The following is a 235190-nucleotide window of genomic DNA, read 5'->3' on the forward strand; positions in this document are numbered from 1 at the left end:
TTGTGAATTTGAATTGAGCCACTACCAGCATCCCAGGGTCTCCAGCTTGCAGACAGCTTGTTGTGGGACTTCTCAGCCTCCATAACTGGGTAAGCCAATCCCTCTAATAAATTCCCTTCCATATATCTCTCTCTATCCTATTGATTCTGTCTTTCTGGAGACCCCTGACTAATACAGTTACTGCTTAGACTTGCCCCATAGCTTAAATTTAGGGCATCAACTTAAATTCTTAAAATATAGCCTTTTAAAAAGATGCTAAAAAAGCAAAGTAGGACGCTTTTTAGGTCCTGCAACATCATGGACCTAAATTCACAGACACTAGCTTATTTCAGTTAATCCCACCCTCAACTTTTGCTCCCACAGAAGAAAGTCGTGTTGGTAGCTTAAATGTCAAATTCTCTGTAAGAGCTTAGTGTTCTAACACAACTATTTTTTTTTCCAAAATCTCAGTCTTTTCATTCTATTTCATCATTTCATCTAGTCACAAACTAGATGCTTGGTAGTTGTACATATATAATTAACTCTAGAAAATATCTGTAGAGTATTTATTCCCTTAATAGTTCATATAGAAGTGATGAACATCTTTTCATTGTTCATCTTTTCAAAATTTACTCCTTGCTAAGTCCACAGTTCTACAATAATGTATGAAGCAAAGTCACACAAGCTTTATAATTTATTCATAAATAATTCTGAAATAAACAGTACAGTATAGAAGAAGAAGAGGACATTGAGACAATTCCTAAAATAGATATGTCTATTTAAGAAGAAAGATAGGAAATGGGAGCAAACAGAATTTGTAAATGTGCCACACTTTTCTTTATATTTATTTTAAAGTCAAGGATTTCAATTGACTACATATAAACACAGTACCCAAAAAGTCAATGCTAACAATTATTAGTGCATATAAAAAATGTTTTTAACCTAACTGTATCCAAGCATTAAAAGCACAACTGAAGAAGCCAACTATAATACTGTATGCTCAAAAGTGTTCCTTACTCAAGTAAATATGTTGATAGTACAGTATATCAAACTATTTATTACCTGCATATTCCAGAACAATAGTGAGAGCCTAAACAGAGAACACTGTAAATCATTTGATCAAATCAATGAAAAAGCAACCAAATAAACTTCTCTGGTAATAATAATGACCAATTGCTATGCAACTGATTGTATCACAGTGTAAGTGTAAATAATTAGCATACGTTTTTCAGACTACTGAAATAAGTGGACCAACCATTTCATGATCATATTTCAATTATGTAATTGACCATGAAATATTCTAACTTTTTAAACCTGTAAATATTCTACTCAGCTATCACTATAAAAATGGAATAGTTTATTTATATGAGAAAACATATTTCCTTTTTTTTGCTTGCTTTTTGAGACGGAGTAGCTGGGATTAGAGGCACCTGTCACCACGCCCAGCTAATTTTCGTATTTTTATTAGAGAAGGCGTTTCACCATGTTGACCAGGCTGGTCTCGAACTCTTGATCTCAAGTGATCTGCCTGCCTCGGCCTCCCAAAGTGCTGGGATTACAGGCATGAGTCACCGCACCTGGCCAAGGAAATGTATTTCCTAACAGAGTAATTGAAATTACTGTAAATGGTCACAATATCACTAGAATTGAATTTTGTCCCTTTCCAAAATATGTCAGAATAATAAAGAGAATATAGAAAACAATCATTTTTTTCCAAAGTTTTTTAATTGTTACCAATGCCATTTTACCACTTTTTATCTTTTTCATGCAGTTTCAGAAGAAATTAGCAATATCTAACTCTCTTTTCATAGTCATGGTGATTTCAAGAGTTTCAGTCTCTGGGATATAGAATGCCTTGGCACTGGCACATTCCACTAGCTCAGGAAGAGTTATCAAAAGCTTCCTAAAAAAACCAACAACAAAATAAAACTTTAGCTTCCTAAAATGATGTATCACTTTCAATAAGACAATCACAAACAACATATGCCACTAGAATGTTAGAAACCAAACCCCCCCCAATATTTAGATAGTGTAAATATTGGATCAAAAATATGCCTAAATAATGCAAATAGTATACCGGTTTTTTTGGACTTAAAAATCCGAGCAGTTGTTTTGGCTCCCCTATTTTTCTCTGAATTGACCTCATTTTACATAGTCTCAGGCTATGTTTACAGGCATAGAAATAGAACTATGCTACTTTTAAGTTTGCTGGACAGATCTGTTGCCACTCATACTTATGTATAGATGGAATGTGGCCAACGGATACAAATTTGAAAACTGGAATGGCTCTATAACATTTCTGCTAACATAGATTTAAGCAGAGTCTCTACCATGCGTGTAGTTTTTGAAACTGAGGCTGGGAATGATTTCAATACCAAGTCAATGAAAGTGCTTCTCTCTCCTTACTTCTGATTCTTTCTACTACACATTGACAAAACTTCCCTGTGATAGATTGCTAGGTTTATTTTGTGGTTTATGGTTCAGCTGCTGGATAGTTTTATGCTTTAGATACATTGCTGGGATGAGACATCCATAATTCTGCCATATTGGCACGAATCTAAATTATGCATAGGGTCAGCACATGCTGGTTTTGGAAGAAAATTAAATGCATGAAACACTTGCTACCTCGCATTTTCAGTAGAGAAGGTCTGAGTATCTCTATAAAAGGTGGACAGGATGCTCTTTTAGAAGGTATAATATCCAAATAAGTAAAGGAATATGGTATTTTTAGGGGCACTTACTGGGTTCTTGAATTGAGAACTAGTTTGTATTTGAAAACAAAATGCTTGAAAATCAATTCCTTCTTTATTCCTTTGCAAAAACCTAAGTTCAGAAGACTGGGTTCATTAAAAGTATTTATTACACATTTATGGAACCTGAAGGATAAATTTTCTGTGACTCTTGTTCCATTCCATGTGGGGTAGGAGAAACACTTCACCTGAACACGTTGCCATTAAGTGGCAATGCATTTTAATGTAGACTGTAATATTTGGCATCTCCGAAAAAAAAAGTGAGTGCAAAAACCGTTTAGAGTCCATCCTTTAAAGCTGTTTACAATATAGGTTGTGCTAGACTTAGATTTCCTTTATACTTTATTCTATAAATGATAATATATTCACTTTTAAAAGAAAGCAAAGCTTAGTATTGTAGCTTCATTGCACAAAAATACAACTATAAATCAGCTGAAGAAGGAGTTCCAATGATAATGTGCACTTCTCTGTCCAGAGAGAAATAAATTCAAAAGAGACAGTTAGTGGCCATTGGAATGATCCATCTACGCCTGCATTTCTGTCTAGTTCTAAGTAGTATGGCTTCACATAATAAAATGTTGAACAATAGAACTGTACAACTGATTTAGGCTCTTAGGAGAAGGGAAATATTTTCGTCGCCTGTTTTATTGTCTTATTGTCTGTACTGAGATTTATATTTAAACAAAATAAAAATTCTCCAAATACTTATCCATGTACAATTCATTGAAGGACAGAAATGTATCTTATCTCGGTGCTCCCTTAGTGTCTAGTGGAAGACTTTATAAATGTTGAGTGAATAAATAAATGAATGAGTGAGTAAATAAATGAAGCAAGTATTCAGGTCACCACAAAATAACATTTGAATAATTACCATAGATTAGTACTATAAGATATGAACAAACATTTAAACCCAATACCTCTACTTTTACATTGACAATGTATTTGCATTTTCAGAAGTTATAGTCTAGGCAGTGATCAAAGGTTCATCCAGTGTTAATTTTCATTAGAAATTAAATGCAAACAATAATACATGAATGTAAATACAAAAAATATCTCTACAGTGAACTCAAGTTTAGAGACTTACATGCTTATATTTATATTAGAGAGTTTAAGTTGATGTTGCTCACAAGAGATTTAAGCAAAGGACATCCTGGTTCCCAGCATATTCGCATAATGAAATTTTTATCTTATATAATTAACAAAATTATTTGACTTACATATCTGGGTTAAAAACCTTTTTAAGGTTTACTGAAAGAGACATAACTATTTTCAAAGAAACTGAAGAAATAGCTACTGAGCTGCAAGTCAATTATTTCATTTAGAAAACTTCTTTTTTAGGTATCAGTCTTTGAAAATCAGTCAACTCCCAATCTGAACTAAAGGAGCACAGCAAATGTGTGAGTAATCTAAAGTAACACTCAACCAAAAATTAGCTTACATTTGTCTTTAGAATGTGTTTTTATTATCACATTCAAGGTATTCATTTATGAAATTCTTAGAATTCACTTAGAAAAATAATGAAATCTCATATGAAGACTTAAGAGATCATGGTAAATTATCCAATTTTCCCCATCTTTCCTCCTCTCCATTTACTCCATGTTGGGAATCTACATGCCAAAACAACCAGTTGAAAAAAGTGAAGAATTTGGTAAACTGCTTTATTTATTTTGGTTATATAATGCTAAATACCTGGGTTTTATTGATAATTTGAATGCAATTGACTATTGTTTGACAGAAATCACTGGTCAATTCAGTTAAAATAAATTCGCTTGTTTCTGCCTTATAGATAACAAGAACAGAATGTCCTCTCAAATCTTTCTCAGATTGGATAAACATAGCGTTATATGATGTCAAAGTTAGAAACTAAAGAAAGTAGGTGTGAATATCAATAAACTCGAAAACAAGACACATTCCTGATAATGCAATTTCAGAGAAAAGTATGGCTCTAAAGGATTCTCAAGTATTCAGGAAACATGATTAAAAACCTTAATTCTATCTTCTGTCTTCTATCTTAGTTAAGCAGGTTTTCTTAAGAGATGGTACCTCTCTGCACTGCACATTTAATATATAAGTACACTATGATCCAAAGGACCTAGTGTGGCCCATGTTCTATGTGGAAAAGTACATCTAACCCAAAATGTATCCTCACAGAACAATCATCTCATGTTATAAAAATTGTATTCACTATTTCTGCTGTCTCCATCAATCTCTAGGTAGCTGCTATGGCATTGCTGTCATTACAGATATCTATCAAAACCCACTAAATGAAAGTCTCACAGACAGTGAGAACTGCTAGGGAAACAGAAATTAACTCCATGGTGTGTAGACATGTGTGTGCTCTTAACAAGCTTGCAAATATCATGGAAGATTGAATGTTCGTTTAACCAATTTTCCTTGTAAAGGTTATGTGGAAGAGTAAATTCGTGTATAAAATGCAACAAAAAGGGTACAATACTCCTTGAAGTAAACAGCAGAAATAGTGAATATAATTTTTATAACATGAGATGATTGTTCTGTGAGGATACATTTTCAAAATGATGTAAATAATGAGAAAATATTTGATATATATTTATATGTAGACCATTTTGGGTTAAATGCATTTACTACAGAAGCCAAGATTAAGCTACATATGCATATTGGGTTGTTTACACATAGGAGTCTTTTGTAGGAGGGATCTCTTTGTCATTTTCTTGAAGTTCTAAGCTCAACAAAGGAGAATTATAGGTACTGATAATGGAAGGAAGAAAACGTGCCAGCAACCGCCTGCCTCCCAAATCCAGTTTGAAATGTTCATGAGTTACAGAGTTAGGACCACTGCAGTGAACCAATATGTGCTCACTGCTCTATATCCAGATAAGATGTGCACAAAGCAGTGAGGTATTTAGATAGTAATTGATGGCAAGATGTTTTTGTTGATTTATATGAAAACAATCAAATTTAACCTTAGAGCCCCACAAAATGAAAAATGTTTAAAGGTATTGCTTCCCTTATGTAATCAATGTACAAAAACCACATATAAGACTTACAACTTAATGGAGTTTTCACTTCTAGTTATTTTTTCTGATAGATAAACTGTATCTGGGTGTCAAGAATTGTGTTTTGATAGCATTAACCCACTCCAAATGTATGGATGCAAAGTAGAAAAAAGCCCAAGTATTTCCAAACATATTTATATTAATGTAGATCAAACATCTGAATGATTAACAAAATTTTCCACTTTTCTTCAGACTTTAGGGGTGATACAAAATGTACATTTTAAAAGATAATATTGACTGAAGACTCATTAATATTATAATACACTATTCCAGTTCTAAGTTTCACTCACTTCTGAGGAGTACGAAGGTCAAGGATTGTTTCCTGGATATCAATTTGAATATCAGAAGGGTTTGTATTTGGCAGTTTAATTTTAGCCTGAAAGAGAAAATGAGAAGAAAAATGCTGTTATCTTGGAGAACAATTAATTTTAAGAATATAAGAATATATGGGGAAAAGAGACTAATATTTACTGTCAACTATGTGCCAGGCTATGCCCTATCTTTATGTCAATCTTGAGCAGCAGAGATTATTATCTCCATTTTACAGATGGAGAAACTACAACAGAGAAATTTAGTGAGTGGTCCAAGGGCAACCTCCCGTAATCTGACTAAGGTTTTTGGCTCCAAAGCTATACAGAAACACTTTGGTTACTTGAGTATAACTCTGAAGGTACATAGCAGTACACCTGTTAGAGTTGGGGACCTTCAACTGCCTTTATATCAGTTGGCAATTTGTATAAAAAAATGTTTAGTTCTCATGTTGGGTATGAGTTGGTGATGCCGTCTTATAGTCTTCTGTTATAAATTTCCATACCACATTTTCTAGGGAGGTGTGGGAGTTCAGGTGTTATCAAAACAAAAGAGAAATAACAATATGACTCCCACCTCCCCAAAAGGACAACTTAATGGTTTAGTAAGATTTCATTTTAAATGTCTCATCTCAATTACCACTTGGCCCAGCAATTCCGCTTCTGGGTATATACCCAAGAACACTGAAAACAGGTTTTCAAACAAAAACATGTACATAATGGTTTTGCTTATAGGAGCCCTATTCATAATAGTCAAAAGGTGTAAGCAACCCAAATGTGCATCGACTGATGAATAGCAAAACAAAATGTGTTGTATCCATACAATGGAATATTATTCAGCCATATAAAGGAATAAAGTACTGTTAAATAGATGAATCCTGAAAACATTATGCTAAGTGAAAGAAACCAGGGACAAAATGTCACATATTATAGGATTCTATTTATATGAAATGTCCACAATAGGCAAATCTTTGTTTTGTTTTGTTTGTGGGAGACGCAGTCTCACTATGTTGCCAGGCTGGAGTGCATAGGGCGATCTCGGCTCACTGCAACCTCTGCCTCCCGGGTTCAAACGATTCTCCTGCCTCAGCCTCCCGAGTAGCTGGGACTACAGATGCGTGCCACCACACCCAGCTAATTTTTTGTATTTTTAGTAGAGATGGGGTTTCCCCGTGTTAGCCAGGATGGTATCGGTCTCCTGACCTTGTGATCTGCCCGCCTCAGCCTCCCAAAGTGCTGGAATTACAGGCGTGAGCCACCGCACCCGGCCCACAATAGGCAAATCTATTCAGGCAGAAAGGAGATTGGTGGTTGCTAGGGGCTGGGGAAATGGAGAAGAGGGGAGTAACTGCTTAATGGGTATGGCGTTTCCTTTAGGGTTGATGAAAATGTTCTGGAATTAGATACTGGTGATGGTTGCACAACATCGTGAATATACTAAATGTCACTAATGGTAAATTTTATACTATGTGTATTTTTACCACAACACAAAGTCTATCTCTTACTCTACATGCTTTCTCTTTTTGATGGAAGTTGATGTCTATATATAGGATAGCGTGGCATATGGTTTCCATAAACAAAGAAATGAAAATGCAGCCTAAGGTTCAGGTAAATTATGACGTTTTCTCTAAAATGAGATAGAAGACTTGAAATAGTGGACATCTGGTGAATTCATGGCTCTAATGGCCAGAGGGAAAGCAGTAAGTTATGAGGAAAATACATAATAAATAAATAATGCGACAAATTGAGATTTCTTGTAAGAAGCTTAAAGTAGGCAATTGTGTTTTTGCAATATAATGTGTTTGGAGCAATACATGTTTGTGAGTTATATTTTACTTTATTAAATCTGTATACAAACAAAGATTTGTAAATAGACCTCTACAAGTGCTACTATCTAAATACTATAGTTAACATTTTCACTCAAAAAAAAAAAAAAACTGCCTCCTAATTTATATTTTGAAAATTCGGATCTTCATAATCAGAGATGCTACAAGTGAGAGACGTATGGTTCTCAGGGGGTAGTTATAGATGCTCTGCCTCAAAGTAAATAAACATTCCATTCAACAAAGTAAGTTCCACCCACTTTTACTGTAATACTCAGGTCTGATGGTCAAATTGAGATCTTCTTTAACGTCACATGTTAACTCATGTCACCTCAAAGAAGAGATACAAATATTTGTTTCTTTAGTCTGAAATGTTTAGAATTTTCATGGCAAAATATTATTTTTCCAGGGTTAAAATGCCAATTGAGAAAGGAAAAAATTATGACATGCAAAATTTAAATACAATTTCTGGGTAGAACTTTAAAGTGGTTCTTAAAATCATTTGCTGTTCTAGTGAAGGGCAATTCAGAAACAACTCACTAATTTTTCTTCTTAAGGAAATTAAAATTATATACTACAGTGGTTCAGAGAAGAGACAAGAGAAGGGACAAATTAGGTGGAATCGCACACATTAATATCTTGCAAGACAGAAGACTCAATGAGGAATCTTAACAGAAAAACAACTCCTGACACATGCATGAGATTTCTTCAGCAATACTTTAAGCAAATACCTGGAACATAGACATGGATATTAATTGACCTCTAACTGATTGCGCTCAAGACCTAACTTGTTAAACATTAGTAAATGTAGGATGATGTCACTGACCAAACAATTTAAAGGGATTGATGTTCCTTTCTTTACACAGGGTGCAAATTGAATTTGTTTTAAAGAATAAGTTATTTTAATAGGTAAACTAAGTAAAAATTTAAAAATTCATTGGGAAACTTTTAACCTTTTGGGAACTCAACCTTTGAAATCAAACTTACGTTTAAATTCTGCTTCTGTTACTTTTTAAAAATTATTTATTTATTTTTGAGACAGGTTCTCACTCTGTCACCCAAGCTGGAGTGCAGTGGTGTGATCATGGATCACTGCAGCCTCGACCTCCTGGGCTCAAGCAATTCTTCCGACTCAGCGTTCTGAGTGTCTGGGACCACAGGTGTGCACCACCACACCTGGCTATTTTATTTTATTTTATTTTTTGTAGAGATGGGGTCTTGTTATGTTGCTCAGACTGGTCTCAAATTCCTGGGCGCAAGTGATCCTCCCATCTCGGCCTCCCAAAGTGCTGGGATTACAAGTGTAAGTCACCATGCCCAGCCACTTATTCCTCTGGAATACATAGTACATCATCCCTTATCTCTTAAGCCTCTTTGAATATTCTCAACTTCTTAATCTAACTGAAATCTGGATCTCCCCGACTACACTGCTTCCCCTATAGTCTTCTCAGTTGGTGCCTGTTTTTATTTTTTCCTCCCATTTCCTTTATAACACTGGGCCTGTCCCTTACTTCCAGTTAAAAAAAATCTCATGTCCTCCATTATGCTAAGTGAAATATGCCAGACACTGAAAGAAAAATACTGCATGATCTCTCTTAAATGTGGAACCTAAAAAATATCTAATACATAGAAATAGAAGAATGGTGGTTACTAGAGGTGGGGTGGGAGATGAAGAGATGCAGGTCAAAGGACGGAAACTTGGGTTATTTAGGATGAATAAGTCTAGAGCTCTAAGGGATAGCATGAGGACTATAGTTAATATTATACCAAGTAGTGGAAATCTTCTAAAAGAGTAGATTTTAGGTGCTCTTACCCCCACATACACAAAAGATGCTACCTGAGATGATAAATATATTAATTAGCTTGACTGTAGTAATCACTTTACTGAGAATATGTATATCAAAACATCATGTTTTACACCTAAAATATATACAACGTAAAAACTCATGTTCTTACGCTATACCACCTATTACTTGGAATCGTTTACTAATTCCTGGGACAATTCCCCTGATTTCTCTAAGAATAGTTACTTTTTCTTTACTGATATTTCTAAGATTACCTCCTGTCTTAAATCTTGACATTTTAAATATACACTTAGATTAACCTTTCTAGTCTGGGTGTGGTGTGCACACCTATAATCCCAGCACTTTGGGAGGCTGAGATGGGCAGATCACTTGAGCTCAGGAGTTCAAGACCAGCCTGGGCAACATGGCAAAAACCCATCTCTACAAAAAATATAAAAAGTAGCTGGGCATGGTGGTGCGCGCCTGTACTCCCAGTTTCTTGGGAGGCTGGGGTGGGAGGATCACTTGAGTCCAGGAGATCAAGGTTGCAGTGAGCCAAGATCACACTACTGCACTTCAGTCTGGGTGACAGAGCAAGACTCTGTCTCAAAGGAAAAAAAACCTTTCTAACATTGGAACCTCACTTCCTCATCTCTTTCAAGTATTCACTCAAATATTGCCTTCTTAGTGAAGGCTTTCGTGACCACACTATTAAAAATTTCAGCCACCACCAACTCTAGTATGCCCTGTCACTTCCTCCTCCTTTTCTCTTCAGAGCATTTTAACCTTCTAATATACAATACAATTTATGTGTTTATTTTATTTATCTCTTCCACAATAAGGTAAGCTCTGTGAAGGCAGTGATGTTTATGTTTTGTTTGCTATCCTCTATACTCAGAACAGTACCTCTTGACTCCTGTGATGGGAGAGGAGTAATGCATCTATGAACTATTTTTAAAAAGACAGGTATGGTAATATGTTGGGAAAAAGGCTTATGGGGTGCCTGCATAAACTGGCCATAAAAATATGGGACAATAAGTTGTGTAAAGCCATAAGAGGCCTCTGACGATTCGACTCCTGTGATGGGAGAGGAGTCATGCATCTGTGAACTATTTTTTAAATGACAGGTATGGTAATATAGTACTGGACTGTTTCAAAATGGTAGCATTATCAAAATTTATCCATCTGGCCAGACACAGTGGCTTACGTTTGTAATCCTGGCACTTTGGGAGGCCAAGGTGGGTGGATCACTTCACGTCAGGAGTTTGAGACCAGTCTGACCAACATGGTGAAACCACATCTCTAGAAAAAATACAAAAATTAGCCAGGTGTGGTGGCGTGCACCTGTAATCCCAGCTACTCAGGAAGCTGAGGTGGGAGAATTGCTGGAACCCAGGAGGTGGAAGTTGCAGTGAGCCAAGATTGCACCACTGTACCCTAGCCTGGGCAACAGAGTGAGACCTTGTCTCAAAAAAAAAAAGAAAAGAAAAGAAAAGAAAAATTTACCCATCAATTTAAAAAGATGACCCACTGTTTTTTTGCCCTAGTTTTGGACAATACATACCTCTACATTTTTATACGTCAGAGGTAAATATTTTTATAATTTCAAAACAGAGACCCATCACCTTTAATTTTTTTCTTCATTTTCCTATAGCTTATCGTTGTTCATGAGAGTTTTTATAAAATACTTGGTAGCAAATCATAGGCACTCAACAAATATTTGTTGAGTAAATGAATGAATGAATGCAAGGATGGTTCCATATTAAGAAATGTGCTAATATAATTTACCAATAGATAAAAACTAAAAAATCATATGATCTTCACAAATGGTAAAAAGGCATTTGATTAAATTCATCATCTATTCTTGCTTAGAACTTTTAAAATCAGAATAGATGAACAGATCCTTAACACATAACCCAAAAGTCAGTATCTAACTAAACAAAGAAACACTAGAACCATTCCAATTAAAGTGAGAAATTTATATTTTTGTTCCCATTAACCAACCCCACACCTCCCCTTCCTCAATTACCCCTCCCAGCCTCTGGTAACCATCCTTCTACTCTTTATGTCCATGAGTTCAATTGTTTTGATTTTTAGATCCCACAAATAAGTAAGAAAGTGTGATGTTTGTCTTTCTGTGCCTGGCTTATTTCACGTAGCATAGTGATCTCCAGTTCCATCCATGTTGTTTCAAATGACAGGATCTCTTTTTTTATGGCTGAATAGTGTATCTCTATTACTTACCCATATTTTTTTAATTTTTAAAAATTTAAAGTGAGAAATAAGAAATAAAGTTCAGTATTCACTATTATTACATGATATAGTTCTGGAGGTACTAACATGCAATTAAACAAGAAATAGGTTAAAATGGTTGGAAAGGAAGAAGTAAAATTTCATTATCTGAGGGACTAGGTGGAATACCCAGGTGGAATGAATAACAAGGAATTGGGAAATAACCCGGCATATTGACAGATCAAAAAGAAGGCCAGGATAAGCAAAACATAGCAAACAAGGAAGAAAGTGTCAGATTGGATGAAACAGTAAAAGTAGGTAAAGGTCAGATCACACAGGGCCCTTCCCTACTTTTAAGATAAGGAGTTTGGATTTTCTTCTATGAGCGCAACAGGAAACCATTGAGGGCTGTAAGCAAAGAGGTGATATGGTCTGATTTACTTTTTTTTGAGATGGAGTCTCACTCTGTCACCCAGGGTGGAGTGCAATGGCATGATCTCGGCTCGCTGGAACCGTCGGCCTCCCAGTTTCAAACAATTCTCCTGCCTCAACTTCCCAAGTAGCTGGGACTACAGAAGTGCACCACCACGCTTGGCTAATTTTTGTATTTTTAGTAGAGACAGGGTTTTGCCATGTTGGCCAGGCTGGTCTCGAACTCCTGATCTCAGGTGATCCACCCGCCTTGGCCTCCCAAAGTGTTGGGATTACAGGCGTGAGCCACTGCACCCGGCCCTTATTTACTTTTAAAAAGAATCTCTTACACTCTGTGTGGAAAGGCTATAGGGAATGAAGAGTCAAAGCAGGGAGATAATGTCATTAGAGACTCATAATGGTCCAGATAGAGATGATGATGGTTAGTAACATGATAGCAATTGCAGTGGTAATGAAAATTAGATGGATTTATAATATATTTTGAAGGTACAGCCCAGTAATACTTGCTGATGGATTAGACATGAGGTATAAAGGAAAGAGGAATGATGGATGATTTAGGTTTTTAGCTTGAACAACTGGGTAAATATTATTGCCACAAAGAAGATGAATGAGAAAAAGGTTTATAGAAGACAATTAAGAGTTCTGTTTTAGACATATTAGGTTTCAGTTGTCTATTAAACAAGTAAGAGATGCCAAGTAAATAGTTACATGAATCCAAAGCTCATGGAAGTGTTCAGAACTATAGAGATAAATGATATTTAAAGCTATGAGACTAGGTGAAAAGAGAATAGGTAGAGGAAAAAAAAGACATAGGTCAAATCTCCAGAGAACTTAAGGCAGAATAGGAAGAGCCAGTGATTTGGGAGCGAAAGTGAGGAGGAATGCCTAGTGATTTTGGAAGAAAAGAGTGAAGTCTTTCCTCACTCCTTAGTGAGAATGGGGTCATTAAAGTAAAGAGAAAACTGTGTTTCAAGGAGAGAGCAGGCCAGGTGCAGTGGCTCACGCCTGTAATCTCAACACTTTGAAAGGCCGAGGCAGGCAGATCACTTGAGACCAGGAGTTCGAGATCAGCCTGGGAACCCTGTCTCTACTAAAAATACGAAAATTAGCCAGGTGTAGTGGCGTGTGCCTGTTGTCCTAGCTACTCAGGTTGAGGCAGGAGAACAGCCTGAACCCAGAAGGCAGAGTTTGCAGTGAGCCAAGATAACATCACTATACTCCAGCCTGAGCGACAGAGCGGAACTCTGTCTCCAAACAAACAAACAAACAAACAAACAAAAACAAAACAAAAACAAAACAAAACAAAAAAACAGAAAGAGAGTAGTCAACAGGGTGGAATGCTGCTGAGTAGCAGCACCCTCATATCTTCAATCCTTCTTTATCTAAGCAGTGTTTTTAAACTAGAGGAAAGCAATATGGACATTTTGTGTAGGACAATTCTTCATTCTTGAGGACTATATCTCTTATTGCAAGATTTAAGGCAACCCTGGCCCTGAATACTAAATGACAATAATATCCTGCAATCAGCTGGGCATGGTGGCCCATGCCTGTAATACCAGCACTTTGGGAGGCCGAGGTGAGAGAATTGCTTGAGCCCAGGAGTTTGAGACCAGTTTGGGCAACATAATGAGACCCTGTCTCTACAAAAAATAAAAAACAAAAATTGGCAGGGCATTGTGGCGCATGCCTGTAGTCCTAGCTACCAGAGAAGCTGAAGTGGGAGGATGGCTTGAACCCAGGAGGTCGAGGCTGCAGTGAACTGAGATCAAGCCACTACATTCCAGCCTGGGTGACAGAGCAAGACCTTATCTCAAAAAAACAAAAAATTCTGTAATCATTGTGACAACCAAAAATGCCTCCACCGAGGGGCCCATACCATGACTACTTTTTTTTTTTTTTTCCTCACTGTTTGTTCATTAGCTCTAGTGACACACAGTAGGAACTAAATAAATATTACATGGATGAATGCATGGATTCTTGTCATCAGCTGAAATGCATACATAAATCTCTCCTATCTTAAAAAAAACTCCCCTAAATCTTGCCTCCTTCCTAATAATCATTTCCTCGTTCTCCTCCTCTTCACCGCTAAACTTCCTCAAAGAACAATCTATATTTGCTGGCTTCTCTTCCTCACTTCCTCTTCTCTTCTCAGCTTTCTTCAATCTGGTGTTGACCATGCCACTGAAGCTGCTCTCTTCCAAAGATCACCAAAGACTTCTTAACTGACAAATCTCAAAGTTCCTTCTACATCCTAATCATGGTTGACAGCAGCCAATACTATTATGGTTTCCCTCCCATCTCTGAATATCCGTCTCAGTTCCTCTAGTTTTGTTCATCCCTCAAGTATTGGTAATTTCCAAGGTCAATCTGTGAATCTGCTTGCATGGAATCAGGAGTTTCTGCCAGGTCCAGCTCAAGGATTCCAGACCATGTGATTCAGATATTTTGATGAAATCTCAAAATGACATCATCAAAATGTAAAATTACTGATACATATATCAGGTAATATGTATATGACATCCTTTACCTTTATTCCATCCTTGACCATAGCCTATCTCAAATATACACACACTCTCAATTTTTCTCCATCTCACTATGGGGAACTTTTATCATCAACTCTACTAATTTTGGTATTGCTTAAAATTTTACATATATATTACTTCATAATCAGAAATATACTGTCTATATGATTAGATTAGCTTTTAAGGAAGTATTTGTTACCATGTCCCACAACCACCATCATTATGAAGGAGTGTTATGACATTAACTATAAATGTATATATTATGAATATATTACTGAGACAACTATTAGAAATTTAATTGAAGGTTTACTGTGCTGCCTCGAACTGATAATAAGGAATCATATTACAGATCAAATATCCTTCCCTCTGCCACATGGTCTGGTATACAACCAATAAAACAAGGTTAACACAATCAGGAAGCCTACCAAAAAAAAACAAAAAAACAAAAAACAAACAAACAAACAAAACTAGGTCCATCCTCTAGAATGGAATAGAATGGAAAACAAAATCTATTTCATTATCAAGCAGCCAAATCCATTTTTTCTTCATTAAAAGTAAACAAATATAGGCCAGGCACGGTGCCTCACGCCTATAATCCCAGCACTTTGGGAGGCTGAGACAGGCCGATCACCTGAGGTCAGGAGTTCGAGACCAGCCTGGCCAACATGGTGAAACCCCATCTCTACTAAAAAATACAAAAATTAGCCGGGCTTGGTGGTGCATGCCTGGAATCCCAGCTACTCAGGAGGCTGAGGCAGGAGAATGATTTGAATTTGGGAGGCAGAGGCTACAGTGAGCTAAGGCTGCACTCCAGCCTGGGCAACAGAGTGAGCCTCTGTCCAAAAAAAACCAACCAACCAAACAAACAAACAAACAAAAACTAAACAAATGTAACGTTTTAACCTTAAGAAAGCAATCAGGATTTGAAGAGCAGACCATTCAGGAAGCAAGTGACTTCTTAGAGGATGAGCAAATACTTTGCTCAAAATGATTGATGGCACTTTCTGAGATAAATATGTGTGATAAACATGTGACTGCTGGTTGTGTCTGTCTGCCAGATGGTGACTGACTTCTATCCCATCCTTGACTCTCATCCTATTCTCAGTGAGATTTAAAGATGGGGGAAGGATCATATCCTAGGGAGGAGGTGATGTTGGGGAAAAAATAGGCTTAGTGGCTTGTTTCTTGGGTCATATCAGAATGTCCCCTTATCAGTATAGATCTATCAAAGTGAAACATCAAAATATGTGTTAATTCTAGGTCAAAGAGCATCAAGCTGTCTGCAAGCTGCCTTTCCCCTCTCCTAGAACAAACAATGGGTAATTTGGCAGAATACCAATAACCTTAGCCCCACTCATTTTCGGATTTTGGCACCATGGGTGAAAATGAGAATCTCCTGTCCTATTTTTCCAATACACCCATCCCATTTCCTGCCACAAATAATCCTATGGAGAATTAGGGTATCTTGCTACATATTTTGATACCTATAGTTCCTTTTTCCATACTCTCAACTAGCACCCAAGAGGTCCAGTACTTCAGTCAGTCTAGCAATAACCAGTAGTCAGTAATAGCAAAACTGCAATTACTTTTGCACCAACATAATATCACACCCATCACAGTGAGAGCTTCAGGGAGAGGGATGGAGAATATAGCGAGGATAAAAAGAAAATTAAAAACCAAAACAAAATGAAACAAGCTAGGGCCTTCCACTCGTGGGGTTTAAATAAAAGCATATATGTCACCTAGGAAAAAGAAGCCCTCTAGATCTCTTATTATTTTTCCATTAATGTATATGAGTATTTGGAACCTCGTAAGCCTGACCTTAGTTTATCAACTGTAATCAGGATGAGAAATTAGATCAGCATCTTGCAAACTGTGTTCCAAGGAGCCTCAGCCATTCTCCTAAGAGCTGCCTCATGGGTGATAGTACCTTTTTAAACAAGGCAGTGGTACTTTTATGTTTACTACACTGGGCTTACTCATAGAATTTTATTTGGGAAAAAAAAAAAAAAAAGCTTGACAGCTAGAAACAAAACAAACCTGTAAACCACTGGCTAGCTCTAGCTCTAAAATACCTAAATATAGATAAACGCAAGGGAAACTTGGTGGCTACAAACTCAGGAGTAAAGCAGTTGCAGAGGATAACAATAGGGCAGGGAGTATTTGGATAATGGGGCTGTTTGGGTTTGAGGTTCGAAGGGTTTGCTGAAAACATTCCTAATGCAGAATTTTGTTTAGGACCGTTGCTTTGACTTAGCATTCATAAATCTTGCTTTCTTATTTGGAGTCTGGGGAGGGTAAAGGAAAGGATGGCCCTTGTGAATTTTTAAACCCTAAATCACTTCTTGTACGTAAACAGATTGTACTCCTATTGCCTTACTCGGTTTAAGTAAGGGTTTTCTTCTTAAAGTTTTAAGAAGAAATCCTTCTTAAAGGATTGGATTGTTACATATAGACCAGGTCCAGGACTCAAATAACATATTCAGGCAATTCTCAGGTACAATTTTCCCCACATTTTAATGCTTCTGATATTGAGATGCACTGCACAATCAATGGTGGTGTAATATGGTATTATACCTATTTTCCTCTGAAACATTGTTATTGTTAAATAAATGGCGCATTTACAATTTTATGATGTCTTAGATTCAAGGAAACACCATATTATCAACAAGAATGATAAGCATATACATTTGAGCAAGAAATACTTCAGGTGGGCTCAACAACCTATTTACTCTGAGTCTTGTCAGTGGAGTAAGCAATGATAGTGGATGATGTCATTAGTATGCCTACAGGATAACATTCAAGCTACAAATAAAAGCTACAAGCTTTTATCTTTTTTGAGAGTCAGGTTATTAGTCCATTATTACCCACACTTACTCTTTATTCTTGTTATAGTCTCTGCTTACTCAAATATGCCATGCTATTTCATGCCTGGATACCTTTCCATGTGCTCTTTCTTACCTCTGCTTGGAATGCCCTTCTTAGAAAGTTGGCCACTGTAGAAATATTATCCACTTGAAGTTGATCCCTTCCTGCTTTATGTCACTATGTACCTGATATATGCCTTTATTTTTCTATCTTTAATTTTTATGGGTACATAATAGAAATATATATTTATGGGGTGCATGAGATATTTTGATACATGCATATAGTGTATAATAATTACATCAGGGTAAATGGGGTGGGTTTCTATCACCTAAACCATTCACCATTTCTTTGTGTTATGAACATTCCAATTGTACTCCCTCAGTTATTCTAAAATGTACAACAAATTATTGCTGACTGTTATCCTTTTGTTGTACTATCAAATACTAGATCTTATTTATTGTATCTAACTATATTTTTGTACCCATTAACCATCCCCACATTTCCACCCCCCCACTGCCCACTACCCTTCCCAGTCTCTGGTAACCATCATTCTATTCATGGTATATGCCTCTAAATATGTACTTACCATACTGAACTACGGTGATTTATTAGGTGTCAATCTCCTTTACTGTAAATTCCTTGAGGACAATTGATTGTTTATCATTTATTTTTGTATCTCTAGTACTTAGGACAGTCTGTGGTATGTAGTAACTTTCACTAAGTGTTTAAAGATTTAATAAATGAAGAAACAAAGGGAAATAAAGGAAAGAAAGAGAAAAGGAACAGTATACACGTGACAAAGTACCATAGCATCAACAAATGTGTTATTTGCTGCTGCCTTTCAGTGGTGACCATGACTTATCCCAATCTTCTGAACTTCTAGTAGACTTATAATTGTTTATGCTGAGTTTAATTCTTAATAATAAAATTAGTTCATTTTTGTTAGTTTTGTCTCCCCAGTTGATTATAAATTCATTTGAGAGAAATACCAAGTCTTCTGTATACACTTACTGAGTTTTAGATAAACCATATATTTCTATTATGAGGTATGATTTAGTTTCTGAGATTCTTCATTCAGGATACCTTTATTATTAAAACTAGAGGCAATTTTTGCATGAGAGAAACGGTAAGGCTTGCAACAGTTTTATTCATTTAGGGCCTAGAATTCCTCCAGAATTTAGAGCAATCCCCAACACTACACATCAAAAACACAATTTAACAATAATTTAAGAGAGAGGAATTTCAATATTACTGGTAAAACCCTGGGAGCTAATTACTTCAAGATTACTTGAAACCTTAACTCATTAGAGTTTGAAAAATCTCCTGAGGTACTTAAAGCCACTATTCCCATTATGTTACTTGATTCAATTGAATGTCTTAGATTTTGCTAATAAGAGAAAACCTGAAATTCATGCAAAAGAGAAATTCTATTTATCATTTGCTTAAGGAAAAAATATTACGCATCTCCCATGGGCACCACAGTATTCTATAATGTAAGAAAGGAGGAAAAAAAATAGAAGCAAAGTTAGTTCCTGATCTCAAAAAATAAATTTTTAACACAAGAATTACTTGTTAATGTTGCTAAAATGAATCAAATTCCACATTCTAGGTTAGGCCCAGATTTTTCAACAAGGTCATTATGAGGATGAAATAAGCAAAAGTAAGGTGGTATCATTGATATTGTTGGTATTGCTACAACTGTTATACAGAAACAGTGACCTGGTAAAGGATGCTCTCCAACATTCTGTAGCGTCATTCAGATAAGAAAGCAAAGTAACATTTTAGATGTCTTTCTTAAAGTTTTTAATCAGAAGTCAGATTCCAAAATTAAGAAAATCCCTTTCTGTGGGATTTAACCACGTTGTAAGCTTAGTCATTACAATAAATACAGAAATAAGAGATAAGACAGATGCGGGGAAGGAGATATTTCATTCTGATTGCCTGTCAATTCATCAGAAGTTAATAACCAATCCGTTGGCATGCATGGGACGGAACTAGGATGAAAGAAAATCCAGTCCAATCCAATTGGGAAGTTTTAATAGCAATAAAATTAGAAATTGTGCATTGTGTCATATGATTCTATTACGTTTATCTGTAAATCTCATCCAAATGTATAAACTTAGTTTATTTTGTACAAGTTAACAATTTTAAACTGTCTATCCCATTATTCCCCTAGTACCTGAAACATGGCAACCATGATTTTTAAAGAGTTTACAACCTTGCCTACAATATTATGTATACAATAGTCAGTCAATTCAGCTACAGTGGTCATATAGAAAATGAAGAAGGGGAGGAAAGACTTACCACTAGTTCATTGCAACAACCTGTTGAGGAGTCCTTTCTTGACAACCCTAAAAATATATCTTCAGTTCCCACCTGCTGTCTGAATATAATCTCATACCTGAAAAAAAAATCGATGATTATAGGGACTAAGATGAAAGAGCAATTTCCTGTCAAATAACAGAAAACTAGAAACTTATGAGGACATGCTATTAGAAAAAATACAAAGACTAAATAAATAAAATGGTTGCAGGTCTTCAGGTATATAATAGAGCATAAAGGAAAAGAAGTCTAGAAATGTGGTCAAAAATAAACACTGAAAAGCAGGATTGCTATTATTTTCTAAAATAAACCTTTAACTGTTTTAGAGCTAGACAAATAAAATAGATTGAGGGAACTTCTAATAAGATTCTAATAAGATTCAAAGTAGAAGAAAAAAGGGAAAGTCTGTTCCTGAAAAACAATGGCTCAGAAAAATACTGAGTCCATAACCTAGGGATTGATAGAAACCTTCCTCTGCTAAGTTTAAACCACAGAGCAGAGGAGAAAATTCAGGTTTAGTACTGTTTCTGTCATTAACTGTGGACCTTGGCCAAGTCACAAACTCATGGGGTCTCAGTTTCTACATTTGTATGATTTATGGGAGGGAAGGGTGAATTTGAACTAAATGATCTCTACGGCTAAAATTCTACAATAGAAACACTGGTAATGTAGTCAGCACAGCCACACTACAGTGCTTAGAATCTAGTCTTACAGAATTCTGAATTTAATGAAAGATTTTCCTGATATTTCACCCCTTGCATGACAATTCACAAATCTTTCCTCCCTCCCAAATTTGGGCCATGAATAGAATGGTTTGTAGAAGCACCCACCACAAGGTACCCCATCTCTTCGGATAGAATGAAACAAATACTTACAAATTATTATTATTATTTTGCTTAATGCTACCTTAAAGAAATTGTAAATCTCTGGATAGTAAGACTAAAGGACTAGATTGAACTTCTGACCATTTGCCAATAGGAACGCCCAAAAATAAAAAAGGGATTTCTCTGAGTTTGAACATGGCTAACAATAAGCAACTATTTGCTATGGGGCACTTTTCTCTTAATAGGCTATAACATCTACCAAGTGTTTATGAAGGTGAAGCCAGGTTAAAACAAACAGAATGGATTGATCTATATATTCATTACTCCTAAATGGATTTGCTCAAGCTCCTGCTCTTATCCTGAGCTCCAGACACAATTTTCCAACTGCCTACTACATAGGTTTGTCTGGATGTCCCAAAGAGAACTCAAAGTGTACATATCAAAAACCAGCTAGTCATGGTGGCTCTCAACTGTAATCCAGTGCTTTGGGAGGCTGAGGCAGGAGGATTGCTTGAGTCCAGGAGTTTGAGACCAGCCTGGGCTACACAGTTAGACACAGTCTTCACAAAAATAAAGTGTGCACCTGTAGTCCCAGGTACTTGGGAGAGTGAGGTGGGAGAATTGCTTGAGCCCGGGAGGTTGAGGCTGCAGTGAACAATGGGCGGAGCCGGGGGGTGGGGTGTTGGCGAAGAAAAAAAAACAAATTTAGTTGAGCGCTGTGACTCACGCCTGTAATCCCAGCACTTTGGGAGGCTGAGGCAGGTGGATTGCTTGAGGCCAGGAGTTCAGGACCAGCCTGGCCAACTTGGTGAAACCTCGTCTCTACAAAAACATACAAAAAACATTAACCAGGCCTGGTGGCATGCACCTGTAGTCTCAGCTACTTGCGAGGCTGAGGCAGGAGAATCGCTTGAACCCAGAAGTCGGAGGTTGCAGTGAGCCAAGATCACACCACTGCACTCCAGCCTGAGCAACAGAGTAAGGCTCTGTCTCAGGAAAGAAAGAGAGAAAGAAAGAGAGAAAGAAAGAAGGAAGGAAGGAAGGAAGGAAGGAAGGAAGGAAGGAAGGAAGGAAGGAAGGAAGGAAGGAAGGAAGGAAGGACAAACTCACAGATTCTTCTTAACCTATAATTCCTATCAAAGTTAATGGCATTATCATTTCCTCGGTCACCCAAGCTAATAACTTCAGCATCATCTTTGATGCACTCCTCTCATCCATTTTATCTAACCAAATACCAACTTTTCATTCAAAACTCACTCAAATAAAGACCCTCATACTTCTCCCCAAGGCCAGTGCCTTAGCTCAGCTCCTTGTTATTTTTTTACTTGGCAACTTGTGATTCTTCTTTTTTGAAATGCTTGTTCATATTCGTTACTATTTTCCTCCGTATCCATTGAGAAATTTTAAAATGTATTTTCATAAGGTAGAAGATAAAGATTTTAAAAATCTTATAAAGCAATTTTCCTCATAATAACCCGAAGTTATTATTCATTTAAAGCTTTCATGGATGTTCTATCTACCTAACATCAAACATCAGGATGAAAAGGGAAAAATTACTCAAATTTGAAGTTTGCTGCATATGGATATTTGACATTTGTTAGACAATATGACAAATAAGTGACTTAATTATTACTTTTCATATGGATATGTGGACACTATATAAACATAACCTCAAATTTACTCTCTTCATTCTCTAAGAAATGTTTTAAAATCTCCTTTGATTTTTTATGAGGTTTATGGTCTTGACATTGTTTATTTGAAAGCTGGATACTTCTTTCTAGTTAATTATCTGCAGTCTCCCACAGCTTCTATTTTCAGAATTTATGTAGAAGATGGAAGCACGGAGTTTTTTGTTTGTTTGTTTCATACTGGACAATTTTGACTGGGAGCAGTGGTTCATGCCTGTAATCTTAGCACTTTGGGAGGCTGAGGCGGGCGGACCGCCTTAGGTCAGGAGTTCCAGACCAGCCTGGCCAACATGGTGAAACCCCATCTCTACTAAAAATACAAAAATTAGCTGGGCGTGGTGGCATGTGCCTGTAGTTCCAGTTACATGGGAGGCTAAGGCAGGAGAATCGTTTGAACCCAGGAGGGGCGCAGGTTGTAGTGAGTAGAGATCGTGCCACTGCACTCCAGCCTGGGCGACAGAGGGAGACTCTGTCTCAAAAAAAAAAAATATATATATATATATAATATAAATATATAAACATTTAAAAAATATATATAAATATATATAATATATAAATATAAATATATATAAAATATATATAAATATAAAAATATATAAAAATATATAAATATATAAAAATGTGTATATATATATATACTGGATAGTTTTGTATTCAGTATTAGAAAACTTGTCAGATCACTTGCCATAGAAGTCTTTAAGAATTTATATAGTACATTATAATTTAATAAGTATTGGCTTTGTTTTACCCTGCTATTCTAAATAGTCAATCCAAATTTCATTTCAAAATACATATATGTAAAGCTTAGTCTATTTGACCAATAATTTCATCTAAGTATATAAATATATTTTAAGGTTCATTAAAAGTATGAGTACTTTTAAAATTATAATAAAAGGTTTTTTATAGTAATTATAAATTTCATATTTATAACTTGATTGTATTGGAAAGGCTACAAAGCAAGTCTTGAACCCTGCTTGCAAAACACACTGAATACTAAACATAATCTTAGAATATCTAGTAAACAAGTCTGGGTAATAATTGATAATTGGAGAGAGAACACAGCCTTTTACCAAAATTGTGGAACATTGAGTAATTAAAAGCAAGTCCTTGACAATAAACATGGCATTGTAATTTAGTTTGTATGAATGCTTGCAATTTAATGGGCTGGCTTTCTCCAACTGCTAGTTCCACATTATACAACAAATTGACATTAAATATAAATGTATAATGGAAATGACTATATTTTTCATTTTTTGCTAGATAATAACTGAAAGGAAGGTGTTATGCTTTATTACTTGTTTCTGCTCTAGAAGGAAAAAAACCATCAATTACACATGCTTTCTGTGTGTCACTGTAGTTTTATCTTTTATGTGGTATGTTACTTTATGAATCTTGTAAAAAATAAAATGCTATCAGATGACACAGCTAACTTAAACTCCTAAAAACATTCCGGCTTCATTTGACTTACTCTGGGATTTCTCTAACATCCCACATATCATCATGTTCTGCTCCTTCTGGAACCTCTTCTGAATTCCAGATGTCCTCGTTATTTTCCTCGCTGGTTTCAGGGATAACTGTGAAGAAAGGGAAGATAAAGCTGAAGCTCATGCTTTTTCCTTCTCTAAATTGCTCCTGTTCTTCTTCACACTCAGTTTGGGATCATTGAAATAAAACATTATTTGTAATCACTAGCTTGTTTTCTGGTCAAAACAAGCTAAATTAGTAACTACTGACTAAATGTTTCTATCAATACAGAACCAATTCATTGTAGAATTGTAATAATAACTATAGCGAATTTGGCAAAAACACATAAACAAAAAGAAGAAAATAATCTACAATCCAACTGCCTGGAGATGATCAATGTTAGTATTCTGGTTAGTATTCTGTTGTGTATCATTCCAGTCTCTCTCTCTCTCTCTCTCTCTCTCTCTCTCTCTCTCCATATACATATGAAAAGAAATATTATACATTTTTCTAGAAACATAAATAAGATTATATTTAAAAATATTTTTATGTAAAAGAAAAAATCACAACTACAATCAATCGGATGTGGAGAGAAATGTCTTATCTTGCATTGTTTTTACTATACAAAAACCCCTTGATATCTTTTCCATGCAAGCATGACATAATTCTCAAAATAATAATATCAATTAAAGAAACTGAAAGCAGCGGATACAATGATCATTTTTTAGTCCAGGATTTTCCTCATGTAGACACAAGCTTTAAAGAAAATCTCTACCACTTGTCCTTTATGCAGAGCTGAGCATGAGGTTGGGTTTCTGCATGTCATCTTTAAATGTTTAAAAGTGGATAGGCTCCATAGGCATGCAAAAACCCAGCTTACATTTGTTTTAACGATTGTAGTATCCAATGGAGACCTGCATTAGGTGCAGAACATTGCTTTGAGTCATTTTAAGCATTCTCAGAAAGGTACCCAATTGTCAGGTTTTCAATTCTGGCAATTCTTTTGAAATTATCAGCTTCTATCTAGCATGGGCTTTGTAAAGCCTAACTACAGATTTATATGTAACATTTTACATATGAATCGTTGCCTTCAGAATTTAAAGATTATTAGACCTACATTATCAGAAATACAGGCAGCACAGAAATACATGAAATGTGAACTAGTCTGCCATGGAGCGAATATCTCTTGAGTACGGCAAATAGCCTCTTGAGTATGTATAGCAATAATAACTGAAATTTTAAAACCATCCTTAGACCTCATTTTAGCCATTATTTTAAACATTTGTCCAGACAAATCTTTTGCAATTAACTAAAATGATGAATGAAATTCACTTCCTCTCCCTTCTTATCCTCTGGTTAATGGTGATCATGACCAACAGAATTAAAGCTTTTTATATTTTTAAAGATTTGTAAAATGTTCAACTCTAAAAATGTATAACTCAAAATGCTGGGGAAATGTAAAAATATTATTTAGCCTCATTTATTGGACCTGTTTTTTTTTAATAAGTAAACTCAAAGACATTAATGTATAAGCATCTTAATGTAAGATAAAATTGTGTAGTTGTTTGTTTTATTGTCTTCTCCAAAAATCTATTAGCTCAATCAGAACAGGGACTTTTTCTGTTTTGATCTGCATTGTAGTCTCAGAGATGGTCATACTGCCTGATACATAATAGGTTCTCAATAAATATTTATTAAATAACTCAACGAATGAATTCCATGAAATTGCTAGACTATAGGAAGGTAGAAGGTAAAGAAGCTAAGCATCTTGGTAAATAAACCCTAAAAAATAAAAAATGATCTAACCACACATGACTTTCTTGGTCTTCTATCTCAGAAAATATGCAAGGAATGTGGATAATTCAAGGCAAATATATTTCCATTATTAGAAAAACTATTTACCTGCAGTAGTAGAGTAAAAACAACATCTTTATATGTAAATGGCTATTCATCATTTCCATGATTATTTTAGTTCACCTTTTCTCTTTTTAAAAATTATTTATTCATTCCTCCATTTTTAATGAACAAATATAAATTGTATATATTTATGATACACCATATGATGTTCTGAAATACCTATACACAGTGGATGACTAACTCAAGCTAATCAACATATGGATTACCTCACCTACTTATCATTTACTTGTGATGAGAATACTTAAAATCTACTATCTTAGCAATTTCCAAGTATACAATACATTGTTATTTAGTTCATCTTAATAAACACTAGTATTAGTATGTATTACTCTCCCTATAATTTTTCTACCAAGGAAAATATTATATTGATCTATACTGCTTTGTTAAATAACTTACCTTTGAGTTCTTCTATTTGGGGTGGTCCAATATTCCCAGGACCCATGGCTCCAATAGTAGATAAACCATTTGTCTGAGGGAGGAGAAAAGGTTCACTATTCTATAATTAATACTTGTATAACCTATATGACTAGTGATACTTCAAATTTGATAGGATTTCCATCAAAAAAACTCATGGAGCTTTCCAGTTTAATTACCCATCATTGTTATACAACAGAAAGACAGATGCCAAGTACTATTGTGAATATGCTTTCCTTGTTCTTTCAAAAAGTCTTTGGTTTAATAGACTCTAGGGCAGAATTGATCTTTGGTCAGGCTAAATCCCTAGTTCCAGCTCAGTGACTCATGTATCCCTGGGGATAGAGGAATGAGCCACATTCATCTCTATGAAGGTTAGAACCAAGTATTAGTATAAAGGCATTGACTCTTTTGGGGTTTAGCAGTGTCTGGTTGTAGTCAGATGGAGGACAGAGTATGTGAAAGTTTTATAGAAATAAAAACTAACACTAAGCAGAAGCTAAGTATTCAGACTTCAAATTAATCATTCAAAAGCCCTGATAACTGCTTTTACTTTTTTCCACTATAGGTATGAAACACTTCCCTGTCCCACCGCCTTATGACACTGAACTAGTTGATTTAAACAGCAACCACAAATTAATAGTCTCTAATATATGCTGATGTACTTCAGTCTTCATTAAAGTTTATTTTTCCATCTTCTGCACAAGCATGCACATCCCCAAAGGACTTGCCCTGATTCACCAATACAAGCAATCTTCGTTTTTTCAACTAAGTATAACACATATTACACTATTGCTATAGCGACACCACCTCATTGGCCTGTCTCAGGGATTCTTTGGTATTTCAAGAAAATCCCAATTTCTTACTAATTGTTTTTGCTGATGTCATGCCCTGCAGCACCAACTCACTCCACTGCTGGCAGTCAAAAAATTATTATCTTCTTGCCAACTGGCCAACTAGCACCTCTATCTCTCTTTTTTCAGGCCCCTGTCCTCATCTCCTAAGACTTTAGACATGTACAAAGTTAGAATGTCTTGTTTGGGCAAGGAGAGTAGTGTCTGTCCTTAAAAGCTGATGGAACAGCTCATGTGGGTCTTTATTATGTGAAACTATTCCAAAAGTTACAAATCAGAAATTAATCTATAATATCTCAAAAGTGTCTGAGACAGTAACTATTCCTTTTCAAAAGGTGTTCCAAAAGTGCTGTGTCTGCAGTTAAGGCATTACAGGCATTTTTATGTGAAAATCCCAAGATAATATTTGGGACTTTTTTCCCCCTCTTTTTAATCACTAATGTCATATAAATGTGTAGTACTTTTCTTAAATTATTAATCATCAGAACACTAATAGTCAATCAGAGTAAAGCATTTCTCAGAATATGAGGGCCTCTTGTTGAGTGCTGCCTTCCACATAAGATTAAAAGCAGTAGAAAAAATCTTGGACATTCATGACAAAAATTAGTATACTCTCCATGGACAGTGATTGGCTCAGAACACATAGGAATTTCAATTTATTAATTTAATGAAAATAAATGATTAAAAATAAAAATTTCAAGTTAAAAGACGGAATGGGATCATAAAAACATTAAAAACCATCTGGCAATTGTTTTCTATTAGAACATCATTTGAGCCTTTACCATTAATCTACAGCCAATTATCTGAGCAATTTATCATTGCAATTCATGCCACTTTGTAATATGTAAGACAGAACATCCTCATTATAATGTCTGTGAAGAGCAGTGAACCTTATTTCCCACAGGCCTTAAGATCCCCTCATGGGTTTGAAAAATGACAGACACACTCTCTCCCCAATCTCCCAGATTCTTAACAAGTCATATAGAAAAGGGATAGTGTAAATGAAGCAATGTGTATGCAACTGTTGTCTTGCCGTTTTCAGAGAGCATATTTTCAAAAACACATCAATCTTGTAATCATCCCACAGTTCCCAAGATTAATACATGTTAAAAAATGAAAAGCAGTTTCTCTCCTGGAAAATGTAATAGTTCATTAGAAACATTAATTATTCTCCCACTGTTCTGATACTCTAATTCTGTGTCCTCTAATGATATCTGTACTGTAGTGTCTGAATGACCAATTATCTCAAAATTGCTTATAACCCAGATATACAGAATCATACATTATTATAGTAATTTTCCTTTATAAACTGTACAACTCAGTAATATTATGTTAGTCTCTATTCTCATAAGCACTCATCTTTCCTCCTAGAAACACCTCTAGATGCAAATAAACACCTCCAACCATAAACACCAAATGGAATAGGCTCTGTAACCAGGGTAAATCCTTATATTTGAATCTGTCACAGTTACAAGTTCCACTTCACTATATTCAAGGTCACTGTTTCTCAAATATTTGATATACTTTTTCTATATGGCATAACCTTACCTTTCCTAGGATGTAGGCTCCAGAAAATTATTATTCTGCTACTTCAACTAAGGTAGCAAAAATGAGCTTGCCTTCCCAACTTCACTGATACATTGTTCCTAACTTTTTCTCCTATGTCCTGTTTGTTGTGTATAGCCAATGCTGTCCTTAGCGTCCTGATGTTTCTTTGTTCAGCCTCTACTAAGACTTTTCCCTCACTAAAACTTCCTGGTTCCTGATCCTGGCTCCAAGCTGACTCAGTTCTTCTACAAATTTTATTTGCATTTCACCTCTTATTTATTCTGCCCTATTCCACCTAAGCTCTTCCTTAGGGTGGTACCTCAGTTCAGTGTCAGTCTGAGCCACTGAATTTGCTGCCTGTTCATAGCTTGCTTTTTTCTCCACATTGTGGCAAAAATAAATTTTGGGAGGAGTAAATTCATACATACGTTTGTGAAAGATGATTTATTCATGGTAAATTCGTCATATAACAAAACACTTCATTAAAATAATTTTATGCAAATTGACATAGTCTGTTATAGTATGGGATTTTTTGCCCCAAATTTTGTTTGCCCTATCATAGGCAATCTGATAGCCAAGGCTCACTGATAGTTAAGAAATAGGAGAATGGAGAGAGGGGAGTTATATAAACGTGTTTTAATTGTTCTGGGAATACTGGCAGTAACCTTGGAGTGGTAAAAGGTTAGTTCAAGGAACTCTTCTACCTAAAATGAAGCCCATCTTGCTACTGCAAGCCTTGCTGGCATTACTTATCCTGACCCCAAATGCTACTCAACTAATTAGACTCCACAACTTTATTTGTGCATTACTGGGAAGACAATCTTGGTAGACTGAAGCTAGTTTGCCCTATTATTTGGCTCAAAAACTTTCTGTTCTGCGTTAATGTGTAGACAAATTAAAAAATTAAGGGACTGGTACTTGGGGGTCCAATTAATACTGTATAACTGAAAATATTTGTCTTACAGAAATATCGTCTAGGCTTAAACAATCCTAGCTACCACTCTGCAATGGTTGTCAGGCATTCTTTAGCCATAAATATAAATGACAACATTTTGAAATGTGGCTATTGCTACCATAGTTACAGAGCTATTTTCCTATTCAGTGTTCAGGTGGTTTAGAAAAATATAATTATGTTTGCTAGAAATGTACTAGAGGTTACATTGTCATGCATAATCAGCCTTGTAGCTTCCTATGAATGTATCAAATGACACAGCTCTGCTCCCACAGCTAGGTGGGAACAGGTTGTTCAAATATGGTTCCACAACTTCCCATAAACAAAACTAATTCAACTGTAAGTATATGACCACCTGTCCATAGTCAGAATCATCCTCTTCTTCAGGATTAAGTAGCTTAGAGAGGGCTTCCAGAGCTGTAACTGAAGAAACACTCTCAAAGTCCATATTTTCTGTCTCCATATTTTCAGAATCCATATTTTCAGATTCCATTATCTGAAGAAAAAGATAATCAGAAAGAGGTATTTTACTTTTCTGTTTTATTTAAGACATGAAGATGTTTTATTGTCATATCTCCCTTCTTCCCTCGGTCACTCCATTGGTTCTTATACTTCCTTGGAAATCCTTTTAAACTCCTTCAAATGTATGTATTTTGCTAACTCACAGACCTGGAGCACCAAGTAAACTCAAACATTCAGCCTGCTTTACTAAAATGTCATACTCAAGCTAACAAGCACTTATCGAGCACCTACTATAGTGGTTCTCGGGTTTTAATGTGCTTAATAATCACTTGGGGGAGTTGGTTTAAAATGTAGATTCTTAAGCCCTACCTCTAGAAAAAGTGTATGATACATTATGTATCATCATTTGGGAACATATTTTTTAGATTGTCTTTTTATTTGTCTCATGTACGCTGTTTAGGCTGTGTATTCTACTAAGTGAACTGAAAAATATGTCGTTTGAGGTACATGCCCTGATGATCTGTATTCATTTTACATTTTTTTTGCTTCAGGCAGGCCTGTATCTTCTGCTTTATTTCAATTCTTAATTAACCTTTGATGATGCCTAGCATTATATTGCCATTTGAGAGCTCCAATGGGTTAATTCATTGACTTTCAATGAAAAATTGTTTTTCTGATTATAACAGTGATACTATAAATGTCTATTGTGGGCTTTTTAGGAAATAATACATTAAATGTATAAATAAGAAAAGTATAACTACCTATAATGCTACCATTCAGACAGCAGTCTTTCTAATAATCTCTGCAGTTATATTTGGAGTAGGAAGTTCAGGATCTTTAAAAATGTTAGAGGTGTCAGACTTTTATGAATAACCTTAATAAAGACTGTAGAATTAGATCTGTTGGTAGTGATTTGAGCATAAATATAATAGGAATCTTTTTTTACACTTCTGCTGACATTTTGAAAACATGGTAATAAAATTAACTCATGGGAAGTATTTCTTTAGTACTTTTATTAAATGATCTCCAAAATTTTTGCTTTGTGCCTAGAACAGTAATACAAAAGGATTCTCGAATGTGTGCTGGTACTGTCAAAATCAATCTGCATGCAGATAGTGTTTTACAAATCTTCTGGTTTTTTAAATTATGTTTTGCCATTATTTTGACTTTCTTTTTAAAATAGAAAACTGATCCTAGTATCTATCAAAGACATTGAGGGTATGAAGTAAATATTAAATTGCCCTGTACCTGTAGCATAGAGGCAATATATCATAGCGATTAGAAGCAGGGGCTCTGGAGTCAACTGCTTGGATTTGTATCCATCATTTACTTTCTTAGCTCTGTGACTTTCAGCATATTATTTAAACTCCTATTATCTAATTTTCTTTATTGATAAAATGGAGATAATAACAGTGTCTATCTTTTAGGGTTGTTACAAGAATTAAGTAGCTTAATACAAGTAAAAGAGTTTGGAACAGTGCTGGTCACAAAGTAAGTACTCAACATATGTTGGTTATTTAAAAGTTTTATTTTGCTGGGTATGACTATCATGTCTAATAATGATGTGGAATAAGTTAATGATAAAACTCATTACATTGGAAAGTCATTAAACTGGAAAAGTGAAATAAAAGGTAATAAAATAATTTTCTCTCACAGTACAATCTGGTAGTCTGCAATGGAAATGATTAATTGACACAAATAAAACAAAGAGGATCCTGTTTATATTTTTAAATTCCTAGTTGATTATGTGTTCATTAAATATTTACCTAATATTAAAAGCAAAAAATTTATTGTAACATTTTCAACCTTTGACAATGAAAGGAAAAAATGCATCCAGGTATCTGATGCAATTATATAATTGGTATTTTGAGTTGAGATGGTGCAAATGAGATATTTAAAAAACAAATATAGTAGAAATTGTTTATTATACCAGTATTATGTACTTTTACAAAATTGTTTTGATGATCAAATTATGCAATGCAGGTGAGTTTACTAAAATATGAAATGCTATATAAAAATATCATTATCTGACACATAGTATCAGTACCCACAGATATTTGATCATGAGATATGTGAAAGTTCAATGGTAGGCCAATGAAAGAAGAATAAACTGGGACCAGCAAAGCTAACCCATACGTAGGTATTCTAGAGTTCCAAATATTGTGTCTGAGGTAGTAGTCAGAACTACAATTTATGTGGTCTTATCTGCTTGGCAGAGACATGGCAGCAGGAGTTCCTGGACATGAGCAGTGCTTCAGGGCAGAAAGGTTGAAGTAATGGTTACAGGTAGAACTATTTAGGGTGAAGAAGGACGCTGGCCTATAGAAGGTGGGGTACAGTTCTCGAGGACTGTGCACAACTTGACTGCTAGAGATGAAGGTTCAGAATAGGGCAGAATAGGGCTCAAACTTCCAGCTGGAAAAGAGAAAACACACCAGGCACTGCGTCGGTGGCTTTCTCATGTCACCTAGGTACCCACAGTGGAGGTTATGAAGGAATATTATGGTTCCTTTGGTACATTGGATACTGGATTTAGAAAAACCAGATTAATTCTAAATCACTACCAGTTAGTTGGAAAAGAACTCTGGCCTGGTTCTCATTAGGTGGGAAGTAGGCCAGTGTGAGCAGTGGGAAGCTATACCTGTAGATTTAGTGTCTTTAATAACTGGAGCCGGCACATAGTCAGCAGTGGATTAATACTAAATGAAGCATGATTAAATTCATCTGAATATTATATTTCAAAATAGTCACTTGGAAGGTTATACACTGATGTAAATTATGCTATCAATGCTCAAAATATTTTGGGATTTTTCTTTTTATTTGGAATTGCCTTCATATGTATCACCAAGAAAATAGGTTTCATTACGGTATCATTTGGTTTGATTACACATCAGATCTGTCCCCAAGTGATTTCTAGATATATTTAGATATCATGCCTACTTTCAAAATATGAAGATTTTCTTTTTTGAGGATATTCAAAAGAATGTGCTACATGCCTCAAGGTGATTCTCAAACAGAAGTTTCAAAAGCAATTTTAGCAATAACAACCACATTAGAATAAAAGATTAGCCTCCAAAAGTGACTACTTCAAAGGGGATGGTCCTCCTTGGAATGTGTACGTTTGTTTTTGTTAAATTATTCACAATGATTCTTAGTAACACTTTATATATTTGATGCATATTGGGAATTAGACTTCTTGACGTCCAGTTGGACTTCCAAATCATGCTAGAATAAAATGCCATAGATTTGCACTATAGCTCAATTGAAATAGAAATATAAAAATAAAATTACCACTTTAGCCAAAGTATTTTTACCTTCAAATGTAATAATAATCTGTAAACACAAATTAATAAATCATGAAAACAAAAATAAATAAATAAATCATGACAAGTTTGTTGATATTGTATTTTGAGAAACAAAAGAATCCCAAATATTTTGTGACTAACTAGTTAAATGGTTCAAAGTATCAAAAGAGAAAAGCAATTTGTGAATTTTTAGAAAAAAGCATTCTAAATTCAATGGAAAGGAAGATTCTACTAGCTTTTTAAGAAGTCTAACATACTAAGAATAACTTACTAAACTTGATTAAAAACATTTATTAAAGTTCATTTGACACAAGTAGATCACAGTTGAAAACCCAAAACAGGAGGACTTTTTAGGAACTACAAATGAACTATTTGTAGTGAACTATCTTTACTACAATGAACTATGCAGTGTTAGTTTATAGGTCTATCTTTTATTTCTAAATGTGATATACATTTAAGTTCATCCTGAGTCTGGCAATCAAGGTCCTTCAGGATATAGTCCCAACGTAATTTTTTGTCCTTCACTCCTATTATTCTCCTACGTACTGTGTTAAAAACTAAACTGCTTATTAAACATACTCTATCATTTCCTGCCTTTGTACCTTGGAGTGTATTCTTCCTTTTGCCCTGACTACTTGGATAGTACAGTGTAGTGATTTTTAAAAAGAAGATTCTGGCCGGGTGTGGTGGCTGATGTCTGTAATACTAACACTTTGAGAGGCCAAGGTGAGTTCATGGGTCACATGAGCTCAGGAGTTCGAGATTAGCCTGAGCACCATAGCGAAACCCGGACTCTACAAAAAACACAAAAATTACACGGGCGTGGTGTCGTGCCCTCATGGTCCCATCTACTCAGGGGTCCGAGGCAGGATAATAGCTTGAGTCCCAGAGATGGAAGTTGCAGTGAGCCGAGACCAGGCCACTGCACTCCAGCCTGGGAGACAGAGTGAGACCCTGCCTCAAAAATAGATAAATAAATAAAATAATGAAAATAAAAAATAAAAAAGAAGATTCTGGAGCCACACTGCCTAAAATGTTTGAATCTGGCGCTGTCACTTACATAGGCCAAGAATAAATTTAAACTAAGGAAAATTTAAGCGTCTCAGTAAAAACAAAATATATTACTGTCTTTTATTTGAGAGTTGGTCATTTAGAAAATAAATTTTCTAAGCTCTTTGCTTTTCTTTCTTTCATTTTCTTTTGCTAGGCCAATGCTAATGGCAACATTTTCCAGATAGAGCCTTTGATTTTCCCACATTAACCTGAGTACTTGGGGTCTTCATAAATAGAAGCATGATTGGACCATCTACTAGCCACAATGAGCTAAAGCAACTGACACTCCAGAACCAGCTCATTAACCTAACACTGGAGCCAGTCACGGGCTGAAAAAGTTCAACCAGGTTGGCTCCAGACCCACAGCACTTAAGCAATATCAGTAACCTTGAGTTAAAGTCAGACTGGTTGTAAGGCTGGGATCATGCTTTCTATTTTATTTGCCTCCATCCACAGTATCAATAAAAATGGCTTTTGACATCAGTTAATTGTAGAAAAGTCTAGGTAAATTAGTGAAAACTCTGAATTACAGACTATTCAAATAGATAGTAAATTTTATTAATTAAAGTATATATAGTAAATAAAATCAGGGTGATAAAGAACCACCAAGCAGGGCTGGGTGCGGTGGCTCATCCTGTAATCCCAGCACTTTGGGAGGCCAAGGTGGGCGGATCACTTGAGGTCAGGAGTTTAAGACCAGCCTGGCCAACATGGCGATACTCTGTCTCTACTAAAAAACACAAAAATTAGCCGGGCATAGTGGCGGGCGCCTGTAATCCCAGCTACTTGGGAGGCTGAGGCTGGAGAATCACTGAAACCTTGGAGGTGGGCGCTGCAGTGAGCCAAGATCATGCCACTGCACTCCAACTTGGGTGACAGAGAGAAACTCTATCTAAAAAAAAAAAAAAAATTCACCAAGCAATATCCTTTTGGAACTTGTTTAAGTAAATAGATATATCCCTATGTAAAATACTGACTTTAACACAATGATTTGAAAGTACTGAAAATCTATTTATTCTCTAAATAAATTTGGCATTTCTTCTGCAACTTCATATTTTTTATTTATTTTTTTCAATCAGCTTTCCTAAATTGAAGCAACTTTATTTATATAGTGCCTTAATTTAGCAATTCCTCCTTTAAAATTCTTCTGAGAACACAAAAGTGACATCATCTCTGCCTATGTCTGAATTAAATTATAATATACTGACTAATTGCTTTCTGCTTTGCATTATTTGATAACTATACTCATCAATGATTTCCCACCTATTAAAAATAATTCATTTTGAACGTATCGTTACAATACTAAGAATGGTTTCTTTTTCCTGTCTCTAACTTTCACTACCATAAAATATACTCACTCATAAGTAACTATGGGAACTTAACAGTTTTCGTTTCAAATTTAAAACATATTTAAGGAAGATGCTTTTTGAAAGTACCTGGAATCTTTCATAGAAAAAGAGGTCAAGAAATTAAATAGTTACTGATTATTAAATTTTAAAAAAGTGTCTTTTGACTAGGCGCGGTGGCTCACGCCTGTAATCCCAGCACTTTGGGAGGCCGAGGCGGGCGGATCACTTGAGGTCAGGAGTTTGAGACCAGTTGGCCAACATGGTGAAACCCCGTCTCTACTAAAAACACAAAAATTAGCCAGGCATAGTGGCACGCGCCTGTAATCCCAGCTCCTGGGGTGGCTGAGGCCAAAAATCGCTTGAACCCGGGAGGTGGAGGTTGCAGTCCAGCCTGGGCGACAGAGTGACACTCAGTCTCAAAAAAAAAAACAAACAAAAAAGCACCTTTTGATTTCAGATTTCCTCTATTTTAGTCATTTATTCATAGGAGTCTGTACCATCCCAATTCTTTTTGAAAAGTGAGTTTTGTTTTTGTTTTTGTTTTGTTTTTCTTTTTTTTGGAGACAGGATCTTGCTGTAGACCAGGCTGAAGTGCAGTGGCACGATCTCTGCTCACTGCAGCTTCGACCTCCCTGGCTCAAGTAATCTTCCCACCTCAAACCTCCCAAGTAACTGGGACTACAGGCTGCGCCAGTGTGCCCGGCTAATTTTTGTATTATTTGTAGAGACGGGGTTTTGCCGTCTAATTTTTGTTATTACTTTTAGAGATGGGGCTTCACCGTGTTGCCCAGATGGGTCTCGAACTCCTGAGCTCAAGCGATCCCTTGCTTAGGAGTCTCAAAGTGCTGAGATTACAAAAAAATTAGTTTTTATATGGAGAGGCAAATCCTTGGTTTCTGTAGGACCCATCCTGAATTATCGAATGCTATATAGTACATTTCAGACAAACTTAATACACTTAATATTTTTTCCTCTTTGTTTATCTATCTGAAGTCTCATACTCCACCTCTATCTAAAAGGAAGTTGGAGGGACTTCTTTTTAGATAGAGGTGGAGTATGAGACCTCTTTTGTTTTTGAGACCATGTCTCACTGTCGCCCAGGTTAGAGTGCAGTGCCGCCATCACGGCTCACTGCAGCCTCGACCTCCAGGGCTCAGGTGATTCTCCCACCACAGCATCCAGGCAGGCAGGCGCCAACACGTCCGGTTAATTTTTATATTTTTAGTGGAGACCAGGTTTCGCCATATTGCCCAGGCTGGTCTTGAACTCCTGACCTCAAGTGATCTGCCCACCTCGGCCTCCCAAAGTGCTGGGATTACAGGCAGGAGCCACCGCGCTTGGCCCGGCAAATTTTCTTGCTGTGCTTTAAATTTTCTCCCCGAGTCCTATTTTTTTTTTTTTTTTTTTTCTTTAGGAAATACAGTCTCTGTTCTGAATCCTTATCACAAGAAGCTCTTAAGGAGTGATGACTCCTCCCTCTTTGGTCAAACTAGGTTCTCTCCCTTCACTCAGATTTAATTTTTTTGGTCATACTTCCTCATCTTTGACAGTTACAGTCAAACGACATGTAATACTTTCCCAATCAGCCCTTGGTGAGTAGTAGGTTTTGTAGGTACAAGTAGTCTCTGCACAGTACACTCGGGCCCACCAAGTGAAGGTCTGACCACTTCTCACTCCTCAGCTTATCTAACCAAGCAACACTGGAACTCTCAGGCCACAGCGTTCAAGTTGTCGCACAAAGGACATTATTCACATAGTGAGTACTGGGGCCATTTTTTTTTTTCCCCAGTCTGAAGTGTTATATCCCCCAAAACATTTCCTAACCAAGGCATGCTAGGCCAGGATAAATCGTGCCTGCACATATAAAACAGAAGGGTACAGTGGCACATATAAAACAGAAGGGTACAGTGGCTGCTCCAGTTTGGAGCACCCAGATCCTCCTATAAGAGAATATGGTTTACATTCCCAAATTAGTCATTATTAATGGGAAGGGAGAATCAATAAGTGCATGTGAGAGTTGAGAGACCAGTTGAGAAACCTTCAGATGTTCATTTTTGCCTTCTGACAGTCGATCAGCACCCATCTCTCACTCACATCCTGTAAAACCGAGTTTTGTTAAAGCAGCGTCCTGCTTCTAGAGTCTAGGATAGCGGGATTTAGGGAACGGGTCTCCTCTACCTTGTTCAAGTTGTGGCTTTTTGGGGTATCTCTCAGAGTTATGAATATCTAGAGTTTTCCCTAGTTTTTCTGATAGCCACGGCATCTGAGGACCCTGTCTTTTCCCCTCCTAAAGTTCGAGTTTCCTCACCTTGGTCAGTTTTCCGGTCTCAGGCTAGGCTCCGAAAAGACTGTGGAGAGCGCGGCGTCTCTCTGTTGCTAGGGTAACAACTTTGTTTTGTTCCCGCCCCCCACCTGCCAACCTCCGGGTTCCCGCTTGACTTTTCTGGCCAATCATAGAAGAGTCTCATCTGAGACAACACTGGAATCGACCAATCCGAGCGCGTCCAAGTCAGGGTCACTAGTCGCCCTTTCTAGTTAACCAGGTCGACCCCTTTTAAGCCTCAGTCTGGGTTAGCTTCGCTTCAGTGGGAACCTGCCCACAGCGGAGGCCGGTTCTTTCCGGCTCGAGCAGGTCCGGACCCTCCCCTCTGGCGGCTACGCAGTCTCGGAGGCTTGCTCGTATAGTTCAGAGCCGGACAGCGAGCGGCGGCGGCTGCCACCAAGGTAAGTTTGTGGGGTTTTCATTTGTCCCGTTCGTCAGCACGCTTCGCTCTTTTACGCTTTTCCCGCGCGTGAATTCCCGATCTGAGGACTCGATCTCCAGCCAATCTGGAGAGGCGGGGGCAGAAGGGTAGGGGCAGTGGACCGGGGGTTGAGAAGGGTTTGCTACCGTCCTCCATGCCCCCCGCCTTTTGCGTCTCCCCCTCGCGACAGAAACACGTATTGTGCTTCCGTCCTGGCTTGGCGCGTGCGATCGTGTTTGTATGTGTGCAGGTGGGATCGCATTTTATTCTTCTCTGTGGGCAAGCCTTCCGGGCCCCAAGTTCCCGGGGGAGCACCTGGTCAACTGCCACCTGGTTCCTGTGGGGCACTGGCTTGAGCTACGCGTCGCTCCCACTCTAGGGAAAATCGCGGCTCCGGGAGCTCTGCTTTTCCCGCCTCGGAGTGGAGAAAAGCAGGCGCGCCGCTCGCTTGCCACTGCTAGGGAATCTGGTTGTCTTAAGTTCACTTAGAGATAGAGTTGTTACTCTAGTTTCCCATAAATTCCGTGGCTTGGTTTTAAACAAAGGGGCGGCGGGGGGATGGCGTAATATTTAGAGTACTTAGGACTGATTAGCCATGATCAACAGTAGGACCCCACAGATGGTTTTAATGAATGGTTACTTTTGGTTATTCAGGTATTGGAATTTGATTATAAATGAACTAAACTGCTTCCTTTCTTTCTTTATACCATGCATTTCTTAACGACCATCCCATCTGGCATAGGGGATAGTGAAGTTTGATTAATTTGTCCATTCTACTTGTTATTATCTACGGTAAACAAAAAGTGGGGATAGAATAAGGTTATTGGCTAAAGCAACGTTATTGGCCTTTTAGCCAAATTACCAATACCTTAATTCCCCTTATCACTGTGAATGATCAGAATTTAGGTGTCTTACATTTTGCTAATTCTTTAGATACTTGTGGAGCTTAAATTATAGATATTATGCCATCTCCTTTTTCTTGCTTTTTTGTTTTTATTCTGCCTCATTGTGCATTATTCTAAGTCTGTAATGCTCAGCCGGTGTTTTTCAGACCTTTTGACTGTGACCAACAGTAAGAAATAAATTTTATATTGTGACCTAGTACACATGTAGACAATATATAACCGACAACCATTTTTACAGAAACAACACTTAACATTTACTACCTGCAATATACTCTGATAATTTCCATTACGTTTTAAAAAATGTACACCACAATCCCCTAATGATTTGTCCCTAGATCTTTAGTTTCCAAACTTGTGTGTGCACTTTATTTAAAATTTATTGAAATAAAGAGTTTATTTAAAATGCAGATTGCCCTGGCTCCCTCCAGAAATTGGTTCTGTGGTCTAGTGGGACCCAGGAAGGTATACAATATAGCATATGTGAAATACTTGGTACAGTGTCGGGTGCACAGGTGTTCAGTGAATATTAGTTTTTTTCTTGGGGAACAAATGTTATTTATCTTTAGGGATATAATAAACTCTTCAAGGTTTCATCTGTCTCTGGCAAGGTGGCGTCCAATACTAAGAACTGTTTTCCCCAGGTAGAGGAAGTGGCGGGGTGGGGGATGGGTCCAGGATCTGAGATTAATCTTTAAGCAGTTGGCTTCCCTGAACAATGTTGGAAATACAGAAGCTTAGAGGCTGAGGAACACAAGGATTAGAGAGATTCTGTAACTTTCCCAGGACCGTGCTGTCGGTAAGCAGAGACAACTGAGTTTGACTCCTAATTTGGTTTTAAAGTAATGAAACTTGAGAGATCTAAAATATTTTTTAGAATACACCCAAAGGTTTCTGTGGATTTATAGCTATGAAAAATGGATATAGTTTAGCTAATTCTTTTATAATATATAGAGTGTTTTAAAACACTGGTTAAATAATTTATTAATGCAACATTGAAAGAAATTAAAGATGAAAAATCACTCAATTCTGCTACCATAATATAACTGATAATTCTTTTCCCCTCCTATTGTTATCCATATGTACCTATGTTTTTACATGATTGTGATCCTTTTTCATGTACTTTTTTGTTATTTTTATTTAATACTGTTTTGGAAATTTTTTTCCATGTTGTGATAGTCTTTATATTTTGCATTATTAACAGCAACCTAATATTTCATAGAGTGAGTTGGCTATAATTTACTTAGCCTAACTAACCAACAACAGAAAATAAGACACTATGTGTGCTTTGAAAAGGGAGATGTAGCCAGGTGCTATGGCTCACACCTGTAATCCCAGTACTTTGGGAGGCTGAGGCAGAAGAATCACTTGAACTCAGGAGTTCAAGACCAGCCTGGGTAACATAGGGAGCCCCCATCTCTATAAAAAATATTAAAAAATTAGTCAGGCTTGGTGCCATGTGCCTGTGGTCCCAGCTACTCAGGAGGCTGAGGTGGGAGGATTGCTTGAGCATGGGAGGTTGAGGCTGCAGTGAGCTGTGATTACGCCACTGCACTCCAGCCTGGGTGACAGAACAAGACCCTGTCTCAAAAAAAAAAAAAAAAAAAAAGTAAAGGGAGATGTGAGATGTGCTAATATAGTTATTCCATGATGTCTTGGGTTATTTAAAATCATTTCTATAACTGTATCTTACGTAACAGTGAGCTCAATAGGAAGCCTAACAGGAAGGCCAGATCTAGATCTGGACCTGAGCTGGGAGTTTTTGCCCCTCTTGGATGTATGAATTTGACAATCAAGATTTCTATGTGCCAGAGCAGGCAGTGATCAGCCCTAGTGTCCTTTATACATATGAGTTAGGTTGAATATACTTTTTTACTTTTTTTTTTTTGTTTTTTTTTTTGAGACAGGGTCTGCTCTGTCGCCCCAGCTGGAGTGCAGTGGTATGATCACAGCTCACTGCAGCCTCGACTTCTGGGGCACATGTTACCATACCTGGCTAATTTTTTTTTTTCTTTTTTGGTAGGGACTGGGTTTCACCACGTTCCCCATGCTGGTTTCGAACTCCTGGGCTCAAGCAATCCACCTGCTTCAGCCTCCCAAAGTGCTGGGATTACAGGTGTAGCCACTGTGCTTGGTCCAGCAGCACTTTTTTTTTTTTGGTCTGCAGTGTTTTTGAGATTTTTAAATGCAAATAAAGTTATTTTTTTATTGCTATATAGTATTCCAATATATGACTAAATCACTTTTTAAAAAATCTCCATTCGCTTATTGCTGTTGGACATTTAGGTTGTTTTAAATATACAGGTAAGATTCATATAAATCACGCAAATATTGTTATGATTCCACTTGCATGAGGTACCTAGAATAGAGTAATTCATAGACAGAAAGTAAAATAGAGGTTACCAGGGGCTGGAAGACGGAGGAAAAGGGAGTTAGCGTTCAGTAGGTACAGAGTTTCTGTTCAGGATGATGAAAAATTTTTGTCAATAGATAGTTGTGACAGTTGAATAACATCATGAGTGTACCTCATACTACCAAAATTGTACACTTTAAAATGGGTAAAATGGCAAGTATTATATGTATTTTACCACAATTAAAAAACTAAAAATTAGAAATATAAGAATTATGCTTTTTTTTCAGAAGCATATGTTTAATTGCTTTATTTTCTGTGGAGTGAGGCCATGAAAAAAGCGAACATCCTATTAAAAAATAAACTTTAAGTTATATTAGCCAGATCTGTTTTTCCTTGTAAATAATAGTTTTTGAGGTCTTTATATGACAGCTTTTCTTACTTGTATGTTTGTAAAAGGTTTTTATGATTATCATTCTTCAGAATTCTCCAGTTTTTTGTTTTTTGAGGGTTTTTTTGCTCTACTTTTCCAGAGTTTTGGGGAAGATTCTTATAAATATGGGCATACCTTTGAGGCTGTCTTTTGCATTTGACTGCTATTCACCAGTTAGTTTCCTTAGCTAGTTCTTTCAAGTATTTTACTCTCTCTCCTCCCCTCACCTACCCTCCGCTATTCCCTGCCCTCTCTTGCATTCCTCCACCCCCTTTCCAAGCAGCCATACCTCTTCCTAGGTCTTCATGCCCACACATATGCTCTGCCCTCCCTTGGGTCCTTCTCAGCTCCTCCAAGATTCTCTCTCTCTCTCTCTCTTTTTTTTTTTGAGACGGAATCTCGCTCTATTGTCCAGGATGGAGTGCGGTGGCACGATCTCAGCTCACCGCAACCTCCGCCTCCCAGGTTCAAGCGATTCTCCTGCCTCAGCCTCCTGAGTAGCTGGGATTACAGGCACTCACCACCACGCCTGACTAATTTTTGTATTTTTAGTAGAGACGGAGTTTTACCATGTTGCTCAGGCTGGTCTCGAACTCCTGACCTTATGATCTGTCCACCTCGGCCTCCCAAAGTGCTGGGATTATAGCCGTCAGTTACCATGCCCGGCCTGATTCTCCCTCTCTTGACTCTTTCTGGCTTTGGTCCCACTCACTCCTTTTCCAATTTTGTAACTGCTAAAGTCTCTCACTGAAAATGAGCAATTTACAGTCTTCAGCAATATCACACTTTTAACATTTGAAGAATTGATCCTCGTTTTGGGATTAAAATAAAAACTTTTTCTAGGTCTTAAAATTAGATTCTGACCTTAAGGCTTTGAGAAGCTATAGTATGAAGGGGGAAAAAAGAACTTAATATGAAAGATAATCAGCAAATTATACTGCTTAAGATGTTTGATATGAACTTGAAACCAATGCACCATTTTCAGAAGCCCTATATTTTGTTTTGGCATAAGATGATTACCATTTGAAGTTTGATCCCTTTCTGTTTCCTTCAAAATGCCTGGGCTAACTTCACCTCTCCCTATCAATTTCTCTCTGGGAACAGAAACATTTAGAGTAAGACATTAGTAATTCCGTTTTTACTTCCAGAGTTGGCATGCATAACTATTACTGACAAATAGGGTCATTACTGTGCTTTGAGGCTTAGATTTTTCTACTTTCTTCTTGAGTACTTTTTCTGGAAGACTTTATATCTTGGTGGTGCAAGGGGTTTCTTCTGTGAATTTGTACTTCCTTTGCATCTCTGCCTCTCTAATTAATGATGTGTTAAACAATCATATGTATTGCCAGAGGTTGCTATTTATAGAAATGGTTTTATAACATGACTGATCATATGTGAATTTTCAGGCCAGATCTCTCAGTCATGATGTTCTTGAGAAGGTTGAGTGCCTTCGTGGAACTTGATGATTGTCAAGTAACTAGGCAGTTTAGGGAAAATGTTGCCTCTAAAGAAGAATAGTCTATTTGCTTCTAAGAAACTAGGAACAATTTTTAATAAATTATATGGCTAAGCTTCTGTGCTAGTCACCTCTTGACAGTCATTTCTCAAAGTAAATGTAGGGGAATTAATCATTACTTTCAAAATCATTTATACTTTTGAGACAGAAATCCTTAAACATTATGCTGAAATGGCTTATAATAGGTACCCAGGCTTGAACTGATTTTGTTTCTGCCTTTTGACACACAGTAGATTTATCTTCCTAATGATGTGTTGCTTAAGCTAGTATTAAAATAGAAGAATTGTGTCCGGTTCCTTCACTTACTAGTTGCTTGACCCTAGGAAAGTTAGTGTCTCAGAGCCTCTGCTTCCTCAGCTATAGAATGGAGATCAAAATACCTTTTTGGTTTGTTGTTAGGTAATGAAGGTAAGGGATTTCAGTTTCAGTAAGTGCTTCCTTTTATCTTTTTCCCTTTATATTACATAAGAGAGTCTAGAACTTGAGTGGTAAAGTGGTGTGTCCTGAAATGACCTACCATCATTTATTGATTCTAGATCAGGTTTCCTACTACCGAGAACACTCCCAGGATCAATAAATAACAGTAGGTAGTACACAGAGCAGATAATTTGCATGCTGATACATGAGCTAGATGAATAGTAATTTTTTAAAGTTATAATTTGAAATCCAGTGTATGTTCACTGTCTGGGCCAGCTGATAGTGTGTCCAGAATTGGTTCCTTCCGGTGGATTCCTGGTCTCGCTGACTTCAAGCATGAAACTGCGGACCCTCACAGTCAGTGTTATAGTTCGTTTTTTTTTTTTTTTTTTTTTTTTAAGACGGAGTCTAGCTCTGTCGCCCAGCTCTGTCGCCCAGGCTGGAGTGCAGTGGCCGGATCTCTGCTCACTGCAAGCTCCGCCTCCCTGGCCTAAGCCATTCTCCTGCCTCAGCCTGCCAAGTAGCTGGGACTACAGGCGCCTGCCACCTCGCCCGGCTAGTTTTTTTGTATTTTTTTAGTAGAGACGGGGTTTCACCATGTTAGTCAGGCTGGTCTCGATCTCCCGACCTAGTGATCCTCCCATCTCGGCCTCCCAAAGTGCTGGGATTACAGGCTTGAGCCACCACGCCAGGCCCAGTGTTATAGTTCTTAAAGATGGTGTGTCGGGAGATTGTTCCTTCAGATGTTCAGATGTGTCCAGAGTTTCCTCCTCATGGTGGTTTCGTGGTCTTGCTGACTTCAGGAGTGAAGTCGCAGACCCTCACAGTGAGTGTTACAGCTCTTAAAGGCAGCGTGTCAGGAGTTATTCATTCCTCCTGGTGGGTTTGTGGTCTCACTGGCTTAGGGAGTGAAGCTGCAGACCTCTGCGTTGAGTGTTACAGCTCATAAAGGTGGCACATCCGGAGTTGTTCATTACTCCTGGTGGGTTCGTGGTCTCGCTGGCTTCAGGAGTGAAACCCTGGACCTTCGTGGTGAGTGTTACAGCTCATAAAGGTAGTGCGGACCCAAAGAGCGAGCAGCAGCAAGATTTATTGCGAAGAGTGAAACAACAAAGCTTCCACAGCATGGAAGTGGACCCGAGTGGGTTGCTGCTGCTGGCTTTGGTGGCCAGCTTTTAGTCCCTTATTTGGCCCCGCCCACATCCTGCTGATTGTTCCATTTTATAGAGTGCTGATTGGAGCATTTACAAACCTTTAGCTAGACACAGAGCGCTGACTGGTGTGTTTTTACAGAGCGCTGATTGATGTGTTTACAAACCTTTAGCTAGACACAGAGTGCTGATTGGTGCATTTACAATCCTTTAATTAGACAGAAAAGTTCTCCAGGTCCCCACCCAATTAGCTAGACACAGAGCGCTGATTGGTGCATTTTTACAGAGTGCTGATTGTGCATTTACAAACCTTTAGCTAGACACAGAGTGCTGATTGGTGCATTTACAATCCTTTAGCTAGACAGAAAAGTTCTCCAAGTCTCCACCCGACCCAGAATCCCAGCTGGCTTCGCCTCTCAATAGTGCTCTATAATTCTCTTTGATTTGCTGGTTCTTCACCAGCAGTGAGGATAACCCCAGCATTATATTTTGGAAAGCTTTCACATAGCACTTTACATAAAATTAAATTAGACAAGGTAATATATGTGAAGAGTCCTTTGCAAACTTATTTTAAAAATAATATTTTGGTTATTCACTTAATGGAACTGTGAGAATTTTAGAAGTGAGGAAACCGAGGCTTCAAATGCATTTAAATGACTAGAACAGTCTAGTGGGCATCAACACTCATTCAGTTATTTTCTTTCTCTCCAGCCATTTAGTTAATGCAGTAAGCCCCATTTAGATTAGACTGCCAGGTGGGGAACATTCTACTCATTTCTAGTAGCCCTTCCAGTGAGCTCTGATGATTTTTGGGGGCCTAGTGGGCTTTCTGCTGAGGGCCTTTATCATCTAGTATTTCTTTCTTTGAATATGTGTGCTTGCATTGAGTCACCCAAGCGAAACTAAGCTGGGCTCAACATACAAAGCTGTAGTTTTGTCAGCTTTAAGCTCCTGTAGTTAGGCAGTGTGGATAAGGATAGGTTACTTAGAAGAGGAAGAGAGGTTGTTTGGAGAAACCCAACAAGGCAGAGATAGAGTATTCCTATTGATTGCCACAGATAGGGAGTACAGAGCTGTTTCCTGTTTTTTAATAAAGTAATGATATGCATAGGGAAGCTAAAGTGTGCTAAGTTCCTGTTTCTTAAAAAAAGGATAGGGAATACTGATTAATTTCAGACTTTGTTTTAAAAAATATAAATTTAAGTCTGTGTTAAAAGAAATAATTCAAGAGAATGCATACGAATTAATAGAATATGTAACTTCCACACCTGGGAAAAATTAAGAGAATAAAGAAAATCTCATCAATCCAAATATGCAGAAAAAAGATAAAATATATATAATGCCTGGCAAATAAAAAACACAAAGTAAGATGGAAGAAAAATTCAGTAGTATCAGTAGTCACAATAAATGTAAGTAAGTTAAACTCACTAAGAGACTGTCAGATTGAATTTAAAATATTTTGGCTATGCTACTTACAAAAAACACATTTAAAATGACACAGAAAGGTTGAAAACAAGGGAATAGAAAAAGATGCACTAGGCCAATACCAACCTAAAGAAAAATGGTGAGGCAACATCAGTGTCAGACAAAATATGATTTAAGGCAGTTTAGTAATAATTAGTTACTTCACACTGATAAAAGAAAGAAAATTTACCAAGAGTCTGTCGACTGTGAACTTCATATAAGCCCCTAACAATACAGTCTTGAAATATATAAAGGACGCCGGGTGTGGTGGCTCACACCTGTAATCCCAGCACTTGGGGAGGCTGAGGTGGGTGGATCGCCTGAGGTCAGGAGTTTGAGACCAGCCTGATCAACATGGTGAAACCCCGTCTCTATTAAAAATACAAAAAAAAAAAAAAAATTAGCCAAGCATGGTGGCACATGCCTGTAATCCCAGGTACTTGGGAGGCTGAGGCAGGAGAATCACTTGAACCTGGGAGGCGGAGGTTGCAGGAGGTTGCAGTGAGCCGAACTTGTGCCGTTGCACTCCAGCCTGGACAACAAGAGTGAAACTCCATCTCAAAACAAACAAATAAAAGAAATATATAAAGGAAAAAGCGATGGGATCATAGGGAGAAATGTACAATTCATAATAATTGGAGGCTTTTAAACCCCTTTGTCAGAAACTGGTCAAGTAAAATAGATTAAAAAATAAAAAAGCTAAAGATATGAAAGATTTTAAGATCTAAATGAAATGGAAGGGCAAGCATCTTTAATTCCAAATTTTTAGTGACAAAAATGTACTTTTAGTGCAAAAAGTGATTTTTTTTTTGTTTTATTTCTCAAATTTCTAAGGCAGAAAAAAATTAAAGGTATGTGCTACATTTAATAGGAAGATTCTTAAATTATTTCCAAAAGAACAGAAATTCCATAAATGCAAGGGCATAGGAAAAAAAATCCACCTTTTGATGGCTACCAGAAAACTTTATTTTTGTCTGCAATATGACATTGATGACAGTACCTAAATATGGAAGTGTTTGTCAATTTCTTTTACAGGATAAACACCCACTATGGTTTGACAACAATGAATTTTTCTATCAATATTTATATTATCATCATGTATATTAAAACATATAATACATAAATAATTATGTTATAAAACCTATAATAATATTATCATAATTTATAACAACATAGCACTTGTAATCTCAGGAAAGTGGTACACTTGGGAATATAAAACTAAACACAGCAAATGCTCTTATTCTAAGTTCATAATGCCTCCCTTTCTGTGCCTTCCAGGATTGAGTTGTTACAGTTGAAATCACCATTTGGAGCTCACATTTAAAAAGTTTTAAGATACGTATAAGACTTAAAAATAAGCATATTGTAACTAACACATTCAGATAAATGTTGTCCTTCACAGTTACTCTTGGGAAAGTTTTCCCTTATACCCATGACACTAACAGTATTTAAGATGCTGTATCTCAGCCATTTAAAGAGGTACATTTTTTTCATATCTTAACATCTCTGAAATGGAGGCAAGTCTAACAGTTGAATGGTATCTTTTGGCCAGGTGGCAGTTGTGACATGATAGTTGTTCCTGCATGCACAGATAATATCAAAATCTTTAGGATCAAAACTTTCACGATGGATGACTGAAGTGAAAAATCCCTGAGACAATGGAGGATCACCTTTAACTCTTAGAAAATAGTGGTTGTGGGGAGAGAATGGAGGAGATAGTAAATCAGGTTTAGTTATCAATATGCTGAAATGGGAGACAAAAGAAAGCTAGTCTACATATTTGCAAAGCTGACTTAAGAGCATAGCAAAAATGGCTTTTAGTTCTCTTGTAAGTTATTTTTAAAAATGCTGCTTTAACAGTGCTCCTGGTGGCATAGAAGTTATCAAGAAATTTATGTTGACAATTGGGGCCTGGCACGGTGGCTCATGCCTATAATCCCAACACTTTGGGAGGCTGAGGCGGGCGGATCATCTGAGGTCATGAGTTTGAGACCAGCCTGTTCAACATAGTGAAACCCAGTCTCTACTAAAAATACAAAAATTAGCCAGGCATGGTGGCACACACCTGTAGTCCCAGCCACTCAGGAGACAGAGGCAGGAGAATCGCTTGAACCCGGGACGCAGAGGTTGTAGTGAGCTGAGATTGCACCACTGCACTCCAGCCTTGGTAACTGAGGGAGACTGTCCCCCCACATCAAAAAAAAAAAAAAAAAAAGAAAAGAAAAGAAAAGAAAATTGGACTCAATGTGAATTTTAGAGATACATTAACCAAGTTTCCTTGCTTACACGTTTTTCTAATGTATGCATGTTTGATTAAAATCTATGTCTACATTGAAAAGAGCTCTTTCAAAGCCTGGCAGAGACACAACAAAAAAAGAGAATTTTAGACCAATATCCCTGATAAACATCGATGCAAAAATCCTCAGTAAAATACTGGCAAACCAGATCCAGCAGCACATCAAAAAGCTTATCCACTATGATCAAGTGGGCTTCATCCCTGGGATGCAAGACTGGTTCAACATACGCAAGTCAATAAACGTAATCCAGCATATAAACAGAACCAAAAACAAAAACCACATTATTATCTCAATAGATGCAGAAAAGGCCTTCGACAAAATTCAACAGCCCTTCATGCTAAAAACACTCAATAAATTCGGTATTGATGGAAAGTATCTCAAAATAATAAGAGCTATTTATGACAAACCCACAGCCAATATCATACTGAATGGGCAAAAACTGGAAAAATTCCCTTTGAAAACTGGCACAAGACAGGGATGCCCTCTCTCACCACTCCTGTTCAACATAGTGTTGGAAGTTCTGGCTAGGGCAATCAGGCAAGAGAAAGAAATAAAGGGTATTCAGTTAGGAAAAGAAGAAGTCAAATTGTCCCTGTTTGCAGATGACATGATTGTGTATTTAGAAAACCCCATTGTCTCAGCCCAAAATCTCCTTAAGCTGATAAGCAACTTCAGCAAAGTCTCAGGATACAAAATTAATGTGCAAAAATCACAAGCATTCTTATACACCAGTAACAGACAAAGAGCCAAATCATGAATAAACTTCCATTCACAATTGCTTCAAAGAGAATGAAATACCTAGGAATCCAACTTACTAGGGATGTAAAGGACCTCTTCAAGGAGAACTACAAACCACTGCTCAGTGAAATAAAAGAGGACACAAACAAATGGAAGAACATACCATGCTCATGGATAGGAAGAATCAATATCGTGAAAATGGCCATACTGCCCAAGGTAATTTATAGATTCAATGCCATCCCCATCAAGCTACCAATGAGTTTCTTCACAGAATTGGAAAAAATTGCTTTAAAGTTCATATGGAACCAAAAAAGAGCCCACATTGCCAAGACAATCCTAAGTCAAAAGAACAAAGCTGGAGGCATCACACTACCTGACTTCAAACTATACTATAAGACTACAGTAACCAAAACAGCATGGTACTGGTACCAAAACAGAGATATAGACCAATGGAACAGAATAAAGTCCTCAGAAATAATACCACACATCTACAGCCATTTGATCTTTGACAAACCTGAGAAAAACAAGAAATGGGGAAAGCATTCCCTATTTAATAAATGGTGCTGGGAAAACTGGCTAGCCATAAGTAGAAAGCTGAAACTGGATCCTTTCCTTACTCCTTATACGAAAATTAATTCAAGATGGATTAGAGACTTAAATGTTAGACCTAATACCATAAAAACCCTAGAAGAAAACCTAGGTAATACCATTCAGGACATAGGCATGGGCAGGGACTTCATGTCTAAAACACCAAAAGCAACGGCAGCAAAAGCCAAAATTGACAAATGGGATCTAATTAAACTAAAGAGCTTCTGCACAGCAAAAGAAACTACCATCAGAGTGAACAGGCAACCTACAGAATGGGAGAACATTTTTGCAATCTACTCATCTGACAAAGGGCTAATATCCAGAACCTACAAAGAACTCAAACAAATTTATAAGAAAAAAACAAACAACCCCATCGAAAAGTGGGCAAAGGATATGAACAGACAGTTCTCAAAAGAAGACATTCATACAGCCAACAGACAAATGAAAAAATGCTCATCATCACTGGCCATCAGAGGAATGCAAATCAAAACCACAATGAGATACTATCTCACACCAGTTAGAATGGCAATCATTAAAAAGTCAGGAAACAACAGGTGCTGGAGAGGATGTGGAGAAATAGGAACACTTTTACACTGTTGGTGGGATTGTAAACTAGTTCAACCATTATGGAAAACAGTGTGGCGATTCCTCAAGGATCTAGAACTAGATGTACCATATGACCCAGCCATCCCATTACTAGGTATATACCCAAAGGATTATAAATCATGCTGCTATAAAGACACATGCACACGTATGTTTATTGCAGCACTATTCACAATAGCAAAGACTTGGAATCAACCCAAATGTCCATCAGTGACAGACTGGATTAAGAAAATGTGGCACATATACACCATGGAATACTATGCAGCCATAAAAAAGGATGAGTTTGTGTCCTTTGTAGGGACATGGATGCAGCTGGAAACCATCATTCTCAGCAAACTATCGCAAGAACAGAAAACCAAACACCTCATGTTCTCACTCATAGGTGGGAACTGAACAATAAGATCACTTGGACTCTGGAAGGGGAACATCACACACCGGGGCCTATCACGGGGAGGGGGGAGGGGGGAGGGATTGCATTGGGAGTTATACCTGATGTAAATGACGAGTTGATGGGTGCTGACGAGTTGATGGGTGCAGCACGCCAACATGGCACAGGTGTACATATGTAACAAACCTGCACGTTATCCACATGTACCCTAGAACTTAAAGTATAATTTGAAAAAAAAGAAAAAAAAAAGAAAATGTTCCTATAGATAATGAGTTGCATTATTATGAATAAACGTTTGATTAAACTGTAAAAAAAAATTAAATAATAAGGAATTATGACAGGTTGGTGTTTTCTCTCCCTTCCTTTCTTAGTGATGCATAAAGTAATGCTACTCTTAGCTTTAATGAAATATTTTTGAAACTGATTTTTTAGAATTGCCTTTTGGAGCTACTGTGTTAAAAACTAATTTTTAGTCATTTCATTTTATTAATTTTGACCGGGATAGAATTATAAGTTCACAATGATTTTTCCCTTAACATTTTAAGATATTTTCTCATTGTTTTCTAATGTTTATTATTGCTAATGAGGAGTTTGCTATCAATCTAGTTGTTGCTCCTTATTAGGTAAATTTGATTTTTTTTCTCTCTGATAACTATGAGAATTTTTTCTCTATAAGGTTTCAGTATATTGTGTATAACGGGTATGTGTGTTTGTATGGTGGTGAGGAGGGATTGCCTGCTTTTACTTGGTGGCTTTTTTAATCTGAGAACTAATTTTTCTTCACTTCTAGGAAATTCACTTATCAACTCTTTGAATACTGCCTCTGCCATTCTATTTTTTCCTTCTCCATTCCTTCTGGATATATATTGGAGCTTCTTTTTCTCCTTATCTCTTAGTTCTCTTCCCCTTTCCATCTTTTTTATTTATTTATTTTTATCTGCCCTCTAGTACTGGCAGATTTTTTTCTGTTCTCTCTTCTAATTTGCTATTTTTTTCTCTTCAACTGTGTAGTCTATTACTTAAATCTGTCTTTTGAGCATTTTTATTTCTAATACTGATATGCGTTTCTTGGATTTCCTCTTGGTTCGTTTTCACATTCACTTAGTTTTACGGATGCTATTTCTTTCTTGCACTCTTTGAACATATCAAACATATATTTTGATGTGCTATTCAGATTGTGCTTTTATCTCTAATTTCTTGGATAAGAATTCTCTCATTTTCTTAGGTCTAAAGATGATTTACTTAGATGTTTTGTATTTCTTGTCTGTGAGTTAATCTTCTGAGGGCTTTTTTGACTATGTGTGACCTAGGAAGTGGATATGTCCCTTTTGAGTAATGTCATGGGCAACCTGCCTGGACCTTGAAGGTTTTGTCAACTCCTAACCAGTTTTTATGATAACATCTTATCTCGAAGTTTCTATATCACAAATAAAGATAAATTGAATTTGAGCCATCTATGCATATCTTCTGTAGCAGTTTGGGATTCTCACATGTCTCTATTGTCTTTTCCATCTTCCTGTAGATGTTTCCCAGATTTAAACTTCACTAGGTCTCTGCTGATTCAGGAGCCTGTGGTCTCACCAGGTAGCCTTAAATCATACCCCAAATTCAGCATTGTATTTCCAGCTATTAAGGCGTGTATCTCATTCAAGGTATCACCTTGGGCTAAGCAACATTAACTTCTGCTCATGGGTATGAATTCCCTTTCTGTCTGACACTTGGAAAATTGTCCTTCTTTCTGGAAAAACTTTGCTTTGTATTTTTAAAAAAGTTTTTATTAAATGATTGTAAACTGGTATTTCTTTTTTTATTTTTTATTATACTTTAAGTTCTAGGGTACATGTACACAACATGCAGGTTTGTTACATATGTATACATGTGCCATGTTGATGTGCTGCACCCATTAACTCGTCATTTACATTAGGTAATCTCCTAATGCTATCCCTCCCTCTCCCCCCCACCCCACAACAGGCCCCGGTGTATGTTGTTCCCCTTCCTGTGTCCAAGTGTTCTCATTGTTCAACTCCCACTGATGAGTGAGAACATGTGGTGTTTGGTTTTCTGTTCTTGTGATAGTTTGCTGAGAATGATGGTTTCCAGCTGCATCCATGTCCCTACAAAGGACATGAGTTCATGTCCTTTTTTATGACTGCATAGTATTCCATGGTGTATATGTGCCACATTTTCTTAATCCAGTCTGTCACTGATGGACATTTGGGTTGGTTCCAAGTCTTTGCTATTGTGAATAGTGCCACAATAAACATACGTGTGCATGTGTCTTTATAGCAGCATGATTTATAATCTTTTGGGTATATACCCAGTAATGGGATGGCTGGGTCAAATGGTATTTCTAGTTCTAGATCCTTGAGGAATCGCCACACTGTTTTCCACAACGGTTGAACTAGTTTACAGTCCCACCAAAAGTGTAAAAGTGTTCCTTTTTCTCCATATCCTCTCCAGCATCTGTTGTTTCCTGACTTTTTAATGATTGCCATTCTAATTGGTGTGAGATGGTATTCATGGTGGTTTTGATTTGCATTTCTCTGATGGCTAGTGATGATGAGCATTTTTTCATGTGTCTGTTGGCTGCATAAATGTCTTCTTTTGAGAAGTGTCTGTTCATTTCCGTTACCTACTTTTTGATGGGGTTGTTTGTTTTTTTCTTGTCAATTTGTTTGAGTTCTTTGTAGGTTCTGGATATTAGCCCTTTGTCAGATGAGTAGATTGCAAAAATGTTCTCCCATTCTGTAGGTTGCCTGTTCACTCTGATGGTAGTTTCTTTTGCTGTGCAGAAGCTCTTTAGTTTAATTAGATCCCATTTGTGAATTTTGGCTTTTGTTGCCATTGCTTTTGGTGTTTTAGACATGAAGTCCCTGCCCATGCCTATGTCCTGAATGGTATTACCTAGGTTTTCTTCTAGGATTTTTATGGTTTTAGGTCTAACATTTAAGTCTCTAATCCATCTTGAATTAATTTTTGTATAAGGAGTAAGGAAAGGATCCAGTTTCAGCTTTCTACTTATGGCTAGCCAGTTTTCCCAGCACCATTTATTAAACAGGGAATCTTTTCCCCATTTCTTGTTTTTCTCAGGTTTGTCAAAGATCAGATGGTTGTAGATGTGTGGTATTATTTCTGAGGGCTCTGTTCTGTTCCATTGGTCTATATCTCTGTTTTGGTACCAGTACCATGCTGTTTTGGTTACTGTAGCCTTGTAGTATAGTTTAGTCAGGTAGCGTGATGCCTCCAGCTTTGTTCTTTTTACTTAGGACTATCTTGGCAATGCGGTGCTCTTTTTTGGTTGCATATGAAGTTTAGTTTTTTCCAATCCTGTGAAGAAAGTCATTGGTAGCTTAATGGTGATGGCATTGAATCTATAAATTACCTTGGGCAGTATGACCATTTTCACGATGTTGATTCTTCCTATCCATGAACATGGAATGTTCTTCCATTTGTTTGTGTCCTCTTTTATTTCACTGAGCAGTGGTTTGTAGTTCTCCTTGAAGAACTCCTTCATATCCATTGTAAGTTATATTCCTAGGTATTTTATTCTCTTAGTAGCAATTATGAAGGGGAGTTCACTTATGATTTGGCTCTCTGTTTGTTTGTTATTGGTGTATAAGAACGCTAGTGACTTTTGCACATTGATTTTGTATCCTGAGACTTTGCTGAAGTTGCTTATCAGCTTAAGGAGATCTTGGGCTGAGACGATGGGGTTTTCTAAATGTACAATCACGTCATCTGCAAACAGGGACAATTTGGCTTCCTCTTTTCCTAATTGAATACCCTTTATTTCTTTCCCTTGCCTGATTGCCCTAGCCCAGAACTTCCAACACTATGTTGAATAGGAGTGGTGAGAGAGGGCATCCCTGTCTTATGCCAGTTTTCAAGGGAAATGCTTCCAGTAAACTGGTATTTCTAGAAGTTTGGAGTACGAGGGAGCAACTCCAGCGTGGCTTCTGTCCAACATCTTTTCTTTGAGGTCTCATTGAGAGCTCTAATTTTTTTTCCCATTCTTCTCTTATCCTCTTTTAGGGTTTGGAGTCATGAGCAGGTTTAATTTTGGAGGAACTTTACAGGTGGGTTCATTTTTTGGCTCTGCGAAAACAACAGCGACTACTTCCACTACAGGGTTTATTTTCTCTACATCTGGTATAGGAGGGTTCAATTTGAGGGTTTTGTCCCAAACAGTTACAAGTACATCTTCATCTTCCACTGGCTTATTCACATCCAGCTCCAGCTACACAGACTACAGGATTCATTTTTGGAACACTGGTTGTGTCAACTCCTGCCCCAGTAGCAACTGGATTTTCCTTAGTGTAAGAGCAATACAGTTTCCAATTTTTTTAGTGTATACAAAGTTAATTGTCTCTGGGAGACAAACTGGGTAAAGAAATGGTATGTTATTTCTAAATCAACTATTTGTGGCCGGGCACAGTGGTTCACACTTGTAATCCCAGCACTTTGAGAGGCCGAAGCAGGCGGATTGCTTGAGCACAGGAGTTTGAGACCAGCCTGGGTAACATGGCAAAACTCCGTCTCTACAAAAAATTAGCCATGTGTGGTAGTACGTGCCTGTAGTCCCAGCTACTCAGCAGGTTGAGGTGGGAGGGTTGCCTGAGCCCGGGAGGTCAAGGCTGCAGTGAGCCATGATTGCACCACTGCACTCCAGCCTGGGTGACAGAGTGAGATGCTGTCTCAAAAATAAAAATCTGTTTGGAATTATGCTATTCATTCCCAAGGTAGTCTACCAAATTGAAGGCATCTCAGATTTGAGGCACAAGGCACACTGAATTCTGATCTGTGGTCTCCCTTCATTTTATGTGAACCATAGGAGGAGTACTCACTGAGTTTTGGAAATGTATCATCTTGAAATTAGGCTACTTGCTGAATAAGTGACTCTTTAGAGAGATATTTTTCTATTGGTCATTGTAATGAACTCATTGTATAGTTTTCCTTTATGCATCTCAGAATTTTAAAGGAGATACTCATTTTATGCCTTTTTAGGTAAATCCATTTGGTTTTTCGTAGCACTGATAGCCTCATGTCTTTTAGTAGCACCTGAGAACCTGGTGAAAGCAAGGGTATTTACCTCTGGAATTCTCCTTTATCTTGTTATAGTTATCTAATAACTTGTAATTGAATGCTAAATAATCTTTCTTAGGAGGATTAATTTAAATATTGAAGTATTTTGTCATGGGTCATGAAATACATTTAAAAATTTCTAAACTTTTCTGAAGTTTGGTTAGTGTGGAAAAAAATATAAAAAATCTCTAAAAATTCTTTTAAAGAGATGCGTGTTGTTTGATTTAATGTCTAAAACAAAAACTTATGTTGTTTAATAAAGTGCTGGACTGGCAGAAAGAGGAAGTATAAGTCCTTTTTTTTTTGTGATGGAGTCTCACTCTGTGGCCAGGCTGGATTGCAGTGGTGCGATCTTGGATCACTGCAACCTGCGCCTCCCGGGTTCAAGCGATTCTCCTGCCTCAGCCTCCTGAGTAGCTGGGATTATAAGCATGCGCTACTGTGCCCGGCTAATTTTTGTATTTTTAACAGAGATGGGGTTTCACCATCTTGGCCAGGCTGGTCTCAAACTCCTGACCTTGTGGTCCACCTGCCTTGGCCTCCCAAAGTGCTGGGATTACAGGTGTGAGCCACCGTGCCCAGCCATACAAGTCCTTTTGTCTCCACAGAAGACAAAATTTTCTGAACTACTCTTTCCCCATTAAAACATTTTAAAATGTTTTTCCCCTTAAGGTGGATCAAATTAGGTAACCTTTATCTATGAATGAGAAATATGGAGCTCTGTACATGTATTCCTATATTAATATCTGGTTATCTTTCTGTATTGAGATGAAATAACCTATAGAACAAAACCTTCACATTTAAAACTTCATTTGACAGGAGCTGTGTTATCTGTTATCTAGTTGCCTTTTAATATGTCAGATAACTATTATGTTGATTTTTGTTTCCTTTTTTTCTATTTAGAATGTGCCTGTATTAAAATATCTCATGTAACCGTAAAGTTATACACCTACTAAACCCACAACAATTAAAAAAAAAAAAAGTTGGGCAACACTGCTTCCACACAACCTACAGTGATTACAGGGACTTTTGGAGTAGGTGCCAGCACCTTTACTAATGCTGTAACTAGCAATACCCTGTCACATGAGGTGACAGCATCCACTCCTTTTGCTTTTGGCTCTGCTCCCTCCTCTGCTACTCAGATTTTTCATTCATCGGTGGAGGTACACCTCAGACTGGGAGCACCAGTCTCAATATTGTTTCCATGAGGCATGCAGCTCAGCCAACAGCATTTGTAGACTTACCCCTTATTCCTGCTACTTAGGCATCTAGTGGCACAACTGCTGTACAATCAACAGCTCCTTTCATCCTTGGCAGACAGTCCACAAGTAAGGTTTGAACTCTGCTCTCTAACAGAGAAGCACAGTATTCAAGATTGATTTTGAGATTCTTAATTGATTGATTCAAATCCAAATGTGCTCACTTCTCTTGTTGGACGTTAGTGTTATTGATGAATATAGCAGAAATTAAATACAAAGTGCCCCTTCTGGCTATAGTTTTAGGTTTAGAACCAATCAATCTTTGTTTTGGAAAAAGCAACAAACTCCTGAGAACCAGTAGTCTAGACAAATTGGCATATAGTAATCAGAGTTACCCTGAAATGTTTTGTTCAATTGTTTAATGCTTATGTTTAACAAGTATTTCTTGTTCACAATCTGGTGATTGCTTTTCTTCCTCTCTTAAAACTTCTGAAATGAAATTTATCAGGAGGAACGATAGAACAAGAAAGCATATATTTAGGGTAGTATGACATTTTAGAGAATATTATATGATGCAATAAGTCAGTTATATGGCATGATTGGGGAATGGTATATTCTTGCTAAAATATTTTGGCTAGTGGAGACATCTTATATACTACACATGGGTAACCAGTTTCCAATTAGGTTTCAGTAAAATACATTTAACCTGTATTCACCATTAATGAGAAGACATTCAGGATCTTGCTAAACCAAAATGCAGTTAATAAAATGTTATATACACTGGATCATATACTATATAATCTCTTGGGAATGCCTTTTTTCACTCAGCATAATTTTCTGGAGATTCATCCAAATTGTTGTGTGTATTCTTCCTTCCTTCCTTCCTTCCTTCCTTCCTTCCTTCCTTCCTTCCTTCCTCTCTCTCTCTCTTTCTCTCTCTCTCTCTCTCTCTCTCTCTCTCTCTCTCTCTCTCTCTCTCTTTCTTTCTTATTGAGACAGGGTCTCACTCTCGCTCTGGCTGGAGTGCAGTGGCACCATCATGGCTTACTGCAGCCTCGACCTCCCAGGCTCAAGTGATTCTTCCACCTCAGCCTCCTGAGTAGCTGGGACCATAGACGTGCACCACCACACCTGGCTAATTTTTTTGTATTATTATTATTATTATTTGCAAGGGTGGGGTTTCACCATGTTGTCCAGTATGGTCTCGAACTCTTGAGCTTAAGCAATCCTCCTGCCTTGGCTTTCCAAAGTGCTGGGATTACAGGCATGGGCCACTGTACCTGACCTGCTTGTTTATTTTTATTGTTGCATACTATTGTATTGTATGAATGCATTACAGTTTTTAAAAAAATATTATCTATGAATAGATATTTGTATTTTTTCTACTTTTTGACTATTATGAATAAAGCTGCTATGAACATTTGTGTACTGATTTTTTTCATGAACATAAGTCTTCATTACTCTGGGATAAATACCCAGGAGTGGAATGTCTGGGTCATATGGTAGTTGCATATTCAGTTTTATAAGAAACTGCCAAACTTTTCCATGTTAACGGTACCATTTTAGATACCCACCAGCAATGTATACAAGATCTAGTTTCTCTGTATCTTCACTATCATTTGGTGTTACTACTATTTTTTATTTTAGCCATTTTTGTAGATAGTGATATCATAATTATAGTTTTAATTTACAGTTTCTCTGATAGTTAATGATGTTGGGCATCTTTTCCTGTGCTTATTTGTCATCTGTATATCTTATCTGTTCATGTCTTTTTTTAGTGAGAAAAAAAGCATCCAAAATAGCAATGTATTATATGGGTCCTTTCTGCATGAGGATTTGAGTAATGTCAGTGGATAATATGATTTTACAAAAGATAGAATGCTGTTTCTGATTTTTTCTATTTTTAAACTTACACCTAGGTATTTCTCTTTTTTGTAGAGATTGTACATGATATTGTGTTTGCTTTTCATCACTAGTATATAGAAATACAGTCGATTTTGTATGTCTATCTTGTATCCTGAAACATTGGAGAACTCATTTATTCTAGGAGATTTTTTGTAAATTTCTTATGATTTTTCTACATAGATAATTATGTCACTTGCAAATATAGATAGTTTCATTTCTTCCTTTCCAATCTGGTTGCCTTTTTTTTTCTTGCCTTAATGCAATAACTAGAACTTCCAGCACTGTTTTGGATAAGAGTGGTGAGAGCAGGTTGCCTTGTTATTGATCTTAGGGGGAAAACATTAAGTCTTTCACTATTAAGTATAGTCTTAGCTGCAGTTTTTTGTTGGTGTTCTTTATCAAGTTAAGGAAATTCCCCTCTCTGTATTCCAGTTTTTTTAGTGGGGTGGCGGGGAGTTTTTACCATGACTGGGTGTTGAATTTTTTCAAATGCTTTTTCTGTGTCAATTGATATGGTCCTGTGATTTGTTTTCATCATCCCGCTAATACAGTGAATTACATCAACTGGCCCTAAATATTGTAACAACCTTGCATCTCTGAAATAAACCCCACTTGTCATGGTATATAGTTCTTTTATATATTGTTGAATTATATTTGCTATTATTTCATTAAGAATTCTTGCATTTATGTTCATGAAGGATATTGGTCTGCAGTTTTCTTTTTTCTATTGTCTGTCTGGTTTTGGTCACTGAGTAATACTAGCTTCATAAAATGATTTGGGTCAGTGAGTAATACTAGCTTCATAAAATGAGTTCTCCTGTTTTATTTTCTGAAAGAAATTCTTTAAATGTTTGGTAGAATTTTCCAATGAAATCATCCCAACCCGGAGATTGATTTTTGGGAGTTTTCACATTTATGAATTCAAATTCCTTAATTGTCATAGGGCCAGTCAAATGATGTTTCTCATATTGATGAATTGTGGTAGTTTATGTTTTTTGAGAAGTTGGTCCATTTCTTCTAAATTATTAAATTCATGGGCATAGTATTCTTTTGATGTCTGCCGGGTATGTCATGATATCCCCTGTTTCATTCCTGATATTGGTAATCTGTGTTTTCCCTCTTTTATTGTCAGTCTTACTAGAATTGTTAATTTTATAGATCTTCCCAAAAATTAGCTCTTGCCCGGGTGTAGTGGCTCACGTCTGTAATCCCAGCACTTTGGGAGGCTGAGGCGAGCAGATCACCTGAGGTCAGGCGTTCAAGACCAGCCTGGCCAACATAGCGAAACACCGTCTCTACTAAAAATACAAAAGTTAGCCAGGCGTGGTGGTGCACGCCTGTAATCCCAGCTACTTGGGAGACTGAGGCAGGAGAATTTCTTGAACCCGGGAGGCAGAGGTTGCAGTGAGCCGAGATTGCACCACTGCCCTCCAGCCTGGGTGACAAAACCAGAATTCATCTCAAAAAAATAAATAAATAAAATAAATAAATAAATAAATATAAATAAATAAAAGAATCAGCTCTTTGTACGATTCATTTTTTTATTGTTTTCGTTTTTAATTTTACTGAGTTTTTGCTCTTTTTTTCTGTTTGCTTTGCGCTTATTTTGCTATTTTATTTCTTGGTTCTTTCGTTGGGAGCTTAAATTATTGATTAGACTTTTCTTCTTTTCTAATGTGTGCATTTAATGCTATAACTTTCCCTGTCTGTACTGCTTTGTGTCTCACAAATTTTGATAAGTTGTATTTTCATTTTCATTCGATTTGGTGTATTTTTAAATTTCTCTTGAGACTTCCTCTCTGACCCATGTGTTATTTAGAAGTGTTCAGTTTCCAAATGTTTGAAGATTTTCCTGTTATCTTTCTAGTTCGATTCAATTGTAGTTGGAGAATGCACTCTGTATCATTTTAATTCTTTTAAATTTCTCGATGTTTGTTTTATGGCTAAATATATGATCTATCTCGGTATTTCTTTCATAGGCACTTGAAAAGTATGTGCATTCTTTTTTTTGTTTTGTTTTGTTTTGTTTTTTGAGACAGAGTCTAGCTCTGTCACCCAGACTGGAGTTCAGTGGCATGATCTGCAACTTCCACCTCCCACGTTCAAGCGATTCTCCTGCTTTAGCCTCCCAAGTGGCTGAGATTACAGGTATGCACCACCATGCCCGGCTAATTTTTGTATTTTTAGTAGAGACAGGGTTTCACCATATTGGCCAGGCTGGTCTTGAACTCCTGACCTCAAGTGATCTGCCCACGTTGGCTCCCAAAGTGCTGGAATTACAGGAGTGAGCCACCATGCCCAGCTCGAAAAGTATGTGTATTTTTTACTACTATATAATTCATCCATGTAACCAAAAACCACTTGTACCCCAAACGCTACTGACATTTTTTTAAAGTAGTAGATATGTAGGATGAACAAGTCTAGAGATCTAATATATAACATCATGAGGATTATAGTTAACAAAATTGTGCTGTATTAAGAGTATCTGCAAAACTGAGTAGATTTTTGCTGTTACACAAAAAATGGATAATTATGTAAGATGATGGGTATGTTAATTTGCTTAACTATAGTAACTATTTTATTATTTATATGTATCCCATAACATTAGGTTGAATATATTAAATATACCCAATAAATTGATTTTTAAAAGCAAAAAGTATGTGTATTCTGCTTTGTTGGGTGAAGTGTTCTATAAATATCAATTAGATCCTGAAGGTTCATGATGCTTTTGAGTTCTTCTGTATCCTTGCTAATTTTCTGATAAGTTCTATCAGTTGGTAAGATAGGGGTATTGAAATCTCTAACTGTGTAATAGTGAATGTCTCTGTAAGTTTCATCAGTTTTTGCTTTACATATTTGGAAGCTCTGTTGTTTGGTTCATACACATATGATTACTAAGACGTTTTAGAGGATTGGCCCTCTTATCATTGTGTAAATATCCTCCTCTGTCTATGGTAATTTTCTTTGTTCTGAAGTCTATTTTGTCTGCTAATAATATATCTACTCCCTACTCTCTTTTGTTTAATGTTGCATGGTATATTTTTTTCCTATCTTTTTACTCTTAACTTGCCTATATCATTACTTTTGAAGTGACTTTCTTACAGACAACATATAGTTGAGTTGTGTTTTTAATTCCCTGTACCAATTTTTAATTGGTATGTATAGCCCATTTACATGTACTATAATTATTGTATTGCTGTATTAGGGCTTAAGTCTGTCATTTTTTAAATTACGATTTTCATTTCTCTGTTTTCCATTTCTGCCTTCCTATTGGTTATTTGAACATTTTTTAGAATTCCATTTTAATTTGTCTATAGTGTTTTTGAGAGTATCTTTTTGTATAGCTTTTACGGTCACCCTAGATATTATATACAGTATACATCTCTTATCACAGTCTACTGGCATTGCTGTTTTACCAGTTTGAGTGAAGTCTAAAAATTGTTCCTCCCTGTATGTCCCTTAACCCTTCTCCATTTGTAATGTAATTGTCTTAAATATTTCCTCTACATATATTTAGAGCCATATCAGATAGGTTTATAATTTTTGCTTCAGCTTTCAAACATAATTAAGAAAACTGAAAGTAAGAAGGAAAGCCTATTATATTTACCCATATTTTTGCTTTTATTTGTTGTTTTTTACTTCCCGAGGTTCCAAGATTCCTTCTTTTATAACTTCCTTTCTGTTTTAATAAGTTCCTTTAGCCATTTTTTTTTTTTTTTTTTTTTTTTTTTGAGACGGAGTCTCACTGTGTCGCCCAGGCTGGAGTGCAGTGGTGCGATCTCGGCTCACTGCAAGCTGTGCCTCCCAGGTTCACACCATTCTCCTGCCTCAGCCTCCCGAGTAGCTGGGACTACTTTTACGGTAGTCTATCGGCAACAGATTTTCTGAGCTTTCCTTCATCTCTCAATGCCTTGATTTCCTCTCTTTTTTCTGGAGGATATTTTCGTTTGCTCTGAGTTGACAGTTCTTTCAGCACTTGAAAAGTATTGGGCTACTTCTTTCTTGCTTTCCTGCTTTCTGATGAGAAATCCTCTGTCATTCAAATAGTCTTTTCTCTCTTGGTTAGATGCCATTTTTCTCTTACTGCTTTCAAGTTTTTTTTCTTTGTCTTTAGTTTTCAGAAGTTTAATTGTTATGTGTCTTTGTGTAAATTTCTTTGTGTTTATCCTTTTTGGGTTCGCTCTGCTTCTTGAGTCTGTTCATTTATGCCTCTTTCCAAATTTGGGACATTTTCACCTATTTTTTCTATCAGCTATTATTTACTTTTTAGCGCTACCCTCTTTCTCTTCTCGTCTTTGATGACATGAAAGTTAAGTTCTTGCTTATAGTCCAACAGGACCTGATGCTCTGTTAATTTTTTTTCAGTCTATATTTCCCTGTTGTTTGGATTGGATAATTTCTATTATTCTATCATCCTGTTCACTGATTCTTATTTCTATACTCTCCTTCTATTCTACTACTGGTTCCTTCTACCAACCTTTGCATTTCTTCTATTACAAATTTTTCATTCTAAAATTTTTGCTTGGTTCTTTATAACTTCTCTTTCTTTACCAAGAGTTTCCTTCTTTCTCTTTCTTTTCTTTTCTTTCTTTCTTTCTTTCTTTCTTTCTTTCTTTCTTTCTTTCTTTCTTTCTTTCTCTCTCTCTCTTTCTTTCTCCTTCCTTCCTTCCTTCCTTCTTTCTTTCTTTCTCTTTCTTTCTTTCTTTCTTTCTTTCTTTCTTTCTTTCTTTCTTTCTTTCTTTCTTTCTTTCTTTCTTTCTTTCTCCTTCCTTCCTTCCTTCTTTCTTTCTCTCTCTCTCTGTCTCTCTCTTTCTTTCTTCTCTTTTTTTGTGCTGAGGCGGTTTTTTTCATTTGTTTGAAGTGTGTTTATAATTGTTTGTTGATGAATTTGTTTTACATGAATTCTTTAAAATCTTTGTGATTTTTAAATTGAAACCTAGATATGTTCATACTATGTTATGAGACTCTGGATCTGATTTAAACCTTTTGCTTTGGCTGACTTTATTTGACATTGTTCTGGCAGTAAAAATGCTGCCTTTTTACTGCAGAATGGGAGTAGGACTTCAGTTTCCATATGTGGTCTCAGTGGACACCAGAAATGAGGGTCTCCAAGTTACTGCTAGGTGGAGTGGGGATTCCTGCCCCCAATATGGTTTCTACTGACAAGGTGAGAATGGAGTTCATTAACTGCTGGCAGGGATGAAAAACCTGGCTTTGAATTTGGCCGCCTTTGACACCACCCTGGTGAGGGTGTTGGGATGCCATTTTATAGCCTCACAAGGGTGGGTGTCTAGGCTGTCCACTTGGTGTTTGCTGGCCTGAGTGCAGATAGGACCACAGATTTTTCCCTGGTGGTTGGTTATAGTTAGAGTGATTATCGTCTAAAAGTTTTCTGAGTTGCTAGGCTGCCCTTCCTTGCCCTTTGTCTAAAAAAGCAGACCTTTTTGTTAGGACTTTTTGAAAAATTTATACCCATTGTCATTTCTGGGTTGCCAGCCTGTTCAACTCCAAGCCTGGGAAATATGAGGCAAAAAGAAAACCTAGGTAACTCACCACCATATTGTTCCTTTGGTCTTGGAATCCCTAGCCAGTTTGCCTTCTTCTGTCTACCTTTCAGGATCTTCTTAGGTTTATTTATTTTTTATCTTATTTTACTTTTCTCTCTCTCTCTCTTTTTTTTTTTTTTTTAAGAAATAGAGCCAGAGTCTCATTATGTTGTTCAGGCTGGTTTTGAACTCCTGAGATCAAGTGATCCTCCCACCTCAGCCTCCCAAAGTGCTAGGATTACAGGTGTGAGCCACCACTCCTGGGCTTCTTACGTCTATTTTATACATAATGTCCTGGGCTTTTAGTTATATTTAGGGGGAAGAAGAGGGAGAAGTACAGCTACTCCGTCTGCCCTGAAATGGAAGTCCTTGAGATTTTAATTAATTAGAGACACGGTCTCACTCTGCTGCCCAGGCTGGAGTGCAGTGACACAATCACAGCTTACTGCAGCCTCAAACTCCTGGGCTCAGGTGATTGTCTTGTCTCAGCCTCTCGAGTAGCTAGGACTGCAGGCACATGCTGCCATGCCTGGCTAATATTTTTCTTTTTAGAGACAGGGTCTTTCTATGTTGCCCAGGCTGGTTTTGAACTCCTGGCCTCAAATGATCCTCCCTCCTTGGCCTCCCAATGCACTGGGATTACAGGCATGAGCCACCACACCTAGCCTAAGATTTTAGTTATTATGTTGTCAAAACTTTCATTTTTTAGGGGTTCTCTCAAAGCTTATTCATGTAGGCCTTTCCATCTCAATATTCTTATTTTTTTGGTTATTTTGTGTTTTATATTTTTAAGAATCTTAATTTTTTTCCCCGTAAGTGATTAGTGAATTGAACCATTGTATTTTGTTAAATAGACATCCTTTCTCTATTAGTTGAAATTGCTGCCTTCCTGATACACCAAATTATTGTTTGACTTGGCTTGACTCTGCTTCTAGACTTTCTATTCTGTTCTGTTGATCTCTTTTTCTTATTCTAGTATCGCCATTTTTGTTACTGTAGCATGCCCCCCTATCTTGTAGTGTAAGGCCACTACCTCTATTCTCTTTTTAAAAAAGTGCTATTTTCTATGTCCTACTATTTATTAAGATAGTTGGCATTTTCTTAAGTTCTTAAACATAAAGGAATTAAGGCTCATTTGGGGATCCTTATAGCACTAGATGGAGGAAATTGTGATATTGAACCCTTCTTCTAGTTCAGTAGTTCTCAACTGGAGACAGTTGGCCCCACCATGGGTGAATTTTGACCAAATCTGGAGACATTTTTGGTTGTCAAGACTAGGGAGATGCTACCGGCATGAGAGCCCAGGGATGCTGCTGAACATAGCGCACAGTTCAGTCCCCCACAGCAAAGACTTATTTGGTAATGTCGAACAACTCTGATCTTGTCCTATGATTAGGAAGCTAAGATTTTTGGCTTTTAAATCCTTTTCTAAGATTCATTTAACTTGAAAGCAAATCATATTAAGTGGTATTTGCTCCCCTAGTTACCTTTAGGTATGTGATTTAAGGTCAGGCCCCTGAAATTATGCCAGTATCTGGGACAAATGATCAAGATTTTAAAATATGGGCATAAATCAAGTGTAAATTTAATTACAGATAGTGAAGAGGTTTCAGTAATATGACCAGTTACAAAATAAATAATACAAAAATCAATAGCTTTCCCATGTTTAAGCAATAGCAGTTGGGAAATATAATGGAGAAAGGTCTAATTAACAATTTCAGCCAAAAGAATGAGATGCATAGGAGTAAACTTTTAAAAATGTACATGACTTAAATGAAGCAAACCACAAAATTTTACTGATGAATGTAAAAGAGAATGTGAATAAATGAAAAGCCCCACTGAATGCTCAGACCCTATAAAATAAGGATGTCATTTATCTTTGAATTAATCTATACATTTAATGCAATTCTTGTAAAACCATAATGGGAATCATTGGGGGAAGGAAAGGAAGGAAGGACTTGACAAGATTTCAGAGTTTGTATGGGGGAATAAATGCTTGAGACTAGCCACCGCCTTTTTTTTTTTTTTTTTTTTTAAGGAAAGTAATGAGAACTTGCAAGAAAACATGTGAAAATTATTATAAATTTATTCTTTTCCTGTAAATTTAAAATATTATGTAACATAAAAATAAAATAATTCTAGTGCTATGGAACAGGGATAGAAAGAAAAATCAGTGAAATATTTTATAGTACTATACAGAAACAAACCTGTGCTTGTGAAGGTGACATTTCAAATTTGTGAGATAGAGAATACAGTAGTGAATAAATGAATTGCAGTAGCTGGCTAACCAGTTATTGGGGGTGAGGTAGAAAGTAAAACCATAGCCAGGCTCATGGCTCATGCCTGTAATCCCAGCACTTTGGGAGGGCGTGGTGGGTGGATGACTTGAGGTCAGGAGTTCAAGACCAGCCTGGCCAACATGGTGAAACCCCGTCACTACAAAAAAAAAAAAAAAAAAAGCTGGGCATTGTGGTGCATGCCTGTAGTCCCAGCTACTAGGGAGGCTGAGGCAGGAGAATCACTTGAACCCAGGAGGCGGAGGTTGCAGTGAGCCGAGATCGTGCCACTGCACCACTCCAGCTGGGTGACAAAGCGAGAGACTCCGCCTCAAAAAAAATAAAAATAAAAATAAAAGCGAAACCATAAATTTTTTTTAAAGCATAGGTGAATACGAAAATATGTAAATAATATTTCTGGAGTTGAGGAGATAAGCATTTCTATAGGAGTTTAAAATAATATAGTCAAATGGTTCAAAAATAAAACTATAAATAGCACAAATAGGTATATTATTCCCCATCTGCATCTTTATTACCCCTGCCCCCTTCCCATACTCAGTTAACCACTGTATTGTATATGTCTTTCCAGAGCTTCTTCATGAGTTTGTTGAGAAATAAAAATATGTATTCTTAGTCCTCTGCCTTTTTTGATATAAACAGTATACTCTATACACTATTCTGTACCTTGCTTTTTAAACTTAAAAACTTTATACGCTTATTTTACACATTTGGAATGTCTTCACATTAGTCAGTACATAGAGAGCTTCCTCAGTATGTTTTTCCTCAGTATTTTTTATAGGATCATAGTATTCCATGCTCTGGATGTGCTATAATTTATATATCCAGTCCCTTGCTGACGGCCATTTGGGTTGTTTACATAATCCTTTACTAATACAAACAGTGATGCAATTGGTATCATTTTACGTGTCATTTTACAGGTATGCAAGTATATTTTTGGGGCTAAATTTCCAGAAAAAGTATGGCTGTTTCAAAAGATAGATGCGTTTGTAATTTTTAAAACATCGACCACTTGTTTCCCATAGTTGTACCAATTTATTCCCCCATTTGGAACCTGTGAGGCTGCCTGCTTCTTTATAGTGTCCTTAACTGAGTGTGTTTAGTTTTTGACTTATTGTCATTTGTTAAATGAAATTATTCTCAATGTAGTTATAATTTGCAATTTTCTCTTAAAAATTAGGTTGAGCACCTTTTCATATGTTTAAGAGAAAAGTCTTTTTAAACATGATATGAAGACACAGACTATTATATGGAGACATAGACCAGAAAAAAACTGTTGGAAAGATTTGACTACACAAAAATAAAATAAAAACTGAATGACAAACTGGGGTAGAGGAATTATTGCAACATATGACAAAATAAATAGCCTTGATATACACTTTTATTAAAAATCAGTAATAGCGTTGGTAGGAATGTAAATTGTCTCAATTTCTATGGAAAACAATATGGAGGTTTCTCAGATAATTAAAAATAGAACCACCTTTTGATTTAGCAATTCCACTGCTGGATATCTACACAAAGGAAAAGAAACCAGTATATAAAAAAGACATCTGCACTTATATGTTTATTGCAGCACTGTTCACAATGGCAAAGTCATGAAATCAACCTAAATGTCCATAAGTGGTTGATTGGACTATGCGGCCATAAAAAGAATGAAATCATATCCTTTGCGATATGGATGGAGCCAGAGGCCTAACCAAGTGAAGTAACTCAGAAAAAGACAATCAAATGTCACATGTTCTCATGTATAAGTGGGAGCTAAACAGTAGGTACACATGGACGTTAAGATGAAAATAATAAACACTAGGGACTCCAAAGAGAGAGAGTTGGGGGTGGGGGTAAAGGTTGAAAAATTACCTATTGGGTACCGTGTTCACTATTTGGCTGATGGGTACACTAGAAGCCCAACCCCCACTATCATGCACTATTATGCAATATATCTATGTAATTTTAAAATAAAATTTGAAAATATCAGTAATAAGACAGTATTCTTTGATGTGAAAATGGGCAGGTGACATGAATAGGCAATTTCAAATGAAAAAAATTGAAGTACCAATGAAACCCATATTAAAAATTCAACCTCATTGTTCAGTTCCCACCTATGAGTGAGAACATGCGGTGTTTGGTTTTCTGTTCTTGCGATAGTTTGCTGAGAATGATGGTTTCCAGCTGCATCCATGTCCCTACAAAGGACACAAACTCATCCTTTTTTTATGACTGCATAGTATTCCATGGTGTATATGTGCCACATTTTCTTAATCCAGTCTGTCACTGATGGACATTTGGGTTGATTCCAAGTCTTTGCTATTGTGAATAGTGCCGCAATAAACATACGTGTGCATGTGTCTTTATAGCAGCATGATTTATAATCCTTTGGGTATCGGGAAGGGGAACATCATACACTGGAGCCTATCATGGGGAGGGGGAAGGGGGGAGGGATTGCATTGGGAGTTATACCTGATGTAAATGATGAGTTGATGGGTGCTGATGAGTTGATGGGTGCAGCATGCCAACATGGCACAAGTATACATATGTAACAAACCTGCACGTTATGCATATGTACCCTAGAACTTAAAGTATAGTAAAAAAAAAAATTCAACCTCTCAGATAGGTAATGAATTGTAAATATAAATGCCTTCACTATACAATTGGTTATTTCTTTCTTCCTTTTTTTTTTTTTTTTTTTTTTTTAGATGGAGTCTTGCTTTGTCGCAAGGCTGGAGTGCAGTGGCGCAATCTTGGCTCAGTGCAACCTCCGCCTCCTGGGTTCAAGCGATTCTCCTGCCTCGGCCTCCTGAGTAGCTGGGACTACAGGCGTGCACCACTACACCCCGCTAATTTATTTTTTATTTTTAGTAGAGACGGAGTTTCACCATGTTGGCCAGGATGGTCTCTATCTCTTGACCTCTATCCTCCCGACTTGGCCTCCCAAAGTACAATTGGTTATTTCTCTAAAGTATACATATGATTCTTCTCCTAAATGAAACATAGGAGTATTGCGCCGTATAAATTTTAAGTAGTTTTTGTATGTGGTAAAGTTTCCAATTCCTTCCCCATATTTCCTTTCTGTCTCTTTCACCCCAAGAGGACCTAGATGTTTTGGATAGCAGAATCTTACATCATTTGTCACCATGACAGTTGAATACAGGCAATAATAGATGCAAGTACAGTTACTTATTAAGCACCTTTTCCTTTTAAAGGTGAAATAGAATATCTGTAATTGTGTGTTAGAGTCTAGAAAAAGTTGGTTCAATTCAGCAGAAACACTTATTGAAATGTGCCATGTGCATTGATCTGTAGTGGGGATGAAAAGATATGAACTTTGCTTTCAAGTAACTCATTAATCTTATTTGTGTCGTTATGCATTAATTTATTCTTATAGTTTTCTTTTTAAAGAGGCAGGTAATCTGTTTTCTGAAAATTTATTCCAGACCTTCATTTATTCTTTACGTACTGTACAGTTCACCCGTTTAAAATGTACAGTTCAGTGATTCACAGAGCTATGCAGCCACCATTACAACAGGCCATATTAGAATATTTTCATCATCCCCAAAATAAACTCTCTACCCATTAGCAGTCATTGCCCATTCCTCCCTTTCCCCAGTCCTTGGCAACCACTAATCTACACTGTCTCTGTAATGGAATCATATATTTTTAATAAATGGAATAATATATTATTCGGTCTTTTGTGACTAGCTTCTTTCACTTAGCATGCTTTCAAAACTCATTCATGTGGTAGCATGTATTACTACTTTTTCTTTTACGGCAAGTACAATTCTATTGCATGGATACGCTGTATTTTATTCATCTATTCATCAGTTAATAGGCATTTGGGTTTCTACCTCTTGTCTGTTTTGAATAATACTGCCATGAATATTCACATATATGTTTTTGTGTGAATATATGTTTCATCTCTTTTTAGCATATATATATATATATCCCTAAGAGTAGAATTGCTGGGTCATACGGTAACACTATGTTAGCCCTTTGAGGAAATGCCAGACAGTTTTCCAAAAAGGTACAGCATTTTACATTTCCAACAGCAGTGTAAAAAAATTCCAATTTCTCCACGTCCTCATCAACACTTGATCTATCTTTTTGATTATAGCCATCCTAATGGGTATAATGCAGTATCTCATTGTGGCTTTGATTTGCAATTCCCTAATGACTAAGGATAGTGAGCATGTTTTCATGTGCTTTCTTGGCCATTTGTATCAGCAATTTTGTGTCTTTCTGACCATTCTCTTGTAGTCACATCTACCTCTGACCACATCCTGGAAAGGTTCTCTACTTTAAAGGATTGGGGTCATTAAATTTTCTCACTTGGATAATTCAGGATATCTCAAGGTATTTAACCTTAATCTCATCTGTAAAGTCCCTTTTATCAAGTAAGGCAATATGTTCACAGGTTCTGGGTATTAGGCCATCTTTGGGGACCAGGTTTCTGTCTATCACACCATATTAACAATAGTAAGTCTTTTGATCCGTAAACATGATATCTTTTCATTTATTTAGAACATCTGTAATTTCTTCAAATGATGTTTCGTATTTTTGTGTACATTATGTAATTTAAAAATTGTCCTTGAGTATTTCTTTGTGAGCAATCATAAATGGAATTATATTCTTACTTTCTTTCATTTTGTATTGTTCATTGTTATAATATAGAAATGTAATTTATTTTTGTATATTAATCTTGTATCCTGCAACCTTACAGAACTTGTTTATTGTTCTAGTAGATTTTTTATTTCTTAGAATTTTCTGTGTTCATGATCATGTCATCTATGAATAGAGATAGTTTTACTTCTTTCTTTTCAATCCACATGTGTTTTATTTCTTTTTCCTGCCTATTGTCCTGGCTAGAATTTTCAATGTATTGTTGAATCAAAGTGGTTATAGCAGACATCCTTGTTTTGTTTCTGATGGTAGTGGGAAAGTATTTAGTCCTTCTCCATTAAGTGTGATGTTACTATAGCTTATTCATTAGTGCCCTTTATCCTGTTTAGGAAGCTCCCTTCTCTTCCTAATTTGTTGAGTGTTTGTGCCATGAAAGGGTATTGGATTTTATCAAATGCTTTTACTGCTTCTATTGAGGTGATAATGTGTTTTTTTTAATAATAGCATAATTGAGGTATAATTCACATATCTTAAAATTCACCATTTTTAAGTATACAATTCAGTGGTTTTTAATATAGTCACATAGTGTACAACTGTCACCACTATGTAATTTGAGAACATTCTCATCGCCCTCCCACAAAAAACCCTATACCCATTAGCAGTCACTCCCCATTACCTACTCCTCCCAGCCCCTGGGAATCATTAATATACTTTCTGTCTATGAATTTGCCTATTCCGGACATTTCATATGAATAGAATTTCACAATATGAAGCTTTTTGTTTGTTTGTTTGTTTGGTCTGACTTCTTATATTTAGCATAATGTTTTCAAGATTCATTCATGTTGTAGTGTAAATCAGTACTTAACTCTTCTGATTTCAGGACAGCCCTTTTCAGCTTTCTTTTCCCCTGGTTATCGCTGATAAACTAGCCGACTTACACCCTAAATTATTTTTCTCATAAAGCTCCCTGCCTCCTCTTAATTGTTTACCTCCCAAATCTCCATTTTTTAGAGTAAGGTTTTGGACTTGAATGTCCTCACACTCTGTTTCAATAAAGTCGGTTCTTTTGGGGATGGCTTGGGAGCTCTCTGTTCTTATGAATGGTCTTTATCCCTGGGCAGAATCGTTCAGCCAGTGCTTTGGGTACTGGTCAGTGACAGTAGCCACTGGTCTTCCTGCTTACCTCTTCAGGTGTGGACCTTAACCCTGCAAGTGAACTGGGCTGGGATAATCAGGGTGAGGGTGATTGGGGCCTGAGTATTCTCAGCCTTCTCTGCTTGGGGTTGAGTCTCCACCCTGTGAGTAAAGGAAGGGAGCCCTTGAACTCTTGGCTATACTCAACAGGAATTTCGCCCCTTCAACTCTGTGTTGGAAGTGATAAGAAATGCTGGCTACTTGTCTCTCCCATTGGGATACTCTATTCCTTGATTGGGAGCTGGGGGCAGAGGGAGTCCAGTTTTGGCTACTCCTCCCTGGGGAGTAGCTTCTGTCAAGGTAGACAAGGGGATGGTGAAAGGAAAGGAGTGCTTTGTGGCTCATATGCCATAGACTGTCACTGTTAGATTACTGAGTTTTAGCAGATTTTCTTGAATAAATGTTTCCTGATTTGCTATGGGCTCTTAGAACAATTTCTAGCCATTTCCAATTTAAAGAAAAAAACCCACAACTTTTTGCTGGAACTTTTTGCTGGTTATGGATTTACTTGGAACAGGTTCATGGGACTTTTTATGCTGCAGTTCTGGAAGTGGATCCCCCCTCTTAGGACTTCTTTTTCAGTAAAGTAGAATTTCTTTGTTATGATGGTGCTAGAAGACTGACTATACTAAAGTAGTACCAGTGAACTGTTTTTTTAATCAAGCTTTTACTCTGTCTTATTGATTAGGTTTCAGGATACCTGCTTTTCCTTGCTTTGTTTTTATTTCTCCATATTGATGAACCTTGTTATAATGGTGTTTTACTTTTAAAAATTATTTTTAGTGACATATTTTTCCATTTGTTACTTTGATTTTTAGGTTTGGCTCCAGCAGCTGCTGTTGCCACCACCACTAGTTCAAGCACCATGCAGTTTACCTCAGTATCAAATGCTTTGACCTCCACTGCTGCTATTGGGCTCTCATGTAAGTTACTAATTCCAAAGAAAATACTGTAATTTCTCATGAGGCCACCTTACTCAATTTGCCAGTATATGTTACAGATCTCCTGTGTCTCAGAAATTGTCATTATTCTTGAACCCATTTATAATTGCTGATATCAATAGTAGCTTTGCTTAAGAACCTAATTCTCATGGCTTTAGCTGTGAATTTTTTTTATGTTAACATGGTTATTATAGCTTAAAATGCTAACTTTAAGCATATAATTCATTAATATTGTGATGCTTTGAAACAACTTCTTGAAGCTATTAACAGTAGGGAGAGTGGGAGTTTTGCCAAGTATTTCTGAAGGGAAGAAGTCCTTATCCATGTGACTAAGATAAAATGGAAAATAAATGTTGGAGCCTTCCTATAGTGTGTTTTTCCATACCGACCTGGTTTGTGGTCCTTACATTTTACCTATCAGAAGTGGAACATGACAAAGGGCCAGCTGTAGTTTTGGGGTTCTAATTGACATTGTGTGATGTCTTGTGACCTCTCCTCTTGAAGAGGACCATCTATCTGGATGCTTTGAGCTGAGATGTGAGACATTATCTTGTAACCTCAACTTCTTTGTTACACATTTTCCATTAGTATAGTAATAGCAAATGTTGGAAATATTGAATTCAGGCCAGGCTCAGTGGCTCATGCCTGTAATCCCAGCATTTTGGGAGGCCATGGCAGGTGGATTGCTCGAGCCCAGGCGTTTGAGACCAGCCTGGGCAACATGGCGAAACCCTGTCTCTACAAAAAATACAAAAATTTGCCGGACATAGTGGTGCGTGCCTGTAGTCCCGGCTACTGGGGAGGCTGAGGTGGGAGGACTGCTTGAGCCCAGGAGGTCAAGGCTGCAGTGAGCCAAGATTGCACCACTGCACTCCAGCCTGGGTGACATAGTAAGACCCTGTCAAACAAAAAAAAAGGAAAGAAAGGAAGAAAGAAAGAGAGAGAGGGAGGGAGGGAGGAGAGAGAGAAAGAGAAAGAAGAAAGAAAGAAAGAAAGAAAGAAAGAAAGAAAGAAAGAAAGAAAGAAAGAAAGAAAGAAAGAAAGAAAGAAAGAAAGAAAGAAAGAAAGAAAGAAAGAAAGAAGGGAGGGAGGGAGGGAGGGAGGGAGGGAGGGAGGGAAGGAAAGGAAGGAAGGAAGGAAGGAAGGAAAGAAAGAAAGAAAGAAAGAAAGAAAGAAAAAGAAAGAAAGAAAGAAAGAAAGAAAGAAAGAAAGAGAAAGAAAGAGAAAAGAGAAAGAAAGAAAGAAAGAGAAAGAAAGAAAGAAAGAAAGAAAGAAAGAAAGAAAGAAAGAAAGAAAGAAAGAAAGAAAGAAAGAAAGAAAGAAAGAGAAAGAAAGTTGTAGGTCTTAGGCAATTTTTTCTTACAGGTCTCTATAAACTGACTTCTTTCAAAGTTTCTTCTTCACAATATCATAATGTTCATCATTAAATTTTGTTGTAATCCTAGCTGTAATAGCCCCCCTCCCCAGCTCTATGACAGTAAGATTGTCTCCATTCCTGGGAATAAAACTAGCCAGAAAATGTTTGATGCTTAATTGAGCATGAATAATGCTCAATTAACCATCACCATCCTCTTGTGCTATTGGCATAGTTAGGCATTAGTTAAGATTGGTTACCACGTGACTTATATTTTCTACCACTTAGACTTCAATTTTGAGACATGACTATGATTCTGGAACCATGTTGATATATGTAAGCAGTATCCTTCTCAACTATGATAGATTTCATGAATATGACCATGTCCAAGGTTTGGAGTTAAAATTATTGTTCAGTCAAAACTTGCTCTCTGACCTTTGACAGGTTCCCCCACTTATCTCCCTCTGATGTCCTTGTCTACAAAATGAAAATATATTGGGACCACAATATCTTTTAATTAACTTTAATGAATTATAACTTATACATCATAAAATTAACTTACTTTAAGTATGCAATCCAGAAATTTTAGTAAGTTTATCAAATTGTGTAACCATCACTGTATTTAGTTTTAGAGCATTTACATCATTCCAATAAGATCCCTCAGCCACAGACAACCACTAATCTGTTTTCCATCTCCATAGATTTGCCTTTTCTGGACATTTCATATAAATGGATTGACCATGGTATTTTGAAGTTTAACCAAAAGTTTCTAAAGGACTCTTCAGATGAAAAAGACTATATAAATTTCTCACTGTTTTTGATTTAAAGGGTAATAGTTAATATTATGTTGTTCTCTGCTGTTGGTGCTCCAACAACTTCGGCTAGAACATTTAATATTATAACCTTGGGATTTGCATTAAAATTCCCTGGAGCAGGTGGAGCAGCTCCTACTGTAGTTAATAAAATTTTAGAAGTATCAGGATGTCTTGGGGCTCTCACTGGAAATGTGCTTTATAACAAGCAGTAAGTTCGTTCTATGGCTTTTAGGGCTAAGTGGTTTTGACCATCTCATCAGAGGATCCAAAAGGTACACTAATATGTTTATGTAGATGATTGCCAAAGAGTAGAATGAGACAGTTGATATCAATGATGTTACTTCTTTGAGATGACTACAGGCAAAACAGCTGCCAAATTCTTGCCAACCATCAAACTTAAGAATTTTTGTTATTGATCACAGTATTTAGCTGGTTGAGATTGATAAAGTTTTCTTTTTTTCTCTAAAAGTTAATTTAAGTTTTGACCTCTATTAAAGTTGACCCTCTTATAAGTTGATTACAGGAGTTTCTCTAGACCTATTCTAAATGTGTTTCTGCCAGTTAGGAGCTAGTTAGGTTGTAGGTGGAAGAAGACTTGGTTATCCATTGCCCCATAGCTATTGTGAGCTGGGTGATAAGGGGTCTTCTACCTAAACCTGTCTTTTAAGTTATACTCCATTTTGGAGCAGTCTTATTTGTTTTTACTTTAAAAAGTTTACTTAGGGATGAAATGACTCTTTTTTAATCTGGCTTAAACTAAAAGTCAATCCCTTTTAAGCTTAAAATAATTATTCCTAAACAGACATGTATATCATCCCTCTCTTTTTTTTTAAGATACAGTCTCATTTTGTCACCCAGGTTAGAGTGCAGTGGCGTGATTATAGCTGACTGCAGCCTAATCTCCTGGATTTATGTGATCCTCCCACCTCAGCCTTCTGAGTACCTGGGACTGCAGGCATGCACCACCATGACCAACTAATTTTTTTTTTTTTTTTTTTTAGTAGAGATGAGGTCTCACTATATTGTCCAGGCTGGTCTCAAACTCCTGGGTTCAAGTGATCCTCCCACCTCAGCCTCCTGAATATCTGGAACTACAGGTGTGCACCACCATGCCTGGCTGATTTTTTTTTTCTTTTAGTAGAGATGGGGTCTCACTACATTGTCCAGTCTGGTCTCAAACTTCTGGGCTCAAGCTGTCCTCCCACCTTGGCCTCCCAAAGTGCTCAACTTGTAGGCATGAGGCACCACACCTGGCCTCATCTCTTTATTTATTCTTTTACATGACCTTATGAGTTTCTACTGTTTAGCAGGCTAACTGGCCAATGTATGAGACTTGTGAAGGGTGTGTCATAAGAACGTTGCAAGTTACCATATTCGCAAAAAATGTAACACATTATTTCCCCATAAAACAATGACAAAATAAAACCTGGTTCTTTTAGTTATGGGTTGAATCACTGAAATATGAATGGGCAGCCTCTTTGATGATGCTGTCATATCCAGCCCTTGTCTATATAAGTCTCAAATTCCTTCGTACAAATACTACTTTTGCCACTAGCCCATCCCTTAGCACCATGATATGATTTGGCTGTGTCCTCACACAAATCTCATCTTGAATTGTAGCTCCCATAATTCCCACGTGTTGTGGGAGGGACTTGGTGAGAGGTAATTGAATCATGAGGATGGGTCTTTCTCATGCTGTTCTTGTGATAGTGAATAAATCTCACAAGATTTGATGATTTTATAAAAGGGAGTTCCCTTACACAAGCTCTCTTGCCTGCCACCATATAAGAGGTGACTTTGCTCCTCATTCACCTTCTGTCATGATTGTGAGGCCTCCTCAGCCATGTGGAACTGTGAGTCAATTAAACCTCTTTCCTTTATAAACTATCCAGTCTCGGGTATGTCTTTATTAGCAGCGTGAGAACAGACTAATATACATCATTTCACCCACCAGGACCTAACGCACTTACCCTTCTCCCCATTAGGTATGTCTCAACCTGACAGCCCCAATTTGGGGTGTTCTTTTTCCCTACTTACCTTTCTTTCTCTTCAAGTGTATTTACTTATTCAGATTCTTCATCTCACTAACCAGTCTTGCAGAGCAGCTTTCAAGCGTTTGTATCTGCAGATTTACAGCCACTTGGGATTACTCTCTGTCCTAGGTATAATCACCAAATTTTAAGAGAAGTTTGCTTTTTATAGTCTGGGAAGGTGATGATGTCCATTTCCGGCATGGAATAAGATGTATAGTTGTTGATCAGGGACAGGATAGGAAAACTGGATAGCAGAATATTTTAAAGACTATTTTCACTATTTTATGCAATGATTTTTAAGACTATCAGAATGAGATTTATTTAAATGTGAGTTCAAATTTGGTATGTAGTTTTTTGTATTATTTTTAGAACCATACTTCCGCTTTACTACACAGATAATGTAGTATTGACTGTATTAACTGGTTAAGACTAAAGTTGTAATTTGCAAAATCAGACTGTGATACAACTTCCAAACCCATTCCTTTACTAGGTATTAATTGAAATATTATTTGACTATGCCAGAGTTAATTTATGCCTTTAAAAATAGCATGAAAGATAACAAAAATAAAACTGTATAAAAAGTTAAAATAGGCCGGGTGTGGTGGCTCACGCCTGTAATCCCAGCACTTTGAGAGGCTGAGGTGGGCGGATCACGAGGTCAGGAGATCAAGACCATCCTGGCTAACACAGTGAAACCCCATCTCTACTAAAAATAAGAAAAAATTAGCCAGGTGTGGTGGCACGTGCCTGTAGTCCCAGCTACTCGGGAGGCTGAGGCAGGAGAATTGCTTGAACCTGGGTGGTGGAGGTTGCAGTGAGCCAAGATCGTGCCACTGCACTCCAGCCTGGGTGACAGAGCGAGACTCCATCTCAAAAACAAACAAAAAAAAGAAGTTAAAATAATCATACCATTTTAAAATGACTCAGGATTCCTTTATGTTTGTGCTGCTTATAGGTAAAAACAATACATACATGCATATATACATATCACTCCCTCTAGAGAGAACAGTTTATCTTTCTAGACTTTTTTCTAAGCATATACAGGCATACATTAAATTTGTTTTATAAAAATGGTACCATACTCTGTGTGTGTGTGTGTGTGTGTGTGTATACACATTCTTAGAATTTGCTGTTTCCTCTTAAGTATACATCTTTTTTTTTTTCTTTTTTTTTTGGAGGCAGAATCTCGCTCTGTTGCTCACTTAGCCTCCTGAGTAGCTGGGATTACAGGTGTGCACCACATCTGGCTGATTTTTGTATTTTTAGTAGAGATGGGATTTCACCATGTTGGCCAGGCTCGTCTCAAACTCCTGACCTCCAGTGATATACCTGCTTCGGCCTCCCAAAATGCTGGGATTACAGGTGTGAGCCACCCTGCCTAGCCAATTATACATCTTTGAATACCTATCCATGTTAGGAAATACAGATTACTTTATTAGAAAACCATCTTTGGGTGAAGATATTCTCCTTTACAAGAAGGGCTCATTTAAAAAAAAAAAATTTTATTTCTGTCTTGAATGCAGTAGTTACTCAGTGTTTGGGTGAATTAATCAATAGAGGGAGTCTATTGGCATTATCATTAATTTTTAGCATTTCTGAGGAAGGTTTTCCTTTCAGATAAGATTTTTGTTCTCAGATGAATAAAATGATGACTTATGGTTGTAAAGAATGTCACGCAAGATCCAATCTGTAATCTCTCCACTGTTCTAACCATAGTGACTCCTGGGCTTCTTTGTGATTGGGCATGGTCTACCTCTGTGGTGCACATTTCACCCTCACAAGGGCTAACATAAAGAATGGGGAATTATCATGGGAGCCTTTGTGGCCAAAAAGGAAATGGAGTCTCGTGGAATTCAAGTAAAGTCATTGCCATGACACTGTTACTTTAATGAAATTGGAACTTAAGATTATTCTTAAGGCACCTTTAGGGACCTGCCAAATCAAATATTGCATAGGCATAATTCAGTTATTCTCCCTTTGTCTACTTTTTTCTTTTTTAAAATTTCTCATTGGTTTCCTTACCTCTTTCTCTGCCTTCCTGCTTTACCTTATCCTTAATTGTGACTTGCTCATGGTCCCTTACTTCTACTTCATCTCTTTCTTCTGTCAGTCCTATCAAGTCTCTCTGCCTATAGTTGGATTCCTTCTATACTTTTGGAAATATTTCCCAGTATCTGCCTAGAGGCAGATTTTTTCCATATTGCTAAATTTTTGGAAATGAAATTCTGACTCATATTAATCCTGTTTTGCTAGAGCTTTTTGTGCCAGACCCTCAGGTAGGCTGCTAGTAGTACATTGGATGGCTTCCCATCCTTCAGTTGGCCATTCTGCCCAGTCAGCTGTGAACCAGGAACAAAAAGGACAGTTATCTGGAACAAAGAATGGGTATTTGAGCTTGTTCCCTCAGCAGGAATGTTCCCTCAGGCCAGCCTCCGTCAGAGTAGTCAGTGCTTGTAGCAGGCACCATGGTTTATGAATTTATCTGGTGTGGCCATTAATCTGAAACTATTGCTAATTTGGAAAGCAAAGCTAACATAAAACAAACAATCATGTACATTATATTTTCATAACAGATTCCTTGTTACAGAAGCAACATTTACTAGTTGTAAGAACATTTGAAAATACTGAGACCAAAAAGAAGAAAATAAAACCTTCCCAGTTCGCTAGCAGCCACAATTTTCTGTGCATTGTTCATTAAGTGCTCAGTGTGTAATAAGATCCAAAAGTGCTGCAGAAATTTAGAAAACCAAAGGAAACTATGAGTAGGAGAGAAGTAGGTGATAAATATGGGGAACAAAGAATTGGAGTCAAGCCATGAAGGATACTTAGGATTTTATCTATAGAGAGCAGGACATTCTAATAGGGGTGTAACAGAAAAAGACACATGAGAGAGAGTCTGGGCTGTAGATAAAGCTTTGAGAGGCTTTTGACTAGGGTTTGCAAAAATGCATGCCTAGTATTGACTGTGGTATAAAGAAATAGGCACTCTTTCCTATTGATAGGGACATAAACTGGCAAAATCAAACGTTTAGATAGGGCAATTTGGCAAGTTATGTTAAAATTTAGAGCATGCTGACACTTTGGTCTAGAAATTTTATTTCTAGGACTTAATTACACAGATACAGTCATGTAAGTATGCAAAGATATAGATGTACAGAGATCTTTTGTAAATTGCAATTATTCTTTTCTTGAAAGTTTCATAAAACTTACCAGCAGTGACATCTGGGACTGGAGTTTTCTTTATGAGAAGAATTTTGAAGACTGATTTGATTTCTTTCATGGTTATTGGGCTGGTTAGAAGTTTTATTTTTCTATGAATTTATCCAGGATTTTTAGTTTTCAGCTGGAAAGTTAATCCAGGTACCTGGCCTGCCATTTATTATTTCATATTACAACAGTGTTGAATTCAAATCTGCATCTTTGAGTTCAAATTTGTATTTTTAAAAATGCCTCCATAATTTTAAATCTGAATGATAAAGGCTTAAATGAAACAATTTCTCATTTCTTACTAACATTATACACTTTATTTTCCAGTTACAACTTCAACGACTACCACCACCACTTTCACCACCAACACTACTACCACAATCACCAGTGGCTTTACTGTGAACCAAAACCAACTGTCATCAAGAGGGTTTGAAAACCTTGTACCTTATACTTCAACTGTTAGGTAAGCCTATTTATTTAAAAACTTGCATGTGTTTCATTTTATTTATCATGTACAAGACATTTGCTTGGATAACTTTAGAATAATATTTGAAAGTTAGCTAAATGATTGAGTTGAGGGAACAGTTAAGAGAAAGATTTCTGTAGCTTAGGAAGTTGAATGACTAACAGCACACCTTTGCCTTCTGAATATCATTATAATAGAATCATTACTATTACTAATAATAGCTACCACTTATTGTGCAATTACTGTATGTTTGGCAAGATGACAATGCATTACAAGTATCATGTCATTTATCCTCACAGTAACCCTATGAGGTAGACAGTATTTTCATTCCCATTTTGTAGGTGAGAAAACGAGAGCATACAGAGATTTTATAATCTGCTCATAGTTGCATACTTGTTAATGGTTGATCCGGGATTAAAATTCAGGCAGTCAAACTCTGGAGCCTGTATATGATGTTTCTCTCTCGTATTTGTTCATTTTTTAAGTTAAGCTTTTTATTTTGAGATAATTGTAGAGTCACATGTATATGTAAGAAATAATACACAACATTCTGTATGGTCTTTATATCATTTCCTCCAGTGATAACATCTTAACAGTAATATAGTGTAATATCACAACCAAGATATTGATATTGCTACAGTCAAAATTCAGAACAGTTTTATCACTACAAGGATTCCTCCTGTTGCCCTTATATAGCCACACCCACTCCCCTCCTTTCCTTGACCCTGAGCAACAATTAATGTTCTCTATTTCTATAATCTTGACATTTCAAGAGTGTTGTGTAGATAGAGTCATATATATGTGACCTTTGGGAATTGGATTTTTTATTCAGCATAATTCCTTGTGATCCACCCAAGTTGTCATGAGCATCAATAGTTTGTTCTTTTTTATTTCTGAGTAGTATTCCATGGTATTTTGGATGCACCATGGTTTGTTTAACCATTCACCTGTTGATGGACATACAGGCTGTTTCCAGTTTTTTTGATATTATGAAAAAAGCTGGTGTGAACATTGGTGTACATGTTTATTATGAATATAAGTATTTCTCTGGGATAAATGCCTAGGAGTGCTGTTGTCAGGTGGTATGGTGGTTACATGTTTTTTGTTTGTTTGTTTTGTTTTTTAAGAAACTGTCAAATTCTTTTCCAGGGTACTGTGCCATTTTACATGCCTACTAGCAATGTATGGGTGATCCAGATTGTCTGCATTCTTGCCAGAATTTGGTGTTGTCACTATTTTTTATTTTAGCCCTTCTGACAGATGTGAAGTGATATCTCATTATGGTTTTAATTTGCATTTCCCTGATGACTAATGATGTTGAAAGTCTTTTCACATGTTTATTGCCATCAGTAGAGCCTCTTTGGTGAAATGTGTGTTCATATCTTTTGTCCATTTTCTATTTGGATTATTTGATTTTTTTACTGTTTGGTTTTGAGAGTTTGTTATGTATTCTACATGCCAGTCTTTTGTCAGATATGTGGCTTATAAGTATATTCTTTAACTGTGTAACTTGGCTTTTCATCCTCTTAACAGGGTCCTTTTGTTGTATCAAAACCTTTAATTAATGAGTTACAGTTTATCACATTTTCTTTTAATGAATTGTGCTTTTAGTGTCAATTATAAGAAATCTTTTCTTAGCCCTAGATCCCAAAGATTTTCTTCTGTGTTTTTCTAAAAGTTTTATAGTTTCACATTTTACATTTAAGCTTGTGATCCATTTTGAGTCAATTTTTATATAAGGTGTGAGGTTTAGGTCAAGATTAATTTTTTTTTTTTTGTCTGTGGATGTCGAGTTTTTCTAACATCATTTATTGAAAGACTATCTTCCCCCCAAATTGCTTTTGCACCTTTGTCAAAAATCAATTTGTGTCAAATGCTTTTTCAGCCTCAGTTGATAGTCTTTTAAGATTCTGTTTCTTTATCTTGGTGAAGTGGTAGATTACACTGATTGATTTTCAGATGTTCAACCAGCCCTGCATATGTTGAATAAATCCCACTTGATCATGGTGTATAATTTTTTGATACATTTTTAAAAATTTGGTTTCCTGGTATTTTGTTTGAGGACTTTTGTATCTAAGTTCATGAGAGATATTAGTCTGTAGTTTTCTTCTTCTTTTATGTCTCTAGTTTTGATATCAGGGTAATATTGGCTCCATAAAATGATCTTAAAAGTATTCTGTTTTCTGTTTTCTAAAAGAAATAATGTAAATAGGGGTATTTATTTACTTCTTATTATTATTTTCTGAGACAAAGTCTCACTGTGATGCCCAGGCTAGAGTGCAGTGTCAAGATCTTAGCTCACTGCATCCTCCACCTCCCAGGTTCAAGTGATTCTCCTGCCTCAGCCGAGGCCTCCTGAGTAGCTGGGATTACAAGCTCCTGCCACCACATCCAGCTAATCTTTGTATTTTTAGTAGAGACGGGTTTCACCATGTTGGCCAGGCTGGTCTCGAACTCCTGACCTCAAGTGATCTGCCCGCCTCGGCCTCCCAAAGTGCTGGGATTACAGGCGTGAACCACCATGCTTGACTAAAGGGGCTTTTAGGCTAAAGGGGCTTTTAAATTACAAATCAATTTATTTAGTGGTTCTAGAACTATTCAGGTTATCTAGTTAATCTTTGATGAATGTGTGGTTTTTAAAGAGTTGGCCCATTTTTTATGTTGTTAAATTTGTGAGTATAAAGTTGTTCATAGTATTTCATTATTGTCCTTTTAATGGTTGTAGGGATATTCCTGTTTCATTTCTGATATTAGTGGTTTGTGTCTTTCTTTTATCAATTTTATCGATCTCTTCCCAAAGAGCCAGCTTTTGTTTAATTAATTATTCTCTATTCTTTTCATGTTTTCAATTTCACTGATATCTACTCTATTATTTCCTTCCTTCTGATTGTACTACGTTCATTTTGCTCTTTTTCTAGTTTGTTGAGGTTTGAACTCAGACTATTGATTTGAGACTTTTCCTATTTTTTAACATACACATTTAGTGCTATAAAAACCCCACTCAACACTTCCTTAACTGTGACCGACATATTATGTTATACTGTGATTTCATTCAGCTCTATATACTTATTAAATTTCCTTTGTGAATCCCTCTTTTACTAATTTATCATTTAGAAGTGTGTTGTTTAATTTCCAAGTGTTTGGAGATTTTCTTGTTGATTTTTCTGTATTTATCGCTACTTTGATCCCATTGTGGTATTAGAATATGCTTTGTATGATTTTAGTTCTTTTATATTTATTTAGGTTTGTTTTGTGGGTGAGTATACAGTCTGTCTTGATGAATGTTCCATGGACATTTGAAAATTGTGTTTTCTGCTGTAGGGTGGAATGTTCTATATATATAAATTAGATTCTGTTGCTTCACTGTAATTTCAGATTCTGTATTATTGGAGTCTTTCTGTCTAGTAGTTCTTTCAGTTGTGGAGAGTGGCTTTTTGAAATCTCCGCCTTTAATTGTGGACTTCTCTATTTCTCCATTTAGCTCTATCAGTTTTTATTTCATGTATTTTGAGGCTTTCTTGTTTGGTTGCCTACACATGTAGGATTGTTAGCCTTCCTGATGCCTTGATTCCTTTATCGCTATGTAATGTCTTTCTTTGGTTCTAGTAATTTTCTTTGCTCTGTAGTCCACTTTATCTGATATTAATATAGCCATTTCTTTTTAAAAAATGAAGCTTGCATTCTTTCCATTCTTTTACTTTCAAACTGTGTATTAATATATCCTTGTATTTGAAGTGAATTTCTTATAGACAGTATATTGTTGGATCATTTTTTATTCACTCTTCTAGTCTCTGTATTTTATTGGTATGCTTAGCACATTTATATTTAAGGTAACTATTCATATGTTAGAGCTTAAGTCTGCCATTTTATTGTTGCTTCTGATTTTTGTTCTTCTCTTTCTTTTTTTTACTCTGCCGTCGGTTGTTTGAATATTTTTGGGGGGTTTCATCTTGTTCTGTTAATAGTGTTTTTAAGTACATTATTTTGTATAGTTTTATTACTGGTTGCTCTAGGTATTCCAGATACATGCGTTACTTACAACAGTGTAGTCATACCACTACACTGTGTGGGTGAAATACAGAAACCTTAATTCCATTTAATTCCTTTTACCCTTCTTAGCTTTTAAGTATGGTTGTCTCAGCCATTTCTTCTGTGTACACTGAATATCACATCACATGGGGTTATAATTTTTACTTCAGCCATCAAATGATTTAAGAAACGAGAAGTAGAATAGTATATTTACCCTTGTCTATACCCATTTTGATATTCCTTCCTTTATATCAGGGGTCCTCAACCCCTGGGTCAAAGACCAGTACTGATCTGTAGCATGTTAGGAACCGGACCACACAACAAGAGGCGAGCAGCAGGTGACCATGCATTAATTACTGCCTGAGCTCCGCCTCCTGTCAGATCAGACATTAGATTCTCATAGGAGCGTGAACCCTATAGTAAACTACACATGCAAGAGATCTAGGTTGTGCACTCCTGATGAGAATCTAACACCTGATGATCCTCCTGCAGGCCCCTCCCACCGTCTGTGGAAAAAGTGTCTTCCACAAAACCAGTTCCTGGTGCCAAAAAGGTTGGGGATCGCTGCTTCATATGATGTTCCAAGTCTTATGTTTTCATTTCCTTTCTGTTTAATCTTCAAGGGTAGGTTTGCTAGCAACAAATTATCTTGATTTGACTTTGTGTGAGAATATCTTTATCTCCCCCTTCGTTTCTGAAGGACATTTTCACCAGATACAGAAGTCATTGTTGACACTTTTTTTTCATTCAGTGCTTGGTTTTAGATGAGAAATCTACTGTCATCTAAACTGATATTCCTTTTTTAGTAATGCATTTTTTTCTTTCTGGTTGCTTTCAAGATTTTTTTTCTTTAGTTTTCAGAAGTTTAATTATTTTGTGTCTTAGTGTGGATTTGAGTTATTCTGTTTGGAGTTTGTCCAGCTTCTTGAATCTGTGGGTTTATATCTTTTGACAGACTTTGAGAGTTTTCAATCTTTTTTTTTTTTTTTTTTTTTTTTTATAATACGTTTTTCAGTCCCATTCTCTCTTTCCTCTCTGGAACTCTTATCATACAAATGTTACTTCTTTTATTATTGTCCTCCAAGTCCTTTTTCATTTGTTTTTCATTTGTTTCTGCAAAGTTTTTCTTTGTTTTTCTGTAAATTCTATTTGTCTGTCATCAAGTTTTCTTCTTCTATCCTCTGTTGACTGCATTCTCTTATCAAACTCCTTAGGTGAGCTTGTTATTTCAGTTATTTTACATTTCAGTTCTATATCTTTCTCATTTGGTTGTTTTTCATAATTTCTATTTATTTGCTGAGATTTTCTATTTTTTCATTTGTTTTAAGAAAATTTGAAATGGCTTGTTTGAGCCTTTTTTTGATGGTTGCTTTAAAATTCTTTTCAGATAATTCCAATATCTGATACCTCTCAGTGTTGGCATCTGTTGTCTTTTCTCTTTCAAGTAGTGGGTTTTCTTTTGATATGATGGGTAATTTTTAAAATTTTATCTTGGACATTCTGTCTATTATGTTAGGAAAGTCTAGGTCCTATTTTCATCTTTTTTTTTTTTTTCATCAAGCATCTCTTTATTGACATGTAGTACAAGGGATGGGTGTGTTTGTATGTTCAACTTCCCACTGGACCTTACCTACACCACTCCAGCAAAAGTGGAGCACTTATTCACACGCTGTCTCAAGGCAGATGGGTGGTTTGGAAACTCTGCTTCCCGCTTAGCCTCACTGACTCATCGCTCATGAAAGGCGAACATTGCATGCTACCACTTTATTGCCAGTAAGTGGAGATGTAAGCTCAGCTCCCAGCTGGGCCCTGGAGCCCCCAGATCAAGGGGAAGTGGAGGACTGACTCACACTGCTTAGTTGCTGCAGGTGGAGGCAGAATTTCAGCTTCCTGTTGGCCCCACTGACACAAGGGGAGGGAAGAAGCATGATGTCAACTACTCTGTTTCATATCACTTCATTCAGCCTCCTTGGTTGGTATGAAGGCTTAGCTCTCTACTGGGCCTAGCTGACACAGGCTCATGGGAGAAGGGGGACAAAGTACTGACTAGGCATTCTTTGCCCTACCTCATTTAGTCTTGGCTTTGCCAGTGGATGTGGAGGTCAAGCTTCTCATTGGGCATTGCTGACCCCATGGATGGTAGGAAGTGGGATCCCTACAGGTCCTCACTTGAATTACCTTGTTCAGTTGTAATGATGCTGGGTGGGTATAGAGATTCAGCTCCCCACTGGGTCTCTCTGACACCAGAGGCAAGAGGTGAAGCCTAATGGTGACTAAACCCTGCCTCTTCTGCCTCATTGAGCCTTGTTGCTACTGGGTAGGAATTTAGGTTCAACTTGTCATTGGATCCCACAGAAAGAACCCTGGTGGAGGAACTGGAATTGTGCCTGTGTCTTCTACTTAGGGAATTGATGATTACCTTCCCACTGAGCCCTGCTGACACTGCCACAGCAGAGGAATCAGCATTGACTGGCTCTGCTGGCCAAGGGATCAAAGATTAGCTAGTTACTGAGCCTTTTTTGATACCACTTGGCAGGGGAATCAGAGTTCTGCATGGTTCTGCCCAGTGGGGAATGTCTACTCTCTTGTGGATACTACTCAGACAGGGAATGGGTCACTTTGACTAAGAGCTGGGGGAGAGAGAATCCTATCTCCTTAGCTATGCCTACCCAGAAAGGAGCTTCTGTCATGCTGAGCTGGGATGAGGGGAAGAGAAAGAGCAGATTATGGCACAGACTTTAGCTATTCTTGCTGTGATTTAGTAGGTTTCTTAATAAATCTTTATTTACTATATTCCTCTAGGATAATTTCAAGTGACTTTGAGGGGTTGTTTTTTTTAATCATCTTTACCAGTTATGTTTGTTTTCTTGGGGTGCAGGTATGGGAAACTCCTTACATGCTGTTTTCTTCTCAGAGTCCTCCTGAGTTCATTTTTAAAATCTGATCACACTTTTTAAAGTATGATTATTAGATCATCCTGCATCCTTTTATGTTTTAGTGTAGTAGCAACTCCTGTGATGACATATGGTCACCTGGAGGGTCTTATAAATGAGTGGAACCTTGAGCTGGAAGATCAAGAGAAGTACTTTCTTCTCCAGGCCACTCAGGTCAATGCTTGGGACCGTACGTTGATTGAGAATGGTGAGATGGTAAGAAGATGTTTTCATTAATCTACTTATATTGTGCAAGTATTTACAGATGAACACAAGAACATAGACCTGTGTTTTGTGGTTTTCTTTGTTGTTGTTGTTTTGTTTATGTTTTTGTTTTTTGAGACAGGGTCTTGCTGTATCACCTAGGCTGGAGCACAGTGGTGCAATCACAGCTCACTGCAGCCTCAATCTCCCTGGCTCAAGCAATCCTCCTACCTCAGCCTCCTAAGTAGCTGGGACCACAGGGGCACACCAGCACCCCCAGCTAATGATGTGTGTGTTTTTTCAGTAGAGATAGGGTCTCACTGCATTGCCCAGTCTGATCTCAAACTCCTAGGCTCAAGTGATCTTCTTGCCTTAGCCTCGCAAAGTGCTGGGATTATAGGCATGAGCCACCATACCCAGCCCTGTGGTTAATTTTCTATTCCAATATTGGTGAGCAGTTCAAAATATATTCCTTAGGTAATAAGTACCCTGAATAAAAGGAAATCTTTCATATTTGAAGTGTATTTGAGAAAATTAATATTGCTCTAAAATTGTTATATAAATTCAAATACTTATATTGTTGTATTCATATTTCTCTTTATAGATTAGTATTTTACATGGAGAAGTGAACAAAGTGAAACTGGATCAGAAAAGGTAAAACCTTAGATTTCCTTGGTTGAAAGATTAAAGACCTATCTTTTTATTCAGTGCTTTTTTTTCCCTCTGTAGTTTGTTAACTCTTTTCTTTTTGTCACTCCAAATTCCTTTCATCAGCCCTTTTATTAACTTACTTTATTCAGGTTGGAACAAGAATTGGATTTTATCCTGTCAGAGCAGCAGGAACTAGAATTTCTGTTGACTTATTTAGAGGAGGCTACGAGCAACCAGAGTGGACTTCATTATCTGCAGGATGCAGATGAGGAGCGTGTGAAGATGTAAGTAACTGAATAAAGATTGAAGAATGGGGCAGGACTTACGTATTATGAGAGCATTCCAGGAACAGAGGGGAAAAGTCGAATTGGAAGGCAAAGAATACAAATCGGTAGAAAGAGACAAGCTTTTGTAGTTGACATTTATCAATTTGTTTGACTGTTTTCTGCTTATCGTTTCTGGATGCTTGTAAATGAGGAAATCATTCTGGCAATTTTGTTTTATAGCATTTTGTTTATTGTTATTACTGTTAACCTTATGCATGTTCACTGTAAAGGTTTTGTATTTGTCAAATTTGTTCTTAAATTAGAAGTACAAATTTTATGTGTGTGGCGTCATGGTATTGTGGGATATTTGTGGTCTCCTCTTTATGTTGATTCTGCTAAAACTAATGTTCATGCAATTGCTTTAGTGATAAATCATTTGCTATTTTAAAGGCAATTTGTTAATCTGGAGGCAAACTGTATAGCTTTCAAAACTGGAGTGATTTTGTCAGTGTATTTGGAGGGCTATATTTTATTTGTGAACTCTTCAGTCTTTACCTTCTGTCAATACAGTGCCAATGTTCCCAAAGTAACTTTATTTCTCTGGAACTGAGGTTTGGTAGTCTGTCAATTTATTAAGTATTAGAATTTGTATGAATGAACAACATAATCTAGACTGAGACTAAATTGGACACATTTTATCAATGACTTATTATGAGTTAAGACTGGGCCTATTTTTAACATGCTTGCAAGTTAACTTTTTTGTAGGAGCATTAAATGTGGTAAGTACAACTAATCTGTATTAACCTAAACCAGTTTCTGCTTTTGTATTTTAACCTTTGTGAATTTTTCTTTTCTTTGTATTGCTTTCTATGCATTCTATCATTTTTTTGAAACATATAGAGTTACATTTTTGGCCATAAGATCCTAACTGTAGTTTGAAGAAATCTTCATGACATTAGTTCCTTTCCAGTTGCTCTTTTGTAGTCAGATATATATATTCAGATATATATATATATATATATTCAGATATATGTATATATATATATATATATTCAAGATGAAGTCTTGTTCTGTCGCCCAGGCTGGAGTGCAGTGGCACGATCTCGGCTCACTGCAACCTCTGCCTCCTGGGTTCAAGCGATTCTTCTGCCTCAGCCTCCTGAGTAGCTGGGATTACAGGCACGTGCCACCACACCCAGCTAATTTTTTGTATTTTTAGTAGAGATGGGGTTTCACCATGTTGGCCAGGCTGGTCTCGAACTCCTGACTTCATAATCCACTCTCCTCGGCCTCCCAAAGTGCTGGGATTACAGGCATGAGCCACCACACCCGGCCCAGATTTATATTGTGATGAAATATTTACCAGAATCTTCAACAATCTAGGCAACCAATTCTATGGCATAAGTACTATGCCATAGAAAGGCAGTAGATAGTTGTTACCTACAAATCTAATTGACTCTTTAAATCTTTATACATATTAAGGTTGAAAAATCCTCTGGCCACTTTAATTCTTATAAACATATTTATTGACTGGGTCGTGTGTGTGTGTGTGTGTGCGCGCGTGCATGTGTGTAGTTTGTGTGGAAATCTTGAGAATTTAGGCAACTAGTGAACTTAGCAGGTTTGTCTATCTTTGATTATCATGAAGCTCATTTCTCAAAACATCTTTTTTGCCTGATGGAGTATATTTATATGAGGTTTTATTTTGAAAATTTGTGTATTCAAGATCATTGAAGACATCTCAGCATTTATTGAATATTGCCAAACCCTAAATAACTTCTCTTTTGCATGTAAATGTCCTGTAGGTGTATTTTGACGCCTTAAAGGATTCATTTGCTCTACAGATCTCCAGGGTATTCACCTGGAGGATAAATAGGTGATGATAAAAATGGCAAAGTAGATAAAAGCCTTCTCATTTGGAGTCTTTTTAGAATATGGTAATAATAAGTTCACAAATGCTGCATCCATGAAAATATATCAGTGGTCATAATTGAACTCCACTGAATAGATAGGGGAATTAGGGCAAATCCAATTAGCAGTGTCATGTTTATATGTCAACAAGAATAGGTAGTGGAGAAAACACTTTTTGTTAATCCCTTTATTTTACTTGCCTTTTCAGTTACAGATTAGCAGAGCATATAGATGCTCAGCTGAAACAAATGGCCCAAGATCTCAAGGATGGTGTTAATCACCTGAATACATTTGAAAGTTCTGCTGACACTACTGATCCGGTGTGTTTACTGCTTTGTGTACTTAGACAACCAAGATTTAGTATGAAATTAGCATTCAGCCAGGTATGGTGGCTCATGCCTAAAACCCGAGCACTTTGGGAGGCCGAGGCAAGAGAATTGCTTTAGGCCAAGAGTTTGAGACCAGCCTGGGCAACATAGTGAGACTCTGTCTCTATAAAAAATGAAAAAATCTATCTGGGCATGGTGGTACATACCTACAGTCCTACTTACTCTGGAGGCTGAGGTGCTATGCTTGCACCACTGTGCTCTAGCCTGGGTGACAGAGTGAGATCCTGTCTCTAAAAAGAAATTAGCATTCTGTGGTTCCTTTAAGCTAGTCCCTTTCATCCATCTTCTATAGTGTTTCTTCTTGCCTCTAGAGATATGAAGCCCCTTGGGTGTGGTTAGTGGAGCAGGAAACATTTAGAGGCAGAAAAGGTTGTGAGCTTTTTGTCGTTATTCCCAGGAAGGTGAAAATATTACTCTTCCCTAAGCTGTCATGGTTTTCTCCCTTATTCTTCACATAACTAAGTATGTACCTGTATTTATTTTTCTGTTCACTTATTAGCCAGTTCATTCTTCTCTTTACATATTTGTTTACATACTCATGTAAGTGTTAGTAGGTATGCTTGTGTCTGTTAAACACAACCAGGCAATCCTTAATTTATGATTAGATTGTATTTTAACATTTGTTAGGTTGACTGTTTGAGACTTTACATTTTTCTATAGAAACTTGGTGAAATATGGTTATTAGGTTTATACCTGCCCCCATAGAATACTACTTAGCTCATAATAAATGTATTGTATCAGTGGAATTACAGCTGAGGCTCCAGTTAGAGTTAAGGTGCTGTGAATTAATTTGGCAGTAAGAAAGAATTGGTTTTTTTTTTTTCTTTCTCTATACTCTGATCAAAGAGTTTATTTCCTGTGCCTTTCCCTGTTGTCTCAGCAGCTAAATGGAGTCCTCGTTTTCCCATTCCCACTCTGTGGCAGTAATAGTAAGAGGGATCTCCCATTGTGCTTTCTATCAGTTAAATATAATTAGGAGTGAGGCCAGGATCGGGTAGGTGAAGATGAATGACATATATATAAGTGGTGATTATTCTTTAGTAAGCTCTTTGTTCAATTATATACAGACAGTTCTTTATCTACATATGCATTACCATTTTTTAATTATAAAGATACAGTGTGTTATAGCTGAGAAAGTATTAGAATTTTAAGTCGTTTAATCTCTCTGGGTCTTGGCTCCTTCTTTTGCAAAATGTCAAGGATAGACTAAATGATCCTAAGTTCCTTCCAGCTATAAAAATTATGCCATTCTCTACTTTGGGTGAATCTAAAGTTGAACAAAGACAAATATAAATTAGTCTGAAATTATTCATGACACCATGTCCCTGTGTTCACACAGATGATCAAGAGTTTACAAAATACAGATTTTCTCTTAATGAAATATTAGATTACCATTGTAATTCCAAAATTGAAAATTGTTTTGTTGTAATAGAATTTTGATGCATAGGTAAATATATGCAGATTTAGACACTCAGCAGAGCTGATTTCTAGTTTCTCCATGTTGAATTAATATAAGTGGAGTGTTCTCAAACAAGTAAGTAAAAGGAGACTATAATTCTGTCTTTGTCCATTTTCTCTACTTTGCCCTGGATTGTTTTGTTTTATTTTAGTAGTGGGTAGTAAATGATTTGAGTCTTTTTGTTTTCCTGGCAGGGGTGATTGGGATGTTTAAGATGAGTCAATTAAAGGGTAATTGCTGTTTGATTGCAGAATAAAAGAAGAAAGAGATCACTGACAGCCCTTTTTGCAGATAGCATAAATCCTTGGACAAGAAACAGGAAAAACATTTTCTGAACAATAATATTCCTGTAGATAATTTATTGTAACCAGATTAACAAAGCTTTATTACTCTGGGTCACATACTAGGGAAGAAAAATAGGAGCTATGTGTTCCAGTATTCACGGTGATGAAATTTATCTTTTTTATTCCCCCCTTTTTTGTGAGCGGCAATGGGAAAGACCACCTAATGTCTAAAAGTTTTATTAAGTAAGTTCATATTATGCACTGTGTTATTCAGTCACATTTTCTTACAGAATCCATAAGGAAAATTAAGTCATCTATATTACCAGTACCCTGATAATATACTGGTGTATTTCTTTCTAGTCTTTTTTGCTATGCTGCTAAAAATACTTCTTTTGTTTTAAAGAGTACTGAAAACTAATTAACTTTTTGTATTCTGTCTTCACTTAACATTCTTTCATGGTCTTTCCCCAAAATTTTAACCATTCTTTGAAAACATAAGTTTTAATGGTACTACAGTGTTTCATCAGGGTTGACTTTGCCATAATATACTTAATCATTTTTTGCTTGGTAGAGATATTGTTTCCAATCTTTAGCCAATATAAAATAGTCCAGTAATCACCACTTACATTTAGATTTGATTATCTACTCTGGATAGGCTCCTGGAAATAGAATATACTGACTGAGTCAAAAGGTATGAATATTTTAAAGCTTTTGATATGTATCATAAAAATTTACATTTTGAAATGTTGGGTCAATTTATATTACTATTGGCTATATATGAATGTACCTATTTTTCCCACGCACTCGATAACTGAGTATGACCATTTTTTAAAAATTGCTGATTTGGTTGACAACTGGTGCTATTTTTAATTTTTTATGTGAATTCATTGTCTTGTGAAATGTGTCTTAATGTTCATTATACTGTGGTAGTCAGTTTCTTATTAAATTATAGGTATCCAATTCCTGATATTTACAAATAATTAATTTGAACCAATATATAAAGATAATGAACACTGCAAAAATGAATTAGCAAAAAAAAACACTGAATTAGTAATTCTCAGTCCATTTCTTACCAGAAGAAATTAAAAGTCACTTCCTAATGTCAATTTCTTTTTTTCTTTTTTTCTTTTTTTTTTTTTTTTTTGAGACGGAGTCTTGCTTTGTCGCCCAGGGTGGAGTGCAGTGGCCGGATCTCAGCTCACTGCAAGCTCCGCCTCCCGGGTTTACGCCATTCTCCTGCCTCAGCCTCCCGAGTAGCTGGGACTACAGGCGCCCGCCACCTCGCCCGGCTAGTTTTTTGTATTTTTTTTGGTAGAGACGGGGTTTCACCGAGTTAGCCAGGATGGTCTCGATCTCCTGACCTCGTGATCCGCCCGTCTCAGCCTCCCAAAGTGCTGGGATTACAGGCTTGAGCCACCGCGCCCGGCCACTTCCTAATGTCAATTTCTTATGTTTATTTTTTATTTACCACCTCAGAATAATCATAATCTGAAAGTCTTATATGTGTTTTCAGCTCCACCAGATCTGCAGAATTCTGAATGCCCATATGGAGTCTCTGCAGTGGATTGATCGGAATTCAGGTGGGAGTTTGCTTGTATGCCACTCTGTGTATTTATTGCAAGTAGAAAATGTGATACATGTCAGTTGTATGCTCCATGATCAAACTCATATAAAAGCTGTTGTATGGGTGTTGCTTAACTCACAGTATGTGTATTTTAGTTCTGAAAAACTGTAATTCCTTATTTTTTTAAATGAAATACACCTAGGATAAACTAGAAATTAATGAAAATAGAGGATGGATAGCAATGGGGCACATAGAGTTGGGATAGAAGCAAGACTTCTATGAATATGCCTTTTTATACAGTTTTGACTTGGGGACCATATAAATGTTTTACATACCAAAAAATTAGAATTAAGTAAAAAATAATGGGAAGGAAGACAAATACTAAAATTGAATACATACTGAAACTAAACAAACCTACATAACTAATTTATAACGATCACCCAGTTCAGATAACTTTTGAACATAGTGTTCTTGATGATGCATCCTTCTAGGATGTCATCTTAAGGATATAAGGAACCTCAAGGAAATTTTAAACTTTCTCTTAATAGGTTTATTATTAGTTTCAGAATGGGGCTGGGCGCGGTGGCTCAAGCCTGTAATCCCAGCACTTTGGGAGGCCGAGACAGGCGGATCACGAAGTCAGGAGATCGAGACCATCCTGGCTAACATGGTGAAACCCCATCTCCACTAAAAAATACAAAAAAAAAAAAACCAGCCCGGGCGACAAAAAAAAAAAAATTAGTTTCAGAATGATAATACCAGTATTACTACCATTTCACATATATTGAGAAATCAAGCAAAGCATATTAGTGACAATAGAAGTCAAGATTTTCATTGAAAGTCACAGAGATAGAAGTTATTTTTCCTCTTCTTTTGTATTTGCATTATAAATTTGAATGTAAGATATCAGTAATTAATTCCTGTTCCTTTGTTCTATACACAGAAATGGCCTAGAAGCAATGACAGACATACCCCAGTGGCAATGAGCACACCTAGAAGCTAGATCTTGGTTTCTAAATGCCATTCTCACTGAAAGGAACCAAGTCTTCTTGGGGAACTGTCTAATCTCATGCCTCAGGCTGGGAAAGTACAGAGTGAGCTTGGGACTTCTTGTGCAAGAAAGCAATCATTGTTAAGTGACTAATAAGGTTATATCAGGCCACAAGATTGTGCTTGAAGGGACTCCCACTGGCCACATTAAGATGGTTTGAACATCAAAAAGAATAGTAATAGTAACAGATTATAATAGATTGAGGGAAAATAAAATCTCATGAATGTATAATGATACTCCAAAAAACAAAGGAAGTACAGGAGAAAGTCTACAGAAGCATGCCAGCTGATTATTAAAAGGAATGATAAAATTAGAAAACTACCATTAATAAAACTTTAAACAGAACACTTTCGTTAAGCTCGCCCTCATCTTGAACACCCTGCCTCATTCGTAAAATGTTCAAACTGTCATTTCTTGGCAGAAAAATATGATAGCAGAAAATGGACCAAATACAGTCTGTAAGTTGCTGAGCTAATTTTTTCAAAACAGCTTTATTGAGGCATAATTTACATACCATAAAGTTCACCCATTTTAATTGTACAATTCAATGAGGAAAAGAGCCATTTTGCAACCCCAGCACGATAGTTGATTCAGGCAAGGATCATCAATGAATGCTAAAACCATTGAGTTTAAGATTGTTGGAGAACAGGATATTTATGCGGTCTCAAAAATATCACTCCGTAGATTACTGAAAAATTACGAAGGACAAAATGTGCCTTTACAACAGCTACCTAACATGTACCACTTTAATGAAGTGATCAAACTTAGCCTCTCCAATAGTAGGATAACTTGACTTTATGTGCCCCTTGATCTGACATGATAAGAAGTATACAATATCATTTATGTAGTAGTCTTATCAAAAATGTTAAAGTTGAATCTAATCATAAGAAAATAATCAGATATTCCACGTGTGAGACATTCTGAAAGATGATGTAATATTCTTACCCAAAATGTTTAACTTGAATCTAATCTCTAGAAAATAATCAGACATTCTATGTGTGAGACATTCTGAAAGATAATTGGCTTAGATTCTTCAAAAAGTTTGTTATGAGAAAAAAAAATTTGAAACAAACAAACAAAAATAAGTGGATAGTCTTAGATTAAAAGAGGCATAACATTCAAGTCTGCCTTGTTAACCTTGATTAGGTACTGATCAAAACTAAAAAGATATTGTTTAGAATATTGGGGGATTGAATATGGACTGTATATTAAATGATATTAAGGAATTGCTTATTTTACTAGATGTGATAGTTATTATGATTATGTAGGAAAATATCCTTATTCTTAGAAGATTCAGGCTATGTTATTTAGAGAATTCTCATGTCTGTAGTTTACTTTCAGCAAAAATTTGCCAAGAGAAAGATTTAGCAATTTGTGGCAAAATGTTAACAGTGGGTTAATCTAGGTAAAAGGCATTCATGTGTGTGTTTTTTACTATTCTCTCAACTTTCCTATGGACTTAAAAATTGGGGGGCAGAAATCATTTTTATAGACTTTGCCTAAATATGGAATATAATGAAGCCTAAGGAATTAAGACAAATAGGAGCTGATTAATCAGAGTTACTACTTTTAAAGACGTGGCCTTAAAATAATACAAATTTTATTATTTGGCATTCTAGATTTTTCATTTTCTGCATTAATAGAGGTCATCAACCATGAACTTCTTCAGCTTCTTTACCTTTCAGACATACCTATATCATCATTCATCTTTACTTCCTTCTCTCCTGTGTTAAGGAAAAAATATTCTATCCATTTTGAAACTGTTTTGAATTATCAGAGGGAGGTTAAATTCTATATCACTTTAATATTTTTAAAAACTACCTGATGGGGAGAGGTTTCTAAGTCAGATAGATATGGGTTCAAGTCAAGGCATTACCACTTAATTATTGTGTGACCTTAATTGTTACTTAATCTCTCTGAGTCTGTATCTTCATTTTTAAAATGAGGGATAATATGTATCTGTTAGGGGTTCTGTAAGGATTAAAAGAAGCAATGTCAGTAAATGGTAGTGGCAGAACTGGTTACTGATTCAGAATTTACTATGTTTATGAGGTCAGGTAAGAGAAAAGAAGGGTCATGTGATTCAAAAGGTAGCTATTAAATTGAATCTAGAGAAGGCAGTTCCAGGTAGATTATCACCAAAAACCAGTTACCTAGACTTACCTAGGCAAGTTATAAGAACTGCTGAGATGTGAGAGTGTCAATAACTAGAAAACACTGAGGAATGAGATTAAACAATGCTTGGCTTAGTTGTCTTCCTGTCGCATGTTTTTCTACAGTGATCAGTGCTTCTTGGGTAGAGTTGAGGAAGGTGTTCAAAAGTAATTTGGGCTGTAGAGAAAAATTATAGTGATTTTTTTCTCTTGGCAGGGATTCTCTTTATCATAAATGAAATCTCAAGGCTTTCAGCCAGTGTTTCCTTAATAAAATTAAGATTGTTAGCATTGAAAGGGACTTACTTTACTTAAATGGAGAAACTGTGGCTCGGAGAGGTTGAATGACTTCTTTAAGAACACACAGCTAATTAATGGTAGAGCTAGGACCAGGATCCAGACTTCCTTATTATCAGAATGGTGTTCTTTCTTCTGGTATGCTCTTAAAACAACTGTAAGGTAGGACCACTGAATATAAAAACAAATCTTAGTCATGTACCTAATAGTAGAGGACAAAGGTTATCAAAGTATGATAGTACTTTGGATAGGATATAAGTTCTAGGTATCTGGGGAAAGTTCTAAGTCAACACAGGATAAAAAGAGAAAAACAATGAAGAGTAATGATTACTTGGAGTTACATTTTTGCTAAAAATTCATTTGAGCTGGAGAGGCAATGAGATTTCATATTGGTTCTCAACTGAGACAAAGGAGGCCATGATAAAGAATGAGAAAAGAAGCCTGGTATTTCTTGACTCTGTGGGCTCCTTTTTGCCATTCCCACCCAAGAAGGCTTTCTTTTTCATATCAGGAAATGACAAGATGAAGAAATTGAGAGTGGCAGGGTTTAATTATGCTGTCTTAACAGAGGTTGTTTTTTGTTATTTTATTTTGTTTTTTAGTAGTTAATTGGATCATTTATGCTAAAATGATCTGTGGACTGAAAAGTTTTAAGAGTAAGCTCAATGAATCCATTTATTCCTACTCCTATTATTTTTTCTATAACTATTATAAATAATATATTATTTTTTCTATAACTATTATAAATAATAGTTATAGAAAAAATAATAGATGTGTTATTTTAACAATACAAATATTATAGTTTTTTACTAAAGAGAAATCTTCAACTTGTATATAGTCAAATCTTTATTTTAAAAGGATTCTGGGAAATGTTTTGATAATTTAATATCTTTAATTTTAATACACATTTTTTCCATCATAAAACATGACAACTGTTGCACTAAGAGGATCACATATTTAACTAAAAAGTTGGCTCTTTAAAAGTGGTTTGGAAGCTGGGCACTGTCTCTCATGTCTGCAATCCCAGCACTTCAGCGATCCCAGGATGGATCGCTTAAGCCCGGGGATTCGAAACCAGCCTGGGCAACAAAGTGAGACCTCATCTCTTAAAAGAAAAAAGTAGCTGAGTGTGGTAGCACACACCTGCGGTTCCAGCTACTTGGGAGACTGAGGTAGGAGGTTTGAGCTTGGGAGTTTGATGCTTCAGTGAGCCATGATTGCATCACTACACCCCAGCCTCAGTGACAGTGAGACTGTGTTTAAAAGAAAACGTGGTTTGGAAATGAAACATTGCACTTTAAATATGTTAAAATATTACATAAAAGTCCAGTCAACTTTTCAATATCCATGAATAAGTTACAGAGAACCAGGCCCCTTTCTTTCTCTAACTTATATGATGGGTTAGATAAGTGATGGGACTCAACTAGAAAGGTGTCAAAGTACTAGATAATTGAATTAAGGAGTGTCTGAACGTGTGTAGGCAATGATCAATTTTTACATTTGATATTTCCCTCCTTTGTTTAACATTAACTATGCCTTTTTTTCTCCCGATCAGTCTAGATAATTGGGAGTTAGTAGTACTATAGTCGAATACCAGTTTCCCCTCTTGTTATTCTCTTTGTAAAAATTTACAACATTGTTTTGAAGTTGACTTGATGGCAATGCTGCAGTCACACATCTGTCTTCTGAGTTGGTAGTCACTGAAATTGCAGCAACTCCAATTTTTCTGGGACCACTTATGACAGAATTGGCAATCCATCTGAGCCAATTTGTTACTAGTTTTAAGTATATGGTGCTACTTCTCTTAGAGAGGCGACATGGGGTGAGGGATAGGCATTTTCTGTTTCTTCATATACCAAACCATAATCATGTCTGGTAATATTTATCAAACACCCCAATAAAGGAGTGGGCAATGGAAAAATCTTATACTTGTAATTATTTGAAAGTTCACTGAGTATTTTCATGGCATTTTACTTCTTTCATAAAGTATCCCAAAGCTTCAAGATGAAAATATATTTCATCCATAATTATTGCAGTCTCTTAAGGAATAGAACTGCATAATTATTTAATAGCTGCTCACAACATTTAGGCTGCTGTTTAGGGCAGAGTTACTCCTTACTATAAGCACCATAAGGGATTTTGTAATATTTCCAAAATACAGTCCCATTAGTACGAAGCCGAATGGCTATGAACACCTTATTTTTTTTTATGTAAAACATTCTTAGTTGTCTCTCATGATTTGACTAACTCTTGCAAAAAATGTCATAGGATCATTTTAGAGAAGCAGTTTTGCGTGGTATATCATAATCATACTTTATATTTATCCACTGTTAATATTTATTGTCTGAGGGTATTGTTTTAAATTAGATTTTTTGGAGTTGGATTTTTTTAAGAAGCTTTGGTCCAGACAAGGAAGATTTTTAAAAAATACATATATATGTATTTTTTGAGACAGGGCCTCACTCTGCCACCCAGGCTAGAGTGCAGTGGCATGATCTTGGCTCACTACAACCTCTGCCTTCCGATTCAAGTAATTCTCCTGCCTCACAACCTCCCAAGTATCTGGGACTATAGGCATGCACCACCATGCCCAGCTAATTTTTGTATTTTTTGGTAGAGACAGAGTTTCATGGTGTTGGCCAGACTGGTCTCGAACTCTTGGCTTCAAGTGATTCACCACCTCAGCCTCCCAAAGTGAGGATTACAGGCATGAGCCTCCACACCCGGCCTAAAAATATTTTTATTAATTACTTTCATCCCTCTCATATCTGAAGAGTGTCAGATGCTGAGATGCCAAAAGATGCCTCTGATTTCCAATTAAAGTGCCTTCTTCCTGTTTTGTCTTCTGGAATAGAATCTGATTTACTGAGCAAGGTTGTTTCATTTACTTCGTCTTTTTCTTTAATTCTTTGGGAAATCTTGGTGGCATTGGTTGATTGGTGAGGTCATCTCTTGCGTTCTTGAGTATAATGTTCCACTTCACATACTTGAAAAGCGAATGCCCTTGTTCTGCCAGAGATGTGGTAGCAACACAAAGACATCTCTGTTTGTGAGGTTCACTTTTAGCATCTCTTAACCTCAACAGAGACACCTGGTTGTTCCCAGGGGAGTTAATTGAAAGGTATTTTATGTCTTTCCACTGTTTATTAGCCACTTGCTCATCTTTGTTCCCCTTTACAGACAAAACAGATTTGTTGTCACACCTTTGTCTCTTGATTCTAAAGAACTTCTTGTAGGTTTGATTAAGGTACTAAAATGAGAATTGAGCAAGTATTCAGCTCCTGTTAGGAAAGCGCATGTATGTGATGGTTAACATTCTCAGACCTCCACTTCCCAAACTTCCTTTTCTATAAGTAAATCCAGATTTGAAATACACTCAATACATCTGCAAAATTAGATTTGTCACTAATCTACTTATGTACATTTTGTGCCCAGGTGAATTTCCTCAAGCTGGAGAGACTCCCCAGATGAAATATGTAACATAATTTAAATCACTTCCAAATAGCAGAATTTATATTGTTTGTGAGAAGGACGGATTTTTCTCCAAAGCAATTTTCTTTCTGTTACTGGCCAAAAAACAAACACAGTACACTGGAGTCTTACTCTAATGCTTTTTTGGGGCCCATGCTCAATGGCCACCTCATGGATAAGATAAACTGATGTTATTTCACCAATTAAACTTTGCCAGATGGGATTGAGATAGGCCAGCCGCGTTCTGAGCACTTCAGTGTTTGAAGGGACAACAAATAGTATTTGCTGCGGTGCCAGTTATTAGCTCAGCATAATACTTTTTATTAAAAAATTTCACAGCATTTGGCAAACAGGTGCACAGTAACAGAAAAAGCACTATTATATGGGAATCTAAAGATACAGGTCATAGTAGAAATTCATTAGCTTTGGCCTTTGAGAGGTAACTTAACCTTCTTGGGTTTTTAATTCTTTGTTCCATCCCACCCAGGGTATTGTGGGAATCAAATGGGGTAATATATATTGACATTTTGAAAACTGAAGGCTATATAATTGGAAGTTGTTCTTTTAGATGCTAGTTGAAATGACACAGCAGTTGTGACTCTAAATACAAAGCATCTACTATATGCCAAGTCATTGTGTATCTCAGTGTAGGAGGTATAAATATTAATGGCACCTCTGCCTTGAACAGATACAAAGTGAGGGGGTAGGGGTATGGTAAAGGAAGAAGAACATAATATTCAGTTGATTTCCTAGAAAAGTTAGAATTTGAAATGAGACTTGAATAAGTAATAATTTCAACAGGATGACTGAATAAAGATCACTTAAGATATAATAATTCTACTACCTTTTTCTCCTCTGCCTCCATGAATTCAGGATGCTTTCACCATCTTTTCTTTCTACACTCTTCCTTGAAATCTATTTCTTTATTAATTTTGTGTGAAGGGCAGTGCTATACACAAGCAGAATTTCTTGTCACCACCTTAATCAGTGGCAAGACTAGTATGTGTATTCTCATGGCAGAAATGGAGCTTTGTACATCCTGTAAATACTCTTTTTCCCATCAGATATACTTAGCACTAAGAATTCAGGTACATTTATTCTGAGTGTAACTTTGATTTTAATAAAATGGGTATCTTAAAAGTAGCTATGAATAGTGAGAGGACAGTATTCTCGCTCTTTCATCCTCTTCTCTCTTCCCTCTCCCTGAGTCCTTCCCTTCCTCCGTTTCTGAATGAGAAATAAACCTTAATTATGGCAAGCCCCTAAGATTTCAAGGTTGCTTTTAAACAGCCTAACTAACAACCTAACTAACATAGAAGGTAGATTCGACAATAACTGAAACCTTAGAATGTGGCACTGGCTTAGAAGGCAGGCAACAATGAGGAAACATATGGTGAAGGCTGAAAAGACGGCCAGCCATATTAAGCAGTTAGAACAGATTTGGTAAAACTGTTGCCTAACATAAATTGGGGGTCATATTATATGGCTACTGAGCTGGCAGTTGTAGGAAAAGAGGTTGGGAATCAAAACTCATTTATGTGTGTTGGTCTTTTTTTAAATTGAAATTTCTATTGAGGTAGTTGCAGAATAATATAGAAGTCATGTTAATTCCTTACCTAGTTTTCCTCAGAGGCAACATCTTGCAAAACTGTAGTACAGTATTACAACTAGGATATTCACATTGATAAAATCTAATCTACTTCAGATTTCCCCAGTTTTACTTGTGTGTGTGTGTATTTAGTTCTGTACAGTTTTATCACATGTAGATTTGTATATCTATGACCATAGTCAAGATACAGAACAATTTCATACCACATTTCCTCATGTTCCCCCTTTTATCACAACATCCACCTTCCCTCCCTTCTGCCAAATTCCCTTACCCACCCCTCTACCCGCATTTCCTAATTAACTCCTTGGCAACCACAAATCTATTTTCTATTTCTAAAATTTTATCAGTTCAAAATATATAAATAGAGTCATACAGTATGTAACCTTTTGGGATTGACTTTTTTCCCCTCAGCATAATTCTCCAAAGATTCACTGCATTTCTGTGTGTATCAATAGTTTGCTTCTTTCTATTGCTGAGTAATATTCCATGGTATGGGTATACTGCAGTTGGTTTAACCATTCACCTGTTGCAGGACATCTGGGCTGTTTCCAGTTTTAGAACATTATGAATAAAACTGCTGTGAACGTTTATGTACAGGTTCTTTTGTGAACATGAGTTTTCATTTCTCTGGGATAGATGTCCAGGAATACAATTGCTGAATCATATGGTAGTTGTGGATTTAGAAACTGCCACATTCTTTTCCAGAGTGGCTATACCATTTTACATGTCCCCCAGCAGTGTATGAGTGATCCAGTTTGTCTGTGTCCTCATCAGAATTTATTATTTTCGCTATTTTTCATTTTAGCTCTTTTAATGGAGGTGTAGTGATATCATGGCAGTTTTAAGTTGCATTTTCCTGATGAATGATGATGTTGAACCTTTTCCTGTACTTATTTCCCATCAGTATAAACTTTTCAATGAAATGCCTGTTTGTGTCCTCTGTCCATTTTCTAATCAAATTGTTTGTTTTTTACTGTTGCGTTTTGAGAATTCTTCATGTGTTCTGGATGCAAGTCTTTTGTCACATATGTGGTTTGCAAATATTTTCTCGTAGTCTGTAGCCTATCCATTTTCTTAGTAGAGTTGTTCACAGAACAAAGTTTTTTAATTTTTATGCAATTAATTTGATCAGTTTTATTTTATGGATTATGTTTCTGGCGTCCAGTCTAAGAACTTTTTGCCTAGCCCCATATCCCCAAGATTTTTTCCTGTATCTTTTTTCTACAAGTTTTATCATTTTACATTTAAGGCTGTGATCCATTTTGATTTAATTTTTGTATAAGATAGGAGGTTTAGATTAAGATTTGTCTTCTTCTTCTTCATTTTCCTACAAATATCCACTTGTTCCAGTACCATTTTTGAAAAAAGTGTCCTTCCTCAATTGAATTGCTTTTGCGCCTTAAAAAAAAAAAACAAACCTGTTTGACATATTTGTGTGGGTCTTTTTCTGAGGTCTCTATACCATGGGTCTATGTGTCTTTCCCCCACTGCTTTCATTACTATAGTCAATACAGTAAGAAACCTTGGTATCTGGTAGAATGATTCTTCCCACTTTATTCTTCTCTGTCAAGATTGTTTTCGTTTCCATAAAAATTTCCCAGGATTTGATAGGAATTGCATTTAACCTATAGATCGATTTGGGGAGAATTAACATCTTTACTGTGTTGAACATGTGTCCTAAAATTTATCTAGGTGTTCTTTGATTTCTTTCATGAGCATTTTGTAATTTTCATCACCCACATCACATATATGTTTTGGTTTTGTTAGATTTATACCTTAGTATTTTATTATTTTGTAGTTGATTATGAATGGTATTATGTTACACATGTTTTTGTTAGTGTAAAATCAACACACAACTTTTGTGTGTTGATTTTATATCTTTTGACATTGCTGAACTCACTTGTTAGTTCTAGGAGGTTTTTTTTTTGTGTGGATTCCTCGGAATTTTCCTTATAGGCAGGTATGTCATCTGCAAATAGAGTATTATTTTTTCGTTTCCAATCTGTATGTCATTTATTTCTTTTTCTTGTCTTTTTGCACTGGCTAGAACTTCCAGTATACTATGTTGAGTAGCAGTGATAAGAGCAGACATCCTTGCCTTGTTCCTGATCTTTGTGGAAAGTCTTCAGTCTTTCACCTTAAGTATGATGTTATTTGTAGATTTTTTTTGTAGATGCCCTTTATCAAGTTGAGGTAATTCCCCTCTGGGAGTTTTTGTTTGTTTGTTTGTTTGTTTTACCATAAACAAGTACTGGATTTCATCAAATTCCTTTTCTGCAGCAATTGACATAATCATGATTTTTCTTCTTTAACTCTTGATACAGTGGATTACATTTATATATATATATATTATAGTTTTTTGTTTTGAGACAGAGTTTCACTCTTGTTGCCCAGGCTGGAGTGCAATGGCGCGATCTCGGCTCACTGCAACCTCCGCCTCCCAGGTTCAAGTGATTCTCCTGCCTCAGCCTCCCAAATAGCTAGGATTACAGACATGTGCCACCACACCCAGCTCATTTTGTATTTTTAGTAGAGACAGAGTTTCACCATGTTGGTCAGGCTGGTCTCGAACTCCTGACATGGGGTGATCCACCCACTTCAGCCTCCCAAAGTGCTGGGATTATAGGCGTGAGCCACCATGCCCACCCTACGTTGATATATTTTCAATCTTGAGTCAGCTTTACATATGTGGAATAAACTCTACTTGGTCAGGGTTTATAATTCCTTTTACACATTGTAGGATTTGGTTTGCTAGTATTTTGTTGAGGATTTTTAAATGTATGAGAGATTTTCAAGTGTTCATGATATGTATTGATTGGTAGTTTGGGGCATTTTTTGTTTTGTTTTCTTTTACTGTTTCTGCCAGGTTTTGGTAATAGTATAATACTGGCCTTATATTTTAGAAGGATTTGTGAAGAATTGGTATTAATTCTTCTTTAAGTGCTTGGTAGAATTTTCCAGTAAAATTATCTGGGCCTGGATATTTTGTTTTTGAGAGCTTTTAAATTACAAATGGAATTTCTTTAATGTTTCTAGGACTATTCAGATTATCTGTTTCATCTTGGTTGAGTTCTCATAGTTTGTAGTTTTTTAGGAATTGGTGCATTCCTGCTAAGTGGTTGACTTTACAAGTATAAATCTGTTGATAGGATTTCCTTTTTACCCTTTTAATGGCAGTAGGATCTGTAGTGATATACCCTGTTTCCTGGTTTTGGTGATTTGTGTTTTCTCTATTTTTTTCTGCCTTGTAGAGGTTTATTAATTTTATTGATTTTTTTCAGAGTCAGCTTTTTGTCTCGATGTTTCTCTGTGATGTTTCTGTTTGCAATTTCATTGATAACAACTCTTTATTATTTTCTTCATTCTGCTTGATTTGGGTTAATTTTGCTCTTTTTCTATTTTTTTAAAATTTATTTATTATTTTTATTATACTTTAAGTTGTAGGGTACATGTGCATAACGTGCAGGTTTGTTACATATGTATACTTGTGCCATGTTGCTGTGCTGCACCCATCAACTCGTCATTTACATCAGGTATAACTCCCAATGCAATCCCTCCCCCCTCCCCCCTCCCCATGATAGGCCCCGCTGTGTGATGTTCCCCTTCCTGAGTCCAAGTGATCTCATTGTTCAGTTCCCACCTATGAGTGAGAACATGTGGTGTTTGGTTTTCTGTTCTTGTGATAGTTTGCTAAGAATGATGGTTTCCAGCTGCATCCATGTCCCTACAAAGGACACAAACTCATCCTTTTTTATGGCTGCATAGTATTCCATGGTGTATATGTGCCACATTTTCTTAATCCAGTCTGTCACTGATGGACATTTGGGTTGATTCCAAGTCTTTGCTATTGTGAATAGTGCTGCAATAAACATACGTGTGCATGTGTCTTTATAGCAGCATAATTTATAATCCTTTGGGTATATACCCAGTAATGGGATGGCTGGGTCATATGGTACATCTAGTTCTAGATCCTTGAGGAATCGCCATACTGTTTTCCATAATGGTTGAACTAGTTTACAATCCCACCAACAGTGTAAAAGTGTTCCTATTTCTCCACATCCTCTCCAGCACCTGTTGTTTCCTGACTTTTTAATGATTGCCATTCTAACTGGTGTGAGATGGTATCTCATTGTGGTTTTGATTTGCATTTCTCTGATGGCCAGTGATGATGAGCATTTTTTCATGTGTCTGTTGGCTGTATGAATGTCTTCTTTTGAGAAATGTCTGTTCATATCCTTTGCCCACTTTTTGATGGGGTTGTTTGTTTTTTTCTTGTCAATTTGTTTGAGTTCTTTGTAGGTTCTGGATATTAGCCCTTTGTCAGATGAGTAGATTGCAAAAATGTTCTCCCATTCTGTAGGTTGCCTGTTCACTCTGATGGTAGTTTCTTTTGCTGTGCAGAAGCTCTTTAGTTTAATGAGATCCCAAGGTAAGAACTTAGATTATTGATTTGCAAACTCTCCTTGGTTTTTAATAAGTGACTTACGGGGTTGGAGGGTAGCATATACAGCATGGGTGTGTTAGACAAAGGGATGATTCACATCCTGGGTGGAGCAGAGCTGAACTGTGTAAGATTTCATCAGACTACTCAGAATGGTGCACAATTTAAAACTTATACATAGTTTATTTCTAGAATTTTTCATTTAACATTTTCTGACCACAGTTGACCACTGGTAACTGAAATCACGTAAAGTGAAACCATGCCTAAGGGAGGACTACTGCATTCTCCTTATTTATTTATTTATTTTTTGCCACTGTGCCCTGCTAAGGGCTCATTTTTAATCATAAACAATATTACCTAATATTACAATTGACATTCCATTATTACCTTGCCTAGTAGGTTTCCAGAGAAACAGTGCTGAAAGCCAAACTTGAGGTCATTTCACCAGGGAAAAAGAAAAGGTTTTATTAACCCTTTACTCATAGCAGTCCAGGGTAATCTCACAGTATCAGGACGCAGTCTCCCGTATTGCTGCTCTGCCATTCATGGCTTCTATTTCCAAGGTTACTTTGAAGTCCAAGAATCCTGCTAGAGCTCTAGCTACCACATCCATGTTCCAGCAGGAACAGAAGATGAGCCCACCTGCTTCCTCTTAAGCCTTTAAGTTTAAGGAAACTTCCCAGAAGCACCACTAAGCACTTGTTTTTTTCTTTTTTCTTTTTTTTCCATCACTCAGCACTTCTTATTCCATGTCAATGTCAGAACTTAGTCATATGACCACATGTATCTGCAAGGAAAGCTAGGCACATTGCTAACCTGAATAAATTCTGGGATTCTGATACAAAGCAAAAACGGGAGAACAGATAATTGGGTCAGGCAATTAGCATTCTCTCCTATACATACATATGGGGGGAACAATAAGCTTTTTATTAAAAGCTGAGACTAAAAAACCTCATATATATTACCCGGGCATGGTGGCACGTGCCTGTAATCCCAGCTACTTGGGAGGCTGAGGCGTGATAATCGCTTGAACCTGGGAGGCGGAGGCTGTGGTGAGCCAAGATCGTGTCACCACACTCCAGCCTGGGCACCAAGAGTGACAGACTATCAAAAAATAAAAAAAGTAAAAAGTCATATAGACATTGGGATGTAGACTATTGCTTGTAATCATCTGCTTATGATTTGAAAATGCTTTTTATCAAGGTAAGTCATTTTCAAATTAAATTTTTGGAAGAAAAAAATTATTTGGGTCAGGCATGATGGCTCACACCTGTAATTATAGCACCTTGTTGAGGCAGGAGGACCACTTGAGCTCACGAGTCTGACACCAGCCTGGGCAACAAGACAAAACCCCGTCTCTACAAAAAATACAAAAATAAGCTGGGCATGGTCGCACACGCCTGTAGTCCCAGTCACTAGGGAGGCTGAGGTGGGAGGATGGCTTAAGCCCAGGAGGCGGAGGTTGCAGTGAGCCCAGACTGCATCACTGCAGTACAGCCTGGGCGACAGAGCCAGAGCTTGATTTTTAAAAAAATTATTCGCCCTAGAACATTAGCTCTCTAATCTGTTAAAATAGTTTTATCTCCATCAATTGTGAGATGTAATTAACATGAGATATGTTTTAACTTACTGGTACTAGGTTAAACTATAGGAAATTGCTGTTTTTTGTAGTTGGAAACAATCAAATATTGGCAATTTTACACAGCTCAACCTTTAAAAAAGTATCAAAGGGTGTGAATAATTTACTTAAAAAATATAAACTAGCACAGATTTAGTTTACTGCCATAATAAAATGACTAATACAGCTGAATTTCAATAATCTTAAGTGGGAAAGGAGCAAAATTACATCTGGAATATTTGGAATTGTTCCTTTATCCTTAAGCACTTCAAAATTCTTTTTCTGTTCCTAGATAAAATACTTATTATAGTAGACTAAAAATAGGCCCCAAAGATTTCCATGCCCTAATCCCTAGTATTATGCCTGTGTATGTTAAATGACCTAGCAAAAGAGACTTTGCAGGTGGAATTAATGTTGTTTTGTTTTGTTTTGTTCTGCTTTGTCTTTGAGGTGGAGTCTAGCCAAGGCTGGAGTGCAGTGGTGCAATCTCGGCTTACTGCAACCTCCGCCTCCTGGGCTCAAGCAATTCTCCCACTCTAGCCCCCTGAGCAGCCGGGACCACAGGTGTGTGCCACTACACCTGGCTAATTTTTGTGTTTTTAGTAGAGACAGGGTTTCACCATGTTGGCCAGGCTGGTTTCAAACTTCTGACCTCGTGATCCACCCGCCTCGCCTCCGAAAGTGCCGGGATCACAGGCGTGAGCTACTGTGCCCAGCCAGAATTAATGTTATACACCTTCAGCAGGGTGCAGTGGTTCACGCCTGCAATCCCAGCACGTTGAGAGTCCAAGACAGGAGGATCACCAGAACCCAGGAGTTCAAGACCAGCCTGGGCAACATAATGAGACCCCATCTCTTAAAAAAAAAAAAAAAAAAGTAAAAAAACAGCCAGGCATGGTGATGCGTGCCTGCAGTCCCACCCACTCAGGAGGCTGAGGCGGGAGGACTGCCCGAGCCCCGGAGTTCAAGGCTGCAGTAAGCCGCAGTCATGCCACTGCACTCCAGCCTGGGCGACAGAGCGAGACCCTGTCCCAAAGGGAAAAAAAAAAAGTTATCGACCTTAAAATAGGGAGATTATCCAAGTGGGCCCAGAGTAATGAAATAGACATTTAAAAGTGGAAATGGAAGACAGCAGGGTAGGTCAGAGAGAGGGGTGATGGAAGAAATAACAGGAATGATTCAAAATGGGAGAGGGACTTCACCCACTATTGCAGGTTCTGAAGAAAAGGGGATCTGGCCCTCAGCTAACAGACAGCAAGGAAAGGAGAATTTGATCCTTCAACTGCAAAGAACTGAATTATACCAACAACTAAATAAACAAGGAAATGGATTTGCCCCCCACCCCAAAACCTCCATAAAGGAATGCATTCCTGCCAGCACCTTGAATTTAGGCCAGGTAAGACCCGTGTCACACTTTTCACCTACAAAACTATAAGACAATACATTTGTGTTAAGTCACTGAGTTCATAGTAATTTGTAACAGCCTCAAAGGAAAATGTATATACTTACCTTAAGAAAACCTTAAATTTAAAGGACTCAGAAGGGTCCCTAAAGTCTTTTACAAATATTTCATTTTACTTATTTTTTGAGACAGGGTCTCACTGTGTCACCCAGGTGAGAGTACAGAGGCGCAAACGCAGCTCACTGCAGCCTCGACTTCCCAGTCCCAGGCCATCCTCCCAGGTCAGCTGCCCAGTAGCTGGTACCACAGGCACATGACACTATGTCCAGCTAATTCTAAAACATTTTTTGTAGAGATGGGGCCTCTCCACATTACCCAGACTGGTCTCAAACTCCTAGGCCCAAGTGATCCTCCCACCTCGGCCTCCCAAAATGCTGAGATTACTGGTGTGAGCCACTGCACCCGGCCCAAACTGTATTTTAAAAGTTCAATTCATGCCTGGTCCCAAATGATTCTGGTAAAATAAGTTGTATTATGACTGGATATGTGTGTATAGCCAATAAAATGCAATAAAATATTAAAAGACTGAAAGCTACACAGCAATTATTTTTATGTAAGAACTCTAAAAAGTTATTGACAAGTTATTATGAGAAACATTTCATCTAGGAATGATTTCTAAGGCAGCATTTGAGTTTCCATAAAAACAGAACTTTCTGTCTCAGAAGGTATATCAATAAGAGGACCAGAATCTTCTATTTCCAAGAGCATTGGTTTCTCCTGTTCACAACTCAGGTTTGAACTGTCATTCATTTGAATCTCTTCCCCTTCCAATTCCAAAGATTTATCTGGGGCTGAAGCTACCACTTCTTTGTCTTCATTTTCATGTAGAAAGCTACAAATCATGTTGGGTCAATAGGAGAAATCACTATCCTTTATTTGCAGCCATTCCACCTCACCTGTTTTCTTCTCCTTCCTTCTCTGTCAGAAGAGTTCTTGTCATGCTGAGCTTCTTCATTGTATGACATTTATATTTTAGCACTGTTTTATTATTGCCTTCTGTATCAGCATGTTCCACATTTTCTTCAAATATAACACAGGTGCCAAGAGTGTCTTCATACTCCCCAGCAAAGACACAGCTGTCCACTTGCAGAATGGGCCTCTCAGTGTCAGTGCCCAAAACCTTGCATTTATTTTCACATTTGAGAGAAAGTCTGAATCAATAATTCCTGATAATTCCACTAGAACTAACTGCTCCTCGTCTTCCTCCTTTTCTCCGTCCTCCAGACCCCGCTAGTTGGCCGCCGCCTTGGTCCGCTAGTTGCCTCGCCTCCTAGTTACTGGCCACGCCCTCCCGGAGCCACCATCTTGAGTACGGGCCCTGCATTCTCTTTTAAGGCATTTCTGATAATCAGCAATTTAAAAACCCTAGTTGTTATCTCCAACTGTCAATTTCACTAATGGTTCTTTTACTATCCATTATAAAGCTCCATGTTAACAAACATCTGCACATAGATATCCCAAAGGCTCAAATTAAACTTGTCTAAAACTAAACTCATTATTTTCATATTCTCTGGGCTCTCCCAGATCTGTAACTCCTTTTCTTTTTCTCAGCAAAAGACTACTGCTATTTACTCAGGAATCTAAAGCAGGCTATTTCTATTTATTCAGTAAGTGATGATGATTATAATGCTTAAATGGCTCTTGAATCCTTGGTCTTCACTAGTTTCCCACTACCACATCCCTATTTCAGGCTTTCTTTGTCCCCCACCTTGAAAATATAATTTTTTTCAGGTTATGAAAAATATCAGCTCGTTGTCCATACCTTATTTTCTTACTCCCTAGGGCAATCACTTTCAATTATTTTAGCTAAATTTTGCAACTATTTATTTGTATATTTTTAAACATCATGTAGTGTTACTTTTTAGTTTTTCCATATTAGGCCTTCTCTACTGACTTTCCAAAATGGGTGGAGGGGAGGATTTAACTCTTTTATATCATATATACATATATATATACACACACACATTTTCCTCATCCTAATATGTATATATTATAAATTTCACGTAGAGCAATATTTAATAGTTGAATTATGATTGCATAAATGTTATTTGCAGCCTGGCCATGTGGCATACTATGTCTTCTTCCTTTTACAAGTTTTATTTTCCTTTGAATCTTATTTCTTTATTTGCTTAGTGTTCTATATACTTTCAATAATTTGTTCTTTAAGTCCCTGCTTTTACTTTAAATCTATCAGTTGCATCTTTGATTCATCTCTGCCAGAGTCCTGTAATCTCTATATTACAATCCGTAATTGTTGCTTTCTTGGTCTGCTGCTCGGCTATGGTCTCCCTTCTATAGCATTCTTGTATTGCCTCTACTCTTTGTTGGTTCTCCAGTTTCATGGCTCTTACTTACACTTCTGTTTCTTGGTTTATTCCCTTGTTTCTGATATAGCACATATTCTAGCAGTTTCCAGAAAGAGTGCATAGGAAGTAAACTTTTTGAGACCTTGCCTGTCTGAAGAGGTATTTATTCTACCCTCACATCTAATAGATAATATTGGGTATTGAATTTTAGCTTGGAAATAATTTTCCCTGGAACTTTTGAAGAAGTTGTTCTGTTGTTTTCTAACTTTGAAGGCCGTTTTGATTCCTGAACCTCATGTGAACTTTCCATTGTGTTTTTCAGTGGAAGGTTTTAGGGTCTTCCTCAAAATACTGAAGTATCAGATGATGTGTTTTGGTGTGGATCTGTTTCATCCACTGAGCCCATTATTGCTGATTCAAGGAATTCATTTCTTTCAGTTTGGGTCTATTTTCTTGAATTAAGTTTTAGCTCATTCTTTCTGGAAATACTCTTTTTCTAATGTTTGATGCTGTGGACTGATCTAAATTTAATTTCTCTCCTATTTTCTCATTATATTTTTGTTAAATTTTCTGGGGTATGTACTCAAGTTTTTGTCTTTCTACTGATCTTTGATTTCTGCTATAAGTTTAATTTTGCAAGAGCTTGTTGTATTGTTTTATGATTATGTATATGTACTTTGTAAATAGCATCCTGTTCTTATTTCATGAGTTCAGTATTATCTCTTTGAGGATATTAATGATTTTTAAAATGTATATTTTATTCTTTCTGGAGTATACCTTTTAGCTTTCTTTATATTTCTGTTTTTTTTCAGTCTTTCTCGTGTTAGAGGCTTTCCTCAAATATCTGGTGATTCTTGGTTGTCCATTTATATTCAAGAATGATACACTGAAAAGTTTTGTAGGTGGGGCTTGTTAACTTACTATTATAGGATAATTTGTCTAGACCTTTTCATTGGGGGACCTCTAACTGTTATCTTCAGGATTTATCTCTTTAGCTGGTCAAATTCTCTAGGGAAGAAACTTCCAGCTCCTGGCTAGAGATAAGCCTGGTGTTAAGCCAGTGTTCTGAGAACTGTTGGAGAAGAGACTGCAGGCTCTGTTCAGTTTGTAGGATTTCACTTTATCCCTTGTATAACTTTGACTTAATTCCTGTTTTGGTACAGAATACTTGCCCTCTGCTCTGCCTGGTGTCCCTGATCCACAGCTTATTTGGTTTACCCTCTCCAAAGGAAAATTATCTCCAGGAGTTGGGTAGGGAGAATTGCCCAGATGTAGGATGTGGAAGAGAGGAGGGGTCTGTTTCTTATACTTTCACAGTTCTGTTTTTAGCTCCACTTTCAACACCACTTTGAATTACCTAGCTCTACTAATTCCATATTCTTTCTAGGGTTCTCTTGTACAAATCCAGTTGCAAATTTCATAGTTTTTTTGTTGTCTCCTTTTCTTGTTTTTGTCCTCATGATATTATGCTTTTGTCTTTTTCTTCTTCTTTTAAAAATATCTTTACTGCTATTTTACAAATGTTTTGAAATGGAGCAGTGGTAAATGCATTTGCTTGATCTCTAACTGGTGACCTTAGTGGTCTCCTCCCCCCACATTCTAATTCACTTTCACAATACTGTCAAGATTATCTTGATAAAGTCACACTCTATTCTAGTCATCTCTTTATTAAAACCCTTCACTAGTTCCCATTGCCCAATGATAAATTCGATTCTTTGCATAATATACAAAGTACCCGGCATAATCTAACCCCTACCTGGTTCTCTAGCCTCATCTCGAAGAAGTATTTATGGTTTTCTAAACGCCTGATGTTATTTCCTCTTCTGTATTTTCGGATGTTCAGTTTCTTTTGCCTGGAGTACTCTACCCCATCATCGTCTGCCTGGTAGCTGCTTCCATGTCAAGATGGTTTATGAAGCCTTCCTTGACTTCCTTGGCTCATCATTCTAATAGTTGTTTATCCCCTTCTTTGTATCCATGCTGTGTTCTACCTAATGTAGTATTAGCATTTATCATATAACATTTTAGTTATTTATTTACATGTCTGTTTACTGGAATTTGAGCTTCTTGATAGAGATAATATCTTAATTATTTTTGTATCATCAGAATTTAGCAATGCCCGGCATGAGCTTGGGGTCCAATATATGGTTTCAATTTATTTGTCGCCTGATATTTACACAGCATACTGTATTTAGCTTTTGGTGGAGAAAGAGATACAAAGCTACAGACATGTGTACATGATCATCTTTCCATGTTATTAAACATTCTACATTTTAATGGCTGCTAAATATTGCATTATATGGATATACTGTAGTTTGTTTAGTTAATAGCCCATTGTTAGGTATTGTTAATGTTTCAAACTTTTTGCTGTTTTAAATCATGCTGCAGTAAAAACCTAGCTGGAGGTAAATTTTAAGGTGTACATCCATGATTACTGGACATAAATAAAATTCTTAGAAGTTAAAATGGTAAATCAGTAGTAATGTCTGTTTTAAAAGCTTTTGGTATATATCCTTCCAGGTAGGTTGTACTAATTTATATTTTCACCAGAAAGTCATTAGCGGGGACCCATTTTTCTGCACTCTTTCCAGTACCACTCCTGTAATCACTACCACCACCACCACCACCACCACCATGATGATCATTCTTTGCCAAGATTTATAGGTTAAAAAAATATATTCCTGGTTGAATTTGCATTCCTATGGTTACTATTGAGGTTGAGTATTTCTAAAATGTTTATAAATAATTTGTGTGTCATTTTATAAGGTGCCTATTTGTGTCTTTAACTATTTTCCTGTCAGGATATTTTTTTCTCTCACTGCCTCAATTTTTTTCTAGGAGAAATGAGAGATATACTATATAGCATTGTTTATGAAAGTACATTGTGTTCTTTGACAATGAATTTAATCTCATCTAATAATTTTTATATGTATAACTTAAAATTTTTTTAAAGCATTAATTACAGTTTCTAGAAATCTGTGTTTGGGTTTAATGACTAAATCTCTTTTCATAATCTTTTTTGAATCTTCACCTAAAGTATTTGCAAAAGGCTAAGTTGAAGAAAACATCTGTCTCCAAAACAGAATGACACTGGCTGGAAGCAGCTTCACCAAAATCTTTTGAGAATAACAAATAATTGTTTTAAAATATTTTTAAATACACAAATATACCACCTTAACCAATAGCCATTTAGTTAGGCCTATAGAGTTGTACAGACATCAGACAATCCAGTATTAGAACACATTTGTTACCGCCAAAATTTTCTCTTGGCCATTTGCAGTTATTCCCCATTTCTATCCCAAACCCCATGCAACCACTAATCTACTTTCTGTCTTTATAGATTTGCCTTTTCTGGAGAGTTTACATAGATTGAATCATATTATATGTGGCCTTTTGTGTCTGGTTTCTTTCATTTAACATATTTTCAAGGTTCATCTATGTTGTAACATATATCAGTACTTAATTCCTTTTTATTGCTGTGTATCATTTCATTGTACAGTCATACCATATTCTGTTTATCCATTCATCAGTTGATGAACATTTCTTTTTTTTTTTTAATTATACTTTAAGTTCTAGGGTACATGTGCACAACATGCAGGTTTGTTACATATGTATACATGTGCCATGTTGGTGTGCTGCACCCATTAACTCTTCATTTACATTAGGTATATCTCCTAATGCTATCCCTCCCCCCTACCCGCCCCCCACAATAGGACCCGGTGTGTGATGTTCCCCCTCCTGTGTCCAGGTGATCTCATTGTTCAATTCCCACCTATGAGTGAGAACATGCGGTATTTGGTTTTCTGTTCTTGCAATAGTTTGCTGAGAATGATGGTTTCCAGCTGCATCCATGTCCCTACAAAGGACATGAACTCATCCTTTTTAATGGCTGCATAGTATTCCATGGTGTATATGTGCCACATTTTCTTAATCCAGTCTGTCACTGATGGACATTTGGGTTGATTCCAAGTCTTTGCTATTGTGAATAGTGCTGCAATAAACATACGTGTGCATGTGTCTTCATAGCAGCATGACTTATAATCCTTTGGGTATATACCCAGTAATGGGATGGCTGGGTCAAATGGCATTTCTAGTTCTAGATCCTTGAGGAATTGCCACACTGTTTTCCACAATGGTTGAACTAGTTTACAGTTCCACCAACAGTGTAAAAGTGTTCCTATTTCTCCACATCCTCTCCAGCACCTGTTGTTTCCTGATTTTCTAATGATTGCCATTCTAACTGGTGTGAGATAGTATCTCATTGTGGTTTTGATTTGCATTTCTCTGATGGCGAGTGATGATGAGCGTTTTTTCATGTGTCTGTTGGCTGTATGAATGTCTTCTTTTGAAAACTGTCTGTTCATATCCTTTGCCCACGTTTTGATGAGGTTGTTTTTTTCTTGTAAATTTGATTGAGTTCTTTATAGGTTCTGGATATTAGCCCTTTGTGAGATGAGTAGATTGCAAAAATTTTCTCCCATTCTGTAGGTTGCCTGTTCACTCTGATGGTAGTTTCTTTTGCTGTGCAGAAGCTCTTTAGTTTAATTAGATCCCATTTGTCAATTTTGGCTTTTGTTGCCGTTGCTTTTGGTGTTTTAGAAATGAAGTCCTTGCCCATGCCCATGTCCTGAATGGTATTACCTCGGTTTTCTTCTAGGGTTTTTATGGTTTTAGGTCTAATATTTAAGTCTCTAATCCATCTTGAATTAATTTTCGTATAAGGAGTAAGGAAAGGATCCAGTTTCAGCTTTCTACTTATGGCTAGCCAATTTTCCCACGACCATTTCTTTTTTTTTTTGAGATGGAGTTTCTCTCTTGTCACCCAGACTGGAGTGCAATGGCACAATCTCGGCTCACTGCAACCTCCACCTCCCGGGTTCAAATGATTCTCCTGCCTCAGCCTCTTGAGTATCTGGGATTACAGGCACCTACCACAACACCTGGCTAATTTTTGTATTTTTAGTAGATACAGGGTTTCACAGTGTTGGCCAGGCTGGTCTCAAACTCCTGACCTCAGGTGATCTTCTTGCCTCGGCCCCCCAAAGTGCTGGGATTACAGGTGTGAAGCACGGCACCCAGCCTCTTGTTATTAAAATTTAGTTTTAGCGCTTACATTTAGATTGATAATCCATCTTGAGTTGATTTTTGTATATAATTAAAGGTGGGGGTTTGATTTCATTTGGATGTAGATATCCAGTTGTCCCAGAGCCATTTGTTGAAAAAGATTATGATTTCTATCATTGAATTGCCTTGGTACCTTTTAAGGTTTTATTTTTGGACTTTGTTTCTGTTTCATTGATCTCTATGGCTATTATATGCCCATATCATGCTGTCTTGGTTACTTGATTAAGTTTTAAAATCAGATAGTGTTAAGTCCTACAGTTTGTTCTTGTTTTTCAAGATTGTTTTTTTCTGGATCCTTTGCCTCTCCATATACATTTAAAATAAGCTTGTCTATTTCTATAAAAAGAACCTGCTAAAATTTTCATAGGGATTACATTGAATCTGTAGATCAGTTTGTGGAGAATTGCCATCTTAACAATAGCAAGTCTTTCAATCCATGAACATGGAATATATCTCCACTTATTTAGATATTCTTTAGTTTTTCTTAGCAATTTTTTTTTTTGTCAATGTACAGGTCTTATACTTCATTTGTTAAGTTTATTCCTAAGTATTATAATTCTTTTCGATGCTATTGTGAATGAAATTGCTTTCTTATTTTCATATTGTTTAGTACAATTATTTTTTAATAATGTCCATATGTGTATGCCATATTTAATATGCTAGCAGGAACCAGTCAATCACTGATGCTTGCCATGGGAACAAAATTCTGGGCATTAAGTATCTAGGTGCAGATTTTGCCCTTAAAGAATGAAAGTCTTAAAAAATTAAAGTATGTTAATACAGAAATAGTCCTGGGAATTCAATTAGAAGACATGACAAAATGCTAATATTAAGGCTTTCTTAATATTGCTGACTTGTATTTCTTGATAGTTTATTGATTTTTAAAAATCGTTATAAATGTACCCCTTTGCATTTAATATGTATCAATCAGCAAATTACTAGAATGTGCTTATGTTGACACTTCTGATCTCAAGTTAATGGTTTGTTATAGTGCTCATCTGTGCTTCCATCATATTAAAAACGTTATTTAGGGGAAAAAATTGCACCCCACAGTTAGTTGTTACAACAAAAAGGAGATATATTTTGCCAGGTTCAACATACTGTTTTTCTGGCCTTTTATAGACAGCTAGCATTGAAATCACTGTCCTTAAAGCATGATCTTGCAGAATGTCTTTATAAGATAAAATGAGGTATTATACTTTAAAAACTGGGTAATATTAGGGTTTTTCTAATTAGGTGAAGAAAATTTAAGTATATTACAGCTGGCCCTTGAACAATGGAGGGTTTAGGGGTACTAATCCCCACACAGTAAAGAAACAAATATAACTTTTGAATCCCCAGAACTTAACTACAAATAGCCTACTGTTGATGGAAGCCTTACCACTAACATAGTCGATTAACACGTATTTTGCATGTTATATGTATTATTATATACTGTATTCTCATGATAAAGTAAGCTAGATAAAAAGAAAATGTTGTCAAGAAAATCATAAGGAAGAAAGGAAGAAAAAAAAATTTACCAGTTTTTAAGTGGAATTGGATCATCATAAAGTTCTTCATCCTCGTCATCTTCATGTTGAACAGGGTGAGGAGGAAGAGGAGAGGGTGGTCTTGTCTCAAGTGTGGCAGAAGTGGAAGAAAATTCATGTATAGTGAATTTGCACAGTTTAAACCTATGTTGTCTGAGAGTCAACTGTATATTGTTTAAAGTTTTTAGTGTTTCTCTTTTAAATTCTTTTTCTTCTTGGGCACCAGTTATGGCTTATTCACTAGTAACCATTAATGGACACTAAACAAATGACCAAGTTTATTTGTGCATGTTAATAGAAAAACTCAGAGTGTCATGCTTATTTCAACAGCTAAGTTTTACTAGCAGAAATTTACTGTTTCATATGGTAAAATTAATGGTATTTTGTGGTACTCGGCCCCTGAGAAAATTTAAGAACCACCAAGTTAAATAAATCATTATTAGAAAAGAACAGAAATGTAAATATACTCAGTGCACTCATTTGCTTATAGGTAGCTAAGACCCAGCAAAACCTATACTCCCAATTTAATGACTACCCTGTATGTCACTTTTAGGGTGTAGTAAGTCAAAAAGCAGTTAACACCTCATTCTAACAAAACATAAATGTCAACTACACAGTTGTTTGCCTGAAAGCTAGGGAGAGCAGAAAAAAACAAAACAAAACAAACAAACAAACAAAAGTCTTGTCCATTGTTTTCAGAGTTTCCAAACAGATAGATGAGTGTTTTTTTCTTATGTGTTTTCTAAAACTTAAAGCTATTGAAATTGCTATGTAAAGTTTTGTTATTCATATGTTGAAAGAAATACGTAAATTATGTTCATGGGATATTTTGGCCTTAGATTAATGATTGTGTGACTTTTTCTCCTATAGACATGCTGCGAAGGAAGGTAGAAGAGGTAACACAGGTTTTTGAGGATCGTCTTCACAAGGAGCATGCACGCGATGTCAACACTGCTTTTCATTGAATGACCGTATCTTCAGCATGTCGTTTCTGGATTATTACCTACAAATTCTGATGTTAAATAGAGTAGTATTTATACTTAATATTTCATCTTGATCGTAAATGAATTGTACATCTTTTTTTTCATTTAAATATTGTACTGTTGAGAATTATACCTTAGTTTTTAGTATTAGAAAATCAAAATTATACTAACCCCTTTGTCCAGACAGCAACCTCTTAGATGTTGACCCTGTATGTGTAATTTATGTCTTACTCTCCCTGGCATCAGTACACATCATCCTTCTCACTCCAGTTGAATCGTAGGGTGATGTTTGCCAAAAGTACATGCCAACATATATAGTGCTAGATACTGTAAAGTCTCTTCTTCTTAAAGGAACCTCCTCTCTAGTTTGAGATATAATTAATGCTTGTCTGTATAAAAACAATATAGATAATATAAAGAAGTACAGTATGAGTTATAGAAAGTGTGTTATAGAGATTCAGAGCAGGGAGGACAAGTTAGGGTAGATTATTATTAAAAGGTTAAGGAAAGGTAAGTTTCAAGGAATTCGGTTATTTTTAATGTATGGCTATACTGGCATTTTATTTGGTTTTAGCATATGATTTATAGTTGGTGATTTCTGTGTATTTGTTTGTTTGCTTTTTTTTTTTTTTTTTAATAAGCCTTCTTCTTAGGTTTGGAACAGTGTGTTCTCCTGTGTTTCATGTTTCACCTAAGTCATAAATAAAGGTAATGTCCTGAAAAAAAAAAACACGTAATACTGAAGTTAACTATTAAAATTTTTAAGTGGATAGAGCTCAGTCACCTAGAATTTACTGAGCTAAATTTTCTGTTGTACTGATTGTACGCGACCATCCTGGCAGGTACACATTACACGAAGAAATATTTTTGAAATGAATATTAGCCATGATCAGTCTTATGAGCAGACTAAATGCCAAAATTGACATGGACTCTTTTTTTTCTACTCAAACTTTTCCAAGCAGCAGCTTCTTATCCAGGAAGTTTTTGTAACCACGCAGAATTATAGAATGTGAAAGTAATACAGAACTCGTATAATCTTGTGGATTATTTCTGTAGATAAACACAACTTTTAAGTATAATCTTTAGTACTCTCTAATTTTTCAGTTCAGTATTATTACTCTTATACCCTAGATAATAGTAATACTAAAGACATTTTTTCCCATTGCTTTTGGAGATTCAACTCTTGTAAAGTAGCCTGCGTACAAGTTCTACATTCAGTAATGAGAATATAGTGTATCACAGGAAACAGTGACTCTAATCTTGTTCCTGCCTAATTAACTGGACAAATAATTTCATCTTGGGCATTATCTTTGTCCATAAATGAAAAAGTTGCATCATATTAGGGTTTCCCAAACTGTTTTGTGAGAAGAAACTGGTTTTCATTTCTCTGAAGTTTTGAGATTCCTTTATGTCTTTTCACTGTGAGTAGAGTGCATTTTCTATATTTCCTAAGTAAAATAAAGAAAAAGGAAACTACAATACTGTTTATACTATCTTATTGTTACATTATCTTCAGTGGGAGTTCTAGTGTTTTTCCCAGTACATAGAAGATGCCAGAGGATGGCAACTGGCTTCTAGATTGATATAGTAATGCTATTAAGACTTACAGGGTGATCTCAATGTACTGTCTGGAATTGTACATTGGACTAAATCATCTCTAAGATTCTTTCTGACCGTTTCTAACATGTAAGGAAATGACACTGTTGAACAGATTTTTTTTTGTTTGTTTTTTGAGACAGGGTCTTGCTCTGTCACCTAAGCTAGAATGCAGTGGCATGATCTCAGCTCACTGCAACCCCTGCCTGCTGGGCTGAAGCGATTCTCCTACCTCAGCCTACCAAGTAGTTGGGACTACAGGTGCACACCACCACACCTGGCTAATTTTTGAGTTTTTTGTAGATACGGGGTTTTGCCATGTTACCCAGGCTGGTCTTGAACTCCTGGGCTCAAAGGACCCACCCGCCTTGGCCTCCCAAAGTGCCAGGATCACAGGCGCGAGCCACTGTGCCCAGCCACATTGAACAAATCTTAATTAAAAGGTCAGAAATACAGAAATAAGCTATTTTTACCAGTGATGTTAAAGCACCATTTATGTTAGGCACTGGAGTCTTCAGCCCCTTGTAACCATTGTTAACCAGCTGACATATTAGCTGAAGAATTCTTAAAGTGTTGACACTATCCCAGTACATACCCATTTTTTAATCCTTGAAAAGATGCTATATTTGTTTCTATAACAGCATTTATGCTGTTTCATTTGGGAAATTTGAAAGACTTGCACAGTTGTTTACTCTTTTTTTTTTTTTTTTTTTTTTTGAGACGGAGTCTTGCTCTGTTGCCCAGGCTGGAGTGCAGTGGCATGATCTCCGCTCACTGCAAGCTCCGCCTTCCGGGTTCACGCCACTCTCCTTCCTCAGCCTCCTGAGTAACTGGGACTACAGATGCCCGCCCACCACGCCCGGCTAATTTTTTGTATTTTTAGTAGAGACGGGGTTTCACCATGTTAGCTAGGATGGTCTCTATCTCCTGACCTCGTGATCCGCCTGCCTCGGCCTCCCAAAGTGCTGGGATTACAGGCGTGAGCTACCGCGCCCAGCCCAGTTTACTCTTGATATTAGGTGGTGAGTAGATTCAAGAGAAGATTTTTGGTTTTAACATCTTCTTCCATATCTTGGAATCATAACTGCTTCATAATGTAGTCTTCAGAAGCATACCACAAACAAAGCACCTAAAAAGGACAAACCCAAAAAATGTGTCTCTGTTAAGAATGAGCTTCTAGATTAATTAAACTAACCTTGTTAAATTGTCAGAAAGACAAATGAGGCATATTTTTCGGTTTGTCATAAATTCTTCTAGGGGTAAAATTGTGAAATTAGGTAAGATCTCTGTGCCCATGTATAACATCTAGAGATCTCCAAGGCTTTGTATACACTGTCTGATGTCCTTCCAAGCTGGGGAGAAGGATGTTGGGGGAAACAGAATAGCTATTATTACACAGTTAACACGTTTGGCAGAATTAGAAATGGCCTGGTTTTCTTTTTAGTATAATTTTCTGAATATCTTTTTGTACCTATCACTTGCACTGGTTACAGTTATACACAGGTATGTAGAGTACTTCTTATGACCTTGCTTTCCAGTTGCAATTCCACAGCTATGTGAATATGTATCTTAGCTATTCATTTTCCACTCATCCCACCTAGTGGATTTGCAATGTAGTGTGTATCATTTCAATATCAATAGGCTATATGTTTATTAGAAGTTGTACACAAGTTTGGTGTGATGGTTGGTGTAATATTTGTTCCACCCTTTGCCACCATCCCAGAGGATAAGCACACTAGCAACCTTGGTGTATTTTTCCATTTCCTTGTCAATTCCTTGTCAATGTGTCAATTTAGACAGATTGGTTGAGCCACAAAATTCAGCTCTACCACCGTATAGGATTTACCTGGTGCAGGCGATGATGTGACCCCCATTTTGTTTATACTTATATTCAGTTCATGTTCTGTGCCAAAGCTACAAAGTGGTACATGTTATGCCTGCAGTCATTCACCTTTATGCTTCAAGAGCACAGTTATTTGCATATGATAGGTCTTAGGTAGCTCACCATGACATTTTCGATCTGATAGAAGTTCTCAGGACAGGAAATTCTACAATGTTTTTCAGTAGCTGCTTTTTGGTCCTTTGCTCTAACTTGAGCATGGCAATACAAAGCAGTTTGAATAAGTCTAAATCTACTAATTAACATTTGACTGTTTACTCATAGATTACCACTCAATCATGGAATAACTTTAAAGCCATACCTTTGTATGTGCTTGACAGTCACCCTATTCTTAGGAGGTATCCCCATTTTACAGATGAGAAAACTGGCCTAGACCAGTTAAAGAAACTTACTGAAACCCACAGTCTAGTAACTTACCAGAGTAAAAATTCAAGTCCAGATTGCCTCTAAAACCCTGTTGTGCTATACTGTCAACTGAGAAGTGAGATTCAAATCCAAGTAGTATGCCCCGCCCCCCACCATTATCTACAATCTTTTCTTCTTTGGCTCCTTGAGATGTAAGAGGGTTTCTCTTTAATTAAAAAGGTATTGACTAGGTAATGTAGTCATGGGTTCAAAATTCAAAGGGCACAAAAAGATACAATGAAGAATTATTTCTGCCCTTGTCCCTCAGCCATCCAGTTCCCCTACCTGGAGGCATTCACTCATCATTTGTCTGTAAGTTCTCCCAAAGATATGTTGTGCATATACAAGAAAACACATATATGTAAGTTTTTAAGTGACTAGAGCTCCCCTTTTTATGCAAATAGAAGCATAGTATACACATGGTTCTGCATCTTGCTATTGCACTAACTATATTTTGGAGATTATTCAGTAGCAGTTCGTAGAGAACTTTGTCATCTTTATAACTGCTGCATAGTTTTTCACTGAATGATATATTTTCATAGTTTGTTCTTGGATATTTTCATTTTTGTTTTTATAAACAATGTTGCAAGGAATGATAGTAGGTTAGAGGATATATAGTATTGAGGACTCTATTCATAACTGAATTGCTGCTTTAAAGGGAATGTACATTTATGATTTTAGTAGTATCCTCATTTGCCCCCAATAGATGTTGTACCAATTTATATTCCTACCACTAGTGTATTGAGAGCGCCTGTTTCCCCACAATCTCAATAAAACAAGTGTGTTATCAAACTTTTGGATCTTTCCCAGTCTGTCAGGTGAAAAATGGTACTTTAGTGTACTTTTAAAAACAAACTTTAAGTTTTAGAACAGTTTTAGTTACAGAAAGGTTGCATAGTACAAAGTTCCACATACCTGCAACTCAGTTTCCCTTGCATAACTCTGGTACATTTGTCACAGCTAACGAACCTTGTTATTAACTAAAGAGCATAGTTCATTCACATTTCCTTAGTTTTTACCTCATGTCTTTTTTTCTGTTCCAGGATCCCATTCAAGATACTGCATTACTTTAGTCATCATGACTCCTTTGATTCCTTTTGTCTGTGACAGATTCTCATGTTTTTGATGACCTTGCTATTTTTAAGGAGTACTGGTAGTCAGTGCACTTTAAAATTTGTGAGATTGGACATCTTTTCATACACTTAAAGACATTTGCATTTCCATTTCTCGGAACTAAGAGCCCATGCTTTTAACCACTATACTATACCTCTTTCTTGATTCACCATAATTATCAGTAAAACATTTGTGAACCTGAATACACACAGACTTCTGATTCTAAGTGGACAAAACTCTCAAGTCTCTGTTACAGATAGAGGAGAACCATTAGTACAGGTGATATAGTCAGACTCGTGTCTGATGACTCTGGCTACATCATGAAGGATGAAGCAGAGGCTCGACTGGAAACGGTAGGTAGGCTGGATAAATCCTTGAAAGAAAAGCAGTGTTGATAAGAAGTTCAGAGGAAATTACAGAAGAGCCAGGAATTAGTGGTAATGAATGAGAGAATCAAAAAGTCAAAGGTGACTCGGTTTTTTGAGCTGGATATTTTGGGTCTTCTTTTGAACCTAGATGAGCAATTCAAAATCAATATTTGGACAATGTTCAGCATACCTGTCACTCGAGACCTACTTTCTCTTTCTGTTGCCATAGCTCTGTGCTACTACAATTCCCAGAGCCCCATGCTCCATCACAATCCCCTTAGAGTCCGCCGCGCGGAGTTCTGGGACTTGAGGTCCGCGGCCTATTTACGCAAGTTGGAGGTAGGGGGCCGTGGAAACATGAAGAGGTAAGGAATTGTCTGAAGAGCAGGCGGCAAGGGGAGCTCTGTTCTACTTTTTCTTTTGAAAATGGCTTCAATTGCTTTCTGGTTTGGGTATTGCACGTTCTCGGGATGCGATTTCGTGGGAGCGGGAAGACGACAAAGGAGACGGGAGGAGGGGAGACGAGCTGAACAGGCCTGCAGAGCGAAGGTCAGGAAGGGCTGCCACCGGGCCCGGCTGCTGTGGGTATGCCCTCCCGGCACGGGCCCCGGGAGCTGGCCGGGTGCTGCGGCTTCGTCGTTTCACACGGACCCAGCTAGGCAAAAGGGTTTGAGGCTGACCAATTCCCGGCGCCGGAGATGAAGGTACCTCGGGCCAACCCCTCCTCGTCCTCCCCTACCTCCACCTCCACCTGAGAGAGGCTCGGGGCCAGCGTATTTATTTGCAACGTCTGTGTGTTGGAGACTACTTGCTCGGGCCCCGAAACCATATAGCGCTTTCCAATCTTAAAGTAAAGGAGCGATACTTTGTTTCTAAATGTAGAAGGAGAGCACCAAAGCGGTTGGATTTTTTGGGATGGGGGGAGGGGAGGTGGAAGGCATTGCTGGGCTCAGTTCCCCTTACTGGTCCTGAGGTAAATGGCCGCTTGAGCCTAAATGACCCGAGCCTCCCAACTATTGACAGGCTTAAATTAATTTTTAGATTCACGCTGCAAGTAGAATCATCACTCTGGAATAGTGCAGTGCGTTTAAAATTCTTACTGATATGTTTTCCTGCATTGTCAGTTCCTTGCATCTTTTAAAAAACCGTTTTTGACTTTCCCTGCCTGAAACTAACCTTTAACGTTTTTTTTTTTTTTTTTTTTTTGCAGTATCTCATCCATGCAAAATAATGTATAATGTATATATACAGCTTAAAGAATAATAAAGGTTCGCATCCACTGCAAGCTTCAGAAATAGGACATTGCCAGTCCCTTAGAAGTCTACTGTGTCTTTTCCCTCCCTTCGTTCCCCTCTGAGGTGACCACTATCCGGAATTTTGCGTTACTAATTCCCTTGCTTTTAAAAAAGCAAATAGTTTCTAGTACATATGAATTTATCCCTAAACGAAATGTTCCTAGTTTTATCTATTTTTCAACTTTATACAAATGGACACATATGTTAATTTTTCCGTGACTTGCTTTATTTTTTTACACAACATTTCTTTTTGAGATTCATGTGTGTTGATGTCTAGAAACTTTAAACTTAGTAAGAAGTTTTGGGATTCTAAGTAATAAACAATTGAGATACTTAAAATGAATTTTTTAACACCTTGGGCCTAAAGATAATTTAGAATTTTCCAAAATAGGGCCAAGTCTTTCTAGAGCCTGGGAATATTGTTTTTAATTATGGGTGTTAGTTTTTCTAGACTTTATCATAACCTCACTAGGAAAGAGCTATTTTATAAGGAAAGTATTTAATATTTGGTTTTTTTCCTGGAGTTAATTCATTTTTTGTATTTTTTTTATAATCTGTTGTTTCATGCTTAAATGGCCCTGTTATTTCTTTACACTCTAATAAGAGTTTTTAATTACTTAGTTAGATCATGCTAGCCATGGCCTAGATTTCTACACAGTGGTGCCCAGGCTATAAAAATGTTATGACTATCTTCATATTTCTTTCTGCATTCTCTCCTTGGAGATCTCCTCCTCAGAGCTCCAGATCTTGTTATCACAGATGACTCAAGATTTATACATTCAGCCTCGGACTCTCATCTCTCATTTTCCCTTTAGGCAGTCACTCATGCTGTCCCTTCAGAATCATGTATTTGAAGTACTCCTGATACTTCATGCTGGCATTTCTGTTGTAAAAGGTACTAGACTCAACATGACTAAAACAATACTGACTTTCCCTTTCCCAAATCATTTATTCCATCTGGAGCTTTGGCTTTCCTTCATTGGTACCATTGTTCTCTCAGTTACACAGACTGAAATTTTGGGATTATCTTTGACTTCCTTGCCTCTGCTTCCAAAAGTCCTCTCTCATCTAACCCTTTCTTTCCATTTTCACTATTACCATTTCAGTCTAGACCTTCATCACTGTATACTTCACTAGTTTCATAACTAGTTCTTCTTGTTTCTTCCCTTTGAATCTCTATGGCATATTATAGCCACATTCATCTGTCTAAACCATCACTTGCACTGTGTCACTTAACTGCTTGATAAATTACTACTTCTCATTATCCTTCAGTATATATTACTGTCCCTTTGTACTCTCTTTTCCTGTTTTCCTTTTGTTCATCACACACTTTTCAATGTCAGCGTAAGAGTACCTTTCTGAAGTCTTCCTTTACCACCTTTTTCTACCAATTTTCTCTTCTGTGAATTTCTACTAATTTGGCCTATGCTTCTATGTGTTATTATTCTCTCCTCCCACCGCCGCCAAAGCACATGCACACAACACGTACATACATGTTTTTTCTCCCTAAATAGATTGTGACCTTCTTAAGGATCGAGACTATGTCTTAAACACCTTTGACTTCCCTCAGTACCTAGCATAGTGCATTCTGTGTAGACAGGTAGTTAGTAAGTATTCATGGACTAAATGGTAAAGGGCAATGAATTGTTGGAGAAGTGTCTTTGAATAAATGGGGTCTCTAATGGTAGATAATATAGATAAGGAATATATTTTGAGACTCACAGTCTCTACTGTTTTCTGTATATATTCTTATATCTACTCCAGGGTAAACAGCTGTGTGAAGAGTGATGAGCATGTCCTGGAGGAGCTGGAAACAGAAGGGGAGAGGCAGCTGAAAAGCCTCCTTCAGCATCAACTTGATACTTCTGTCTCCATTGAGGAGTAGGTATTGATTTTGCAAACGGAGAGTATCATAGAGTCTCACCTCCAGGTGACAGATCTCTCTTAAAGCCTAGATGGAATGTTCCTCTCCCACCTCCCTTTCTTTGTCAGACTTCAATGTATTAGGCAGAGTTTTGATTCTGTGTCTTCCTCTGGGAAGCCTCCCATATCTCACTAAGTCTGGGCCAAGTACCTATTTTATGTCCTCCTACAGCATCTCATATTTCCCTTAACATAGCACTTGTAACCCAGTATTATCATTGCCTGTTTACTTGCCTCTGTTCCACTGTTTTTCCACAAAAGCAGGAGCCATTTTTATCTTTTTAAAGCTATTAAATCCTTAGTATCTAGCAGAGTATCTGATGCATAGTAAATACTCAATAAATATTTGTTGATTTAGTTTATTATTCCTAGATGAGGGGACTATTGATGGAGTTACATTTTGTTGCAGTCGCTTAGAAATAAGATGTAAAAGAAAATTTGCTAGTGAGTTTCATTGTACCTCTTACAGTGTAGAACCTCCATTTTTGTGAATGGTAGTAACCTCAAGATGTTCTTACTCTCCTCCTGCACGTTTTGCAGATGTATGTCTAAGAAAGAGAGCTTTGCTCCTGGTACTATGTACAAGCCCTTTGGGAAGGAAGCAGCTGGGACTATGACTTTGTCCCAATTCCAGACACTGCATGAGAAGGACCAGGAAACTGCCTCTCTCAGGGAATTAGGGCTTAATGAAACAGAAATCTTGATCTGGAAGAGCCATGTTTCAGGTGAAAAGGTGAGTGGGGTAATTTTGTTGTTTGTTTGTTTGTTTGTTTGTTTTTCTCCTCGAAGGAACAGCAAAATCTCTTCATTTTAGCATTGAGAGCCTTTTCATTTTTAGTTCTCACAAAACTGAGCTTGGTGTCTGAATCTTCTTTGATTTTTAGAATGCAGACATTGGTAAAAGAGAAGCTGTTCCTTGACTTCTTAGCTAACACTTTCTGTAAACACTCATTTCTGGGCCCAGGTCATCTTTTTACTTGAGACACCAGATCATCAGGTTCAGGTTGTGTCCTCTATGATGTATGCCGTCTCATTCCTCTGGTTTCAGAAGACAAGACTGAGGGCAACTCCAGAAGCAATACAGAACCGTCTTCAAGATATTGAAGAAAGGATCTCAGAGCGTCAGCGCATTCTTTGCCTGCCACAGAGATTTGCAAAGAGCAAACAGCTGACCCGGCGAGAAATGGAAATAGAAAAGTCTTTATTTCAGGGAGCTGATCGTCACTCCTTCCTTAAGGCTCTTTATTACCAAGGTATGTGATCCCCACTGACTTTGATATATTCTTTCACTGAGAGAAAGATTAAACAGCAGGGCATTAAATATGAAGAGTTAGTGAAGGGAATAGGGGAAAGACAAACTGTCACTACTTTTGAGGAATGTATAATACCATAAGAGAGACAAATATGTGCACAGTTAGTTGCATGACAACATGGAAACTATTACAGAGATTTGAATAAAATGCTGAGGTAGCGCAGAATACAGAGCATCTAAGTCTAGTTGGGGGAGTCAGAAATTGACATTTATACTAACTCCTGATGGATCAGTGGGCATTTGTCAGGTAAATAAAGGGGAATGGACATAAAAGATAGTAAATAGCAACAGGATTATGAAAGAACCTGGTGTGTCTAAGGAACAATGAGAAGTTTAATGTGGCAGGAGTAGAAGGAGTGGCAGGGAATGACAGGAGTTGACACTGGAAGGAAGAGGAGGCGAAGCTAGATTGTGAAGGGTCTTTAGGCTGAACTACAAATTAGCACAAAAAATATAGATAAATAGTATGTGTCTTAACAAGAAGGATTTAGTTTGACAGATAAGTTTTGCTAGATGCTGTGGAAGGTGCATCGAAGTTTAAGAAATGGTTCCTCACCTTGTGCCAAGTATAGTCTGGTTGGAGAGAGAAACATGTAACATTTAGTGACAATACTAGATACATTTGCTAAGTGTTGTTGGAGTTCAGAGGAGGCAAAGGCCACTGTGTATTGGTGTGATTGAAGAAGGCCTCTCAGAGGAGGTAAGATTTAAATGTTCTTTTAGTACTACCTATTCTTTAGAAAAGAGAGGTACTGACATTTCAATTGCAACAGATGGTGTGAGCACTGTGTAGTGTGCTTACTATGGAGGAGATGTGAGACAAGGTTAGAAAGGTAGCTAAAAATTTTGAACTGTATTTGGTGACTAGTATAGACCTATACAGAGTTAGTTATCAGTTAGTTTCAATATGATTGAAGGTTTTTGAACCAGAAGTAACATGATAAAAGCCATATTTGAAAATTATTAATCTGGTGGTCAATACATAGGATTAGAGAGAGGAAGAACTGGAAGCAGGGAGAATGGATAGGAGATATTATAGTCATTTAGGCATGAAGACTTGGTCTAGAGTGATAGTAGTGAAATTGGAGAGAGGTAGGTTTATAAGGGAAGGACTAATAAAACTTGTTGACTGAAAATGAAGGAGGGAGGTCAATGGAGAGGTATGTGTCAAAGATAATCCAGAGGTTTCAAGGCTGTGTGACTTACCAATTGGCAAATTTAAGAAAACCTTTATGGGGAAATTTTGAGGAAGGATGATGAGTTTGATTTTAAACATGTTGACTTTGTGAGAATAGCAGGATCATCAAATGCAGATGTTGAGGAGACAGTTGGAAATGCAGCAGTGAAGCTCAGGAAAGAGGTCAGAACTAGATATATAGAACTGGGAATCAACTCTCCTTAGATGACATGTTAAGGCCGTGAGAATAGATGAATGATTTGTTAGAAATAGAAAGACTATAGACATGGCAGAGCAGTGGTGAAGGAAGGAATGAATGAACAAATGAATAGCCTTTTGTGGAGAGACATTTAGCATAAAGATTAAGAACATGGACTCTGGAGGCAGACTGCCTGGGAAAATCCTGGCTCCCCCACTTACTAGCTATGAGATGCTAGGCAAGTTACCTCTCTATGCTTCAGTATCTTCATCTGTAAAATGAGAATATTAATAGTAGCTATGTTATAGGGTTATTAAGAGGATTAAGTGAGATAATACATGTAAATCACTTAGAGCAGTACCTGGTATTTGGGGTGGAGGGCGGGTGGTGTATGAATCTGTTCTGTTTCCTATCTTTGAAACTCCTTGCTTTAAACCTTCACAGCATACCACAAAAAGACAAGTGCAGACAAGTACATGACCTCAATGAAGAGGAAGATAAAATTAGGCACAAAAGGCAAGTCGAGAGTTTTCTTATAGTGTTAGATTTAGGAATGTAACCTAGGGTCCCAGTTGAGCACTTATTTAATTCCATATTCAGTATATGACAATGTTTATAGGCAATGATCCAGAAGGAGCATATTATCCTGATACAGAATATTAAAGAGAGGAGTTAGTAGAAGTTTTAAAGCTTTTACATTTAGTGCTGTTGTTTTTTCTCTATACATTTAAGTTGTTGTACCAGACATAAATTGACCTTAATGATTTTTAGATCCCATTTCACAAATAATTCTGAATATTTTTATTAATCAGTAAAGTATAATGATTGATGATGATATGATAGCTAATATTTTCTTACTTTTGAAATGAACTTCCAATAAAATTGCATGGGGCTTCTTCTTTTTTGGTGTACAATTCTGTGAATTGTAAATCATGTAGATTCATGTAACCACCACCACAATCAAGAAAGAGAACAGCTTCATCACCTTAAAAAACTCCCTCATGCTGTCCCTTTATAGTCATTCTCAACCCACCATAATTCCTGACAATCACTGATGGTTTTCCATCACTGTAGTTTTATCTTTTAGAAAATGTCATGTAAATAGAATCATACAACATGTAACCTTGTGAGATTGGCTTCTTTCACTCAGCATAATGCCTTTGAGACTCATTTGAGTTGTTGCGTGTATCAATAGTTCATTCATTTTGCTGAGTAGCGTTTCATCATATGGACATTCCAAAGTTTGTTTATCCGTTCACCCATTGAAGTACATTTGGGTTGTTTCCAGGTTATGATGGCTATGCATAATATTGATATGAACGTTCTTGTACAGGTTTTTTTGTGAACATAAGTTTTTATTTCTCTAAGGTAAATATCTAGAAGTGGGATTACTGGGTCATATGGTAAGTGTACATTTAACTTTATATGAAACTGCCAAACCATTTTCCAGACTGGCTGTACCATTTTGCATTTTCACCAGCAATGTATGAGAGTTCTGGTTGCTCTACATCTTTGTCAGCACTTGGTATTGTCAGTATTTATTTTGGTTATTCCAATAGCTGTGAAGTGGTACCTCATTGTAGTTTTAATTTGCATTTCTTTAATGGCTAATGATGTTGAACATCTTTCATGTGCTTATTTACCATCCTTATATCCTGTTTGCTAAAGTGTCTGTTCAAATCTTTTGCTGTTTTATAATTGGGTTGTTTATATTCTTCCTGATGACTTTTGAGAGTTCTTTATATATTCTAAACACAATCTTCTGTTGGATATGTGATTTTCACACATTTTCTCCCAGTCTGTAGCTTGTCTTTTCATTCTCTTAACAGTGTCTTTTGCAGAGCAAATTTTTTTATTGTGGTAAAATATCCATATCATAAAATTTACCATTTAAACCATTTTTAAGTGTGTAGTTCTATGGCATTAAGTACTTTCACATTGTTCTGCAACTATCACAACCATCCATCTCCAGAAATTTTTCATCTTCCCAAACCGAAACTCTGTACTTATTAGATACTAACTCCCCGTTTTCTCCAACCCACCACCCTCTGGAACCACCATCCTACTTTCTGTCTCTATGAATTTGACTACTCTAGGTACTTCATATAAGTGGAATCATACAATATTTGTCCTTTTGTGACTGGCTTTAGTTAGCATAATATCTTCAAGATTCATCTAAGTTGTAGCATGTGTCAGAATTTTCTTTTTAAGGTGGAATAATATCCCATTGTATGTATATAGCACATTTTGTTTATCTGTTCATGGATGCTTAAGTTGTTTCCATGTTTTAGTTTTTGTGAATAATGCTGCTCTGAACATGGGTGTACAAATATCTGTTTGAATACCTGCTTTCAGTTATTGTGGGTATATACTCAGAAGTGGAATTGCTGGATCACATGGTAATTCTACATGTAATTTTTTGAGAAACTGCCATATCATTTTCCATAGAGACTGTACCATTTTACATTCCCACCAGCAATGCACAAGATAAGAGTTCCAGTTTCTCCATACCCTTGACAACACTTATTATTTTCTTTTCTTAAAAAATAATAGCCATCTTAGTGGGTGTGAAATGGTATCTTATTGTGGTTTTGATTTCAATTTCAATTTCCCTGATGATTAGTGATGTTGAGCATCTTTTCTTATGCTTTTTGGCCATTTGTATATCTTCTTTGGAGATGTATCTGTTCAAATCTCTTGTCCATTTTTAAAATAAGTTACTTGTTTGTTGTTGAGTTGTGGAAGTTCTATATATATTCAGTATATCAATATATACACTGATAATTATAAGATACCTGATTTGCAAATATTTTCTCCTATTCCGAGAGTTGACTTTTCACTCTGTCCTTTGATGCACAAAGTTTTTAATTTCAATGAAGTCCAATTTGTCGATTTTTTTCTTTTGTCGTCTATGCTTTTGGTGTCATACCAAGAAATCATTGCCAAATCCATTGTTATGAAATGAAGGCTTTTCCTTATGTTATCTTCTGAGAGTGTTATAGCTTTAGCTGTTACATTTAGGTCTTTGAACCATTTTGAGTTAATTTTTGTGTATGGTATTAAGGTAAGAATTCAACTTCATTTTTTTCATGTTGATATTCAGTTTTCCCAGTGCCACTTGTTGAAAAAAGACTGTTCTTTCCACACTGAATGATCCTGGCACCCTATTCAAAAATCATTTGACTATATATACCTGTCTTTATGCCAGTACCACACTGTTTTAATTACTGTAACCTTGTAGTAAGTTTTGAAATCAGGAAGTATGAGAACTCCAACTTTGTTCTTTTTCAAAATTGTTTTGGATATTTAGGGATCGGTTGAGATTCCATATGAATTTTAGAATGGATTTTTCTATTCCTGTAAAAAATGTTATTGACATTTTGGTAGGACTTACATTGAATCTGTACATCACTTTGGTTAGTATTGACGTCTTAACAGTGTTGTCTTCTAATTCATGAACATGGGATGTCTATTTGTGTCTTCTTTAATTTCTTTCAGCAACATTTTGTAGTTTTCAGTGTATAAGTCTTTTACCTCAGAGAAAATGTTTTCCAGTCTTCTAAAATCTTGTTCATCAGTTGATCCTTTCATGGGTTGCTTTTTATGTATGTGCATTTATACGTATCTAAGAACTCTACCTGTTCATGAAAAAGATATTTTCCTGTGTTTTCTTCTGATAGTTATATAGTTGTACTTTTTACATTTAGATCTATGATCCATTTTGACTTGATAATTATCTAAGGTATGAAGTTTAGTTTAAAGTTCACTAATTTTTTTTTTTTTTGGCTTCAAATGTCCTGTTGTTTTAGAACCAACTGTTAAAAGAGTATCCTTTCTCCATTTACTTGCCTTTGCATTTTTGTCAGAAATCAATTGGCCACATTTGTGTGTTAATACTTAACCTCATAATTGATGGTGAAAAGTTGAAATTCTTCCCCAAAGATCAAAAATAACATGAGGATGTCCACTCTTTCCACTTCTGTTCACAGTGGAATGAAATTCAAAATAAATAACAGAAGCACATTTAGGAAAATTACAAATATGTGGAAATTAACATTCTACCAAACAATCAATGAATTAAAAGGAAATCAAAAGGAACATTAGAATGTATTTTGAGATAAATTAAAACACAACATGCCAAAACTTATGGAGTACAATAAAATCAGTGTTTAGGGGGTATTTAGCTGTAATGCCCATAGCTATATGTGCCTATATTAATAAAGAAGAAAGATTTCAAATTAATAACTGAAATCTCCACCTGAAGACCTTACAAAAAGAAGAGCAAACTAAATCCAAATCAAGCTGATGAAAAAAAATAATAAAAAATGGAGCAAAAATAAATGAAATAGAGGAAAAAATAGAGGACATCAACAAAACCAAAAGTTAGTTCTTGAAAAGATCAACTAATTTATAATCCCTTAGCTAGACTGATGAAGTTAAACAGAAAGAAGACTCAAATTTCTAAAACTCAGCTCTATTTTGGTTCTTATTTGTATGGAACATCTTTTTCCATCTTTTTGCTTTCAATCTATTTGTGTTTTTGAATCTAAAGTATGTCTCATGACAGCAAATAGTTTGGATTATATTTTCTTCTTTTAATCAATTATTTCAATCTCTGCCTTTTGAGTGGAGAGTTTAGTTCATTTATTTTAATGTATTTAATTAGTCTGTTAATAAGGATTTACATCCGCTGTTTTACTTTTTGTTTTGTTTCTCTTGTATCTTTTTTGTTCCTGTGTTCCTCCATTTATTCCTTCTTTCATGTTAAATAGATTTTTCCAATGTGCCATTTTAATTAACTTCTTGCCTCTTTTACTATTAGTGTGTGTATGTGTGTGTGTGTGTGTTAGTGGTTGCTCTGGGGATTACAATTAACCTCTTGGCTTAAATAAATTAATTTGTATTAAAACCAACTTAATTTCAATTATATTAAAAAACTTTGTTTAGCTGTTCTCTACCTCCCATACTTTCTACTGTAATTGTCATACCAATTACATCTCAGAATGTGGCTTTTCATTGAAGTGCCAGGCAGGTCAAATCGTTCCATCCAGGTAAAATAGTGAAAATTCTCCAAGGATGGTGCTTTTGTGGTGCTCCAGAACTGGTCTGCCACTCCAGTTTCAGATAGACCGCTGGGTTTTGCAGCTTCTGTTGTTGCGAGGTTGTTGGTTTTCAAGGCTACTGCAAAGCTAGAGAAGGGGAAATGGGATGATGGAAAGTTGAAATGCTACAAACCTCGCTGTTTGAGTTACATTCATCTCTTAGTATATGGATAGCCAATTGTCCTGGTGCCTGTAGTTGAAAAGACTATTCTTTTCCATTGAATTGTCTTAATATCTGTGTGAAAAATCAATTGACCATAAATGTAAGAGGCTTTTAAAAATTTTTTTTCTCTTTATTTTCAGCAATTTGATTATGCCATGTCTCTTCTGGGCATGAGTTCTTTGTTATTTCAAATTCTTGGTTTCTTACCCCTTCCACCTGCTACCATTTACTCTTCGTAACATTTAAATGTACCATACATTCTCTCCAGGTTTTATAACTTTATTCAATGGGAGTGACAGAGTGAAGTGTGCTTACTTCATCTTACCCAGAAACAAGTCCTAATAGCTACTAATTTTGAGGACTTATTTGTGCCAGTCCTTGTGCTAAGTATTTTTGTAAATTATCACATTTAAACCTTACAGCACTCTATGAGATAGTACAGTATTATATCCAATTTACAGAAAATGAGATTGAGCTTCAGTGGGCATAAGTGATTTTCTTAAGATCAAAGTGGCCATGCTGGGACTTAAATCCATGTCTGTCCTTACACAAAAGTCTATACTTTTGTCCACAGCACTTGTATATGTGATTGGAAAAGATTTATTGGTTTATTAAGTGTGATTTTACTGTATCTCGAGACAAACTTTTCTGGAGTTATACGTATTCCATTTTCTAACCTTGAATCAGTGAGAAAGAAACATAAATTAGCTCTTGAAATATATTTCCTCTGAAATCTTCAACTATAGTATGGTACTCTGTGACTACAACCTTTTTCTTATCCTTCTGGCTCGCATAACTCTCTTTAATTCACACACTTTCTCTTCAATCCTGTTTACGTGTCCGGTTCCTTGACCTTTTTATTTTCTCCCAGTCTGTCAATCCCTTTCTGTTTCTTCTTCCTTTCAAATCTCGCTTAGACACTGTCATCCATTATTTAACCACCCATCTTGACAATGAATCATTCTCTTTGCTTCCTTGTCTATGTATCACATCTACTCAGCAAAACCTCAAACTCAAATCAACCAAACTAATTGCCTTCTCTATTTCTACATCATGGCTTCTGGGCATTGCTAGAAAGAAATCATAACTTTGTTGATTATTGCCTCTACAACTTTCTTGTCTCTGTTATTGGTTAGAGCCTCTCCCTTGTTCAACAATCTATCTCCTACTCCCTAGTGAGCTCACTATTTCATTCCTTATAAATACGATTTTAGATCCTCATTACTCTTTCCTTTCCTATTATTTTGTCATTTTTAACAGTCTTCCATCCTATTTCAAAGGAAACTGCCATCGGCAAGAACTTTCATCCATTTCCTGCTTCATGCTCTGTTAATTTCTGTATCCTCATCCTTGTTTTCTTCCCTCTTGACTCAGTGCTGGGGAAGTCCTTCCAGCTTATGGCTAATTTGTATAATTTTGTGCTGGATCCTATCCCTTTTATCTTTAAAGAACTTCAGTCATCCCCAGTATTGCTTATCTCCTTTTAGGGTTTTAACATGACTTGTATCACTTGTCAGACTCCATGGTCTACATATGCCTACCATGAACTATCTAAAGAAAATGATAAAAATGAAAAATGTCTTTCAATTGATTAGCTACTTGAACAAATAATACATTTAGATCTTCTTCTTCTATTGTATACCATAATAAGTAGCAGTTCATTTAAAAAGTGAAATATAAAAATTTAAATCCTAAAAAGATAATATTAAATAGGTAATATCATATGTTAATATTTTTGATATCCTAATGGGAAAAGATTTTTTCTATTCTTTGTTTTCAGTGAAAATTTTCAAACACACAGAAAAGTTGAAAGAATTTTATCACAAAGAACCATTATATTACCATCTAGAATCTACCATTAATATTTTGCCTTATCACATATCTATCTATACCCATACCCATCTATCAATCCATCTTTATTAATGTATTTTAGAAAACCACTGATGTAAATTCCTTCCCCCAAATACTTCAGCATGTATACTGTTAATTAGAGTTAAATATTTATTAATGATTTTTCTTTTGTTGCAAAATTTGCAAGCAGTTAAATGTAAAGATATTTTAAGTGTTCGTTTGTTGACTTTTGACCAGTATATAAATCTGTGTAGTGATATACTGGTAAATGTTTAACAACTAACTCTCCGGCGGGTGGGGGGGGGGGGCGGGGAAAACCGGCCCTGATTTGTATCATTTGCCAGTTTCTAAGGTGTACATATTACCACCATAGCCAGTTTCAAGCTACCAATATGTTATCACTGAACATGAAATTAGGAATAAAGACAATCATCGGACCATCTCCAGGACACACTGTGTAACTTAACCCTTATCAACACAGAAGATTACTATCACCCCAGAAAGTTTCAGCTTACTTCTTTCCAGTAATTCCCATCCTAGAGGCAACTAGTGTTTTCATTTTTTTTCACCATAGATTAGTTTTGCTTGTTCTATAACTTCATATAACTGGAATCATACAGTATATGTTCTTTGTGTAAGGTTTCTTTAATTCAGCATAATGTTTTTGGGATTCATTCATATAGTTGTATGTATCAATAGTTTGCCCTTTCTACAGCACAATTCTTAGAAGAGTTTTCTATAATTACTGTATTAGTTTCCTGGGGCTGCTGTAACAAATTATTATAAATCTGGTGGCTTAGAACAACAGAAATTTATCCTCTCCACAGTTCTGGAGGCTAGAAGTCTAAAATCAAAGGTGTCAACAGGGCCATGCTCTCTCTTCTCTCTCTAGGAGAATATCCTTCATTACTTCTTCTAGCTCTGGTAGTTGCTAGCAATCCTTGGTGTTCCATGGTTTATAGATGCATAATTCCTGTCTCTGCCTCTGTCATCACATAGCATTCTCATGTATCTGTGTCTCTGTGTCTTCACATTGCTCTCTTGAAAGGATATCAGTCATTGGATTTAGTCCCCACTCTAATCCAGTATTATTTCATCTTAATTTAACTATATCTGCAAAGACCCTGTTTCCAAATATGTTCACAGTCTGTGGCTCCAGGTGGACATGAATTTTGGAGGTATACTATTCAACCTAGTACAGTCTGCCCTCTGGTGCCAAAAATTCACATCCATCCACGTGTAAAACAAACAACATCCCCAAAAGTCTTAACCCATTCCAACACCAAGTCTAAGTCCCAAATATCTAAATACCAACTCAAAAAGTCCTAAGTCTTATTATCTAAATCATCTATATCAGGTATGGGTGAGGTTCTGGATATGGTCCATCCTGGGGCAAAAGTTCTCTCCATCCAGAGACTGGTGGAGCTAGAAAACGAGTTATCTGCTTCCAATTTAAAATAGTGGGACAGGCGTAAGATTGACATTCCCATTCTGAAAGGGCAAAAATGAGGGAATAAAGGGGTTGCTGGTCTGAAGCAAGTTTGTAGCCTAGCATGGCAAATTCTATTAGTTTTCAAGGCCTGTGAGTAATAGTCTGGGCTCAATGCTTTGTCCACTGGGCCCATATTCTCAGTCTATCAGGGCAGCTATAGCCCCATCTTCTCTGGCCTCTATGTCTGTGGCTTTGCTCTCGTAATTATCCTTCCTTTGTCCTGTCTCCGTCTCTTTCACACCAGGCTGGCACTGGTAGTTTTTGCTGGTATAAGATTCTCAAAAACATTGTCAGTCTCATATATGTCAAAAGATTTACACCATTAGACTTGAGGTTTCTTTACAGATTCTTCCTAGATAACCCCATCTGTATTCCTGGCTTCTGCTGAGATGGTTGATTAGATCCTGACACCCTAACACTTAATATCTTCAATGAAAGTTTGTCCATCTATACCCTTGGCCCTGTTTCCAGAGCACACTATCTGTATAGGCTGAGAATTTTCCCAATCATCAAGTGTTGTCCCCTTTTTTCTTAACAGTTCCTTCTTCAATTTTCCTCCTTCCTCTTTCATTTTATTATAAGCATCAGGGAGAAACTAGCCTGCATCTTCCACACTTTGCCCATTCATCTCCTTAGCGAAATATCAGTTTGTCACTTTTGAGTTAGACTTTTCACCCAACAGAACTCAATTCAGCCAAGTTTCTGCCACTTTATAACAAATATTGTTTTTCTTCCAGTGTCTAATAACATGTTCATCATTTCCTTCTAAGGCCTTACCAGAAGTACCTTTAACATTTATACGTCTAGCAACAATTTGTTCATGATTACATGTATATAATCATGAACACATATATTCTCTAAGATAATAGAAGCTTTGTCTACTGTCTCTTTATTTCTTTCTGAGCCCTCACCAGAATTGCCTTTAACATCCATATTTCTACCAACAATCTCCTCAATGTAATACAGGCTTTTACGATCAAGCAGCTCAAAATTCTTCCAGCCTCTACTCATTACCCAATTCCAAATCCAATTCCATATTTTTAGGTATTTGTTAAAGCAGCATCTTACTTCCCAGTACCAGTAGAACTTTGTTATGGCAGCCCTAGGAATCTAATACAGACTTTGGTACTGGGAAGTAGGATGCTGGTTATAGTGAATAACTTAAAACAACAGAAAGTTATTCTCTCACAGTTGTGGAGGCTACAAAATCAAGATGTTGGCAAGGTTGGGTCCTTCTAGTGGCTCTGAGGGAGAATTTGTTCCATATCTCTCTCTTAGCTTCTGGTGTTTGCTGGCAGTTCTTGGATTATAGATGCATCTCTTCAATCTCTGCCTCTGCCATCACATGGCATTCTGGTTGCTGACTGTGTCTGTCTCAGTATCTTCACATGTCCTTCTTATAAGGACATCAGTCACTGGACTCAGAGCCTACCCTGTGACTTCACCTTAACTAATTATATCTGCAAAGAGCCTATTTCCAAATAAGGTCATATTCTGAGGTTCTGAGTAGACATGAATTTTGGGAGGTTTCTATTTAACTCAGTACGTTTACTTATTGCCACTTGTTCACCTCTCATTCGCTCTTTTGCAAACCATCTTTTTATAATGAAATAGATCATGCCAAACAGTGCTTAAAACATTTTAATCAGATCAAGAAATAGAACATGCCGATACTCCAAAAAATCCCCATAATGCCCCTCACAAATCACAACCCTCTTCCCACTAGATATAACCACTGCCCTAACTTGTGATAGTTTCCTTATTTTTCTTTATATCTTTACCACCGGTACATGCAGCACTAGACAGTGTTTAGTTTTGCCTGTGCTTAAGCATTGTGTCAGTGAATTATGTTGTATGTATTCTACTGGGTCTTCCTTTTCTACTCAATATTGTGGTGTTTTCTGGCAATTATATTTGAGATATTCGTATATATTGCTATGTGTAGCCATAGTTCATTTTCATTGAAGTATAGTATAATATTCCTTTATATGAACATACCATAGTTTATCCATTCTACTGTAGTTGCACATTTGGGTGTTCCCATTTGGGGGGCTATATATATCACTTCTGTCACTGTGATATTTCTTGTACATGTTTTCTGGGACACATGTGCAGGAGTTTCTCAGGGTATATATCTAGGAGTGGAATTGAGTGGTGAAGTGTTCACATGTCTTCAACTTTAATAGCTGTTAACTAATTTCTGAAGGGAAACACCCAAGTTAAAATTCCACCAGCCATGTGGAAATGTTTAGGTTGCTCTACATCCTTGTCCACAACGGGTATCGTCAGACTCTAATCTGATGAGTATTTACTTGTATTTTGTTGTGCTTTTTTCCCTTTATTATTAGTTAACATTTATTTATGTTACTTTTTTTTTTTTTTTTTTTTTTTTGAGACAGAGTCCGTTCTGTTGCCTAGGCTAAAGTGCAGTGGCATGATTTCAGCTCACTGCAACCTCCACTTCCCAGGTTTGAGCAATTCTCGTACCTCGGCCTTCCGAGTAGCTGGGATTACAGATGTTTGTCACCATCCCTGGCTAATTTTTGTATTTTTAGTAGAGACTAAAAATACAAAATGTTCACCAGGGATGGTGGCACATGCCATGTTGGCCAAGCTGGTCTGGAACTCCTGACCTCAAGTGATCCACTCACGTTGGCCTCCCAAAGTGTTGGGATTATAGGCGTGAGCCACCACATCTGACCGATTTATGTTACTTTTTTAAAAGCATTTAGTCAAGTGTTATTTTCCTCAACCTTTTATTTTGGAAAATTTCAAATATGGAGAAAAATTGAAAGAATACACCCACACCCTTCACCTGCATTCACCAACTATTGACAACTTGCCACATTTACTTTACCTCTCTCTTCCTCCATATGAGTGTGTCTGTCTGTAGTTTGTTTACTATTTGGAATAAGTTTCAGACATAAGAAGGATTTACTCCTAAATACTTAATTAAGTATCTCCTAAGAACAAAGACATTCTCCTGTGCAATCACAGTATAATGATCACTCAAGAAATTTAACATTGCTTCTCTAATGTTGCAATCAGGTTTCTCAATTATAAATCCAGAATACAATCAGGGATCACACATTACACTTAGTTTGCTTTAGGACAGTTCCCCAAACAGTTCCCCTGCCTTCGTGTTCGTGTGTGTGTGTGTGTGTGTGTGTGTGTGTGTGTGTACCTTTCAGGATGTCATTTTAAGAGTCAGCCTATATTGTTTGTTTCATTGTGGTTTTAATTTCATTCTTGATAACTAGTGATGTTAGATACCTTCTTACACATTGCCTGGCCATTTGGACAGTCTGCTTTGTGAAATGGCTATTCAGTTCTTTTGCCCATTTAGCAAATATGAAAATGCCTATTTACTATCTGAATGTCTTTCCATCTGTTTGTATCTTTGTCCAGATCTTTGTCCAGACGCAGTGTTGGTTCAGAGGTCACTTTAGGCATCTATCAAAACAATAGCTTGTGAATCTTGAATTCAGCGATAAATAATTTTAAAAACAAAATAACCAATGGGTAAACACCAAAGCACTAAGATATAGCACATCTCAGTTATTGCCACCTCTCTACAGGAAGGAAGGAGGTAGGAAAGTGTTGAGGTTATACATCTTGAATACTGTCTCCATTTTTTCTCTAATCTTAAGTGCATTTTCTTATAAATTTGTACCAGTCTTTTTATTATTATGGATATTTGTTCTTTGTTGGTAATATATGTTGAAAATGTATGTTCTAATTCTATAGTTTGTCACTTCACTGCTTTTATGGTATCTTTTGGTAAATAAAAGTTGTTGATCTCTATGTAATAAAATTTATTAATTTTTTCTTTATACTTAGTGGTTTTGTGCTTTGATTAATAAATCCTTTTTTTTTTTTTGAGACAAAGAGTCTTCCCCTGTCACCCAGGCCACAGTGCAGTGGCCTGGTTCACTGCAACCTCCGCCTCCTGGGTTCAAGCAGTTCTCATGCCTCAGCCTCCCAAGTAGCTGGGATTACAGACATGTGCCACCACACCTAGCTAATTTTTGTGTTTTTAGTAGAGGTGGGGTTTTACCATGTTGGCCAGGCTGGTCTCAAACTCCTGACCTCAGGTGATCTGCCCTCCTTGGCCTCCCAAAGTGCTGGGATTGCAGGCATGAGCCACCGCACCCGGCCTTGATACTGTTCTTTATTCTAAAACCTTTATGTTTTTTGCCTTTCACATTTAAGTCTTTAATCCACCTGGAATTGATTTATGTATATAGTATAAAGTAGGGTTCTCGTTCCTTTTTTCCCTCATGTAGATAGTCTTCTACCCTAACACCAAATATTGAAAATGTCTAGACTGTTGTTGTGTTGCAGTATCAGGTGTTCATATATGAATGAATTTTTTTTTATTCTCTCTTTTGTTCCTTTGGTCTTTTTGGCCATTTTAGAATCAATATCATACAGTCTAGCTTTATGATGTTTTAAAATCTGGAGAATAATTCTTTCCGACTTGTTTTTCTTCAAAAGTGTTTTGTCTACTTTTGACACTTTGCCTTTCCATGTAAATTTGAAAATCTATCAAGTTACACATATATACATACCTTTATATGATTTTGATTGGGATTTCATCGAGCATTTAAGTCAGTTGAGGTCAATTGACATATCTATGAGTCTTCAAATCTTCAAATGTGAACATGGTACCTTTCCATTAATTTAATTATCCTTTAATGACTTTCAGTACATTTTCTGTTTTCTCTTTCTTCTCACCTTTTGTGATTCTGAATAATTTGTTTCTTTTTAAACAGCTTTATTGAGGTCTATAATTTACACATGATAAAATCCACCTATTGTAAGCGTTTAATTCAGTGATTTTTAGTAAATTCATAGAATTGTGCTATCAAAACCAGAGTCCAATTTTAGGACATTTCCATCACCTGGCAAAATTCCCTAGGGCTCATTTGCAGTAAATGACTCCCACATATACCCCAAGCCTCTGTCTCTACAAATTTGCCTTTTCTAGATATTTCATAATGAATAGAATCTTACAATACGTGGTCTTTTGAATCTGACTTCTTTCAGGAACCATAAAGTTTTTGAGGTTCTCCATGTTGTGGCATGTACCAGCAATTTGTTCCTTTATATTGCTAGTTTTTTATTTTATAGCTTTATTAGTCCATTCTCACACTGCTATAAAGAAATACCAGAGATTGGGTAATTTTTAAAGGAAAGAGGTTTAATTGACTCATAGTTCTGCATGGCTGAGGAGGCCTCAGGAAACTTACAATCATAGCAGAAGGGGAAGCAGACACCTTCTTCACAAGGTGGCAGGAGAGAGTGTGTGTGTGAAGGAGGAACTGTCAAACGTGTATAAAACCGTCAGATCTTGTGAGAATGAACTCACTGTCACAAGAACAGCGTGGGGGAAACCGCCCCTATGATCCAGTTACATCCCACTAAGTCCCTCCCTTGACATGTGGGGATTATGGGGATTACAATTCCAGATGAGATTTGAGTGGGGTCACAGAGCCAAACTATGTCAATAGATACACCACATTGTTTAATCTTTTCACCACTTGATGACATTTAGGTTGTTTCCACTTTTAGCTGTTATCAATAATGTTGCTGTGAACATTTGTGTGAACATGTTTTCATTTCTCTTGAATGCGTAGAATTTCTTTGTCCTATGGTAATTCTGTGTATAACTAATTTGAGGAATTGACTATTTCCTTATGTGGTTGTATCATTTTACTGTCTCATCAGCAATGTATGAGTTCTTATTTCTCTGCATCCTTGCCAATACTTGTTATTACCTGTCTTTTATTACAGCCATTTCAGTGTGTGTACTGATAGCTCATTGTAGTTTTATTTTGAATTTCTGTAATAACAAATGATCTTGAATACCTTTTCATCTGCTCATTAGCCATCAATATGTCTTTTTTGGTGAAATGTCTATTTAAGTCTTTTGCCCATTTTTTGATTGAGTTGTTTTCTGAGAATAAGAATTCTTTATTCTGAATACAAGTCCTTTATAAGGTGTATGATTTGCAAATGTTTTCTTCTAGTCTGTAGCTTGTCTTTATTTTCCTAACGGTGTCTTTTGAAGCACAGAAGTTTTTAATTTTAATGAAGTTCAATTCATTATTTTATGGCTTGTGCTTTTGGTATCATATCTAAGAAATCATTGCTGAACTGAAGGACAGAAAGATATTCTCCTATTTTTTTCCTGGAATACTTATACTCTTAGATTTTACATCTAGATATGTTATACATTTGAGTTGATTTTTATGTGTAAAGGGTCCAAGTTCATATTTTTGTATATGGATGTCCAGTTGTTCCAGCACTATTTAAAGGCTGTTATTTTTCCCATTGTCTTGGCACCTTTGTGGAAAAATCAATTGACCATAAATGTAAGGGTTTATTTCTGGACACTCAGCTTGGTTCCATTGATCTATCTGCCTATCCTTATACTCTAAATCTTTTTACCGTACCTTTATAGTAAGTTTTGAAATTGGGTAGTATGACTCCTCCAACTTTGTTTCTCTTTTTTAAAATCACTCTTTCTATTCTAGGTGCTTTGTATTTCCATGTAAATTTTAGAAGCAGCTTACCAATATTTTAAGAAAAATAAGCCTGCTGGGATTTAATAAGGATTGAGTTGAATCTATAATTCAATTTGGAGAAAACTGATCTTTAATCATTAATCTTTTAATACAAGAACATAGAATGTCTCTTCCTTTGTTTAGTTCTTCTACAATTTATTTCAGCATTGTTTTTTAGTTTTTAGTTACATTTATTTTATCAAACTTAATCTTATGCTTTCTTTATTGAATTTATTTATTATTTTTTAGAGACAGGGTCTTGTTCTGTAATCCAGTCTGTAGTACAGTGACACAATCATAACTCACTGCGGCCTCCAACTCCTGAGCTCAAAGGATGCTTTTGCCTCAGCCTCCTGAATATCTAGGACTACAGGCGCATGCCACCATGCTTGGCTAATTGTTTTTAAAATTTTTTTTAGAGATGGGGTCTCACTGTGTTGCCCAGGCTGGTCTCAAACTCCTGGCCTCAAATGACCCTCCCACATCATCCTCTCAAAGCACTGGGATTACAGGTATGAGCCACCACACCCAGCCTTTTGAATTTATTTCTAAGCATTTTAATGATTTTCATGTTCTTATGAATAGAATTGTTTTCACATTTCATTCAATTGTTGCATGCAATTATATAGAAGTCAAGTTGATTTTTCTTTTTCTTTTTTATTTTTTTAGATGGAGTCTCGCTTTTCATCCAGGCTGGAGTGCAGTGGCATGATCTCGGCTCACTGCAACCTCTGCCACCTAGGTTCAAGCGATTCTCCTGCCTCAGCCTCCTGAGTAGCTAGGATTACAGGCATGCGCCACCACGCCTGGCTAATTTTTGTATTTTTAGTAGAGATGGGATTTCACCATATTGGCCAGGCTGGTCTCAAACTCCTGACCTCAGGTGATCCTCCGTCTTCAGCCTCCCAAAGTGGTGGGATTACAGGCGTGAGCCACTGTGTCTGGCCTAAAGTTGATTTTTCTATATTAATTTGTATCCTGTGACTAAAATCTTTTATTCTAATAGTTCTATTATAGTATCTTAGAGTTTTCTACACAGACAATCCTATTTCTTGTGAATAAAGACACTTCTTTCTTTCCAATTTGGAGATTTATTTATTTTTATTTATTTTTTATTTTTTGCCTCCTTATACTGTCTGGAACCTTCAGTATAATGTTGAATGGAAGTGATCAGAGCTAACATCCTTGCCTTGTTCCCAGTCTTAGGGGAAAAGTATTCAGTTTTTAACCGTTAAGTATGATCTTAGCTCTGGGTTTTCTGCACATGTTCTTTGGCAGTATATTACTTTCCTATGAAAAGAAAGGGAATTAGTATGTAACTAATTACCATATATTTAGTGGCTTAAACACTATAAATTTCTGCCGTTATAGTTCTAGAGGTCAGAAATCTTAAGATGTCAACAGGACTGCATTTCTTCTAGAGGCTCTGGTTGAGCCTTGTCCAGATTTTAGAGCTTACCTGCATTCCTTGGCTCTTGACCCCTTCCTCACATTACCCTCTACATCCATCATCACATCTCCCATTCTGTCTCTGACCTTCTTGCTTCCTTCTGATAAGGACCCTTATGATTACATTGGCCCTACCTGCATAATCCAGAATCATCTTCCTATCTCAAACTTAACATGATCACATCTGCAAATTCTCCTCTGTAGTATAATTTAACATTTTCACAGATTCCAGGGATTAGGATGTGGACATCTTTGTGGGACCATTATTCTGCCTACTATAAGCAGGTTGAAGATGCTCCCTTCTAGTGTCAGTTAATTGAGCTTTTAAAAAATTGTAAATGGGTATTGGATTTTGTTTAATGCTTTTTCTGCACCTACTGTGATGATCATGTGATTTAAGATTTAATCTGTTGATTTTTAGATGTTACGCCAATCTTTCCTTTCTGAGATAAATCCCACTTACATGTGTGTGATTCTTTTGTATGTTGCTGGATAAGGCTTGCTAGTATTTTATTAGGTATTTTTGCATCTATATTCATGAGGAATATTGGTCTGTGGTTTTCTCATCTTTGTTTTGTTATCAGTGTAATACTGACATCACAGAATGAATTGGAAAGTATTTCCTCCTCTTCCCTTTTCTGAAGTGTTTCTGCAGGATTGGTATTATTTCTTTAAGTATTTGATAGAATTTACCAATGAAGCCATTTGGACCTGGGTTTTTTCTTTGTGGGTTGTTTGTTGAGTACTAATTCACCCTCTGGTTATTCATTTTTTCTTTGAGACTGCTTTAGTAATTTGTATCTTTCTATGAATTTGTCCATTTATCTAGGTTTCCTAATTTGTTGGCCTATTTATAATATTCCTAAATAATTGCTTTTCATTCCCTAAAGTTAGTAGTGATGCTTCCTCTTTAATTATTGGTTTTAGTCATTTTTGTCTTCTCTCTTACTTCCTTGTTCAGCTTAGGTAAAGGTTTGTCATTTGTTAAACTTTTCAAAGAACCAGCTTTTGGTTCTGTTGATTTTTCTTTATTTTTCCATTTTCTATTCTATTGATTTATTTCTTAATCTTTATTGTTTTATTCCTTCTGCTTGCTTTGTGTTTAGTTGACTCTTTTTCTAGTTTCCTAACTTGGAAGCTCAGGTTTCAAATTTGAAACCATTCTTCTTTTTCAATACAGGCATTTAAAGCTATAAGTGTCTGTCATATGGATGCAGCATTGTTTTAGCTGCATCCATAAATTTTGATATGTTGTGTTTTCATTTTCGTTGAGGTCAAAATATTTTTAAATTTCCTTTATGAGTTCTTTGACCCATGGAAGTTTGTTGTTCAATTTCCAGATATTTAGAAGTTTGTTGTTCAATTTCCAGATATTTGTGTTTTCCCCTATTTCTTACAGTAGTGGATCACTAATGTATGTCCGTTGTGGTTACAGAACATACTTTATATGATTTCAGTCTTTTTTAGTTTTTTGAGACATACTCCTACCTTCAGACCTCACTCTAATATCAGTATGATAGATGCCCTTGCTTTCTTCAGGTCTTCACTCAAATAGCACCTTCTCAATGTGACCTATCCAGACCAACATTAAAAATTACAACCACCCCATAGCTCTTCTAATCTTATCTTGTATTTTTTTCTTTTTTATAGCACTCCTACCTTCTAACATGCCATGTAATTCACTTAGCTCTACAAAGGGAGGAATCCTTATTTATTGATGCATCCCTAATTATTTTTTAGTGTATTAATCAGTTCATCCACTTAGACATATGTAGCTGAAATTTGTTGACTTTCTTTGGATAATAGTATTTCATCATATAAACATATCAGAATTTTATAATTAATTCTTCTTAGATGAACATTTGTATTTTTGCTAACTCTGGGCAATTATAAATAGCAATGGTCTGAAAATTCTTATTATCGTGTCCTGGTACATATATGCCTACATTTTTCTAAGGTGTATACGTGGGAGTAGAATTGATGGGTTGTATGTTGAGCGTATCTTCGACATTAGTAAATGATGTCATGTTGATTTGCACTGTGTGTACACATTCCCACCAGCAATATGTGAGGGTACCAGTTGCTCTACGACTTCACTGACATGTAGTGTTGGCATTCTTTTTAATTTTTGCCAATATGTTTGTTTTCTATTAGTATCTTGTTCCTTTCCTAATTTGCATTTCCCTGAATTCTAATGTGAATGAGCACGTTTGTATATATTTATTTTATTATTGTTTTTTAATTTAGAGACAGGGTATCACCATGTTGCCCAGGCTGGTCTCAAACTCCTGGGCTCAAGGAACTTTCCTGCTGCCTCAGCCTCCCAAGTGCTGGGATTACAGGCATGAGCCACCACACCTGGCCCACATATATTTATTAGCTATGTGTGTTTCCTCTTTTGTAAGGCATTTCTTCAGTATTTTGCCCATTTTCCTAATGGTTGTTCATCTTTTTCTTATTGATTTGTAGAAGTTATTCATGTATTTTAGATTTAAGTTCTCTGATAATTCTGTGTGTAGCAAGTATCTTTTCCTATCCTGTGGTGTTTTTTTTTTTTTTTTTTTGGTCCATCTCTTTATGACATTTTGATGAACAGAAGTTCTTGATTTTAATGTAGTTGAATTTATCAATCTTTTCCTTAATGGATAGTGCTTTTTGTGCCTTAGGAAATACTTACATAACTACTCCTATGCCTTGCTGGTGGAAATATAGAATAGTATAACTCCTACAGAGTGAAATTTAACAATACATAGAAAAATTACATACATATTTACTCTTTGTCTCAACAGTTTCACTTCAGGGAATCTATTTCAAACATATACTTGAAAAATACCAAATCCTGTATGCACAAAGCTGTTTGTCAGGACATTATTCCTAATAGTATGAGACTGGATATAAGACCAACGTGTGTCAGGAGGGGAATAGTTAAATAAACTATTGTACATCCACACAATGGAGTACTGTGCAGCTATAAGAAGGAATGAGAAGAGCTCTACACATTAATATGGAACTATCTCCAGGATATATTGTTAAGTGCACAAATGTAAATTGTAGAACCAGTGCTTATAGTAAGTTACTTTTTATGTAGGAGAGAGGTATAACTAATGAATTATATGTATGTGTGTACATGCCTATTTGCTTATATTTTCAAAGAAGCAGCAATGGAACCATAAGCCAAAACCTAATAAAAAATTGTTATTTATGGGGAAGGAAGAGAATGGGATAAAGGGGACAGAGATGGAAGTGAGACTTCTGTGAAAGTGCTTTATAACAGTTTCACTTTAGATCCATATAAATATTTTGCATCATTTAAAAGTTTAATCAAAAAGGTAAAAATCCCTAAAATTCAAAAACAACCTGAAGCAAATGAACCTAGTGATAAATAAAGTTAGTAGCATAACCACACAACTGGAAAACAAAAGAAAACAATTACTTATAGTGACTTTAAAACATTTGTATATTTCCAATGGTACCCATATTCTAAGGGCACAAGTAACTGCAAAGAAACATAAAACTATATTCAGCAGTTTTATTGGTGATAGTATTGTTATTGACATTTTAAAATTCTATAAGTATATTGTAGGAAGAAGCTAATGAATAATTTTGCTAATATTATTTTAAGCAGATGAGAGGAGATAAATCTCTAAAATAAAGGAGTTTAAGTAAAAATTTTGTTATCTTAAATTTGAATTGGAAATACTGATATAAACTCATGGTTTACTTTTCTCTTAAAAAATGTTCCTTTTGCTCAACAGACCAACACAGGAACAGAAAACCAAACACCGCATGTTCTCACTCATAAGTGGGAGTTGAACAGTGAGAACACATGGACATAGGCAGGGGAACATCACACACTGGGGTCTGTCGGGGGGATGGGGGGAAAGGGGAGGGAAAGCATTAGGACAAAAAATACCTAATGCATGCAGGGCTTAAAGCCTAGATAATGGGTTGATAGGTGCAACAAACCACCATGGCACATGTGTACCTATGTAACACACCTGCATGTTCAGCACATGTATCCCAGAACTTAAAGTAAAATTAAAAAAAAATAATAAAATAAAACCGTTCTAGTGGATCATTAAAAAAAAAAAAAAGTTCTAGCTTTTGTCCACTGAAAAGGCCTGGAAACAACAACTTGGAAGTTGCTTCTGCACACACCAGCAACACACTTTGGTTTCTAAATACCACTTCCTACTAAGAGGAACCAAGGATCTTTACAAATATATTCCAGGTTTGAGTTAGGAGGTATGCAAGATGAGCTTAGGATATTTGGCTGTGCCAGAAAGCCGGGAAGCAATACAGGAGCCAATTTGAAGGGGCTCCCACTGGTCCTAAGTGGGATAATTTGGCCACTAAAAAGAATAATGACTATGTTTAATTGACACAAATAAAGTATATGAAAATACACGATTTCATTATTATACTAAAAATAACCATTCTTCACCACTGGATATTTCTTTTTTTTTTTTTTTTTTGGGACAGAGTCTCACTCTGTCGCGCAGGCTGGAGTGCAATGGAGCGATCTTGGCTCACTGCAACCCTCGCTTCCCCAGTTCAAGCAATTCTGCCTCAGCCTCCCAAGTAACTGGGACTACAGGCGCCCGCCACCATGCCCAGCTAATTTTTGTATTTTTAGTAGAGATGGTTTCACCATATTGGCCAGGCTGGTCTCAAACTCCTGACCTTGTGATCCGCCTGCCTTGGCCTCCCAAAGTGCTGGGATTACAGGCATGAGCCACCGCGCCTGGCCTCCATTAGACATTTCTAAGGTGTCAACTCTTACTCTCATAATTGGTAAATAATGGCAAAGAATCAAGCATTTATCCTGCCATTCCCATATGATCTACATTTAGGGAAACCACATAGTTGATGACGGTAAGTTCATTATAGAATTACAGATAATAAGCATAAAAGAAATAATAGAATTAGTAAAGCCATGATTTGCAACTCTTAATAAATTAATAAACTAGGTAATGGTCATCAGTAGATGTAAAAAACCCATTAGGTGGAAGGTGAATGGGAAAATTTAATAATGGAGGGATGAGACTAATACCATCTACCACCACAATCCACTGATCAATTTCAGTATCACTAAAAATGGGACCACCAAACATTATGTGCCTTATGACATGATACAATAGGAAGTACATATCTATCTATAAAGGATTCTTTCCTAAAAATATTGAACCTGAACCTAATCAAACCTTTAGATCAGCACTGTCCAATGCAACTTTCTGAAATGATGTAGTAGTTTTTATCTGTTCTGTCCAATATGGTATCCACTAGCCACATGTGACTATCAAACACTTTAAATTTGTTAAGTTCAGCTGAGGAACTGATATTTAAAAATTAATGTAAATAGACACATGTGACTAGTGGCTACTGTATTAGGTAGCATAGTTATAGATTATCTGCCAAGAAATAGAAGGGATTAAGGAACAAGTTAAACAGCACCATCAGAAAATGATTAGTCAAATTCATTTGTTCATAGAACAAATGTAGTTTATTTAATCAATGGATGAGTGAGAAAATGAAATAGAGGGGTGGGAGAGATGAGACACTGTTTTAGAATAAAAGAATCTTAAGAGATATAACAGCCAAAGGCTATTTTAGATTTTGAATTGAATAAACAAGTATAAAAAAATTCTTTGACGGAATCAGGACAATTTGAACATAACATTGGTATTAGATGATACTAAGGAATTATTAATTTTGTGAAGTGTGGTGCTATGTTGCTTATATTTTTTTAAATGTCCTTATCAATTAGAGGTACATATATTTGCATGACCCTAGGTGCCTCACTTGCCTCACCATAGTTCTGGCCTATAGTTTTGCTTGAAATATACTGTAATAAGATAACTATTTACCATTGTCATTTGTCACAGACAAGACCTGCCCCAGCAGTGTTTCTTTATCTGAGGTCCAGGATTTAATTTTTATTAATTTGTCAAAAGTTGTATTGGTAGGCTTTGTAGAACTTCCCTATCTCTTTGTCTTGATCCAGATGAACCCCAAAAGAAGAACAAAGGTGATCCCATGAACAACCTGGAAAGTTTTTACCAAGAGATGATAATGAAAAAACGTCTTGAAGAGTTCCAACTTATGAGAGGTGAACCCTTTGCTTCCCACTCACTGGTCTCAGCTACATCAGTGGGTGATAGAGTCACAGCTGAGAGCCCATCATTACTCCAGGACAAGGGAAAACAGGCAGCACAGGGTAAAGGCCCCAGTCTCCATGTGGCAAATGTTATTGATTTTTCACCTGAGCAGTGTTGGACTGGGCCTAAGAAGCTGACGCAGCCAATAGAATTTGTCCCAGAAGATGAAATCCAGAGAAATCGTTTGTCAGAGGAAGAGATCCGAAAAATTCCTATGTTTTCTTCATATAATCCAGGGGAACCAAACAAGGTATAGGCCAAACCAAGTAAAACAACCTGGGTTGATTTCACTTTTATTTACCTCTACCTAAAGTAATACTTTTAAATTAGCTTTGATTATACCAAAGAATCATGATATAGGCACAGTGATTGTGTTTGTCCTTGACCTTGACTATTCATTCTCTCCATACTATATAAGTAGCATATTTCCTATAAGGTTCTTGGTACTTTCCTAAGGTCCTGAACTACCCTTAGCGTTTTAAAGAAATGTTGATAAGACTCTAGTCCATACCCATTAGAAGCCCCAAACTGAAGGAAAAGTAACCTCCAATTTCCTACAATGTAATAATAAAATAGTGTTCATAGGACCACCATAGCTGGTAGCCATGGTGCCTCTGGAATTAGCCAATAATTGACTGCCTGGTTGTGAGTAGGGTATATGCTACCACATGAGTCTTCTCTTCAGAATGCTCTACCTGGCTTTCATATGACATATGACTTAAATTGCTGTTGGCAAAGCAGCAAAGTGAAAAAGGTCCTATAAGCTTTAAGAAATTGTCCAACAAGTCTGGGCGTGGTGGCTCATGCCTGTAATCCGAGCACTTTGGGAGGCTGAGGCAGGCGGATCACAAGGTCAGGAGTTCGAGACCAGCCTGACCAACATGGTGAAACCCCATCTCTACTAAAAATACAAAAATTAGCCAGGCGTGGTGGTGCGTGCCTGTAATCCCAGCTACTCAGGAGGCTGAGGCAAGAGAATTGCTTGAACCTGGGAGGCGGAGATTGCAGTGAGCCAAGATCATGCCACTGCACTCCAGCCTGGACAACAAACCGAGACCCCATCTCAAAAAAAAAAAAAAAAGAAAGAAATTGTCCAGTGCATAACTAAATAACGTTGTAAATCTTATTTTATTGATCAAATCATTATTTCACATTCATGTTGTATGTTACATCTGGAATGGAAAACTCTTCGTTACTGTGTTACCCAAAGAGACAACACAAGCCCCTGGAGCATATACTTTGTTGTGTCTAATTTAAAAAACAAAACCAAAAATATAATGTTAGTTTTTGACTGTCTCTGAATTAAAAAAAAAATCATTCTAGATGAGGGATATTAAAACAGTTTATTTGACTGACTGAATTTCTAATAGTTCAGGGGTATTTATGCTATTAGTTCAAGAATAGCTTGGTTTTTATTTACTTTTTGTTATGAAATATTAATATACCAAAAGTGATATAGAATAATAGAGCAAATACCTGTGTAGCCAGCCAACTTTTATTAATCATTGTCAAGTCCTAATATTTTCTGTATTTGCTTAATTAAAAAAAATAAAGCATTATAGATATTCCTGAAGACTTCCACATATTCCTCACCAATCCCATTCTCCTTTATCCTTTCCAGATGTAACCACTATCCTGAATTTGCTATTTATAATTCCTATGCCCATTTTTATATTTTTACTACATAGCCATATATTCACAAATAACATACGGTTTTATATGTTTTAAAAGTATATACATGACATACTCTATCATTCTACAACCTTTTTGACTCGATATGCATAATGCTTTTGAAATTTATTTCTAAAGATACAAGGAACTATGTAGTATTCCATTGTAGAAATAGACCATCATTTATTATATTTATCCATTTTCCTGAAGATTTGTTCTTTCTGTTATTTTGCTGTTACAGTTAAGTCTGCAACAAGTATTATTGTACATCTCTTGTTGCGCATATGCCAGACTTTTTCTAGGACAGTGTTTTTCAAACTTAGGTTACAATTAGTAGGTTACGACCAATGGGGTTTTGTTAATGAAATGGAATAGAATAGAAAATATCAAAAAGTGTTCCATACAGTATGTTAGGGTAATTACTGTTTCTTAAAGCTTTTATTTTATATGTGTTTGTGTATATGTGAGATAATGTGTGTGGGACCACAATGAAGAATGCAGTTCTTCCTAAAGATCTCAATCAAAAGTGTTGGGAAGGTGTCATTCTATTACAGTGTCTCGAATGTTAGTGTGCATCAGAATTGCTTGGAGGGCTTATTAAAACATAGATTGCTAGACTCCACTCCCAGAATTTTTGACTCAGTAGATCTGGAGTGGGGCCTGAGAATTTGCATTTCCAACAAGTTCCCAAGAGATTCTGATCCTGCTGGTCTGAGAGTAACAATTTAAGAATCATCGTTCTAGGTTATATACCTGGGAGTGGAATTGCTGTGATATATAGGGTGTGTATATCTCAATTTCTAATGGAACCAAGGTTTCAGAGATCCTCTTCACATTCTTGCCAAAACTTTGGAGCATTAGACTATTTTGCCAGCCTTATCAGCTTGAAAAGATATCTCACTGTTTTAATTTGCATGTTTCTGATTTCCAGTGAGGTTAAGCATGTATTCTTAACATTTATTAGCCTTTCAGGAACTTTCTGTGAGTTACCTGTTACATTCCTTTGCTGAATATTTAATCATTTGTTTTTTCATATTTATAGGGATTATTTCAAAATTCTGCATATGAATCCTTTATGTTGTTTAGCAAATATCTTCGCCCACTGGATGACTTACTTACCTTTTAAATTTGTTCCTGATATCTTTTGTTGAGCAAAAGTTTTTCATTTTAATGTTATCAGATTATCAGTATTTTATTCAATGGTTTGTGCTTTTTGAATCATTTTAAGGAGATCCTTCCCTACAGATCAATAAGAAAAATACAAACAACGCAATAAAAATAAAAGTGTTTATAAAAGCAGATATAACAGGCAATTCACAGAGGCAAAAACACTAGTGGCCAATAAACTTAAGAAATCTTTTTTTTTTTTTTTTTATGTTGAAAAGATATATATATTTAGAATTAGGCAGCTGGACTCAGTTTAGATGATCCCAATTTTGTTGGCAACATCCAAAGCGTCGTAATCAGGAGCCAGTCGAACATACGCCTTTTTCTCTCCATCAGGCCGAATCAGGGTGTTGACCTTGGCCACATCAATGTCATAGAGCTTCTTCACAGCCTGTTTAATCTGGTGCTTGTTGGCTTTAACATCCACAATGAACACAAGTGTGTTGTTGTCTTCTATCTTCTTCATGGCAGACTCAGTGGTCAGCGGAAACTTGATGATAGCATAGTGGTCAAGCTTGTTTCTCCTGGGGGCGCTCTTCCGAGGATATTTGGGCTGCCTCCGGAGTCGCAGTGTCTTGGGCCGCCGGAAGGTGGGTGACGTGCGGATCTTCTTTTTTTTGTGGCTGTGGACACCTTTCAACACTGCCTTCTTGGCCTTTAAAGCCTTCGCTTTGGCTTTGGCTTTAGGAGGGGCAGGAGCTTCCTTCTTCGCTTTCGGCGCCACCTTGTGAAAAGCTAAACTTAAGAAATCTTATTAGTAATCAAGAAAATGCAAAATAAATCTATACTATGATATGTACATTTAGTACTTAGAATGCTGGCATATATTTAAAGGCCTGACAATGCCAAGTATTGGTGAGCAGATGAAACAATAAGAAATCTGTAATCTCAGCACTTTGGGAGGCCGAGGGCGATGGATCACCTGAGGTCAGGAGTTCAAGAGCAGCCTGGCCAATGTGTTGAAACCCATCTTTACTAAAAATGCTAAAAATTAGCTGAGTTTGATGGCACACACTTGTAATCGCAGCTGCTCAGGAGGCTGAGGCATGAGAATCTCTTGAACCCAGGAGGCAGAAGTTGCGGTGACCCAAGATCATGCCACTGCACTCCAGCACTCTAGCCTGGGTGACAGAGCGAGACTCTGTGTCAAAAAAGAAAAAGAAAAAAAAGAAAGAAACAATAAGAACTCTAATATACCTCCGGGGGAATATAAATGAATACAGCCACTTCCAAGAACATCATGGCAATATCTAGTAAAATTGAAGATGTTCATACACTGTAAGTCAGCAGTCTCATTCTTCATTATCTATCTTAGAGAAACTCTTAGACATGCACATTAGGAGATGTTATAATGATGCTTGTAGCATTGTTCATCAGCGGGAGTATAGATAAAACATAGTATGTTTATAAAATGGAATACTACACAGTAGAGAAAATGAATGAAATAGAATTATAGGTATCAATTTGGATGAAACTCACAAACATAATTTTGAATAAAAATAGCTAGTTGCAAATTTCTAGTTTCAGCTTCAACATGTGAAGTCCTTGGACGTCATCACTCCTGTCTTACGATAAGAAAAACAGTTGAACAAACTAAAAATCAATAACTAATAACTTTTCTTAGACCCAGCAGAAAATTTAAGTCACAGGGAAAACTGTAATCCTGAAATCTGAAGAAACAGGCAGTTACAGAAAATCATATCCCAGATTTGCTTATCAGGAGCAAAAGGCACTGGAGCCATAAACTGGTAGAAACACTTAGGTGGTAATTTTGACAAATTGCTGGAGTCAGAGTGTAGACTAGTGTGGGAATGACAAAACTCTTGGGGGCCCACAGTCTTAGAGGTTTCGTTTGCTTCCAGGAACCCCACAAGGTTCAAGGTAAAGAGCTAAGAAAAAATATCTGTTTCTGGCATGGAGAGAGGAAACATTATCATTTTTAAGTGTATCCAGAACTTTCTACTTAGCAAAGGGCCACCCAGCAAGGAAAACAACTTTACCAAAGCCTTATCCAACTCCAGGCTCTTCTAGCTTTCCTGTCTCATCTAAGAGAGAAAAAAAGCTGTTAAATGCTTGTGAAGGTTACAGGCTGGAGACACAGGCAAACTAAAAGATTGAGACTTCATCATAGGATTAGAGGATGCCTCCTCTTCCGCACCTTGCTACTACATCAACAGGGATTCAGTATAATAACCGTGGATTATAGCTGAAAGACTTGCAAGGATCAGACTCTATTTAAAGAGGTGTTTTTGTTTTGTTTTGTTTTGTTTTGTTTTGTTGTAAATCTAAAGGAAACAAGGGAGACAAAAAGACACTAGAAGAAACAGAAACTTCTGACACCTACAGCTACAGCAAACATTAAGCACAGCCCAACTCCTGGCCAGATTAACATAAAACCTCATACTAATGGCCTCTTTGGATCAGTTCCTATTACTTGATAGATCATGTCCAGTTTTCAACAGAAGAAATTATAACGTATGCTAAGGAAAAAAAAAAAACACAGTCTGAAAAGACAAAACAAGCATGAGAACCAAATTCAGATATGACACAGGTTTTGGAATTATCAGATGTGGAATTTAAAATAACCACAATTAATATACTAAGTAGACCATGAATAAAAGTAGATAACATGCAAGACCAGACGGCTAATGTAAACAGAGAGAAATTTTAAGAAAGAATCAAAAGGAGATGCTAGAAACAAAAAACACTGTAACAAATGAAGAATGCCTTTGATAGGCTCATCAGTAAGTTGGAAACAGCCAAGAAAGGAATCAGTAAGGTTGAAGACATGGCAATAAAAACTTCTCATGCTGAAATACAAAGAAAAAAAAGACTGAAAAAAAGGAACAGAATATCCAAGAACTATGGGACAATTTCAGAGTATAACATACATGTTACTGGAATACCAAAAGGGGAAGAGAAAAAGGAGAAGAAATATTTGAAGTAGTAATGGCTGAGAATTTTCCAAAATTAATAGCAGATAAAAAACTACAGATCTGGGAAGCTCCAGGAACACCAAGCAGGATAAATACCAAAACTACACCTAAGCATATCATGTTTAAACTACGGAAAGACAAAGAAAAGATTTTAAAAACAGAGAAAATAAACACTTTACCTATATAAAAACAAAGATAAGAATTACATTTCTCATCAGCAACTGTGCAAGCAAGAGAGTACAGTGAAATATTTGTGTCAAAAGTAAAAAGAAAACACCCACCTAGAATTATTTTCCAGCAAAAAAAAAAAAAAAATCCTTCAAAAGTGAAGGAAAAATAATAAAGACTCTCAGACAAACAAAACTGAGGGAATTTTTCATCAGTAAATCCCACCTTGTAGGAAAAAAAAAATGCTTTTGAAAAAAGTTCTCCAGAGATAAGCAAAATTATATAGGTCAGAAACTCAGATCTGCATAAAGAAAGAGCATAGGAGAATATGTTAAGGTAAAATAAAATCTTTTCTTATTTTAAAACAATCCAGAATAAAACTTTTCAAAGTAATAATAGAAATGTGTTGGATAATTATAGTATACAGATAAGTGAAATGAGTGACAGTGATATCAGGGATAGGTTGCAAGAATTAGTATATATATATAAATACAAATTTGTCTTTGTTATAGGGTATTTGCACTATCCATGAAGTGATATAGTTTTATTTGAGAGTGGACTTAGATCAGTTGTAAATGTATATTGCAAACTCTAAGGCAATTACTAAAAAAAAATTATATAAAGAAGTACAATTGATATGGCTAAGAGAAGGGTGAAAATGGAAGCATATAAAATAATACTCATTTTTTACAATCTTTTTTCAGAAAACAAAAGCAGAGGGAACACTTCTTAACTCATGAGACCAGCCTTAGCTTAGTACCAAAACCAGATAAAGACATTACGATGAAAAAAAAACTACAGACAGTATCCCTCATGTGTATAAAAGCAAAAATCCTATATGTTAGGAAAATCAAAACATTTGATTGAAATATTGATTGAGAAATCAAAATGTTAGGTAATCAAATTCAATAATGTATAAAAATAATTGCATACTATAATCAAGTATGATTTATTCCAGATATCCACCATAGGTTCAACATTTGAAATTCAATTAATCTGCCACATCAATAGACCAAAGAAGAAAAATCATATGGTCACTTCAATTGATGTAGAAAAACATTTGAAATATCTGAACATCGATTCATGATAAAAACTCTCAGCAAATTAGGAATAGAGTATAACATCCTCAACTTGATAAAGAATAACTACAACACCCTACAGCTAACATCATACTTAATAGAAACTGGATGCTTTCCCCTTTGATCAGAAAAAAGGCAAAAATGTCCCCTTTCCCCACTTCTTTTTGACACCGTACTAGAAGTACCAGCTACAGCAGTAAAACAAGTGAAGGAAATTAAAAGAATACAGATTGGGAAGGAAAAACTAAAACTCTCTTTGTTCACAAGTAACATATATGTCTGTGTAGAGAATCCCAAACAATCAGCCAAAAAGCAAACAACTCTTGGAACTAGTAGATTAGTATAGCTTGGAGGTTACAAGGTTTGTTCACAGAAGTCAATTGCTTTCCTCTATACCAGAAATGAACAACTGGAATTTGAAATTAAAAACAACACTGTTTACAATAGCACCAAAAAAGAATGAAATACTTAGGTATAAATTTAACAAAGTATGTACAGGTTCTATATGCACAAAAGTGTAAAACTGATGAAAAATTAAAATATAAATAAACACAGAGACATTTTGTGTTCTTGGATTGAAAGACTTTATATTGTTAAGATATTAGTTCTTTCTCAAATTGATTTGTAGATTCCACACAATCCCAACGAAATCCCAGCATGTTATTTTGTGTATATTTGGGAACTGATTCTAAGTTTATATGAAAAGACAAAAGACCCAGAACATGTAACACACCCCTGAAAAAGAAGAAGAAATTTGGAAGACTGACACTACCCAACTTCAAGAGTTACTGTAATCAAGTAGCGTGGCGTGGTGTTGATGGGGGAAAAAAAGACACACAGATCAATGGAGCAGAATGGAGACCCAAGGATTAGACCCACATAAATATAGTAAATTAATATTTGACAAGGGATCAAGGACAGTTTAGTGGAGAAAGAATAGTCTTTTCAACAAATGGTGCTAGAACAACTGAATATCCACATGTAAAAAAAAACGAATCTAGATATAAACCTTACATCCTTCATAAAAATTAACTTGAAATAGTCATAGACCTAAATATAAAACACAATACTATAAAACTTCTAGAAGAAAAAGATTAAAAGCTAAGTGACCTTGTGTTTGATAATGTATTTATCAGACATATCACCAAAAGTACAATTTATGGAACAATTGATAAGTCAGACTTTATTAAAATTATAAACTTCTGCTATATGAAAAACACTTTTAAGAGACTCAAAAGACAAGCCACAGACTAGAAAAATATTTGCAAAACTCACATCTAATAAAAAACTTGTATCCAAAATACACAAAGAATTCCCACAATTCAACAGTATTAAAACAACTCAATTTAAAAAATGGGTAAAAATAAGAACAAACTCCTCACCACAGAAGATATATACATAGCAAATAAGCATGCAAAAAGAAGCTCATCTTTATTTGTCATCAGAGAACTGAAAAATAAGAAATGCCGCTAAACACCTACTAGAATGGCTAAAGTCCACAATAAAACTGACAATACCAAATTCTGTTCAGGATGCAGAGCAACAGGAACTTTTTAAAAAATTATAGATGTAGAAGATACAAGTGCAGTTTTGTTTTGTGTTTTGAGGCAGATTCTCTCTCTCTCTCTCTGTTTCCCGGACTGGAGTGCAGTGGTGCAATCTCAGCTCACTGCAACCTCCGCCTCCTGGGTTCAAGCAATTCTGCTTCAGCTTCCCAAGTAGCTGGGACTACAGGTGCGAGCCACCACGCCCAGCTAATTTTGTATTTTTAGTAGAGATGAGGTTTCACTATATTGGCCAGGCTGGTCTCGAACTCCTGACCTCAAGTGATTTGCCCGCCTCGGCCTCCCATAGTGCTGGGATTACAGGCATGAGCTACTGTGCCCAGCTGCAGTGTTTTTTTTTTTGTTTGTTTGTTTGTTTTTTATGGGTATATTTCATAGTCATGAAGTCTGGGACTTTTATTCATTGCTGGTGGGAATACAACCTCTTTGGAAGACAGGTTGGCCACCTCTTACAAAGCTGAACATTATTTTACCACACAGTCCAACTACTGCATTCCTACTTATTTACCCAGTTGATTTGAAAAGCTTGTGTTCGACAAAAACTGCCATGTGAATGTTCATAGTAGCTTTATTCATAATTGCCAAAAACTGGAAGCAGTCAGGATGTCCTCCAATAGGTTAATGGATACATTCACCTGTGGCAGATCTATGCAATGGAATATAATTCAGCAATAAAAAGAAATTCACGGTCCAGCCACAAAAAGACATAGAGGAACTTTAGATTAATATGAATATTAATCTTAATAGCTGAAAGAAGCTAGTATGGAAAGACTGCATATTGTATGATTACATTATATGACATTCTGGAAGAGGGAAAGCTAGACAGTAAGATGGTAAATGGCTGCCAAGGGTTTGAGGGGAATGGAGAAGGGAGGAATAGATGAAACACAGGGAATCTTTAGGGCAGTAAAATTATTCTGTATAATACTGTAGTTGTAGAGGCAAGACATGCATTTGTCAAAACCCATTAAACTACATAGCACAGAGAGTTACACCTAATGTATACAAATGTTAAAAACTCGTTTAGGAGGTTGAGGGACCCTAGGAAAGGATGCAGACAGCAAGAAGAGAGTCAAACTGTATTACAAACATGTAAAACAACCTCGTTGAAGGGATAGGGGAAAAGACACTGAACTAAGCATCTTTGGAAATACGTGGAGTCTGAAAGACTAAAAGCAAATGGAACTTCACATAAGCACAGTATCCTTGTTGATAAGGTTATGTCCCTGGGTACTGGTTACTTAGGGAGTAACAATTCTGATACTGTTATACATGCATAATGGAATGGAGCAATTAAGTAAATGGATGGCAGATGATGGGAGCCAGGTTTCTCACTGTTGCAATCTACAGATAAGTAAAGGGAGGATGCTGAAATGATCCATGTGATAATGGTTTACAGTTGGAGACATCAGGATGAACTCATGTTTAACTTAATATAGATATAAGTGGTTACATATAGAAATATTTATATGTGTTTATATATACATGGATTAGTCTAAATACATATTTTTTGTTCTGTGAGCTGAAAGGACACAAATGAAAGGACACACCAGTATCAATGAGCTTGCACGGCATCCTTATCTTGGTTTCTAATACCATTCTCTAATAAAATGAACCAAGGCTCCTTAGAGAAATGACTGCTTCTAATACTGGGGCAGGAAATATACAAGATGAGCTTTGTGCATCTTGTAGTGCCAGAAAGTAAGGAAGTGCTAAAAAGAACAACAGTATAAAATCGTTATTTTATTGTTCTTTGACATGATGATTTTATGTTGTTTTTTGACATTAGGGGTATTTGAAAGGAATACAGGAGCCAAATGAAAGAGCTTCCAATGACTAAAGCCAGAACAATTTGTGCAACAAACTAAAATAAAATAAATCATTATCTTAAAATCATTATTTTATTGTTCTTTGACGTGATTTTATGTTGTTTTTTGACGTTGGTATTGCAAAGGAATACAGGAGCCAAATGAAAGAGCTTCCAATGACTAAAGCTGGAACAATTTGTGCAATAAACTAAAATAATGTTGGATAATACAGTGTATAGTATAAACATCCATGAGTCCAGGTGATATAAATAAGTGATTGAGTAAACAAATATATAGAGGAAAATAAATATATACCTCCCATGAAAAAGAATTTCATGCAATTTGTGTAGATACTCTACCTCAAGGAGGGAGAGCATAACTCCCCATTGCTTAGTTTTGAGCTGCTCATAATGACTTCTTTCCAAAAGAGTACAGGAAGGGAAAGCAGGAAAAAAGAGTAACTTTGCAAGAAGAAACCTGACAAACACTACCTAAGCCAGGTGATTAAGGCCAATATCAATAGTTGTTAATCATATTGATGAATCATATTGATTGTATGTATGTTTAACATTATGTGATCAAAACTGTACTTCTCCTGTGTGGTTTTCTTCCCAATAATCCATAACCCCGGTCTAAATGTAATGTAACCTAGATCCTGGAACAGAAAAAGGACATTAGGTTGAAACTAAGGAAATCTAAACTATGGACTTTAGTTAATAATAATATGTCAATACTGGTTCATTAATTGTTACAATGAATATTAATGTAAGATATTAATAACAGGGAAAACCATGGGGTAGATGGGAGTTCTCTGTATTCTCAGTTTTTCTATAAATCCAAAACTGTTCTAAACTTAAAATCCATTTTTAAAGTTTTTAAAAATGTAGCTGTAGAAGAATGCATATTGTTTATATAAAGGACTATATTATATAAAGGTGAAAACATGTAAAATAATAGCATGTATTGCATAGGGATACCAGGAAGAGCTTTATGCTCTATTATCACTTGGAGGCTCTGTTTTTCTTTTTCACAGCTTTCTCTTGTTTTTGAACCTAGCTGTATCTGTGTGTGTATGTGTGTGTGTGTGTGTGTGTGTTATGTATGTTGTGGATACATTCATACATACATACAAGTCTGCACTTATGTGTGTATGTATGCAGAGGGGATGCATCCCAGCAAGAACTGACAGAGCCACCTCAACCAGAAGTCCTCTTTATTTTTTAAAACATATTCATATTGGCCAGGTGTGGTGGCTCACGCCTGTAATCCCAGCACTTTGGGAGCCCGAGGCAGGCGGATCACCTGAGGTCAGGAATTCGAGACCAGCCTGGCTAACATGGTGAAACCCCATTTCTACTAAAAATACAAAAAATTGGCTGAGTGTGGTGGCGCACACCTGTTATCCCAGCTACTGGGGATAACAGGAGGCAGGAGAATCGCTTGAACCTGGGAGGCGGAGGTTGCAGTGAGCCGAGATCACACCATTGCACTCCAGCTTGGGCAACAAGAGTGAAACTCCGTCTAAAAAAAAAAAAAAATTAATATCAAAGGGACAGTCTTAGTATGGGTCTTTCCTAATGGATGAGAAACTTGAAGTTTGTTTTCACATACCCCTTTCTATGGTTATTTAATTTGGTATTTTCATGGTTAGTATTTGAGAGCATAGGCAAGTCAGTTATTCTATGCCCTTGCCTTTAAGATACGAACATACATAAATGCTAAATATGTTAATATCCAGGTTTTAAAGATTTTGAGACTTAAAGATTCTACTGCTTGTTAACAATGTTTAATATATTTATTTATACCTTTCAGTACTTAAGTCATTTAAGAGAGGTATATTTGCTTGCTCTTTGCTTTTGCTGCTTCTGTCTGAATTCTTCCATAATTCCTTTAAGCTGTAAAGGATATAACTAATGCTACGTAATGTATGAGGGTTTTTTTTCCTCCTCCATTTTTTTTAAATTGTGTTTTAAAAACACAAGAACTATCCTCTTAACAAATTTTTAAGTGTGCAATACAATGTTGTCAACAATCAGCACAATGTTGTACAGCAAACCTGTAGAACTTTTTTATCCTGCATGACTGAAACTTTATACCTATTGAACAGCAACTCCCCATTTCCTCCTTCCCCCAGCCCTGGTGACTACCATTATGCTTTCTATTTTACTACTTTAGATACTTCAGTAAGTAGAATCATGCAATATTTGTCCTGTGAGTGGCTTATTTCACTTAGCCTATAGTCCTCGAGTTTCATTCGTGGTATAGCATAATGACATATAGGACTTTCTACTTTTTTAAGGCTAAATAATATTCCATTGTATTTATTTTGTTTATTTATTTGAGACAGAGTCTGGCACTGTCGCCTGAACTGGAGTATAGTGGCCCGATCTCAGTTCACTGCAACCTCTACTTCCCAGGTTCAAGTAATTCTGTCACAGCCTCCCATGTAGCTGGGATTACAGGCGCTCGCCACTGCACCCAACTAATTTTTTGCATTTTTAGTAGAGATGGGGTTTCACTGTGTTGGCCAGGCTGGTCTCAAACTCCTGGCTGCTCTCAAAGCCTCATGATCTGGCCGCCTCAGCTCTTCCCAAAATACTGGGATTATAAGCGTGAGCCACCACACGGAGCCCCCATTGTATTTATATGCCACATTTTCTTTATCTATTCATCAGTCAATGGACATTTAGGTTTTTCCAACTGTTGACTATTGTGAATATTGCTTGGGTGAACATAGGAATGCATATATCTCTTTGAGATATAAATTTCAGCTCTTTTGGATAAATACTCAGAAATGGAATTGTTGGATTGTATGATAGTTCTAATTGTAATTTTTGGAGGAATTTCCATGCTGTTCTTCATAGCAGCTGTACCACTTTACATTCCCACCAGTAGTGCAGAAGGGTTCCAACTTCATATCCTTGCCAACATTTGTAATTTTCTGTTTTGTTTTGTTTTGTTTTTTCATAATGGCCATCCTAACAGGTATGTGGTATCTCACTGTGTTTTTCATTTGCATTTGTCTGTTGATTAGTAATATTGAGCATCTTTTCATATACCTGTTGGCTATTTGTATCTCTTCTTTGGAGAAATGTCTATTTAAGTCTTTTGCCCATGTTTTAATCAGGTTGTTTTCTTGCCATCAAGTTGTAGAGTTCCATATATATTTTAGATATTAAATATGGTTTGCAAGTATTTTCTGTTACTCCATAGGTTGCCTTTTCACTCTATTGTTTCCTTTGCTGTGCAGGGCTTTTTAGTTTGATGTAGTCCCACTTATCTATTTCTGCTTTGTTGCATGTGGTTTTGGTGTCGTATCAAAGAAATCGTTGCCAAGACTAATGTGAAGAAGCTTTTCCTCTATGTTTTCTTCCAGGAGTTTTACAGTCTCAGGTCGTATATTTAAATCTTTAATCCATTTTGAATTGACTATTGTGTATGGCATAAGATAAGGGTCCAATTTCATTAGTTAGCATGTTGCTGTCTTGTCTTCTCATTTTGTTAAAAAGACTATCTTTTTCTCATATTGTTTTCTTGGCACACTTGTAGAAGATCAATTATCTGTAGCTTCATGGGTTTATTTCTAGGCTCTCAGATTGGTTCCATTGACCTATGTGTCCAGTTTTATGCCAGTACCATACTGTTTTGATTACTGTAGCTTTGTAATATGTTGTGAAATAAGAAAATGGCCTCTAGCTTTGTTCTTTCCTAAGATTGTTGTGGCTATTTGGTATCATCTGTGATTCTGTATGAATTTGGGGATTGTTGTTTCTATTTCTGTAAAAAATGCCATTGGGACTTTGATAGAGATTGCATTAAATCTGTCAACTGCTTTGGATAGTTTGGATATATTAATATTAAGTCCTCTAATCCATGAACACAGGATACCTTTTCATTTATTTGTGTCTTCTTTAATTTCTTTCAGCAACATTTGTAGTTTTCAGTGTACAAGTCTTTCACCTCGTTGGTTAAGTTCTTTCTTCAGTATTGTATTCTTTTCAATACCATTGTAAATGGGATATCTTTCTTAATTTCCTCTTCATATGGTTCATTGATAGTGTATAGAAACCACAACTGAATTTTTCTATGTTGATTTTTTTATTCTGCAACTTTACTGAATTTGTTAATTCCTTCTAACTTTTTTGGTTAATTTTTTTCTTTATTATTTCCATTAATATAGTCATAATTCCATGCCAATAATAAAATGGTATAATTAAAACAGAAAAGTGATGTTCTCAAGAGGTCTTCCATTGAAGCTATTTGAACTATGGGCCAAATAAATATGGTACCACCATTCACCAGGTGGCAGCTTGTCTCAGCTGCAAAGTACCCAAGGGAGAAAAATTAATGTCTTGATTGCTGCACTTGTGAACCTTGATTTATTATTTTATTTATTTTCTTTTTAAAGTTTTTTAATTGACATATAATAATTGTACATATTTATGGGGTACATAGTGATGTTTCGATACATATAATGTATAGTGAACAGATCAGGTTAATTAGCTTATCTACCACCTTAAGCATTTATCATTTCTTCACATTGGGAACATTCAATATCCTCCTTCTAGCTATTCGATACTATATAATATATTATTGTTAACTATAACCATTCTACAGTGGTATAGAACACTAGCACTTGTTCCTGTTATCAAACTGTAATTTTACATCTTTAACAAGTCTCTCCCTATCCTTTCCTTCCTCCTACCCTTCACAGCCTCTAGTATCCTCTGTTCTAGTTTTTACTTCTATGAAATCAATTCTTTTTAGCTCCCACGTATAAGTGAAAACCTGCAGTGTTTAACTTTCTGTGCCTGGCTTATTTCACTAAACATAATGTTCTCTAGTTCCGTCCATGTTGCTCTGAATAACAGAATTTCATTATTTTTATGGCTAAATAGTTTTCCACGGTGTATATATACTGCATTGTTGGGCACCCAGGTTAATTTCATATCTTGGCTGTTGTGAAAAGTGCTGCAATGAATATGAGAAAGCTGTTGTCTTTTCAATATACTGATTTCCTTTCCTTTGGATAAATTCTCAGTAGTGGGATTGCTAGATCGTATAGTAGTTCTATTTGTAGTTTGTTGGGGAACCTCCATACTGTTTCCCATAGTGGTTGTAAAAGTTTACAGTCCCACCAACAGTCTCTAAGAATTTACTTTTCTCCACATCCTCACCAGCATTTGTTAACTTTTGTCTTTCCAGTAGTAGCCATCCTAACTGGAATGAGATGATGCCTCATTGTGGTTTTGATTTGCATTTTCCTGATGATTAGTGATGTTGAGTATTTTTTCATATATTTGTTGGCAATTTGTATGTCTTCTTTGGAGAAATAGCTGTTTAGATCATTTGCCCATTTTTAAATCAGGTTGTTTGTTTTGATGCTGTTAAGATGTTGAGTCCCTTGTATAGTCTGGATATTAATCCCCTGTTGGGTGAGTAGTTTGCAAATATTTTCTTGCATTCCGTAGGTTGCCTTTTCACTCTGTTGTTTCCTTTGTTTTGCAGAAGATTTTAGTTTAATATAATCCCATTTGTTTATTTTTGCTTTTGTTGCCTGTGCTTTTGAGGTCTTATTCATAAAATCTTTTCCCAGACCAGTGTCCTGAAATGTTTCCCCTATGTTTTTTCCTAGTAGTTTTATAGTTTCAGGTCTTACGTTTAGGTCTTTGATCTATTTTGAGTTGATTTTTGTATAGGGTAAGAGGTAGGGGTCTGGTTTCATTCTTCATTCATATAGGTATCCAGTTTTCTCAGCACCATTTATCGATGAGATTGTCTTTCTCCAACTGATGTTCTTGGTGCCTTTATTAAATTATTAGTTGGCTATAGATACGTGGGTCAATTTCTGAGTTACCTATTCTGTTCTATGGTTATATGTGTCTCTTTTTATGCCAGTACCATGCTGTTTTAGTTACTACAGTTTTGTAGTACATTTTGAAGTCTGGTAGTGCAGTTCCTCCCACTTTGTTATTTTTGTTCAGGATTGCTGTGGCTTCAGAGTCTTTTGTGGTTTCATACAAATTTTAAGATTTTTTTTCTTTTTCTATAAAGAGAGTGTAATTGGTATTTTGATAGGGATTGCATTAAATCTGTAGGTTGCTTTGGATAGTATGGTCATTTTAACAATGTTCTTTCAATCCATGAGCATGGAATGTCTTTCTGTTTGTGTCCTCTTCACTTTTCTTTCATCAGTATTTTGTAGTTTTTCTTGTAGAGGACTTTTACCTCCTTGGTTGAATTCATTTCTAGGCATTTTATTTTGCTTTTCGTAGCTATTGTAAATGAGATTGCCTTCTTGATTTCTTTTTCAGCTAGTTTGCTGTTCGTATATAGAAACGCTACTGAGTTTTGTTTGTTGATTTTGTATCCTGCAACTGTATGGAATTTGTATATCTGTTCTAAGGGCTTTTTGGTAGACTCTTTTAGGTTATTTTTAGGTTTTTCTGTATATAAGATCATGTTGTCTGCAAACAGGGACAATTTCACTTCCTCCTTTTCACTTTGGATGCCTTTTATGTCTTTCCTTTGTCTAATTGCTCTAGCTAAGACTTTCACTACTGTGTTGAATAAGAGTGGTGAGAGTGAGCATTGTTGTCTTTTGCCAGTTCTTAGAGGAAAAACTTTCAGCTTTTCCCTATTCTACTGATGTCTAATTTTTTTTTGTTGTTGAATCTTTAGTGTTTTCTACATGGATGATCATTTCACTGTGAACAGAGATAATTTTACTTCTTTCTTTCTGATTTGGATGCATTTTCTGTTTCTTGCCTATTTGCTCTGGCTAGAACTTCCAGTACTATGTTGAATAGAAGTGGTGAGAGTAGGTATCCATGCCTTGTTCCTGATCTTAGAGGAAAAGTTTTCAGTTTTTAAATACTGAATATTATGTTAGCTGTGGACTTTACATATATGGCCTTTATTATGTTGAGGTAAATTCCTTCTATTAGTAGTTGAGTGTCTTCATCATGAAACAGTGTTGAATTTTGTCAAATGCTTTGTCTGCATCTATTGAGATGATCGTGTAATTTTTATATTTTGTTCTGTTAATGTGTTGAATTACATTGATCAATTTTTGTGTGTTGAATCATCCTTGCATCCCAGGGATAAATCCTCCTTGGTCATTGTGTATGATCTTTTTAATGTGCTGTTGAATATGGTTTGGTAATATTTTGTTGAGGATTTTTACATCTGTTTATTAAGGATATTGGTCTGTATTTTTCTTGTAATGTTTTTGTCTAGGTTGGTCTCAGGGTAATCCTGGCCTTATAGAATAGCTAGCATATAGTTTATAGTTGAGTTTTGTTTATCCATTCAGGTACTCTGTCTTTTGGGGAATTTATTAATATTTAATGTAATTATTGCTAGCAAAGGACTTACTATTGCCATTTGTTAATTGTTTTCTGTCTCTCTTGTACCTCTTTTGTCTCTCCCTCTCAGCTGTCTTCCTTTATGGTTCATTGGGGTTTTTTTTGTAGTGATATACTTTTATATCTTTCCCATTTTCCTCTGTATGTCTTTTATAGGTATAGGTCATGGTAAAACAATTTGTTTTAAGCTGATAACATCTTAAGTTCAATCACATATAAGAGCTCATTTTTGTTCTCTTGAATTGTTTGTTTGTTTGTTTGTTTGTTTGTTTGTTTGTTTGTTTGTTTTGAGACAGGGTCTCACTCTGTTGCCCAGGCTGGAGTGTGGTGGTGTGATGTGATCGTAGTTCACTACAGCCTCAAACTCCTGAGCTCCAGTAATCCTCCTGCCTCAGCCTCCCAAATAGCTGGGACTTGTAAAATTGGCCAGGTGTGGTGGTGCATGCTGTTTGCTCACAAGTAGCACATGTCACTCTGTCTCTTTTGTAAAGACAGTGTCTCACTGTGTTGCCCAGACTGATTTCAAACTCCTGGACTCAAGTGATTCTCTCACCTCAGCCTCCCAAAGCACTGGGATTATAGGGGTAAGCCACCGCACCCACCCTCCCATGCCTAATAGGTAGAATAATTTCTCTTATTTTTCTGAGGATATTAGTTATGGTTTGTTGAAGTTTTTTCCTATTTGCTTTCTTTTCTTTATGTTTGTTGTGTTCTCTCTTTCACATTAGAGGATTTCCTAAGATGCCTGATAATCGATGCCCAACTTTATAAGTAGGAACTAAAAAGCAGATTGGAATCTCTGAGCACACAAGTGGTACTTGTTGACTTTGAGCTTCACTTTAAAGTGGTCTGGCTGGACCATTTGTTAGATAAATTCCTTATCCCAAGTCAGTGTTTTTATATCTTTCCTCCTAGGACTTACCAGTTTTCCCAGAGAAGACTGTTCCAAAATCTTTCTTATGAGGGTACTACCTGCATTCTAGGAGCCAAATGGCAGAAAAGGTCTGGGAGGACCTCAACATTTAGTATGCATTCGTTCTCCTTGCTTTCAGAAACAGGGTTCACATCTTCAGCCATGTGTGGCATTCCCCATCTTCTGACAATGAGCCTCAAGTATTCTACCAGAATCGGCAAGTTATCTTTTACCCCATAGCATGTTGTGAGGGAGGGTATTTAAAAATCATATTGGCTTTTAGACAGCCTTCAACTGACCTGCCTTATTTTAACCCCATCCCTTCACATTTATTTCTGAAAGTAAGTGAAATTATCAGTTCCTGAACTATTTAAGGATTCTTAAGTGGTGACAGGTGTGTTCTTGGCTTTCTCCACTACCAGTTTAAAATTCAACTTTCTTCAGTGTGCTGAGTTGGTTCCTGCTCATCCAATTATTTTTCATCTCCCAGATTATTATTGCTGTTGTCTCCTTTTCTTGTTCCTCCTGACCTTGTTAGTTTGTGTTTTTTGTTTTTTTTTTTTAAGTGCCCATAGTTTTAGAGAGTTTTCTGGATGGAATGAAATTAAATGAATGTGTTCAATCCACCATTTTTATGTGAAACTAATTGTAATCATAATGAAAGAATTGCCTTACGGCTGGGCATGGTGTCTCACGCCTGTAATCCCAGCACTTTGGGAGGCCAAGGCGTGTGGATCACCTGAGGTTGGGAGTTCGAGACTAGCCTGGACAACATGGTAAAACCCCATCTCAACTAAAAATACAAAAATTAGCCAGGTATGACTGTAATCACAGCTACTGGGGAGGTTGAGGCATGAGAATTGCTTGAACCCAAGAGACCAAGATTGCAGTGAGCCGAGATTGTGCCACTGCACTCCAACCTAGGTGACAGAGTGAGACTTTGTCTCAAAAAGAAAAAAAAAAAAAGAATTGCCTTACCTCCTTTTTATGATATTTTGGTTGATTCTCAATTTGTTTTAGGTGTTATACCTGAAGAACCTTAGCCCTCGGGTGACTGAAAGAGATCTTGTGTCATTGTTCGCTCGGTTCCAGGAGAAAAAAGGACCTCCAATTCAATTCCGAATGATGACTGGACGAATGAGGGGCCAGGCTTTTGTCACCTTTCCCAGTAAGTAGTTTCATCCAGATGATTACTCAGTTGCCCCTCAGTTCGCTAGAGACTACCTATAACCTCTCTAATTTAGATACAGTCCTTTGATTTCTTCACAGCATGTGAGAACAAGAGAAGGAACGAAAAATATGTTTTCAGTATTTCTTTCTCTTTCCTCTCCTCCATTGACAGTGCATGGCCACACTACCCCAGTGTCCTCAGGTTTTCCCAGTCTTGGTACTTCCTTCTTACCCTACCAAAATCTGTACTCCCTTTACTGACAACAGTATTTCTGGTCCAAGTTATAATTAGATTACTCATTAATTAGTGTATTAGTATTCTGATCAGAACACATGTACTTGCCTTATGCACTGTTCCTTTAGGACTAAGTGAGCACAAGCTAATATACTAATTTATTACTTATTCATAATTAGTAGATGATGATACAGTCTTCTAAGTATTATTTGCATATTAATTAATGCATAGCTTCTAATCCAACGGGAAGAATAATATAAGAATTTCAGTTTCTGTGACAGACCAGATAATACGTTGTTTTGGGGGAAGGCTTTGTAGCCTTCATTGTACCTCTCATTGTCCCTAAAGCATCGTCATTTCTAAATAGCCTATTAATCTATATGTAGGCAAGTGGTTTTACACATGATTACTGCCAAACTCCCCTCCACTGTTTTCATACAGTCTTGTGTCATCTTTCCTATCATACTGAAAGTTTCTAAATGCTCTGTAACTGTGGTTTTCAGTCTTTTCAAGTGTAAGAACCCCTTTTAAATTTAAAAAACAGTTTATGGGTGCCCCACATAATACGATGTATTAATTGAAAAAATACATAATAAAAAGGCTTTTAAAGCAAGTACTTTAAAATGTGTAGCTGTTTTACTAATCTTGAAAGCTATACACTTAAAAAAATTTGTAGTACATATATATATGAAACAAAATTGGTTCAGTCTACTTGTCTACTTATGATTCCACAAACTCCTGGCCATAAATCATCCCTTCCTTATTTCTTACATCCAGACTCTTAGACCCATAAGTTGAATACTCCTGGCATATGTATATATTCTCACATTTCAACCTTCCATATGCCTACAAGGGTTCTTATACTTATTTATCCCAATAAGGTGGCCCAGAACCACTCTCCCACTGAAAAAAAAAAAAATAGAAGTAGCAAAGTGCTCTCAATAACATAACTTTTTTTGCGTTACTCATTTTGAAAATGATTGATTCTAATAATACCTATAATCTGTTACCTAAGGTAGAGGCTTATATATAATTACTAATAGCTTAGACTTCTTTAGCACACTGCCTATATCTTTGTTTCTCTACTTATTTCTTTGAATTAGGAGACACACTCAAACACGTATTTTGAGTTATTATTATTATTTTTAGTCATTAATTTAATTTTGCTGAATAATGCAAATGGGAGATTATAGAAAAAATGATAAAAATCAAATGACTATATGGCCTTATAGCTTACATTTAACTCCAAGGCAAAATAACCTAAACTAGACCTGGAATAGAATTGAATTGTTCAGTCCTATGTAAATTGAAATTTTTTCTTTTTCTTTTAGATAAGGAGATAGCATGGCAAGCATTGCATCTAGTAAATGGATATAAACTACGTGGGAAAATATTGGTGATAGAGTTTGGAAAGAACAAAAAGCAACGGTCAAATCTCCAAGCGACTTCTCTCATATCATGTGCTACAGGTAGCACTACAGAAATCAGTGGTAGCTAGAATATATATAGATTGTGGGTCCTGGATGGTCTTTCTTGAATTGGAATCTTGGATCTAGGATTTATGTATAGACACCAGTTTGTTTGGAGTTGAAGAGGAAAAACAAACTGAGGGAGGGGAAAAAAAGTAATTAGGACAACCCCTTTCAGCTTTTGGAGAGAACTGGTAGAAAACATTTTCTATTATATAATTGAAGACTATATAGGACAGATGATATGCTGAATATGAAGGGTAGAGTGCAAAGAGTATTATTTTCTCAGGATAAATTAAAAGGGATTATTCCTAAGGATTTTTTTAAATCTTTATAATTTTTCTGGGGTCCTCAATATTTGTCTCTAGAGATAACATTCTTTCTTAGACTGCTTCCTATATACAGAAACAAAAAACTAATTAAATGTTGAAATATTTATTTACTAGAGGCCATTTGTCCATATTTCATCCACCTAGTAAATAAAAGAGCAGGACCCCAGGCCTAAGCATCAACAAATGCTATTAAGTCAGAACTATCAGCAGTAATAGTAGGTAGTTTCATAAGTCAGTGGACATATTTAATGAATGCTTCCTCCACAAGTTATCAGTATTCAAAAAGCTATATATTTTTCTAGTGAAATATTTTAGATCAAAATGTTGTTGTTCTCATAGCCATTTAAGCTACCAACCATTGAGTAGCCATTGAATTCAAAGCAATAAACATTGATTAAGTGTCTAATATATGTTAAATATTAGGCATATGAATTTTAGAAGAGGAACATACTAGCAAAGAATACCAAAGGGAAATGGAAAGAAAGAGTTCTCTAGAAAAGAGGATGCCAGTCACAAATCCCCCAGTTGTTTGTTTATGGTTGCTGGAAAATAAAAAGACTATACAGAGAGGAAGTAGTACAAACTGGAGTCAGACCTGTACAGCCACACTTAACATTGTATGACCTTGGCAAGTCACTTAATCTGAGCCTCCCATTTTTCATCTATAAAGTAAGGATAATAATGCTACTTACTTCATTGGGTTGTGAAGATGAACTGAGATATTATCCAGGCTGAAGAACAGAAAGAAAAAAAATGAATAAAATTAAACAAGAGTATAGAACCCGTGTGACACCATTAAGCATTCCTACATATTTCTAATAGGAGTATAGGAAAAAAGGAAGAGAAAAGAAGGAGCAGAAAAATATTCTAAGAAATAATGGCTCTAAATACCCCCAATTTGATGAGAGACATTAACCTATACATCCCAGAAGAAAAAGAAATTACAAACAGATACATCATAAGAAAAATGCTAAAACCCAAAAACAAAAAGAAAATCTTGGCAGCAATACGAGAAAAATGAGCCATCACTTACCAAGGAACCTAAATAAAATTAACAGTTGACTTTCCCTCAGAAACAGTAGCAGTGGCAGTGGAATAGCACATTCAAAGTGTTCAAAGAAAATAACTGTCAACCAATAATCCTATATACAATAAAACTGTTTTTCAAAAATGAAGGTGAAATAAAACATCTCTCATAATCAAAAACCAAGAGAATTTGTTGCTGGCAGACCTGACTTACTGGAAATACAAAAGGAAGTTCTTAGGCTGAAAGCAAGTGACTTCAGACAGTAATCTGAATCTACGCACATGCAGAAAAAGAGCACAGGCAAAAATAATTATGTAATTATCAGAAACAATCTATGCATTTTTCTTTTTTCTCTTAACTAATGTAAAAAACAATTGTATAAAACAATATGTATATAGTTGCATTGTTTGGCCTATAACATATAAAATATAATATATTTGCCAATAACAGGATGAAGAAGCTGAATGGAGGCAAAACTGTCTTGTACTAAAGAACTGACTCCAGATAGTAACACAAATCCACAGTAACAAATGGAGAGAATGTGAAATAGGAAATAAGAAGTTTAATATAAAAAAACTATAAACATATACTTACTCTTCTCTCAGCTTCTTTTAAAGATGTAAAATTATATTAAGTAATTATAATAATGTGTGTTGGGTTTATAATGTATAGAAATGACCTGTATAACAATAATACCACAAAACGAGGGATGGGTTTATATAGGAATAGGGTTGTTACATTGGAATTAAGTTAGTATTTATCTGAAGCCTATTCAGTTTAGTTAAGATGTGTATGGTAAGCCCTAGAGCAACCACTAAGGAAATGACTTTTAAAAATCAAAAATATTATTAAAGAAATATAAATATCACATTATGAAATACTCAGTGCAAGAGAAGGAATGGAGAAGCAAAAAGTTTGAGACATATCAAAAACAATAAAATGGCAGTCATGAATCTTCCTGTATCAAAATAATAAATGTGCATGGATTAAACAATACTATAAAAGGCAGAGATGTCAGAAACAAGTCTGATTCAACTTCGTGCCATCTATTGGAGACACACTTTAGATTAGAAGATAGATTAAAAGTAAAAGGATGGAAAACAAATATATCACACAGACAACAGCCGTAAGAAAGCTGGAGTGGCTATTCTAATACCAGACAAAATAGACTTTTAAAAAAAATTACTGGAGATAAAGAGTAAAATGTTACAATGATAAAAGGGTCAATCCATCAGGAAGATGTAACAACTATAAATATATTTGCACCTAACGGTACAGCCCAAAATACATGAAGCAAAAACTGAAAGGAAAGAAGAAATAGATAAGTCCATAAAAAGAGTTGGAATATTCATTACCCCTTTTTCAATAATAGAGCACCTAGACAGAAGATAAACTAGGAAATAGAAGACTTGAACAACATTGTAAGGCAAATTGACCTTAAAGACATCTATATAACTTTCCACCCAACATCAGAATACATATTCTTCTCAAGTGCATATGAAACATCTCCAAAGTAGGCCATAAGTTAAAACATAAAACAAGCCTTAATAAATATAAGGAGACTGAAATGCAAAGCATGTCCTCTGACCACATGGGACAAAGTTAGAAAACAACGGAAAGTTGGGAAACTCACAAATATGTGGAAATCAGACACACTTGTAAGTCACTGGCTGGGTGCAGTAGTTCACACCTGGAATCTCAGCACTTTGGCAGGCTGAAGTGGGAGGATGCCTTGGATCCCTTGAGACCAGGAATTCAAAACCAGCCTGGGCAACCCATCAAGACCCTGTCATTACCAAAAAAAAAGAAGAAAAAAAAAATGTGTCAAAAAAATCATAAGGGAAATTACAAAATTCTTTGAGATGAGTGATAATGAAGACACAACACACCAAAACTTACAAGATGCAGCTAAAGCAGTGTTTACAGGGAAGTGTATAGGTGTAAATGCCTATACTTAAGAAGAAAGGCCGGGCACGGTGGCTCACGCCTGTAATCCCAGCACTTTGGGAGGCCAAGGCAGGCGGATCACGAGGTCAGGAGATCTAGACCATCCTGGATAACACGGTGAAACCCCGCCTCTACTAAAAATACAAAAAATTAGCCGGGCGAGGTGGCGGGCACCTGTAGTCCCAGCTACTCAGGAGGCTGAGGCAGGAGAATGGCATGAACCTGGGAGGTGGAGCTTGCAGTGAGCCAAGATTGTGCCACTGCACTCCAGCCTGGGCAACAGAGCGGGACTCTGTCTCAAAAAAAATAAAAAAAGAAGAAAGACCATAGCACTAACCTCATTTTACACTTTAAGACCCTGGAAAAAGAAGAGCAAACTAAACCTAGAGCCAGGAGAAAAAAGGAAATACAAAAGATTAGATGAGTATAAATGAAATAGAGTAAAAAAAAACTAGAGAAAAATCAATGAAACCAAAAGTTGATTCTATAAAAAGATCAATAAAACTGACACACCTTCTGCTAGATTGACCAGGAAAAAAGAAGAATCAAATTACTAAAATCAGAAATGAAGGAGAGAACATTTCAACTGAACTTGTAGAAATAAAAAGGATTATGAAAGCATATTATGATTAATTTTATGTCAATAAATTATCATAGATGAAGTGGACAAATTCCTAGGAAGACACAAACTGCCAAAACCAACTCAGAAGTAGAAAACTTGAATAAACCTATATCAGGTAAATAGGTTAAATGAATTTTTTAAAAGATACCCACAAAGAAGAGCCCCAGCTCAAATAGCTTCTTAAATGAATTCTACAAAACTTTTAATGAAAAATTAATACAAATTCTTCACAAACTCTTTCAAAAAGTAGAAGAGTGGTGAACACTTCTGACACATACTACAACATGGAAGAACTCAGAATATGCTCAGTGCAAGAAGCCAGTCACAAAAGACTACATGTTATATGATACTATTTATATGAAGTGTCTAGAATTGGCAAATACATAGAGATAGAAAGTGGATTAGTGGTTGCTTAGGGCTAGCACAGAGTTGGGGGGAATGGGAAGGGCTGGAGGTAACAGCTGAAGTGTATGAAGTTTCTTTAGAGGTTGATGAAAGTGTTCTAAAATTGATCATGGTGGTGATTTCACAACTCTGAATATACTAAAAACCAGGAATTGTACACTTTAAATGGGTGAATTGTGTGGTTTATGAATTATATCTCAATAAAACTCACGAAAGTAGGAATGTCCATCAGTAGGAAAATGGATAAATAACTTATGGTACGTCTATTTAGTACAACACTATGCAGCCATTAAAATAGTGAAGCGTATCTATGAATATATCATGACCTATACTCATGTCCAAGGTTGTGTATTAAGTTAAAAAACAAGATGCAGAAATATGTATAGTACAAATACATTTTTATGCAAAAGCATTCATTTAGGTATCCTATGTATGTATATAAATATTTCTGAATAAATTTACGAAAAAGCTGGGAAATAGACATAGAAAGTTGTAAACCTTTGGAAGTGGGATTGAATAGGCTGAAGGAGGACTTTTACTTTGTAAAATTTTTAAAGTGGTGTCATTTTGGGGTGATTTTTAATTTTTCCAGTGTTTTTTTTTTTTTTTAACTAAAAAGAAATTTTTTAAAAAAATATTCTGCCAATGGCATGGCTTCCAGAATATTTTTCAGGCCTACTCTGGGGATATCATCTGACTATACTCAGGACAAACTCCTATTCCTTTGATATACTGCTCACTTAGGATTAACAGTCCAATTTCAGACATAGTTAAGTGACAAGGAATAAATTATCCTGATATAGCCTCTGATGCATGTTATCAGGGGCGTACTTCTAAGCTGGACTTTTTAGAAGGAACTGTTTCCTGTTAGGTAGAAAATCTCACCTCTGCTTTTTACTAGACCTGCAGACCACTGCAACTGAGGAACATAAAAATGAAGGATATCCTTCAGCTGGTGCATAGATAAACTGTAGTATATCCATGCAGTGGAATCCTACTCAGCAATAAAAACTAATGAAATATACATGCAACCACTTGGATGAATCTTAAATGCATTTTACTAAGTAAAAGAAGCCAAACTCAAAAGGCTACTTACTGTTTGATTTCATTCATATTATTTTCTCAAAAAGAAAAACAATAGGATTGGAGAAAAAACTTCAATGGATGTCAGGGGTTAAGGTTGGAATGCTCCTTGACTACAAAGTGGTAGCACAAGGAATTTGTCTTAATAATTGAAATTTTCTGTGTCTTAATTGTAGTTATGTAAGTGTATGCATTTGTCAAAACCCATAGGCTTATACACTAAAAAGGATGAATTTTACTGTGTGTACTTTTTTTAAATAAATGTTATTTTTATGGAGGAAAGAAAAACTTGGAGAGACAGTCATTTCTATTAAGTAGTGTTTTCATTCTGTGGTCTTTTGTTTACAGTTGAAAACTTAAAGCCACTTTGCTACTTTTCTTATTTTCTGTCCACAGGTCAGCAGAAATCATCAGTTAGAAACATCCATAGGCCAGGCACAGTGGCTCATGCGAGTAATCCCAACAGTTTGGGAGGCCAAGGTGGGAGGATCACTTGATGCTGGGAGTTCAAGAGCAGACTGGGCAACATAGCAAGAATGTCTCTAAAAAAAGAAAGGAAAAAATTTGTATACACATATACATATAAGGCCACCATTTTAAAAAATAAAAAGACAAGCTGGAAAATATATTTATCCCATACAAGGAGCTAATTTCTTAGTGTACAATGTATATAACTTTTTAGTATACAAAACAAATCCAATAAAAAAGTGGGAAAAGGAAATTTGTTGAAAAGAAAATATAAATGACCAATAAACTAAGACAAATGCTCAGAGTAGTAATGCAAATTAAGACAGTGGGCTCTCATTTTCAAAGAGCCTTTTGGATTTATAGAAAAGTTGTAAAAATAGTGAGAGAGTTCTCATATATCCTCACTCAACTTCCCCTAATGCTAACATCTTACTTAACTATAGTGCAATTATCAAAATCAGGAAACTAATATTGATACAACACTATTAACTATATTAGACCTTATTTGAATTTTGCCAGTTGTCCCATTAATGTCCTTTCCTGATCAAGGATCAAATCTAGGATCCCACATTGCATTTTGTTATCTCCTTATTCTGTTCCTATTTGTGACAGTTCTCAGTTTGTCTTTGACGACCATGACAATTTTAAAGAGTACTGGTCAGTTATATTGTATAATGTCCCTAATGAGGGTCTGTCTGATGTTTTTTCATGTTTTGTGTTTTTGGTGAGAATGCCACCAAAGTGATTTTTAGCCCTTTTTAGTGCATTATATCAGGACGTATTTGATGATAATTTTTAATACTGGTAATGTTAACCTTGATCATTTGGTTAAAGGGGTGTTTGCTGGATTTCTTTACTGTAAAGTTACAGTTTTCCTCTTTACAATTACTAAATATATTCTGGATGATGCATTGAGACTGTTCAGATATTCTGTTTCCCATCATACTTTTGCCCACTAATTTTAGCATTCATCAATGGTTCTTGATAGCAGCAATTATTAAGGTAGTGTTTACCTAGTGGGGATTGTCTTAGTCTGTTTGTGCTACTATAACAACAAAAATAAAATGGAGGCAGGGTAATTTTTAAAGAACAGATATTTATTTCTCACAGTTCTGGAAGCTAGGAAGTCCAAGATCAAGGTGCTGGCAGGTTCAGTGTCTGTTGAAGGCTATTCTCTCCTTCCAAAATGTGTCTGTTGAAGGCTATTCTCTCTTTCCACTTTGTTGCTGCATCCTCCAGAGGGGAAGAACGCTGCTCCCTTTTATGGCAGAAGGTACAGAAGGGTAAAAAGGGCAAATCCCTTTTTATGATGTTGTTGATCCCAGTCATGAGGGCTCTACCCTCATGACTTAATCATCTTCTAGAGACCTGCCTCTTAATACTATCACATTGATCACACTGATGATTAAGTTTCAGCATATGAATTTGGGGAGGCACATTCAGACAACAGCAGTGATTTTCTTTTTCTTTTTTCACTCTCTATATTGAAATTCTTTAAGGAAGATGTCCCATCTCCTGCTTATTTTCTCATGTATTTATATCAGCATGGATGTTTATTTTACTCTATGGCTTATAACCTAATATTGTCATTGTTTTGTTGCTCAAATTCTTCTACCTTTGGCCATTAGGAGCTCCTTCAGGTTGGCCCCTCTATTCTTAAACATATCCCATTTTCTGCCCACTTCCTTGTTTTGTGGCACCACAAGGTGTTCTAGGCTCATTTTGGTTTTTTCCTACCCTAGCACTGGAATTAATCATTTCTGCATTGATTCCTACTTCCTTTTATTGGGAAATGATTTTTAGAAACCAAGATCTGGGCACTAGATGTTGAGTTGCCATTTTTTAACCTGTCAGAGTGTCAGATATAAAAATTGATAACACTAAATGTTGCCAAGGGTATGGAAAATAGACACTCTTGTACACTTTGGATGGGAGTATAAATAAGTATAACCTTTGGGGAGGGCATTTGGCAGTATCTATTAAAATTTTAAGTATGTAGATCTAGAAAATCTACTTTTTGATCTCTATTACGTAGAAATACATGTGTTCAAAGAGATAGGCACAAGAATATTCATTGCATCATTATAATAGCATAAACCTGGAAACAAAATTTCATCAATAGGGAACTGATTGGTTTAAAATTATGGTACAACTGTGCAATAAAATATCATGTTGGCAGTCAAACGAGAACTTCCTCATTGTTTGTTTAATTTAATTTAATTTTAAGTTCCAGGATACATATGCAGGACGTGCAGGTTTGTTACATAGGTAAACATGTGCCATGGTGATTTGCTGCACTTACCAGCTCATCACCTAGGTATTAACCCACACATGTATTAACTATTTATCCTGATGCTCTTCCTCCCCTTTCCCCTCAACTCCCACCCCACAGGCCCCAGTGTGTGTTGCTCTCCTACCTGTGTCCATGTGTTCTCATTGAGAACCTCCTCATTGTTATGGACTGAACGTGACTCCTCAAAATTCATATGTTGAAATCCTAAACCCCAATGTGATGGTTTGAGGAATTGGGGCCTTTGAGAGAGAATTAAGTCAGAAGAGCAGGGCCTCAGGATGGGGTTAATGCCCTTAAGAAAAACATATTTATCAGTACTACTAAGACATTCTCTAAGATGCCATTGAGGTACTAGGATAAATAATAAATATATGTTACTACCTTCAAGAATCTCTTAGCTTATAGGGGAGGTAAGAAACGTGTTTGTAAGCTGTAACATAGAGTGATGAGTACTGTAAAGAAAGATGCAAAGCACTGTGGGAGTTTAGATCCCATCTGGTAAGGGGATCAGAAACAAACAAAAAAAGAGAGAGACCCAAGAGTGCTCGCTCTCTCTCTCTCTCTCTCTCTCTCTCTCTCTCTCTCTCTCTGCCATGTGAGGATACAGGGAGAATTCAGCAGTCTGCAACCTGGAAGAGGGTCCTCACCAGAACCTGACCATGAGGGTACCCTGATCTCAGATGTACAGCCTCCAAATTGTGAGAAATTTCTCTTTATAAGCTACCCGTTCTGTGGTACTTTGTTATAGCAGCCTGACATGAGGCCCTTATTCTTTCAATACAAATCTACCGCCTACTTAACCTTTGTACCTACACGGTAGCTTCCTCCACTTATGGAATAGCATAATGGTTAAGGACATGTGATCTAATGCCATATTCCCAGTGTATGACTCTACCGTACACTGTCTTGACCATTTACTAGCTCTGTAACCACATCTGGCTACTATTTACTACCTGTGTGAACCTGAGTAAGTTAAACTCACTACGCCTTCGTTTTCTCATTTTCTAAATGCGAGCAATAATAGTATTACCTCACAGGGTGGTTGTGAGAATTAATACATGTAAGATGTTTTGAATAGTGCCTGGTATGAACTCAGTAAATTTTAGATTATTACAATGAGGAAGTGTCCGTGTTGCTATCAAAGGTCATCCTTTTTTTTTTTTTTTTTTTTGAGACGAGAGTTTTGCTCTTGCTGCCCAGGCTGGAGTGCAGTGGCACGATCTCGGCTCACTGAACCTCTGCCTCCCCGGTTCAAGTGATTCTCCTGCCTCAGCCTCCCAAGTAGCTGGGATTACAGGTGCATGCCACCACACCTGGCTAATTTTGTATTTTTAGTAGAGACACGGTATGTTGGCCAGGTTTGTCTTGAACTCCTGACCTCAAGTGATCCACCTGCCTCGGCCTTCCTAAGTGATGGGATTACAGGCATGAGCCACCACACCTGGCCTCATTGTGGTTTTGATTTGCATTTTCCTGATGATTAGTGATGTTGAGTATTTTTTCATGTATTTGCTGGCAATTTGTATGTCTTCTTTTGAGAAATGTCTGTTCAGATCATTGGCCCATTTTAAAATCACAGTTTGTTTTGTTGCTGTTGAGATGTTGAGTTCCTTGTATAGTCTGAATATTAATCCCCTGTTGGGTGAGTAGTTTGCAAATATTTTCTCATTCTGTAGGTTCTTGTTGCTCTGTTGATTGTTTCCTTTGCTATGCAGAAGGTTTTTAGTTTAATATAATCCCATTTGTTTATTTTTGCTTTTGTTGCCTGTGCTTTTGAAGTAAATAGAGTACTTAAACATTGAAAATGACTTAAACCTAACAGACAATATATAGAACACCCAACAACAACAGAATTCACATTATTCTCCAGTGCACATGGAAGACTGTTCTCTAGGACAGATTGTATGTTAGGCCATAAATCAAGTCTCAATAAATTGTAAAAGATTGAAACAATATGAAGTATCTTCTCCAAATCCAATGGAATGAAAGAAATGAAGAAAGAAGTAAAACTGGAAAATCCACAAACGAGTTAAAATTAAATGAAAGATGCTTACACAACTAATATAACAAAAAGAGACAAATGAAAACAAAAACACAACATACCAAAAATTATGGGATGCAGCAAAAGCGGTGCTCAAATGGATGTTTTCAAAGTGCAAACATCTATTTTTTTAAAATAAAGAATGATCTCAGATCAATAGCCCAGCTTTACACCTTAAGGAACTATAAGAAGCGGCTTTCCAGGCCCTAAAGAAGACCCTAACCCAAGCCCCAATGTTAAGCTTGCCAACGGGGCAAGACTTTTCTTTATATGTCACAGAAAAAAATAGGAATAGCTCTAGGAGTCCTTACACAGGCCCGAAGGATGAGCTTGCAACCCATGGCATACCTGAGTAAGGAAATTGATGTGGTGGCAAAGAGTTGGCCTCATTATTTACGGGTAGTGGCAGCAGTAGCAGTCTTAGTATCTGAAGCAGTTAAAATAATACGGGGAAGAGATCTTACTGTGTGGAATCTCATGATGTGAACAGCATACTCACTGCTAAAGGAGACTTGTGGCTGTCAGACAACTGTGAGGAAAGTAATTAAAATCATAAATCCCCATGGCCCTCCCTTATATTTTTCTCTTTACTGTTATCTTACCCCCTTTGACTCTCACTGCACCCCCTTCATGCCACTGTATGACCAGTAGCTCCCCTTACCAAGAGTTTCTATGGAGAATGCGGCTTCCCGGAAATATTGATGCCCTATCGTATAGGAGTTTATCTAAGGGAAACCCCAGCTTCACTACCCACACCCATATGCCCCGCAACTACTATAACTCTGCCACTCTTTGCATGCATGCAAGCAAATACCCATTATTGGACAGGGAAAACGATTAATCCTAATTGTCCTGGAGGACTTGGAGCCACTGTCTGTTGGACTTACTTCACCCATACCGGTATGTCTGATGGGGGTGGAGTTCAAGATCAGGCAAGAGAAAAACATGTAAAAGAAGTACTCTCCCAACTGACCTGGGTACATAGCACCCCTAGCCCCAAAAAAAGACTAGATCTCTCAAAACTACATGAAACCCTCTGTACCCATACTTGCCTGGTGAACCTGTTTAATACCACCCTTACTGGGCTCCATGAGGTCTCGGCCCAAAACCCTACTAACTGTTGGATGTGCCTCCCCCTGCACTTCAGGCCGTACGTTTCAATCCCTGTACCTGAACAATGGAACAACTTCAGCACAGAAATAAATACCACTTCCGTTTTAGTAGGACCTCTTGTTTCCAATCTGGAAATAACCCATACCTCAAACCTCACCTGTGTAAAATTTAACAATACTATAGACACAACCAACTCCCAGTGCATCAGGTGGGTAACTCCTCCCACACGAATAGTCTGCCTACCCTCAGGAATATTTTTTGTCTGTGGTACCTCAGCCTATCGTTTGAATGGCTCTTCAGAATCTATGTGCTTCCTCTCATTCTTAGTGCCCCCTGTGACCATCTACACTGAACAAGTTTTATACAATCATGTCGTTCCTAAGCCCCACAACAAAAGAGTACCATTCTTCCTTTTGTTATCGGAGCAGGAGTGCTAGATGGGCTAGGTACTGGCATTGGTGGTATCACAACGCCTACTCAGTTCTACTACAAACTATCTCAAGAACTAAATGGTGACATGGAACGGGTTGCCAACTCCCTGGTCACCTTGCAAGGTCAACTTAACCCCTAGCAGCAGTAGTCCTTCAAAATCGAAGAGCTTTAGACTTGCTAACTGCTGAAAGAGGGGGAACCTCTTTATTTTTAGGGGAAGAATGCTGTTATGTTAATCAATCTGGAATCGTCACTGAGAAAGTTAGAGAAATTGGAGATCAAATACAACGTGGAGCAGAGGAGCTTCAAAACACCGGACCCTGGGACCTCCTCAGCCAATGGATGCCCTGGATTCTCCCCTTCTTAGAACCTCTAGCAGGTATAATGTTGTTACTCTTCTTTGGACCCTGTATCTTTAACCTCCTTGTTAAGTTTGTCTCTTCCAGAATCAAAGGTGTAAAGCTACAAATCGTTCTTCAGATGGAGCCCCAGATGCCGTCCATGACTAAAATCTACTGCAGACCCCTGGACTGGCCTGCTAGCCCATGCTCTGATGTTAATGACCTTGAAGGCACCCCTCCCAAGGAAATCTCAACTGCACAACCCCTACTATGCCCCAGTTCAGCAGGAAGCAGTTAGAGTGGTCATCAACCAACCCCCCCAACAGCACTTGGGTTTTCCTATTGAAGGGGGGACTAAGAGACAGGACTAGCTGGATTTCCTAGGCCAACTAAGAATCCCTAAGCCTATCTGGGAAGGTGATTGCGTCCACCTTTAAACACGGGGCTTGCAACTTAGCTCACACCTGACCAATCAGAGAGCTCACTAAAATGCTAATTAGGCAAAAACAGGAGGTAAAGAAATAGCCAATCATCTATCACCTGAGAGCACAGCGGGAGGGACAATGATCAGGATATAAACCCAGGCATTTGAGCCAGCAATGGCTATCCTCTTTGGGTCCCCTCCCTTTGTATGGGAGCTCTGTTTTCACTCTGTTAAATCTTGCAACTGCAAAAAATAGTAATAAAATAAAATAAATAAAATTGTCTAGATGGTAAGTTTTATGTTATGTGTGTTGTCCACATTTTTTAAAAGAGCAAACTTCTTATCATAGTCTACAAAGCCCTATACCAGATCTGGCTATTGACCACCTCTCTGACCTCTTCTCATACTACTGTGCCCTTACACATACAGGAGACATATTGGCATTCTTTCTTTTCTAAGAAGTCAAGCTTCTCCTTACCTTAGCATCTTTATTCCCTTTACCTAGAAAGTTGCCCCCCACCAACCCACAACCCCATATGTACACATGGCTGCCTCCTTCATCGGGCCAAATGTCACTTCCCTTAGAAAAGCTTTCTTTGGCTACCTTATTTATATAGCATTTCACCAACTCCCCTCTCAGTCACTTTCTGTCTCATGACCCTGTGTATATCCTTCATACCACTCAACATTATGTGAAATTATCTTACCAATTATTTTCATACTTGATTATCTATTCCCCTATTAAAATATGACCTCCAAGAGGCCGGATGCAGTGGCTCACACCTGTAATCCCAGCACTTTGGGAGGCTGAGGCGTATGGATCACTTGAGGTCAGGAGTTTCAGACCAGCCTGGCCAACATGGTGAAACCCTGTATGTACTAAAAATATAAAAATTAGCTGTAAATCGCTTGAACTCGGGAGGTGGAGGCTGCAGTGAGCCGAGATGGCACCACTGCACTCCAGCCTGGGTGAAGAGCGAGACTGTGTCTCAAAAAAAAAAAAAAAAAAAGGATATGACCTCCAAGAAAGTAAAAATATTTTTTAGTTGCCATGTTTCAAGCATCTAGAATGGTGTCATATAGTTGCTTAATAAACAATTGTTGAATTCGTGAATGAGAAGATACACTTGACACATTAGCTAATTCTTACAGTCTTTCCCTCTTCAAACAATTATAGTGAAAAACTTACATGCCAAAAAATATTTCTCCTGTAATACCTGAGCAACCATGGATGCCTTCTGTTCTCTGGTGGAATAAGCTTGTCCATAGTGAGTAGGGTCATCAGTCACAAGTATGCTCACAAGATTTTGACTTTCTCTCTGAGAATTTAACTTTCCTTTTTGGCCCAAACTTAAAGAATCAGAATATGAATCCTAAAAGTCCTAGCATTATATGGACTACTATTTGAAAAGTTCAAATGATTCTTGTAGTGAGATAATAATAGTAAGCATAACAATTTACTTACCATTGCTATGCTAACATGTTTTATATAAGTATATCATACAATCTCATCGTTTTTACAGAAACCCTCCCTTGATGTCCTCCCAGCTGGCATCCCATTTCTATACTCCCTTTAATAGTAAAATTTATCCAGAGTTGTTTATACCTTTGTAAAGGCTCACAAGTCTGGCGGGGGCTTCGAGTAGACCCAATTGCAACAGCAGTTCCAATAACATGAAAACAGCTGCGAGGAGCAAAAGGACCCCCAGTATTTCTACCACCTGCATGAGTCTAGTAAGACAGGACACTTGCACAAGTCAAGAAAAGCTGCCTTACTACCCAAAGATAGGCAGCAAGGATAAACAGAAGCCTAGGATCCAGGGTGAGCCTGTCTCTCAAAGGCTCAGGAAAGTGCCCAAGGTGGTTGGAGTCTTGTCTGCACGTACCCTACATTGCACAACAGCTGAGTGACCCCGAAAGTGCTCTACTCTGGATTTATATATTCTGGATGCCACTTGTCCCACTGAGCACAAATGTTGCAAAACAAAGACATAGCTCAGATTTTTTCACACTTCAACTAAGAGGAAGGAGTGGGAAGAACTAGGTTGGCTGAGGTCATCCAGGCACCTGTCCTAGTATAACTTCTTTATCTCCAATTTTCCTCCGTAACTCAGTTTAGTGAGGCTTTTAGCCCTACCAGTTTACTGAAACAACTCTTTAAGGCCACCAGTTGCCAAAAGATGTAATGGCCGTCTTTTTGTCCCCGCTTAACCTATCAGAAGCATTCAACACAGTTGATCACTCCTTCCTTGAAATGTTTTCTTCACCTGGCTACTGTTACACTTTAGTCTTGTATATCTACGTGTATATCTAGCTGCCTACATGATACTTCCACTTAGATGCCTAATACACATGTCAAACTAAGCTCATCCAAAACAGAAATCTTGATACGCTTCCTATTCAAAAACTGGTTCCGTTCCCAATGTTACACCTCCCTAAATGATCCAACTATTCACATGACTGCTAAAGGTAAGAATATTGAAACAACTGTAGTGCTTAGAACAGTACTTGACACATAGAAGGTGAACAATAAATATTAATTGAATGAATTAATAAAATTAATACAATTCTCATAAGCCCATTTCTACTTGATGTAATGGAGTGCAACCCTGCAGGATATAGAAGATAGGAACATACCTCCCTCCTACTGTGATAACAATATATGTATATATACATATATATATATAGAGAGAGAGAGAGATTGGGTGGGGGGAAGTCCTTTCTATGTGAGTGGAGATTAATGACCACTTTCCTTCCATGGGCGTCTGCTGAGTCTGGGTATGGGCTGGTAATTGTTTTTTGCCATAGGCAGAGAGACTCTGCTCAGGAGATAAAAGCAGTGGAACTTTTGACAGCCTCATGAGCTGACATGAAAGATCAGAATTTGGAGAAGCCTCAAACTTGAAGTCAGGTTTCACCTTGGTTTCTCCCCACTGACTCTTCTTGCGCACTGGAGTGGCACTGGAGCCTCAGAGGATGGGCTGGAAAGTCAGAGATAAATCTCTTGCAGTCTCATGATTTATAGGAGACAAAGTCTGGATATGGAAAAGATTATCTCCCAAAAGGGAAGAATCTATTTTCAGATTTTGCCCTCAAGAATTTCAGTTAGGACAGAGTGGAACTAAACCCACAACCCTGTGACAACCTAGCTCTGTTTCTAATTGGTTTGAAGTGATTACTCCTTACCCATTTTCCTGACAAAAGAGTCTTCCCTCTCTAAGAGGGAAAAAAAATCACTGATATCAGAATCTATAGTCACTTTTGCACAATTTTCATTATTCTGGAGGCTAAACCAACTCCATCATGGAAGCTAATCCACCATGCTGGCTTCCAATTAACCCCTGTTCCAGGAAGGCCTCCAAGATTTCCAGTTTATCTATTGTTCCTTGTTTAAGAGCAGGTTCTTAACCATAAATCCTGTCCTTAGGTCAAACAACTTTGATGTTATTATACTTCAACTGTCCTACATAGCCCTTCTGAACCACCCCCTCCCCTGTGGTATATAAACTCTGGGTCTAAGGGGTAATGGCACAGGAATCCACCATCTTGTCTCATGGCCACCTGAGACAGACATGGCTTCTGTTCGTAAGTCACTGTTAAATGTTTCTTTCTAAGAAACTGGATTTGTCAGCCTCTTTCTTCAGCCTCTCAGCTTTCTCGGACTTTGGGAAAGGTTTGCATAGACTTGTCTGCTGCAAAACAAGCATATCAAAAGATCATGAGACATATGAAGAAACAGGAAAATGTGACCTATAATCAAAATGAGAACAGTCAGTATGAGTAGACCCACTAGTGATCCAGATGTTGAATATACTGATACATGATGCAGCATGGCTGTACCCCAAAAACATGCTAAATGAAAGAAGCCAGACACAAAAGGTCACATATTTTTTATTCCACTTATATGAAATAGCCGGTATAGATAAATCCATAGAGACAGGAAGCAGATTGGTGGTTGCCAGGGTCTATGGGTAGAAGGGAATAGGGAGTGAGTACTTAACAGATATAGGGTTTACTTTAGGGGTGCTGAAAATTTTTTGGAACTAGAGGTGGTGGTTGGACAACACTGTGAAGGTACTAAATGCCACTGAATTTTATACTTTATTAATTTTATGTTTGTGTATTTCACTTTAAAATAATTCCTTGAATGGGTTTATCGGTAGACTGAACACAGCAGAAGAGTAGTGAACTCAAAGACAGTGGAACAGAAACTATTCGATTGAAGTACATAGAGAAAAAATAATGGAAAGAAGAGAAAACAACATGAGAGTTATGTAGGAGATTGTCAGCCAGTATAATATAAGTGTAACTAAAATCTCAGAAGGAAAAGAGCAAGAGAATGAGGCAGAAAAAAAAACTATTCAAAGGATTTCCCCAGAGTAATGACAGACATCAACCCATAGATCCAGTAATCTCAGTAAACCCAAAGTAGGATAAAAGCAAGAAAACCATACTTAGGCACATTATAGTCCAACTTCTGAACCAAGGATAAAGAGAAAAACTTAAAAGCAGCCAGAGCTGGATGAAGTGGTTCATGCCTGTAATCCCAACACTTCAGGAAGCTGAGGTAGGAGGATCACTTGAGCCCAGGAGTTTAAGACCAGCCTGGGCAACACAGGGAGACTCTGTCTCTATAAAAAAATTTTAAAATAAGCCAGGTGTGGTGGTGCACACCTGTGGGAAGCTAAGGTGGGAGAATTGCTTGAGCCTGAGAGGTCAAGGCTGCAGTGAGCCATAATCATGCCACTGCACTCCAGCCTGTGTAACAGAGTGAGGCCCTGTCTCAAAAAAAAAAAAAAAAAAAAAAAAAAAGCAGCCAGAGGAGTGTGGGGAAAGGCAAATGACCCTAAAGAAATGAAAATAAGACTAACGACAAACTCCAACACAGCACAATACATGGATGCCAGAATATAGTATAATCACATGTTTAAAATACTCTAAGATAAAATTGCTAATCTATAATTATGTGTCCAGTGAAAATCCTTTAAAAATGAAGATTCATTAAGATTTTTTTGGACAAACGAAAGCTGAAAGAATTCATTGCCATGAAAATTGCACTGTAAGAAATACTTTTTCCTTCTGACTGAAAGAAAATGATACTACATTAAAGAATAGCACTCCAGGAAGAAATGAAGAGCATCAGAAAGGGTATAAATGTGCATAAATATAAAAGATTACATATTATTTAAAGTAACAATAATAACAATGCCTTGTGGAGTTGTATGTAGAAGTAAAATATATGATAATAGTAGAAATGATGGGAGCAGATAAATGGACCTTTACTCTTGTATAATTTTTTGCATTATGAAGTGGTAAGGTACTAAGTAAGGAAGACTGTAATAAATTAAGGATGAAGGGTTTCTAGAGCAGGGTTTCTTAACCTTGTCACTTTTGACTTTTGGGGCTGGATAATTCTTTGTTGTGTATGGCTAACCTTTATATTTTAAGCTGTTTAGTGGTATCCCTGGCCGCTACCCACTAGATGCCAGTAGCACCTCCCCCAAAATGTGACAGTCAAGAATATCTCTAGACATTGTCAAATGTTCCCTGGTTAACAAAATCACTCCTGTTTGAGAACTATTGCTCTAGAATAACCACTGAAAACATTGGAAAGTAGTATAAACAAAACGTTAATGGAGGACTCAAAATGGAGTTGTAATGATGAAAAACTGAATTAATCCAAAATAAGGTAGCATAAGAGGAAGAAACAACTGACAGATTAAACAGCTAGAAAACAATAGCAAGTTAGTGAGCTTAAATGCAGCTACAGTCATGAATTGCATAACAATATTTCAGTCAAAAAGGGACTGCAAATATGGTGATCCCATAATATCATAATGGAGCTGAAAAATTCCCATAATCTAGTGATGTCATAGCCATCATAATGTCATAGTGCAATGCATTACTCATGTGTTTAAGGTGATGCTGGTGTAAACAGTAGCATGCTGTAGAGATTTGTGGCCTAGAAGCGACAGGCTATATTATATAACCTAGGTATATAGTAGCCTATAGTATCTAGGTTTGTGTAAGTACACTCTATAATGTTCACACAATGCCATTCTCAGAATGTCCCTGTCGTTAAGCAATGCATGGCTGTATATCATGTGTCACATTAATACAAATAAACAAAATACTCCAACGAAATACAAACATTGTCTGACTGGAAAAAATCAAGACCCAACTATATGCCATTTACAAGAGACACATTTTATGTATAAAGATACAGATTGAAAGTACAAAAATGGAAAAATATACCATACAAACCCTAACAACAACAACAGTAAAACTGTCATGGTTACACTAACGTCAGACAAAGTAATCTTTCCGTCAAGAAGTATTACCGGAGATAAGGAACACCAGCACATTTCATAATGATGAAAGGATCTGCCGGGTACAGTGGCTCACGCCTATAATCCCAGCACTTTGGGAGGCTGAGGTGGGAGGATCACTTGAGCCCAGGAGTTTGAAGCAGCATGGGAAGACCCCATCTCTACAAAAATTTTTAAAAGAGTTAATTTAACAGAAAGACAATAGTCCTCATAGTATGAGGTAGGTCATAGTTTTAATTATTCTAATTTTTACAGATGAGGAATCGAGGTCTCAGAAAGATTAAGGGACCTACAAAGATAGTAAATAATGTATCCAGAACAAGCTTAAACTTTTAACTACTATATAGTATTCTGTGCCAAAAAAAAAAAAAAAAAAAAACACAGATCATTTTTTTCAAGATTGAACTGAAAGATTCGCAGTACCTGAGCAACAATGCCACTTTTCTACATTCCTTTAGGAAAGCAGGGGAATTTCTTCACGAAGGCATTAATTATTTAAATGTTTAAACTTCGACCAGAATGAGGTCTTGATATGTCATTTCAGTTGTGAAGGTAACAGAAAAATGTTCTATCATACCAAACCCTGAATGTGGAGGTGCAGTCAGTGCAGCTGTACTCTAGGCTTCTCCTAGAATACTTCGAGCTACTTCAAAGAATCAAGTTCAAGTCATTCCTTTCTGGATTGCTGGAAAACAAAGTGGAAACTTTCTGTTTCCATTACCACTAAAACTGCTTTAAAAAACTTAAGTCCTATATTCCTGAGAAGAAAGAGGAAAGGATATGAGTGGAATTTGTCAGGAAAGTAAATAAAAAAGAAATTTCCAGTAGGTCATCTTCCTCTATTCTCTGGGGGGAAAAAAAGAATATGTTTGATCTTTTCAAAGAAGCCACTGATATGCAGGGAGTCATCTGGTCCTTGGTATAATTTTTCTACTTTTAAAAATATGTTATGAGTGGCTGGGTGCAGTGGCTCATGTCTGTAATCCCGGCATTTGAGAGGCTGAGGCGGAAGGATCACTTGAGGTTGGGAGTTTGAGACCAGCCTGGCCAACATGGTGAAACCCTGTCTCTGCTAAAAATACAAAAATTAGCCGGGCAAGGTGGCACACGCCTGTAATCCCAGCTACTCAGGAGGCTGAGGCACGAGAATCACTTGAACCGGGGAGGCAGAGGTTGCAGTGAACCGAGATCACACCCCTGCACTCCAGCCTGGGCGACAGAATGAAACTCCATCTCAAAAAATAAATAAAAATAAAAAATAAATAAAAATATGTTATTATTTTATCATTAAACTAATACATGCTGGAAAGGGAGAAACAGTAACTTGAATGTGGAGGAACAGCAAATACCACCTTAACCCAGTGATCAAAATGAACATCAGTAGTGATAAGTCATGTTGTTATCATGTACCCCAGCATGATGCAAAGAGGACACATCAATTCTATCATATTTCTTCCAAAAACTCAAACCCTGGTTTAATTTTTAAAAATAGCCAATAAACACAAATTAAGGGGCATTCTTCAAAATACCTGCCCAGTACACCCCAAAACTATCAAGTTCATAAAAAAAAGAAAAAACAAGGAAAGAAACTGTCACAGGACAGAGCAGACTAAGGAGACATGACAACTAAATGCAATTGGATTGGATCCTAGAAAGGAAAAAAGGAAATTAAAGAAAAATTGATCAAATGTGATTGAAGTTTGGAGTTTGGTTAATAATGTACCAATGTTGGTTTCTTACTTTAAACAAGTGTACCATAGTTATGTAAGATGATAACATAAAGAGAAGCTGAAACCATGTACTATCTTTGCAGCTTTCCTGTAAATCTAAAATTATTCCAAAGTAAAAAGTGTATTAAAGAATATAATATATGATTGCGGTGCAAAGAAAAAAATAAGTAAATGAAAGAATAAAGAAGGGAAATAAATTGAGAAAAGAAGGAAGGAAACAATTAAAAATCATTGTCAAAAATAACTAAGTTTTAAAAATTTTCATCCCAGTCTCAAAAGTAAACTATTTTATAGATTTTTATGTATAATTCCAGACTTTTCTATGTAGGTAAGCTTATTCAAATATATGCTACATTTTACAGAGAAGGAATAATATTATATATGTCTCATAATTTGATTTTTCATTTGGTATATAACTAGTATATTTTCACTAATTCACGCATTTATTTTGTCAGCAAATATATAGTGCCTGATAATTATTCAGGAAGGAAGAGTATGTGTATGCGGTCTTACTAGCATTTCCTGAGGGTATTATTCTGAAAACTTTGGGAAATATCAGAAAAGGAAAGGGAGAAAGTGGAGTACATGGCAAGTAATTTTTAGGGCTCCTCTTCAGGGCTCTAAGATTTTTAAAAGACTGAGTCTTTGCCTAGAAAGAAAAGGACAGATGTTCTTGCATGTGCCCAGATTTCTTGGGTATAAAAACACCTCTACAGTTTAAACCCTAGTCATTTCACATGAAAAAATCGTCCAGTTGGACTGGGCATGGTGGCTCTTGCCTCTAATCCCAGCACTTTGGGAGGCTGAGGTAGGTGGATCACCTGAGGTCAGGAGTTCAAGACCAGCCTGGCCAACATGGCGAAACCCCATCTCTACTAAAAAATACAGAAATTAGCAGGCATGGTGGTGTGCACCTGTAATCCCAGCTTCTCAGGAGGCTGAGGCAGGAGAATCACTTTTACCTGGGAGGCAGAGGTTGCAGTGAGCCAAGATCATGCCATTGCACTCGAGTCTGGGTGACAAGAGGGAAACTCCATCTGAAAAAAAAAAATGGCCCAATTGCTGAACAGTTGGTGGGGAAAACAATTTAACCTCTTGTGGACCATTAGTAGTGAACTGAGGGTGTTCTCAAGGGAGCCCTATACCAGCATATGGGAAATAGCATAGAAACTTGGTGATGTGGTTTGACTGTGTCCCCATACAAATCTCATCTTGAATTGTAGCTCTCACAATTCCTACGTGTCATGGAAGGGACCCGGTGGGAGGTAATTGAATCATGGGGGCAAGTCTTTCCCCTGCTGTTCTCATGATGGTGAATAAGTCTCACAAGATATAACCGTTTTATAAAGGGAGTTTCCCTGCACAAGTTCTCTTCTCTTGTCTGCCACCATGTGAAACGTACCTTTCACCTTCTGCTATGATTGTGAGGTCTCCCCAGCCATGTGGAACTGTGAGTCCATTAAACCTCTTTCTTTTGTAAACTGCTCAGTCTCAGATATGCCTTTATCAGCAACGTGAAAACAGACTAATACACTTGGACTGGGACATGCTACTGAGCTGCAGCAAGACTGGCATATAACAGATGTAGAAACAAGAAGAACAATGATGAAAAGAAATAATAAAGTAATTAGTTTTCTCCAGGGAAGCAAAGCATCAGTTAGAAAGACCAAAAGTTTGAAGACTCATGAGCTGGCATTTGAAAGCATTAAGAGCCACAGGGATGCACAGAGTACACTCCTTCCTACTTAGCAGAGTATGGGAAAAAAGATATATACTAAGTTTAAGGCTGGAAATACCTGTTGAAGACAACCAAGAAGAGGAGCGATTGATAATGAAGATCAGACCCACCTCAAGCTAGTGAAGGCAGAGGCTATCCTAGAGTCACGCCGCTAAAGCTCTAGCTTTCCAACCAAGGACAGACACTTCTTCCCATGTTGCATATGATGTGGGAAAGAAATAACGAAAATACTAAGCTTCTAAGCCAATAAAAAGAGAAGCCCTCAAACAACTGAAGTGACTATAGAGACTGGTACAAATGATGAAAACTTCAAGGAAAAAGAAAATCTGTGTCCTCTTATAATCCCTCAAAAGGAAAACCACTGGATAAAGAGGTACAAGGATCCCACAAAATAAGCTGGCCTACTAAAGGCGGGGGATGAGCTTATGTACAAATACTGATCATAAAATCCCATCTGTATTTTTCCCAATTGTAGTGAACATTTGCTGTTTTTATCTACCTAGCATCCATCTCTCTATCCTTTTGGTAATAATATCCTGATTTTCACTCAGGTAGCTATCCCTTGTTACCCAACACAGACCATGTGTTTTAGGGGAAATGATTCCATGCCCAGATTCAGTTCTATATTGACTTAAGCTAATTTGGTCTAAGGAGACAGTTGCTGGAGGCTTCAGTATAAAAAACTCCCTTGGTGAAAAGAAGGAAGTGTTGACTTTCATTTGGATGTGAATGAGGAAACAAAGCCTCCAGAAGTCAGTTTGGAGGGAATAGATAGCAGCCTTAAAGTGAAGTGGATATCAATGAAGGCAGCAAATAAAGATGAAAAGATGCTGGGTCTTTGGTGACATCACTGAGCTGTTGAATTAGGCCTCACTTGAAACCTCACCTAACTCTGGACTTTTTGGTTACAAGGAACAATAAGTTATCTTTATTATTTAAGGTAATTTATTTCTACTTTTCTGTTACGTACAGCTCAAAGTTTTGATACATTATAGTTGGAGAACATCCTGGAAAGATTCAAAAGGTTGGAAAAATGAGTTTGCCAGTTGCCTTCCAATATCCAATTGACTAACTGGGTACTATATATTTTGTGTACAGATTACACAAATCTGAGTCATATTATTGTAAAGCTGAAAATTTCCTGAAAGACTTATGGAAACATTAGCAGTCATGTGCCTGGCCCAGGTGATATGCAAAGCATGGCTTGCCCAGTGCTGTAGATAGCATTCCACTCCTTAGGTAGTTAAACAGATGTCTATCCTTTTGTTACTACCACACAACTATTATTACTGTAACTTAAACAGTACTTAAGTACTACTGTCTAGGTACCTAAGGGGTAGAATGGCTGGATCATATGATAGATATATATTTAACTTTTTAAGAATATGCTGGCCGCACGTGGTGGCTCATGCCTGTAATCCCAGCAATTTGGGAGGCCGAGAGGGGCAGATCACCTGAGGTCAGGAGTTCGAGACCAGCCTGACCAACATGAAGAAACCCTGTCTCTACTAAAAATACAAAATTAGCCCAGCATGGTGGTACATGCCTGTAATCCCAGCTTCTCAGGAGGCTGAGGCAGGAGAATTGCTTGAACCTGGAAGGTGGAGGTTGTGGTAAGCCGAGATCACGTCATTGCCCTCCAGCCTGGGCAACAAGAGTGAAACTCCGTCTCAAAAAAAAAAACAAGCCAAACATCTTTTCCAAGTAGTTTTACATTTTTACCAGCCATGTAGGAGATTTTCACTGCCTCTGCATTCTCACCAACACTTGGTATTGTCAGTCCTTTTAATTTTAGCCATCCTAATGGGTTTGAAGTGGTATCTCACTGTGGTCTTAATTTGCATGTGTCTTAATGACTAATGGTATTGAGTATCTTTTCATGTGCTTATTTCCCATTTGAATATTTTCTTTTTGCTTGAGATATAATTCACAAACTATAAAACTTACCTTTTAAAATATATTCAGTGTTTCTGGTATATTTACAAAGTTGTACAGCTATTGCTGTAGCATTTTCATCACTCAACTGTATCTTTTTAGTTGCGTGTCTACTCAAATTATTTGCCCGTTTTTAAATTGTATTGTTTTCCCTATTATTAAATTGTAAGAATTCTTTATACATTCTAGAAAGAAGCTCCTTGATGGATAATATTTTGCAAATATTTTCTCTCAAATTGTGACTTGCATTTTCATTTCATAAAAGTATATTTTTTCCATGTTCTAAATTTTACACCCAGTAAAATTCATTCTTTTTGGTGTACAGTTCTATGAGTTTAAATAAATATGCACAAGTTCTGTGACCACCACCACAATCAAGATACATAAAAATTCCAGCAACCCCAAAACGTCCTCTCATGCTGCTTTTTCTAGTCAACCCCTACCTCCACCCCCAAATCCCTGTCCTTACCAAAGAAAAGTTAACCAGGCATAGTTGGTATGCACCTGTAGTCCTAGTTACTCAGGAGACTGAGGCAAGAGGATTGCTTGAGTCCAGGAAGTCGAGGCTGTGAAGAGCCAAGATTCTGCCATTGCACTCCAGCCTTGACAACAGAGAACTTATCTCAAAAATAAATAAATAAATAAATAAATAAATAAATAAATAAATAAATAAAAATAAAAATATAATGCTGTTTATGAATAGAAACAGTTTAACCTCGGTTCTACTTTGAATGCCTTTTTATTTCCTGCCTAATTGCTTTGATTAGAACTTCCAGTACAATGTTAAATAGAAGTGGCCTCAAAAAAATAAAAATAAATAAATAAATAAAAATAAAAAAAAAAGAAAGAAGAAAAGAGAAAATGGTCGGGCGTGGTGGCTCATGCTTGTAATTCCAGTACTTTAGGAGGCCAAGGTGGGTGAATCATATGAGGCCAGGAGTTCGAGACCAGCCTGGCCAACATGGCAAAACCCCGTATCTACTAAAAATACAAAAATTAGCCAGGCGTAGTACGTGGTGCTTGTTGATACATGCCTGTAATACCAGTCACTGGTGAGGCTGAGGTGGGAGAATTGCTTGAACCCAGGAGGTGGAGGTTGCAGTAAGCCCGAGATCATGCAGCTGCACTCCAACCTGAGCGACAGAACTAGACTGCGTCGAAAAATAAATAAATAAATAAATACGATGAAAACAAGCTGCCTAGTCTTGTACCTGATCGTAGGGAAAAATCTTTCAGTCTTTCACCATTGAGTATGATGTTAGCTGCAGGCTTTTCACAATGCCCTTTATCATATTGAGGAAGTTTCCTTTTATTCCTAGTTTGCTGAGTGTTTTTATCATGAATGACTTTTCTGCATCAAGTGAGATGATCATGTGGGTTTTTCCCGTCTTTCTATTAATGTTATTTATTATATTGGTTGATTTTCTTATGTTGAATGACCTTTGCATTCCTGGGATAATTCCCATTTGGTCATGATGTATAATCCTTTTAATATACTGCTCAGTCAGTTTGCCAGTATTTTCTTGAGATATTCACATGCAAATTTATAAGGGATATTGGTCTGTAGTTTTCATTTACTGTGGTGTCTTTTTCTGACTTTGGTAATAGGATACTGCTGGCCCCATAGAATGAGTTGGGAATGTTTCTTCTTTTCCAATATTTTGGAAGTGTTTGAGAAGGATTGGTATTAATTCTTTACATGTTTTGTATTAACATAATTCACCAGTAAAGTCATCTAGTTCTAGATTTTTCTTTTTTGGGAGATTTTTGATTACTGATACAATCTCTTTACCTATTACGTCTCTATTCAGATTTTCTATTTCTTCTTAAGTCAGTTTGGCAGTTTATGTTTCCATGAATTTGTCCATTTATGTAGGTGATCATATTTGTTGCTATACAGTTGTTCATAGTATTCTGCTATAGTACTTTTATTTCTATAAATTTGGTAGTAATATCTCCACTTTAATTTCTGATATTAGTAATTTGTCTTTTCTCTTTTTTTCTTAGTCAATCTAGCTAAAGATTTGTCAATTTTGTTCATCTTTTTAAAGAACTAACTTTTGGTTTTTTTGATTATTGTTTTTCTGTTCTTTTTATTTCATTTATCCATGTCTAATCTTTATTATTTCCTTCCTTCTGCTCGTTTTGGATTTAATTTGCTCTTCTTTTCCTAGTTCCTTAAGCTGTTAAAGTTGGGTTATGGATTTAATATTTATCTTTCTTTTTCTCCTTCTCCTTTTTTTTTAAGAGACAGGGTCTTGCTCTGTTGCCCAGGCTACAGTGCAGTGGCACGATCCTAGCTCACTGCAGCCTCAAACTCCTGGACTCAAACAATCCTCCCACCTCAGCCTCCTGAGTTGCTGGGACTACAGGCATGCACCACCACATCTGGATAATTTTTCTGTTTCTTTTTTTAAGAGATGGGATTTCACTGTGCTTCCCAGGCTAGACTCAAACTCCTGGCCTTAAGTGATCCTCCCACCTTACCCTCTCAAAGTGCTGAGATTACAGGTGAGAGCCACCATGACCAGCTGTTTTTTTACATTTTTAATGTAGATGTTTATAGCCATTTAAATTTCCTCTGAGCACTGCTTTTACTGCATCCGATAAGTTTTGTTATATTGTGTTTTCCTTTGTGTTCGCCTCAAGGTATTTTCTCATTTCTCTTGTGATTTCTTCTTTGACCTATTGTTTTAGAAGTGTGCTATTTAATTTCTATTTTTTAAACTTTAAACTCAAAATACATTTCTAACTATTACTTACAATCCATGTTATATTGTTATCCGTTGCCTCATTAAAAACACATTTTTGCAGATTTTTTCACAGTATATATATAATTGTTATATCGAATATATATTTATTTATTTATATATATTTTAAAACTTTTACTTTAGGTTCCGGCATACATGTGCCGGTTTGCTATATAGATAAATTTTATGTCATGGGGGTTGGTGTACAAATCATTTCATCACTCAGGTAGTAAGCTTAGTACCTAATAGGTAGTTTTTCGATCCTCACCCTGCTCCCACCCTCCACCTTCAAGTAGGCCCCAGAGTCTGCTGTTTCCCTCTTTGTATCCATATGTTCTCAATGTTTAGCTCCCACTTATACTTGAGAACATGCAATATTTGGTTTTCTGTTCCTGCATTAGTTCTATTAGGATGATAATGGCCTCCAGCCCCATCTGTGTTGCTTCAAAGGATACGATCTCATTCTTTTTTATGGCTGCATAATATCCCATGGTGTATATGTACCTCTTTTCTTTTCTTTTTTTCTTTGTTTTCTTTTCTTTTCTTTTCTTTTTACAGAATTGCACTCTTGTCGCCCAGACTGGAGTACAATGGCGTGATCTTGGCTCACTGCAACCTCTGCCTCCCAGGTTCAAGTGATTCTCCTGCTTCAGCCTCCTGAGTAGCTGGGACTACAGGCGCATGCCACCACATCTGGCTAATTTTTGTATTTTTAGTAGAGATGGAGTTTTACCATGTTGGCCAGGCTGGTCTCAAACTCCTGACTTCAGGTGATCCACCTGCCTCGGCCTCTCAAAGTGCTGGAATTACATGCATGAGCCACCATGCCCAGCCTGTACCGCATTTTCTTTATTCAGTCTACCACTGATGGGAATTTAGGTTGATTCCATGTCTTTACTATTGTGAATAGTGCTGCAACAAACATACATGTGCGTGTGTCTTTATGGTAGATCAATTTATATTCCTTTGGATATATACCCAATAATGGGATTGCTAGGTCAAATAATAATTCTGTTTTAAGTTATTTGAGAAATCGCCAAACTGCTTTTCACAATGGCTGCACTAATTTACATTCCCACCAGCAGTGCATAAGCATTCCCTTTTCTCTACAACCTTGCCAGCATCTGTTATTTTTTGACTTTTTAATAATAGCCATTCTGACTGGTGTGAGATGATAGCTCTTTGTGGTTTTGATTTGCATTTCTCTATTGATTAGAGATGTTGAACATTTTTAATATGCTTGCTGGATGCATGAATGTCTTCTTTTCAAAAGTATCTGTTCTTCTCCTTTGTCTCTTGCTAAGAGAGTAGATTTTAAGTGTTCTCACAACAAAAGAAATGATAGGTATGTAAGGTAAGACATATGTTACTTAGTTCAATTTAGCCAATCTGTAATGTTTACATATTTTAAAGCATCATGTTATACATCATAAAGACAATTTTGTCAATTAAAAAAATAAAATCTTTGTCTAGTAAGCCTCCTATAGTTTGAATAATGGTATCTCCCCCAAATTAATATGTTGACACTTAATTGCCAATGTGATAGTATTAAGTGGGGCCTTTAAGAGGTCATTAACTCATGACGGCAAAGCCCTCATGGGTGGGATTAAGGCCAATATAAAAGGCTTTGAGAGAGTGCATTCATTCTCTTCTGCCCTTCTGCCATGTCAGGACATAACTTTCCTCCCTTCTGGAGTATAGAACAAGAAGAAGATATCAGGCCCTCACCTGATATCTTGGTATCTTGATCTTGGCATCCCAGCCTCTAGACCTGTGAAAGATAAATTTCTGTTTATAAATTACCCAGTCTGTAGTAGTTATTTATTTATTTATTTATTTGCAGCACCAAAGAACTAAGACAAAGTCCAATGTCTGGGCTTCCTCAAGGACAATTCCTGTTTATTTATTTTCTTCTTTGAAAGGGCCATACTTTCCTGTTTATTTGTATGCTTTGTGTGTGTTTTTTTGTTGTTGTTGAAAACTGGACATTCAAATATCACAATGTGGTAGCTCTGGAAATCAGATTTGCTCCCTCTTCCCCAGGGTTTGTTAATCTTGATTATTGAAGGCTTTAGTTGTATTCCATATGTTTTGATTGAAGTTTTCTTGAATGCCAGGAGTTAAAAAAAAATCAAAAAACAAAAATAAACCTTCCCCAGTCATAATAGATTGGTTTTGTGCTGGACCCTTCTTTAAAACTTAGCTAGGCGATTTATAATTCTGCCTCAGCCTTCACTTCACTTACACTGAGCCTATAGATCAGCCAGTGTTGAAAACAAGGTCTTGTCAGGTATTTTCTGAGCATGGTCCTGTCTTTGGCATGTGCATGGAACCATAAGCTGCTGTCTTCAAGACCACTGTGGAGCAGGGAAGGGGGCAGGACAAGGGCAATTAAAAACACCAAAAGTGTTTCCTTGCATTTTAAAGTTATCTTTTTCTTGATTCAGTGTTTGGTTGGTTGCTGTAAACATTTGACTGATTTCCAGAGCTCTGAGAAAGTTGATTCTGACAACTCTGCATTTTAAAAAAATGTTTCTGTGAATAGGCAGGTATTTGGAAGTGCCTCCTCTGCCATTTTGCTCCCATCTGATGGAAGCAAAATCTTTCTTGAACTTTTGGTTGACTGATGACATACTCTTTGAGCTCCTGTGTGTCTGCAAACATTTTTATTTCGTTCTGGTTTTGAAAGACATTTTGCCTAAGTATAAGTTGAGAGTGTATTTTTCTCACTGCTTTAAATATATTTATCCTCCCTCTTCTAGCATGCATTGTTTTCGATGAGAAATCTACTGTCATTCTTATCTTTATTCTTGTGTAAATAATGTGTCTCTGAATGTAATGTATTCTCTGACTGCTTTTAAGATTTTCCCTGTATCACTGGCTTTAAGCAGTTTAAGATATGCCTTGGTGTATTGTTCTTCATATTTCTTGTGTTTGAGATTCATTGAGCTTTTAGGATTTGTGAACTTACAGATTTTTATCATATAGTTTCTGCCATTGTTTCTTCAAATAGTTTTCTCTTCCTTTCTTGAACTCTAATTACACATATATTAGACTGCTTTAAATTGTCCCACAGAACTTAATGATGCTCTATCAATTTTTTAGTCTCTTTTTTCTCTGTATTATGATTTTTTCTTTTGCTATGTCTTCAAATTCACGAATCTTTCTTCTGCAATATCTAATCTGCTATTACTCCCATATAAGGTATTTTTCATCTCAGAAATTGTATTTTTCTGATAAAGTGCGCTTTGGGTCTTCCATGTCTCTTAACATGTTCACACTTTCCTCTACTTTTTGGAATGTATGGAGTATAGTTATAATAGCTGTTTCAATGTCGGTGCCCAGTAGTTCTATCATATGCTTCCTTAGTGTGTCTTTCTATTGATTCACTTTTATTCTCATTATGAGTTGCATTTTCATGCTTATTTGCATGCCAAGTAACTTTTTTAAAATTAAGTGTCAGCCATTCTGAATATTTCGTTGATGAGTAATGGATTTTTAAAATTTCTTTATTTTATTTTATTTATTGAGTTTTGTCTAGGAGTGTTGTTAAATTACTTGGAAAATCATGGAATATTATTGAGGCTTGCTTTTAAACTTTGTTAGGGTAAGATGGCCAGTCTGTGTTTACAGTTACATTCAAATAACCCCCTTCTATTATATTTATATTTGGTATAATTATATTTGCCAGGAATTTGGAGTAGAATTAATGATAACTGCTCTTAATATGGAACCCTTTGCAAAATGCAAGCCTGAAAGTATTCATTGGCAAATGCCAATTCTACCAGTCCTGGATTGAAATACCTATCTATAGGCTTTTTTTTTCTTTTTTATTTATTTATTCATTTTTTGAGACGGAGTCTCACTCTTGCCCAGGCTGGAGTGCAATGGCACTATCTTGGCTCACTGCAACCTCCACCTCTCGGGTTCAAGTGATTCTCCTGCCTCAGTCTCCCAAATAGCTGGATTACAGGCACCCACCACCATGTCTGGCTAATTTTTTTGTATTTTTAGTAGAGACAAAGTTTCACCATGTTGGCCAGGCTGATCTCGAACTCCTGACCTCGAGTGTTTGGACTACAGGCAGGAGCCACCATCCCTGACCATATAGGCCTTTTCTGGCTAATCCCTAAAGGGGTAGAATGACCTGGCTATCTGGTCATTGAACTACACCATTTTAAATCTAGTAACTCCAAGTCAATTCATAAAGGAGTTTCAGAAATCTATAATGCCCATTGAACCCCAAGAACATCCTTAATTAATATAATTGGTGAACAGAGCCAGTTGATAAGAACAAAAATCTTCTGAAAATCTGTGATCATCTCCAGTTGTGGCATAATATGCCCTATGTAATCCAGGACTGTAGCAAGTTTTCCAGAAGAGCTCACTAAAATCATTGACGAAAGTGACTAAACAACATATTTTCAATGTAGCAGGAAAAAAGCCTTCTATTGGAAGAAAATGCCATCTAGCATTTTCATAGCTACAGAGGAGAATTCAATGCCTGACTTCAAAGCTTCAAAAGACAGGCTGACTCTTTCGCTAGGGGCCAGTGCAGTTGGTGACTTTAAATTGATACCAGTGCTCATTTGCCATTCTAATAATCCTAGGGCCCTAAGAATTATGTTAAATCTCTGCTTGTGCTCTATAAATGGAACAACAAAGCCTAGATGACAGCACATCTGTTTATAGCTTTACTGTTTATAGGTTTATAAACCTATACTGTTTATAGGTTTACTGAATATTTTAAAACTACTGTTGAGACCTATTGCTCAGAAAAAAAGTTTCCTTTAAAAATATGACTGCTTATTGACAGTGCACCTGGTCACCTAAGAGCTCTGATGGAGATGTACAAGGAAATCAATGTTGTTTTCATGCCTGCTAACAGCATCCATTCTACAGGAGTAATTTTGACTTTCAATTTCTATTTTTTAAAGAAATACATTTTATAAGGCTATAGCTGCCACAGACAGTGATTCCTCTGATAGATCTGGGCAAAGTTGGAAATTGAAAACCTTCTGGAAATTGAAAACCTGGAAAGGATTCACCATTCTAGATGCCATTAAGAACATTTGTCATTTATGGAACAAGGTCAAAATATCAATATTAACAGGAGTTTGGAAGAAGTTTATTCCAACCCTCATGGACAACTTTGAGAAGTTCATGACTTCATTGGAGGAAATAACTGCTGATATGGTGGAAATAGCAAGAGAAGTAGAATTGGAAGTGGAGCCTGAAGATGTGAATGAATAGCTTCAATCTCATGGTAAAATTTGAATAAACAAGGTGTTGTTTCTTATGGATGAGCAAAGAAAATAGTTCATTGAAATGGAATTTACTTCTGGTGAAGATGCTGTGAACATTGTTGAAAAGAAAACGATGGATTTAGAATATTACATAAACTTATTTGATAAAGCAGTGGCAGGGTTTAAAAGAACTGACTCCAATTTTGAAAGTTTTACTGTAGGTAAAATGATATCAAATGGCATTGTGTGCTACAGAGACATCTTTCATGATAGGAAGAGTCAATCAATGGGGCAAACTCATATCTTATGTTAAGAAATTGCCACAGCCACCCTAGCCTTCAGCAACTACCTCTTTGATCAGTCAGCAGCCATCGACATTGAGGTAAGACCCTCTACCAACAAAAAGATAATGACTAGCTGAAGGCTCAGATGATTGTGAGCATTTTTTAGCAATAAAGTTTTTTTTTTTTTTTTTTTGAGATGGAGTTTCACTCATTGCCCAGGCTGGAGTGCAATGGCACAGTCTTGGCTCACTGTGACCTCCACCTCACGGCTTCAAGAGATTCTCCTGCTTCAGTCTCCCAAGTAGCTGGGATTACAGGCGCCCACCACCATGCCTTAATTTTTGTATTTTTAGTACAGATGGGGTTTCACCATGTTGGCCAGGCTGGTCTTGAACTCCTGACCTCAGGTGATCCGCCGGCCTTGTCCTTTCAAAGTGCTGGGAATACAGGCGTGAGCCACCACGCCCGGCCCAGTAAAGTGTTTTAAATTCAGGTATGTACATTTTTTTTTTTTTTTAGACATAATGCTATTGCACACTGAATACACTACAGCATAGTGCAAGCATAACTTTTATATGCACTAGGAAACCAAAAAATTTGTGTCACTTACTTTATTGTGACATTCACTTTATTGTGGTGCTCTGGAACTGAACCCACAATATCTGCAAGGTATGCCTGTATTTGTGACTGCAACCCCACCCAACACACATACACCATTTTAAGGAAGGATCAATTAAATCAAAAGACTGCAAATATTTTACTATTGCTAAAGTATAGTGGGAACTCTTGTGTTGGCTGCAGCTAGTGTAATGAGCTCTCTGTCTACCCTCCACTCTCCACACACTAATATCCATTTGTTACCATTCATAAACTATGAGAAGTGTGTGTTTTTCTGTTTATTCTGGGGAGAGGGAACAGAAGAGATGAAGAAAGAGAACAGAGATGATAATATGGCTGTGTCCCCAGCCCTGTATACTGAGTGACCCCTTGTGGTTAGAGAAGGATGAACAAACCAGAAGTGGCAGGGAACATTCAAGAAAGGCCCTGACATTCTGGGCATAAGTGGATTAGCTTTAGATCTAAGTCAACACAGTGTAATACAGAATAGGAAACGCCCTTTTTGCCTCTTCTTGGGACCCAGTACTGGTTTGATACCCTAAAGAGTGAGCATTTTTGAAGCATGCAGAGACAGTTTACTTGACACTATAGGTGGTATCAGTGGTAATGCTTTTCTGACTAGCTCGTCAGGCAGCAGTTGTAGACAAATGGGATTCAGAAAAGGAGAAAAGAACAGGGTGAATGCTCAGTGATAACTACAGTGGATAAATTAGTTTATAGTCACATGAGAGACATCTCTTTGCTGCAGGCTCCCAGTGGACATTTGTTTCACATACATATACAGAGGCACACATATTCATGGAAAAGTGTATTGACGGCGTGAGTATGTATATAGAAAGACAAAATAATCTACAAATAAAAGCTATAATTAGTAAGTGAATTTGGTCATTTTACTAAATAGAAAGTCATTATGTAAAAGATCAATTTTATTTCAATAGACTAGCAACAAGTAATTGTAAATGAAAAATTTTTTAAATACTATTTAGAATAACATAAAATACCTACGAATTAGTCTAACAAGACCTCTACACAAGAAACTACAAAATATTAGTGAGAGAAATTGAAGCAGATGTAAGTAAATGGAGGAATTTACTAAGTTCATGGAGTGAAGAACTCAATATTGCAAAGATGTGAGTTCTGCCCAAACTGATTTATAAACATAATATAATCCAATAATATAGTCCAATTAAAATCTCAGCACATTCTTTTTCCAGGGAGTGGAAATTGACATGCTCACTCTAAAATTTAGAAAGTGATGCAAAGGGCCAAGAATAGCCAAGACAATCCTAAAGTAGAAGAACAAAGGGAAGATTAACACAAATAGCAATACTTATAAAACTACATTAATAAAGACTGTGGCCTTTTCAAAAGGACAGACAAATAGACTAATAGAACAGAACGCAGTCCAGAAATAGGTCCACACACATATGACATTTGATTTATGACAAAGATAACACTGCAGAGCAGTGGGAAAAGGAATTCTTTTAAATTAATTGTGCTAGGTCTATAGAAGGAATGAAGGAAGAAATGAATCTTGGCCACAACCTCCCACCTACTCAAAAATGATTTCAAGGTGAATTGTAGATCTAAATGTGAAAGACAAAACAGTAAAGTTTCTAGAACATAACATAATAAAATATATTCATGATTTTTGGAATAACAAATATTTTTAAATGGGAGGCAAAAGTAACACTAACCATTAAAGGGAAATATTAATACATTGGAATATATTAAAAGTAAGAACTTCTGACCATCAAATTATACCTACTGGTAAGAGAGTGAAAAGGCTGGCCAGGTGCAGTGACTCACATCTGTAATCCCAGCACTTTGGGAGGCCAAGGCAGGTGGATCACTTGAGGCCAGGAGTTTGAGACCAGCCTGGCTAACATGGTGAAACCTTATCTCTACTAAAAATACAAAAATTAGCTGGACGTGGTGACACATGCCTATAATCCCAGCTACTCAGGAGGCTGAGGCAGGAGTATCACTTGAACCCAGGAGGTGAAGGTTGCAGTAGGCCAAGACTGTACCACTGCACTCCAGCCTGGGCGACAGAGCGAGACTCTGTCTCAATAAAAACAAAACAACAACAACAACAACAACAACAAGAGTGAAAAAGCAAGCCACAGAGTAGGAAATGTTTGAAAAATATATTGCTGACAAAGTACTCACATACTATACAAAATAAAGAACTACAAATCAGTAAGAAAAAGACAGAAGCCGGGCGCGGTGGCTCACACCTGTAATCCTAGCATTTTGGGAGGCCGAGGCGGGCAGATCACCTGACATCAGGAGTTCAAGGCCAGCCTGACCAATATGGTGAAACCCTGTCTCTACTAAAAATACAAAAATTAGCCAAGCATGGTGGCGGGAGCCTACAGTCCCAGCTACTCAGGAAGCTGAGACAGGAGAATTGCTTGAACCTGGGCAGTGGAGGTTGCCATGAGCTGAGATCTTGCCATTGCACTCCAGCCTGGATGACAGAGCGAGACTCCGTCGCAAAAAATAGATAAATAAAAGGCAAAACTCCATAGAAAAATGGGCAAAAGACTTGAAGAGGCACTTAATAAAAGAAGATATACAAATGGCCAATAAACATATTAAAAACTGGGCCATGTCATTAATCATCAGTATGTTCAAATTAAAGCCACAATGATAAACCACTACACATCTGTGTGGACATTAAACTAACAATAGCAAATTATGAGGATATGGAACAAAAGGAACTCTCATATATTGTTGGTAAAAAATTTTAAATTGATACAATCACTTTGGAAAAGCTTTTGGCAGTCTCTACTAAAACTGAACATATAAATATTCTAAACGTATATAAAAGGCCTATCACTGCAGTAACATTTCAACAAAATGATGTGTAAGATATATGAGAATAATCTTTTTGGGATAAAGTACTTTGAAAAGCCAGTAGGGTGAGGGAAAAATTCTCATGAGGCATGGCTTCTAAGATTGTTGCTTCCTTGCTGATCACTAGGCTTTTCTTTTGCTAAATGGGGTGCCAAGATAAAGGTAAAAGTTGAGTATTTCTGGATAATTGGGATAATCTTGAGAAACAGTTTGCATGAAGACAGAGAAGAAAGGATTGCTAAGGGATGAGAAGAATATTAAAAAAAACAAGGGTGTTTGACAACTATCAAGTTTCATAAAGATGCATAATATAAACCCTTTCCCTGGATTACATTTATTTAGGGGATGCACGCATGGACCTGGAGCAAGAGCAAGGGCTGCCTGTGGGGATCCTGTCACATATTGGTGGCTATTGTTATTATGCCGAACACATTTTAACCGGCATTATAACACTGTTATTATCGAAAGAAACAAACATACAGCTTGAAAGTGGCTCTTCTTCTTGGAGGCTCTAGCCTTGAAATTGTCCTAGGAAGATACCACAGTATCCGCCCTTCCAACTCCCAGCTGGTGGACCTAAAAGCAATTTTTGAGGATCAAGGTTTAGGAATGATATGAGACTTACAGATCAAGGAAAATCACTTTCAAGTTATCAGAAAGAACATACTGCTCAGGGAGGTCCAGAGGCTGTGAATTCGACTAAGGAGGGTTTTGGGGATTTTGTTTTATTTATTTATTTATTTATTTATTTATTTATTTATTTATTTATTTTGACAGCCTTTGTTGCCCAGGCTCAAGTGCAGTGGTGCAAACACGACTCACTGTAGCCTCGATCTCGTGGGCTCAATTGATCCTCCCATCTCAGCCTACCAAGTAGCTGGGACTATAGGCTATATAAAAGGCTTATCATGACAGTATCATTTCACACCCCACGCCTGGCTAATTAAAAAAAAAAAACAAAACTGAGAAATGGAGGTCTCATTTTGTTGCCCAGGCTGGTCTCAAACTCTTAGGCTCAAGCAATCTCCCCACCTCGGCCTCCCAAAGTGCTGGGATTACAGACGTGAGTCACTGTGCCCAGCCAAGGAAGATTTTAATTACAAGATTAATAATACAAACCAACTAGCATTAAACATATGGCAAAGGAGGTAGAAAAAAATAAATCAAAACCACTTGATTGCAGCAGTTCACTGTGTGCTTGAAAAGTAACTAAGAGGAACCAAGGGGCACAAATCCGGGCCCAAGGTTGTTGTAAGGTGCTATTATAACATAACATGACTGTGAAAAGATTAGAGAAAGGTGACAGAGTAAGACAGCGAAGTGGGGGAAACATAGAGTGCAAAAGCAGAAAACCTAGCAATGTCCATTAGAGGAAAAAAAGAGTGCTTATAAATAGCATATATTATTGGGTTCCATTTCCCCCTCTGTAAGACAAAGCAAAAATAGCTCTGAAAAATTGCTGATGACTATTTGTACTTGAATTTACACACCCTTTAAAGTATGGCATAGGGGAGATTTGAGTGCCTATTTATTCCCAAGGAGCACCAGGCTCATTAGAGCAAGCAACTTTTCAAGACCTAAATAGGGTCTGTTTCACTTACCTATCTGTTTAGCTGTGCTTTGCATTTTTAAATACTCATTACACATAGATGGGAGGGCAAACACTGAATTAATACAGTAAGTTGCCTTCTCTTATAAACTAGAAGAGATTATTTTATTTTAATAGATATATCTGTAGTCACATCATATTGGATATGACTTGTTCCATTAGCCTCAGGATCATGTCAGCATCATGCAAATTTGTTTTTTAAGTTTTTGGAGATGTATTTCACATTAAAAAATTAACACATTTAAAACATACATGCCAATGTTTTTAATATATTCACTGGGTTGAGAAACTATCACCACAGTGTAATTTTAGAAAATTTTCATCCTCCCTAAAAGTAACCCTATATGCATTAGCAGTCACTTCACTTTTCTTCCCATGTGACCATCCACTCCTAATCGACCAATAATGTACTGTCTGTCTCTATAAATTAGGAAGCCCAGGTGGGAGGATTTCTTGAAGCCAGGAGTTCAAGACCAGCCTGGGCAAAATAGTGAAACCTTTGTCTCTACAAAACATAAAAATTTTAAAAATCAGCAAAGTATGGTGGTGTGTGCCTTTAGTCTCAGCTACTGGGGAGGCTGAGGCAGAAGGATTGTTTGAGCCCAGGAGTTCAAGGCTACAGTGAGCTATGATTGCACCACCCAGTATGGGCAACAGAGCAAGATCCTGTCTCTTAAAAAAATTTATAAAACTGAGTACCTTACAAATTTTTCAATGGAGACAAGTTACTAAATCTATAGTTATTTTCTGTCATTTAACATCTCATAATAATTTACTAAAGTCATCTACTTGTAGAACAGATGTTCATATATTCATGTTCCAGACACGTCAAGTTAATCTACATACCCAGTATTATCTAAGCAATGCTTTATTTTATTATTTTTTATTGATTTTTTTTTGACGTAGTCTCACTCTGTCACCCAGGCTGGAGTGCAGTGGCGCAATCTCGGCTCACTGCAATCTCCGCCTCCTGGGTTCAAGTGATTCTCCTGCCTCAGCCTCCTGAGTAGCTGGGATTACAGGTGCATGCCACCACACCCAGCTAATTTTTTTGTATTTTAGTAGAGATGGGGTTTCACTATGTTGGTCAGGTCGTTCTCGAATTCCTGATCTCAGGTGATCCACCCGCCTCAGCCTCCCAAAGTGCTGGGATTACAGGTATGAGCCACCATGCCTGGCTCAGTGCTTTAAAAAAAAAAGAAAAAAGAAAAAAAAGGAGTGGGCATATACAAAGATTTATTCAAATTATTACTGAGGGAATTAGCATGATGATAAGGCAGACTCAAAGGAGGATATGCAAGATTGAATTTAAGATAGTCAGTGGCCATTTGGTACAGCTGAGGGTGCAGCTGAGCTACCCTTTAGTAAAGAGATTAGCAAAACTAAACGGGATCCAGGTGCTAATAGTCAAGAGCACGTAAAAAAATGACCCCAAAATATGGGCCACTCTGGCAGGAGCAGCCATGGCTCAGGTGGCCCCGATGGCCCCAGATACTTGTGCTACCATTATGAAGGGCACAAGCCATAAGACTTCATAATGTCAACATGGAGTTAATTCTGCAGGTCCACAGAATGAAAGAGCTATGGAGATGTGACTCCCTCCACCAAGATTTTAGAGGGTGTGTTGGAAAACCTGGGTGCCCAGGCAGAAACCTGTCCCAGGAGTGGAGCTCCCACCAAGAGTCCCCATGGGGTAAAGGCCCAGTGGAGCTGCAGGGATGAGGCTTCTGTCAGGACTCTAGAATGGTAAAATACTGGCAGCATACCACCTCAGCCTGGAAAAGTTGCTGGCATTAGATTCCAACCCTAAGAGAGTGACCTCATGGGCTGTGTCCAGCAAAGTCGTGGGAAGGGAACAGCCTGAGGCCTTGGAATTCTACCCCTCCCACCAGCATGCCCAGGATGTGGGACATAGGGTTAAAGGAGATTATTTGGAGCTTTAAGGTTTAGTGTCTGCCTTGCTGGGTTTTGGAATAGTGTGGGGCCTGTTACCCCTTTCTTTTGACCAATTTCTCCCTGTGGGAAGTAAGCATGTTTACCCAATGTCCTTAAAACCATTGAATCTTGGAAGTAAATAACTTGTTTTTTATTTTGCAGGCTCATAGCTGGAAGGAACTTAACTCGAGCCTCAGATAAGACTTTGAACTTTTGAGTCGATGCTAAAACTAGTTAAGATTTTTGGGATTCTTGGATAAAGTGAGTGTATGTTGCATGTGAGAAGAACTTGAGTTTTGTGGGGCCAGGGGAAGAATGTTATGTTTTGCATGTTTGTCCTCTCTAAACCTCACGCTGAAATTTGATCCCCAATGTGGCAATGTTGAGTGGTGGAGTGTATTAGTCCATTCTCACACTGCTATAAGAAATACACAACACTGGGTAATTCATAAAGAAAATCGGTTTAGTTGGCTTATGGTTCTACAGGCTGTACAGGAAGCATGATGGCTTCTGAGGAGGCCTCAGGAAACTTTCAATCATGGTGGAAAATGAAGGGGAAGCAGACGTGTCTTACACAGCCATAGCAGGCAGAAGAGAGAGATAGGGAAGTGCTACATGCTTTTAAACGACCAGATCTGGTGAGAAGTAACTCATTATTATGAGAACAGCACTCAGGGGGATGGTGTTAAACCCTTAGAAGGTGATCCAATCACTTTCCCCAGGCCCCACCTCCAATATTGAGGATTACAACTGAAAGTGAGATTTGAGGGGGATACAGATCCAAACTGTATCATGGGACCTGGTAGGAGGTGTTCAGACCATGAGAGTGATCCCTCATGAATAGATTAATGCCTTGGGATGGGGGTAGTGACCAAGTTCTGGGTCTATTCCTTCCCTCAAGAGCTGTTTGTTAAGAAGAGCCTGGCACCTGGGCATGATGGTGGGTGCCTGTAATCCCAGCTACTGGGGAGGCTGAGGTGAGAGAATCACTTGAACCTAGAAGGCAGAAGTTGCAGCGAGATCATGCCATTGCACTTCAGCCTGGGTGACAGAGCAAGACTCTGTTTCCAAAAAAAAAAAAAAAAAACGGGCCGGCACCTCCCTCACTCCATCTTGCTTCCTCTCTTGCCATGTGATGTCTTTGCATAAACCAGCTTCCCCTTCTTTCCTTCATGAGTTCAAGTGGCCTGAGGCCCTCGCCAAATGCAAATAAACCTCTTTGCTTTACAAACTACTTGGTCTCAGGTATTCTGTTATAGTAACACTGAACAGGACTACAGACTAAGAGAAAACCTAATCACCAAGGTGATGGAATTAGGTGGTGGGGCCTCTGGGAGGTGATTAGGTCATGAGGGTGGAGCTCTCATGAATGAGATTGGTACTCTTATAAAAGAGGCCTGTGGGAGGTTATTAGTCCCTTTGCCCTTCCACCATGTGAGGACTCATAGAAGGTGCCATCTATGAGGAACAGGTCATCAGCAGACACTCAATCTACTAGTACCTTAATCTTAGACTTCCCAGCCTACAGAACTGTGAGAGATAAATTTCTGTTGTTTATATATTACCCAGTCTAAAGTATTTTGTTAATGCAGCCTGAACAGACTAAGATACACATGTATACAGAGACAAACACAGAGATATGTGCACTTCATCTGGTGACATACTCAGGCCCAGCACAATGCCTTCATAGAAACACACACAAATATACACAGATACATGTACACACACACAGACCCACATATATATACACACATATACACATATACATATATATATATATATGTTGGAACCTAAGTTAAAGCTCCACTTTGGGCAGGGGTCTCCGCGAGAGACCACTCAATACCGAGATCATAGCAGAGAGACACTTTTATTTCTAGCGCGCCAGGGTCCCTCGTGCACAAGGATGGCCAAGGGACCCCGAGCGCTTGTTACAGGCTGCTTATAAAGGCACAGACTACAAATTCAGACAAAGCTTTTAGGGCGCGAAATTCAAACAAAGCTTTGGGGCGCGAGATGATTGGGGCTTGTCATGGCCTGAGCAAGGCATCTCACTCTGATTGGTTGGGGCTTGGAGGCTTGGGGGGGGGGGGGTTTCTGGAATTGTTTTTCTGTTTGAATTCCGGGAACATTGGGTGTTTCCCTTAGTCACCCATGGCCACCTAGTGTTGTTTTTCTTAATTACCCATGGCCTATTTTCATATACACATAGACACATATACATGTATGCATACACATACATGGAGGGGCCACTCTCAGGCCCAGTGAGGGCATGAGCCAGTCATACAGACTCACACAGACTGTGTGAGTTTCATGTTATTTAGACAAGGATTCCAAATTGCCCACCATGACATCATGGAGGTCAAGTGGTCATTTTAAATTTTTAAAGGACATCTAGTCCATATTGCTGGCTCCCATATAATCCCATCACCCCCAGCTAATTGAACTCTTTCACATACAAGAGAATAATCAGGCCTACTACCGTTTCGGAAAGGTTACTTTGTCCCAGGTATTTTTCCAAGTATTTTACATATATCACCTCATTTTATTCTCACAGCAACTCAATGAGAGGGGCCATAAACACCACAAGATGCTGCCTTTCTCCTTAACACAACACAGGTGACCTTCCCCTCCTTTTGGTTTCCAAAATACTTTTCTTTTTTTGAGATGGAGTCTCGTTCTGTCCCCCAGGCTGAAGTGCAGTGGTACAATATCAGCTCACTGCAACCTCCGCCTCCCAGGTTCAAGCGATTCTCCTGCCTCAGCCTCCTGAGTAGCTGGGATTACAGGCACATGCCACCATGCCCGGCTAATTTTTGTATTTTTAGTAGAGACAGGGTTTCATCATATTGGCCAGGCTGGTCTCGAACTCCTGACCTTGTGATCTGCCCCGCCTCTGCCTCCCAAAGTGCTGGGATTACAGGCATGAGCCACCGCATCCGGCCTCCAAAATATTTTCATATGCACTATTTCAAGTTGATTTTGAGTCTTGAAATAACACTGTGAAGTAGAAAAGTTTGGCGTTGTAATTCCATTTCATAGCTGAGAGTCACATAGGTTAAGAAACTTTCTTAAGACTGTAACAACTAAGAAATATGAGCCAGATCTTAACCTTACTTTTGCGTACTCCAGTTCCAGTACTTTTGTATATTTATTCCTTTGTTCATTTATTATACATTTATGTTCCTTAGCACTTTCCAGAGACTGTACCAACTACTATGAAAACAAAAATAGAATAAGACATAGCCTTGACTTTGAAATAATTGGCATTGTAGAGGGGAAGAAAGAACAGTAGAGAGAAATATCATAATATATGTGCTGGATGCTGGGAGAGAGACTTGGGAAAACTGGGTAGAATGACTTGTTCTGCTGAAGGAGCCAGCATCAAATGGAGACCATGCACCACAGACCACAGAAAGGCCATGCTTTGTCCACGCTGCAGGAATATCTGCCTTTCTGTGTGCAATAGATGGTGGTGAGATGGTTTCTCAAAAACTGTGAAGTCAGTCATGTTCATCTACCTTTTCCTTAGGCAAGATGTGAAAGGTAGTAGTCATTAACTGAAGTACAATTTCTAAGCCAATGCAATATCAGTTCATCAATTATTTAGGGAACAACAGGATTTTGTTACAGACAGCTAAATTATTATAAGCAAGAAACGACATAACCAAATGTGTCCCTTAAAACTTGTTATGTGGTTTCCTAGTTATTTTAGAAAGTAAGTTTCAGGTAAGAAAATTCTAGTCCAAACAAGGTGAAATGTTACAATTCATATGGGGTCTTATGCTGTTTTTTTTTTTTTTTAAACTTTTAATTTTAAATGCCTTATACATTTCTCTCTCTCTCTCTCTCTCTCTCTCTCTCTCTCTCTCTCTCTCTCGGACATTTTCACCATACCCAAGGGTAGAGAGAATAGTGGAATCTATATCCATCACCTAGTTTCAAAAATTACACCATTTTACTAATGTTGTCTCATCTACTTCTTCATACAGCCACACCTTTTTTTCTTGAGTATTTTAAAGCACCTATGGTCTTATTTTTGAGAAAGGTTTGAAGTGGTGTAAAGTTAGAATGAGAAAGTATATGTCCTTCTAAACTTCACGAGTCTTTAGCCCTAAATAAATTGCCAGTGTGATTTTCAAAAACACTATTTCTGTTTTATTGTAATTTTTCTTATGGCAACACACAGCTCAGCTAGACAAGGTATCTTCTGCCCTTCTCCCTTTAAAAGAGTTCTGCTAGAACAAACAAAGTGGAAAAGGTTTTTAACTTCAGGTAAGAACAAAGCACAACATAGAAATAGATACATAGGAGTTTTGGCTAAATATAATGGACACCATTTTTGTCACAGTTCTGGAAGTTTGGTATATTGGAGTTTTAAGATAACATGACTGTCCTCCCTGTCATTGGAGCTACGATTTCACTTGTTCCCTTGTTCTATATTTTCAGGAGAGCTACCTCTTAGTTGGTGGGCTTAAGATATCCTGGAATTCACTATGATGATTACAAGATGAAAATTCGTGAGTACCTTTTTGGAGTATAGCTGTTAGGCAACATTATCACCAGCATTAGAAATGGGAGACGGTTTCCAATTCAGATAGTTTTATTCCCAAATATATAAGCTTCAATGTTTCTTTTACCATAGAAATAGCTTAAATGTGAATAAAAAAAGGGAATAATAAAGTAAATCAGAGTGCATCTATATAAAGTGGAATGTTATAAAAGCATGGTTTATAAAAACTTGCTTATATTATTACATTGCATGATAAAAGCAATATATTAAATTATATGTCTACGATGAGCTGAACTATGTAAAAAGTGCATGGAAACAAAACTGGAAGGTAATATGTCGAAAGCATAACAGTGGTTGCTTCTGAGTGGTAGGGTTATGAGTGATTCTTTCTCTGTTTCTTTTTATACTTTTCTTTTTACAATTTTCTACAGTAAGCTTGTAATTACTTGTATAATCAGAAAAAAACTTTTTTTTCTAAATAAAAGGTACAAGCAAGTCTTATAATCCCAGTGCCTAGAAGATCAGCAATCTGTTTTGAGTGTTTCCAAGGCAGTGAACCAGGCAAGAGTAAGAAGGATGATTTCAGAGTCCCCAGGGGAGACTTGTGTAGTTAGTTCCTAGGAAACTAGAAGTTTTAGCCACTCAAAACACATGTAAGTGTTTTTGGTGTGAATCAAAACCTTCCATTAGACATAATTGCAACAGCAGCTGTTACACAACCTGTATAAACTATTTTTGGTGTGAACCAAAATTTTAACAATGTAGAAACTCTGTTAACTATTTCATGATCACATGGGTGTAAAACTCATCAACCACTGGCCAGGTGTAGCTCCCTTGATACAGGAGAATTCCTGATGCTGTGGTGGAACTGGCAGAGAAGGCTTAGCCAAGAATCAAGAGAGTTCTCCTGAAAGCTTCTTTTTCTTTTTTGTTTTATTATTATTATTATTATTTATTTTGAGATGGAGTCTTGCTCTGTCACCCAGGCTGGAGTGCAATGGTGTGATCTTGGCTCACTGTAACCTCCGCCTCCCAGGTTCAAGCAATTCTCCTGCCTCAGCCTCCCAAGTAGCTGGGATTACAGGTGCCCGCCACCACACCCGGGTAATTTTGTATTTTTAGTAGAGACGGGGTTTCTCCATGTTGGTCAGGCTGGTCTCGAACTCTTGACCTCAGGTGATTCAACCACCTCGGCTTCCCAAAGTTCTGGGATTACAGGCGTGAGCCACTGCACCTGGCCTTTATTTTATTCTTGTAAAAGAAAAAAAGACAATTTCAAATGGCTTTTAAAATGTACTAGATTTTAAAAAGTTATAGTAATTCATGCCCATTGTAATAAAAATAACAAAATGATAAAAGTAAAGACATAATCTTTTAATTTCTTCTGGTTCCATCCACTTAAGGAAAGCAATATTAATCTGATGTGTATTCTTACACACTTTCCTCTGTAGTATGTGCAAATACACACACGCACATAGAGAGTTCCTTCTCCCCTTTTTTAAATTACAAAAATTGAGTGATATTTTGTGGTCAAACTTATCTGATCATATGATTGCCTTGAGTAGTTGTTAAAATATAAATTCCTGGTTGGGAGAGATGGCTCATGCCTCTAATCCCAGCACTTTGGGAGGCTGAGGCAGGTGGATCACCTGAGGTCAGCAGTTTGCGACCAGTCTGGCCAACATGGTGAAATGCCATCTCTACTAAAAATACAAAAACTAGCCAGGCATGGTGGCAGGCACCTGTAATCCCAGCTACTTGGGAGGTTGAGGCAGGAGAATCACTTGAACCCAGAGGCAGAGGTTGCAGTGAGCCAAGATCGTGCCATTGCACTCCAGCCTGGGCGACAGGAGAGAAATTCCATCTCAAAAACAAAACAAAACAAAGAAACCAAAATATAGAATCCTGGCCCCCACCCTATGCTTATTGAATCTGAGTTTTCAAAGAAGAAATTTAGTAAGTCCTATAACCAGAAGAGTTTCATAAGTGCTGCTAAATATATTATTCTGCAACTTTCTTTTAACAATATACTATGGTTCTTTTCAGGTTAGTGCCTATACATCAAAGTCATTATCTTTTTTTTCTTTTTTTCTTTTTTTTTTGTACCTTTTGTAGACACGGGAGTCTCACCATGTTACCTAGGCTGATCTTGAACTTCTGAGCTCAAGTGTTCCACCAGCCTTGGCCTCCCAAAGTGCTGAGATTACAGGCATGTGCCACCATGTTCGGCCAAAGTCATTATCTTTTGGTAGATACAGGGAAAGGTTAACAGATTCAATTACCAAAAAATGAATTGTTTTGCAAATGAAACTGTAAACAAAGAGTCAAAAGACTAATAGAAAATATCTCTACCACATCTAATAACATTCCTAATATACAAAGAGATTTTACAAATTGAGAAGTAAAGAAAAACTAGCACTGTTGCAGTAGGAAGCACTCTGAGATGGCGTTAATGAACATAATGATTCATTAAGAAGAAACCTTTGATTCAACACCTACTGAAGAGAGATGAAGGAAGCAGGAGTGGATGGAAGGAGAATTCAATCTGTGATGCAAGCTCAAAGGACAGTCTCAGCTAGAGTGGCCTTTAGAGTTATCTCTCATCATCTTCTTTCAAGGTCATCATGAGTGGGGCTGTAATGTGGCTGTCATTGATTTTTGGCTTACAGCCATGGACCATGGAAATCCATCCATGAACTAAATGCAGGCTTTTCCTCCTTTGTCAGCTGGTTGTGAGGGATGCCCCCATATATCATAAGTATGAGTTTAGGAAGAGATACTGGTGAAATCGTGATGGATGACATGGGGGACTGAGCCACCTGCTCATTTGGCTGCTTGCGTCCTTTGGTCCTGCTTGTGCTGAATATATCACTTCCTTAGAGTAGCTTATTGCTAGGCCCATTTCACTTTCAGATTTGGTGTGTTTGATGAAACCCAGTTCATGATGAGTAGTTGTGGCCACATGTTTACATAATGTCCCATTATCACTTTGCCACATTTATACTATGACCCAAAAACATACCAGAGGATTTTTTTCAAAGGCATCTAATTCTCTGAAGATGGCATGGCCTTGCAGACTTCATTGTGATTATCCCATGCAGTTTGCAATAAACTCCACATAGCGTCTTCTCCCACCACTACTACCTTTAATACCATAGGGTATTCTGGTCATATGGCCCAAGAAGCATGGCTGCTTACACTGTAGTATAAATCTGCTGCAGAGCACTTCTTTGATTCCCACTCAGAACTGTCAGTCAGTATATGCTGTCTGACATCATCCAGTGTATGGGTCAGAGCAGTATTAGCAAGTAAGGAATATACTGCTCCCAGAACTCAACGAGGCCTTCCAGATGTTGCACTTTTCTTCTTTGTTGTGAGAGGTGCAAGGTGCAATAATTTATTTTCTATCATGGGTGGGATTGCTTTGTGTGCCCATAAACAACGGCGACCTAAAAAAATGTGTTTATACGCCAGGCCCCTCAATCTTCATAGGGTTTATCTTCCATGCTGTGAGTGAGTGCACATTGCCAAGGCCACCGATGTGCAAGCTACTTCTTGCTCATCTGCTCTGATTAGCATGATTTCTGTGATATAGTGAATCCAGGTGATGTTCTGTGGGATATTGAGATATTCAGATCTCTTCTGTATTATGGTAGAGGGCCAGAGTTAACACAGCCATGTAGCAAAATGACTAATATATATTACTGTCTGTCCCATATGAATGTGAACTTTTTCTGACCCTCTTTTTCAAATAGTATGAAAAACGACACAGTCACCGAATTAATGGCTGCATACTTTATACCAGAGGCTATGTCAATCTGCTCTAGAAAATATTCCACATTAAGCACAGTGGTAGAAATTAGGACCACTATTTGTTAAATTTACAGTACTCTGTCATTTTCCAAGATGTTTTTTTCTGGGGGTCAGATTAGTAAATTAAGAGTAGCTATAATAAGATCTAACACCCCTGCGTACTTAGCTCTTTAAGAATGATACTAATTTCCACACCCACCTGACAAATACAATATTATTTTTGCCAATATTTCATTATGGAAAATTTTCAAACTTACGAAAAGTTGAAATAACTATATACTCAACATCTATATAGACACCAACTAGATGCTAAAGTTTATAGTTTGTATTTGCTTTATTACAAATTTATCCATTCTTCTATCCATCCAACAGCTCATCTAATTTTCTTTTATTATTATTATTATTATACTTTAAGTTCTAGGGTACATGTGCACAATGTGCAGGTTTGTTACATATCTGTACATGTGCCATGTTGATGTGCTGCACCCATTAACTCATCATTTACATTAGGTATATTTCCTAATGCTATCCCTCCCCGCTCCCTCCACCCCACAACAGGCTCCAGTGTGTGATGTTCCCCACCCTGTATCCAAGTGTTCTCATTGTTCAATTCCCACCTATGAGTGAGAACATGGGGTGTTTGGTTTTCTGTCCCTGCAATAGTTTGCTGAGAATGATAGTTTCCAGCTTCATCCATGTCCCTACAAAGGACATGAACTCATCCTTTTTTATGGCTGCATAGTATTCCATGGTGTATATGTGCCATGTTTTCTTAATTCAGTCTGTCATTGATGGACATTTGGGTTGGTTCCAAGTCTTCGCTATTGTGAATAGTGCTGCAATAAACATACATGTGCATGTGTCTTTATAGCAGCATGATTTATAATCCTTTGGGTATATACCCAGTAATGGGATGGCTGGGTCAAATGGTATTTCTAGTTCTAGATCCTTGAGGAATCACCACACTGTCTTCCACAATGGTTGAACTAGTTTACAGTCCCACCAACAGTGTAAAAGTGTTCTTATTTCTCTGCATCCTCTCCAGCACCTGTTCTTTCCTGACTTTTTAATCATTGCCATTCTAACTGGTGTGAGATGGTATCTCATTGTGATTTTGATTTGCTCTTCTACTTTTCTGATGCATTTCAAAATAAGTTGCAGACATGAGGACACTTTCCTGGAAACACTTTAGTCTGCATATCATTGGAGATCAATGTTCGTTTGCATTTCTTTTCTTAGGTAAAAATTTTCACACAATGAAATGCATAAATTTTAAGTGTACCATTTGATGACTTTGGCAAATGCATACAATCTATGTATCATACCATTTAAATGTCCCCTACCCCCACTGAAACACACGCACACTTGCACTTGGGATAAGCCCTACCTGGATGAGCTAACAAGCTACTCATCTAGTCTTTTGTGCATAGGTGAGACAAGTGCCTTCTTCCCTCTGAACATTGTGCACCCAGAGAACATATCTCCTTGACTCACTGGAGAAGGCTGACACCTGTGGCCGGCTGGCACCAAGAAGAAGGACTCCCAGGGACAGCAGCTTGTAGTGAGCTAACAGAATACCTGCCTGGTCTGCACCTCCCTTCTCTCTATCATAGGTTTCTCCTGCCTGTCCCGTCATCCCTCATGGTAGCTGAGGCTTCCCTTTTCTTCCCCCTGAGATGTTCTGAGATCTTTGTCAGGTAAGAACCAGGAGGCAGGCCGCACAGATGTGTCAAGATGGGAAAACAGAAACCACTGAGCCCGCATGCTCTGTGCTGAGCCAAGGCCCATGTCCTGTGGCAGGTCCACTCGAGCCCCTGAGGAGACTCCAGGAAGAGAAAGACAGGGAGAGTTCCTTTTAAACAAACAAAACTCAAACAGGAGAGTGGCTTTCTTTAGGAAGGCCTTATGCTTGGCATTGAGCTGGATAGTGGTGTGGAGCCCCAGGGGTTCATCTTGGTCTCTGTGATAGTTTCCTTCCAAGTGGGAAAAGGGAAGGGGCGCACGCAGACCTGGTTGAGGCACAAGGGTGCTGAGAGGGAAGTGAAGGAGACTAGTACTTTGCTCTTGTCATCTCCCTCAGACTAGCAGGTACACAGGGTGAGTTCTGACATCTCCCCCAGTAAGCCTTTGCCTCTGTTTTCAGGACACACCTTTGCCCACTTGGCTCTCATGCAGCCATGGCTCTGGCTGGGGAGGGAAGTCCTTTATCAGGCCACATTTTCAGACCTTAGGCCTGAGACCCTGGCTCTGCTCTGCCCTCCTGGCTTCACCCACAGAGCTCTCCTGAGGCTCCAGTGTCTCCCATGCATGCCCTCAGCCAGCCCTGCCATGTACCACTCTTCTCCTTCCTCAGCAAGGGCTCCTCAGCTGAATCATGTCCAAGCCCCATCCCCATCCCCTTCACTATAAAAAAGCCTGACTAATTGAGCTCCCTGGATCTGTTTCAATCTCTAATTTATCTGCCAGCTGGGGAGTAGGCCGCCCCACTTCTGCCCCTTATTTTCTTTATTTTCTGAAATCTCTGAGTCTTCACAACTGGAACTGAAATCAGAGCTGTAAAACACACCATGCCAGTGGATGTCATGAAAGTGGTTCAAATCTCTGTTCAAAATGCTTGTTTGTATTATAGTCCAAGTGTTCTGCATTGTGTGCCAAGGCTTTTACCAGTAGCAACAAGCCATTGGAGAAATAAGTATCAAGTACACATCAACTTGGACCAGCCACAGGTCCCATTCAAAACAAGTGGATATAACAGACAAATCCAAAGAGAAGAGTGGAAAGGGAGTTTCGCCTAATTAGGAAGCACAGCTTTCTAGATCCTCTCATCAGCAAGTCTTTGTCTTACTTTTTATCTCCTGTGTAGTAAAGAAGAAGTAGCCAGAGAATGGGAAGGTCTTAAAAGCATTTTTTAAGAGACAGAGTCTCGCTCTGTTGCTCAGGCTGGAGTGCAATGGTGATCACTGCTCACTGCAGCCTCGACCTCCTGGGCTGAAGCACTCCTCCCACCTCAACCTCTGAAGTAGCTGGGACTACAGGTGCATGCCACCACACTCGGGTATTTTTCTTTTCTTTTCTTTTCTTCTCTTTTGAGATGGAGTCTCGCTCTGTCACCCAGGCTGGAGTGCAGTGGCGTGATCTCAGCTCACTACAAGCTCCACCTCCTGGGTTCACACCATTCTCCTGCCTCAGCCTCCCGAGTAGCTGGAACCACAGGTGCCTGCCACCACGCCCCGGTAATTTTTTTGTAATTTTAGTAGAGATGGGGTTTCACCATGTTAGCCAGGATGGTCTTGATCTCCTGACCTCGTGATCTGCCCATCTCGGCCTCTCAAAGTGCTGGGATTACAGGCATGAGCCACAGCATCTGGTGTAAAAAGCAAACTAAGTTAAACTCATTTGCAAAGTCTAGGCCAGTGGTTCTCAAACTTGAGCCTTTATCAGAATCACCTGTAGTAGGTCTGCGGTGGGGCCTGATAATTTGTTTTTCTAACATCTTCCCAGGTGGGAAGATGGTGGAAAGCTGTTGGTCTGGGGCCCACACTTTGAGAACTAGTGCTTTAGGGGCTGTGCAGAGTAGGCCTAAAGGTCAGGGGTCTCTGGTCTTGGGAGGCCTTGTGCAGAGGTGGGGACTGTACCATGTGACCTGGAGGAGGTTCTAGTTCTGGGAGGCGGGGCTATGGGTGGCGCTCCACAACCTGTTCCTGAGGCTCCTACAGTTGTCAAAGAGCACTGGCTACCCCAAGGTCTCCTGACAAAAGCTCGACTTCCTCTGGAGTTCTCCAGCTTCTGCTGACATGCCTCCCTCTTCTTGGGTGGGGAGAGGGTGGTGGAGGGAACCCTGGAGCACGTGGCCCAAGATGAGCCCCAAGCCCTAGACCAGTGGCGGTTCTCAAACCCCAGCGAGCATCACAATCACCCAGGATATCACGCACATTACTGGGCCCATCCCCAGAGTTTGTGATCACAGGTCTGGGGTGATGGTGCCTGAGAATGTACATTTTCAACAAGTTCCCAGGTGATACCGGCTGATGCTTCTTAGCAAAAGGAATAAAAAGGCATCTATGTTCTCATGTTCTTATGACTAGGGCCGAGAGGCCTTGGACACTGACAGTTGCAGTCCAGCGAGCAGTTTGAACATAGTCTGGGAATTTATCTGGTGCCAGACTAAGAATTCAGAGTGACTTGATTTTTCTTGAGTGAAGGATTAGCAAGAAAGGTACCAAATTACATATAGCATTTATTCTTCTAAAATATTTTTGAAACTAATCATTGGATGATGTTTAGGTTCAACCATTTCAACAAAGGGAGAAGGGAAGAGAACTCACATTTATTGAGCTCTACTAAGGTTTGTGCTAGGCACTTCACCTACATTATCTCATTTGCTTCTTGAAACAACCATCAGAAGAGGAGGAAATAGGCTCAGAGAGCTTAAGTGACCTGCCTAATTTCACACAGCTTATGAGAGCCGGACTTGGATTCCAGCCCAGGTCTGGCTCCAAACTCTTTCCATTATACCCTGTTCATGAATGCATAAAAGACACATCCTTATTGAAAGAGCAGAGAAAAGGAGAGGAGAGCGTGATGGAAACACAATGTTCACAGTGGAGAATAAGTAATGAGGAAGGAGGCTGTAGGGAAGCATTGGGCTAGATTGTAGAGGGCCTTGCAAGTCACCTCATGAATTTGGACTGTGTCATAATCAATGAGAAGCTGCTGCAAACATGTAAGACGAGGTGGGATGCCAAACTGGGGACAGCTTATTAGGAAGGGGGTGGTAGTGGAGCCAGAGGGGATGGCCAGTGGATTCATAGAGCCCTGGAACTGGAAGGGATCCTAGAGTTCACCCTTGCCACTTAACTTACAGGTGACAAACTGGGACCCAGAGAGGGGAAGCAACTTGCTGAACTGAGTGCCTGGCACTGCCCGCCTCCACCCCTCCCCTTGAGCACTGAAGTATCATTTCCCAGCTGTAGGGTGCACTGGTGGCTGACAGCGCACAGCTGTGCCCGTCCCTGGGAATGGCCCTTGACTGAAGACAGCCGCCATGTCGAAGGTCATGTATCCTTCCCAGCTGGTGGCCTGCATCCCATGACTGCTTGATGGAGAAGCATAAATGCCTAGCCCCTTGCCACAATTCTAGGAAACTCTGAGCTTTTCCTGGGATCCCCTGAGGCCTTTGTCATGGCTGCATTCTGGTCCCACTTCCTCCTCTGCCCAGTTCTGCTTTCTGTACTCCCCACAGTTGTTGATCCTGACAGTGTTCCCTAATAAACCTCCTACCCATGAAGTTCTCAGAGCCTGCTTCCCTGGGAACGTGGCCTGTGACACTTCCCCAATGGGTCAAAAGGTGTTAGGAGAAACACCCACCCCCCCAAACACATGCTGGAACGGTCTGCATGGTAATGATTACATGCATGTGTCAAACAACTGGAGCTACTTGTTACAGGGTTAACTGACCAGGAGGAAATTCCAAGTGCCTCTGCAGCTCCTCCAGGGTTCCTCCACAGGTGATGGGAGTGTAGCTAAGGGAACTCAGCCTGGCCTAGGAGAAGGGACAGCTTGAAATAAAAACAGTAATACAGACAGCTCAGTGCTTCAGACCCAAGGCCCTGGATCAGGGGTAGTGGAGGCTGGCCTGGAGGTCCAAAGCTCTGCCCCAAGGCAGAGTCATGCTAGGGATTCTTAGAGGGCTCTGCCACACCCTGCTGAAGCATTTCTCTGCTCCTCATTTTGCAGAAAACTCAGGATTTCACCACGGGCCCCCATGCTGAACCAACTTCCAGGTTCTGTTCATTGGGATCCTCCCTCACAGATGTGCCAGCTGCTGTTAGAGCCCTGTTTGGTGGTGAAGCATGAGGAACTTTGCATTATGGCCTTTTTAGGGCCCCGTGGAGCCACAGTGATGGATTTGTATTGATTTGTTTGCTGCTTCTGTTTATTGCTGGGCAGTGGCAGCTTGACCTTGGGAAGGCCAAACCCTGGACTTTCAGCAGCTGCCTTGGCCCCTCAGAATTGCCTCTGTCGTTGGGAGCTGGAGAGGAGCCGAGAGGGGGGCTCTGACCTCACTTGCCAATCAGGAGGGTACAAAGCTTTTGTTTAAACACCAAATCGCATAAGTATAATAGTAAACACGCTGATACACCATGCCCGACAGCAAGCAAGACAGGACATGCAAGCACATCTTTTTGAAGGCAGTAAATGGGCATTTCTAGAGGTGAAGAGTCTTGAGTCAAACAAGAGTGAGGGCTGAGTAAAGCTTTCAACATGTGCTGTGCTTAGGGAGGAAGAAATGGCAGTGGGTCACTCTGCAAGGAAGACTATGAATGCTTGATCCAGACATAAGGGTTCTGGTTTAAACTTCTCCAGAATAGACACTTATTATCCCTGCCTATCTATTTTTCCCCTAGGGAGGCCATATTCTATTTACCATTTCCATAACTGTACTTCAGTCTCCTCTGGCTGCTCCTTCAATCTTGCCACTCATTATGATCATGCCCCTACCTGACTTTAGATAGTGAACTCAGCCATAGGATCTCTACCATTTCAGAGTCCTGCTATAATGAACGTAGTTGGAAGGGTCTCTCCACCATCAAGCCTAACCTACAGAGAGAGCCACCAGTGAATTTCTCAGTGGTGCTGGTGCCCTTCTTGCTAGCACATTCCTTATCGCCTTGATAAATGGTGTATCCTGGGTTTTTCTGTTTGAGTTTTCCAGGCTTGTTTGATCTATCCACTATAGTAGGCTCACTTCTGAATCTTTTCATCCTTTCTTCTACTACTATCACAGCAATGCTGGCATTTCAACCTCACTTAGCATGGGTCATCACTTTTTGTGTATTTCAAGGGGTCATCTAATTGTGAGACTGCTTTACCTCATGTGGTCCTTTCCAGAGCGTTAAATCCTGTATTCCAGAGTAGTGCTCCAAAATTGATAAACTGCCTGTTGTCCCACCTTATAGTCTAGCTCTCTTGATCAAGCAGTCTCAGAATTCAATTCCATGTGAACCCTTCCAGTTCCTGCCGATCCATGCTGGGTATCTTGCAGCTTCTTGATGTACAATCGCCCTTCTCCTTGATCAGGTCTCACACGTCCACGCTGTGCCTTAGCCCTTGTTATAGGCCTAATGGCAACGAGGGGAGGGGAAAGCACATGTTGTCTTGTTGGGGAGAAGCTTTGCATGTCTGCAAGCAAGAGGATGGGGCGGGCGTGGGTACTACCAATAGGGAAATTGCACCAGTTCTATGGGCTCAGCTGGTTCAGGGAAATCTAAGGATTCAAGATTTTGGTAGCATCAATCTAGATAGCCCCAAACCATGTGTCAGGGTCTCATTCTTTCCCGGGCAGCATCCTGATTTTGACATAGCAAATGTGTCTCTATTTCTCCATTGGGAGTTTACTCCTTTTTAGAGCTCAATACCACTAAATTCCATTGGTTCTTTTTGTTGTTGTTTTGCTTTGTTTCAGAGTCAGGGACTCGCTCTGTTGCTCAGGCTGGAGTACAGTGGCATGATCATAACTCACTGCAGCCTTGAACTCCTAGGCTCAAGTGATCCTCCTACCTTGCCTTTCCATTGGTCTTATAGCTACTACTTCCTCTATATTTCTCAAACACTTGAAACATCACAGAAGATTATACGTTCCCTTTAACCATTCCAATTCACCACCTGGTGGAAGTTTTAACAATAATAGGACTGCTGCCTTGTGGCAGGGGGCTATCTGTACTCCATCCACTCTGTGATATGGTCCTTATTGCCAACAGGGCAGTAAGTGATTTAGCTCCCAAATATCATTCAAATGCTCTGGTTTCTCTTCAGATCATATAAATCTTTCACCTTTTACCAAATATCATCATAGTCCCAACTTTCTTGGATCACTCCCAATTTCAAGTGTTACAGTTTGAGTTCCCCAGGAGGCAGATTCCAAGAAAGAGCTTTCTGTGCAGGGTGCTTATTAAGAGGTATTCTTAGATTAGGATCTGTGCAATGAAGTAGGTGTGGGCAGAGGGGAACACTGAGCTACAATGCAGGTTCAACAGCAGAGAGCCAACCCCACAGAGAGATTTGGAGTTAGAATGACCCTTCCCAGTTGTCCCAAATTGGGTTGAGACAGTCAGGTCTTTATACCCCCTCTTTGATCAGTTACTGCAGGCTGCCCCAGAAAAGTTTATGACCTTGGGTAAACAGAGATTACCTGAAGCAATCCCTGAAGGGCTAACAGCTGAAGGCAGTCTGTCAACATTTCTCCTAGCAGCTCAGTCAACAAGTCTTTTATTGAAATGAGAGGTGGGCTGACACATCACAGTATCCATCACAGATGTCATCTCTTTACATTAAAAATTGCCAATTAAATGTAAAGAGTTAAGCATTTATCATGTCCTTCCTATATAAATTGTATTTCAGATGAACCAAATAGCCATGGTTGATGAGGGTAAGTTCTATACAGAATGATCCAGTTAATAAATTAGAAGAAATTATGAGATTGACTATCATAATTTTACAGTCCTAATAACATATGTTTTTCAGACAATGAAACCATAAAGTAAAAGGTTGGTGGAGAAATTTATAGTGGAAGCTTCAGGCTGCCTCTCCCTGAAGTCAATGATGAATCTGAACATGTCTAAGTGTTGCACAGTATGTATTTCCTGATGTGATGCAATGGGAACTATATAGCACCATCTATGAGCATTCCTATTTAGAAAACATTGTACTAGACTCTAAGACTCTAGAGACAATTTATGGTTTATAGTTAAGTTACACTTTTTCCTGTAACAAGAGGAGCAAGTTAAGTAACATGAAGAAGCAAGACAAATGAAAATGTAGGGTATTCAACAGTCCAACTGTCTCAGTTTGTTTAACAACTCAAGGGGTTGGGTACGATGGCTCACACGTGTAATCCCAGCACTTTGGGGGGCCGAGGTGGGAGGATCATTTGAGCCCAGGAGTCCGAGAGCAGCCTGGGCAACGTGGGGAGAACCCATCTCTACCAAAAAAAAAAGAAAAATCAATAGCATGAATAAAAAAAAGAGGGGAGACTTTTAGATTAAAATGGATTTAAGACACACAACCATGTGCAATGTGTGCACTTGGAGTCTAGATTTCAACAAACCAACTGTAAGTAGACATTTCTGAGACAATTGGGGGAAATCAGAATATGGACTGCGCCAAGCAAAGTGGCTTGCGCCTGTAATCCCAGCACTTTGGGAGGCCAAATCAGGTGGATTGCATGAGCCCAGGAGCTTGAGACCAGCCTGGGCAACGTGGCAAAACCCCATATCTAGAAAATATAAAAAGTAAAAAAATGACCTGGGTGTGATGGTGTATGCCTGTAGTCCCAGCTACTAAGGAGGCTGAGTTGGGAGAATTGCTTAATCCCAGGAGGTCAAGGCTGCAGTGAGCCAAGATCGTACCACTGCACTAAAGCCTGGGTGACAGAGCGAGACCCTGTCTCAAAAAAAAAAGACTGGGTATTAGAAGATAACAAAGAATTAGTATAAATTTTGTTTGGTATAAAAGTGGCATGGTGGTTATGTTTGTTAGAAAATGTACATGTTTTTAAAGAACACTGAAGTATATAAAATAAAATGGCATGATGTTTGAGATTTGCCCTGAAATGCTCACAGCTTACAGAAATGAAAAAGAAGAAGAAGAAAAGGGATATAGAAAACAAGTGCCTTAGTCAGATCTGGCTGCTGTTAACAAAGTACCATAGACTAGGTTGCGTATTAACAGCAGATGGTCAGGTTCTGGTAGGGTCCCTCTTCTGGGTTGCAGAATTCAGACCCTTTCTTGAGTCCTCGTGGAAGAGGGTGAGAGGGCTCTCTGG

At 37.3% G+C, this 235190-nt stretch overlaps 3 protein-coding genes and 2 pseudogenes across 23 annotated transcripts; 2 read left to right on the plus strand and 3 right to left on the minus strand.

The window, feature by feature from the left end:
* Positions 1 to 793: 793 nt before the first annotated feature.
* On the minus strand, positions 794 to 38271 carry DNAAF6 (dynein axonemal assembly factor 6). Of its 2 annotated transcripts, XM_037988858.2 has the most exons (8): positions 38194 to 38271; positions 37460 to 37739; positions 30072 to 30212; positions 26345 to 26417; positions 24036 to 24141; positions 20038 to 20134; positions 6055 to 6140; positions 794 to 1882 (listed from the first exon to the last, which is right to left on the minus strand). In XM_037988858.2, exons 3-8 carry the CDS (start codon positions 30207 to 30209, stop codon positions 1753 to 1755), a joined length of 630 nt encoding a protein of 209 aa, XP_037844786.1. In that variant the 5' UTR covers positions 30210 to 30212; positions 37460 to 37739; positions 38194 to 38271; the 3' UTR covers positions 794 to 1752. The 2 variants fall into 2 exon arrangements, with proteins under 2 accessions (XP_037844786.1, XP_007990687.1); XM_007992496.3 differs by lacking the exon at positions 37460 to 37739.
* A 164-nt stretch (positions 38272 to 38435) lies between these two features.
* NUP62CL (nucleoporin 62 C-terminal like) lies at positions 38436 to 123341 on the plus strand. 8 transcript variants are annotated; one of them, XM_073013477.1, is made up of 9 exons: positions 38436 to 38609; positions 74129 to 74233; positions 81988 to 82123; positions 89154 to 89304; positions 89897 to 89946; positions 90093 to 90227; positions 92329 to 92440; positions 95766 to 95832; positions 121748 to 123341. In XM_073013477.1, exons 2-9 carry the CDS (start codon positions 74176 to 74178, stop codon positions 121840 to 121842), a joined length of 804 nt encoding a protein of 267 aa, XP_072869578.1. In that variant the 5' UTR covers positions 38436 to 38609; positions 74129 to 74175; the 3' UTR covers positions 121843 to 123341. The 8 variants fall into 8 exon arrangements, with proteins under 8 accessions (XP_072869578.1, XP_072869582.1, XP_072869583.1 ...); XM_073013476.1 differs by lacking the exon at positions 38436 to 38609 and adding an exon at positions 61684 to 61810; XM_073013478.1 differs by lacking the exon at positions 38436 to 38609 and adding an exon at positions 70344 to 70435.
* On the minus strand, positions 112480 to 115998 carry LOC103232961 (general transcription factor 3C polypeptide 6 pseudogene; annotated as a pseudogene).
* Positions 123342 to 126856: 3515 nt separating the features above from the next.
* On the plus strand, positions 126857 to 190283 carry RBM41 (RNA binding motif protein 41). Of its 13 annotated transcripts, none has more exons than XM_073013486.1 (11): positions 127545 to 127607; positions 128453 to 128510; positions 130302 to 130418; positions 131001 to 131193; positions 131509 to 131713; positions 133593 to 133664; positions 148745 to 148837; positions 155779 to 156182; positions 175627 to 175774; positions 177343 to 177480; positions 189458 to 190281. In XM_073013486.1, exons 4-11 carry the CDS (start codon positions 131005 to 131007, stop codon positions 189880 to 189882), a joined length of 1674 nt encoding a protein of 557 aa, XP_072869587.1. In that variant the 5' UTR covers positions 127545 to 127607; positions 128453 to 128510; positions 130302 to 130418; positions 131001 to 131004; the 3' UTR covers positions 189883 to 190281. The 13 variants fall into 13 exon arrangements, with proteins under 13 accessions (XP_072869585.1, XP_037844924.1, XP_072869584.1 ...); XM_073013487.1 differs by lacking the exon at positions 128453 to 128510 and adding an exon at positions 129353 to 129432 and having other exon boundaries at positions 127573 to 127607; XM_073013488.1 differs by having other exon boundaries at positions 127574 to 127607; positions 128453 to 128600.
* On the minus strand, positions 159011 to 160073 carry LOC140710841 (large ribosomal subunit protein uL23 pseudogene; annotated as a pseudogene).
* Positions 190284 to 235190: the final 44907 nt, after the last annotated feature.

Source organism: Chlorocebus sabaeus, chromosome X (assembly GCF_047675955.1).
Source record: "Chlorocebus sabaeus isolate Y175 chromosome X, mChlSab1.0.hap1, whole genome shotgun sequence".
NCBI lineage: Eukaryota > Metazoa > Chordata > Mammalia > Primates > Cercopithecidae > Chlorocebus > Chlorocebus sabaeus.

Coding starts and splice junctions, on each gene's coding strand:
- NUP62CL (XM_073013476.1), top strand. CDS start 61,738: ATGATCTGCAACTTCCACCTCCCACGTTCAAGCGATTCTCCTGCTTTA. Junction 74,234..81,987: donor TGCTGCTATTGGGCTCTCAT/GTAAGTTACTAA, acceptor TTTATTTTCCAG/TTACAACTTCAACGACTACC. Junction 92,441..95,765: donor CTGCTGACACTACTGATCCG/GTGTGTTTACTG, acceptor ATGTGTTTTCAG/CTCCACCAGATCTGCAGAAT.
- DNAAF6 (XM_007992496.3), bottom strand. CDS start 30,209: ATGGAATCTGAAAATATGGATTCTGAAAATATGGAGACAGAAAATATG. Junction 24,142..26,344: donor CCAAATAGAAGAACTCAAAG/GTAAGTTATTTA, acceptor CTTTCTTCACAG/TTATCCCTGAAACCAGCGAG. Junction 1,883..6,054: donor GACCTTCGTACTCCTCAGAA/GTGAGTGAAACT, acceptor TGGTTTTTTTAG/GAAGCTTTTGATAACTCTTC.
- RBM41 (XM_073013483.1), top strand. CDS start 127,315: ATGAATGAGAGAATCAAAAAGTCAAAGGTGACTCGGTTTTTTGAGCTG. Junction 130,419..131,000: donor ACTTCTGTCTCCATTGAGGA/GTAGGTATTGAT, acceptor CACGTTTTGCAG/ATGTATGTCTAAGAAAGAGA. Junction 148,838..155,778: donor TCAAAGCACTGGGATTACAG/GTATGAGCCACC, acceptor GTCTTGATCCAG/ATGAACCCCAAAAGAAGAAC.